The 284,575-nt window shown below is 41.4% G+C and overlaps 4 protein-coding genes across 5 annotated transcripts; 2 read left to right on the top strand and 2 right to left on the bottom strand.

Annotated features, from left to right (window-relative positions):
• Positions 1-17,287: 17,287 nt before the first annotated feature.
• mzt1 (mitotic spindle organizing protein 1) lies at positions 17,288-29,437 on the bottom strand. Its single transcript, XM_080198099.1, has 3 exons — positions 29,352-29,437; positions 22,205-22,350; positions 17,288-18,461 (listed from the first exon to the last, which is right to left on the bottom strand). Exons 1-3 carry the CDS (start codon positions 29,395-29,397, stop codon positions 18,438-18,440), a joined length of 216 nt encoding a protein of 71 aa, XP_080054225.1. The 5' UTR covers positions 29,398-29,437; the 3' UTR covers positions 17,288-18,437.
• A 402-nt stretch (positions 29,438-29,839) lies between these two features.
• On the top strand, positions 29,840-58,966 carry bora (bora aurora kinase A activator). Its single transcript, XM_080197840.1, has 13 exons — positions 29,840-29,880; positions 33,243-33,473; positions 34,322-34,428; positions 35,426-35,471; positions 36,897-36,978; positions 38,535-38,603; positions 39,310-39,366; positions 41,998-42,227; positions 42,604-42,757; positions 45,592-46,112; positions 46,686-46,832; positions 50,237-50,429; positions 58,115-58,966. The coding sequence occupies exons 2-13, from the start codon at positions 33,309-33,311 to the stop codon at positions 58,138-58,140; spliced, it is 1,797 nt and encodes a 598-aa protein (XP_080053966.1). The 5' UTR covers positions 29,840-29,880; positions 33,243-33,308; the 3' UTR covers positions 58,141-58,966.
• Positions 58,967-62,042: 3,076 nt separating this feature from the next.
• On the bottom strand, positions 62,043-95,545 carry dis3 (DIS3 exosome endoribonuclease and 3'-5' exoribonuclease). The gene is made up of 21 exons (XM_080198100.1): positions 95,272-95,545; positions 92,054-92,211; positions 90,335-90,531; positions 85,903-85,976; positions 83,918-84,085; positions 80,180-80,338; positions 79,573-79,686; positions 79,320-79,457; positions 77,688-77,834; positions 77,190-77,306; positions 75,006-75,107; positions 74,733-74,797; positions 74,344-74,428; positions 72,930-73,057; positions 72,203-72,289; positions 69,490-69,646; positions 68,605-68,819; positions 65,530-65,698; positions 64,866-65,024; positions 64,627-64,749; positions 62,043-62,304 (listed from the first exon to the last, which is right to left on the bottom strand). Exons 1-21 carry the CDS (start codon positions 95,539-95,541, stop codon positions 62,218-62,220), a joined length of 2,919 nt encoding a protein of 972 aa, XP_080054226.1. The 5' UTR covers positions 95,542-95,545; the 3' UTR covers positions 62,043-62,217.
• Positions 95,546-96,824: 1,279 nt separating this feature from the next.
• Positions 96,825-214,195, top strand: pibf1 (progesterone immunomodulatory binding factor 1). Of its 2 annotated transcripts, XM_080197841.1 has the most exons (18): positions 96,825-96,937; positions 99,561-99,860; positions 103,035-103,135; positions 103,674-103,872; positions 107,826-107,945; positions 112,280-112,413; positions 113,270-113,378; positions 121,225-121,406; positions 125,769-125,894; positions 135,607-135,705; positions 157,238-157,403; positions 162,594-162,744; positions 167,863-167,953; positions 179,676-179,778; positions 194,542-194,672; positions 204,256-204,340; positions 207,805-207,981; positions 213,644-214,195. In XM_080197841.1, exons 2-18 carry the CDS (start codon positions 99,609-99,611, stop codon positions 213,695-213,697), a joined length of 2,280 nt encoding a protein of 759 aa, XP_080053967.1. In that variant the 5' UTR covers positions 96,825-96,937; positions 99,561-99,608; the 3' UTR covers positions 213,698-214,195. The 2 variants fall into 2 exon arrangements, with proteins under 2 accessions (XP_080053967.1, XP_080053968.1); XM_080197842.1 differs by lacking the exons at positions 204,256-204,340; positions 213,644-214,195 and having other exon boundaries at positions 207,805-207,906.
• The last annotated feature ends 70,380 nt before the right edge of the window (positions 214,196-284,575 follow it).

The following is a 284,575-nucleotide window of genomic DNA, read 5'->3' on the forward strand; positions in this document are numbered from 1 at the left end:
TCCATCATGACCTCTCTGCTTTTGTAATCTATACCTCAATTGTCAAGTTACATATATTTGTGGAATAGTTCACTGGCTCCATTCCGGCATGTATTTTCCCACGCACCTTGGACCTAGTGGTAAGGAGTTACCCATCAAGATCTGCGTCAGTGAACTGCTTCATGATAATCCCAAATTTTGGTTTGGATTATGGGTAAAAAGGGAGAAGTACATCTAATCTACTCCATTGTCTTTTTAAATAAACTTCTTGTACTTGGGGTACTCCCAGTGTTCTTAGCTCAAATGGAGAACATTCAGTCCATCTTGCTGAGGTTGGCTTGTCAAAAGTGGTAGCCAATTAATCTCAGTCACTTCAGCCAAGATTCCAATCCTGAGTGGAAAGGACCTCTATCATAGAAGAATCATAGAATTCCAACAGTGTAGAAGGAGGCCATTTATCCCATCGAGTCTGCACCGACAACAATCCCATCTAGGCCCTATCCCTGTAACCCATATTTTCCCTGCTAATCCCCCTGACACTAGGGTCAGTTTAGCATGGCCAATCAACCTAACCCACACATCTTTGGAATGTGGGAGGAAACCGGAACACCTGGAGGAAACCCATGCAGACACGGGGAGAACATGCAGACTCCGCACAGACAGTCACCCAAGGCCAGAATTGAACCCAGGTCCCTGGTGCTGTGAGGCGGCAATGCTAACCACTGTGCCGCCCGTGCCACCCTCAGTTTGCATCGAGCAGATAAAATTGTCCCCTTAAAGCAAAAATGCCTTTGAGTTGCCCTGAGCTCACAGGCCTTCTACTCTCGAGCGTCTGACAGGGAGAGAAACACTTCTGCAGTGTACAAAAGTCACTCACTGGATATCAAGGGCAAATAGCGCATTTAGGCAGAAGTGGTATTGCCAAGAGCAAAATCACTGATAGGCCCACTACAACCTGCAAAGCCAAACGCTCTGGTTCTCGACATGAGTTACGTATCAGATGCTCCTGTAATAGGTTTCAGAATATGTGTTCAATTATGGGTAGCTCCAACATCCTATTGCTCGGGACCAATTAAAGCATACAGTGATTAGAATACTTTGTGGCTCAGAAAGGCACCGAGATAGCGGAAAGATTAGATGGATTAGAATGCTGTCTTCCACTTTCAGGGACCTTTGTAATTCGCTGTTTCTTTACATTCAAAATATTACCTGCAGAAGATGTTGATAGAAAGAATGATCCACAGCAAATACTTAACAAAGATCTCATGCTGTGAACAGCTGCTGGCTGTGTCTGAGCCATATGTGAAATATTAGGTCCCATTGTAAAATACAAACACTCAGTCAAACCTATATGCACACATTAATGTGTGACATAAGCATTTTTAATGAATTCGTAATCCGATTTTGGTTTAGGCGGCATTTGTATAAGCTGTTCCTGTTAAGTGTCTGATTATAAGCCACATTTTACTTCACCTTGACTGATTCCATGCAATAGGATTTCATTGTGTGCACATCTGTTAGGAATATATGAGGAGCTCGAACAGGTTCCCGCAAAAGCCAAGGCTGCCATCGTTGGACTGAATTGAGTAATTCTAATTCTCTCTTCGGTATGGTACGATGACAAATGAGTTCATGCGTGCTTCTGACAGACTCAGGAATATTCTGCAGCAGGTTAGCTAAAAGCAGAATCTGAACTCCTTCAGACTGATGCAGCTCTGACATAGTCTTCTCAAAGCAAAACGAGGTGATTGATGAGTGAGTGAGTAAAACAGTTTTAAAAGAGCAATGCTTGACATTTATGGGATTGTTAATAAAGTAGAATAGTGCCTACAATGTAATATACTTCCATAATATATAAAACATATAGAATTTCCGTGGAGCTCAATGAAAATATATTTGTCACTGTCTCCTCTTGTCACAATGCAGCTCTGAATATTGACATAACAAGTCTCTGACACAGTTTTTTGGGATTCAAGTGGACTTTCTTTACCTTTCCTTTGTAGTTTCATGACGTTGCTTAAACTGTGTCATTTTCAGCATTTCCAAGGTTTTAGGTTATATTTTTAAGTTTATTTATTAGTGTCACAGGTAGGCTTGCATTAACACTGCAATGAAGTTACTGTGAAAATCCCCTAGTTGCTACTGTCCACCGTCTGTTCAGGGACACTGAGGGAGAATTTAGCACGGCCAAAGCCCCTAACCAGCACTTCGTTTGGAGGAAACGGGAGGAAACCCACGCAGACATGGGGAGTATGTACAAACTCTACACATACAGTCACCCAAGCTGGGAATGGAACCCAAGTCCTTGGCATTGTGAGGCAGCAGCACTAACCACTGTGCCACCATGATGTGCAGGTTAGATGGATTGACCATGATAAATCGCCCCTGTGTCAGGGAGATTAGCAGGGTAAATGCATGTGGTTACGGGAATAGGGCCTGGGTAGAATTGCTGTTGGTGCAGGCTCGATGGGCTGAATAGCCTCCTTCTGCACTATAGGGGTTCTATGGCTTTACGTAAAGTTGCAATGTGGTTTGTGGGCTCTTTTCTGATAGGCCAGGGTCTCATAAAAAAAGTTATTCTCACCCAGGATTTCTTGATCGTACACAGGCTAATGCATTATTACCATACAGCTATTAAGACACAAAAAAAACCCCAAAATGTATCATACTGTCTGCTTATTTGGAATCCCTTTCCTGTAGTCTTTCCTGAAATCTTACTCATATGTTCAACATGTGTTTTGATATAAAAGGACAAGAAGAAACACTTATTTACATAGCACCTTATCACATTTTGCAAATGATTCCAATCATCTCCTGTACAATTAATTATATCAAAATATAATGACTGTTAATACAGCAACGACTTTACGCACAGCAAGATTTCACAGACAGCAGATGAGCTGAATTACAAAGTCCCAATTGCTTAGAGAAGATTACTGGTCAAAGCGATCATTCATAGAATCCCTACAGCGCAGAAGGAGGCCATTTAGCCCATTGAGTCTGCACTGACCACAATCCCACCCAGGTTCTATCCCTGTAACTCCACTCATTTACCCTGCTAGTCCCCCTGACAATAAGGGGCAATTTAAGCTGGCCAATGGACCTAACCCACGCATCTTTGGAATGTGGGAGGAAGCCGGGACATCCGAAGGAAACCCATGCCGACACAGGGAGAATGGCAAACTCCACACGGTCGCCCGAGGCTGGATTCGAACCCGGGGTCTCTGGTGCTGTGACGCAGCAGTACTAATCACTGTGTGACCATTCCATCCTTGTTCCTCTACAAGTGGCCTTTAAGCAGCATAAGTCCCATAGCGTGGAGAAAGTGAGGAGAAGAACTAAGAACAAATCCTTTATGCAGCTATCGAAGCATGAGATGCTTTGCCACAGGGAGTCATTGAGCCTGACACCACTGAGAATAATAGAGAAATGTGAATAATAATTTGAATCCAATGAAGATGAAGATTTATGGCAGGAAAGCAAAGCTCTACAATTAGTTCAGGATTGCTCTAGCAAAGAGCAGGCATGGACACGACTGAGAAAATTGTAGCTGAGAAAAGAAAAGGGCATGTTACAGTCTTAGGACGGAATCCTTTCACCATTCACGCTGGCGGGATTCTCCCATCCTGCTGCAGTGGACTGAGATTTGGCTGGCCACCAGATTCACCGACCTCACTGCAGTGGGAGCATGGCATGAATGGTAGGTATGATTGTGCCCTCGGGCTGGGATTTTGGACCTGCAGTGAAGATGGGTGCAAACTCATAGAATCCCTACTGTGCAGAAGGGGGCCATTTGGCCCATCGAGTCTGCACCGACCACAATCCCACCCAGGCCCTATCCCCACACCCCCATGTATTTAGCCTTCTAGTCCCCCTGACACTAAGGAGCAACTTAACATGGCCAATCAACCTAACCCACACATTTTTGGATTGTGGAAGGGAACCAGAGCACCCACAGGAAACCCATGCAGACACAGGGAGAACGCGCAGACTCCACACAGACAGTCATTCAAGGCTAGAATTGAACCTGCGTCCTTGGCTCCGTGAGGCCGCAAAGCTAACCACTGTGACACCATGCCACCCAAATCTGTGAGAGTCAGAAAATGTTGGTGGGATCTCAAGGTGCGATTGTCCCTGCTTTCTCCATTGATGTAACGAGATTGCTGGAACCTTATTTAAACAAATTATATCATTAAAGGGTAAGGGCGGGTCCCTTGGTGTTGGGAGCGTCTCCATTGGCATCGGGGAGTGGGGGGGACCTTCAAATTTTCTTTTAATTGGAGATTGGGAACAGCACCCATATTGCTGGAGGCCTGATGTTTCTAGCTGTTTCCGGCACTGTCCTGCTAGGGCCAGCGTAGGCCATACCTCCCAGGTCCTTTTCCTCCGAGTACTGCACAATATGGCAAGAGAAAGACCACTGTGCAGCCAGCCAGCCACACACCATTTTTCTCACCTGAGCCAACATTTGGATAAAAAGAAAGGAAAGTTCCGTCTATCGAGATCAGAATCTCAACCCAAAAACACTCCTTTCTAGCGTTAAGGCAGCAAAGCTGGTTGAGTGACCCACTCTTGCCGAGGTGGCAGGTTTATCACTTTAAATACCATAGTGAAGCTGCAAGAGACATAGTTATCCTGCTTCTCAAATTTAATCATCAATGGCTGGGTTTCCTGACCCCATGATGGCGTGGTGGCACAGTGGTTAGCGCTGCTGCCTCACAGCGCCAGGGACCCGGGTTCAATTCCCAGCTTGGGTCACTGTCTGTGTGGCGTTTGCACGTTCACCCTGTGTCTGCGCGGTTTTCTTCCGGATGCTCCACTTTCCTCCCACTGTCCAAAGATGTGTGGGTTAGGTTCATTGACCATGTTAAATTGCCCCTTGGTGTCAGGGGGACTAGCAGGGTAAATGGGGTGGCGGGATGGACCCTGAGTGGAACTGTGGTTGGTGCAGACTCATTGGGCCAAATGGCCTCCTTCTGCACTGTAGGGATTCTATGATTCAGGAAGCTCTGCAGCTAGATCCAGGCAGGAGCTGGGGGTGCGGGGTGCAGGATGTGAGTGCCTTTACACCCACCTGCTGGATCCAGCGTTCTTGCCTGGACAATGGTAGTACAGTGATTAGCACTGATGCCTTACAGGCTAGGGACCGGGGTCCGATTCCTGGCTTGGGTGACTGTCTATGCAAAGCCTGCAAGTTCTCCCCATGTCTGCATGGGTTCACTCCGGGTGCTCTGGTTTCCTCACACAGTTCAAAAGATGTGCTTGTTAGGTGCGGTGTTGTTAACCATTCAAAATATCAGGATATTTTAGATTATTGTCTCTTATGTACTGAGTCAGAAACTAAAGTACAATGTTATTCGATCTGACAACACGCAGTAAAATGCTTTTAAGTATTTGTTTTAAGACATCACACTCATCCTCACCTTAGCATTAATATTTTACATTGTATAGAGTAAACAATATGCTTACGTGATGCTTGCCCAACAACACAGATAACTTCACAATTCCATTGATTTTTATTGACCAGGAGGCTTTATTCCGACAACAAATACCAATCAGCTAGATGCCTTGATGTTTCTAAGAGGCTTTGTGCTGTTCAGAAAGACACACAATGAGGTTTCTATTTTGTCCTGATTTTTCCTACTCTGTAATGAGCTGCACATTGCGTGCACCTGGACACTTATTACAGCCGGTCATATTGAGTGCACCTGACAGGAAAGAGATTTAAAACATTTATTTGTGCGGGGGAGGGAGGAGGGGAAACGCATTGAAGACAAATTGCCGTATTTCCAAAAAAAAATTATCCTTCAAAATCATAACAAGTTAAAGCATCATCAGTGTAAAATTACACTTATTTGGAATCAATGCTATGGAATTGACTGATAAAAATTGTGGGACTTCTTAATTCCGACACATTTGAGTTTTTAAAAAGTGGCAATGTTTGATTTGATTTGATTTATTATTGTCACATGTATTAGTATGCAGTGAAAATATTGTTTCTTGCACGCTACACAGACAAAGCATACGGTACATAGGAAGGAAAGGGTGCAGAATGCAGTGTTACAGCCACAGCTAGGATGTTGAGAAAGATCGACTTAATGCAAGGTAGGTCAAGTCAAAAGTCTGAAGGCAGCAGGGAAAATGCTTTTCCAGAGTCTGCTGGTATGTGTCCTCAGACTTTTGTATCTTTCTCCCAATGGAAGAAATTGGAAGAAGAGGTATGCTGATTGTGCTGGCTGCTTTTCCGAGGCAGCTGGAAGTGTTGGCAGAGTCAATGGATGGGAGATTGGTTTGCGTGGTGGACTGGGCTTCGTACACAACTGTGAAAATATAGATGTGCCAGAGATCTTTTGTCAATAGGCAAAACTGAAACAGCAACTCCCATTGATAGAGTGCTTTTCGCATAGTGAAATGTCCTCAGTGTTTCACAGAATCATGATTTGACACCAAACCACAAGATATTAGGATATTAACCGAAGCTTAGTTAAAGAGCGAGGTTTTCAGGGGTGCTTTAAAAGAGTAGATCTAGGAAAAGAATTTCAATGCAAAAAAAAAGGCTCGTTTCATGAAAAATGCATGGAAAATGAAATCTGGCTATAGAACAGGTATCAGCAATTGTCCAGCCCAGGAAAACTCAAGCTGTTGACGAGCACTAGCCCAGATTGACAAACAATGGTTATTCTCTGCCATCTAGTGGTGACTTTACATCTAAGGAAAAGTTGTACCATAGCACAGTTCCAAATCCATTGACTAAGAGCGAGCTTGACCATACTGCATTCAGAGACACTTAGTGATTCCTAAATAAAGTCCACTCCAAAACTCAATACAATTCTGTCTGAACTACCAAATGCCACAACAAATTAATGCACTGTCCTGAAATAAAAATAGAAATACCGGTCCGGCAGCATCTGTAGAGAGATAAAGTTGTTTCAGGCCAATCATCTTTTTCATCTGATTTCCCACGCAATCAGTTATTTCAGATTTCAGCATCTGCTGTATTTTTCTCCTATAGTAATTTACTTTTTTAAACAATTATTTCATGAGATGTGGACATCACTGGCTAGGCCTGCATTTATTGCCCATCCCTTGTTGCTATTGGACATGAGCTGCCTTCTTGAACTGCTGCTGCAGTCTGTTTGGGTGTTGTCTGGTATCCTGTAACTGCAAGACATTTTGATTCAGATTTACAGAATCTGATTTGATTTATTATTATTGTCACGTGTACTGAGATACAATGAGAAGCGTTGTTTTGCATGCTATCCATACAAATCATTCCGTACAGAAGTACATCACGGTAACGGAGCAGGAGTGCAGGATATCGTGTTACAGCCGCAGAGAGGGTGCAGAGAAGATCAGTTCAGTATATGAGAGCTCCATTCAAAAGCCTGGTAACGGATGGTCTTGAATCTGTTGATATGTGCTGTCAAACATTTGTACCTGACGGAAGAGGGTATAACTAGGGTCGGAGGAGGGTCTTTGATTACGTTGGCTGCTTTCCTGAGGCAGCGGGAAATATCTGACCGTGAAAGATCCCATTTGGCTCATTGGTTCTGTGCTGATTCTTTGGTGTAGCTATCCAATTTGTTCCATTTACCTGCTCATTTCTTATAGCCCGGGAAGTTTCTCATTGTCAAGTACTTATCCAATTCCCTTCTGAAAGTTTTAAAGTTCTTGATGCCTCCCCTCCATCACCCCAGCATATCTTTTGCAAATTATTTTAAATGTGGCCTCTCATGCCACTGAAGTTTCCTGCTATTATATCAAAATCCCTCATAATTCCAAACACCTCAATTAATTTGCCCCCTTAATCTTCTCGGTTTCTCCACAACATTCTATTCCCCAGATGGAATGTTGACATTAATTTCAAAGGGAAAGGAATATAAAAAATAGAGAAGTTTGACTGTAGCTGTACAGGGCGCTGGTGGGAGCACATCTGGAATGCCATATACAGTTTTGGTCTCCTTACTTGAAAAAAATATATAATTGAGTTAGAAACAGTAGAGAAGGTTCACTCAATTCTTATCTTCACATAATCCCTACAGAAGGTGGTCATTCAGCCCATCAAGTGTGCACCGACTATCTTATCCAGGCCCTCTTCCCTGCGACCCCATACATTCATCATGGCTAATCCATCTAAACTACACATATTGGGAGACAAATTTAGCATGGCCAATCCACCTAACCTGTACATCCTTGGACTGTGGGAGGAAGCCAGAATACCCAAGGAAACTCACACAGACATGGGGAGAATGTGTAAATTCCACGCAGGCAGTCACCCGAGGCCGGATTTGAACCCAGGTCCCTGACGCTGTGAGACAGCATGGCTAACCACTCTGCCACTTACGAAGGAAGGCTGAACAGATTGGACCATTGGAACCCAGTGTTGCAAATGGAAGTTAGGAGAATGAGGGGTGATCTCATTGGAACAAAATGTCCTTTTGGAATTTGATAAGGGTAGTTACCAGGAGGACGTTTCCACTTGTGAGTGAAATTAGAACCAGGACACAGTTTTTACTAAGACGTCAAAACATATTTTTTTTCTCAAAGGGTTATTAGTATGCAGAATGCTTCCACAGGAAGTAGTGGAGGCTAGGTCACTAAATTTATTCAATGCTTAGTCAAATAGATTGATAGACGAGGGAGTCAAGGAAGGCATAGGGGTAGGGGGATGCAGGTAGGAGACCAAAGTGGAGTTGAGGCCACAACTAGATCAGCCACGAACTTGTAGAATGGCAAAGCAGATTCAAAGGGTTGAATGGCCTATTCCTACTCCATGGTCTTAGTATCATTCTGATAAATCTCCTCTGCGCCTCCTCCAGTCTTGATGCATTAAGGTAATGATAAACAAAATGTTATTATTGCATTGAGAATTGAGGTGTTTATCCACTTCATCAACTTCTGGAAATACTAAATAGTAAAATATTATTGTGAAGTTGCATATATAAGGTTGAAAATGTGGTGCTTGACAAATGTAAGTAGTGAAAAGAAATGCGGAAACAAAAAGAAATCATATAGTATTGTCTCTTTAAAAAGCAGGTGTCATTATGCGTGGATTTTAAAATTGCAGAGTGTGGGCTGCAGAAGCAGGTTTTTGCATCTTTTGTATCAAAGCCTAGTAGTCAATGTTCCAACCTAACAAAACAGGCTTTTGAATTGGACTAAAGCATGCAGAGTCAGAGAACCAATGGAATTTAAATGAGAGGGCTGTTGACAACCTCAAACCCTCAGATCGCAGGAATACTGTGAGGTAATTCCACGTATATAAACCCAGACGGGGGGGGCGTGTGGAGGTGGTGGTGTGGTAACTGGCAGAGTATGCTTGCCAATTGAAAGGAGGGAAGACAAGACTCTCATACAAATCCTGCAGTTTCATGTATGTCTTCATAAAAATCACCATCTAAATAGAGAGATACCAACTCAGAAAGTGTTCCAGGCGAGAGCATCACCGAAGAAAGCTCATACTTCCAAAAGATGCTTGTTTGTATATGAGTTGAGGGTGACTGAATTCTGTAGTGATTTATTTCATTATTCCTGAAGGAGTCTTGTAACATTTGAACAGCATTCTATTGGGATTTTATTCAGTTTGTTCATTGTTTTAATAAGGTTGTCACCAGTTTAAAAATAAAGACCCGTTAATTGTTCATGACAGAGAGTGCTTTAATTTACCAAAAACAGTAACTTCCTACTACCTCAAACACTCTCACACAAGATTACGAGGTGAGGTATTTCCCTTTGGGTGGTTCCAATGGAAAAGATCGCAGAAGCTGATTTTTTAATGTAACTGAACTGTCCCAGATTTAATGTGAACTTATACAAAAATAACAGGAGCAAAACATTTATGTTGGTACAAATGCAGAAGCCAATCTACCAGAGATAACAACAATATTCTGCTGCAGCCTTAGTTAATTTATACAAAAATGATAAATTTTACTTTGATTTTGAATGGGAAACAGGTGTGCTTTTAAAAAATTTATTCATCCTCTAATTAGCATTATGCCAACAGCTTTATTCAAGATATTTCCAATCTGTACTCGGTATTTGTATCAATGTCTGGGTTTCTGGCAGCGATCCCTGACTTTTTTTTGCAGTCATTTTTAATTGGAGAGCTTATGCTCCTTGGTGCCAGTGAATTTCAACTGTGTGCATGGCTACTTATCTTATAGAATCATACAGTGCAGGAAAGATCTGCACCAACACATGAGAAACACCTGAACTCCCACCTAATCCCTTTTACCAGCATTTGGCCCATTGTCTTGAATGTTATGATGTGCCAAGGACTCAACTGGGTACTTTTTAAAGGATGTGAAGCAACCTGCCTCTACCACCCTCCCAGCCAGCACATTCCAGGCTGTCACCAACCTCTGGGTAAAGAAGCTTCTCCTCACAACCCATCTGCCCCTCACCTCGAACCTATGCCCTTCTTTGAAATGTGTCCCTCATTCAAATGCATCAGATCTCATTCGCACATTTACTTTTCTTAGCTTGCCTTCCCCCAAGGTATTGTTATCAGACAGTCTTATAATAACTGACCGAGTTCCTTCTCACAATTCCTACAACCAATCACAACATTGGAAGTAGCAGCACAGGTAGTAGTGTCTGTATGCAGCATCACATTTCTCCTCTCCACAGTCCTGGGTTTTGTTGATGCTGAGAGCAGGGAGAAGTGGTGGAAACTAGATGGCTCTCTGATCATATTAAGTTCATATTTGGTCCATCCAATTTGCTCTGCCATTCGATCATGGCTGATGTGCTCCTCATCCCCATTTTCCTACCTTCTCCCCGTAACCCTTCAACCCGTTACCAAATAAAAATCTAACTCCTCCTTAAATGTACTCACTGTCCCGGCATTCACCACACTTTGGGTTAGCGAATTCCACAAATTCACAATCTTTTGGGAGAAGTAGTTTCTCTTCAATTCTGCTTTAAATTTGCTACTCCTTATCCTAAGACTATGACCTCTTGACCTAGAATGCCCCACAAGGGGAAGCATCTGCTCCACGTCTACTTTATCCACACCTTCAATCATCTCGAATACCTCAATTTGATCTCCCCTCCTTCTAAATTCCACAGGATTTAGGCTTAAACTGTTTATTCTATTTTCATACGACAAACCCCTCATCTCTGGAATCAATCTAGTGAATGTCCTCTGAACTGCCTCCAATGCCGCTATGTATCACTGTCTTCCTCTGCAGCAGATGTGGCAGTAATTGGCATGCCAGTGAGGGGTTTCTGACCACACCAGGCAATCCTGAACAGTTGACAATCAGGGCACAAATGATCAGTTTGAAATTCAAGGCTGCCATAAATGTGCAGGTTACGTGGATTATGCTAAATTGCCCGTTGATGTGTAGATTGGGTGGATTAGCCACGGTAAATGCATGGGATTAGGGGGATGGTGGGGGCGGGCTTGAGTGGAATGGTCTTTCAGAGAGTCAGTGCAGACTTGATGGGCTGAATGGCCTCCTTCTGCACTGTAACAATTCTACGATAAACTATCCACGGTGGTACAGTTTTTAGTACTGCTGCCTTACAGGGCCAGAGACCAGGTTCGATTCTCAGCTTGGGTCACTGTCTGTGTAGAGTCTGCACATTCCCCCCATGTCTGCGTGGGTTTCTTCTGGGTGCTCCGGTTTCCTCGCACAGTCTGAAAGATGTGCTGATTAAGTGCATTGGTCATGCTAAATTCCCCACTGTACCCAAACAGGTGTAGGAGTGTAGCAATTAGGGGATTTTCACAGTAACTTCATTGCAGTGTTAATGTAAGCCTACTTTTGACACTAAGAAATAAAGTTTAAACTTTATCCAAGCAGTTAAAATGCAAAACCAATAATTAATGTGGAAAACTGATACACCACTCGGATAACTTTGCATCTGGCCTTTAAGTGCTACATTAGCAGCTGAAGAGGATGATATCATGTTTACGCAAGTTAGAAAGAATAGTGATGCCAAGTGTATTCAGCTGCAAATTAAATTGCTGATTTTATATATATTAATTCATTACCAAGCACTTTGCGCCATCACTCATCAGTTTAAAATGCTGAGAATAATGAATCAATTAGAATAACTAGTATTGGACAGCAACACTACACTTAATGAAACCAACTGTTTTGCCGAAATACGATGGTGGCAGAAGACAAGCCACTTTTCATAGGCTTACATTAAGAAAATAAAGAATAAGATGATGAAAGAACAGGTCACTAGATCACTTCAGGAAGTGAGAAGTAGGCATATTTTGCAGGACTATTCAAATTTCTTTCCAAATTGAATTTTGAAGCAACGAACCATTTTTTGGTATCAGGGAAACAATCCACACACAGAAATAATAAACTAAGACATCTTATAAATTTATGTTGTAACCATTCAGCCCTTGCGTAGATTCCCTACAGTGCAGAACAAGGCCATTCAGCCCATCAAGATGGTCACATTATATATTAGAGATTTGGAAGAGGGAACTGAAAATTTGCCAAATTTGCAGATGATCCAAAGTTGGGTGGGAGGGTGAGTTGTGAAGAGAATGCAGAGATGCTTCAGCATGATTTGGACAGGCTGAGTTTGCAGTCATATGCATGGCAGATGCAGAATAATGTCAATCAATGTGAGGCTGTCCACTTTGGTAGCAATAATAGGAAGACAGATTATTACTTCAATGAGTGTAAATTGAGAGAGGTGGATACTTAGCGAAATTTTGTCCTTGTGCATCAGTCACAAAACACAAGTAGGTAGATACAGAAGGCAGATGGCAGATAGTATGTTGGCCTTCATAGCGAGTATAGGGGTAGGGATGTTTTGCTGCAAGTGTATAGAGCATTGGTGAGGCCACACCTGGAGTATTGTGTGCAGTTTTGGTGCCCTTAGCTGAGGAAGGATGTCCTTGCTATAGAGGGAGTTCAGCAAATGTTTACCAGGCTGATTCTTGGAATGGCAGGTCTGTAATATGAGGAGAGACTAAGTCAGTTTGGATTACCTTCACTGGAGTTTAGAAGAGGAGTGAAAGGATCTCATAGAAACTTATAAAATTCTAACAGGGTTAGACAGGGTAGATTCAAAAAGAATGTTCCCACTGGTGGGGGAATCCAGTACTAGGGGTCATAGTTTGAGGATTAGGGGTAAACCTTTTAGAACTGAGGTGAGGAGAAATTTCTTCACCTAGAGTGTGGTGAACGTGTGGAATTCACTACCACAGAAAGTAGTTGAAACCAGAATGTTGTCTGATTTCAGGAAGAAATTAGATACAGTTCTTGGGGCTAAAGGGATTAAGAGATTTGGGGAGGGGGGGGGTGCGAAAGGGGGAATCACAAATTTGAATTTGATAATCAGCCATGATCAAAATGAATCGCGGAGCAGGCTCGAAGGGCTGAATAGTCAAATCCTGCTTCTAGTTTCTATACAAAGCCTGAATTGATCCCATCCAGGCCCTATTCCTATAGCCCCTTGTATTTACCCTGCTAATCCCCCTGCCACTAAGAGGCAATTAAGCACATCATTGGACTGTGGGAGGAAACGGGAGCACATGGAAGAAACCCATGCAGACATAGGGAGAATGTACAAACTTCACACAGTCACTGAAGACCAGAATTGTCCTTGATGCCCCACTGTGCTGCCCCATATCATATATAAATCAGGCACCTAGCTACAACCGATGTTTGCTAAAATTGACAAACCTTTGAATCAGCAGAAACATCTTTTAATTGGATCAGTCTCTGCAGTATACTCAAGGCTGCTCCAACATTCTCATTAGACTGGCCATCAGAAAACTCCTACTGCTAACATCTCCTTAATGCAAGGAGATTGGCAAGCTGGTAGACTAATGCAGCTAGGAATATGATGAAAAATTGAAAAAAAAACAGCACCTTGCATTGATATAGCAGCATCAAAGAAAATCTCCCAGCTCTGCAGCTATATAATCAGAGAAAAAAAGCCTCACTTTAACAGCACAGTCACTCCAATTTCTCTGCTTAGTGACATCAGGATGGCAGGAGTTGCCTTGTTCTTTGATACATGTATCAAAAGAATTAGAGGGAAGAGAAATGCAGGGAACAGCACCAATTCTTGTACTCGGCCTCACAAAGGCCTTTAACACAGTCAATCATAAGGGATTATGGAGCGTCCTCCTGTTTCAGCTGCCCTCAAAGGATTGTCACCACACTCCCTCCTGCTCCACGATGACATGCAAGCTGTGACCCTGACTTGACTGCAGACCAAATACACGTTCAGACTTGATCGATCTTCCCTGCTGCAATGCTCAATCTCACCCTCAGCAAGCTTCCCGCTAGATTGGAGCTAAACTACAGGACAAACGGAAATCTCTTCAACCTCTTCCAGGCCAGAACCAAGGTCACCCCATTCTGTCATTGAAGTACAATATGCAGATGGTGCCTGTACCTGCACACACTCGGAGGCTGAGCCCCCAATCCATCTTGAAGATCTTCATCAAGACATACAAGAACATGGTCTACACTCAACATCTGTAAGACAGAGGTGTTCTAACAACCTGCCCCGCCACACAGCACTCCCTCCACCCTCCAGTTATCAAAATCCATAATGAGGCCTTGGATGACATGGACCACTTTCCTTACCAAGAGGCTGTCAACAAGGACAGATATCAAGATTCAACTTTGCCTTCAGTATGACAGCACAGCCTTTGGTTGCCCCAGGAAGAATCCAAATGTCAGGATCAGTGACTCAGCACCAAGCTCATGGTCTACAGAGCAGCGATACCCACTATCCTATATGGCTCAGATAGATGGACTATGTATAGCAGGCACCTCAAAACCCCAGAGAAGTACCAATATTACATCTGCAAGATCCTGCAAATCCATTGGCAGGGTAGACTCACCAACATCTGTGTTCTCACTCAGGTTACCATCCCAAACAAAGCACTGAGCATGTTCAATCAGCTCCTCTGGGTGGGCCACATCTTTCACACACATGACATGTGATTTCCAAAATAAGTGGTTGATTCAGAGCTTCGACACAGCAAGCGAGCCCTGTGAATGCAGGGAAAATAATTCAAGGACATCCACAAAGCCTCCTTGATAAAGTGCAAAATCTCCACCAGCACCTGGCAATTCTCAGCCCAAGGCTGCCCAAAGCTGAGAAAGAGCACTCAGGAAGGACTGAACGCCTTGAGTTGTGTCACCAAGAACAACCTGAGGCCAAGCATTGACAGCAAAAGGAGCACTTGGCAACCCAGACACGTCACCCACTTACTCCTCCAACCACCATCCACCCCACCTGTGACAGAGATTGTAGATTGCACATTGGTGACGGAGGAGTCCAGAGGACTCAATTTTAGTATGGAAACATGTAATCCTCAACCCCAAGGGACTGCCTAAGATGATGATAGGGAGGCAGTGGTATAGTGGTGTTGTCAGTGGGCTAGTACTCCAGAAATCTGGATTCTGAGGACCCAGGTTTCAATCCAATGACGGTAAATGCTGAAATTAAAATTTTAAAAACCTGGAATCGAAGTCCAATTAATGACCATGGAATTGTTGTCATCAGCTCTGACGAAGGGTCATTCAGACTTGTAACGATAACTCTGTTCTCACTCCACAGATGCTGTCGGATCTGCAGAGATTTTAGAGCACTTTCTGTTTTTACTGTGGATGAAATCATTATTGACAGTCTTAAAAACCCTTCTGCCTCACTAATGTCCTTTAGGGAAGGAAATCTGCCATCCTTACCTTGTCTGACCTATATGTGGCTCCAGATCCAGCAATGTGATTTACTCTAAGATGCAGTCTGAAATGGCTTCACATACCACTCAAGTTAAAGGACAAGAGATGGGCAATAAATGCTGGCCAGCCAGCAAGGCCCATATCCCATAAATGAAAAAGAATTATGACAAAGGAGCAAGATAGGGGAAGTTGGATGAAGGGATTTTGTATTCTTTAAACATTCACACTCAAGCAATTGCAAGAGTATTGTTTTTCAGGCTGCAGAGATAAGGCTTTGGGTTTTCTGCAATGACGCATGCTTATTGTAAGACTATATTTGATCTAAGATATCAGATGTTACCTAGATACACTGGGACAAATTTTACCATCTTGCCCACCACAGGAATTGGAGCGGGCGAGGTGGACCACGGAAAGGTCTGTTGACCTTGGCCTGAAACTGGAAAATCCAGTCTGAGCGAGGCCAGATAATCCTGCCCAATATATCTAGTAAAGCATATTCCCCTCTCTGCCATAAACTTTACTACTCGCTTAGCTCCAATACAATATGATGAGATGGAGTTCTAAGATAGCTATGGAGAATGATAGGTCTGGCCCAAAGTTAAAATTCTAAACTGGAGCAAGGCCAATTTTGATGGCATCAGACAAGAACGATCAAAAGTTGTTTGGGCGAATCTGTTGACAGGCAAAGAGACATCTGGTAAGTGGAAGGCTTTCAAAATTGTATTAACCAGGGTTCAGAATAAGCACATTCCTTTAAGAGTGAAGGGCAAAGCTGGCATTAGTAGGGAATCTTGGATGATTTAGGATATGGAGGCCTTGGTCAAAAAGAAGGCATAATATGACATGCATAGGTAGTTGGGATCAAATGGATCCCTTGTAGAGTATAGAGGGTGTAGGAATAGAGTTGAGAAAAAAATCAGGAGGGAAAAAAGGGGACACGAGATTGCCTTGGCAGATAAGGCTAAAGAGAATCCAAATAGTTTCTACAAATATATAAAAGGCAAAAAGAGTAACTAGGAAAAGAATATAACCTCTTAAGAATCAACAAGGTCATCTAAATGCAGATCTACAAGAGGTGGTGAGATCCTAAATGAATATTTCTTATCAGTACTTACTGTTGAAGAATCTTCCTGTTGAGGAAGGCATGGATATTAGGGAAATTGGGGAAATAAAATGGTATCCTGAGGAGCGCACATATTACAGAGAAGGTGGTGCTGGAAGTCTTAAAGTACATCAAGGGAGATAAATCCCCAGGACCTGATGAAGTGTACCCTAGGATGTTGCAGGAGACGAGGAAGGAAACTGTGGGTCCTCTAGCAGAGATAATTGAATCATCGAGATCCACAGGTGAATTGCCTGAAGATTGGAGGGTGGCAAATGTTGTGCCTTTGTTTAAGAAGGGCTGCAGGGAAATGCATTGTTGTGTTGAGGTGAAGCATAAATGGACTTTATATATTACTTTATATATTATTATATATTATATGTAAGGTGACAGCACAAAATTTACATTTAACAAATTTGAAAATGAAACCAGTTGAGATAATCTAAATATAAAAATGAATCAAATGCAGTTTTCATTTAGAATGCTAACGTTAATTTGTAAATGAATTGCAGATCATACTAGAATGTGAATCAAAAAATGTATTTATTGTATATCTTTGTACAAGAGTTGATGCAATTTTAACACTGATATAAAACCATATTAAGCTTGTACAGTAACTTTAAACAAATGTTAAAAATGGACACATTTGAAAACTAGAAGAATGGAGTGTATTTATACAGAAGTAGTACAAAAACTAGGCAATGCTCGCAAACCATAATCCTGGAGTGAATCGGTTGGTAGTTTCCTGCAGAAAAACCTCAGAATCTGCTAAACTTTCAGATCCAGGAAGATTCTACAATCTGAAATTGCCGACTTGATAAAATCATAACAGTAGTAAATAACAATATTAATTTACAATATTACAAATACAATTTACAATATTACGGGTTTCGACATCTTGTTTTTGATAAGCGAGGGGATTAAGGGTTATGGGGAGAGGGCGGGAATGTGGAACTGAGACACGACAGATCAGCCATGATCTTACTGAATGGCGGGGCAGGCTCGAAGGGCTGGATGGCCTACTCCTGCTCCTATTTCTTATGTTCTTAAATAACAAATTAAGATTTATTTTTCAAAACTAAATGGATTTCATTAAATATTGCTCATTTTCAACACTGTGATTAATTATATAGATGACATAACTTTAAAGGGAAATAGACAAAGTAACGTTCATATTACCTTGCTGATGCGTAGTACAATAAAAAACTATGGATCATTCTGAAACCGATCCTTTACTAGGAGGCATTGCACACTGAGGCGAAGTACATTTTGCTCTCAAAACAGAAAGGCCATATAATAAAAGCATAATTATAATTAGTACCAATATCAATCATAGTCAAACTTAAAATTGCCATTTCCAGCCACATAATCTAAATTAAATTATACTATGTAAGGTTTAGTAATTGGCCTCCTGCATGCAGTCAGTGCTTTTCATACATATCCTTTGACTCAATAACGCATATTTTAAATTCAGATTAGCAAATTCATTGTGGTTCTTTATAGCAAGCATAGGCATGTCAACACCAACAGACTACTCCACAATGTGGAAATTACTATTTTTTCATTCTATGGTACAAAAATGATTCTTCTGCCCGTTCTCTACATCTTTCATTTCAATAATTTTCAGTGCAACCTGATACAGGCATCAAGCTGGAAGCTCTGTTACAAAGCTGATGTCAACCAGTCATATTCTCAGCAGCCTAAGGAGAAGAAATAAATGTCCAAATTAAGTACAGAACAGGGTCTTCGATTCACTTTCTCAGCACAATAAATATGGAAACTAAAAGAGTATTTTTTAAGATCTCTTGGTTTATAATTATATGTATTAAGTGCTTATTTTACAAAAATACTAAAGACAGACGAGATTGGCTAGTGGTCACTGGGAAAAAAATGCTTTTATAGCACAGCCAGTACATTTTAAATAAGATTGAGTCATACATTCTTCTGGTTCCATGCCTTAAGAAGGCATCAGAAATCATGGGCTTCTGGGTCCATGGTTACACTTGGCAACATACTGCAATGGCCTGCCATTGACTCTTGCAGACACATGGCTGACCAGGAATCTCTCCCAATCTTAACATGGGACTTGAACTCTGGGTAGCCTGCCTCTGAGCCAGAAGCTCTCTGTGCCAAAAGACTGCACTGGTCATACAATACCAAACATGTAACCTCTGGGTAGATGTGTAGACTAGCTCTGGATACTCCTGATTTACCAGGTAATTTGTTTACATCAAAGTAAATGCAAAATGATTGTACAGTCTTTTGCTAAAAATTCCCCCTCCCCTTGTACCACATTTAATTTGTAAAAGACTGCTCCTTAATAGAAATAAAATGTGTGCTTAGTACTCTCCTTTTGCCCTTACTGCTATGGGCCAACACGAGACCTACCATGCATTCTTTCTATGGCCTACGTTGGCTACTCGTGCACCATATCTTTCAATTTGGGTTCAGTCCCATTGAAGACAAAGTTACAATCTGTACATTTTTAAAATAAAATTAATCTTTATGAAAGAATTCATTTTTGCGAGCAAAATGTGCCATATTGACCATAGCCAAAGAGGCCCCGCCCCTTGGTGCTGCCTGATCCTGGTGGGCAGTGTCAAGGTGCCCCCTGGGTAGTGCCAGGGGCAGAGATTGACACTGCTCGGGTGCCCACACCCAGGGGCACCCCCACTATCCGATCCCCTGGGAGCCCCCAATTGCCTCCCTTCTCCTGCGAGTTCCCCGAACATGGGGAGCTACTCTATACCCTGCCGGAATGAAGTACTTCTGGCGGGATGGGAGATTCAATTGGGACTGGCAAGTTCCCGATAATTAGATTTAAAGTACGTTTAAAACATATTAAAAAAAAGATTCAAATGACTTACCCATCTTCCCATTGGTTTCCAGCATGGTCTGGGCTGCCACTGTTGGACGCCAGTCCAACGCCGGCATACCCACATCATGACTGCCACTGTTCTCCAGCTCCGAGAGATGCGTATGCATTTCCAGTGCATGCGCAAATGCCGGAACAGGGGCAACGACACACATCTCCCAGCCCGACCCGGCAAAAAGATTGCGGGTCGGGATGAGTGAATCGCAGTCAATATTTCTAACTTTTAATTCTATTTTTCTAGAAATAAACTCCATTACTTTTTCTAAAAACAGCCTCGTTAACCCGCATTGCCACTAGCATACTGCCAGGCCTGCTGAGTCTTACCAGCATTTGCAGTAATTTGCTTTTATTTTAGATGTTACATTCAATGATTTGTGAACCTGTAGCCCTGGAGCTCATCTACTCCCTACACTCATTTTAAGACTCTAAATTCCCAAGAAACATACAACCTCATTTCTGCTATCAAAAATGTACCATCTCAAATGTATATTGAAATTTATTTTCAATTTATGCACTCCTATTACAAGAACATTAATATCTTGTATTCCACTGTATTTGCCCCCAGGCTGAACTACACCAACCCACAGATTTGGTGTTAAAAATTTCAAAACTGTACTTTTGATAGTCAAATCATTTAAATGGCTAACACTAATCCCAATAACAATCACTGTGGAACATCACTTCACATCTTCAGCCAGTCTGAGTAAATACTCTTACGTGGTTTTGCAAGTAGCTTATTTTCCATTCTGTTACTTGTTCTAACTTTACATTCTCTGACCTAAGTAGGCAGAATCTACTCTGTAGTAGTTTACATTCTGAGGTGCTCATTTAGTTATTTGTGCTTGTGTCGGCTCTCAGATCCAAGGATTAGAGTTGGCTCTTTTCAAATATGTTCTGAATTTTCTGTTGAAAGTTACTACTGAATCTGTTTCCACTACCCTACACTAAAGGGTGGCACGGTAGCACAGTGAGGACGGACGGTGGCACAGTGATTAGTACTGCTGTCTCACAACACCAGGGGCCCAGGTTCGATTCACAGCTTGGGTCACTGTCTGTGTGGAGTCTACACGTTTTACCCCGTGTCTGCATGGGTTTCCTCCAGGTGCTCCGGTTTCTCCCCACAATTCAAAGGATGTGCTAAATTCTCCCTCAATGTACCCGAACAGGCACCGAAAAACTAGGGGATTTACACAGCAACTTTATTGCAGTGTTAATGTAACCTACTTGTGATTATAACTAAACTTAAACTTTTCAGATACTATATCCAAATCATTACTTGCTGCATAAACTCTCATTACACTTCTTTCATCAATGATCTTTCAGACAAGCTGACCTTTATTCTGCCACTAACATATTCCCTGAACCTATGCTTGGTTTCTTTACCATTACTACTCCATCTGCCTTTTGTTCCATTTGGTATACAATCTCCATTAGCTCCTTGCCTCCTTTTTTACTTCTTTTCTACCTCCCCATAATTCCAAACAAAAATCATATTGGACTCGAAACGTTAACTTTTGTTTCTCTTTACCTCCACAAATGCTACCAACTGGCCGAATTTTTCCAGCGTCTTTTTATTTGGCTTCCAGTACGTGCAGTATTTTACATTTGTATTATTGACCTTAAATTTATGTCTTCTGCTGACAATGGAAATAATTTTCTTGTTGACTCCATCAAAACTGTTTACAATTTGAATAACCTCTTAAACACCTCTTCTCACTTTCTCTGTTCAAAAGCCTTTTGAAAAAGTACAAACCGTTATATTTACTGTATTACTTTTATCTAGTCAAAATAATTCATTAAATTTGTTCAAATATGACCTTTCCTTCTTAAATCCATGCTAACTACTCCTTATTTCCATTTTGGTTTTGAGATTTAAGTACCAGTCACTCCTGCTCACAGCACATTCCTGATGGAGTCAATTATTATTCGACCATGTGGATCTGTTAATCCTAAATTTGGTTACTATTCAATTCTTAGGAAATTACCAATTTACGGGCCTGCAGATTTCATCATGTATTGTTATATTTCAGTGCAAAGATACACCCTATTTGTACTTATAACCACAACACAGCCTTCCTTCTAACCACATATTCTATATCTGTATTTATTCTCTCAAAAGAAAACATCCACATAAATCAGTTTCTTGCTCAGAACTGCAAAACTGTAATTAAATGCTGATTAGTAACTCCTAGATATTGCAGCTCAAGAATATCCTGTTTGGAAGTAAAATGTGAAATTTAGGCTCATAAAACAAAGCCCTATCAATGCTTAACTAGCAAATTCACTCATCCATCAAATCATCTGCAAGATTTCTGCTGCTTCTCTAGTTAATCTTTTTCATACTACCTATCACAGGTTTTACATCAATTATCCACCACATAAATTCTGTTCTGGCAAAATGCAAGCTCTCCTGTGCAAACCACTTCGTCCTCCTGAAAGGATAAAACCAGTTCTAAAAGATGTCAGAAAGCAGACACTGGTATAAAGGACCAAAAGGATTTCTCTCTGAAACAATTCATGATTGTATGTGACATGCATCAGATTTTATTGCACATAAACCTTTCTTACTTTGAGCGAGTCAGTAGCCTTGCGCAGCTCTTTGATGACTGAAGCCAAGGCCTCAGGATTGATTCCTTGCTCACAAAGACGGACACAAATCGACAGAGACTCCATATCAAGACCAGTGTTCAGCAATCTCGAAATTTCAAGAAGAACTGGAAGAAATACAGTAAAAGTTACTTCTATTTACATAGCACTTCTCAGAACTTCAGTGTCCCAAAAATGCTACAAAGGCAATGAAATATTTTTGAAAGTTTTTGGAATTACCACGGTTGTTAAAGAAAGACAGGAATTGCTCATGGCAATTCACACAGCAAGATGCTACAGACCCCAACATAATGACTAGATAATATTTTAGGGATAAATATTAACTAGGAATAATGGGGAGAATACCTCAAACTTCTTCAAATTAGTATCATGGGATTGTTATAGCCACTAGACAAGACCTAAATTTAACATCTCACCTGAAAAACATGATGTTTAGATTCTATGCTCAAATCTCTGGAGCGGGACTCCAGATGTAAGAGTGTTCCAACACTGAGCCATGGCCGGCATCTATACATTACAACAACTTTGCTGTAGCACTGTGTGCCCAAACATTGTAGGTATTTGCAATTAAAGTCACACCAAAGGCTATACAGCACTTCAATTCAATAATTCACAGCATTAATTAAAAAACATCCCACAAACATAGATTAAAATGATCCAGCAAAGCTTTCCTTGAACCCAACTGGCAGAAAGGTCAAATTTGAACTTTCATGAGGAGAACAAAAATGGTGCATTCACAGTCGCCATTAGTACTGCAGTTACCCAGGAGTTAGACATGCTTTTAATTCTAACCATTCCTGGGTACTTATTCTCTATAATCTCTAAACTGTCTGTGCTTTATATGCTCTGTCTGAGGCCAGAACTCTCCATTCACCTGACGAAGAGGGTAACCCCTCGAAAGCTTGTGAGAATATTATCAAATAAATAGGTTGGACTAAAACCTGGTGTTGTCAGACTTTTTACTGTACTTATTCCTGTAACAGTGTTCAAGCATGCGATTCAAAAATTGGATGGTTCCCAGTGCAAGGTAATTGCCCAATCCAACCTGAACATCCTGGGCAACTGATGTGCAATCCTTATGTGAAGAGTTTTGGGATGAAGTGTGGAGAGGAGGTGGCATCCTGGGTACCTTTGGGGTATGATATCCTAGGGAATGGAAATTATGGCTCTTTTTCTACAAGTTACTTAAATGGGCAAATTGGATTACAGATCCAAATTGCTTACGCATGTGTGATTTGGGAAATTCCTTTTGGAAGTAATTTAAGTGAAAAATCAAATGTTTATAATTTTTAAATAGCAACAATCTCAGTGTTAGCCAAATAGCAGATACTTTTTTCCTCCATTAAAGCAAACAAAATTTCATTCCACCCCCTCCCCCAAACAACACTAGACTTTATACCTCAAAAAATTCATACAACATACGAGCCTCAAGACTTCTTTTCAAGAGCATTCCTTAACTCTCAATGATTCCACAAGTAGATCATTAATAAGTACATTAGTTTTTTTCTTCAGATCTATACAACACCAGAATTAAGAAATAATTAGTTCACATTACACCGCTCAGGAGTAGGAAGATGACATTCACTAGGCACCGTTTTAAACCTGCAATGAAATAACAGTCAGCAAGGATTGGAGTCAGTCAGAGTTTGAATTAGGTTATCAAATAAATGTAGAAACGTTCATTAGCCCACGCAATTCAAAGAAAATGAAGCGATAATGGAAGAACTTCTTGTAATATACATCCCAAGTACTTTCTTTCTATTAATAGTTACTATATTGAAAAGAAACAATACCGATTAAACGGGCGAGATGCTGGGCACACCAAGACTGAAGAAATGGGTTTTGGGGGCGGGGGCACAGAGCAATATGGCACAGAGAAGGCAAGACAATGAATCAGCCTTCTCATCTGAAGGTTGTTCAGACATATGGATGTGTTGTGTGGAGTAAGAGCAACATAACCTCAATGGCTCTGATTGGTTTCCTTATTTTCCTCAAAACTTGCATACCATACACTCTCACCCCACCCACCTGTGCGAAGTATTTGAAATATGCACTCCCTCCACACATAAGAGATTGAATATTCCTGCTCAAGCTATTGCACTTGGTTTCAAATCTCTTAATGGCTTTTATCCCATTTAACTTCACTAATCTCCTCTAGGTATTCAATCCCATATTGATCCACCATCAAGAGCATGCAACAGAGTATCATAATGCTAATTCAATCTTAGAGTACTCGATGCTCGGAAAAAATGACTATTCAGAAAAGCAGCAAATACAACTTCCACCACGATAGGTAGGCCTAGTGCAGTGAATTCACAGAGACGTTACACTACAGAAGACAGACATTCGGTCTATTGTGTCTACACCAAATTTCCAAATGGCAATTATGACTTAGTTCCATCTTCCGGCATTTTCCCTGTACCCTTGCACTTAAACATCATCATCCTCTTGAATGCCTCAATTGAGTCTGTGCCACTACATTTCCAGGCAGTGCATTCCAGACATGAACAATTCACCATGTGAAAAAAGTGTTTTCTCACATCTTGTTTGCTTCTTTTGCAAAAAGGAACCTTGTGCTATTAATCAGGACACAGGGCTACTCCAGCTGCTTGAACTCTAATAATAATAAAAAAGAAACACTAGTTTTTTTTTCAAATCACTGATTTACTGCAGTGATTAAAACCGAGACTACAGTTACTATTAGTAGATCCAGGAAATTTGGTTTCTTTTAGAATCAGTTCTGGAAAACAAGCTTTCAAAGTATATTCAGCTGCTGAACATGATTTCAGGACTTTCTCTCATTTCATTCCAAATCTCCACATTCTGTTTGGATTGAAGTAAGGAAAAGAGGCATTGCTGAGGGAAAACAGAGACCATCAGACATGCTGTGTCTTCTAGAATTGGGTGAGAATGATAGCGCCCTGCAGAACTTAAAAAAGCTTGATGAGGCAGGGAATTACATATGAAGAAATATGCAGAGTAGGTCAGCAGCATCTGCAAAGAATCAAGGCAACTGGCCTCTTTTAAGGTCAAACCAAATAAACAAACCAAGTTAAATCAGGACAAAGTAAAAGGGGCAGCTCTCCAAAAGGAGGGAGAATAGCCCGAACAAAATCAAAGTACAATGGAAACGTGAAAACATCACATGAAAATTTGATTATTAGGGTCACTAATGCATCCCAGCCCCTGTGAAGTGGAAGGTGTCAACTGTGCCCGTGGACACCACATGCTCCCTTTCCAGGGACACTTGGCCACGAACGCAGCCGTGGTATATGACTCTAGAAGTAAGCCAATTGCTGTTATATATCTCACCTCCCATTTCTTTGTTGACCAAATAGCAAGGGAGACAGGTGGCGCAGTGAGAGAATGGTTTACCTCAAGGCAATATTCTTGCAACCTTGCTGCTCATTACTTATATCAATGACTCTCCTATTTGGCCACATACCATAAGTGCCCTCGTCACTGAGGACTTGTGCTCAGGGCAATCCTTTAGTCCTGTGACCATGCACTAGCTGAGCCAACCAGTGACTCTGATTAATCATCTGCAGACCAAACCCAAAAAGACACATTAGTTCTTTTTATCTTAGGAACAGAGATGCAAAGGATGGAGTTAATTTATTTTGCTTTAGAAGAAAACTACTCCACAGTAAACTGGCTTAAAGCTGTGTGCCAGTGTTAGGTCATGTTTGAAACTCCAAGATCATGTCAAAATAAAGTCCAAGGTGGCTGTCAGGAACACGTTACAGAAGCTAGTGAATTGTAAATGGAAGAACTGATTAGCTGCATTTGTCCTGTGCTACTCAGTAACTGAATGCAGCTGCCTAGTTTGGGACTACGCTCCCCATACCACAAAATTGGATCTCATCCTCACTGCAGCTTACAGTGCTATTACTGGCTGCCTGAAACCTACAACGGTGGGCAATCTGTACCCATTTGTTGCTATTGCTCCACCCAGCATAAGGAGGCAAGTTACATCAAGAATAGAAAGCACATAGCAGATCAATGACCCTAATCAACCTCTCTTCCAGAAAGGGCCAGCAATGAGATTCAAGCAGGGAGCATTTTTTTTACATGCTGTCTAGCCCAGAGACAATTGGTCAATGCATCTACAAACAAAGGCACTATGTATACCTAATTATCCAAAGCAATCCCTCCCACCAGGAGTCAACAAGACATGGCCTATTTGGCTGTGTCAGCAGAGCTTGCATTGCCATGTGAAGTCCTTATGCATAAGTAATGACAGTCAGATAAATTCTGTTGACTGTGAAGAGGCACCTGAAAATGATTCGCAGTTCTGAAGGCCTTTGACTGTTGAGCCAGAGTCTACATGGAACAATGAGGGAGGGTGTAATGACACGAGGGGATAATGATCTCACACCTTTATCTGCAAAATACTGCCATTTCTCACACAAAGCATGGAACCTTCTTACAATGAATTCATATTTCAATCAATCTGATGAAATGCATTGCAACTAAATTAGAGCAATATTAGTGGAGTAATTACAAATGCTGACTTAGAAATCAAAAGCTCCAAAATAATTGAATGCTTCAGATATTTGAGGAACAACTAAAATTGCAATTAAGTTGACTGTTGCTGTTGTCTTGCTTAGTGATTAAAAATATATTGATTACCTCAGAAAATGTAAAGACAAAATACGTGCAACAAAGCAGAAAAAGTGTGTGTGTGTGTGCGCGCGCGCACGCACACACGCCTTCATCCCATTTTAACAAATGCATCAACTGGCTCATTTTAATATGCTCATTACTAACATCACTTGGCCCAAGCCTATTCAATAAAAGCGACCTAGGACTTGCACTCACTGCATCTGCAATACGTAACCCATGACGTCCTGCTATTATACTGATTGCTGGATTGCCCATTGCATTTGGGAAAAGAGGTAGAAATCAGTTAACAGTCAAGAAACTGCAAGTAAAGACAAATTAGCGATGATTCATTGAGAACACCATTTTCAACACGTAATATATTGTTGTACACAGGATTTAACCAGCAGGTTTGTCACACATGGTAGATAATTTTAGATTCATTAACCACTGCATGCATCTAATCCACACTGACACTTATAAAAATTGCTTACAGCAAATATGGGATTGTCAAGTCCTAATGACTTGCTGTAAGGCACATTACATGTATTAAAAAATTAAGTGTGGTGTGTGTAAATCAAATACCAGGAGCTAAGAACTAATGCAATTTGAAGTCTGTAGTGATTTCGACAGTGTTTTATAAAACTATCAGACATGCCATAATAGTGAGTCAGAAGATATGCTGTCTTTTAATGACAATCGTTATGCCAGATTTTATACAATAACCATTATAGAATTAAATAATTAGTACTGCTCCATGTTGAACACAACTTGGAAGCACCACCAGGGATGGCAAGGGCACAGAACTGTGGGCAGAGGACTTCAATGTCCATCACCATGAGTGATTCGGTAGCTGATCGAGCTCTAAAAGGACACAGCTACTAGATTGGGTCTAAGGCAGGAGATGAAGGATCTGATCAAGGAAAAACCAACTTGATCTGTCCCTCGCTAATCTACCTATCACAGAAAAATCTGTCTATGATAGTACCAGTTGCACTTTAGGATTGTCTTCATATTGAGAATACCTTTTATCAAGCTGTGTGGCATCACCACCATACCAAATGGGATCAATTTAGAACAAATACAGCAACTCAAAACTGGGTGCCCATGAGGCTCTATGGGTCAGGAGCTGAATTGTATTCAACTATAATCTGTAACATTATGATCTGGCTTTTCCCGTACTACTATCAGACCGAGCGATCAGCCCTGGCTCAATGAAAGGTCAAGGAGGGCGTGCTAGGATAGGAACAAGCATACCTATAAAATGAGAAGTTAACCAGGCGAAGCTACAGCACAGGATTACTTGCTGCTTCTGCTGTTGTGGCATGGACATGATATGATGTGGACATGCCGGCGTTGGACTGGGGTAAACACAGTAAAAAGTCTGACAACACCAGGTTTTAGTCCAACCGATTTATTTGATAGTAAACTCACGAGCTTTTGGGTTAGTCCCTTCATCAGGTGAATGGAGAGTTCTGGCCTCAGACAGAGCATATAAAGGACAGACAGTTTAGAGATTACTGATTAGAATGTGAATCTTTACACCTAACCTGCTGTTCAAGTCCTAAAGTGACCGACAATATGTGTGGAAGGAGCACTGATCACAGGTTAAAGAGATGTGTATTGTCTCCAGACAGTACAGTAAGTGAGGTAATCTCTTTTTCACCAAGAGGATGGTAGGAGTCTGGAACTTGCTGCCTAACAGGGTAGTGGAAGCAGAAACTCTCAATTCGTTTAAAAGCTGACTGGTTATGCACTAAACTATCCCCATATCCCTTGATCACCTTATTGGTTTGTCTAAACTTCAATGAGTACTGACCCTACCTCTCTCCATCAGGCAATCCTTCTATACTTGGGCTGGACATAGTGACTCTTCTCTGGACTGTGACCAATAATGTGGAGATGCCGGCATTAGACTGGGATAAACACAGTAAGAAGTCTCACAACATCGGGTTAAATTCCAACAGGTTTATTTGGTAGAAAATAAAGGCATCTCCACACCACTGAGTCACAGTCCAGAGAAGATTCACTATATCCATCCCAAGTATAGAAGATCACCCAATGAGGAGAGATAGGGTCAGTACTCATTGCAGTTTAGACAAATCAGTAAGGTGATCAAGGGGTGAAGTGGAATTACATTGAAAATAGGATCAAGAGTAGGCCATAAGATAGAGGGGCATAATTAGGCCATTGGGTTCATTGAATCTGCTCTGACATTCAATCATGCCTGCGTTTACTACCAAATAAACCTGTTGGTCTTTATCCCGGTGTTGTGAGACTTCTTACTGCGACCAATGCCAACCTGGCCTTTCCTGAGATAAGGGGTCCAAAACCGTTGACAGTATTCCTTCCCTGACAGCACAGTGAGTGCAACCACACCGCAGGCAGCGGTGCAGGAACGCTGCTCCTGCTCCTCCTCCTCTAGCAATGAGGGATGGGCAATAAATGCTGGCCTTTGTACCCACATCCAGGAAAAATGAATTATAAATAACCGAGAGAGACTCACCGTCCATCGTCTCCCTCACCGCGTTCAGATTGCCAGCATTCGCCATTCCTCCCGCTTCTGGACAGGATCACCCCGCCCACCCGGCCCGCTAAACAACCATTTTAAAGTATTTTTTAAATTCACCAGAACCTACGGTTCACCTGGCGGACATTATCCCTCGGCACGAAGTCCGCACAATTATAAAGCCCTCTCGCTATGACACCCCCCCGGCGGCTCTTTGTTCGCTGCCTGGAAGGGGGAATCGGTGTCAATAAAGTTTGTTGACACGGCGACCGTTAGCGTTTGAATCTGATTGGCTGCAGACGGGGAATATGCCGCCTGATTGGGCGCTGCCGGTCGCCGGTCCCGACCGCTGATTGGTGGGCGGCAAAGGACGCCATTGATTGGTCGCGGGATAGCCGGCGGTGATTGGCCACGGCAAAGTCTCAACATTGATTGGCTAGCGGCCGCCGACAGCCGAAGGCTCTGATTGGCTGCCGGCTGCAAGAGGGCTATTCAAGGCAACGAACTCAGAGAGAGGACGCGGAAGGTAAATTATCAATATAAACTAAAATATAATCCATATAATATAGAGACTAGGGTAAAATATATTCCATATCATATAAAATATAGAGAGACTGGGGTAAAATATAATCCATATAATATAAAATATAAAGAGACTGAGGTAAAATATAATCCATATAATATAGAGACTGGGGTAAAATATACTCCATATCATATAAAATATAGAGAGACTGGGGTAAAATATAATCCATATAATATAGAGACTGGGGTAAAATATATTCCGTATCATACAAAATATAGAGAGACTGAGGTAAAGTATACTCAATGTAATATATAGAGACAGGGGTAAAATATAATCCACATAATATAACATATAGAGACAGGGGTAAAATATAATCTATATACTACAGAATATAGAGAGACAGGGGTAAAATATAATCCATATAATATAAAATATAGAGAGATGGGGTAAAATACACTCAATATAATGTAAAATATAGAGAGACAGGGGTAAAATATAATCTATATACTATAGAATATAGAGAGACAGGGTAAAATATAATCCATATAATATAAAATATAGAGAGATGGGGTAAAATACACTCAATATAATGTAAAATATAGAGAGACGGGGTAAAATATAATCCATATAATATAAAATATATAGAGATGGGGTAAAATATAATCCACATAATATAGAATATAGAGAGACAGGGTAAAATATAATCCATATAAATATAGAGAAACGGGGTAAAATATATTCAATTTAATAAAATATATAGAGTGATTGGGGTAAAATATCCATATAATATATACCCAATATAATGTGAAATATATAGACAGACTGGAATAAAATATAATCAATATAGAGTAAAATATGTAGAGGCTGGGGTAAAATATATTCAATATAATATAAAATTTATAGAGAGACTGGGGTAAAATATAATCAATATAGAATAAACTGGGGTAAAATATCCATATAATATACAATATAGAGAGACTGAGGTAAAATTTAATATAGAGTAAAATGTATAGACAATGGGGTAAAATAAAATCAATACGCAATATATGAGACTGGGGTAACATCCATATACTATAAAATATAGAGAGACTGGAGTAAAATATAATCAATATACTATAATGTGGAGACTGGGGTAAAGTATAATCAATATAGTCATAGAGTCATAGACATTTATAGCATGGAAACAGGCCTTTTGCCCAACTTGTCCATGCTGTCAAGGTTTTAACCATTAAGCTAGTCCCAATTGCCTGTGTTTGGCCCATATCCCTCCATACCAATCTTATCCATGTAACTGTTTAAATGCTTTTTAAAAGATAAAATTATACCTGTCCCTGCTACAGCCTCTGGCATCCCATTCCAGACACTCATCACCCTCTGTGTGAAAAAATTGCCCCATATAATGTAAAAAGAGAGAGGCTGGGGTAAAATATAATCAGCATCAAATAAAATATAGAGACTAGGCTGAAGTATAATCAATGTGGAGTAATATATAGAGATGGGTAAAATATAATCAATTTCACTTTTTTCAAATTTTACAGTAACTAGTGATATTGCAGTTCCTGGGGCACTGCAATTTGCACAACTTGCTTGGCCTGAGTAGTATGTCAAGGATATCTAATTAACAGGATGTATAAAAAAGATTGTTTACATCAATAAGGATCAACCTAAACAATTGACCAATAAAGAGCTGAACCTCTATGTGAGGAAATCAGTTAAAGTACTTGTTTTGTTTATTTAACTGAAGTCTGTAAATATTTTATCCTTTATTTTTCCAAGCAAACATAAAATCTACAAGCTTGTTTCCAACCTCTCTGTTGGAGGATGTGCTCCACTTACACACTTCTAACTTTTTTTTAACGACACTCTTCAATTGAAATTTCCCTTTGTCTATGTTTACTGAAGAACTTTAATTCAAAAATAGTTAATGTATGAAGGATGTATGTATGAAGGAAATAAGAACATAAGAAATAGGAGCAGGAGTAGGCCATCTAGCCCTTCGAGCCTGCCCCGCCATTCAATAAGATCATGGCTGATCTGTTGTGGCTCAGTTCCACTTTCCCGCCCTCTCCCCATAACCCTTAATCCCCTCTCTTATCAAGAACCCACCAACCCGCTTCTTAAAAATATTTAGCGAGGCAGCCTCCACCACTTCAACGGGCAGAGAATTCCAGAGATTCACCACCCTTTGAGTGAAGAAGTTCCTCCTCAACTCCGTTCTAAACCGCCTCCCCTTTATCTTGAGGCTGTGCCCCCAAGTCCTACTGTCTTTTTTGAGCGGGAAGAGTCTCTCCACCTCTATCCTATCCATCCCATTCATCATCTTATACGTCTCAATGAGATCTCCCCTCATTCTTCTAAACTCTAACGAGTACAAGCCTAGTTTATTCAGCCTCTCCTCATAGCTCAACCCCCTCAACTCCGGTATCAGCCTAGTAAACCTCCTCTGCACTCCCTCCAAGGCCAAAATATCCTTGTGCAGGTGCGGCGCCCAAAACTGCACACAGTACTCCAGCTGCGGCCTCACCAATGCCCTATACAGCTGCAGCAAGACCTCCCTACTTTTATATTCAATCCCCCTCGCTATGAAGGCCAGCATCCCATTCGCCTTCCTGACCACCTGCTGCACCTGCAAGCTGGGTTTTTGCGACTCATGCACAAGGACCCCGAGGTCCCTCTGCACCGTCGCCTGCTGCAATTTTTCGCCACGTAAGTAATAGTCCTTCCTACCATTCTTCCTACCAAAGTGGACCACCTCACACTTGCCAACATTAAATTCCATTTGCCATTTCCTGGCCCATTCGCCCAGCCTATCTAGATCCTTCTGCAGACTCTCCACACCCTCCGCACAATTTGCCTTTCCCCCAATCTTGGTGTCATCAGCAAATTTCGACACCCTACACTCGGTTCCCTCCTCCAGATCATCTATATAAATGGTAAATAGCTGAAGCCCCAGCACCGACCCCTGGGGCACCCCACTAGTCACCAACCGCCAATCCGAATAGCACCCATTGACCCCCACTCTCTGCCTCCTATTTGACAACCAATCCTCTATCCACGCTAACACCCTACCCCCAACTCCATGTCCCCTGACCTTCTGCAATAACCTCTTGTGAGGTACCTTGTCAAACGCCTTCTGAAAATCCAGAAAGACCACATCCACCGGCTCTCCTCTATCCACTGCCCTAGACACATCCCTTTTTTTAAACTCTTATTACCTAATGTTAATGTAATACTCAATACAATATATTGAGTAATGGATTACTGGAGAAGAGGTGCTACAGTTTATATGTGCATTTAAGTCAAAAAATGTCCCAAAGTGCTTCATAGAAGCAAAGAAAACTCACTTAAGAATTTTTTTCCTATAGATTCTTGTTTCCCCAATGATAACCAACTGGACGTGGAAAGGTGTTGCATACTGTTAAGAAAGAGTAATGGGAGATCTGAAAAGTGAGACCAGATTACATGTAACACCAGACACACCTGGGCGGCCTCCTGTCTCAAACCCTTTTGAGAGCCCCAGTGATTATGCAAGTTTGCATGAGCCAATAGTTCCCAGTCCATCTGTCTTCAGATTGGTGAAAACACCTGACACACGGGTAAGTTTGACATTCTTCAAAGGGAGAGTTATTTTCTCTTATCTTGCGCACACAGTATTATAATTCAGTATTGCTGAAAAATAGACTTCTTTATTGAAGCTTTTCATCTTGCTCCCATCGGGAATACCAACATCAAGGGAAACAACAAGTTTAATCTGTGTTAGAAGAGTGCTTGTTGGTTGGCAAATAGATTCTGATTGATAGAAGCATTGTCATGGAGAATGCACAGCTGATGGTGGCTGGCAGTTAACTGCCAAGCATTGTTTGAAATTTAAACCAGGCAGCTTGACTCTGATTATTATATTCTGGGTTCTGCATATAACCCTAATTAGCAATGCTGTTGTTTTAGAAGAAAGAATATATACCATATAAAAGCTATTTTTGAAAGGGCTATCCCAGATTGGATTAGCCAGGAGCAAATAAAAGTTATTTATAAATAGATGGATAAGAGGGAGAAGAAATATTTGACAGCACACAAGGCACAGGCTATCATTTTCTCTTTAAATGTGCACTCGTTTGGGATAACTTAATATTTCATCAGTTTGAAAATCGCTGGCAGAAATGCATAGTCTTCAGATTAGTCCAGAATCTTCAGCATATAATCAAGGCTAGCAATGGCATGCAGCACTGAGGGAATGCTGTACAGTTGGAGATGTCATCTTTTGGTTTTTCTTTCATTGTCATTTTGGGACCGAGTGGTGACCAAATTGGTTGTTGTGTTTCTTACGTTTCAACAGTGACTACAATTCAAAAAGTTTTGAGATGCCCTCTTGAAAGTGATACATAAATGTAAATTATGTTTTTACATCTGGTAGATAGCTTAAAAATGTACTACATTCCTTACTTAGACACCTGGAACATTCAAGTGGTCCATTGAAGAGCTAGCAATCTTGCATCCAATTGAAATTGACCCAGAAGATGTTCACCAGCAATCTACATACATGAGCTGCACCAGGTTACCACTTTTATTCTACTATGTGTTCTGTACGACACAGTCATTAGATCAATGTGTGTGATGTTTGATGAAATTTCTCATCTATTTAAATTTTTTAAAAGTGGTAGAAATTTATTTGCATTTCAGAAGGGGGAGCTTATGGAGAATTCTCACTCCAGAGTTCTAGCTTAATTTCAATTCAGAATGATTTAATAATATTAGCATGGTTTCAATTAGTTTAGTAAGTCGCCCACCATATTTTCTCCATAACATTGTATTTTCTTGCATATATACAGGACTGTCACTACATTTAGGATTGTATAGTGGATGATACTTAATTTGACCTGTATTGACTGTAATTTTAATTGCGCATTGTAATACACCTTTGCCTTAAAAAGGACACATTGTCAAAGTTTTGTCAAAACAACTTGGTTCTTCCTTTTACACTTGGTACTCTTGTGAGTTCTCCTGATAAGTGCAAGACAAAAAGCTTCGACAACGTGGCTAGGATTTTACAGCCCCATCATTGTGGAACCTGCCACAGGAGACTTGGTGGCCCAGTCAAAAGTCCTCAGGATCCGTCAATCCCAGTGGTTGGCAGGTCTGGAAAACGCAAACCTATGTTTCTTTTTTCAGCAATACTCAAGTTCTGACTACCCATTGACTACCAGTGTATCATTGTTTCCAATATTTATTTTGCTATTGAGACAGATATTTAAAGTGTGGATCTTTCTAATTGTGGCTTGTGCAGATATAAATTGCAGTTCATTATTTGCATTAGTTGAAGGCTAAATCACAATATTGCCTGATTCTATTTTTAAGTTGTAAGCTACAACGAAGAGCAAAACAATGTCTCATAATTCAAAAATGTGGGTAAAAAAATTAAGAGTTAAAAACATGCATAGGTATTCTTGTTAAATTGCCAGTAGGGAAAGATTATTTTTCTTTGTACAGTGCTAGGGGTTAGTTTCAAAGTCAATAGACTTGTGACGGTGATTTTTTTTGTTTATGCTTTCAGATTAGACAATGATATTGAGGCAAGAAAACAAAAAGCTATTGAAGAAGTAAGTGCTTAGACCAAGGTGAAGAAAATGTTTTGATGTGACATTAATTTTGAGTGAAGTCTGGCCAGCAAATCTCATTGACAAATTGGTTAAAAAAAAACTTCTTCTCAAGTGACTGATTTCTACGCGGTTCTTAAAATACAATTCATTCATCGACATATAATTGATCTTAGATCTTTAGGTTTTAAGTTCACCAATGCATGCCAAATATAGTTATTGCGGAGAACATTAAAAGATGTAATTCATTTTTTCAGATTTAGATCACCGATGTACAGTGAATATTCAACCTTTTTTAATGATTTGATTTATTATTGTCACATGTATTGACATACAGTGAAAAATATTGTTTCTTGCATGCTACACAGTCAAAACATGCTGTTCATAGAGAAGGAAACGAGAGAGTGCAGAATGAGGTGTTACAGTCAAAGCTAGGGTGTAGAGAAAGACCAACTTATTGCAAGGTAGGTCTGTTCAAAAGTCTGACAGCAGCAGGGAAGAACATAAGAAGCTATTCTTGAGGCAGTTATTATGTGACCTCAGACTTTTGCATCTTTTTCTCGATGGAAGAAGGTGGAAGAGAGACTGTCTGGAGTGCGTGGGGTCCTTAATTATGTTGGCTGCTTTGCTGAGGCAGTGGAAAGTGTAGACAAAGTCAATGGATGGGAGGTTAGTTTGCATGATGGATTGGGCTACATTTTGTTGTTCCTTGCACTGATGGGCAGGGTAGGAGTCATACCAAGCTTTGATACAACCAGAAAAACTGTTTCCTATGGTGCATCTGTAAAAGTTGGTGAGAGTCGTAGTTGACATGGTGAATTTCCTTAGTCTTCTGAGAAAGTAGAGGCATTGGTCGGCTTTCTTAATTATAGTGTTGGCATGGAGGGAGCAGGACAGGTTGCTGGTGATCCGGGCACCTAAAAACTTGAAGCTCTCAACCATTTCTACTTTGTCCCCGTTGATGTAGACAGAGGCATGTTCTCCTTTTACGCTTCCTGAAGTCGATGACAATCTCCTCTGTTTTGTTGACATTGAGGGAGAGATTCCCCAAATATTCCACAATGGAGTGGTTTGCCATACAAACTTTCTACTACTGTTTCTTTTCTTAAATAAACGTTTTTTGATGTATTTTCCTAGGTCACATGATCCCTACACTTGTTTTCTACCTGATATCTGGTCATGATGATGAGATTTTTCCTTGACCCTGGATAATGCTACTGTGTCAAATATTGTGCGGATAATTTCATTTGCTCATAGGAGAGGTGTTTAGCACAGTTCATGAGAGGAATGTCCGGTGAAATCCTACAATTAGGATTCAAGCACAGATCCGATGCTATGTAAAATACTTGAATATTCACTTCGAGTTTAAGATTTAAACATGTAATGTACCCTAATATTCTGATTTATCTGACTTTTGTTTATTTGCAGTTTTTCTTGAATAGTGTCATTGTCCCTTCTCCTTGGACTCAAACTGAGGGGAAACCAATTGCACAGTCCCTTCGAGTCAAATGTGAGTTCTTGAAAATTCCTGGATTTTAGTGATTACTTGTTACTTTTATGTAAACAGCAAAATTCTCACAAACGGATTTCCTTCACAAAAGTAGACTTTGGGTCTCAGATGAGGGGGGTTTCTAAGGCTACAACTTATACCTCTCAATCAATTAATTTGCATGCTATTATCAATATATTAGATTCTGACAACAGCAACAATTATGTAATAAATTAAATATCTTCTTTGTAAGCCAGCTATCTAAAATGGGCTCACAAAGGTGAAGGATTTATTGTACTGGGTGAACAAGATTTACATGTTCAGTAAACTTAGAAAATAAATGATGCATAGTCCAGTTTAATTCAGCATAGCAAGTAAGAGCAAAATTTGCCTGAGTACAAGCATGTCCACTTTATTTATTTCATTGCAACAGCAGTTATTTATGTGATTTAAAGCTCAGAACTTTGTTTTTATAAAATCAATAAATTGAACTTCCACTTAGTTTCCCAACATTACACTTCTCTACAAAGTGGATCAAAGTTTGCTGAGTCATTGCCATTTTATCTAATAATTCTTAAGGAAGTGTCCTGATATCTGAGTGGATAAATACCATATAGACCAGAGTTGTCCCAAATTTGCTAAGCATCCAAAGAGTAGGAAACGGAGGCAAAAGTATCCACAGTTCCTATTGCTAATTACAATACAGTGACACCCTTAGTCAGGTTCACCTTTGCTTGTGTGCATACACAATCACATACTTTGCTGATGCTGTCTAGACTTATATATGCTATACTTTAGGATGGCTGGTGCTTTGGGACACTATCCCATTGTGAGCTTATAAGCAAAATACTGTGGATGCTGGGGATCTGAAATGAAAACAAAATGTGGTGGTAAAAACTCAACAGATCTGACCACATAAAAACCGTGGCTATGTTCGTGGCCGGGTGAGTTTGGAGAGAGAGCATGTGATGTCCAAAGGCAGTGATGAGGCCTTCTGTGCCTGCTGGGCACCACAGGGACTGGGGTACGTTATCGACCCCTTTAATCACATTTTAGTTTGATGTTTTAAGTTTCATTTCTACTTTCTTTTGTGCTTCCCTTTTTGGGATTGCCTCTTTTGATTTGTCCCTCTGTTAATTTAATTTGGTTTAATTGTTTTGCCAAAAAGATTAACAGAATGTTTATTTGTCCCTCACTTGATTTGATTAGTTTAATTGTTTTATCAGAAAGATTGGCAGCATCTGCAGAGCGAGAATCTCAGCACTTCTTTTTCTCACATTATGAGTTTGGCAGGTTCAAATGAAATTGGAGTAAGGGGTGGATGGGTGGAGAATTTTTATCCATCAAAATTAGGCCAGACTTCCCTTGTTTGTACTGAGTGCCCCCAGTGTGTGTGTCTTTTTGTTTTCCTATTGGTTACTACCTTTCCACCATTCCTGTTGTTATACTATTCTGATGCAGTCAACATCTTTAGGTGAGATTAACTGGTTTTAAAAAATGTGATTATGCCTAGAACCTTAATTGAAGATGTTGTGCATCTAAAGCAATTACACTTCTTTATTTGCTGGACTTTTCAGGTTCATCCTGGGATAGGGACTCTTCAGTTGTATCAAAAGAATCTGCTGTATTGCCTGGGATGCATAATGGTTAGTAGTTTCAAGTAATCACTACAAGGCTTTCTGCCATTTTATTTATTGTAATTTAGTGATTTATTTATCATACTTGAATCTGGAGCACGTGGCTACCTGAACTAAATTCATTTGTTCTGTGGATTTCATAATTTAACTCACGTAATAGATCATCTACTTTACAGAACAATTTAATCCATAGGATGCTGTGTTCCAAAAGTATAAATTGTACCCTGTATCACTTTAGTTTACTTTCTTACAAATGTTGATGTAATAACCAAATGAGTAGCTGCTTGATCTTGACGTACATTTTGCAAGTAAGGAGATCACGTGCGTGAGTGTCTTTACCAGATTAATGGAGCTTGCCATATTTTGCTTTGATGGGAAGTTTGTATAATATAATTCAGTGCTAACTACTACTTGTGCAGCGCATGACAACATGATTTTGTAACAAACCAAACTTGTCCTTTTTTTTGTTTTGGACCATGTAGCTTCGCTGACACTTCCCTAGGGAAAAAAGATGCCATTTAATAATATTACTGCATTCTCACACTCGATTTTGAAATAAGAATATTATTTGTTTGAAATTCTATCGGTCATAAATTGTCCTAGTAATAAATGTTGTACCCAAATATTGCTACTCCATGTACATATGAAATAGTAAGCACAATCTATATGGGTCTGAATTATCAAAAAATGTGTTTTAAATTCTTTTTCTGTGCAGCAGCTTGTCAGACTTTGTTGTCATTACCTGTGGACTTTGATCTGGAAAAAATAATAGGTAATGTAGAAAGCATTAATGTACTGTTTGAATGTAATAATTGAAACGGACAAAATAATGAGCTTGTGTCATATAATACACCACTTTTAGAAGTTGTCTATGCCACTTTTCTGTCCCTCACTAAACAACAAAATCACCAATGGGATATTTGTCACACTTTCATAGGATATTGTTTGTAACTTTGACAAGAGTTGTTTTTTGGTATTGTGACAGAAACAGAAAGCTGATTCGAGGGATTCAAACATGGAGTTCCAGGAAACTTGGGAATGGATCTGGGAGGTGACAGTGCATTGAGGATTTTGGAAAGGAATGGGAGCACTTTGCAAGAATGGAGGGGTCAAAGATTGTTTTATTGGGGAGTTTTACCACTTTAAGAATGTATATTCTTCTCTTTTGGTTCCTCATGAATGGATGAATCTTCCTTAAGAGTCGTTTTGACTTTTGGAATATTGTCAATCTATTTATTTTAAAAATAAATCACAATGCTTTTGACTCTCTAAGCAGAGCAACCAAAATTGCACACAATGTTTCCCAGTGTTTTATTGATTCAGTGTTATTTCCTTGTAATAATTGCCGGAAACCTTTGACCTTGTCCGTGGCTGGGATTCTCTCGTGGCACTGCAGTGAATGGAGTTTTGGCTGAGTATCAAATTCTTGCTGGCAGAGGGAAGGGAATGAACGAGATGGGAGAATCCCGCCCATTATCTTTTGTAGACCTACAACTGTCCTCTCTTGACAGGTTTGGTCACATCACATTGGGGAATTTAATGCATTATACACTGGTACACTCAAATCCTTCTGCACTGGACAAATTGAGAGAATCTCAGAAATATTTGCTGTTCACATTGATGGGCATTTCCTTGCCTTTTAATGAAAGGTACTTGCCATTCATCTATCATAATATCAACTATCTAATTCATGGAATGCACAACTTCTAAACCTTCTGTTTAACCAACAAACTTTAAGATATTTGAAGTTGAACCTCTCTTATTAAGTGGACAGAATTCACACAATTATTCTGTCAAATAGTATGAGAGATGGTATGATGATTAGTATTTTTTTTTATTCAGTACTAATTTTAAAAGGTTAGTCTAATAATGGAAAATTTCAACTATCCAAGACCAGTTTTTAAAATCCAAAGTCTGCAATGTGTTTGAGCTCAGATTACTTGTATTTAAAATTGATATAAATCCTGCAAGTTAGCATTCCAGGAGTGGGATCTCACTTGATGCTAGTTAACTGCAGATTAACCAACTAATTTGGATTTTGTTTGAAGTGTTTTTGGTGTCACTAGGCAATAACGTATCCATTCCAAAAAAAAAGAGCTGTCATCTGGGAAGCAAGGCAAGGGATGCATATTCCCAGTCTGTAATATTGCTTCCCAAGATTCAGCAGCTCTAGACAATTACCAGTCCAGTCAGAAATTGTAGCCCTGATTCTCCCATCGTGACCCGCAAATTTTCTGACGGGTCAAGGTGAGAGATGCATGTCGCTGGCCTTGAACCAGGATTTAAGCATGCGCTGGGAGCAAATGCGCATCTCCTAGAGCCAGCGAATAGTCGCCGGTCAGATTACACTGGAAACCGGCAGGAAGGCGGGTAAGTAATTTTAATCTTTTTTTAAAATTTATTTTAATATGTTTATTAGTTCATTATCAGGAACTCTCGGGTCCTGATTGAATCTTCATTCTGGCGGGGTTCAGACTAGCCCCTCACATTCGGGTAACTAGCGGAAGACTTTGCCGGAATGAAGGGGGCGGGCAATCAGGGGACCCCCCAGGTGATTGGGCGGCAGTGGAGTGGTGTCCCCTGGGCATGGGCACCCTGATGTGGAGATGCTGGTGCTGGACTAGGGTAAACACAGTAAGAAATCTCACAACATCAGGTTAAAGTCCAACAGCACCCTCGCAGTGCCAGCCTGTGGCCCATGGCAAGGCCTATTATGGGCGGGGCCTGGGGTGATTGGTGGGGGTGAGTGTTTCTGCTGGAGACAGGATTGGTCTAGGGTCGAGGGAGGGCAGCGAGTTGTGGGGGGCGGTTAGTCTGCCAGCATATGGGGGGTGGGCTGCCAGGAAATGGGGGGGATTACCACTACTGGGGCGGAGGGGGTTGGGCTCTCTGGGACGGGGGCCACAATTGGGCCGTGGAGAGGGCTGGAGGGGCAACACTGTGGGAGTCCCAGGCTGGCCAGCAAATGGGGAGACTGACAGATCGGGGCCATTGTACAGATGCAGAGTTCCAGAGGTGTCAGACTACAGTGCAAATGGACCCACCCCCCCCCCCCCAAGGTTTTTAATGATATTCATGACCGGTATCTCTGCATTGCAGAGTGCGGCGATTCAGGTGAGAAGCTGAATTGCCAGAAAGTTGGCATTTAGAACAGTTTTCCCGCTGATTCGGCACTTTTGGGAGAATCGCCCCCTATAGCTCTGGTATTTGCATTGGAGGAGCTGTGCAATGCACATGGACACTTGCTGTAAGTTATTGTCACTACACTGGCCAAGGAGAAAGGGAAAGCCTGTTTGATTTTCTCAATGTTGCTGCAAGGTATAATCTGTGCTACAAATATCATTTTTCTTAGCTGTGCTGCAAATTTTAATATTACACCAATGAAGTTTATTTCTGTGTTCAGGTGAACATTATAAATTGGAAGATCCTGTTGACCAGTCACATGAAAGTTTGAGTGCATCTTCACTTCGAAGGAAACTATTTATCGATGGTGAAAGAAGCTACTCTGATAGCTCCTCCCTTCCTTCTCCAGAGCAAAATCCATGTGCTGGCCCTGTTCAATCCCATGGAAATCTAAGCTCATTGGAGTCTCCTCCATTTCGCTGCAAGAGCCCCACCAAAACTCCGAGTTCTGTAAGTATATATACAAAATACTTTGAATATCATTTTTGGGTTATAAGGGTAAAGAGCTGGTAGAATGTGAAGTTCCAATGTGGACTTTTGTAGATTGGTGAGAAGTGGCTTTATGCCTCCAGTTCTCCACACAATGTTTCTGACTTCTGTTGATTTCTGGTAAAATAGTGAAGTGTTTGAATGCAAAATAAGAAAATAAGTAAACAGAAGAATGACTAGAATAAGAGACCCATCACGTGGTTCCATTCCTTTCACCACTCTAGTACAAGTACACTCTAGTACTCTAGTTTTTGGTTCAAAAACACATTGTACCAAAAATTTGTGGCAAGCCACACAGTAGAATGTGATAATGTAAATCTATCATTATAAATTTTAGGGGCAATTTTCATCGAGTCCCATTCAAGATGCTGGAAGAGCGTGCAGTTTAGGGAGCCTAACAAGCCCCATGTTTCCAGCAATGTCTCGTCCAAATTCTGCATCGCCACCTTTGTCTCCGATTGGACTTCAATTTGACAAAATACCAGTTTCAGGTTTGAACTTAAATCTTTTCTGGAACTTAAAAATTGTATTTTTTTCTGTTTTAAATGTTGACTTGTATTAAATTATTAGGTATCTAATAATTTAGAAAATTGGCTTCTTGACAGAAGCCAGAGAGTGGTTGTAGAGAGTTGTTTTTCAAACTGGAGGCCTGTGACCAGTGGTGTGCCTCAGGGATCAGTGCTGAGCCCACTGTTATTTGTCATTCATATTAATGATTTGGATGAGAATATAGGGGGCATGGTTAGTAAGTTTGCAGATGACACCAAGATTGGTGGCATGGTGGACAATGAAGAAGGTTTTCTTCTATTGGAATGGGATCTTGATCAATTGGGCCAGTGGGCTGACGAATGGCAAATAGAGTTTAATTTAGATAAATGTGAGGTAATGCATTTTGGTAGATTGAACCAGGGCAGGACTTAGTCAGTGAATGTTAGGGTGTTGGGGAGAGTTACAAAACAGAGATCTAGGGGTACATGTTCATAGCTCCTTGAAAGCAGAGTCACAGGTGGACAGAGTGGTGAAGAAGGCATTTGGCATGCTTTGTTTTATCGATCAGAACATTGAATACAGGAGTTGGGACGTCTTGTTGAAGTTGTACGAGACATTGGTAAGGCTACACTTGGAATACTGTGTGCAATTCTGGTCACCCTATTATAGAAAGGATATTATTAAACTAGAAAGAGTTCGGAAAAGATTTACTAGGATACTACCGGGACTTGATGGATTGAGTTATAAGGAGAGGCTGATTAGATTGGGATTTTTTTTCTCTGGAGCGTAGGAGGCTGAGGGTTGACCTTATAGACGTCTATAAAATAATGAGGGGCATAGACAAGGTAGATAGTCAATATCTTTTCCCAAAGGTAGGGGAGTCTAAAACTAGAGGGCATAGGTTTAAGATGAGAAGGGAGAGATACAAAAGTGTTCTGCGGGGCAATTTTTTCACACATAGGGTGGTGAGTGTCTGGAACAACTTGTCAGAGGCAGTAGTAGAGGCGGGTACAATTTTGTCTTTTAAAAAGCATTTAGATAGTTACATGGGTATGATGGGTATAGAGGGATATGGGCCAAATGCAGGCAATTGGGATTAGCTTAAGGATTTAAAAAAAATAAAAATAAGGGTGGCATGGACAAGTTGGGCCAAAGGGCCTGTTCCCATGCTGTCAACCTCTAAATGGAGAATTTGAGACTTGATATTTGCTTTGGATTACTTATTTCTCCTCTCCTCCCACATGTGGAATGCCATAAGCATAGACAAGGGTCATGGGTGGAGGGGGGACTCATAATGTTAAAATAGCGGTGCGGGCTCATTGGGCCGAAGGGCCTGTTTCCCGGGCTGTGTTGTTCTTTGTTCTTTGTTCTTTATAAGGTTAACCATATTAAATCTATCTTGTATGTGGGTATGACCATTCTCTAAAGACCTTGCAGCTTGGTGCTTATTTATAACACTACTTATAATGACAATTAATCTGACATGAAGCAAGCCAGATTGCTAAAACAGGCTGGTAAAAGCCTCAAAGATCTTTACGTTCATTATTAAGGCATTGGTCAAATCAATGCTATTGTTGTTATCGTTATTACAGCATTCAAATGGTTATTTTTATCTCCTTGCTTGCTTTTATGATCTTGGTTGAGGTCAGTCAAGTTTTTTTTTGGAAACGCACTCGAATATCCACAAAGAATGAAGCCATAAGGTTCACTGTTTCAAACAAAATAATTTTACTGTAAAAATCAAAGAACATTAATATAAATAGTTACACTCTTTCTTTAAATAATCAGTTACTTAAAAGATTTTAAGAAGTACAATGAACACCGGTCATGCTCCAAACTAAACTTCTTCACTTAAATTACCTTCTAAACCCGTCTGATTTACACCTTGAAAAATCTCAAACCAGATATTTATCATAAATTGGGAGATTAAGCACTTGGTCTGAATACTGCTTCAAAGATTTGTATAAAGGTTAGGATTTTTGGGCCTTGTGCTTGCTTTCAATAAGATTATCCATTCAAACTTCCTCCAACTGTCCCACATTTGTCGACTTTCGGTTCAATATGGTGTTTTAAGTTTAACCACCTCTGGTCAGAACTCCCAATCTTCCTTAACTTTGAAATCTTGTATCTAGGAGCTCTCTCTTTGTCTTTCTTCTCAGCTTAGCTATCCCAGAAGTCATGGTTAGTAGATGCCTTCAGTTATCAAAGAATTTAAACACTTTTAGCCAGCATGTAGAATTTCAACTGAATTTGGTGTGAAAGAGATGTTCCCTTCAGCCAGCTTGAATGGCTTGAAAATCAGACCCAAACTTGGGAATCTCTTCCATCACTAATCATCTTTTTGTTTACCCTCTTTTTCTCTATTCTTTATCTCCCAGCAACTTTGTCATATGAACAGTTATTGGAAGCAGGTTACCTTTTACAATAAATCATCTTCCAGAGAAACTTAGTTCTCAGTGGAACCCCATTCCAACACTAAATATAGGTTTTCTCTCAACTGCACGGACCAGCACAACGCGTATTAAAAGAAAAATTATGGGATAAACTTTCCTGAGTAATCCTAGCAAAAATACCACTTAATAACTGCATAACTTAGAGAATTTTGAGGTTTGGCTACAATATGAAATTTCAAATATATGGCTGACTGTCCATTCTTTGAACACTGACCACCTGTTTGAATTTGCCAGAACTCCATAATGCTCTATTATTTGAGAAATACCTTTCTTCCAATTAACGTCTCTGCATAGTAGTCTCGTACTTTGCTTCAATATTCTAATAACTTTATTTGGAAAAGTCTATTCTTTGCATAACCTCTCTTTTTGTTTTTTTTATACAGAAGAAAGGGACTTTACTTTCATGTCTCCTGTTGCTCCTTCTGCAGCAAGCTTAGATGGGAATTTTGACCACTATACGGAATCTCCTTTAATAGAAGGATGTTCGCCAATTAAAACATACCCTCCTATGAATCTCAGACTTTGTCACACTTCTCCGCAAAAGCATGAACACAAAATTGATGATAGACCCCATTCTCCATCTCAAGCTAATGTGTATCCTGAAATGGATGCAGAAGCGTTCTCTCTATACCTAGAAACAGAAAATGAAACAAATTGCATTCCGCGACATAAGCTCACAGAAGCCAATGAAAATATGCTTCAGGATGGAAATGAGCATCATACAGTTGATATGGCTGACTTAGGAACAATTGACGGGGATGAAAGCACTTGGGTGAAGGAAACGGAAACCAACATTAGTATTCCAATGAGTAGCTCAATAACTGGAAATATGGACAGCCCTCGTATGTATATGTCACCCCTTGCAGAGAGCAGCGCTATTCCTTCTGAGAGCATTAGTATGCAGGTAAGGATCATGTTTGAGCAATTATAATTAAACTGTCACTCCTTTTGATTCTGAAGAAATAAGTAAGTTTTGTTTTTTGTGATTTTTGACTGCATAAAATTACCACCAATTACACAGGGAAGATGATGGTCTAGTCATATTATCGCTAGACTGCTAATCCAGAAACTCAACTAATAGTCTGGGGACCCAGGTTCAAATCCCACTATAGCAGATGGTGGAATTTGAATTCAATAAAAAATATCTGGAATTAAGAATCAACTGATGACCATGAAACCATTGTCGATTATCAGGAAAGCCCATTTGGTTCACTAATATCCTTTAAGGAAGGAAATCTGCCATCCTTACCTGGTCTGGCCTACATGTGACTCCAGAACCATGTAATTGACTCAACTGTCCTCCAAGATGAACTAGGGATGGACAATAAATGCTGGCCAGCCAGTGGTGATCATATACCGTGAATGAATAAAGATGTATATAGAATATGGTTAGCTGCACATTATTATTTTTCAGTATGACTGTTAATGCATGTGTCATGCTTTTACCATTATTTGTATTGACTTTTTAAATTAATAGGCTGATAGTGGTTATAATACACAAACCACTTCTGCGAGTAGCTTAATGGATGCTATTGGAACAGATAGCCAGCTTGGCAAAGAGAATTTGGAACTGCGAACGCTAGCTGGAACTTTACCTCCAAATAAGCTTAATTTGAAATCTAAGGTAATGCCCTCGAGCCTAATCTAACAGTGAGTACGAATGTCTGATTTGATTGTGGTTTCAACTTCACTTTCTACCATCCCCTCCATAACTCTCAACTTGTTTGTATATTTACCTAATTCAGCCATGAATATATTCAATGACCCAACCATCACTGCTTTCTGGGGAAGAGAATTTCAAATACTAATGACATCCTGATAGAGAAAAATTCTCTTTCCCTTTTTTAAGGGAAACTTCATTTTAGAACTGTCCCTAGATCTAATCTCCCTCCCAAATAGAAACAACCTCCTCATATCTACCCTATCAAGTCCTCTCAGGTTCTTGTATGTTTCAACAAGACCACTTATTTTTCTAAATTCCAGTGCATATAGATAGGCCCAACTTGTTCAACATTTCTTCCTAACATAAGACCTTCATTCCAGGAATGATTCCACTGAACCTTCTCTGAACTGCTTCAAACACAATTATATATTTTTTCAAACAAAGAGATCAAAACTGTGCACTGTATTCCAGATGTGGTCTCATTGATGCCCTGTACAGCTGCAGTAAAATTTCCCTATTTTTATACTGCATCCCCCTTGTAATAAACACTACCATTTAATTTGTTTTCTTAATCATTTGCTGTATCTGTAAACTAATTTTTTTGTGATTCATGTTCCCAATCCCTCTGTATTCACTGAGTTTTTTCCATTTAAATAATGGACTGCTTTTCCATTCTAAAACTTCTGAATTCCGTTCTTGGATCTGTTTCCTCTACATCTACTTCTCTCCCATTTACTTTGATTTGTCATTATTTCTGGTAATCTAAGATGTGACATTGTTTGACGGGGTGGTTTGGAAGAGAGACAGTATTTACATCTGACAGTCAGTGTTGCAATGAATGAGGTTAACTACTTTAACTTGGTATTCTATCCCAGTGATTTGTTGGACTTGCTGGCCACCTCATCATCAACCAGGTTTAGAACGTTTAATTATTGACACCCACAGAAATCCAATATAGTACATTAACATATTTTCAATTCCCTAAAGAGTTTCTACCGTTCCCTGTAGTCAAAAGGCTCAGTGATAGGCCAGTGGCTTAACATAAAATGCTAAGTGAATAAAGGGCGCTTCCATTTCACTGTTTAGCCATCCAAAGGGCAAAGTGAAAATCATTTCAACCTCTTTACAGTTGCTTTTTGGAACATCTCTCTGAGTACAGATTGATAGCATTTTTCAGGACTAACATGGAGCAACTCACACACGTTTTCTAAACTGAAACCATCAGTCTGGTGACTGCACAGAATGTTTACCAGAGATAACTTGGCAGATGACAAGAATGTATTTTGGGAGTTCCCTTTCTAACTTGTGTCGCTTTAGCATGCTCTTACATATGTTGAGAATATGGAATGAGAAAAATATAGATTATCTTGCACATGTCCTCTGATGATAGCATTCTTTGATCACCATTATCATCACACACAGCCTTTCCCATAGGTCCTGCAGAACATCAAAGCATCTAAAATTTGAGGAATTTTATGTAGTTGGTTCCTGATGCTTGTGTCAAAATGTAGACATGACAAGCAAACTCAAACTTTAGTGGCTAAGCATTCATTCCTAAGGAATACACAAAAGGAATCCAAACTCTCATGTGTGATTTTGGTTGAAGAATTAAACCAAACCTACCAGGCTAGATCATTTAACATGATGCATCAGTAGCAGTCTATTAGTTCCAGGTATACCTTTGCATAAATGACTTCGACTCAAGAACTGGAAGTACAATTTAAAAATTAGTAGATGACACCTAATTGTGAGTGTAGTTAATAAAATGGAGGACTGCAAAAAATGCAGGAAGACAAATTAATAAACTTGCAGAATGTGCATATTTGGCCAATGAGTGTTTATATCAATGTGTTTTGGTTGGAAGAATGAGCGGGCTGCATATTTCTCGCAAGTGTCTAAATGAGACACAGATATGGGCCACTGATCATTAAAAATAGTGACTGGGCTTACTGCAGCCCTGAGAACAAAGAACACTACAGCACAGGAAACAGGGCCTTCAGCCGTCCAAGCCTGTGCCGCTCATTGGTCCAACTAGACCATTCGTTTGTATCCCTCCATTCCCAGTCTGCTCATGTGACTATCCAGGTAAGTCTTAAACAAACCCAGCATGTCCACCTCCACCACCCTACTTGGCAGCTCATTCCAGGCCCCCACCACCCTCTGTGTAAAAAAAAAGTCCCTCTGACATCTGAGTTAAACCTTGCCCCTCTCACCTTGAGCCCGTGACCCCTCATGATTGTCATCTCCGACCTGGGAAAAAGCTTCCCACTGTTCACCCTATCTATACCCTTCATAATTTTGTATACCTCTATTAGGTCTCCTCTCATTCTCCGTCTTTCCAGGGAGATCAAACCCAGTCTACCCAATCTCTCCTCATAGCTAAGACCCTCCATACCAGGCAACATCCTGGTAAACCTCTTCTGCACTCTCTCCAAAGCCTCCACGTCCTTCTGGTAGTGTGGTGACCAGAACTGGATGCAGTACTTCAAATGTGGCCTAACCAATGTTCTATACAGCTGCAACATCAGACTCCAGTTTTTATACTCTACACCCCATCCATAAAGGCAAGCCTTCTTCACCACCTTCTCCACCTGTGCTGCCACCTTCAAGGATTTGTGGACTTGCACACCTAGGTCCCTCTGTGTTTCTATACTCTTGTTGGTTCTAAAGCATTGATATCAAAAGCATTCTAAAGCATAAATAAAGCATTAGAGTTCATTTCTAGAAGAATAGAATTGAAAAGCAAATAAATTATTTTAAACCTTGTTCACACCATACTTGGGTTACTGCAAACCGTTCTGATCTCCATATTATAAATAGGATATATAGGCACTGGAGAAAGTGTGAAACCTGAACTGAGCGGTTAGCCGGAATTTTACCACCTCGCCCGCCCTAGAATCAGGTGGGTGAGGCTCACAGAATGGCATTCTCCGTTGGCCTGGGATGGGATCTTACGAGCCTCGGGTGGGTGAGGCGGTAAAATTCTGGCAGTTAAGTCTGTGTGAAACATTGAAGAGGCTGGGGCTCTATTCTCCAGAAATATGAGGTCTGAGAGGTAATCTGATAGTTATATTGATCAGGTTAATACGGAGGAAGTGTTTCAACTTGTAAGGGAGACACATTTAAGGGAAAGATGAATATGTACTTGAGAAAGGAATAGAAGGATGTGTAAATGGGGTTATCTTTGGAAGGGTGGGTTAATATGTAAATATGGACCTGTTGGGCCTGCTTCTGTTGTGTAATGTATGAAAGACAATGTATGGTCTGCAAATCAACTTATCCATTTTGTTATCAAAAGAACATTCATTCCTAATCAGAACTGGCTTTTTTGAGGGAAAAAATAACGTGCATTTCTTTACTTGCAGGATTTCCTTTGTTCGGAGTGTAAAGAGAACAAAGGAGCACTGGGAATGAACTCAGCTTCTTGTTTAAATAAGCGTTTTCACAACAGTAGGCCACGTTCAACGCACAACGTGGTGCTAAGCCAGAACATCTGCTACCTGAATGCTTGGAAGAATCCCTGTGAACAAACACTGAATAGAATGTTTACAAAGAATGGTATGGAATCCTAATAGCTGTAAACTGTAAAGAGAATATGTAATTGCGAAGTGCTAGGCTATAGCTAATCTATTAATCGAGGCTATTATTTAGAAAATAAGGAGATTGCACAAGTTCTGGAAAGTTCTACCTGTTGCCGTCACAAGCACTGATTAATATTGAATTGGAATTGGCTTCAAATGGCCTTGTCACTCCTACATGTGATGTAGCATGAAATATAAAACTTTGTTCTTTATCAGCTTTCTTCAATCATCCAGGCTGGTATTAGGATTCAGGAGAAAAATTGTCTTGCCTTTGTAAAACTCCATATGAGATTAGAATACCATAATACATTACCAGTCTAATCTGAGTCATGGTCATTTTAAGGTGGCTAGTTGGTCCATCATGCTTGTGTTGGTATTGCTCCTTGTCAATAATACCCAGTTTAATCTTATTTCTGTATTTTTTTTCAGACTTAATATTAGTCTTCATTTTTTTTTAATTCTCTCTTAAATACTGTGATTGACCTGACTTCAGTAGCCCCTTGTGGCAAAACATCTAACATTCTAATGCCCCTTTGCTTTTCTTCTGATACAAATAGTAAATTTATACCAATATTACTGGAGGAGAGAATGAAGTGAGTAATATCTGAGTATGCTGAGTTCATTCTCAGTGTGAGACATTGTCCTGTTTCCAATTTGTTCATTTGGATTCTTCTGTTAATTTGGCTTCAGATGCAGCAAAATAATTCAGTTATAGTCGTGCTAAAGATGTTTGTATCAAAGTTCATAAAAACAATAACAACAGGCAGTGGGATACTGGTTTATGGTTATGAATAGTTTGTCTTTTGGACTTAGATAAATACTGTGAGCACCATCAATCAGGTTGTATTGATTATCCACATGTTTGCAATTATGTTCCCTGTAGCATTAGCATTATGCAAAAGGCTATTTTCTTTAATCTAGCTTTACTTGTGATAAATTGAAGTATAAAAAATGCATTCAGTGGTGTAAATTGGACCAAAATTCCTTTATCTATGCATGGTGACTGATCAGCATGTGCTGAATAATCATGAGCAAATCCATTAGGATTTCTGTCCTTTTACGTTCTCAGCAAATAGTGGGTCAAACACATGTAACATTTGCCACTGTCAATGTTGCTTCATGCTGGATTGTAATAATACTAAATGTAATGAAAACAAATAATTTCATTGCTCTGACCATATATATCTTGCGGGCTAGTTTTTATTTAAAATCTAATATTTGTATTGTACTTTTGGCATTGGAAAATGTCCCTAGCATTAGAAAGTAGGAGAAGGACGTGAATGGTATTAGTGCAAAGGATGGGACTAACCAGAAGAGCTTTAGAATAATCAGATTAAAATATCAAAAGTTATAGATGAGTGCTTCAGTAGTAGATAAGTGAGGCAGGCAATGTTATAAAGATGAAAGTAGATGGAACTTTTGATGGAGAACACAGGGTTGGAAATGGAATCAGTTAGCTTAGTTATAAAGTTTGATATTGAAGTCACAGTCGATGGCTTCAATCCTTCTGATAGTTAACTGGAGGAAATTGCTGCCTACCCAGGACCTGATGTCAGACAAACAGTCTGACAACACAGGGGCAATCGAGGGGCTAGTGAGATATATAGGAATTCGTCCAGGACAAGTCCCTGGTGTCAGACGAGCAGTAGAGGGATTAGTGAGATATATGGAATGGGAATTCATCCAGGAGAAGTCCCTGGTGGACTCTAAAGGTAATGGTGCTGCAATGGAAAGAGGAGCTATTGATGGAGATGCTTTGGCTATGATTGGGCAGTGAGAGTGGAGCCAAGCACAGGTAAATCTGTTTGGACAATCAATGGAGAGGTTGGAGGAGGACGATGTTACCTCAGTTAAAAGGCTACGGCGAAGATGAGATGGGAGGAATAATGTACCACAACCACAGAGCACATAATTTGTGATTTAGGTTAAGGGCCATTTTGTTGTTGTGGCAGGGGAGAACGCTGATTAGAAACGTTCAAATGTGGAACCATGGAACAGATGGACAACACATTGAAGGAATTTGCAAATGAAAGGAACCTTAGAACTGGGACAATGGCTTGCAAATTGTTTTTTTTTTGTTCATTCATGGGGTGTGGATGTCACTGGCCAGTGACCAGCATTTATTGTCCATCACTAATTGTCCTGGAGATGGTGGTACTGTTGCTGCCTTCTTGAGCCAAAAAGATTGAAGAAACACTTACAATGCTGTGAGGGAATTCCAGGATTTTGATCTGGTAAAGGAAAAGCAATAAATTTCCAAGTGAGGATGGGAAGCAAGCTTAGAGGGGAACTTACAGGTTGCATTTGCTGTCCTTGTTTTTCTTAGTGCTAGACATCAAGGTGGTGTCGAAGGAGCCTTGCAAGTTTTTGCAGTGCATCTTGTCGGTGGTACACACTTCTGCTACTGTGCCTTAGGGTGGATGGGGTGCCAATCACCCACTTTGTTTGAATTACAAGACGAGTGATGTTACCACTATGCCACTGCCTCCTTAAATATAGATGCATTGAGGTTTCTTTTAAAGCAGAGATAATGAGGCAATGGCTATACATTTACAGTATCATCCTAGGACAAGTATTTGCTAGTGTGGTTAGGGTTGGTTTAAAATAGAATGGCAGAGGGATGGGAACCTAAGCTAGGTGAGTACTGTGTGCAGTTTTGGGCGCCGCACCTGCGCAAAGATATTTTGGCCTTGGAGGGAGTGCAGAGGAGGTTTACTAGGCTGATACCAGAGTTGAGGGGGTTGAACTGTGAGGAGAGGCTGAATAAACTAGGCTTGTACTCGTTGGAGTTTAGAAGAATGAGGGGAGATCTCATTGAGACGTATAAGATGATGAATGGGATGGATAGGATAGAGGTGGAGAGACTCTTCCCACTGAAAAAAGACAGTAGGACTAGGGGGCACAGCCTCAAGATAAAGGGGGGGCGTTTTAGAACGGAGTTGAGGAGGAACTTCTTCACTCAAAGGGTGGTGAATCTCTGGAATTCTCTACCCATTGAAGTGGTGGAGGCTGCCTCGCTAAATATTTTCAAGAAGCGGGTTGATGGGTTTTTGATGAGAGGGGATTAAGGGTTATGGGGAGAGGGCCGGAAAGTGGAACTGAGCCACGACAGATCAGCCATGATCTTATTGAATGGCGGGGCAGGCTCGAAGGGCCAGATGGCCTACTCCTGCTCCTATATCTTATGTTCTTATGACAAGGAAAGAGACAAGGACGGTTATAGACGAGAGAATATTAACATTTTAAAATGGTGGACAAGGTAATCAAGAGCAATTAGGGCCACAGTTCAAAGAAAAGTTGGGATGATTAAAACTAGCAAAAAGGCAAACTGAAAGGCTTTGTATCTGAATGCATGAAGTAATCAGAACAAGTTAGACAAATTGATGGCACAAATCAAGGTAAATGGATATGATCTCATGACATGGTTAAAAGGAGATCAAAACTGGGAACTTGATGTTCAGGGATAGATCAGTAAGACAGGAGGGAATGAAAAGGTGGTGGGTAGCAGCACTGTTAATACGAGATGAAATTAGGACTGTTATGAGTGACGATCTAGACTCGGATGATGCGTAGTCAGTTTGGGTGGAAGTGAAAAAACAGCAAGGGAAAGAAGGCATTGCGGGTAGTATCTAGACTCCCAATTTTCATTTTTGATTTCATTTTGATTTATTATTGTCACATGTATTAACATACAGTGGAAAGTATTGTTTCTTGTGCACTATACAGACAAAACATACCATTCATAGAGAAGGAAACGAGAGTGCAGAATGTAGTGTTACAGCCATAGCTAGGGTGTAGAGAAAGATCAACTTAGTGCAAGGTAAGTCCATTCAAAAGTCTGACAGCAGCAGGGAAGAAGCTGTTCTTGAGTTGGCTGGCACGTGACCTCAGACTTTTGTATCTTTTTCCTGAAGGAAGAAGGTGGAAGAGAGAATGTCCAGGGTGCGTGGGGCTCTTAATTATGCTGGCTGCTTTGTTGAGGCAACAGAAAGTGCAGACAGAGTCAATGGAAGGGAGGCTGGTTTGTGTGATGAATTGGGTTATGTTCACAATCTTTTGTAGTTCATTGCAGTCTTAGACAGAGCAGGAGTCATTCCAAGCTGTGATACAACCAGAAAGAATGCTTTCTATGTTGCAGTTGGTGAGTCGTAACTTACATGCCAAATTTTCTTAGTCTTCTGAGAAAGTAGAGGCGTTGGTGAGCTTTCTTAACTGTATTGTTGGCATGGGGGGGACAGGAGAGGTTGTTGGTGAGCTGGGCGCCTAAAAACTTGAAGTCTCAACCCTTTCTACATTGTCCCTAAAATCGATGACAATCTCCTTCATTTTGTTAACATTAAGGGAGAGATTATTGTTGCCGCACCAGTTCACCAGATACTTTATTTCATTCCTGCGCTCTGTCTCGTCATTGTTTGAGATCCGATCCACTACGGTGGTGTCGTCAACAACTTGAAAATCGAACTGGAGGGGAATTTGGCCGCAATCACAGGTGTATAAGGGGAATAGTAGGAGGCTGAGAATGTAGCCTTGTGGGGCACCGGTGTTGAGGATGATCGTGGAGGAGGTGTTGTTGCCTATTCTTAGTGATTGTGGTCTGAGAGTTAGGAAGTTCAGGATCCAGTCGCAGAGGGAGGTGTTGGGATCCAAGGCAAGGAGATGAGTTTCATGGGAATAATATTGTTGAGGGCTGGGCTGTAGTCAATAAATAGGAGTCTGACATCAATGCCCTTGTTATCTAGGTGTTCTAGGATTGAGTGAAGGGCCAGGGAAATGGTGTCTGCTAACGGACCTGTTGCGGCGATAGGCAAACTATAGTGGATCCAAGTAGTCCAAGAGGCTGGAATTGATTCGTGCCATGACTAACTTTTTGAAGCACTTCATAAGGAAAGTGTATAAATCAACAAATAATACAAGTATGTAAAAAGGAAAGAATAATAATGGGTAACTTTAATTTTCATATTGATAGGGTTAATCAAGTTGGAAAGGTTAGCTATCACATAATTCGTAAAGAGCATTAAGGATAGTTTCCTAAAGCAATGTGTCATGGAGCCAACAAGGGAACTGGCTACTTTAGATCTGGGAATAAATGATCTCACATTAAAAGATTCCTTAGGAAGTAGTGATCATTACATGATTGAATATTAAATTCTGTTAGAGAATGAGAAACTTGGGTCACAAACAACAGTGTTTAACTTAAAGGGAATTGTAATGAAATAAGGATAAAGCGGATAGGGTGGGTAGATTAGTAGGAAAGACAGTGAGCAAGAAGTGGCAGACATTCATGACTCAGCAAAAATATATCCCAATAAGGAGGAAATATTGAGAGGGATAAACAAACCATGGCTAACCAAGAAAGTTAAGGAGAGTATTAAATTGAAAGAAAAGGCTTGTAAGGAGGCAAAAATCACTGATAGCCCAAAAGGCTGGGATAAATTCAGAATCCAGCAAAGGAGGACAATAAAAATAGATAAAATTAACTGAGGGCAAATTAGACAGGAATGTAAAAACTGACAAGGGCCTCTTTAAATCTATAAAATGGAGGAAAGGCCAAATGAACTTCAGCCCCTTAGTAGTTACGGGAAACAAAGAAATGGCTGAGAAATTAAATAGATATTTTGCATCTTCATGGTGGAAGATACGTCAAACAAGGAAGTGATACTAAAGAGTACGGGGATGTAATTAATTACCATGATTGGGTAAGTAGTATTAAACAAACCAATGGGATAAAGGCAGATAGGTCACCCGGCCCTGCTTGCTTGCATCACAAATGTAGCTGACTCCCTATTCAAAAAGGGAGCGAGGCAAAAAAGTGAGTTTAACATCTATTGTTGGAAAAATATTAGAATCAATTATGAAGGAAGTAATAACATATTTGGAAAATCATAATCTAACCAAGCAGAGTTAACATTACTTCATGAAAGGGAAATCTTGTCTAATTTAGAGTTTTTTGAGGTAGTTTCGACCAGAATGGATAGAGGGGAACCAGTAAATGTATTATATTGGACTTCCAGAAGGTGCTTAACAAGATACTTCAGAAAAGGTAAAGTCATAAGAGCCCATGGTGTTGGAGGTATAAATCAGCATGGATAGATAATTGGCTACTGGGCAAGAAACAGCAAATGGAGATAAGGAGTTGTTTTTCAGTTTGGCGACCTGTGACCAGTGAGGTTCCACAGATCAGTGCTGGGACTGCAACTATAATGACTTAGAGGAAGGAAGCGAATGTACTTTAGTTAAATTCACAGACGTGACAAAAATAAATGGAAAGTTGCGAGACAGATATGAGCAGTTTACAAAGAAATATTGATAGGCTAATTAAGTGGGCAAAAAGTTGGCAAATTGAGGATAATGTGGAAAATGTGAAGTTCATTTTGGAAGAGAGAACAAAAGAGTAGAATTTAAATGCAGAAAAACTGCAAAAAGCTGTAACAAAGGGACTTGGTGGGATGGGGCAGTACTTGTGCATGAACACAAAGTTAGCACATAGGTAATCAGGAAGGTTAACAGAATGGTGGCCCTTATTTTGAAGGGTTGGAGTATAAGAATAGGGAAGTCTTGCTGCAACTGTACAAGGTACTTGAATACGAAGGGTAGTTTGCTACTATTACTTAAAGAAAGATATTGCATTGGAGGCAATTCAGAGAAGATTCACTAGGATGATCACTGGTATGGAGGGATTATCTTATGAGTAAAAGTTAAACAGGTTGGGACTCTACTCGTTGGAATTCAGAAGAATGAGTGGTGATCTTATTGAAGCATAAGATTCTTAAGGAGCCTGATAGGGGAAACATGCTCTCAGCATTTACCCTTATAGGCAAGTCTAAGAATAAAGGGATGCCAAATTTTAAGATTGAGATGAGGAGGAATTTCATCTGAGGGTTCAGAGTCTTTAGGAGTCCTTGCCACAGAGAGCTGTGGAGGCAGAGCCGTTGTGTTTATTTAAGGTTTAGATAGATTCTTGATCAGCAAGGGAATCAAGGGCATGAAGAATGTCAGATCAACATGCTTCTATTGAATGGTGGACCAGGCTTGAGGGGTCACGAGGGGTCAAACAGCCTGTTTCTGTACCTATTATTTCATGGTCTAGCACCAGGAACAAGGAGGAGAGTTTTGTTGTTAGTACTTGTCGGAATGGAGTGTGGGTGAGCAGGAAGTGGATCTCACTGAAAAAAGACAATTACAGAAGATGGGAGGGCAATTAGAGTTCATCAATTTGTGATTAGGATATAAAGAGAACCTGGGGTGGGTTAAGCCTGTTGGAAAAGGGGAAATTGGCAATTGAACAATGGTCTACACCTCAGAGATCTCCATTTGAACTATATTGAACAGTAAGATTTATTTTCAGGTTGTTAATATTAAAGGGTCTTAACTGGGATAGTTGTTAAGGGTGCTGGAGTTTGCAGTAGTGACCCTTGATTAAATATTGATTCCTGCTGAAAGTACACATGTGGATTGCAAATGAAGACCAAATCAGGTTTAGCTACAATGACTTGTTGAAGCTCACATCTGAATAACGCTCGCCTCTTGAGGTACTGGAGAGAGATAAGAAGCTAATGCTTAAGTGGGATGGGGTGGACATGTTTGCTTTAAAATTGAAATGTTAATGTGGATTTGGGACCATGCAAAACTATTATCCTCTAAATCTTTATTCTTTCCTTGCAGTAAAATATTCTCCACCTCGACTGTGATGAGAAGTCGCCTTGTTTTATGTAACAACCTCTTGAAATGACGGTGGAGGAACCAGAGCCCACTGGGGATAACCCTATGCCTTTCTTTTAACTGAGTTATGGCTGCACAATTCAGTCTTAAACGCTAGAACCATTGTTGACTGTGAATGGATTTAATATTCATGCCACAATTGGCACCTAGGATGAAAGTCAAACAAAAATCTCAATCAGCACTTAAAAATATTAATTGCATGCAGTTAAAGAGAAACTATTTATAAAGTATCTTAATTTACTGATCTGTTAGCCATAAAATCATGAATTTAAAGCAACAACTTGAGTCTATGCGTTGTTGTTTTTCATTCAAATTTATGCATAAGCAAATATCCCCATGAATCAGGCTTGATTGTCAATGTTTTTATGCCATGGCATGTATTGTCATTTGTTTTATTATGTAAGAAAATAGATGGAATTAATAACTTTTTAAAGAAAATTTAAAATCAATGGCAGTTTACCACCTTTTCAATGACTTGCCACTTGGCTGTTCATCTGGTAACATCTAAATCAGGATCCTGGATGCAGAATGGCTGGTACAATCAAGTTTAAATTTGAAATGAAAAATATACTCCTAAAATATTCCCCTTTTAAAAGATTTTGCTTTTGATTTTAGTTAAATATTTTAAATAGCAAAAAAAACTAATGTTTACAATTTAGACCTAAATGCTTAGTTACAATTGTCCAGTAGCAATATTTTTATATGTGCCTTTTTAAAATCAATATTTAATAAAAGTTTCCAAATCATGTTTCTTTGTCCTTGCACTAGAACATATAATTATTTCTTAACACTGCAACAAAGGTACATTCCAAAATTTTATATATTCCTCCACACTTCATTGCAGAAATTTAAATTGTTTACAGAAAGCAAATTTAATATTTGATTCCTGAACACTTTAGATTTTTTTATTTAGTCGCTTTTTGAATGAACAGCTCACCTGCGGTGGTGTTGACATGTGTTTTAGCCATTCTATGATTCAGTGCTGTTTAAGGGAAGGGGTGTAATTTGTTTAGTAGACGATTTTAAATGCTCAGTTAAAACCTTGTCCCTTTAAGACAAACACCAAATGAAGCTCAGTTTAGTTACTGTTTAGATTGTTGGTCCGAACTTGATTTTGTCATAAATGAGCTATAACACTCGGAAAATCAAAGTTATTTTCAACTTCCCACCACGAAAACGCCTGTTGCCTTTGTATCCTTCCTTGCCATTCCTTTAAGCTGAGCATTGTGGTGATGAACCTCAATAGTGTTTAACCCTGAGTTGAGCTATAAATCTCACATTCTATCCATTTATTTTCATCTCTATACCAGACTATTGGCAACACCACTGTTAGTCAATGAGATGGAGTTGAGTGCTACTTACAATATGAATTGCAGCAAAAAAAAATTATTTGAACTATGTAATACAGCTAACAGTTTACCTTGTCTGTTTATTTAGAAAGAGGCAATATGAATGTGGGGAACAGTGTTTGCAACTGCAAAAGCAGATTTCTTCAGCAAAATGCAGCGAGTGGAGGACATACAATTTGTAATTTGTGTAATGGTTCAAGACTTTACCTTATCACCTCCATTCTCCCTGCGAATAGTAGTATCATATATATAGCCTCACAACACTATCCACCTCTACAATCTTTGTTACTCTCCTGCTGAAATCATCATATTTGTCGTTTACAAACTTGATTATTCCAACCTTTGCAAGCCTTTGAAAAATTTCAACCTTCAAGCAGACGCTTGGGTCCCGTGTACAAGAATCTAACCCCGGATACAAAAGGATAAGACTTTTTTTTTAGTTGCAAACTCTTGAGCCTCATAATTTTTTTCCCCTGGTTTGTTCCACTCACCTGCATGTTATTCTGCAACCAATTCTGCACCCTCATGAGAAGGGAATTCTCTGAATTAGCTGGGGTTGGAAGCTGCTTCTATATTGCAAAATAACTGCTCTATTTTGGATGCAGAAGCAACAGTTGGTCAGGAAACAATGCTCCAATAGCAATTGTTGGAATCTATTGCTTTGGAAACTTTATTGAAAGTTAAACATTAGAAGTTTAATTCTCCCAACTGCAATACTTAAAAATAATGTTGAAGTGGATGCACTGGCAACGCCACATTTATCATCCATATGCATTTGCAATAAATGCAATGAGTAAAGTGTAGCTCAGGAGTCACACATAGGGAAGGATCATGGAGAAAACCATATTTTATGGCTGATAATACTCAGTTGTTTCATGTTAGTACTGGCTCTTAAATCACCAGCTTTAATAGATGCACTTTCCAAATTTTGTCAAGATGGTATCTGAACAGAACCTGGCTTGTAAGTTGGGTCCCTGACCTACTGGCTACCATACCCTGTCCATGATGATTGTTCTCACAGGAATGAAGGCACACACTTTGATATAATGTAACTGAAAACAATAACACGTTCACACAAACCACGCAGGCAAGAAAGGTAGCTAGGCATGGACTGGGGTATGGTATTCAGGAGTGGGTGGTTGACAGCCTTGCTGATAAAGTATGCAGATGCCAGGATTAGAAGAGATACAAAACATGCAAAGACACGAGGTGGATAAGATTCCAAATTTGGGAGGGCAAAAGCTGTGGATGTCTTGTGAAATCAGGATTTTGAATTCAACGCACTGACAAACAAGGAGCAATTGGTCATGGTAAAGGTACTGGCAGATATGGACAGGATATCAGTGATTGCCCCTTTTACTATGATTGTTTTGGAGTTTATAGTGAGGAGTGTTGGAAAAGTTCAAGCTGATGACAACAAAGTCAGTAAGAATGACAAGTGTCTTTGGCCCATATCCCTCTAAACCTGTCCTAATGTTTTTTTAAATGTGATTGACCTGCCTCTACCACCGCAGGCAGCTCGTTCCATATACACACCACCCTCGGTGTGAAGAAAATGCCCTTCAGGTTTCAGGTCCTTCTTAAATCTTTCCCCTTCAGTTTAGACCTATGCTGTCTAGTTTTGGACTCCCCTACCTTGGCTATTCATCTTATCTATGCCCCTCATGATTTTATAAATCTTTGTAAGGTCATCCCTCATCCTTCTACGTTCCAGGGACAAAAGTCCCAGCCTATCCAGTCTTTCATAATTTAAGCCTTCCAGTCCCAGTGACATCCTTGTAAAATCCAAAGATGTGTGAGTTTGGTTGATTGGCTTTGTCAAACTAACCCTAGGGGAATTAGCCAGGTAAATGAGTGGTTATGTGAACAGAGCCTAGTTGGAACTGCAGTCAATGCAGACTCGATGAGCTGAATGGCCTCTTTCTGCACTGTCAGGATTCTATGATTCTAAATCTTTTTTTTGCACCCTTTCCAGTTTAATAACATCCTTCCTATAGCAGGGTGACCTGAATTGTAAACAGTACTCCAAATGTGGCCTTAACAATGTTGAGTATAGTTGTAACATATCGCCCCAACTCCTATACTCAATACTCTGACCAATAAAAGTGCCAAACACTTTCTTTCACCACCCTGTCCACCTGTGATGTCACTTTGAAGGAACTATGTACCTGCACTTCTAGGTATGATAACAGTCAATGTACTGCTATCCTTGCTGCAGTATAAAGACCAATCTACAGACAGATAATCCAAGCCCCCATTCTATACAATCTTGGAAGATCAACTCTTCTGTTATTCTCCAGACTTTCACCTTATCACCGATCATTCTGTTGTCTCATCCACCCATTCCCATTGCTCAAAACCTATTTCTAATTATTCCCGTTCTGATGAAAGGTCACAGACCCAAAACGTTAACTCTTACTTCTCTCTGCAGATGCTGTCATAGTCTGATGAGTATTTCCAGTATTTTTGTTTTTTAGAATATACTCTTGAATTAGTTTTAAAAATACAAAGTGATGCATAAAAAAGTCAGCATTTTATTCAAAAAAGATGGCATTTCTCTTATAAAAATGTGTAAATCATACAAATGATTTTCCATATTATACACATATAATTATCTCTGCTTAAAACAGACATTTCACACTAAGTCAGTTAGAACAAGTACTAACCAAAGTAATAGTCAAACAGAGTGGGACTTTTCTAGCTTAGCTTAGTTTTTTTCATCTGAGGTTCTTCAATAATGGAATTTTTCAGTGATGAACTTCTTGGAACACTGACTCCAGAAATCTGTTGGAAGAAACAAACATATAGAACAAATTTACAAAACTTATATATTGAGACCTTTCAAAAGAAGGATGGGCAGAGAGGATAGAAGCTATAGGTGGAAACAAAGGAAAACCAAATTCCAATATCTGAGCGCGAAATGCATCGTTCACTTTGAAGCAAAATTTCTAATTGGTGAAAGACGAAGTTTTAAACATCTCTGAAAAGGCCATCTGTTGTAAGCAAATATATGGAAGTCATTTAGTGTTGAATGAGCAGGCAATAGTAAACTACCAATAAGCTGATAAACCTGAAGGCATAAACAACACAATGGTTTGGTTTATAGAGAATGTGATTTGTGTATTCTGACTAGCAAGCGTACTAAGTGGAACATAGTAAAATACAACATTCAATTTAATGCTTTTCAAATCTTCAAGAAAACTCAGTTCACCACCACAACACAACTTACTAATAAATCAAGCAAACAAAGGACCAGGGCTGTAAAAATTTCAGTTATAAAGCAAGGAAAGTTACTCTTTGGATCTCAATCTTTTAACAAGGTTTTGAAGTAAAGTTTTGACAAGTTTATTTACTAGTCACGATTAAGGTTAAGGTTTACATTAACATTGCAATGAAGTTACTGTGAAAATCCCCTAGTCAGCTGTTTGGCAACACTGAGGGAGAATTTAGCTTGGCCAATGCACCTAACCAGCACGTCTCTTGGACTGTTGGAGGAAACTCGAGCACCAAGAGGAAACCCACACAAGTCGGGAATCATAACCCAGGTCTCTGGCGCTGTGAGGCAGCAGCGCTAACTACTGTGCCACCATGCTGCCAATCAGGTAGAGAATCAACAGAAAGTGACCTAATTGTCCTCATGTTTTTATCCTCCAGGGATAGACCGTGATGAATGAGCATGGCTTCCTTCCACTTTACAGAAAATGAGGGAGGAATATAAAACCTAGGCCTGAATTTTCTGTCAGTCACATGCACTCATCAGGCCTCGATGTGGATGCAAAACATCTGAGGTTGGCCCCCCCACCATGTGTGATTTCACACTGGCTAGCCAGTTAATGGGGAGCCAACATGAAATGTGTGCTGGGAAAGGTACAGTGATGCCAGAAAAAGTGGACACTGAGAAAAACAAGGGTGCAGACTGGGTGTTTCTAACGTGCTACCTCAGGAGGATAGCCATTGTGGAGCTGCTGGAAAAGCAATGCAGGAAGTTTCTAGGCAGCACATTCAAACACAAAGCTCAGTCCCCAGTCACATTTTTAATTTTTTAACGTTTTAAAAGTTTATCAATTAGTGTCACAAGTAGGCTTACATTAACACTGCAATAAAGTTATTGTGAAAATCCCCTGGTTGCCACACTCCGGTGCCTGTTCGGGTTCACTGAGGGAGAACGTAGGATGGCCAATGCACCTAACCAGCATGTCTTTCGGACTGTGGGAGGAAACTATGCTGACACAGGGAGAATGTGCAGACTCCGCACAGACTGTGACCCAAGCTGGGAATCAAACTTGGGTCCCTGGGGCTGAGGCAGCAGTACTAACCACGGTGCCATCATGCCACCCACATTTATTTCAGCACAGACAGTTCATCCTGCCCTGGATTGAGGTTGAAATTGAAACGTAAAGGCTGCCTGGGTCATTGAACCACCCATAAAAGTAGGTGAGCTGCATAAAATTATGCGCATTTGGCCCCTTAATAGGCTAAGTTGTCTGTTTGATTGATGGCAGGCACACTTGCAACTCTTGAATATCTGCCAACAATATACCCTGTGCAAGCGCACAATGGCGTCAGAATACGTGCTCTATGTCTTTTCACATGCTTCCATGTTTGGTCCACTACAAATTAAAGATAGAATCCCTAAAGTGCAGAAGGAGGTCATTCGGCCCATCAAGTCTTTACTGACCACAATCTCACTCAGGCCCTATCCCCCTAACCCCATCTATTTACTCTGCTAGTCCCGATAACATTAAATGGCAACTTAGCATGGCAAATCAACCTACCCTGCACATCTCTGACATGTGGGAGGAAACAAGAGCACCCCCCACGCAGACATAGGGAAAGCGTGCAAACTCCACGCAGACAGTGACCTGAGACCAGAATTGAACCCGAGTCCCTGACGCTGTGAGGCAGCAGTGCTAACCACCGTGCCACAGAAAGATACAGCATTCCAGTCAGGGAGTGGTAGGAAAGCTAAATTGTTGATAATAGATATAGATATAAAAACGACGAACACTAATATAAACATTCAAAACAAACGTGTGTCTAATAGTTTACATATTAAACAACTAGACTCCAATGATGAAAGTTTAATAAATATAACTGAACTCTTACCACTGGCTCAACTAATGACATTCTAATCTTCTGGTGCTGGATATTTGATGCATCCAAAGTGATTGTCACAGTTACCTTGTCAAACATGTTGAAGATTGTGTTTTCTACAGTTAAAGATGGGATCTGAAAGAGTAATAAAGATATTGGCTGTATATTCTAAACCTATATGCACAATTCAACTTACTATTTGTAAGATGCCATGTATATCAGTTGTAAAAGAAACAAAGAAAGTTCTCTACCTCTTCACTGTAGTGCAATTTTGGAGGTTGTTTGCCTTTCTCTTCAAACAAGACAGTGCCCTCCAAACCAAACTTCGGAATAAGCACCACAATGGCATTCTTTTTCACAAATAAAATATAACCGACTTCATCAACAAATCCTCTGTTTTTAAAGAATAACTGCAAAGCATTGGATAGAAAGAATTTAGAATCGAATGACAAACACACAAAGGAAGTGTGAACAAACAAGCTGATTTGGTCTATTAACTGTACGTTCAATAAAAATCACTTGCACTCAAAATCAAATTGTCGCTTCAAAAGATTGAAGGGCTTTTTACTGCGGCTGTACAGCTGTAACATGCCAACATAAGCTCTTTGATGGACATGTTCCACATATCACTAATTTAGACTACAACAGCCAAAAGCTTCATTGTGTAGTTAAATTACAGTTTTTGTGATGATTTGGGATGGATTGGAAGGAGAGAAAACAAGAAGAAAAAAGTATAACACAAACTTTAGTTAACCTGGTTGCAAAATATCTTCCTTACTAATAATCAATCATCAGCAAACTTACAATCATTGGATTGAACATCTGAAGCTAAAAACAGCTATTTCTTTAAGTTAATACTCCATTCCTCATAAAAGTTTAACTGAAATATTCACAAATAAATATTTTGCTGTTTACCTGAGTATGGTATGCCACAGAAGCTCTCTGGGAATATTGTGCCATTTTGTGACGATAGTTGAGATTATTACATAGAGCCTGTTGTTTGTGCTTGTCCATGATATCTGGGTAGGTAGTGTCAGCATTGATCGCCACAGCCAACAAACGATGTACTATTACATCAGAATATCTACAAAAAGGCAAGACCCAGACATCACAAGTGAGTAAATGATCAAAGTAATATTTATTACTATATAGGTAAAAAACAAAATGATGAAGTCAACACAAATGCTCTGTCAAAATATACTGAATATTTGATCAGATCACGTAATAATATTGAAATTATTTTTGACCATAGTAGGAAATTAAATGCATCCAACTGTTAAGAACATAAGAAATAGGAGCAGGAGTAGGCTGTCTAGCCCCTCGAGCCTGTCCTGCCATTCAATAAGATAATGGCTGATCTGAAGTGGATCAGTTCCACTTACCCGCCTGCTCCCCATAACGCTTAATTCCCTTATTGATCAGAAATCTATCTACCCGTGACTTAAACATATTCAACGAGGCAACCTCCACCACTTCAACTGGCAGAGAATTCCAGAGATTCACTACCCTCTGAGAGAAGAAGTTCCTCCTCAACTCTGTTTTAAATTGACCCCCCCCCCCTTATTTTGAGGCTGTGTCCTCTAGTTCTGGTTTCCTTTCTAAGTGGAAAGAATCTCTCTACTTCTACCCTATTTAGTCCCTTCATTATCTTACATGTCTCTCAGATCATCCCTCAGCCTTCTCAACTCTAACAAGTACAGGCCCAATCTACTCAATTCTCCTCATAAGCCAACCCCTTCATCTCTGGTGTCAACCTGGTGAACCTTCTCTGTACTCCATCCTAGGCCAATATATCCTTTCGCAAATAAGGGGACCAAAATTGCACACAGGACTCTAGTTGTGGCCTCACCAGTGCCTTGTACAGTTGCAGCAAGACCTCCCTGCTTTTATATTCTATCCCCCTCGCGATAAAGGCCAACATTCCATTTGCTTTCTTGATTACCTGCTGCACCTGCAGACTGAGTTTTTATGATTCATGCACAAGGACCCCCAGATCCCTCTGCACAGTAGCATGTTGTAATTTTTCACCATTTAAATAATATTCCATTTTACTATTATTTCTTCCAAAGTGGATAACCTTACATTTGCCAACGTTATACTCCATCTGCCAGATCCTCGCCCACTCAGTTGGCCTATCCAAATCTCTCTGCAGACTTTCCGCGTCCTCCACACAATTCGCTTTTCCACTCATCTTCGAGTCATCAGCAAACTTTGTTACCCTAAACTCAGTCCCTTCCTCCAGATCATCCATGTATATGGTAAACAGTTGAGGCCCCAGCATCGATCCCTGCGGCATTCCACTAGTCACCAACTGCCAACCAGAAAAGTACCCATTTATTCCAACTCTCTGCTTCCTGTTAGATAGCCAATCCTCAAGCCATGCTAACACTTTACCCCCAACTCTGTGTACCCTAATCTTCTGCAGCAACCTTTTGTGAGGCACCTTATCGAACGTCTTCTGGAAATCTAAAAACACCACATCCACTGGTTCCCCTCTGTCAACTGCACTAGTCACATCTTCATAAAAATCCAATAAATTTGTCAAACACGACTTTCCCTTCATGAATCCATGCTGCGTCTGCTTGATAGAACCAGTCCTTTCCAGGTGTCCTGCTATTTCTTCTTTAATGATGGATTCCAGCATTTTCCCAAATACGGACGTTAAGCTAACCAGCCTGTAGTTACCCGCCTTTTGTCTACTTCCTTTTTTAAATAGCGGGATAACAGTAGCTGTTTTCCAATCAGCTGACACTTCCCCAGAGTCCAGCGAATTTTGATAAATAACTACTAACGCATCTGCTATTACTTCTGCCATTTCTTTCAGTACCCTGGGACGCATTCCATCCGGGCCTGGGGACTTGTCTACCTTCAGTCCCATTGGTCTACCAAGCACTACCTCTTTAGTAACAGTAATTGTATTAAGGACCTCACCTCCTACCAACCCTCAATCGTTAATATTCAGTAAGCTATATGTGGCCTTCACCGTGAAAACCAACATAAAAAACATATTGAAAGTCTCAGCCATTTCCTCGTTTCCCACTATTAAATCCCCCCACTTGTCCTCCAAGGGTCCAACATTCACTCTAGCCACTCTCTTCCTTAACTTTTACTATCATTTTTTATATTTTGAGCTAGTTTAGTTTCATAATCTATTTTTCCTTTCTTTATCACTTTCTTAGTCATTTTTTGTTGCTTTTTAAAACTTTCCCAATCTTCTAATTCCCCACTATTTTTGGCCACTCTGTACACATTGGTTTTTCATTTAATACTCTCCTTTATTTCCTTCATTATCCATGGCTGGTTATCCCTTTTCTTACAGTTATTCTGGCTGTGAAGATAGTTTAGACCGGAATTCACTGGCTGTTCACTCCAGCGGGACCTTCTGGTCCCACCAACAACTGCCAACAACACTCTTGCCATGGGTTTCCCGTGCCCTAGGGTAGAATCAATGGGAAATTTGACAGCAGGGGGACCAGCAGATCCTACCGCTGGCCAGCAGCACACTGCAGCCCATTGTGAGAAAAACACCGTGGGAAGGCCAGAAAATCCCACCTTTACTTTTTAAAATGTGAAACTTCCATGTGGTCAACATAATTAAATAGAACATAGAACATTACAGTGCAGTACAGGCCCTTCGGCCCTTGATGTTGCGTCGATAAATAATCAGTCAATTTGAGAGAAAAAAAAACTGGCTGGAATTTCCCAGTTCCACACCGCTGATGTGAATGATCGAAAATTTCAATGACATGCTGGCCCTCTGCAGGGGGACGGAAAAATTCCAGCCAGCGTCTCTATCAGAGACTTGTGTATGGAACTCCTTTTCAAGACCACATGAGAATTTGTCACACAGCAAATGGTTAATTAATTGAGGTTACATTAAACACCCAAGCATCAGCGATGAGACGACCCTTCATCCAGGTGGGATGCCAAGTGGACATTCATTTTACTCATGTGCTAAAGACTTAAAAACACTTAACAGAAGATTCCCACCTTCTGATTGGTGATGTGAAATGAGTATAGATAGGTGAAGCCAGACCAAAGTGATAAAAATCAGTGTCCATTCCTGAGCAAAAGTAGACAGCCTGCATCATACAACGTGTTGTCAGGATTCGCAACAGCGTATTCAAATATGGGGAGCCAGGAACTTCAGCTTTGTCCAGAGACTCTGCCAAGGCTTTGGCTGAATCAGTTCGGATCTCTAAATTCTGAGGAACAGAAAACAAATCAAGCACCCTTGGTATTTTGTTGAACTTCAGTTTAGCTTTGAAAAAAATCTTATACCCTGAGACATGTTAATTCTGTGTCCATTTGACATTTTGGTCCTAGCTGTATCTTCTGTTGGATTTCACTAAGCAGACTTTGTTCGAACTATCGCGTGAAAAAATGTGTTACAGGTTTTGATAGCTGGGACTCATGGTTGAGTCATCTGCTCAGTTTGATCAACAGATTTGTGAACTATTTTATAAGAAACTGCAAAAATTACAACAATTCATTTTTAAAATAATCTCTAAATATTTAAATTTTGTTTTATGCTACTTCTCTACTAAAAACAATAGAATCCATAAAATGAACACACTTTAAAGTTCCCCGCCCCATCTCTTCACAACACTTACTAAAGGCTAACCACACTCAAAACAATGTCAATAACGATCTGAGATTTATTCAGTAATCATATGGGATTTCTTTACAGGTTAAATTATGTTCTATTTCATTAAAAATGCAGACTTTGTACAACTGAAGTAACTTTTTTTAAACATTATTTACTTAGATTAACTTCAATAAATCAACATCCCACAGCACCACGTTATTTGACTCATACAATTAAGAGAACATTGCAATCAGCACACTGCCGTAAAGTGTGGCTTATTTATTCACCTGGGATTTTGCTGCTTTGACAAGGATGTCATAGTTTGACGGTGGAGGTGCTGGGTGCTTTCTGAGTAATGCACACTCGGAAAACTCCTCATAAATTTTCTGAGCAACCGAGATATTAGCCAGCAACATGAATTCTTCTACCATAGAATTTGTTTCTCTGTAAATGATGACAGAGAAATGTTACAAATGCTTTAACAAGGATTAAATGTCAGCTGTAGAACCTTTCATACTGGGTAGTTAGCTAGTAAGCAATACAAATTAGATGACTGCAGCTCCAACAACACACAAGCTCGGCACCATCCAGGACAAAGCAGCCCATTTGATTGACACTCCCTCCACCACCAACTCACCATGGGTGCATTGTGTACCAGTTATAAGGTACACTGCAGCAATTTACCAAGGTTCTTTGGCAGCACCTTCCAAACCCACACCCTCTTTTGCTTAGAGAAGGACAAGGGAACACAACCAGAGCAAGATCCCCTCAAACACCATCCTAACTTCAAACTATAACCCATTCCTCCTTCGCTGCAGAATCAAAATCCCAGAACTCCCTGCTTAACATTACAGGGACAGCAGGGGTTTAAGGCGAGCTCACCATCAACTTCTCAAGGGTAATTAAGGATTGGCAGTAAATTCTAGCCTTGTTCGTGATGGCCAAATCCCACGAGCAAAGAAAAGACTTCTCCTCAAAACAGGTGTCACATTCTGAACTTCAATGTTTTGGTTAAAGGGTTTGGCTCTCCTCTCATTTTCTCACAACACAAAGAGTTTTGCAATCAAATGATGGAAACGTGCATAAACTTGCAAGAGAGCTTTCAGAAGAAAATTAAAAGAGATGTTCCAAACATCTTAACTAGAAACAGTGGGCAGGATTGTCCCCACAACTGTTTCACAGTGGTGGAGGTGGCCTACCATTGGCCAGCGGCAGGCTTTTCAGGTCCCACAGCTATCAACAGGGTTTCCCGTTTAAAGCACCACTTGCTGCCATGAAACTTGTGGCAATGGGTGCGCCATTGGCAGGACTGGAAGATCACACCACTGTGAACAGCTGGAAAATTCCAGCCAATGGATGGGATATTGTTCAGACAGACTACTATAGGTTATCCCATGGGAAGACTGGAAGATAAAACAGGGAGATATTAATCGTTATTTAAATCCAGTTACTGCCAGCAAGTGAATACAATCCCACGACTTTTAAAAAGATACAAGGAAAATTTCCAAATATAAAATCCACTATAAGCCTTTATAATTTCAGACTAAAGACTCAATACCTGTGAATAATTGAACGACTAGTCTTCAAAGATCCAAGGTTCGTGCTCTAGTCTGAATGCTAAGATAGCCTAATCTAACCCAGAATAGCTGCAGAATTGTTCCAAGTAACTTTAGCATTTCAGGTTAGGAAGGGAATAAAAAGCAACATTCTCAATAAAATTATCTTTTTTCATATTTCTAAGTTGATAGTGGTGTTCAAACCGTGAATGACAGAACACTGCATTGTATAAAATAGTGTATTCAACCAGTTTACAGTGGAACATCTGCAAACACAAATGACATCATTAGTAAGCAATAGGAAACACTGGGAATATGGTAAACTCCAGAGCCATGACTGGTACAGCTATTTCAAATGCTTCAGATTTTGCACCCTCACTAACTATTGGCCATTAGTTGCCACATGGAAACAAAGAAATAACTAGCAATAAAGGAGGGAACCAAAGAATTGATGTATAACCAACAGGTCTGTATTAAGATATCACTGATATACAAAAGACTTGCACTGCAGTATTCTGTATTATACCAAAATGATAGTGGTACAAGCTCTGAAGAATTAACGAGACTACGTTTTTTAAAACAAATTAAATCATTCAACTAACAGTGGCTCAAAGCTGCAAAAAACTCATTTTAAAATAATTTGCAATTATATAACACCTTTGGTGGCTTCAAAATATCACAAAGCATTTTACAGCGAATGAAGTAGTTGCTGTTATAATGCAAGAAACATTTCGACCAATTTGCATGCAGAAAGCTTTCACAAACAGTAAGGTGATAAAGGCCAGATGTTGAATAGGACGTTGATTGATGGATAAATATTGGCTGGGATACTCCAGGTAATTTTTCTGATAGCCTTCAAAATAATGTCATGGATTCTTTCTCGTCCACCTGACATCGATGATGGGCCTCAGTTTAATGTTTTCTTTGAAAGGCAGCATCTCCGACAATGCAGCAAATCTAATGCACTGTGCGGGGACTGTCAGCCTAGATTTTTGAGCTCAAGTCCTGAAGGGATACTTCAACCTAAAACACATTCTCATTCAAATAATAAATGAAATATTAAGAATAAACATGTTGTGATGGAGGAAACAGTTTAAGTCTTGAATGCTCTTTTCATTTTATATCAGAAAAACATTAGATATAATTAATGTTTTAGTGTCTGTCATACAGAAGTACAAGGACAAAAACAAATTCTGTTCACATTATGTTTGAAAATCAATTTTAGCACATCTTTAAAAATCATGTACTGTAATCATGGAATAAATTGCTCTAAATGCACCATATCTCAAAATTAACTAGCTAAAAATAAATAAAATCTAAAACAGAATTCTATTTTTATCTGTATCTTTAGAGTTTGATTAGGTTTAACCCATTACCATAAAGAAGTAAAATAATTTTACAAAATGTTCAAAGCTATCTAATATTCAAATTCTGCAGCACTTACTTTAATTCTTTGGTTTGCAGGTCGATAGGATCATGGGTTTCGCTGTCTATGTGGAACCGCACTTCAGGAGAAGACAGCGTGAGAGCACTGAAAACAAGAACAGCTTTCAGCTCAACAACATTCAGATTCTCAGAGCAAATCAAGGCTCAAGGTTCAAGAGAGAACATAGTATCCAGCACTGAGTAAATTATCTAGCTAGCCTCCTTAATGCTCAATATCCTTTCTCAAATGGCCCAATAATTTTCTGTGCTATAGGCAAACTAGCTTTCTACCCATAGAGAGGCCTGGCCTCAATACACTGGGCCTCTCACCTGGATTATAAAACAAACTGCCGCATGTGCTGCTACCTCCACTTGCAAGGGAAATCTATACCAATATGTCTGAATTTTGAACACAAATTTAGATTTCAAGTGTACTCTAGTGAAAGACCAAGCTTGAATTTAAATACCTTTTGCTTAACATGACTAGAAAATTATGTACATGTTTCTAAAAAAAAGCTGATCGTCTGTTTCTAACTAATTTTAGTTGATTAGTTTGATTCAGTTTTATGCCTAACATAATGTACTGAACTGGAGTAACATTTTTATTTCGTTCTCAATCCTGGAGTGGGAATTGAACCTATGACTCAGAAGTGAAAGTCCATAATAGAAACAATCCTGGGTCATAGATTCCATTTTAGGAAAAAAAATGTTTGTTTACATTTGAAAAAAAAGCTTCAAAATCTCACCCATTGTCAATCCTTTTCTTTTTCAGAATCTTTGCCAGCTTATTTAGTCGGCGAAGTCCTAATGTAACATCATCATTCATGCTTTCATCATCGATTCTCATCTGTGCTTCAGCATATGTAAGTGATGCCTATTACACAAATGTGCAAGCCCAGAAGAAACAGATAGAAATATAACTGTCAAATTTGTACATAATTACTTCCTGTAACCTGTTGAATATGTCCTTAGGATTCAGAATGATATTGTAATGTTATAACTAGCTAACTTAACAGTCAATTAACTACTCGCAATGAAAAACAATTATTTCTTAACTTAGTCTGCTTGGACAAACTATACTTTGCCTTAATATGTAGGGGCTGAGATAATCAGATGTTAAATTTCAAATCACATTAGGGCTGTGTTGATAGTTTTGTTACTTTTTTTTAATCAAATAGGTTGATGTTTCAAAAATATTAGACTCTGCCATGATAACATTTGTATTCAAAAACACACATGACAGCATTCCTTTACCACGCTCAATGTTCACAACCTGTTTTCTAGCTAACACACACAGCAAATAAATAACAGGCTATTGTGTCTAAATACATAAAACAACAAAGCACAGACGTGTCATAGAACAATACAATGGAATACTGTACATATTGAGCACAACAATATATACCAAGGTATGGTTAAAAGGCTGCAATCTAAGCTTTCAGCTTTTATTAGCAGTTCTACACTACAAAATTAAGTTCGTACATTTTAAAATACACATTATAGAAAACATACGGTTATTTAGTTTACTTCTGGTTGGGAAGGGGCTTTTCTCTGAATCTGATGATTGCCAGAACAATTATGTCAATATTAAATAAGCAACACACAGAATGAAGGATATACCTTGGTTGTGATATTACAGTTGCAAAATTATCCAGCAATAACTGCCAATTGATTACCTGACATTTTTGAATTGTATATATTACATGGTGTCTCATAAATCAAGATATTCAGCTAAGGTACTGGCAAGAAGTATAAAAGATTTTAATAAAAAACAATGAATGATGTGTGCAGTAGTATTAGACATATATCTAAGCTGATGTGTCATACGAAGTTTGTAATGATCAAATTTATATAACGGATTTTTTTTTCACATGTTAAAAAAAGGAACACAAAGGTTAAAATAGGTCAGGTTCAAAATTATTTGTGTTCATACAAATTTATTCCAAAGGAAATGGAATATGAGCTATTGGACAAATGGAATTGTTTGTTATATTATATTGTAACTAAAGCTTTGCAGTTAGCCCTCAACATTCTCTTCATGTGCCCTGTTTTCTGTTTCCAGTTTCCAGATATTCAATCAAAATATTAAGCAGCTACATCAAGGAATGTGGTGTGAATGAACAAAATTCCCGGGTTCAAGGCATAAAAATATTACTTTACCTTAGAATTGATAATACTTTTTGTAAACATGGTATGCAGGATTTCAGCATTGCGTGTCATTTCCCAAATGCAAGAAAATGCAAACCTATAAAATAATTGAACATGAGTTAAGTGACTGTCAAAATCTTCCAAGTTAAAAAATGGAACTGACTTATCAAATTACTGTAAATTGAATGTGTTGGTATCTTTAGTTTTAGGTTTGAAGGAGGTGACAACGTCTTCCTACTTTGTAGTACATGTTTAATATTATCTATTTTACTTACTATGAGCAGAGGGGTGGGATGAAAGGAGGAAGAAAGGACAATGTAGTTGCCATTCAATCAGTACCTTTACTATAGTAACTATTACTATAGTTAAGGTTAAGAAATGTCCACAGAAAATTAAGTTACCTCTCCACATTGGATCGTAAGGAGCAAAGGTTAGAGCTGAGTAGTTCTGGAACCATGTCAATTCTCTATTAAAAATCAAAAATACCAGTATTATTGCTCTTATGACATTGTCTTTTACTGTGCAAGTACCGAAATTAAACAATACATTCCCCAGAGCTACTAGTTTCTTGGCCAAAATATATGCCTGCATTGTCATATTTAGCATGTATGGTTATGGACCAAACAAGTCCAATTAAACATTATAAAATTATTTTATTAAAATTAGAATTGTACCTTGTCACAAAGATATACTGTGGTTCCTCGATTTGCTGACTCCTCATCCAGAGCATTACCAGGTCGGATAAAATGGCTTACATCAGCTATATGTACTCCAACCTGTTTGGAGCATTCAAATAATATTATTCCTAAAGTGCACAGACAACAAGCAAAATTTCATTCAAATTAAGGAGTTCAACAAAATTATCATTTGTAATCACACATTGGACTGCAGAGCTAGAAACATTCAAACTCTGAACATTACGAGAATTAGAACATGTTATGCTTTAGTTTACCATACAAACACATCATAAACATGGGCCAGAATTTTACATACAAGGTTTCGGCATGTGCCTGACCCAGAAATTCCTAAAACCATGCGTGTTGGGGACACTTCCCAACTACATCATGCACTCGCACAGTGTTTCAGTCAGCGGGCAGGCACGAGTGTTGGAAGCGTGCCAGTCAACAATTAAGAATCCAATTTAAATTAATTAAAAATAACTAACCAGATTTTTACGTTGCTGGTCTGCCTTTACAATTAATGAGCAAACTGATTGGCATGACAGTCTATATATTTAAGCTGCAACCTCAATCCAGGGTGGGATGGACCGTCAGGGCACAAATAAAATGAACAAGTGTGTCGGGGACTAAGGTCTATGAATGATTGTGCCATCTAGTCATTTGGGGCATAGATTTTCTATCAATATTTATTTTTCACAGGTCAGATGCTCCTTGAGACAGCTCACCATAGCTCTGAGCTCGCCCTGAGGGAGCACACTGTCCGTACCCTCTCTTTTCCCGCTGTCTGACCTCTTTCCACTCTCCCCAGCAATGCTCAGCCTTTCACAGCACACATTCCATGCTAGCTGTCTGTTAATTGGTCAGCCAATGTCAAATCGCGCTCCGGGGCCAACCGCCCATGGAAACTTGTTTTGCACTTGCTTCTGGACATGCTTTGCACATGCGAAAAATTCAGGCTATGGAATAATATTAACTAGCAGTGGAAGAGTACAAAATTATTTGGAGCATTAAGAAACCTATTAATTCTCAGAAGTCCAGCTGTCTTCCCAACATTTCTCAGTAAATTATTTTGCCACATCTTACGATTTTAACGTTGTTCTGTTATCAGAAGTAGAAACAAATTAAATCACGTCCTAATCTGTTGACTGTTTAAGCTTCCTAATTTAATAAATGGTTCCAATTTAACATTGGCAATTCAAGAATAAGCTACTTCATTTGCCAGTTCTGACAAAGATAGGGGCATGCAGGTCACGTTGGGCCATCTACCCCCTGTAAAATGCATTTCACTGCTCAACAACAAATGTTTGATGATGCACATGTTTCAGAAAAACCAATGCATTTTGATTAAATATTTTTATTACTTGGCAACCATGGTATTTTTAAATTGTTTTGCAGGGATTGAATTTCACAAAACCGTCCACTTTCTTCCTCCTGTATAAATATTTAGGCCTCATTGCAGACCCTTCTTGCTCTTTGATCCTAATTTTCGGCAACATTAAACTGACAAGCTGTAATGGAGGAATTGTTCGATGCCCAAAATTTGTCTGAACCTCATAAAAAAGCTCAGACCTTCCAAATGTCACGTTGGCAGATGCCTCATCAGTATTGTACCAATTCTGGGCCTAATTTGAACATATACTTAAGGTACTTGAATGCAGGAACATTATGAAGTATAGCAGGGTTTCAGTGGTGCTTTTCATTGAGAGCGATGGCACTGGCTTGGGCTTTGGGTAGAGGTGTTGTGGGATATCTAACTCTTTTTTAGGCATCGTATTACATTAAGAACTTCATTCTGAGTCCTTACTTAGGGAAATAAAATGGTTGACAATTGTTTTCAATAAAAGTTTTTAATAGTTTGTTTGGCTTATTTTCAACTTGATAAGAAAATTGCACATTACTAAATTTAAACTTTTGTATCAGCCAATCAACTGCAAGAAATGTGAATGTTATTAACTTTTGCCAAGTCTGATGCTCACAGGGCGAGAACTGTCCAAAGAGGTATCATTTTGAATAAGAAGTGGGTAGACACTAAGCAAACCTGCTGGCAAGTTTGTGGCATAAAACTTCAGCAAAACTAAATATAACTTAAAAAAACTGTTACTACAATCTCTTTCTCAGATGCAACCTAAATTTCTGTTTGTATCCAGATCCAAATGTATACTTTATATCAGACCTTACCTCCAGATTTCCATTTTCTAACTCTCGACAATGCAGAGCATCATCAATATCTGTACATCCAGGAGGGTCCACACTGCAGATAGAGAGGTGTCTTAGGTCCATCCTCTTTTTCAAGTCCTGCAATAAAATGGAACAGTTATTTTATTAATTGATCATGTGAGTTATGCCTGCTCAGAAAAAAACATCCATTTTAAATCTTGCTATTTGTCAATGATTCTTTTTAAATTGGCAAACACAAAATGCAAAGTTCACCGTTAAATTTCAACAAATTCATGAGACTTTATCTATAACATCAATTCTGAAAAGTCATTAGACTTCAGAGGTTCTGCCAAAGATGCTATTACTTCTTTATCTGAAATTTTACCTAGTGGGGTTAATGTCTGATTTTCTGCTTTTAAGTTTTCCAAGAAGTAGAAAAGTGCAGTAATATGAAAGCTGTGGTACCCTGTACCTCAATATTCACTGGAAACTGATTGAATAATTTGATATTTACTATACCTCTTTTGTGATTACCCATGGCATCTTAGGTAGAAAACTAAGAACAGCCTGCGAGAAAGGCTGGTGAGGGACGTCGTGCTCCAGCAGGAGAACTTCAGTTTCCGTTTCTTTATCCCCAACATTTCCAAGGCTTCTGACAAAGTGACCCTGAAAAATTCAAATGTAATACATCCAATTTGTGCTTATTTTGTTGCCTATTTTCCCCTTTCTTTCCACAAGCTAGTTTTTACTTTCATATATAGCTCCTGCCATTCTACATTTTCAAACTGGAAATACCAAAATGGTTTTGGAGCAAAGAAAAGGCAATCTTGAAATAGTTGCCAATGCTAAAATAAGATGAGTCATCCAAAGTGAAGACAATTACTTAAATGTACTTTAAAATCACAAAAAGGCCAATTAGCTTCCTTTTTGTCTTCACTTGTCTTGCAAGTGAATTTTCAATTTGCATTGAGAATAAAGATGAGGCTAATAGAGTGCATCGTTATTACAGAGTAAGTTAGGCAGTGCCGTTCAAAGTACACACCTGTACAATTAAATGCAGGAATCTCAAAACTGCTGTCCACGTTACCCTGCTCTTCCACAGACTGCATTATAACAGTATCTCCCCCATCGGTTCAATATTAAAATCCATACAAGGTTGTGAAATGAGGATGCTTTCCAATAAGCACCCACAAAAATATTACGGCTGGTATACTCAGGAGTATATAAATTTTTCTCAGTCTGTCAAAATTACTGTCATATGATCTACCTAGCACAAAATATGATTTTACCAATGTGGAGTCCCATTGCTTCAGAATTTAATTAGTGTTGGGGATTTTTTTTTCGTGTTTTTGCTTTGTATCTCTTATCCTATCTTTTTCCCTGTCTTTATTTCACTTTAAGATGACTTAAATCAAATTCCTAAATTAAACTGTCTTAGTGAGGATTCTTCAATCTGATTGGCTCAAGACATCACAGACTCCCTGTAGAGGACGTAACACTGGATCTGATATCCAATGACAGTGAACCTCCATCCAAAGGTATGTGAACAACTTTGTGAGGTAGCTGAATGCATAGCAACAGCACTTGCCATTTACTTCGTCACTGACTACATAAACCGGTCCATAGGATTTCTCTCCTAAACCAACTGAAACTATCTACACATTGCTTTTTTAAACCTAGTTGCATATTCATATTTTTTCCACTGCTTTACCCAAATCAACTCAAATTAAATTGCTTTTTGAGAATGAATTACAAAACAGCATTCTCCAGGCTATCTATCTACAATTAAACAGCTTTTCCAAGGTTTGGGGGCAAAAGTTAATTAATTATGTATATTTAGAAATTGTTCTAATAAACTTGCACTGATTACAATGTAGCTGTTGATTCTTTGCTGAGGAAGCCGTCAGGTACCAATAACTGTTAGTTGTCTTTAATAGCTTTTGTGAGCAAGAAATAAAAAACTGAAAATAAACACCAGTATATACTTTACTTAAAATGACAGATACCCTTGAGTAATTTATTTTAATCTTCAAACTCAGATATTGTTACAAACTATTCGAGCTTCTTTTTCAAGTGTTATGTTGTTTCAATACTGTTGCTCATGATCTTTCCCAGGCAAATTTAACAAGCAAGTTTAATTGATATACTTACATTGGGATAGCGAGAATTTCTGGGCCAACCATCGATTACAACAATTATTCTTTGGTTCTCAAGTGCAGAGGACTGCCGTGTTTGTATTCGAATCCTAGGAATCCTGCGGTCTGCTGGTGTGAACAAGTGTCTCGTTGACTTGAAATGCAGATAAAAACACAAATACCAGTAGTATAAATAAAAATCTTCATTTAAGAATCACTTACTACATTATTTAAAGGAAAGCAATATCTCTTTCCTGTTATATGCTCACCTCTTTGATTTGTGACTTTGAAATCATGCCACAGTATGGTCTCCAGTTTCTTTTGATTATCCCAACTACTTTTCCAGTTGGCTTTGAAAACTTTTTGGCTGTAACGTTCTTCAGCTTAGAGAAAATTTTAAAAAGCACGTCATCAACTTTTATAAGTGCATTCTTGATCTGAACAACTTGATAAAAGTTCAATCAAATTTCTCAATTATAATGTTTTTCGCATAACCATTGTTAATGCAGATGAACTTATCCTTAATTTTAAGTATACAAAACATGTCACTTGCTATCTATGTAGTGCTCTTGATAAAATAACATGCAGAAGTTATGTAGCAAGAAGTGGGTTATGAATCGTTAAATCTGATCTGGCTGAATAGAAATCAGATGCCAATTGGTTTGTAGGTAACAGTAAGTACAATCAAAACAGACTCTGCAGTCACATGCTTCCACACTTTTTATCCTTTTAATCATTGTTACAGTAATCTATTATTTTTAACTTTCAAATACTGGAATGGAGAGTTTAGTGAAAATAATTTATTTTCATTATTGCATGGTTTTATTAATGAGTATTTATGAAAACATTGTGCATGCACAGTATTAGATCTCTTACAACGTCTTCTTTTTCATCCTCTTCATCGGCCTCAACCTGTCCTTCATCCTGAAGTACAACAGCTGACGGTGCCATCCACTTCGCTTTGGGGAGCAATTCTACTGCCACTATATCTTCATGTACAGCACGGTTGAGATTCTTCAGCCCTTGTACAAGGACCTGTCAAATCACAAAAATAAATTCAAACTTCATTTGTATTACCAAGATTCCGAAAACCACATTTTGTGATTCCCAATTAATTTATACAGGACAAAAATTCTGCATAATTTAGAAAGGAAACATAGATTATTGATACCCTGTGACCTCTCTAGTACAGAATGTTTGCGATCAAGATCTTTCTGGATTTTGGAATTTGCTGGATTACAGAATGACATTAGAATACCTAACGAAAAGTATGTGAATTGGAAAACATTGTGGGTATGAACATTTACCTAAAATATAAAATGGGATAAAACATCATAAAGCAGTTATGAAAGTTGTTTTACTTATCCTAATACAACATCATTTATGTTTCTGCTTCTACAATATTTTACTAAAATACAAGTTTGAGTTCTTTGTGCCGGTTCAAAATATTTCCAGACAACCAGGGAGGAATTTTTCTGTTCCGCCTGCCACAGGAATCGTAGCGGGCAAAGGGCTGACCATGGAAAGTTCTGTTGACCTGGGATGAAATTTTCCAGTCTTGAGGCAAGGGCAGTCAGAAAAATCCTGCTGTTGGTGTTTCCAAACAACCGTTTCCAGATTGGAAAGGTTACAGCGCATTAACAAGTTACTTTCTTCATTGAAGCAGTGGAAAGCTTAGAGGGCATACCAATAGTATTAGGAGAATCTTCAAATATTATTTGCGGCTGAAAAAAAGAGACATGCTCTAGAAGAAATAGCAAGGCACCTTGAGAAGAATTGTTTGATAGAGCAGACGCAGCATGCATTCATTAAGGGGAAGTCCTGTTTGACAAATTTATTGGAATTCTATGAGGACGTGACCAGTGCGGTAGACAGAGGGGAACCGGTGGATGTGGTGTTTCTCGATTTTCAAAAGGCATTTGATAAGGTGTCGCACAAAAGGTTGCTTCAGAAGGTTAGGGGGCATGGAGTTGGGGGTAAGGTGTTAGTGTGGATAGAGGATTGGTTGTCTAATAGGAGGCAGAGAGTTGGTATCAATGGGTGCTATTCTGATTGGCGGTTGGTGACTAGTGGAGTGCCCCAGGGATCGGTGCTGGGGCCTCAGCTATTTACCGTTTATATAGATGATCTGGAGGAGGGGGCTGAGTGTAGGGTGTCGAAATTTGCTGATGACACGAAGATAAGTGGAAAAGCAAATTGTGCGGAGGGTGTAGAAAGTCTGCAGAGGGATCTAGATAGGCTGAGCGAGTGGGCGAGGACCTGGCAGATGGAGTACAATGTTAACAAGTGTGAGGTTATCCACTTTGGCAGGAATAATAGTAGGAGGGATTACTATTTAAAGGGCGAAAAGCTGCAGCATGCTACGATGCAGAGGGACCTGGGGGTCCTTGTGCATGAGTCGCAAAAACCCAGTCTGCAGGTGATCAAAAAGGCGAATGGGATGCTGGCCTTTATAGCGAGGGGGATAGAATATAAAAGCAGGGAGGTCTTGCTGCAACTATACAAGACACTGGTGAGGCCGCAGCTGGAGTACTGTGTGCAGTTTTGGTCACCGCACTTGCGCAAGGATATTTTGGCCTTGGAGGGAGTGCAGAGGAGGTTCACTAGGCTGATACCAGAGATGAGGGGGTTGGACTATGAAGAGAGGCTGAATAGACTAGGTCTGTACTCGTTGGAGTTTAGAAGGATGAGGGGGGATCTTATAGAGACGTATAAGATAATGAAGGCGATGGATAGGGTAGAGGTAGAGAGATTCTTCCCGCTCAGAAAGGACAGCAGGACTAGAGGGCACAGCCTCAAGATATATTTAAGACACGGGTAGATAGGTTTTTGGTAGGCAAGGGAATTAAGGGTTATGAGGAGAAAGTGGGAAAGTGGAACTGAGCCACTTCAGATCAGCCATGATCTTATTGAATGGCGGGGCAGGCTCGAAGGGCTGGATGGCCTACTCCTGCTCCTATTTCTTAGAACCTTTTTGTCTTGCCCTCAACAGGATAGATGCAAGAATGTCAAATTTAAAAAGGGAGCAGCCACTTATGTTGCTTGAAAAAAGGCGTTGATTTATTGGTAAGTCAAGTCTGATTGGTCAAGGCATTGTCATGGAGAATACATCATGGAAACTATTGCTCCCAACGCTTCTGTTGAATTTTAAAAAGCCATCAAACCAAAAAGACATTCTGCCTGAGTAACGTGGCATATGAATTCAGTGCCAGTGTGTAGCCAGGTACATAGACCATGCTTTCCAAAAACTGACAGTTTAACAACAGACATATCACTGACCATAATCAACCAGTTAATGGTTGCTAACTCAGAACATAATGTCTGACATTAAGTATGACTTCTTGTTTGGACAGCACTTGCTGACAATGTTGGCTGTGTTAAGAATCATACAAAAACCAATTTATTATCAATCAAACTTGCAATGTGGCTCACTGACACTTGCTAGAAGCTACATACATTACTGCATAGGGATCTGACCTCTGCCCTCAAGGAAACATTGTCCAGCCATTGCACCTTTTTTGAAGTAAAACAAAACACATGGGGAACAATAGTTTTCAATGCAACACCCCGGCCAATCAATATCAACTTGTCAACCAATCAGCACCCTTTTCTTAGGTATAAATTGTTGTGCCCTTTGAATTTTGACATTCTTTTCTCTGACCTGATAAGTTAAAAGCTTCCTTTCAGAAATACCTCGAGTTCCATATAACTAAGTAACTTTATCTAATTATAAAACCGGTGGAGATGTCTATAGCGAGGTCTAACGAATTGAGCATTTCGTAACATTGACTCACTAAGACCGGCTATCAATATCTCTCCCACTTTTAATAGAGTTCAAATGCTCCTCTCCACAACAAAACCGATGAAAGTCCACAAGTTCAAATCAAAAATGTACTCCAATTACATTCAAGGCATATGTGGAGATTATGTAGCAATAAGAGAATAAGCTAAGGGATGGAATTCCTGTACTACAAAATAATCCTATATTTAAGAAATTGGCAGGCTTGAAATGACTGCCAACTATGAGGAGTGACTCTGAGATAGACGGAGTTCTACCGCCCCGCAGAAGAATCCAAGCGAACGAGGGGCAGACAACAAGAAGTTCTGTTGACCTCAGGCTGGATTGTTCGGTCTCGAGTCGAGCTAGGCCGTAAAATCCCGTCCACTATGTGGAACGTACAACTGCTGTCTAGCCTATTTTTTTAAAAAATAAGTTCAATAAGATACTATATATGACAAATTCACAAAACAGACAGAATTCAGAGTCAAATTCTTTGCAACTCCTAATACAAAAGGCTTTGTCTTTTTCCACTTGAGTCATTTATCTCCACAGTGCATCTGTATTGCCCTGATTTGAACCTCACTTGTCTTGAAATCAAGGCAGATACCATTGGTAATAAAATGTATTAACATTATGCAAACTCATTTGATGCAAGACCCTTACCGCCAGAGGCAATAGATTTCCGGTGCTTAGTTTGAACTTGATTCCAAGTTTGAAACCTGGAAATCACCAAATAATTCCAAACACCTGCTTTTCCCAATAGCCAGATTTCGACTCCATTTTTTTTAAAAAGCATGGCAATACCATGTAGGGAATCAAAGAAACAGAATTACCTCTTTGTTTTCTCCTTCTTCTCCATGGATCCAGACTGTAGCTTCCAGATAGTTGTCCCTGTTGGATCGGAAGGTCCCTTGGAAGTAATGATTAGATTTTATGCCTTGGTGTATTCTGGACAAAGGTAGATGTTCTGTGAAGATTAGTCTACCACACTCTATTTCATTCTACGGTGGAACAAAATTTTATTTTTGGTTACATTATGCATACTCAGTTAATCATATTTCAGCAAAACAACTTAAGATTCATATAGCTGAATACAGTATTGCATGTTAGATGATATTTCTATTAATTTTCTATTGCAATTGAAGAAAATCTGAGTTCACATTCTTTATTATGGTGCAACACAATGCACCTGGAATCATAGAATTGTACAATGCAGAAAGAGGCCATTCAGCCCATCGGGTTTGCACTGACCACAATCTTACCTATGAAAAACTGTTATGATAACTTCACATATAGTAACTTCTTCTAACAGCATCGTTGATTAACATCCCTCAGACATAGATCTTCACTAGGACAATTTCTTGAAATGTTCTACTGCAACATCACTGTGAGAGCATAATAACGAAAAAGACTGCAGTAGGTCAAGGAAAAGACCCAACAACAGCTTCTCAGGGTATTGCTACAAAGCTGGGTACAGTAATTGTAGATCGGTGTTTGTAAAATGCTAGGAGAAAGCATTGCATGGTCTCTTTAAAAGATGCTGCTTTCTTGTGCTTAGAGCGTTAAAACAAAATGCAAGTACATAAGGAGCTCCAAACTGAAACATCAGTATTGAAAGGCCAAGCAGCAATTTTTAAACAAGACAACAGGCTTTTCAATTTAGCCAATCAATTTGAATTAGGTACTTAGATACCAAGAACCTATTAAATTTAAATATGATGGTCTTGACAATCTAGGTCTAATCCTATTGTGGGAAATACTGAAAAGTCATCACAGGTATAAAACGAGAGAGCAGTGAGACAAAAAAGAAGAGAGAAACTGCCAGCTGCCACAGCTCTCAGCTGAAAGCACCTTCTAGATAGCAATGATAACGAAGAAGAAAGAAGTTCCAGAGAGAAGAATCAACAAAGATGACCCAGAATATTCCAGAAAACACAAAACCTGGTTGTAATTTAGGGAGTGACTAAGTTCATTTTTTTGTAAGATTGGGAATTGTATTTATTTGAACAGCACACTATTAGAATCTTGTGTTATTTGGGAATAGTTAATAGTTAGAAGGGACTTATTTGGTTAGTTAATAGTTCAGTAAATTTGTTCACTGTTAGCTAGATAAATAAATTGTTACGTGTTGATTTTGGAATGAGTGACAAGGATTTATTTTGTATTTAACTACTAGGAGTTGCTAAACAGCAGGTCACACCATTTCACATACTTTTTAAACAGATTATGAGGCAAGGTACTCCTCTTTGGTTGTTAGTTTGCGATGGGGGCGGGGGGTGGAATTCAATCTCTGCTTTATAACATGTAGCTGGGCAAATGTTTTGTCAGCCTACCATGCCCAAGGACGTTTTCTAAAAATACAAAAAAATTGATATTAGGCCAATTGAATATGATAAAATTCCTACTTTATTAGCAAGAGCAATTTGCATTCTTCTGTGAAGGTTCCAAACCAAAATCTCAAATCACTGACTTGTCGATCTTTGTGTTTTTTTTTTAAATATTGTTTTCTATATTATTAGGATTATATACACAAGATAACAGCTACTGTGCCAATTAATTGTAGATTTATCTTTACATTTCAATCAGCCAATGGTGCATCAATTCAAAATAAAGGGTATATTATGGTCATGCACTCAGACTGCATATCAACTAAGATTTGTGCGTGAGATCTTGACAAATACAGAAAATTACTCAATCCAAAAACTGACACCATCACTACAATTTTCCTTGTAAAATAACACAAGACAAAATGAAACATAAAAACCTCTCAGTTTCTCCACATCTTGACCCATACAGCAATCTCGAGAAGGGTACTTACAGATGCGTCTGAATTACAAGCTAGCCGATCAACAAGTTCAGGATTTGCAACCAGACTCTTGATATATTCATCACCTAAAAGCAAGGGGTGGAGGGATGAAATAGTCACCATTGAACAGTACAAAATCTGAATCATTCCATTGGAAGAATAGTACAATTAATATTACATGAATGAAAAGAGCTAAACAAGTCAGCCAATGATTGTGTAGTAAAAGCGTGACCTAATGAAATATTCACATTTCAATCATATCTGCTTTATACTGGCATCCATTCTAGTAATTCACAAGAACGACTGTTAATCCATCATTAACTTTCATATTTTTAATACGTAACTGAAATCTTGCAATTTATTTATTATTGGCTGCAGGATGCTCTGAAATTGTTTCTGAACTAGTCAGTTTTGCTCAAAACCGAACGCTCAAAGATTATGAGTTATTGAAAGCTTGTACATTTACCCTTGCTAGTTCAATTTCAGCTTGTTCAATTATTCTTAGACTTCAAATCTTATCATGTTAAAATTGACTGTGTTGTGTGGTTTCTTTTTTTTAAGCCACACTAAATTTTGAATTTGTAATAACTTTGGAAAATTTATTTTCAGAATGAAAATTGCACCAAAGATACCAGCAGATGTCCTATTGCATTGCTAATGGAAAGTCGAAGGATGAGCAGGCTCCACCTTTTGGTGCTGACAAGACCTGGTTTATATTTATTAACAATTCATTGAAGTCATAGGATCACCACAGTGCACAAAGAGGCCATTTGGCCTATCTAGTCTGCACCGACCCTCTGAAGCACATCCACCATAGCTAATCCACCTAATCCACACACTAGGGGCAATTTACCATGGCCAATTCACAGTGCAGAAAGAAGTTATTTAGCCCATTGAGTCTGCACTGACTACAATCCCACCTAGGCCCTATCCCCACGTCTCAATGCACCCTAGCTAGTCCCCCGACACTCATGGGCAACTTAGCATGGCCAATCGACCTAACCCGCATATCTTTGGACTGTGGGAGGAAATCAGGGCACCCGGAGTAAACACATGTAGACATGGGGAGAATGTGCAAACTCCACACATACCCAAGCGGGGAATCGAACCCAGGTCTCTGGCACTGTGAGACAGCAGTGCTAACCATTGTGCCACCGTGCCGCCCAACTGTATCAAAGGGCAGAATTCTCCCATATTGAATGAGTGCTGTGACAGGGAGGGAATGTTGATTGTTTCCTGCTGCAGAGGCCAGTGGAAAAACATGCCATGTTTCTGGACCCAACCTCAATAATTTCCAAGGCGGGGCAAGCCTGCCGGTGCCTAACATTGTTGACAACTTGATCTTCAGGAACAGTGAGGCTGGATGATGGACCTTCTCAATTACACTGAATCTGGAAGATCCACCTATAGATGCTTCCCCAACCCACTGCTGTAGTGTCCTGGGCTCCATGGTTGCTGGCAGCCTCCATTCTAAACTCTGGAAGCAGCCCCAAGCATTGTTTAGATGAGTCCCGACATCTGTAGGCCACATTGCTCCAAGCGTGCTTTGGAGCAGCATGTTTTATTGCCGGCATCGCAAAGAATCAGGAGTGGGTGGAAGATTCCAACTGGGCCTTCATCTACATCCCATTAGCAGGATGCAAATTAGTTTGATGGTGTTTTTTGACACCAGCGGAAGATCCAGCAGGGAATTTACATTGGCATGAAATTGATTTCTGAACTTCTCGCCATATTGTCTCCCCGAAAACCATCATCAAATCCACCAAAGTCTTCTTTCTTCTTAACCATTCCTTCTGGATTGAGGATGACTTATTTTCACTCCAGTTCAAATGGTTCCATTTAATGCATGATTTGAAGACTGCCATGTGTGTCGCAGATGGTACTTAGAGCACTGGGGTGTTTATGTGCTCTCTCCGACTCTTCAACTTCTTCTTTACCCGCTCCCAACTAACTCTCTTGATATGTTCAGTGCCTTCCCAAATGACGCTTCTTCATTTTGGTCAGTCACAAGCCAGGAACTCCCATGATTCACAGAGAATGTTTGACCTGTTCAGGGATGCTTTGAAGACATTCCTAAATTTCCTTTGCCCTCCTGGGAGTCTCCTTTCTCAATTAAGTTCAAAGCAGAGATGTTGTTTTGGGATCTGGCATCAAGTATATGAATGACATGAGCTACCCAGCAGTCATTGGCGCCTCGATACCAGGCATGTTGATTTGAGAGGATTCTGCTGTTGGAGCCTCTTTCTTGCCACCAGATTTGCAGGATCTTGCGAAGGTACCATTGGTGCTACTTCTCCAGTACTTTGATGTGTCTGCTATAGATTGATATCATCATCTCAAAATGCCATCTAGGGACATGACTGAATTGGACAGAGTGGGCATTTTTGCCATTTTTAATGGAGTACGCATTCCACACAAACATTTTTATACAAATTTTGCTACACATTCTTTAAACCTGCTTAAACTAAATATAACTGGTGACAAACCTGTTTACTTCGTAAATTACTCCAGACACTTAGCAACAACAAAAAACAAATTTTCACATGCATCAATATTGCTCACTACAAGAGACTAATTATTAACTCCAATCCTTTGTGTCCTATTGGTAATGGTTTGTGCTGGGTTAGAATTCCATGAACATCAAGAGCCCTATGGATCATTTTTCACGCAAGGGACTCTATCCAGCAATGTTAACACATTATTTGATCATGAGAGTCAATGTCACTAATAAAATAAGTGACTGAACGCCATGGGATCCAGTACCACACCCAACATCCTAACTGTTCCAGGATAGCTAAAACACAGGCATCTAAGCAGCAATGTAGAAAATGGCACATTACATCCTGTTCGCAAAAAGAATAAATCCAACCCAACTAATTATACCCATCGCCATTATTCTGCTCCCGATCAAAGTAATGGAAGATGTCATTTAATCAACAGTAACCTGCTCAATGACACTCTGTTTCTGTTCCACCAGGACCATTCAGTTCCTGACCTAATTTATAGCCTTATTTCAAAAGAGCTGGACTCAGGCGGGGGTGTAAGTGTGATTATCCTTCACTTCAGGACAGCATCTGACCAAGTGTAGTGTCAAGGAACAGTAGCAAAATGGAAGTCAATAGAGACCTGGGGTGAACTCTCCACTGGTTGGAGTCATAATTAATGCAAAGGAAGATAGCTGTGATTATTGCAGGTCAATCATCTCAGCACCAGGTCATCACTGCAGGAATTGCATGGATAGTGTCCTAGGCCCAATCACCTTCAGCTGCTTCATCAATAACTCTCCCTCCACCATCAGGTCAGAAATTCGGATGTTTGCAAATTATTGCACAATGTCCAGCACCATGTATGATCCTCATATGCTTAAAAACAGTCCAAATCCACATGCAGCAAGACCAAGACAATTTTCAGGTTTGAGCTAATAAGTGGTACATTTGCACATCACAGAAGTACCAGGCAATAACCATCCTAACAGTGAGGATCCTTCCATCTCCTCTTGATATTCAATGGCATTACATTGCTGAATCCCTGACCATAAACATCTTGGGGATTTACGATTGATCAGAAACTGAACTGGACCAACTACTTAAACACTGTGACAACAAGAGCAGGTCAGAGACTGGAAATTATATGGTAGGAAACTCACCTCCTGACTCCCAAAAGCACAAATCAGAATTATGATGGAATACTTTCCACTTGCCTGGATGATTGCAGCTCCAATAGCACTCAAGAAACTCAAAACCACCCAGAACAAAGCAGTCTACGTGATTAGCATCACTCCCTCTATCACCAATGCTCCATGGCAGCAATGTGTACAAGGTATACAGTTGCAACTCACCAAGGCTCCATCATACAGCACTTTCCAAATCCATAACCTCTACCACCTAGGAAGACAGTAGATGCATGCAAACATCACCACCTACAATTTCCCCTCGTTTCGATACACTATTTTGGGTTGGAACTAAATTGGTGTTCCTTCACAGTTGCTGGGTCAAATTCCTGGAGCTCCCTTCCTAATGTACAGTGGGTGTACTACAGTACATGGTCTGCAGCAGTTCAAGGCGGCAACTGACCATCACTTTTTCAAGGGTCATGAGCGATGGACAATAATTTCTGGCTTAGCCAGTGATGCCTGCATCCCATGAAATATGAATATTTTTACTTAACCATTACAAGAACCTCAGGAGGATGTAACTGGTATGAGGACCATGTTAATTTCATCATTTGCTTGTCAATATCTGGGGTATATCTAGATGTTTATTGCATTTTATATAATCAGAAAATCACCCACTTCTATTGTTGCCTTTTCCAGAGAATAAATCACACTTTTCCAGCAGTATATTATGCAGCATTTTACTAATACCTCAGAAGGACATGCAAACAAATTTTCCACAGATAAAGAAATACATCTTGAATTCTACAACCCCAACCCCCCAATACTTACATGTAAATGCCACCAGGCCATCTTCCACAGCACGCTCTTTGTTTTTTCTGTCATTTGTTATTAAGATAACCTGAGGTTGAACAGTGTTGTTTTGTGATTTTTTAAGATGTTCGTTGTACCATTTTACCGCTATCCGTATTGCTCGGTCGTTTCTGTCATTTGCACTTTCACCTTGTTCTTGTTCTATATAGGTGTCTCTGAGGAGGCAGCACATGTCACAAGTTACAAACTTCTTTTAAAGTGAATTCACCTTGCTCTCTCATTTACTGATAGATAAATCTACAAGGAGGTTACAATCTGTTCTAGGCTACACAGTGGCTTTTTGAGAAACTGAGCACAGACCTTTTCACTGAACATATTACAAAGAGAATACCATAATTTGTAGCTATGAGGTGGATCATCAATAAGTTCAGATACTGTCAAACAGTTTATAAAATGTCACTTCAACTATGGGATGAGTCAATAGTTTCAACACTCAGGTATCTTTTTTATACTTTAAATCATGACTCAAGAATTTGCAGATTGTTGGGATTGTTTTATTGTTTGTTAACAGTGGGCATCACTGTATGAATAATCTTGATGTAGAGATGCCAGCGTTGGACTGGGGTAAACACAGTGGAACCTTCCACACACATGATGAAGGAACACTGTTTCCTAAAGCTTGTGGGATCACTATCAAATAAACTGGTTGGACTTTAACCAGTCCAACCAGACTTCTTTCTGAATAATCTTGGTCAGAGCACTGAATCCTGTTGATGCATAATGGTATCAACACTAAAGAAATATGACTGTAATATGTTGCACAGATCTGTTAATATGAACTACTTATTTAAAGAACAATTGTTATTACATAATATTCATTTAATGATGGCTTATATTGATGTAGCACTTTTAATGCAATAAAATGTTCCAAGGCATTTGTAGGAGAGTTAAAGTCTGGTCTGCTCAAAAGGCCAAGAGTTAGAGAAGTGCAGATACTTCAGGCAGTTTCAACAAAGGACTTCAGCAGTCCAATTTTATTTGAAAAACTTCTCTTGGAAACATGTTTAGGTCACGACAGCTGTGAAACTCTACAATTATAAACACTTTTCCCAAAAATATCGCTGACATTCCTAGATATAAAAACAGATGGAGGGGAAGGTAAGGATGACAGGGGACAAGTTGGGAAAGTCAGGATCGGAAATTGTGGTGGTCTTGCATTTCTTTATCACCACATGCCACCCATTCATTGGTTTCAACAAAAGGAAACGCACAAAAGTTTTCATTCTTCCAAGGGCATTTGTAACAATTAGGCTGTTGCCCCTAGTGAGATTGGCTAAATCAGGATCAAAAGGGATCAACCTCAGTTTTTTTTCTGCTTAGAAAGGATAGGACTGCAATTCAACACTTACTATAATTACCAATAAAGAGTATTTTATCTAATTTTATTCAGCAAAGACAAAAAAAAGGACAGCAACTTACCATTCCTTCATGTCTAAATCAGAAAAATATTTGTAATTCCCACCAAGGAACAAAATTTAGATTTCAAATAGCATCAGATGGTTAACTCAATATAATAATGCCTTCATCCAGAACAGTGCTTCACTCTTTCACATTACAGGGGAAACCACCACATATATACAGTGAGGCAAGAAGTTGGAAGAAACATCAATATGCTTTCTGAGCAAGATTGAATGCTAAACACTAAATCCTAAATGTTTATATTTTATCTTCTCTTACTTGTGATGTTCGTTGGTGAAAGTGTAAAAATGTTTTTCAGCGTTGTTAATCACGTCCTTAATTCTTTTGTATATAGGAGCACTTCTATGCCTGACTTCTTGCAGTACTGTCTGTAGGATCACCACATTCTGGATCACAGGATCCTCAAGGATATCAATCTATTTTTTTAAAAAAATAACATCCAAAAGAATTACAATAATCACAAAACCATATCAAATATATGTTTGCTATCAATCAGAATCATTGTTTCTTTAAATATTTGCAGGAATCTCATGCACTCATATAATTAATTACAATTTAAAACAGGCAGCGAGAAAGTCACAGCAGCTCAATGAGTGATGTTCCACCTCCTGCTGATGCTGGAGATGTAATAAAAGATGTTATGGGTTCAAGTTCTACTCCAGACACTGGATCTCACAAATCTGGGACACTCCAGTGCAGTAGGAGAACTGGTGAGCATTAAAATTAGAATGCTGCGAAAAACTCAGCAGGTCTAACAGTATCTACGGAGAGAGAAACAGATAATATTTCAAATGCAATATTCAACAAAACAATTCCAAAATCTTATTGGACTCAAAACATTAACTACATTTCTCGCTGCTAGTCCTGCTCAGTTTTTTCCAACATTTTCTGATTTTATTACATCTCCAGCATCAGCAGCAGTTTGTTTTCATTTAAGGTTCCTCTTTTTGGGAACCAGGTGTCATAATAGATGATTGTGAACTCCAATATTAGAAACTGTATGTAATACACCGTGCTACACATGGGGTCAGCAGATCTGGCAGTTGAAGGTCAGATAGCATATGTTAGAAACGCATTGTAGATGTACATTTATGTGTTATCAATAAAGTTAGTTCAATGGTAATGATGTTGGTCAGCATGCTTTATAAAAAAACACCAGGCATACAAAAACAAAACTGCCTATCTGGCTGTAAAAGGTGGTGATAGGTGATAATATAAATGCAAATCTTTACAAATTGTTGGGTGTGTGAATGGACATCCTTGTCAACACACACGGCTTCAAAAGGTGGCCTGAGGCGATACATAACTGAAATTATTTTCAAGATTGTTCGTATGGGAGGGGTGGATGGATAAATAAATATTCTTGCTTCCAATCTGTACCTCATTTGTTTTTAAAGGGACCAGAATGAAAAAACAGAAAATGTTTGTTTCGCTTTAAAGAGGCAACACAAATGCAAATTCTGCCTCTCCCCCCACCCAACTGAAAGAGGTGAATGAATATCATTGTCACTCCCTGATGTTTTTTGGAAACAAGCTTAAAAAATAGAAAAGGCTCGTTTGTCAATAAAGGGTGGCAAAAGGCAATATATACATATCATAGAATCCCTACAGTGCAGAAAGTGGCCATTCGACCCATTGACCCTGCACTGCCAACAATCCCACCCAGGTCCTATCCCCGTAACTCCATGATTTATTCTGCTAGTCCCCTTGACATTAAGGGGCAACTTAGCATGACCAATCAACCTAACCCTCACATCTTTGGATTGTGGCAGGAAACCAGAGCACCCGGAGAAAACCAACACAAGGATTGAGAGAACGTGCAAATTCTAAATAGACAGTCATCCATGCCAGGAACTAAACCCAGGCTTCACAAAACAAAATAGAAAATGCTTCTTTGACAGTAAAATGCGATATATAAATGCAAACCTTTCTTACTTTTCGTGGAGGGGAGGGGTGAAATGTTCTTGTTCCCTGAGTTTGTTTTTTAAGCAACCAGGTTTCGCAGAAAAACAAAACAGGAAATACTTGTTTGACAGTAAAAGGTGAAAGGCGATATATAAATGTAGACCTTTTCCAAAGGAAGCAGGGTGATATACAAATGCATTTATATATCGCCTAACACCGCCTTTGAGAAGGGTCTGCATTTACATATCACCTTCTGCCTCCTTCAGAAAAGGTCTGCATTTATATAATCGCCTTTCGCCTCCTTTAGGAAAGGTCTGCTGAAGGGAACAAAAGACAACATATAAGTGCAGACCTTCCCTAATGGAGGCTAAGTATAAATGCAGACCTTTCCCAAAGGCCATAAGACATGGGGGCAGAATTAGGCCACTCGGCCCATCAAGTATGCTCTGCCATGAAATCATGGCTGATAGTTTTCTCATCCCCAATCGCCTGCCTGTTCCCTATAACTCCTGATCCTCTTATTAATCAAGAGCCTATCTATCTCTACCTTAACGACATTCAATGACCTGGCCTCCTCAATCTTCTGCGGCAAAGAGTTCCACAGATTCACTACTCTCTGGCTGAAGAAATTCCTTACCTCAAAGGCGACAGTATATAAACGCCGACCTTCCCCAAAGGAGGCAGAAGGTGATATATTTGGGGATTGAATTTAGGAGCCGCAGCGTCATGTTGCAACTGTACAAAACTCTGGTGCGGCCGCACTTGGAGTATTGTGTGCAGTTCTGGTCCCCACATTATAGGAAGAATGTGGAGGCTTTGGAGAGGGTGCAGAGGAGGTTTACCAGGATGTTGCCTGGTATGGAGGGGAGGTCCTATGAGGAGAGACTCAGGGATTTGAGGTTGTTTTCGTTAGAAAGAAGGCGGCTACGAGGGGACCTTATTGAAACATATAAGATGATTAGAGGTTTAGATAGGGTGGACAGTGATAGCCTTTTTCCTCGGATGGAGAAAGCTGGCACGAGGGGGCATAGCTTTAAATTAAGGGGTGGTAGTTATAGGACGGATGTCAGGGGTAGGTTCTTTACCCAGAGGGTGGTGAGGGATTGGAATGCCCTGCCTGCTGCAGTTGTAAATGCGCCTAGTTTGAGGGCGTTTAAGAGATCCGTGGATAGGTTTATGGATGGAAAGGGATTGGTTTAGGTTAGAGGGTCATTGCTTTTTAACTGGTTGGCACAACATCATGGGCCGAAGGGCCTGTTCTGCGCTGTAATGTTCTATGTTCTATATAAACGCCGACCTTCCCCAAAGGAGGCGGAAGGCGATATATAAACGCCGACCTTCCCCAAAGGAGGCAGAAGGCGATATATAAACGCAAACTTTTCCCAAAGGAGGCAAAAGGCGATTATATAAGTGCAGACCTTTCCCAGAGGAGGCAAAAGGCGATATATGAGTGCAGACTTTCCCAAAGAAGGCGGAGGGCGATATCTAAATGCAGACTTTCCCGAAGGAGGAGAAAGGCGATATATAAGCACAGCACATGGTTTCCTCCTTCCCACCCCCCCGTCCTTTACCTGGTGAAGCACCACGTTGGTGTCCGGCAGCATATAGTGAGGCTCCGGGCACAGCTGGCTGGAGGTGTGGGGCTCGTCAGTGAGGCGGCCGCAGCCGGGCCTGGGGCTGTTCTCCGATCCGGCCGCTGCCCCGGCCGCCGAAGCCCGGCCCCTGCACTCCTCGCACGGATCCCAGCCGCACAAGATGTCGTCCCGCAGGTAGTGCTCCCTCACCACCTTCAGCACGCCGCCCGAGCGCGTCTTCTTGATGAAACTCTTGGATTTTAACATCCCTCCCCGTTCCCCCCCCCAACCGAAACAAAATTCAAAATTTTAAAATCCAACCGCACCGGCCCCGGGAGAGGAAAGACTGTCAACCCGGGTGGCCGACTGAAAGTTCACCCCCACCTCCCTTACTGTCAAACAACAGTCAGCTCAGGACTAAGTAAATCCCCTTTCTCCCCCCTCACCGACTAAAATACATTTCAAAAATGTGGAAGAAACCAGTTCAAGTTGGTCAAAAGCCCTAGTTTTTTTTTCTTAAATCACTAAGACTGGTGTCCCATTTGGTGGACATGTGCAATCACGATGGACCAAACGGCCTCCTGAGCTGTCACATTTCTCTGAGGAAATCACATTTGAAAGGAGTTCTCCCGCCAAATCCCCTTCCTTTCATCTATGTTTTGCTCCATTTATTTCTCTCCCCCGGTTCACTCTGTTGTTAGGTTTTTATTTTTTATGAGCTGAAATCCTCTGGTTTTGGGAAGAGGATTTTCACAGTAACTACATTGCAGTGTTAACGTAAGCCGACTTGTGATACTAATAGGTAAACTTTAAATTGGTTTGGGGTGTAAATCAATGTTATATTATAGTGTTTATCTAAAATATAATGATATAAATGGTCGATGCCATTTTTCTGGTCGGCCAACTTCAGACGCTGGGTGATGATTATAACGCACGCGGTCCTCCAGAGCAGGGAGCACTGCGCGACTGGTCCTCCAGAACACGGTGGAGCAGCAGGACGTGATCCTCCAGAGCAGGGGGCGCTGCAGAAAGCGATCATCCAGAGTCGGGGGCGCTGCGGGAGACGGGTCCTCCGGAGCAGGGGGCGCTGCAGAACGCGATCCTCCAGAGCACGGGTCTCTGTGGGACGTGGTCCTCCAGAGTAGGGCGCTGCAGGACGCGACCCTCCCGAGCAGGGGCGCTGCAGGATCTGGTCCTCCAGGGCTGGGGGCGTTGCCGGACTCGATCTTCCAGTGCACAGTGGAGCTGCAGGACGCGGTCCACCAGAGCAGGGGACGCTGCGGGACCTGGTCCTCCAGAGCGGGGAGGCGGCTGCGGGGCGAGATCCTCCAGGGCACGGTGGAGCTGCGGAACGCGGTCCTCCAGAGCAGGGGGCGCTGCAGGACGCGGTCATCCAGAACGGGGGGGGGGGGGCTGCAGGACGCGGTCCTCCAGAACAGGAGGCGCTGCGGGACCTGGTCCTCCAGAGCGGAGAGGAGGCTGCAGGACGCCGTCCTCCAGAGCAGGGGACGCTGCGGGACGTGGTCCTCCAGGGCAGGGGGCGCTGCTGGTGCGTATTTCCCTGGCCTTGTTCGGGGTGCTGGTGGGTTAGTGGCTGGGGGTCCAAGGCGGCATTTTCAAGTTGCAGCAGAGTGTGTTTGATTTCTAGCGGTGACTGAGCCGGGTAAGTCGGTGCTGGTGTGACTGAGAGCGGGACAGGGCACGGTTTGGGGTTGGGGAGCTCACTGTGCGAGGGTCATGGTTACCATGGGCCTTTGGTACAATCATAACGACGACTAACTCTGCTTTTGTTTAAAACGGTTGATGATTCCCTTTCTCTTTGGTCAACAGTTGGAGAGAAAAAAACTGCTTCAAATCACACCCCCCCCACCCCACCAAAGCAGATGCTGTGTTTAAATGTAACTAAAATTGATTGCAATGCAATGCCAAATGCTGGAAATCACACACAGCTTAGAAATTTAACCCTCAGGGAGGGGAAGGACTGGCTCAAACTTGTTTTTGGGAGGTGGTGGGGGGGGGGGTGGTGTTGATCCAAATTCTTCAAACGCACAAAGCAAGCTGCTGCAGATACTGGAAGGTTCGTTCCTGCTGTTGGGGGGAAGAAAAAAGACAGGAGAAAGAGCAAGATTGGTGGCGCAGTGGTTAGCACGGCTGCCTCACAGCGCCAGGGACCTGGGTTTGATTCCCAGCTTGAGTCACTGTCTCCGTGGAGTCTGCACGTTCCCCCTGTGTCTGCATGGGTTCCCTCCAGGTGCTTCAGTTTCCTCCCGCAGTCCAAAGATGCTCTGGTTGGGTGCACTGGCCACGCTAAATTCTCCCGCTGGAATTCTCTGCCCGTTGAAGTGGTGGAGGTTGCCTCGCTAAATATTTTTAGGAAGCGGGTTGATGGGTTTTTGATAAGCGAGGGGATTAAGGGTTATGGGGAGCAGGCGGGAATGTGGAACTGAGCCACGACAGATCAGCCATGATCTTATTGAATGGTGGGGCAGACTCGAAGGGCTAGATGGCCTACTCCTGCACCTATTTCTTATGTACCCAAAACAGGCGCTGGAGTGTGGCGACTAGGGGATTTTCATGGTAGCTTCATTGCAGTGTTAATGTAAGACTACTTGTGATAAATAAATAAACTTTAAACGAAGCAGAAAATTGTCAGCTGACACAAAAGTGAGGTACTGCAAAAGAAAGAACTTCCCAAGTGCATCAGGGAACCCCAAGCATTATGTTGATGCCCGACAGCATTGAGAGAGAGGATAGAGCCAACATTTTGAATCTGATGAAGGATCATCCAGACTAGAAACATTGGCTCTATTCACTCCATCGTCAGACCCGGTGAGATTTTCCAGCATTTTCTGTTTTTCTTTCAGATTCCAGCATCCGCGGTATTTTGCCTTTATCTTAATGTCAATGCTCTTTTCTTTTGCCATAAAGTAAGTGCAAAAACAGAAATCAAATGTGAACAAGTCTTTTCTAGAAATAGAGGCGCATAGTCACAAATAAATCTGTCAGCTACATTGCCTTCTCACATTGGACAAGCAGCTCTGCAGCATTGGACAAATATGCCTGTCTTGCCACAGACCCCCTGGACCCCAGTTTAGAATTCCTGCTTTAGCTGCAAGTAAGGATTTGCCTCTTGACATTTCAGAGCCTTTTCGTTATTGATAAAGCCTTAGGTCAGGAGCATGGTGGATAATTTCCATTTGCTTGGATGAATGCAGTGCTGTCAGCTTTCGGGAAGCTCAACACCACTGCAGGACAAAAGAGTTTTGTTTATCGATACCCTATCACTCCCTCTCCCAAAGCTCCACCTGCCAAGTATACTGACTTCTGATACCCCACCTCTCCTCTCTCTCTTACACCCCCTCCCCCCACCCTGTGATTTGTGTCATCCAGAAGGCCACGGGCAATAGATGCATCAGAATATCATCATTTCCCTCCCAAGTCACACAGCCATCCTGACTTATGAATATATTTAGGATTATATCACTGCCCTTTCACTGTCACTGGATCAAAATCTGGAACTTCCTACCTAACAGCGCTGTGGGTGTACATGAACTTTACGAACCGCAAGAGCAAAATTGTGCAGGTGCTGGAAATCTGAAATAAAAAGTAAAATATGCAGGAAATACTCAACAGATCTGGCTGCATCTATGGAGATAAGAACAGTGTTAACGTTCAGATCTGTGACAAGCCTGCATATGTTGGCCGAAATTCTCCAGCCGTTCACGCCGGTGGGATTTTCTGGTCCCGCTGGCAGCACACACCCCCACCCGCAGGTTTCCCGCCAGTGTGGGGTGATGTCAGTAGAAATTCCCATTGACAGCTGCAGAACAAGAGAATCCTGCCACTAGCAAACAAAGTGCCACCTCCCGCCGGTGGGAAACACGCGGCTGGGAGGCTGGAAAATTTTGTCTGGTCTTTATCTCCACAGATGCTGTCTGATGTGCTGAGTATTTCAGTACAAACTGCAGTTTTTCAAGAAGGTGGCTTAGCCACCTTGAACAATTTGGGATGGACAATAAGTCTTGCCAGTGGTGCCAACGTTGTGTGAATGAGTACAAAGAAAACAGGTACTTCCCTAACTTGAACACAACTTTCAACAACAAATGATTCTTTTTTGGTTTTAACCCTTTTTTCTACTTATTTTCCTTTTAAAATATTGATTTATTTTTACCCCAATTTATTATGTTGTTTGTAACCCATTTTTGTGGGTCATTAGGAGGAGGCGATCAGCCCATTCTCACCTTTTGAGGAAGAGAGTGTTAAAAGCTCTTTGTTTCATGTTTAAGATCTAGTGTCTTCATCCCGTGTCGCAGTAAATCTTCCAGAAGAAAGCCATGTCCCGGAAGAAATGTAAAGATGACAACAAAGCCCACGTTTCCAGCTCGTTTGAGTCCGAGGACATCAGTTTAGAAACAACTGTGCCAACGGATGACATTTCGTCATCAGAAGAGAGAGAAGCCACCACCAAAGTCACCAAACAGCTCATTGAGAGGAAGGAGCTTCTTCACAACCTCCAACTCCTGAAAATTGAACTATCACAGAAAAACCTGATCATTGACAATCTGAAGGTGGAATACCTCACGAAAGTAAGCTCTTTAAATTAGTCTGAACAGGGCACATTAATGTTTTAAATTGTTGAACAAGCAGTTAGGATGTCTTAATTGCCACCACAGTGGTTAGTACTGCTGCCTCACAGCCCCAGGGACCTGAGTTTGATTCCCGCCTCGGGTCACTGTCTGTGTGGCGTTTGCACATTCTCCCTACATCTGCGTGGGTTTCCACTGTGCTGGTTGGGTGCATTGGCAATGCTAATTTCTCCTGTGTGTCCCGGATTACTTGTTTGGTGGGATTACGGGGTAAATATGCAGGGTCACGGGCCTGGGCACCAGAGTGTGGTGACTAGGGAATTTTCATAGTAACTTCATTGCAGTATTAATGTAAGCTTACTTGTGACACTAATAAATAAATGAACTTAACATGTAGTTCAGACTACAGCATAGATGCTTCTAAGGGGAAGCCATATATGTGCATGAGAGAGAAAGAAGTAGAAGGATATGCTGACACAGTTAGATGATGTGAGGTGAAAGGCAGCTGATGTGAAGCATAAACATCATCACAAACCAGTTGGGCCAAGTTACCTGTTTTCTGGGCTTCAGGTGATTGAGCCAACATAGAAAGATAGCACTAACTGTTGTCATAATACTGACCTGCTTTAAGTAATCCTTCTACTCTCAGTGAATGCTATTTCTTCTTTGAATGGAGAACAAAAAGTTTAACAGTGCCAATACTTTCTAACAACATTTAGTGTACAACAGATTCTTGGAAAATATTTCTTGGGACAATGCTGCATTTTTTAACACCTGATTGCGCAGAGATGAAGAGTTCCTCTTTATTACTGAATGCATGCTTTGTACAATGTGTAATATCATTTTCTCCTCTCGTGATATTGCAGAACAAATTCTCCTTTCCCTTGATGGTGAGGATCCAGTGGGACATTGCAACCTTTGCTGGTTTACCCATTTTACAAGTGCGAAATTAACTGGGTTATTCATGAATTTACAGGGTAGCTTACTGAAGGAATTAGTTTAGTCCTTTATATATGCAGCTATTTTATAATTAGATGGATACATTATTAAATGTGGAACACTGGATCGTGGCTAATTTTCAGTCATTGGCCAAAATCCTACCACTGGAATCTAGGCAGGCGACGTTCCCAGACCGGAAATCTCCATTGGCCTTGGGCCAAATTTATAAGTTCACCTTAGTGAGGCCGTAATATCCTGCTGATAAACTTTTACAACACAAAAAGAGGCCATTCGGCCCATCTTGCCTATGTCGGCCTCAAAGCAACTATCTGTTTATTCCAATTCTATTTTCCAGCACTTGGCTCTGTAGTCTCATATGCTGTGGTGTCTCAAGTGCTCATCTAAATACTACTTAAATGCTGTGAGGGTTCCCACTTTTACCATCCTTTCAGGCAGTGAGTTCCAGATTCCCATCGCCGTCTGGGTGAAAAGGTTTTTTCCTCAAATCCCCTCTAAGTCTCCTGTCCCTTACCTTAAATCTGTGTCTCCTGGCGGAACTGTTCCTTCCTATCTATGATATTTGTCTGTCATAATTTTGTACACCTCGATCAGGTCCCTCCCCCCCACTCAGCCTCCTCTGCTCTAAGGAAAATAACCTCTGCCTAACCAGCCTCTCTTCAGAGCTGAAACACTCCAGGCCAGGCAACATCCTGGTGAATCTCCTCTGCACCTTCTCTCGTGCAATCACTGAGACATCTACTGACTATCCTTTAAGCCATGGTCAGAATGATTTTTTACAATGGTATCTTCTATGGAAAAAAAAACTGCCTCCCGCACGCAAACACACACACACATAATGTGAGGAAGAAGAGATTATAGGGACTTTATGATATGTATGTGTTTGTATGCAGAGTTTTCTTTCATTATCGTCAGGAAAGCACTGATCTGTAAATATGTTTGATCAAAGATGTCTGTTTGCTATCAGGACAATAATTTTGTTTTATTTTGAAGAGGATATATCGAAAATATGTTGAAAAGTAGGTGGAGCAACCCCGAGAGCACAGGTTTGGCTAAAATAATCAGGTTAAAATGTCCAAAATCCTATTTCCAGATCAGTGCTTTTCTGGCAATTCTGGAAAGTGAGAGAGAAAATTCCGTACACAAACACATACATATTTAACATTGCAAAAAATGTGCTCTCTCTCTCCACGTATATTGTCACTGAGGGGAGGCAGTGCTTTGATGGACATTTAATGTTAATTTCATTTTCTGTAACCTACAAACCAGAGAGAGAGAGAAAGAGCTATCAGCAGCTGACAGTGAGATGAAAATAACACCAGCAATCGCAAACAGCCCTGACTGGGGGAGGGACGGAGGAGGGCAGTGCATAAAGCTGGGGAAGCAGCCCCACACTACAGTTGCCTGCTTGCCAGATGGCAAGAGATCCTGGACACATTGGATTTGATTTAAAAAGACCTGGGACAGCAACTTTGAAAGTTTGAACTCACCTTCCTGGCATTGATCCAGTGGTTTCAAGACTGTTGTGGCATCGCAAGTGGCAAGTATGGTAACTGCAGGACCAGCTGAAAAAATATACCGGACAAGTGTTTTTTTTCCCGGGTTTTGGACCAGATGTTACAATATATCAATAGGGATGATTTTTTTCCAAATATTTTATATTTTTCCATAGAATCCCTACAGTGCAGGAGGAGGCCATTCAGCCCATTGAGTCTGCACCGACCGCAGTCCCACCCAGTCCCTATCCCCGTAACCCCACACATTTACCCCTTTAAACGCTCTAACTTACGCATCCTGTGACACTGAGCCAATTTAGCATGGTCAATCAACCTAACCCGCAAATCTTTGGACCGTGGGAAGAAACTGGAGCACCCAGAGGAAACCCATGCCAACATGGGGAGAATGTGCAAACTCCACACAGACAGTGACCCAAGCCCGGAATTGAACCCAGGTGCCTGGAGCTGTGAGGCAGCAGTGATAACCAGCCTTCCTCCTGCTCATCGTTGATTATTTTGTGGGCCATTTGTGAGGTACCTTGAGTAAGTTTGAACCCTACTGTCAGATACCATTTTTCAGTGCAAGTAGGAAACATTTCACAGAAGCAAGCAATATTTCTGGATCCGCAGTAATGCTTTGTTTTAAACCACTTGAGTTCAACCACTGTGCTCCCTGTCCCTGCCCAGATCCCAGTTCTTACGCTGTTTCTCTGCGGCACAGATAGAAGACTTGGAGGAAAGGCTGAATGACTCTCTTCACCAGAAGCAGTTGCTGCAGGTCCGTTTGGAGAACCAACTGAAAGTTCAGCAGGATGATGCCAGGTAAGTCTGCAGCACAAGGATGGTATGTTACTTGAAATCTGCTGTCCTTGTATTCAGTTTTACAAACTTTAGAGCTGCAGCCCCTCTGATAGATTCCCTGAGGGGCAAAAACAAATGTTTCCAATGTAGAATAAATTCTGATTTATTTTTTGGTAAGTGATTGAATGGGCAGCACCGTGGTTAGCACTGCTGCTTCACAGCACCAGGGACCCAGGTTCAATTCCATCCTTGGATGACTGCCTCTGTGGGGTTTGGGCCAAATGGCATCATTTTGCACTGTCGGCATTTTATGAACGTTTAGCGTAAGTGCCAAAAACATCCGAACCTACCGCTGTATCTGGAGATAAATTGGAGGACAAAAGTCAGAATGGCTGGTATATACAAGGTGCAATTTTGTGTCAAAAAATCCAATAATTTGTGTTTTTTGTTTCTTTGCTCCCAATGCTATCAGAATCCAGTTCTGATATATCACAGGGAAAAAAATATATATATTCTAAAAATGACTGCAGCTAACAAATGATTTTATTCTATGGCACAGGAGACGCCAAGATCTACGAAAGCAAGAAATGGAAACCATTTTAGAGAGACAGAAACAACTTGAAGAGACGAATCAGCAGCTGCAGGAACGAGCAGGTGACATCCGCCGCAGTTTGCGCGATCTGGAATTGACTGAAGATCAGTATGCAGAGTTGAAAACCAGATCTGAAGACCAGCTGTCCATCCCTGAATATGTATCTGTAAGTAAAATCCTGAACCGTGAGATTTTCCTGCAATCAAATCCTTTAACTGCACAGTACTGTTGAGGAAAATATTTAATTGCCATAAACAGCGGTTCTGTACAATTCCCATTAATGGAACTGTGGGGATGGATTTAAACTAGCACGGTGGGGAGCATTTAAAGATTGGGAAACAAATGAAGTATGATCCTGTGAGGAATGTGGAATTGGTTGAGAATGAGAGTAGGCAGGCAGCTTAGTGGCACAGTGGTTAGCACTGCGTCCTCACAGCTTCAGGGACTCAGGTTTGATTCCCGGCTGGGGTCACTGTCTGTGTGGAGTTTGCGCATTCTCCCCGTGTCTGCATGGCTTTTCTCCTGGTGCCCCAGTTTCCTCCCACAGTCCAAAGATGTGCGGGTTAGGTTGACTGGCCACACTGATTTGACCCTAGTGCCAAGAGGATTAGCAGGACAAATATGTGAGGTTATGCGTATGTTAGAGCCTGGGTGGTATTGTGGTCGGTGCAGACTTGATGGGCCGAATGGCCTCTTTCTGCACTGTAGAGATTATATAATAAAGAAATATCAAGGTGAATGGGTGCATCGGGGAGAACCGCATGAAGGAGGAGAGTTAAGTGACTTAAAATGCAAAATATAAAAGAATATTATTCAGGTGCAGAGAAGCAGCAATCAGAGGGACTAACTAAGCAGTTTCTCTCAAAGAGCTGGAAAGCAGGGTATTGGCTAAATAGTTATTCCTGTGCTGTTATGTAATTCTACAAAGTTATGGATTTTTATTTAGGGCTTTTATTCTTTGAAAATACAGTATGAGGAAGTGAAAGTACGATAAGCCTGCCAGCAGCAGTTAATTTTCAACGTATCCTGGATTATGTCCAATTAAGTGTAAACTTGATATTCAGTTGTTCACTTAAAAATCACTGCTGCGTATTTTCCTCCACGTGCTACTGGATCTGCAGTGATCAGTTTTTGCTCACTAGATGGTGCCATCGTATCATACTTGAAAACCATTGGCTGGAATTTTCCCATCTGGAAACTAATTCCTGTGGAAGGACTGAGTGAGAGTCCAACAGAGACATAACAGAAAGAAACATGACCTGAACAATACCCTCATCATGAATTCTATCCCATTCTTCTGCCATTATCTTATATTGAACCAGGCTGTTGGCAATCTCTATTTCCTCTTGCCCTCACATTGAACTTCTGACTCCACATTTCACAAAAAAACATGCCTACTCTCATCTCCCAAACTTTACTCATTTCTGCTGCTATTTCTGCCCAGCTGCTGTAGAAACCCTATTCCTCGCCTCTATCAAGTCCAGACTCTGTACTTACTCGCAAGGCTGTCGCCCTCGAGCATGCCATAAACTTCAGCTTATCCAAAACGCTGCAGCCCCAATTCAATCCCGCAACCATCTCTGTTCATTCAGCATCCCGCGTACACCATCCATTAATGCCTTCTGTTCAACATTCTTGTCCTTCTATTTAAATGTCCTTTGGCCCCACAGCTTCCTATTTCTGTAGCCTTCTCCACTCCTTCACAACTCTGTTCCTCCAACCCTGGCTCCTTCTGCATCTCCCAGTCGTTTCAATGTAATAATGGCAACCATGCTTCCATCTACCTTAAAAGTCTGGATTTTCTTTCCTACACTGCTCTGCCTCTTCACTGCCCTCTCCCTGTTTAAGATCCACCTTAATTCCCACCTCCATCTCTAAGCTTATAGTTGACTCTCCAAATTGTTTTACAACCTGGTGCCCCTGAGAATGTTTTTCTCCTGAAAGGAGTTATATAAATGTTAAGTTGTTAACAGAAGTCATTGTTAAATATTTCTTGTACTGACTTTAGGGCCACTGCCATAAGCAAGTGAAATGGTTAGTTATGCATTCAACAAAAATTTAACAGAAGATGTATCTAAGGAAAGCCACGAGCAAGAACAGAAATTGGTAAACGCTGAACCAAACTGCAGTAATGGGAATTCACATATAAACAGAACATAAGAAAAAGGAGCAGGAGTAGGCCATCTAGCTCTTCGAGCCTGCTCCGCCATTCAACAAGATCATGGCTGATCTGAAGTGGATCAGTTCCACTTTCCCGCTTTCTCCCCATAACCCTTAATTCCCCTGTCTATCAGAAATCTATCTACCCGTGACTTAAATATATTCAGTGAGGTAGCCTTCACCACTTCAATGGGCAGAGAATTCCAGAGACTCACCACCCTTTGAGTGAAGAAGTTCCTCCTCAACTCTGATCTATACTGCCCCCCCTTATTTAGTTATTTTCTTAAAGTTCTACTATCATGAAGAAGTAAAAATCAAACTTTATTAATAATTAAATATTTGATTTGATTTATTGTTGTCACATGTATTAGCATACAGTGAAAAGTATTGTTTCTTGTGTGACCTCCAGGCAGAGCATACTGTTCATAAAGAACGAAACGAGAGAGTGCAGAATGTAGTGTTACAGTCATAGCTAGGGGCTAGAAAAAGATCAACTTAATGCAAGGTAAGTCCATTCAAAAGTCTGATAGCAGCAGGGAAGAATCTACTCTTGAGTCGATTGGTATGTGACTTCAGACTTCTGTATCTTTTTCCTGATGGAAGAAGGTGGAAGAGAGTATTGTCGGGGTGGTGGGATCCTTAATTATGCTGGCTACTTTGCCGAGGCAGTGGGAAGTGTATACGGAGTCAGTGGGTGGGAGGCTGGTTTGCGTGATGGATTGGGCTACATTCACGACCTTTTGTAGTTTCTTGTGGTCTTGGGCAGAGCAGGAGCCATACCAAGCTGTGAAACAACCAGAAAGAATGCTTTCTATGGTGCATCTGTAAACGTTGGCCAAATTTCGTTAGTCTTCTAAGAAAGTAGAGGCGTTGGTGGGCTTTCTTAACTGTAGTATCAGCATGGGGGGACCAGGAAGGTTGTCGGTGATCTGGACACGTAAAAACTTGAAGCTTTCAATCATTTCCACTTCGTCCCCGTTGATGTACACAGGGGCATGTTCTCCACGACGCTTCCTGAAGTCGATGACAATCTCCTTCGTTTTGTTGACATTGAGGGAGAGATTACTGTTGCCTCACCAGTTCACCAAATTCTCTATCTCATTCCTGTACTCTGTCTCATCATTGTTTGAGATCTAACCCACTACGGTGTTGTCACCAGCAAACTTGAAAATCTATCAGACTGAGAGGAAATGGAATTTCTATTTTCGCAATGCAACACAGTGCTACCGTTCAAGGAATCCCATCAGTCTTGTGTCTGAATGAATTTATACTGTCTTCCATTTGTCTTCTCAAATTATATTTATTTCCATCAATCAAGTATAATGTTAGAGAAGGCTTAAATTCAAGGTTAAAATTCAAAACCTGCAACTTCCAGGTAAGAGTTTATGCAGCAATGGTCCAGAAGTGCCAACTTCCCCTGGACAATTGGACTGTGCTGGTAACCATTCAACAAAGCGATTTAAATCACTAACCTCAGATGGTTTTTGCCTGTGTTATATTCGTAGTTACTATGCAAGAGTTAGGAGAAATAAAAACACTTCTAACTTCAGCATAACTATTTCAAACACCACACACACTATCCATCACCTAAACATGCACTGTCTCCCTGGCCTGTCAGTTGCACTGGACCCGATAAACCTACTTGCAGGCTGACGGCCAGTGCAATATGAGTGGGGATGTGGCCGTCCTGAACCTGTTGGTGTTGCCCTGTGCTGTGGCCTTCCGGGATACTTGTGCTGCAGGTTCCAAGCAGCTCCAGCCAGTGGAGGTTTAAACAGTGTCTTCCAGAGCGGGTCAATGCACTTTAAAGTCATGTAATTCCAGCAGTTTGCACTGCTGATTGGAGGTTATGGCCCTATGTTCTTGAAGCATCACTGGGAGGAAAAGACATGGTTTTGTAGCTCTTATTTAGTAAATCAGTGTTGTAATCTTATATCATATCTTCATTCTTATTGATAGGTACGATTTTATGAAGTTGTGCGACCTTTGAGAGAAGAGATTGAAGAGATTCGACAAAAGAGAACCAGTCTTTGGGAAGAAAGCAACAGCCAGAAAAATCAATTGAACAACATGATTGAGGTTAGTAACATCTGATATGTTTTTTAATTAAAATGGATATATTATTTTTGGACGGATTGATTAACTTGATGTCCTCATGTTTGTAACTATTTACTTGCAATACAGTCACTCTTGTGTGAATTTATTTAAAAGAAGAATTTGCACAATTTTTTGACAATAATTTGCACCATTTACCTCACTTTTTCAAAAGAAAATTCTAAATTCTGACCCTGTACATTCAAGCAACCTTTGGATGGACCACATTTTTAAACTTGTAGGGCGTTGCACCATTTGTCTCACAACTTTGGGGTAAATTTTCTGATCTTGCCTGCAACGGGAATTGTTGCGGGCGAGACAGTTTTTATAATGGACTGTTAAAAGGTTCGTTGACATCGGATGGGAATTTCCAATTTGAGAGGATGAGGAAAAGCAAAAAAATCCCCCCCTCTTACCTTTTCGAAGAGTTTTTTTTCCCCAGTGTGTTTTCCCCGCTGCAACTTCACTTGCAGTTTAGTTTATGCTCCTATTTCCAATCCACATTTCTTGCTCATGTTTAAATGTCATTCCTGCAGTCAAATTTCCTTCCTGTTAACTCGATCTGAATAAGGGAGCTGGTGGGTATGGATGGATTAAAATGCAGTGATCGTCCTAACGAATGACTGGACTGCAGTGATAGTTTATGTTTGCGTATTAGCTTCATACAGAATAACTTCGGTCTTCATCGGGGGTGGCACGGTGACACAGTCATTAACATTGAGGCTCATAGTGCCAGCGACTCGGCTTCAATTCCAGACTTGGGTGAGCTGTCTGTGTGGAGTTTGCAAGCTCTCCCTGTGTCTGCGTGAGTTTCCTCCCGAGGTTCAAAGATGTGTGGCAATGTTAAATTGACCATTATTGTCAGGAGGGTTAACAGGCTAAATACGTGGGATAGGATCCAGATGGAATGGTTGTTGGTGCAAGCTCGATGGACCAAATGGCCGCCTCCTGCACTGCAAGGATTATATTCATTGTTAATACAAAGTTATTTTCCGATTAAAAAGGATTACACTGCAATGATAAAATACCTGTCTCAATTGCTGTAAATAGAAATCTCACTTTTTTTTTTAAAAGTCTCTGTTTTAGTTTCCATCTTGAAGTTATGTTTTCTGCTTCAGTTGATAGTGCCAAACAGTTTTGACAGCCCTTTAACTTATATCTGTCAGGGTATTCACAGTCAACAAGGTGAAGTTGAAAGCCCTTAGCACTGAGGCAGAATTGGCAGATCAGATTGTGCACGACAACCTGAACTCACAGAAGCAAAGCAGGCTGAAACTTCCATTTTGTTTAGGGCCCAATCTGACATTAGATTCAGGCTGAATTTCCATCCCTCCTTACCATGGCCGCAGTTATAGTGTGAATGCATTCCCTGATTCTCTGATCAGGCAAAAGGAAGCCATCTTTCCACTGGAAAGACCACTTGCAATGTTCCAATCTGTGCACTTCTTCATCTTGTCCTGCCAGGCAAGGCTTTGTGGCAATGGGAGCTTAGTAGTAATGTTACTGTAATTGTGGGATCTGGATTAATGCCCTGGAAACCTGAGTATAAATCCCACCAAGGCAGCTGGAAGAATTTAATAGCCATCAAAGCTACTAGATTTTGAGAATGACATATAAGCCTGACCAGGTAAGAGTGGCAGACTTTCTTCCCTTTAAGGCATTACAGATGGATTTTTACAACAATCAATATGTTATCACCATCACAGAGACTAGCTTTATATCCTAGACTTTATTAATTGCAAACAAGTTCCACCAACTGCTGTAATGGGATTCAGTTCCCCAGAGCATTAGCCTAGATCTCATGATTATTAGTCCAGTGACATTACCAGTTTGCTACCATCTCATCTTTGCAAGGGAGGAAGTTGAATACAGTCATCCATAATAATGGATTATGTAACATCTCAAGAAAACATTTAAATTTCTGTACAATGTCATAGAAATGAGTTTTCTCCTGTTCTCCAACTCTAAAATGGGACAGATAGTTTTACTAGGAGCTTTCTGTTTTCAAGCATTGAGGAAAGTTGCACTTATAAAGTTTCTACCATTGTGACTTAATCTGTCAATCCTTTATGTTGGTTTATTTACAAAATGAAGACTGAACAGTTGTTTATTCTTCTCTGAAGCTTTGTCCATCTTTTTCCAGTTACGTTATACAAAAATGTACTGATAAATATTTTAACCTAAATTTAACAGTGACCTGTTAAACAACACGGTGGCACAATGTTTAGTACTGCTGCCTCACAGCACCAGGGACCTGGGTTCAATTCCCAGCTTGGGTCACTGTCTGAGGGGAGTTTGCATGTTCTCCCCGTGTCTGCGTGGGTTTCCTCCAGGTGCTCTGGTTTCCTCCAGGTGCTCTAGTTTCCTCCTACAATCCATAATAAGTGCTGATTGGGTGTATTGGCCATGCTAAATTCTCCCTACAAAAATGAATATGAAGAAAAGCTTCGTCATGAGCTGGAGCAGATCAGCATGAAAACAGACCTGGAAATTGAATATCTTCAATGTGGCTCCAAAGAAATGTGTGAGGGAGAAAACAGGTAAAGCAATATCCACAGTTGCTGAAAGAGCGATTGAGTTCCTGTTCCTTAGCTGCAAATAAACAGAAAGGGAGATAAAGCAAAACAGCAACCCAAAGACATCTGAGAAAGCTGAGAGGTCAGCCATGTCCTCCGACATACCATAAACAGTGCAATGGGAGACTGCCCTTTAACGCACTTGTAAGGCATTATTGTTCATAACAGTTCTTGGAATTACACCTATCAAAGTATTAGTGTCAGAAACTATTCATGTGATACTTGAGTCATATTTTAGATGACAGCTCCTAAAGCTTGTGGGCGAGTAAAAGGGTGGGTGTGGAAAGAAGATGGTTAGAAATATATTAGCCAACCTACCAAATTGTTCAGCAAGCTTATCCAATGAAGAGTTGATGAGGCAGACCAGGGATCTCCTTGTCTTGATTGATTTCAACTGCAACAATAATAGAGATGTAACATTTGCTCAGTAAATTCAGATAGGCTTCCCATTTTGATTGTTGTTCAGCAACTCCTTCTAGAAGGCTATATACCCGAAAAGGCACCGGAGTGTAGTGACTAGGGGATTTTCACAGTAACTTCATTGCAATGTTGATGTAAGCCAACTTGCGACACTAATAAATGAATTTTATAATCTTTTAAAACTTTAAATTTTAGCACGTGTCTGAGTGCAGACTCAGTTTTTTTTTGTGCTTTGAGAAGCAGTGTAACATCACAACTGCAATTTGTAAAGAAAAGTGATTTGGATCTGTAGATATTCTCCTGATATAATGGTGTTCATCACTCCGGTAGGCAGTCTGATTAACTGCTAGTTAAAGGTGTAACTGTACTACCCAATGTCTAACTACATAATGCAGAGGGGTGGAAAGTAGAAAAACAGCTTGTTAGGTGGGGCCAGTTATGAATTGTTTCACCGCTTCCTTTCACAGCATGGGAAAGTGTACAGTTATAGTTAGGATTATCATGATTTGCATGCTTCATAATGCAAATTATCTTCATGCGATTATGCAAACTACATGCTATGCTTCCCCATCAGTCAGTCATTTCTGTTTACGTAAAGAGAAATACCTCCTGCATGCCTTAGGTCACCTACGCTGCACCCACGAGAATAGGTGAGATCATAAATGAATATTTCTCATCAGTATTCACCGTTGAGAAAAGCATGGATGTTAGGAACTTGGGGGAATAAATAGTGATGTCTTGAGGAGTGTACGTATAACAGAGAGAGAGGTGCTGGAAGTTTTAAAGCGCATCAAGATAAATCCCCGAGACCTGATGAAGTGTATCCCAAGAAACTGTGGGAGGCAATTGTGGGTCCACTAGCAGAGATATTTGTATCATCGATAGTCAGGCTCCACCATGCCGTTTAACAGGCCACTGTTAAGTTCTGGCTAAAATATTTATTAATACATTTTTGTATAATGTAGCTAGAAAAAGATGGACAAAGTTTCAGAGAAGGATAAACAACTGTCCAGTCTCCATGGTACTTTGTGTATAAACCAAGATAGAGGATTGACAAATTAAGTCACAATGATAGAAAATTAATAATTGCAACTTATTAAGAAGCCAGGTGGCTATTAGACATTTATCAATCACTGGGACAAGATGGGAAATAATTTGTGTTTAACAAGATTTTTGAGAGAGTTTGTATTTCTCCACCTTGGTCCTTTGTTAAAGTTAGATCCTTTTCTGTGGAAAGATGGTCAATTTAGAGCCATGGCACCATGCTGAATGTTTCAGGCACATTTATTTAATGCTTAATCTGTGCCACACTTAAAATTTTAGAGCTATGAATCTGAAAGAAGAACCCGCTCTGATCTTGAAGTCCGCTGTCAGCGTCTTACATTGGAGCTAGCAGACACCAAACAACTTATTCAGCAAGCAGACTATAAGAGAGAGAATTACGACCGAGTAAAGCAGTAAGTACACTCGTTCTTTTTAAGTTTACGAAATTATAAGAGGCATGGATAGATAGAGTAATTTTCCCAGGGTAGAAATGTCAATTACTAGAGGACATAGGTTTAAGGTAAAAGGGGGAAATGTTTAAAGAAGATGTGAAAGGCAGGTCTTTTAAAAAGAGGGTGGTAGGTGCCTGGAATACACTGCCAGAGGAGGGGTTGAAGCAGATACAAATGCAACACTTAAGCAGCATCTTGACAGATACATGAATAGGCAGGGAATAGAGTGATACGGACCGCGTGGAGACAAAAAGGCTTTAGAAGGGCATTTGTGCAGGCTTGGTGGACCAAAGAACCAGTTCCTGTACCATACGGTTCTTTTGTTATTCTTTTTGGTAGTTAATTTCTATAACTGATATTCATTTTGTATGCAACTTCAAGTATAGACCAAAACCTGATGAGGGATAAAAGTAATGCCTGTTTTGCAGCTGTCAAAATCCTGCTTTTTACTTAATGGGGAGTCTCATCACTGGGAATTCCTATGGACAACGGTGGAACCAGATAATCCACCACTAGCAAACAATGCACCATCTCCTGCCAGTGGGAAACACTCAGCTGGGAGGCTAGGGAATCTCGCCCATAGATATAAAAACAAGACCCAACACTTGGCAGAAGTAGTAAAGTTAATGGGGTTGGGTGATTGCAGCTATTTGCAAGAACTGTAACGTACTACACATGTGATCACCTACAGAATGATTGTTTAGCAATGCTGAGATTTCCGTTGAGATTTAAGAGTGAAAAATGTATATGAGTTGTTTTGAACTCTGCACATTATACTTATTGTATGTCTGGTCACATTCCATGTGATTTGTTTCAGTGAGAGAGATGCACTAGATCGGGAAGCTTCCGACCTCAGGAAAAAGCTAGAGTTACTGGAAGTCACACATAAAACACAAACTAAAGAGAGAAATGACTTAACCAAAGAGGTATGGCCATCAATCAGTCCTTATTAATCTCAGATTTAATACAACTTCGAACTCTGACTGGGTGTTTATTCATCATTTTCTTTTCAGTTTTTATGATCCTGGACCAAACCCTCAAGGTCACTGTACGATCCAGTAACTTTTTATTTAAAACAGACAAAGTTGAGATTCAAGACACTTGCTGTGAGGATAAAATCACAAGGTTTCACAGGTTTTGAACAAACAAAGATTTTTTAAAATTACAATATTTACCTTGGCACAGTAAGCAGTCTCACAACACCAGGTTGAAGCCCAACAGGTTTATTTAGAATCAGGAGCTTTCAGAGCATCGCTCACGGTGAAGCCTTCCATTGTTTGCTGGAGCAGACGAATGAAGGAGCAGAGAGACAGATAAGAAATTACCTGTTAAAAACCTGTTTAAATAAGTTTAAAGCACTTTCGTAGTAAGAACTTACCTTGTAGAACTGTTTAAATCATTTAAAAGCATTTTTGCGGGCTTTTTGTATCTACTGCTTTAAGAATTCTAAGGGAGTGGATAGCAGGGAGTTGTGGGGGAGCAGGCTTTAAAACAGCGCCAGGTTTAAAAGGAGGCCTGGTGTAGACAGTGGGCAGCGTCGGAGCAGGCAGTGGAGTGAGAGGGAAGCAGAGTGAGCTACTAGGGCTTAGGAGCAAAAGGGCTTGGGAGAAAAAGGGCCAGGTAAGTTCGTGTTGAAATTTTCAATATTACTACAGTGAATAATGGAGGGGCATGTGATGTGTTGTTTCTGTATGATGTGGGAGCTGGTGGACCCCAGGGTCCTTCCCAGTGACCATGTCTGCAGTAAGTGCAGGTTGCTGGAGGAGCTCCTGCTCAAGGTAGATGAGCTGACCTCTGAGCTACAGACACTGAGGCTCATCAGGGGGAGAGAGGGTTCCATTGTCAATGGGGTGCAAGTGACATCCACCCCCCCTAGACTGGCTAACTCTAAGGGTCAGGAACAAGAGGAGGGTGGGGAGCGGAGGAAGGAGGGTGGGGAGCGGATGCCTCAGCCTCTCAATCTGCAATAACAGGTTTGAGGTTCTTGCTTCCCGTCTGGACGAGAACGAGGGAGGTGAGGTTGGTGAGAAAACTGCACACAGTACAGTGATGCAGACGCAGGACATAGGCAAAGAGAAGGTGAAAAGGAATGTAGTAGTAATTGGGGATAGTGGGGTTAAGGGTATTGACACTGTCCTTTGTCACAATGACAAAGTGCACAGAAGGGCGTGTTGTCTGCCTGGTGCTCGGGTACGGGATGTCGCATCTGGGCTGCAGAGGATCCTGGAGTGGGAGGGTGAGAATCCAGTCGTTGTAGTACATGTGGGTGCCAACAACGTAGGCAAAATGCGAACTGAGGACCTGGGGAGGGAGTATGAAAAGCTGGGAATGGAATTAAAAAGTAGAACCGACAAGGTGGTTATCTCTGGGCTACTGCCTGAACCGAGTGCAGACAGGCGTAAGTTTGATAAGATTAAGGAAGTGAATGGGTGGCTCAGGGATTGGTATGGGAGGAATGGGTTTGAATTTATGGGGCATTGGCATCAGTATTGGGGTAGGTGGGACCTGTTCAGGTGGGATGGGGTTGGTCTGAACCGTGCTGGGACCAGAGTCCTGGCGAATCGTGTAAATAGGACTGTAGACAGGGCTTTAAACTAATTTGTGGGGGGGGAGGGTGCGAGGGTAGGTGACATTACAGGGTCTAAAGTTAAGGAGAGGGTACAGGTAAGGGAAGAGGCCGAGGATGTCCCAATAATAAAAGGAGTAGGGGGCGTGAGTATGGTTGGTGGCGTTCTGGCAAATAGGGTCCAGGTGAAGGCTGGGATGAAGGCACTTTATCTGAATGCACGAAGCATTCGGAATAAAGTGGATGAGCTGGTGGCGCAGATCAGCACAAATGGATATGATCTGGTGGCCATTACAGAGACGTGGCTGCAAGGTGACAGGGACTGGGAGCTGAATGTCCAGGGGTATCAAGTGTTTAGGAAGGATAGGCGGGAGGAAAAAGGGAGGGGGGTGTAGTTCTGCTGATTAAGGATAGCACCAGGGTAGTAGCAAGGGATGATATAGGAACCAAAGAGCAGAAAGTGGAATTGTTGTGGGTGGAGATTAGGAACAGCAAAGGGAGGAAGACGCTGGTGGGTGTTGTCTATAGGCCCCTGAATAATGATCTGGAGGTGGGGCGGGCTGTTAACGCGCAAATAAGTGCGGCGTGCAGGAATGGAACGGTGATAATTATGGGGGATTTCAATCTACATATTGATTGGTCGACCCATGTTGGACGCGGTGGGCTCAAGGAGGAGTTCTTGGAATGCTGCCGGGATAGTTTCCTTGAACAGTGCGTGTTAGAGCCAACGAAGGAGCGAGCTATCTTGGATCTGGTGTTATGTAATGAGGCGGGTAGAATTAGGGACCTTGTGGTGAAGGATCCTCTTGGGGAGCGTGATCATTGTATGGTGGAGTTTCTGGTGCAGATGGAGGAGGAGAAAGTGGGTTCCCGGACACGCGTCCTTTGTTTGAACAGAGGGGAGTACGGTAGGATGAGAGAAGAATTGGCGAATGTTGACTGGGGGAGCGCGTTGGAAGGTAGGTCTGCTGAGGAGCAGTGGAGGATCTTTAAGGAGATCTTTCTTGGTGCTCAGCAGAAATTTATTCCGATGGTTAAAAAGGACCGTAGGAGGAGAGGTAATAAGCCGTGGATAACAAAGGAGGTGAAGGAAAGTGTTAAATTAAAAGCAGAGGCGTTTAGAGTAGCTAAGAGTAGTGGGCGAGAAGAGGATTGGGAGAGGTTTAAATGTCAACAAAGATTGATAAAGAAGGGTAGGAGAAACTATGAAGCTGGGCTAGCGCTTAATATAAAAAAGGACAGCAAGAGTTTTTATAAGTATATAAAAAGGAAGAGGCTGGCTAGGGTGAACGTTGGACCCTTAGAGGATGAGAGGGGGGACTTAGTGGTAGGGGATGGGGAAATGGCTGAGGTCTTGAATAACTTTTTTGTTTCAGTCTTCACGGAGGAGGACGTGAATAATTTTCCGGGTGTTAGCGATGGAAAGGTGGTAGGACTGGAGGGTCTCAATGACATTATTATTACTAGAGAGGCAGTGCTTGACGGACTGGAGGGACTGATTGTGGACAAGTCCCCAGGACCGGATGGAATGCATCCGAGGGTTCTGAAAGAAATGGCAGAGGTGATAGTGGATGCCTTGGTGGTTATTTTCCAAACGTCGCTGGATTCCGGGGAAGTGCCGGAAGATTGGAAAACGGCTAATGTTACGCTGTTGTTTAAGAAGGGTGGCAGGCAAAAGGCAGGGAATTATAGGCCAGTTAGTTTAACGTCTGTTGTAGGTAAAATGTCAGAATCCGTCATCAAGGAGGAAATAGCGAGGCATCTTGAGGGGAATTGCTTGATAGAGCAGATGCAGCACGGTTTCGCTAAGGGGAAGTCGTGTCTGACAAATTTATTGGAGTTTTATGAGGATGTGTCTAGGGCGGTGGATAGAGGAGAGCCGGTGGATGTGGTCTTTCTTGATTTTCAGAAGGCGTTTGACAAGGTACCTCACGAGGTTATTGCAGAAGGTTAGGGGGCATGGAGTTGGGGGTAGGGTGTTAGCGTGGATAGAGGATTGGTTGTCAAATAGGAGGCAGAGAGTGGGGGTTAATGGGTGCTATTCGGATTGGCGGTTGGTGACTAGTGGAGTGCCCCAGGGGTCGGTGCTGGGGCCTCAGCTATTTACCATTTATATAGATGATCTGGAGGAGGAAACCGAGTGTATGGTGTCGAAATTTGCTGATGACACCAAGATTGGTGGAACGGCAAATTGTGCGGAGGGTGTGGAGAGTCTGCAGAAGGATCTAGATAGGCTGGGCGAATGGGCCAGGAACTGGCAAATGGAATTTAATGTTGGCAAGTGCGAGGTGGTCCACTTTGGTAGGAATAATGGTAGGAAGGACTATTACTTACGTGGCGAAAAACTGCAGCAGGCGATGGTGCAGAGGGACCTCGGGGTCCTTGTGCATGAGCCGCAAAAACCCAGCCTGCAGGTGCAGCAGGTGGTCAGGAAGGCTAATGGGATGCTGGCCTTCATAGCGAGGGGGATTGAATATAAAAGTAGGGAGGTCTTGCTGCAGCTGTATAGGGCATTGGTGAGGCCGCAGCTGGAGTACTGTGTGCAGTTTTGGTCACCGCACTTACGCAAGGATATTTTGGCCTTGGAGAGAGTGCCGAGGAGGTTTACTAGGCTGATGCCGGAGTTGAGGGGGTTGGGCTATGAGGAGAGGCTGGATAAACTAGGCTTGTACTCGTTAGAGTTTAGAAGAATGAGGGGAGATCTCATTGAGACGTATAAGATGATGAATGGGCTGGATAAGATAGAGATGGAGAGACTCTTCCCGCTCAGAAAGGATAATAGGACTAGGGGGCACAGCCTCAAGATAAAGGGGGGGCGGTTTAGAACGGAGTTGAGGAGGAACTTCTTCACTCAAAGGGTGGTGAATCTCTGGAATTCTCTGCCCGTTGAAGTGGTGGAGGCTGCCTCGCTAAATATTTTTAAGACGCGGGTTGATGGGTTTTTGATAAGCGAGGGGATTAAGGGTTATGGGGAGAGGGCGGGAATGTGGAACTGAGCCACGACAGATCAGCCATGATCTTATTGAATGGCAGGGCAGGCTCGAGGGGCTAGATGGCCTACTCCTGCTCCTATTTCTTATGTTCTTATGCTTCCTCATTAGGTGAGTGATGAAGTAACAGCGCTCCGAAAGCTCATGATTCCAAATAAATCTGTTGGGTTTTAACCTGGTGTGAGACTGCTTACTGTGCCCACCCCAGTCCAACTCTCACCTTTCCACAATATTTATCTGGTAATCTAACATTCAGGGCTACCAGAGGATACTTGCGAAATAAAAGACAAATGATGATCAGACACAGCACACTGCACAAGAACTGGCAGGTGCAAACAAGGCAGATTGCATGGATTTCTCAACTCACCCAGACATCAGTAAACACAGTGAACCGGTCTCGTTACTACTGTCTCTCTGCCACAAGGGATTCCAGTTTACAGCTTTGAAGAAATCTCCTCAATGATGGCTCAACTCACAGGATTTCAATCTCATCTCCCAAGACCCCATTCTCTTGGGTTCAGGGTCTGCACTTCAGCACCAACTCACAAGCGGAACTTCAGCTCGTTGGCCCTGCCAAGCAGATTATTGCCTCAATGTCCTGCAACATGGGGCTCACCAGTTTCCTTCTTGGGTCTTTAGGGCTTCTCCCAGGCCCCTTGGGGGTGCTTGTGCTTCTCCTGAGCCTTCTGTACTTAAGGTCTAACAACTGCAGCCCTTTATCTCTTTGAAGCTTCTTTTTCTGCTATTTCTTTTTAACTGGGGCCTCCTTTCTCTGAATATGGTGCTCCACTTCCAGACACGTGGCCTGACTTTTTCTATCTTTCTATTATCTTTTTCATGTCAACACCATAACAACTTCAAGTGCCGTACTGAGCATGCACAACCTGCTCTTAGCCCCCACAGGTACGGAAACTTACAAGTGCTGTCTGGAATTCAAGTTTCCAGTCAGCAACCTCTCTCATCCCATGCACCACCAAAGTCTTGTGTTCAAGCCAGTTCCAGAGACTTGAGCACACAAGTTAGGTTGCCATTTTGATGCAGTACTGAGGGAATGCTGCTGTCTCTGTTTTGCCACCTTTTGGATGAAGCATTAAACTGAGGCTCCATCTCTTCTATCAGCGGGATGTTAAAGGTTGCACAGAATTGTTCAAACAAGAGCATGGGTTTATTCCTCAAACAACATGTCCAGAACATTCTATTTGCTCAGTTATCTTATTAGAGTTTTTCTATTAGTGATCAAACATCCAATTGACTCAATGCAAATATACTAAGAATCACAGAAAATAACCATGATGAATCAATAATCACTTGGACACCAAATAGGTAAAGGTCTTTTTTTTAAACTGGTGTGTTTAAACCACCAAAAATCATCCAGAATTGTAGTTTTCACCCTGCTTTCAAATCATTCAGGTATTTCCATGACCATGTTTTCAATCAACATTTCCACCAGGCTGTGCATTGAGCTAAAAAAAACACAATTCAGAAAATATCAATGTACTTTTTAAGTAGAGAATTAACTGTTTAGAATTATGCCCGCAATACGTTTCTCCCCCGTTGGCCTTCCCTTCTGTCTTTTTAAAGCCTGATTCGAGTTGGAAAATTCAGTTGGACCTTGGGAGTTGACAGTTGTGGACAAATTTTGTACATGTGACAGATGTAGCGTGGACGTTGCAGTTTTCATCCTACAACTGTGGGGCTACAGTGCTTTAAGTGATTCACAATGACAAAGATAAAGAATAGGAGTTACAGCACACAATTGAATTATCTGCAAATTTTCATTGTTGCTTTAAGAGTGAAACATGAGGAAAATTGGATAGAAAATCCTCGATTAACGATCATTTGCAAGTAGCAGATAAAAAAAAATTGGTTTGGTTTTTTATTTATATTCTAACATTGAATTGATTTTATTCCACTATTGATGAAGAAGATTTGAATCTGTGCCAGTTTTAAAGGGAAATGCTCATGAAAGATGTTGATTTGCAACATTGTGACTGGGTCCAGGTTATGGCAAGTGACCATCTGGTTATTGGCCACCACACTTGATGGTGGGAAAATCTCCCTTGCTATGATGCACCAAACATAGCCTCATTAAAAGCTACAAATACATCAGTGGAGATAGAGAGAGGAACACCTTAGAGAGGGTGAAGGGAAGAATAAATCACAAGTCCTTGCGTCTTAATTAAATTTATTGTTGGATGCTGAGCAAACAAAAAGTGAATACGTACCTGGGATTGAGAGCTTTCAGAGTGGGAAGCACAACTGAAGTTCCTAGCTCGTTAAACAAGCTTATCAAAATAATCCATTTCATGTATACTACATCCAAAGTAAATGTCAGCATTTCTGGAATTTGATATCTATGTGGTCACAATGCCAGTGGAGCTGTAACCAGATTATTTATGATCTGGACAAAAGCATTGGAGATAATTCGGAAGTTCAATTCATGTTTTATTTGTACTATAAACTAAAATGGTTATGTGGAAATAGAAAATAGAAAAAAAACTAGTTTGTATAATCATATCAAACCAAAAACAAATCATACATGTCCAACACCACTTTTCATAAAAGCTTAGTACAAGTTTTACTCTCGATTGTGAGTCTTATTTTCTACGCCAACCTGAAATGCTTTGACTATTTTTAAATAGTCACTGTTCATAATTATTTATGTGATTAAGAAATGTGGTAACTTTTGTGCAGATTTTATTAAGTTAACGTAGCTAAGTATTTGACATTTTAGGGGTGGCACAGTGACAGAATGGTGAGCACTGTTGCCTCACAGTGCCAGGGGCCCAGGTTCGATTATTGGCTTGGGTCACTGTCTGTGTGGAGTTTCCACGTTCTTGCCATGTCTGCATAGGTGTCCTCCAGCAGCCCAAAGATATGTGGGTTAGGTGGATTGGTCGTGCTTAATTGTCCCTTAATCTCAAGGGGACTAGCTAGGGTAAATGTGTGGGGTTATGGGGATAGACCCTGGGTGGGATTGTGGTCGGTGCAGGCTTGATGGACAAAATGGCCGCCTGCACTGCAGGGATTCTATGTAGAATTTATAGCATTTTTGAAAGTCACAATTTGTGAATGATTTCCTTGACTGAAGCCTGGTTAATAACAACCTTCTTTGGAAATATAACAACATCTTAAAATTTGTTCGTCCACTGCTAATTGTTCAAATCATTAAATAATGCAGTTAAATTTTAATGATCTTCAATCAAAAATGCACAGGTGGCAGCATTGCAACAGTCTGTTAGCTTGCTGCAAAAGGATAAAGAGTATTTGAATCGCCAGAATATGGAGCTGAATGTCCGCTGTGCCCATGAAGAAGACCGTATAGAGCGCCTTCAAACTCACCTTGAGGAAGCAAAGCGAGCTAGGGAGGAAATGTATGAAAAATATGTGATTTCAAGGTATGTCAATTTGTCTAAGTCTTAAATTTTCATACTAAAATAAGGATTTTTTTCTCAGTTCATTGACCTACACAATGTAAATTCCATGGTTCAAAATGACTCTCACCGCCTTAGGACAGGTAGCACCAGAGACACAGCGTCCCCTTCTCTTGTCTAGTATAACTCCACACTGTGATCTTCTGAAGAAACACAAATAAGATTGGTGTGAATTTGCTGTCATTTGTCTCAAAGGTCAAATACAGACTCAATAGAAGTTTTACACCTTCATCACTGACCAAATTATTTGTTGTGAATATTTTGTTTTTGAATATAATTTTTAGTTTTAGGAAGTAAAGTTTAACTGTAGAAAATCGGATAAACACAATTAAAACAAGCTTGGAATCTATTACACTCCATATTGCTTTGCGGGATTAATAACTGGAAAGGTACAGTATAGTAATTAAAATGCTGGACTTTGGAGATTGCCAGAAAACCTCAAGATACCAGTTCAAAAGCTGACTCACATTTGTTTAATTAATCAGAAGAAAGAGAGAACTACAAAACAGCAGGTGGGCTTACTAAGCAAAAGATCTGGAGATGTGATGCGTACAAATCTTGGCAAAGTTGTTGTCCAGAGGAATGTTTTATTTTGGGAAGTGGACCTAATTAGTTTAAAGGTGTTGCATTAACGCTGAAAGGTGATTAAAAACTCAGATACGCAATCAAAAATAAATTGTAAATGAGGGGTGATGAACTTAACGGTTAATTTGAGGACAGCTCAAAGCAGGCTTCATTATCATGGAGTTGGGTGGAACTTAGGAAGATTCTCTCTCTTCAATTCATCTGGGTATATGATGAGAGACTGTTTAGTTGCAACTTGGACCTCATGCAGTTTGCAACTCTCTGAGAAGTCAGCCAGAATAAATGAAAGTTAAACAGGCATACCTGCATTGTAAGCATAATAAAACAATAATTCCATCATTGACCACGCGGGAAGCTGATGAGACTTGGAGTGGGATTTTCCAGCTGCGCTCACCCCAAAATCGGAGATCGTCGGGCCTTTCCATGGTCCGCCACTCGCCCACACCGATCCCTTTGCGAACGGAGTGGGAAAATTCGCCCCTTAACCTCACTTTGAGTAATTTGAGGGAACAGAAGCTGGAAAATTGCCTCATGGGAGGATCTGCTGTTAGCCTCAGTGTCTTGTGGCAAAAGAGAGTAATCAGTTGAATTAGCTTGGGAGTGTTAAAAAGTAACTAGAACAAGGGACTGGGGCATCTACAGTCAAGAGATAGTGAGTAAAGGTTTAACTCTGAAAATAGCTGGAGCTGGGGTGAATTGAAGGTCATTTCCAGGGGACTGTGGCATACTTACGGATGGTCTCTAGAGAAGTAAATAGCTTAAGATTGACATTTCTTGTAAGAGAATTCTTCGGAGAAGTAAGAAGTAAACGTATATGTGCATAACATACATATTTATAAACCAAACTGATAAATTAATAGTGATTGTCTTTGTTTATTTGTTTCATAAACAATAAACTTTGTGTTTTTTTAATGCAATCTTGTGATGTAGTTCTGTTGGTCAAAACTAGGCATGTAGGTTTCTTTTTAAATGTTAAAGGTCCCTAACCAGTTTGTGACCGTATGTTCCACTTCAATTTTCATCATTATGGGAATAATTCTGTTTAACCTCTGAGAGACACAGGCCAGAATTTTACCAGCACGCCTGGCATTCTCCATTGGCCTCAGGCGGGATCGTACAAACCTCAGGCAGGTGTGCTGGTAAAATTCTGTCCACAGTGAGGATGTTTATTTTTCTTTAATGAATATTAAACAAACAATTGTGTGCGAGAGTGCAGTAAATTTATTTAACATTTCTGCAGGTAACTAGCAGCAGAAATGCAAAATGCTGCAGTAAAATCCTGAATTTATGTAGTACCATTTTACCAGAAATGCTGGTTTTACAGAATGAAAGTGATTGAGTTGTAAACTGATGGTTACGCGTGCTGTGGCGCTCGCTGCTTCCCTCAACACTTAAACACATTTTTCGTTATATTGCTGTGTTCTGATTTTCCCGCCTGCCACAATAAAGTATATAATCTATTATTGTGATTACGCAATCGTATAAAGTAAGCTACGTATTTAGAATGAAGGGAAAACACAATCCTACATGTTTACTTCCCAGTGTTATTAATATCTTTGTGTATTTCACTGTAATTTTAGGGGTGAACTAACAATATCTCTTTTAAGGAGAATCTTCTTTTGGAATGAACTCAGCCCCTCCCCATTTCATGAAAATGAGTTTTGTATTTGAGCATGTCAGATCACAGGTCTCAATATAGCTTGTGTTGCATTCTTTTGAATTACAAGAATATGCAAGCTCCATATGTTAAAACTTTTGAAAAATCAGTGCTGTTCAACTTAGAAAGGCTGCCACACCATGGTCAAGAATGATGGTAGATAGAGAATACCCAATTGCCTTCACTATGCATAAGCTTTCAGCTCAAAACCAAGATGAATAAATAATGTTTACACAAATGCAGGACTTCAGAATCCTGTCTGCTATTTAATTACTTTTGAAGTTGCCTTGATATCATTTCCATTTTGTCAAATACCCTGAACTGGTGGGCATTTTTATAATTGTTAGGTGTTAACTTCTAAACAATTTAAAGTACAGAAATACTAATAATGTTACAGCAGTTCTTTACATAACGGTGGGTTGGCTTTTGAGCTCCATATATGCCTCCAGTAATCCACACATGAATTTTATCATTCCTTTCGCATGATGTTGTTTAGTGTCAACTTCTCATCACCTCTCCCAACTCTTGCACTACTTGGTATTTCCATCAGTTGATTGTCAAGAAGCCAAGTGCTTGATTATATTAATTGTAAAATTATCTTAAAAGTGTTCAAATCTATTCATAATCTCACCCTCCCTGTTTGCTTTTGCCCAATTCCTCACTGTCTGAGAACTATGTACTCCCCTGCACCTAGTCTCTTGTGTGTCCCCCAGTTCCTTTGCCTCAAAGATGAATGCACAGCTGCCAACCAACATAGGCCCTGAGACCTGTGATGCTCTGTGTAAACTCCTCCCTTTTTACCAGTCTCCTATAAGTTGCTACTTAAAACCTACCCCATTAACCAATCTTTGTGTCACCTGTGCTACGTCTCTTTCTTTGATTTGGGATCAGTTTTTGTCTGATTATGTTTCTGTAGAGTGCGTTAGGGCATTCAAAAGTGTTATACAAATACACATTGTTTTAATATCAATTAATATTTTATTTACTGTGCAAAATATAAATGCATATGGATTCTAAATTGACAGTCGCTTGATAGTACAGACCTTTTGTATTGCTGAAAAAGAAACATGCTGTCAAAGCTTTTCATCTTGCACTTATCAGGGCAAACATGCGAATACCACATTTCAGAAGGAGAAACAAACTATACTGCATGAGAAGAGGATGCTGATCAGTTGGAAATTTGATTGATTGAGGTGTTGCCACGGCAAATGCACCGGGATACTGTTGTCCCCCAGCCTTTCATAGAATCATATGTTCATGCAGAAGAGGCCCTTTGGTCCATTTGAGTCAGGTGGGAGTTCTACCTGAACTCCCACCTAATCCCATCTACCAGCATTTGGCCCATAACCTTGAATGCTATGCCGTGCCAAGTGCTCATCCAGGTCTTTTTAAAGGATGTGAAGCAACCTGCTTCTACCACTCTCCCTAATAGTGCATTTCAGACCATCACCATCCTCTAGGTAAAAAGGTTTTTCCTTACATCCTCCCCCAAACCTCCTGTCCCTCACCTTGAACCAATGTCCCCTTGTGACTGATCATTTGTTTAATTCAACAAAGGCAAAATGCTTGGATATATTCCTTTTGCTTGCAGAGGACATATAAGCTTAAGCCTTTCTGATTATAGGATGAGAACTTTGATTATTAGTTTTATTTGATCACAGTAGTTTTTGTGCCACATTTAATTTAACATTTAATTCAGTTAAAAACTAAAGTGAAAGTAATTTTGATTGTTTATTAAAGCTCATATTCTGTACAGCTGCAAATATTCATTAGGAAGCACCAGATTGGAAATTGTTATTGATGATTGCAAGTGCTCCATTTAAAATGTGTGCAAGAGTCCATATTAATAGAAGAATGAAAATGATGGCAGAGTATGCACAAACTTTGTTATAACGAACAAACTTTAAAACAGATATCAAACAGTAAAATACTTATGTCTAATTTACTGAATTTACATTGCTACTGTTCTTTAGCCTGATTTATTGCAGTGAATATTTTGATTCGTTGTATCATAGAATTCAGCATACATCTTTTTTGATGTTGAAAATTAATCTTAAAGCATATTGAATTTTTTTCTTTGGAAGGGACCACTACAAAAATGAATATGAAGACAAGCTTCGTCATGAACTGGAGCAGATCAGAGTGAAAACAGACCTGGAAATTGAACATCTTCGATGTGGCTCCAAAGAAATGTATGAGAGGGAAAACAGGTAAAGCAATATTCACAGTCGCTGAAAGAAGTGATTGAGTTCCTGCTCCTTAGCTGCAAATAAACAGAAAGGGAGACAAAGCAAAGCAGCAACCCAAAGGGATCTGAGAAGGCTGAGAGGTCAGCCATGTCCTCCAGTGTACCATAAACAATGCAGTGGGAGACTGCCCTTTAAAACACTTGTAAGGCATTATTGTCCACAACAGTTCTAGGAATTATACCTATCAGAGTATTAATGTCAAAAATTATTCATGCGATACTTGAGTCATACTTTAGATGACAGCTCCTAAAGTTTGTGGGCGATTAAAAGGATGGGTGTGGAAAGAAGACGGTTAGAAATATATCATGATGTGGAGATGCTGGCGTTGAACTGGGGTAAACACATTAAGAAATCTCACAACACCAGGTTAAAGTCCAACAGGTTTATTTGGTAGCAAAAGCCACTAGTTTTCGGAGGACTGCTCCTTCGTCCGGTAAGTGGGAGTTCTGTTCACAAACAGGGCATATAAAGACACAAACTCAATTTATAAAACAACGGTTGGAATGTGAAATCACATCTACTTCGGAAACCCTCATCTATCATCCGTACCTTTGTTCTCTCTACATTGGAATATTCTGACTCGTACCTGGCCAGTTTTCCATCTTCCACCCACCATGAACTTAAGCTCATCCAAAATTCTGTTACAAATATCCTAACTCATACCAGGTCCTGTTCATCCATTATGCCTGTGCTTGCTGATTTACCAACTCAGTTGAGCAATGCCCTCACTTGAAAATTTTCGTCTTTATTTCAAATCAGTCCATGGTCTGGCTCCTCCTCATCTCTAACCTCCTCCAGCTTTACAACCCTCGGATATCTGAGCTCCTCTAAATCCAGCCCTGAAAATATTCTATAAAACTGGCATTGTTAACCCAGCTTTTGGCCATCTACTCTAATATCAATGTCATATTTTGTTTTATTAAGTCTCTGAAGTGCTTTGGGATGTTTTATTCTTGAAGGTGCTTAATAAATTCAAACAGTTATATTCTGCCCTAAAGGATAGGTCTAAGTTTTTATATTCTGACATTACATGATAACACTATTCTTTTAAGCTCAATATTTAAGAATCATGATCAGAAGGGCATGCATGTCAAAGAAAGCATTCTAAGTACTCAGGAAACAAAAAGAAATAAAAGTAAAATACTGCAGATGCTGGAATCTGAAACAAAAACAGAAAAGCTGGAAAATCTCAGCAGGAAATCTTTGCCAGTGCCTGAGGGTTATACTGACTCAAATGTTCGCTCTGTTCTCCATCCATAGTAGCTGTCAGGCTTGCTGAGACAAAAAGAAATGTTAATTTCTCTGATGCAAAGATAAACTCTTTATGTATCTCACTGAAGAAGAATGCTCAGATATTGAAATGTACTTTATAGGCCAACTTACAAGTTATATGCAGTACCAACAATTTCCAAATAAACCTGTTGGACTTTAACCTGGAGTTCTGAGAATCCACTGCATTACTCCCTGTCTTTAGCTTTGCAAAAGAGTTTCAAATTCAGATCATTAACTTTATTTCTCTCCCCACAGATATTGGGTTTTTCCTGTTTTTATTTCAGAATTCCAGCATCCACATATTTTGCTTATAATTGCATGCATGCAATATTCCACTTTCAGCTGCACTGGAAACTGAGACTGTAGGCAATTGCATAAAATAGTGTTTGTCTCATATGCATGCATATGTCTTGAAGCAATTTCTGTTGCTTTTCCAATTTATACAATCAAGTTCAATCTTGTACTATATGTGGCAGGCAATTATGTAATTCATCATTTTAAGATTCAAGTAATGTTAAAGTGAATCAACCAATGTAGTCATAATAGGCTAAATATGTTTGTTGTTTCATAATTTAGTTTAATTGTTTAATTTGATCTTGTGCATAGGTTTATGAAGGATCCTGTTCTATGTGTTTTAAGATGTTCCTATTAGTGATGATTTATGATGCTTAACAAAAAAAGGAGAAAGCTGAGAAGTATGTTTAAATGCTGGTCTTGAGAAGCAATTTTTATTCGTGGTGATGTGGACACCTTGCATTCACAGTGTAACATTATATTGAAGTGGCACATTTTTATAAATCGATAAAGTGCCATCTAAATAGGCGAAAAATACACAGCAGCTCAGACTGCAGCTGTGAAGAGGGAAGTAAGAGTTCGATGTTTCACGTTGATGATCTTTTAAAGTGTAGTTAACTACTGAGCCTTTGTATGGAACCTCAATGCTTTAGCGCCACATTTTCAAATAATCACAATGTCAAAATCAGCCACAGGAGCATAAGAACTCTGCACAGGAGTAGGCAATTTAACTCCCCGAGCCTGCTCCACCTTCCAGTACAATCATGGCTGATCTTGCCTTGGCCTCGCTTTCTTGACAGTTCTCCGTAACTCTTCAACCCATTACTTATCAAAAAATGTCTTATCTCCTTCTTAAGTTTACTCAATGCCTCTGGTGGAGTGAATTCCAGAGATTCATGATCCTTTGAGAGAAGTAATTGCTCCTCATCTCTGCTTTAAATCTGTATCCCTTATTCTAAAACTATGACCTCTTGTTCTAGAATGCCCCACAAGATGAAACACTTTTTCTACCTCTACCCTGTCAATCCACTTTAATATCTCATACACCTCAATTAGACTACCAGAGCTAATACACCTAAATTGCTCAACTTCTCTTCATAAGAGTCATCTATGGAATCAATCTAGTGAACTTCATAATGTGGACATTGCCTTAATCATAATCCTGCAACCTGCACCAACATAACTGCTGCTGAAACGCTTGGTTACCTTCAGACTGGACTATTCCAATAATTGCCAGGTTGGCATTCCATCTTCCACTCACTGTAAATTTTATCTGATCTAAATTTTGTTGCCAATATCCTAACCCAGAATTGCTCCTATGTAGGGGATAAATGCAAGTCTTTGTTTCTCGTCTGTTACCCAATCCTTGCTACCACGCATTGACTCCTGCCTTGTCAGTGCTTCCAATTTAAGATTCTCAAGTGCCTGTTTAAATCTTAACTTTTTTTCTTCATAACCATTTCCAGCCCATCACTTTATCAATCCTGAAGTGTACGTTGATATTCCTTTAATCTTTTGTGCATTTTCTTCTTTGTCCCTTTATCCTACCATTGGCTCCCATATTCCTGCTATCTCTTTCAAACGTTTTGGAAGTCCTTCCCTAGGTCCTTCCACAATTTCATCTTCCCCTCCTCCTTGAAGAGGCTCCTTAAAATCATTTCTGATGACCTTTCAGTCATGTTCGCCATCTCTGCTTTTCCTAGATGACCATGCTTATCTGATTATGCCTGTGTAAAGGCGTTGATTTTTTTTTTCAAGTTTAAAGATAGAATATAAAAACAGTTGTTTATCATCAAGGAGCTCCCCACCCCTTCTTTGAATATTGCCATTTAAAATGTTCACATCCACTGAATAGGCAGACATTGCCTTAGCTTAACATCTCACCTACAAACGAGCAACCTTCACAATGTAGCACTCCCTCAGTACTTCACCAATCTGTCAGCCTAGATTATGTGGTCAAGTGTCTGGTGTCAAGCTTGAGGTTAGGTCCTTCTCACTCAAGCAGAGTTGTCAGCAACAATGGCAAGCTAACAATTTTAATATTCTTCAACCTCATGTCCATTTTAGTTTAGATCTTGTAAAATTCTTGATCTTAGGCTGATTAAGTAATTTTGAGTTGAAGAGGTGGATCAGCAATCCTTGACTTTTGGTCAGCTGCTGAACTGGATAACAGCATAAGAATAAATTGATGAACTAAGACTATTGAGCAGATTAATTTGTTCTGTCTTGCTGCTTCTCTTTCAGGCCCTTTCTTTAACCTTATTCAATTTCAAACTAGAAGCAACTATCTTTTTTTTGAATCAGTAATTAATTGGTCTGAACTTTGAGGTAGAAATGACAACAAGGCTAATGGAACTTACCTCTGATGGAATAAATAACAACTCCCAGCTTCTATACATGCATAGCTAAACACTGAAATCAGAAAATTGTTGTCCAATTTTCCCCCTCCTCCCTAAGTTGTGTTGTATTGATTTCTTCCCAAGAGAATGAGCATTCAAACACAAGGTGGGCATGAAATTGCAATACCTAATCACTAGAGACACATAAGAACATAAGAACATAAGAAATAGGAGCAGGAGTAGGCCATCTGGCCCTTCGAGCCTGCCCCGCCATTCAATAAGATCATGGCTGATCTGTCGTGGCTCAGTTCCACTTTCCCGCCCTCTCCCCATAACCCTTAATCCCCTCTCTTATCAAAAACCCATCAACCCGCTTCTTAAAAATATTTAGCGAGGCAGCCTCCACCACTTCAACGGGCAGAGAATTCCAGAGATTCACCACCCTTTGAGTGAAGAAGTTCCTCCTCAACTCCGTTCTGAACCGCCCCCCCTTTATCTTGAGGCTGTGCCCCCTAGTCCTACTGTCTTTTTTGAGCGGGAAGAGTCTTTCCACCTCTATCCTATCCATCCCATTCATCATCTTATACGTCTCAATGAGATCTCCCCTCATTCTTCTAAACTCTAACGAGTACAAGCCTAGTTTATTCAGCCTCTCCTCATAGCTCAACCCCCTCAACTCCGGTATCAGCCTAGTAAACCTCCTCTGCACTCCCTCCAAGGCCAAAATATCCTTGCGCAGGTGCGGCGCCCAAAACTGCACACAGTACTCCAGCTGCGGCCTCACCAATGCCCTATACAGCTGCAGCAAGACCTCCCTACTTTTATATTCAATCCCCCTCGCTATGAAGGCCAGCATCCCATTCGCCTTCCTGACCACCTGCTGCACCTGCAGGCTGGGTTTTTGCGACTCATGCACAAGGACCCCGAGGTCCCTCTGCACCGTCGCCTGCTGCAGTTTTTCGCCACGTAAGTAATAGTCCTTCCTACCATTCTTCCTACCAAAGTGGACCACCTCACACTTGCCAACATTAAATTCCATTTGCCATTTCCTGGCCCATTCGCCCAGCCTATCTAGATCCTTCTGCAGACTCTCCACACCCTCCACACAATTTGCCTTTCCCCCAATCTTGGTGTCATCAGCAAATTTCGACACCCTACACTCGGTTCCCTCCTCCAGATCATCTATATAAATGGTAAATAGCTGAGGCCCCAGCACCGACCCCTGGGGCACCCCACTAGTCACCAACCGCCAATCCGAATAGCACCCATTGACCCCCACTCTCTGCCTCCTATTTGACAACCAATCCTCTATCCACGCTAACACCCTACCCCCAACTCCATGTCCTCTGACCTTCTGCAGTAACCTCTTGTGAGGTACCTTATCAAACGCCTTCTGAAAATCCAGAAAGACCACATCCACCGGCTCTCCTTAAAGTTAAAAGTTAGGGTTGGCCATTCAAGTATAAGTGAAGTTTTAATAGTCTAATGCTTTAATTACTGCCAACAGCCCCTCTCGCATTGAAAATCTATTTTGCAAGTGTGGAGTCTGATTCTTTCAGATTTTAATTTTTGCATATTTTATAACATGTTAAAATATTTTCTTTGTCTCTTTTATTTCTCTCACTCTCATCTCTTCCTGTCCATCTCAATTTTTCTGCTCATAATTTTATGTTTAACTAAATATTTGAGTTTACACCTCTTGTTTCATATTCTGCGTGTCTCAGTAACTATTTTTCTGCTTGATTATTGAAGAGGCATCCTGTTGTTTGACCTGCTCATGCACAATACAAATCCCCTCTAAAAACTGAGTGTTGTGTCAGACTACCTGATTACCATAATTTGCAGCTCAACATCCTACCAATAGATTGTAAGCATAATGTACATTGAGTGCTGTTTGTTTGCCACTGACTGAAAAATTCAGGCCATAGTATTTCCTCTTTGAATGCTTCATATTAAGTCCTTACTTTTTGCACTAGGTGGCAGTCCTATCTGTAAGTTGAATGATTCATTCCTTTGCTCACAGTTTGCATAGTTTAAAGTCGAGCTCTTCTGCCCTGATTTTATCCATCTTAATTACTTCCCATTTTTAAAAAAAGCTAGAATCGTTCTTTTACAAAAACAAGTGATTCATTTTCCTTAACTTCGCTGCACTCAAGTTCATAAAACAATTCTTTATTTGGATCTTTTTATCTGCCTCCACATCTTATACATGGTGACCACACCGGAATGAAATACTGGCCTTTGTTCCCTCTCTAATGTTTTATAGAGTATCAATAGCACTCCTTGGATTTATATTCAACAAATCTGTTTACATACCACCACAATTTATTTGACTTTACAACTGCCATCATACACTTTTGTTTGGTCAGTGTTTGCATCTGGATCCTTTCTCTCAGAGGTACAAGGTGCTGATGTATCTTTTAACATTGCAATTTTAAAATTAAGTAATTTTAATGGCAATATATTACCTTGGATTTGAATACAACTTAGAATCCACTGAAGCCAATTGTTGAGCCTCAACTTGCTCTAATTCTCTTGATTCTCATGAAAGTGGCAGTGGCTTCCTGTTCGTGATGATAACTTAATCTTTTTACAAGCCCAGTTTTCATGGGTGTTTATTTACATGTACTGTTGTGCTTGCAATTAAATACAAGGTTAATAACAGTGATATTCCTTTCTTTAAAAAGTTTGTTTTTCCACTTACTTCACACAGAATAGGTTGTGGGCTCACTCTTTCCAGTCCTCTGCTGCTTGCACTATTTCTAGGAGTTGCATCAAAGTGCTGCTGAAGGATTGTTCCTGTGACATATTTTCTTCAACAATAGCAGTGAAATGCCTAACATTTACTCAGTGCCAACCCAGCTTAGATCGAACATTTGCCATGAGTGGTTATAGCTGCAAGCCCACACCCTACAGATTTATGGTGCAACATGTTACTACGCTGATGCCACTCCACCACATTACTCATTTTAATGACTTTTCTAAATATTACATGGAGATTAGCCTCTGATGAACTGTTAGTCAAACAGGATTCTCTTTCAACCTATGTTTGTTCCTAACCTCCCAGGTATGCACCTCGAGCTTCAAAAAAAGTTAGTGTTTTATAATTATGTCCTAGAGGAAGAATTTTCAATGATTCATGGAATTCAATCACCATAAAACTTAACAGCATACTTTGTAAAGGTTAGGAAAAGCTACAATGACCTGATTTTTGCATTGAAAATAATGCTGAGGGTAACAACATTCAGCATTGTTATGGTGTAAATTGAACAGCAAATTCAAGTACATGCAGTTAAATGTGAAAATCTGTAAGTTGCCATCTGAATTGCTCAAAGCCAGGCTATTTTGTAACACACTGATAGATTTAACATTGACATCAACGTCAGAGCACTTGGCTGCAGTATTTCACTGTAACTTCATTGCAATTTGAATGTAAGCCTACTTGTGGCTAATAAATAAACTTTACTTTTTTACTTTATTTGCCCACTAGTTACATGCTAGACACATCAGGAGAAGTTAAAATTCATAAGTAAGCACATTTTTAGCAACATGATTAATCATAATTACTGGGGGAAATAAATTTCAACAGCTTTTTCCAGTGTGACTAAAACTTCCCTATGTCTTTTCTTAGTGCTTTAATATAGGTTTGGTGTTCCTAGATTTTTCTTTTGCTGAAGAACTGGTTGAAACTGTTCTAGTTTATCTGCTAATTTGCCCTACAATGTCCATCAAACCAAACTTTATATTTGTAAGGCCTCAAACTTGCTCACTCATGTTATGAATAAAAGGGATGCACAGTGGCACAGTGGTTAGCATGGCTGCCCCACAGGTCCAGGGACATGGGTTCAGTTCCGGCCTCTGGTGACTGTGTGTACTTTGCACATTGTCCCCATATCTGCGTGTGTTTCCTCTTGGTGCTCCGATTTCCTCCCACAGTCCAAAGATGTGTGGGTTAGGTTGATTATGCTAAATTGCCTCATAGTGTCAGGGGATGAGCAGAGTAAATATGTGGGAATATGGCCTGGGTGGGATTGTGGTCATTGCAGACTCGATGGGCCAAATGGCTTCCTTCTCTACTGTAGGGAGTCTATGAACATAAGAACTAGGAGCAGGAGTAGGCCATCTGGCCCCTCAAGCCTGCTCCGCCATTCAATAAGATCATGGCTGATCTTTTTGTGGGCTCAGCACCACTTACCCGCCTGCTCACCATAACCCTTAATTCCTTTACTGTTCAAAAATGTATCTATCCTTGCCTTAAAAACATTCAGTGAGGTTGCCTCAGTGGAATTCTGGGCAGGGAATTATTTTGAGGCTATGCCCCCTAGTTCTAGTTTCACCCACCAGTGGAAACAACTTCCCTGCTTCTAACCTATCTAATCCCTCCATAATCTTATATGTTTCTATAAGATTTCGGCTCATTCTTCTGAATTCCAATGAGTGTAACCCCAGTCTACTCAGTCTCTCCTCATAAGCCAATCCTCTCAACTCCGGAATCAACCTAGCGAGTCTCCTCTGCAGCCTGTCCAGTGCCAGTATATCCTTTCTCAAGTAAGGAGACCAAAACTGTACACAGTATTCCAGGTGTGACCTCACCAGCACCTTATACAGCTGCAACATAATCTCGCTGTTTTTAAACTCCATCTCTCTTGCAATGAAGGACGAGATTCCATTTGCCCTCTTACTTATCTGCTGCACCTGCAAACCAACTTCTTGAGATTCTTGCATAAGGACACCCAGGTCCCTCTGCACAGCAGCATGCAGCAATTTTTTACTATTTAAATAACAGTCCATTTTGCTGTTATTCCTACCAAAATGGATGACCTCACATTTACCAACAGTGTACTCCATCTGCCAGACCCTTGCCCACTCACTTAGATTATTTATATCCCTTTGCAGACTTTCAGCGTCCTCTGCACACTTTGCTCTTCCATCCATCTTAGCGCCCAACTTGGTCCCCAACTCCAAATCATCTATGTAAATCGTAAACAATTGTGGTCCCAACACTGATCCCTGAGGCACACTACTAGTCACTGATTGCCAATTAGTAAAACACCCATTTACCCCCACTCTTTGCTTTCTATTAGTTAACCAATCCTCTATCCATGCTAATACATTACCCGTAACATTGTGCATCTTTAACTTGTCTATCAGTCTTCTTGTTTTTTTTTCCAATTCAATCAAATCAATTCAGAGTCTCAACAAATTGAGACATTCCCGACCCAAGCTGACAAGACAGGGCCCTCACCGCCTATCTTGGGCTTGATCCACGCTGATTGGATTAGGTATAGCTCCTCCTCCGAGGCTTGATCTCATTTGCATCTTAGCCAAAAGGCTGAGATGCTGCTTTTAAAAATTGCTTCAAATGAAGCTAAAATATAACTTATTGACTTCAACCAAGCACAGCATAACGATACTACACTTGATCTTAGCCTAAGGCACCTTATCAAATGCCTTCTGGAAATCCAGATACAGCACATCAGCAGGTTCCTCATTACCCACTGCACACGTTATATGAAAAGGGAAAAGGAGTACTTTGAATAATATTGGTAGTTTTTTGTCAGTAACTCTAAATGTTATGTTATAATTTACTATGACAGTTATCTTCACGCTAAGTTTGTATAAACAAAGATTGAGAATCTTTGAATTTCTTACAGGAAAGTAGTGCCTTCTACTAGTTATTGAAAGAAAATAAATTTGGGCACAGGGTGCATTTCCACATTTTACTTTGTATTCACTGAAAATTATTTTTCAAATCTATTCCAATTCAGAAATTTAAGGGAAGCACGAGAAAATGCAGTTGCAGAAAAGGAGCGAGCAGTTGAAGCAGAAAAAGATGCACTCGCAAAATGTGACCAACTTCTGGAACAGTAAGTTTGTGATAAATTAATCCTGTCCTCTGTAGGTTGAATGCACAGAAAATTCATCATTCTTCTATGTCCATCTTAGAACCGGATAAGCGTTTTGTTTCCAGTGATTGCATTTCATATTTTCTACTACCATAGTAATTTATACGCAAGTCATTTTAGAAATTTTATCTATATGCTACAGATCCAGGTTTTCTGCACGATGTGAGTACTGGGCAGCTAACTTTAGTGATTCAAGGCATGTAACACAGTAGCCTGAGCCATTGTTGAGGCATGAGGTCTTTGGTCTGAACCGGAATGTGATTGAATTTCACTTTTGTCATCTTTTGTTAAAGGCTGTGATATTCTAGCTAGGGAATAAAGCATTGTTTTTAAAGACATCAAAAGAACTTCTTCCTCACGATTCCTGCATCACACCAGAATACAAATAGCAGGTAAATTGGAAAGACCGTATACGTACTTCAAATTATATAGTGATTAAGTGAATGGATTCATAATATTATAATGAAGTACAGAGATCAGGGGAACCAGAAGCTTTGTTGCTAAACCATGCTCACTTACTTAATGTCAATTAACACATGGGGTTGTTGGAAATGTATTGCTGGAGTAGGAAAAGTAAAAGTCACTTAACTTTCCCAAATCTTATTGATCTTTAATGAGCTTTGATGGGAAGTGCACCAATCTGGACAACATGTGACATAAGAATCAAACTTGACTGAAATACTTTCCCCTGTAAGTAGGATGCTGATTTTCATTGTAAAGGTTCTCACATTGAATATAGCTCCTGCCATAGAACTGTATCCTGGCATTTGGAAAAGTAGTAAAGGGGAGGGAGGGGGAAAAAATGCCAATCCTGATTCTCAATTTTAATTTTTCTTGACTTGGTAAGTATCTGGATTGTGGTAGCTGATCAAATTTGGTCTGTACCAGTGTGTAAAAGTGGAACTATAGCTACCTGAATGAACACTGCCAGTGTAATAAACAGTAATGTTTAACATTTTAATGACAATTTGCCATTGTTCAACTTTCTTCCTTAAGAGGCCATCAGTTCCTGCATTTGTTGCTGAGACAGCCACCTGTGGTGAAACACATTCTTTGGTATAGCTTGGTACTGTGAATTGGTTTTGCTTCAAACTCATGGGGTTTCATATTGCTGTTATGCTACGTGTCAGTTGATATTGATATGTGGTGTAAGGATGTTATAATGACATCATTGCTTAGTCTGGCATTGAATAAGAAGTTGCACAATATAGGTAGTTTCACACAATTAACATTGCAACATGAGTTTTTAAAATTGAATGTTCAGTAAAAAAAAGAAGCGTCCTAATATTCTGTTAAGTTTCATCTTATCATTAGAAATCTTGTGATTACTTGGCAAAGCACACAGTGTACATGCTTCAAATATATGTGCCAGCCTTCCTTCAGTTCCACTGAGCAGCAGTTATCAGGCCCAATCATTGGTGTGGCAATTTGCTGGAGTATTGCTGAGGAATTATGTACCTCAATCTTCTTGGGAACTGGACCTTAGTTTTGGGAGTTTATCGTCTTTCTTTTACCTTAGTTTTAAACACAGAAATGCCTAGCAAATTGAGAGAAAACAATGTATTCCCCTGGGTATTCCTCAGGTAAAGCATTTGGTATTCTCATCTGGCTATCATTATTATTTTGAATAAGAACCATACTTGTCAGAGAAGATGTTTAAATTGAGAGATGTGGCCTGAATGTAAGTTCATTTTATGTTACAGGGAAAAGGTTTCAATTTGAAGTGATACATAAAGGTGTATTAATGCATGACTTCGCCCACGTGTTTCTCCCCCATCCAAGAATCTTGTTTCCTTTTGTCCACATTGCAAAGGACAACATGAAAAGCTTTTTGACACATATTATGAGTGTGACTACAGACTTGCTAAACTGCAACTTCATATCAAATAAAAACAGAATGTTGGAAATGATCATTAGATCAGGCCACATTTGTAAAGAGAGAAACCACATTAAAGTTTTAGATCAATTACTTTTTATTAGAACTGCAAAACTACAAGGTTTAAGCAAGAACCAGAGCAGGGTAGTGGGGGTAAGGAGAAGGATGAAATGGAAGGTTCCTACTGAATATAAGGATGGAAGGCAGGAGAGATTCCAGGCAGATGGAATTTCATATGGGAATATGTCAGGATGTGCGCAGAAATTAATTACAAAGCATAATGGAATTTTGGGAGATTTTTATTCTTGCAATGTCAACTTCCCAATTTTCCTTAAACTGAGAGGAATGCTAGGCAATTTCAGAGGGCAGTTAAGAGTCAACCAAATTGCTATGGGGCTGGAGTCACATGTAGGCCAGAGAGTAGATGTCCTTCCCTAAGGGCCATCAGTGAACAAGATGGGTTTTTACAGCAATCAATGATAGTCGCCATGATCAACTGATCTACTGAGACTAACTTTATATTTGAGATTTATTATTGAATTCAATTTCTACCAGCTGCAATGATGAGATTTGAACCCATACCTCCAGAGTTTTAGCCTGGGCCTCTGGCTTAACAACATCACTTCAGAGCTGGAAGAGAAGGGCGGGAGTTATGTACAAGAGCTCTGGTCAGACTTCTGCTGGGATCCTACTTTTACTTTTGGAGACCAAACCTTAGGAAGGATATTTTAGTCGTACCTACCCAATCTAATCCTTTATCAATTAAATACCTTAACTAGATCGCACTTCAACCTTCTAAATGTAACAAAACCACAAATCAAATTTTTGCAACCTGCTAAGTGAGTGTTGTCACACCTGACATCAATATTTGTTTTAGTCTGACATCCACTTAAGTTTAGCTGTCAGGGGTCACTTGTTTTTGTTTTGTTTTATCGGCTGACAGCTGTTTTTTTGATGTGGTTCTTTGAAAAGATGTTTTGGCACTCCCAGTGTAAAGAAACATGATGTTCTGCCAGACAAAAGCAGGAAAGAAATGATAATCAGACTACCATTAATTACAAGGCTGCTTGAAACTTGGTTGAACATGTTGAGGCAAACTGGGTTGGTTTGGCACAAGAATATCACATTAGATTAATACTTAGTTTGGAAAATATCCATTTACACAAAGTGATGGACTGGAAGAAAACTTGACAATCATGCATTGATTTATCATGTTAGTAATATTTTGAGTAAATGTTGTACACAGGAATCATTTTGTAGTTTATGGTGCAGCCAATGTTCATAATTACAGCCTTTGTACTCAGACCTGGTGTCAAAACTGTACGAAGAGACCTAGAGGGTGGGATTTTCTGGCTGCACTCGCCCCAAAACTGGAAAATCCCACGTGAGGTCAACGGACCTTTCCCTGGTCGGCTCCTTGTCCGCTTCGATTCCCATGATGGGCGGAACAGGAAAATTTGCCTCAAGAATTTTGATTTGATTTATTATTGTCACATGTATTAACATACAGCGAAAAGTATTGTTTCTTGCGCACTGCACAGACAAAGCATACCGTTCCTAGAGAAGGGAAGGAGAGAGTGCAAAATGTAGTGTTACATTCATAGCCAGGGTGTAGAAAAAGATCAACTTAATGCAAGATAAGTCCATTCAAAAGTTTGACAGCAGCAGGAAGGAAGCTGCTGTTGAATCGGTTGGTACGTGACCTCAGACTTTTGTTTCTTTTTTGCCCAAGGAAGAAGGTGGAAGAGAGAATGTCTGCAGTGTATGGGATCCTTAATTATGCTGGCTGCTTTGCTGAGGGAGTGGGAGGTGTAGACAGAGTCAATGGATGGGAGGCTGGTTTTCATGATGGATTGGGCTACATTCACGACCTTTTGTAATTTCTTGCAGTCTTGGGCAGAGCAGGAGCGATACCAAACTGTTATTCAACCAGAAAGAATTCTTTCTATGGTACATCTGTAAAGATTGATAAGAGTCATAGCTGACATGCCAAATTTCCTTAGTCTTCTGAGAAAGTAGAGGCACTGGTGGGCTTTCTTAATTATAGTGTCAGCAAGGGGGGACCAGGACATGGGTTATTGGTGATCTGGACACCTAAAAGCTTGAAGCTTCCAACCATTTCTACTTCGCTACACTGTTCTTCACTACATTTCCTGAAGTCCATGATAGTCTCCTTCATTTTGTTGACATTGAGGGAGAAATTATTGTCATTGCACTAGTTCACCAGATTCTCTATCTCATTCCTATACTCTGTGTCAGTGGGCACAAGCAGGAATCTCAATCTTACAGAAATAATAAATGTTTGTACTCTTAAAGAAGGGAAATTTGGATTGTTGTCAAGGATTGACAGAGAAGTCATCTGAAGAATGATAAAAGCAAGTGGTATTCCTTTAAATGGAGTCGGGGGGTACTTAGAAAGTGAATCTCCACTCTGGCTTGTAGACAATAGAAACACAAAGGCAACTTTAGATAAAGTGAGAAATGTTTTTCATTTAGCCCCTTCAAGAAATATGAATTAGCAATAACTGAAAGCTGTCAGGAGGTAATGATGAAGTTGTACAAACTTTGATAAACCCTCTGATATAAGTATTGTCTGCAATTTTGGGCTGCAATACTGGAAAGAGGTTTTTGGAAGGTTGCAGCATTGATTCACTAGGCTAATCTCTGGTGTGAGAAAATAAAAGTAAAAATACGAAACAGGGTTTGATACATGAGGTCTTTCTTTCAATAGAAAAATACAAATTACAGGACAACGTGTTAAAAATGAGGGAAAATGTGAAAGGATGGAATAAGTAGAAGACAACTGATTTTCAGTAGTTAAGGGGCAGAGTACAAGAATTAAGAAATTACAAAACAAAGTAAGATTGAATATGAAGGATTTAGGACAGAAGCCTGGATAAACCTCGTTACATGAACTTGTGAGGGTGTTGGGATTCATTAACAGTTTAGGTAAAGAAATGTAAGGATCCAAGAGTAAAATGATTAGGTAAATGAAGGGTAAAGGCTTGAAGGTATTTGGGAACACAATGACTAAATGTGTTTGGAACTATTTGCTTGTGAGAGGATAAATCTTGACCCAATGTTTGGAGTGATTGACCTGTTTCCATTTGTAACTTCTGCATGCTGCTTGGATATTTAGATGAAAGTATTTGCTTTGAGGATACTAACTTCCTCAGGAGAGAGATAAATCTTGCGAAAACTGACTTGTTGAGCAGTATGTAAGATAGCATTAGGTTTTGGACAGGACATTTTCAGTGACTGGTAGCTAACACCCTTATAAGAAGCAATTTTATGATTTCAAAAGTGAGTCATTCCGTGGTAACATCTGTAAAGACCTGTTTCAGAAACTCAAAGTAATTGTAAATGGGCCTCCAGGGTAACTATGTTGATTTAGAAGTGCTTTTGATGTGTTTATACTTATTTATGAATTCACTGCTCTTGTAGTTTTGCCAAGTGTCATTACTCTTGCCAGTTGTTTCTAAAAATGATTATAATTGTTCGTAGAAATTTAGGGACTTGAGTATTCCGCTCAATCCCTGCAGCCAATTCAGCCATTTAGTTATGGCGTGGCTGATTTGTACCTCTTCTTCACATGACCTGCTTTTGATCATATCCGTTGATATCCTTGCATGAGGAAAAACCTATTGATTTTGGATTGGGAAATGTTGATCGAGCCTGTATCCGCAGCCCTTTGGGGCAAAAAGAACTAAAGAGTTTTACCTCTCTCCATATGCAAAAGTGCTTCCTTGTTTCACCCTTGAATGCCCTGGCTCTCTTTGTAAGCTTAGGTTAAACTAATGTGAAGTATTAGTTCAATCCTGACTAGAGTAATGTTTCCAAATCTTGGCACCATACTTCAGGAACAACCTGAAGGCTTAGAGGAAGTACAGAAGAGATTGCTAGAATGCTTTCCAGGATGAGGGATTACAGTTATGTGAACAGACTGGAGTTGGGTTAATGGGTTGTTCTCATTAAAATAGAGAAAGTAAAGACAAAATTGATAAGGCTGTTTAAAATCATTAAGGTATAGATAGAGAAACTGTTTCCAGTGGCTGAATGGTCAATGACCAGAAGGTACAGATCTAAGGTATTTGGCAATAGAATCAGAGGCGACATGAAAAAAAACATTTTATTCTGATTAGAATTTGGAATGCACTGCATGACATGGTGGTGAAAACAGATTTGATAGTATTCTTCAAACAGTAATTGACTTAAACACTTGAAGGACAAAACATTGCAAGGATATGGGAATGAGTTGGGGGAATGGGACTAACAGGATTGCTTTTTGGAAGAGCTGTCAGAAACTTGATAGGCTGAATGACTACCTTCTGTGCTTATGCACAATTCAAGGACACCCAGAGTTGGGGTCTGACAAAGGCCGTATGAACAACTACAGCCCCCTTGAGATAAAGGCCAGCATTCGAGTCTTTGTAATTATTTTTTGTACTCATGTTCACAGATACCAAAATTCCATAGGTGGGATAAGTGTGTTGCCCGGGATCTGTACTACGAGCTCAGCTTTTGACCATATGTTACAGTGGCCTAGAAGGAGACATAGAGGCAGGGATTTCTGCTGCAGTTGGGCATGGTCAGCTTTGGGAGATGCACATGCGTTTCCTGTGCATGCGCAAATCCCGGAACAAGGCCGGCAATGCTGATCTCCCACCCCTACCCGCCAGAAAAGTTGTAGGTCGGGATGGGAGAAGCGAGGCCATTGTGTCAATGACAACAGCAAGCTACGAAGGGACATACATAAATTTATGGTAGATTGTCCATCCATCATTTATAGTCCGTTGAACATGAAGAAAATATTCTAATCAGCTTTTCATTGACTTAAAGTGAATGCCCATACACTTCCCCAGATTGAATTCCATCGACCAAAAATTTGCCTGCCAACTTAACCTGTATATGTCCCTTTGAAATCGTTTGTTCCCATTGATACAGTTTATTGTGTTCATAACTTCAGATTTCACCACATGATCTAGACTGAAGTCCTTTTCAAGTTCCTTTCTCTGAATCCTGTGCACAAAGCTGATTATAATTTTAGTTCCAGAAGATTCCCAAATGTGGAAACTTGGAAGAGCTTGCTCTCTGACTGATATTCTCTGACCAATAAGGGAGCAGCCATTTTGAACCAATCAGCCTATATAGTCCTCCTTGTTCAGGAGTGTGACAGAACTGAAGCACTCGGGTTTTGGAATAGATGAGAATGGGCAGAGGAAGAGAGCGAATTTGAATTTTACATTTTTAGGGATCTACTGTTTTCAGCAGCACGCCATGTTTTGTGTTGTATAGTGCATGAGTCGCAAAAACCCAGCTTGCAGGTGCAGCAGGTGGTCAGGAAGGCGAATGGGATGCTGGCCTTCATAGCGAGGGGGACTGAATATAAAAGTAGGGACGTCTTGCTGCAGCTGTATAGGGCATTGGTGAGGCCGCAGCTGGAGTACTGTGTGCAGTTTTGGGCGCCGCACCTGCGCAAAGATATTTTGGCCTTGGAGGGAGTGCAGAGGAGGTTTACTAGGCTGATGCCAGAGTTGAGGGGGTTGAGCTATGAGGAGAGGCTGAATAAACTAGGCTTGTACTCGTTAGAGTTTAGAAGAATGAGGGGAGATCTCATTGAGACGTATAAGATGATGAATGGGATGGATAGGATAGAGGTGGAGAGACTCTTCCCGCTCAAAAAAGACAGTAGGACTAGACAGCCTCAAGATAAAGGGGAGGCGGTTTAGAACGGAGTTGAGGAGGAACTTCTTCACTCAAAGGGTGGTGAATCTCTGGAATTCTCTGCCCATTGAAGTGGTGGAGGCTGCCTCGCTAAATATTTTTAAGACGTGGGTTGATGGGTTTTTGATAAGAGAGGGGATTAAGGGTTATGGGGAGAGGGCGGGAAAGTGGAACTGAGTCACGACAGATCAGCCATGATCTTATTGAATGGCGGGGCAGGCTCGAAGGGCTAGATGGCCTACTCCTGCTCCTATTTCGTATGTTCTTATGTTCTAAGGATCGTATTTCAATGTGTAGCCTACTCATTAATTTTGATACAAGTTTATCTTTGATATTTATCTATTTCATCCTTGCAAATTTTACCAAAACATAACCAGAGATGATGATGTATCATCGTGTAATACTAGTTTCAAGAATGTTCCAGAGTGATGCACTGCGAAGCTTGCTGCTTAAATATAGTTATAAGAGGCCATCCTTGAGCAACGTATTATTTAAACATTCATAAACATTCAATAATTCCAATTTAAAATCAGTTGTCTCACAGTATACATTTGGGGCAACGTGAGAAGCATATTGCTTGCGTGGACGTGAGATTGCAAAGGAATAATTTTGTTTTACATTTGGTGTATTCCACAATCCCATCAAAATCACCATGTATATTTTTTATAACCTTGAACAGTAGATGATCTGTGATGTTTTACACAGGGATCCTTCAAATCCCTTTGTAGCCTTGCATGGTTTCCTCACTCTCTTTGGACTGCTGATTTCAGCCTCTTGTGCACGCCTCCCAGTCTTCTCCTCTCCCTTTACACCCCTGCCCCCGCCCGCCCCCCCCCCCCACCCCACACACACACACACACACACACACACACACACACACACACCCCCCTTCAGTTGCTTTGACTTTGATCTTTGAAATCACCTCCGTAAAAACTGCTTCTGAATCTTAAAAAATTTTCTGAGGCTGTGTTTTTAGTCACCTCCTCACATTTGTCTCCCATTAGTTGGCATCTTCACTTTTTGCTACTCTGTAAACTGCCTATGGACATGCTATATGTTAAAGGTGGATAATAGGAGTTGTTAGAATGATTGATTGCTGAGTGTTCTCCCTCTGAACCTTAATGTTTTTCGGATGGATTTGAAAACATAACTTTCATGTTTATTTTGGTTCCCATTTAAAAGACATGGAAGAGACTTTTCTCCACATAGTTAAATTGAATTTTATATATACATTGAAACTCTGCATGCATGTTAATGGTATGCTGGTATCAGAGGATGAAGGCGGTGCTAACTAGTGTGTTCTGGATCCCAAATCACTGATCCCTCTATTAAAACTATTCTATGACATATCCAGGCATCCATGCCCATCAACAACAGATGCGATAAGAGTATTTTCAATCTGGTATTTGGAAGACGTCCAAGCTGGTATTTCCTTAACCTCTACTGTAGATAAATTTGTACTGCAAGGCAATACAAGAATTTTTAAGAATGTGTGGTGAAATATTTATCATTATAGGTAATCCAAGACTGAAATGTATATCGACTATTCTGCTGCCGTCAGTCAACTTGGCCATCTCAGATATAAAAAAGAAACTTGTCTATTTCAGCTTTGCAAATTTTACCAAAACATCACCGGAGACTATGTTGTCTCATCCATAATACTCTGAGCTTCAAGAATGCTCCAGAATGATGCACTGTGAAGCCTGCTGCTTAAGTACAGTTACAAGGGACAATCCTTGAGTAACTTCTAAGCACAAAGTATTATTCAAACATTCATAAACAAATTCTCCACAAAGTGATTGAGCACTGTCAAAAGTGCTGCGGCCCTTGACGTAAAAAGGAAAACTGCTGAGGTCTGCTTTTGTAGATAGGTCTGTTCTCAGGTACTTATGTGAGACCAAATGGTGATTCTCCCTCTAATTTTCCCTTCCTTAGTGGAGACTTTCTTGATTTCTAACCAGCATTATGAATTGTTTACAACTAGGGTTGTATTTGCAGTTTGTGTTCCCATGGCAATACTCACTGTTGGTTCAACATGTTTTGCCACTCTATTTTCGTCACTTGCAGTATGGGTTGTATAAAATAAAATTCACTGGCTGGTTGACTGTTCAACTGTAATTTGGCATGAAGCCTGCACCATTGGTGATATACTGCTTTGTGTGATATAAAAAATATTAGCAGTGAGTATATTTTTGTAGAAAAGGTCCAATGAAACTTAAGAATAGTTTTCCAAGTTTAAAAAGCGCCACTGAGGGACTTCCTAAAGTAGTCACAAAAAGCTCCAGTACTAATGATAGGCATAAGATTGCAAAGTCAAGATTAAAGCAGGACATACAGAGTTATGTAAATTTAATCTTTATTTGCACATTCAATTCTCAGTAATCAAAAAATATGTTACAATTATCTGGGTGATTTTTAGTAAACCTGTGGCACAGTGGTATTGCCACTGGAATAGTAACCTAGAGACCCAGCGTAACATTCTGGGGACCTGGGTACAAACCCCACCACGGCAGGTGATATTTTAATTCAATAAAAAGGGACCAGTGATTGTCATAAAAACCCACTTGGTCCACTGTTGTCATTTGGGGAAAGAAATCTGCCATCTTTATCCAGTTTGGCCTAATTGTGACTCCATAATCACAGCAATGTAATTGACTCTTAAATGTCCTCTGCATTCGAGGCAATTAGGGATGTGTAATAAATGCTAGCCCAGCCAGCGATTCTCACGTCCCACCAATAAATAAACTGAAATCAACCCATTTTTACATTTGCAACACCCAGGAAAATTTGATGATACTTTTTTCTGAAGGATAATTACTTTGAAATAAACTGTAAAGGTCATTTTGAATGCTTTCCAAATAGGATGTGGATATTTTAGAGTCATAGACTCAAGAATATATATTACAGCACAACGTAGTGATAATCTAAATAAGGTATTGTTGATTTGATGCAGGCAACAAAATATATGAGAATTGAATACTTAGCATTAAATAAAGAGAAACCCACATGTGCAATTTAAGGTATTGCAACAATGCAAGTTCTCTATTCTAGAAATTAATTCCACAATTTCGATTATAACTGAAGTGTATTATGCTGATCTTGAAATCCTTCAAAGTTTACAAGTATAAGTAAGTCAATCAAAGAAAAGATAATGTTTGACAGCATCTGTGGAGAGAGAATAGAGCCAACATTTCAAGTCAAGATGACCCTTTGTCAAGCTGACTCAAAACGTTGGCTCTATTCCCTCTCCAAGATGCTGGCAGACCTGCTGAGATTTTCAGCATTTTCTGTTTTTGTTTCAGATAGCAGCATCCGCAGTATTCTGCCTTTAGCAAGATAATATTTGCAAGCCTGTATAAAGTATTAAATGTTTCTGCTTGAAAACTGATCAAGAAGTCATTGCTGGACTTCAGAAGTTGATGGTTTGGTTTATCACTGTTGGAACTGAAGTAAACATTTAAGAATAGTGAACTTTTGCAGCATGATGTTATATTTAATGCATTACAAGATAATAAAAGGGGACTCATTAACATTCAGTAGTTCTAAATGCATTTTGCTTGTCGATTTCTGAGAGAATATTGGCTTTCCTTATTGGTCAGTTCATTTATATTCACCTGCAACTTACTTACATCTGCAAACAAAAATACATTCAGAAAGGTTAATCCAAGATTGCGAAACCACATTCACTAGTCAATATTTAGCATGGAACAATAATTTTTCTTTGGTAATTAATAATTATGTGAAGGGGTCCTTTTTTTTCATTCTCTCCTTCTATTTGTCCATTGCCGTTGCTAAAATCAATCTCCAACTTAGTGCCACACAACTAACTTGGTTCATTTGCTTCTGAAATTATGGCTGGGTTCCCACACCCTCACCCGCTATGATTCCTGTGACGGGGAGTATGGGAAAATTCCCTCACTTGGGCAGGAAAGTTTGTTACCCTTGGATTAAAAAGGGATGTGCAATAACAACATATCCTTGCTAATTCTCCGGCATCATTCTTTCATGAACCACAATGGCGTTATTGCCAGCAAACTAGAAATTTGCCAGTTGGGGAGGTGGCAGCAGAGGCGGGGTCACAGCACCATGACGATTACCATTTTTGTTTTTGGAAGAAATGGTGAAACACCATAAATGTTACATAAAGGAACTGGAGCTTAAAACCCTGAGATACCTTTAATTACAATGATTACAAACTTAATAATTGTTTGCAGAGAATGATTACAATCCCAGTCCCATAACAGTTTGGATTGTTAGGAATCCAGCATTGTTACTTCCATTGCTATAAAAAGGGCAGTTGCATTGTAAATATATGAAAATATATTGATAAACTTTAAATATTGTTGTTCATCTTCATCCACATCAATATTGTTTTTTATATTGCCCAGAGTGACTTTGAAATATTGGATTGATGTAATTGAATGAAATAAGGAAAATAAATTCTGTTTTGATAACCTCTCCATCTAATAACACTAGCATTGCTTATGTACTTAATTTACATGGCACAGTATAAGTGTGACTGAAACTACTATTGCTGTCAGTCCACAGTATTGAGGCAATTTATAGCAATAATATCATATGCACAGAACAAAGACTGTAATAGTATTGTCTCTTTTACTTTGTCATTCACCTTCATAGTAACCAGCTTTTGAGATAGAAATTAGTGCATCGAAATGAATGCCGTATGTAATTCATGTGTCCGAAGGTGAAATAGAATGTAGCCTCTCCAGTCCAGAATGCTCGGGACCAAGCCATTTCTTAATCTCAGAATTTTCTGGAAAATGGAAGACATTAGCGTGCCTGACTGCAAGAGTGAACCAGAAAGCACAAAAGCATATTTACCTGAAACAAAGTGTTAAAGCATCATAAAACAGTAGTAAATGTTGTTTTATTTATCCAAAAATGGTGCTTTCCATGTTTCTGTTCCCAAAATACTTTACTAAAATGATACCAATGATGTCAAAGGTCTGCTCAAATAAATTTGGAATTACTGATGTTTCCGACCAATAAATTTCTGTACTAAAGAAGTTACAGGTGCTAGTAATAATTTCCTATAGAGCTAAATATCATTTAAATTTCAATAGAATTGTTTCCATATGTATTGCATAAATAAACCATTGAATATCTGTTGAGTATCTTTGGGGCCATAGTCATTCGTGACTTTAGAGTTCCCTTGCTAACTACTATCCTATATACATTATGCATTAATACAGCTCTGCATTATCTTCTCGCTAAAGCACATGTTGATATGCCATGGATATACATCCTCATTAATAAAACTGATCATCCCTCTAATATCCCACAATGTTGTGATTTTTGTGTGACTTTTCATAATTTGATTTTAATTTATTATTGTCACAAGTATTAGCATACAGTGAAAAGAATTGTTTCTTGCAAGCTGTACGGACAAAGCATACTGTACATCAAGAAGGAATGGAGAGAGTGCAGAATGTAGTGTTACAGTCAAAGCTAAGGTGTAGAGAAAGATCAACTTGGTGTAAGGTAGGTCCATTCAAAAGTCTGATGGCAGCAGGGAAGAAGCTGTTCCTGAGTTGGTTGGTACGTGACCTCAGACTTTTGTATCTTTTCCCGTTGAAAGAAGGTGGAAGAGAGTACGTTCAGGGTGCGTGTGGTCCTTAGTTATGCTGGCAGCTTTACAGAGGCAATGGAAAGTGTAGATAGAGACAGGATGGGAGGACATGTGGATCTCAATCTATCATCATCCTTGATTTCAAAAAAAGGTTTTCTTGTTTCCTGGGGGAAAATGAACTTTACAGGTTGCAACTTGAATAATATAATGCTTATAATATGGTTCTCCTGTGAATACGGAAACATAGCAAGCAGTATTGTTTAATAAATCCTGTAATATGCCCTTTCAGCATTTTTAGTATCAAAGGATGCCTGAACATTGCAGATTTGAGCCACAAGTAGCTTCATTTTTCATTGTGTATGTGTCATGTATATTTCCTGCTTCTTATCCAATGACAGTTTTTTTTTAATCTGCATTTTGTGAACTGAGTGACCTGCACAGGCTGGGCAATTTCTTATCAGATTATCCTTTGTTTGCAGAAGTTCCATTGTAATTTGTTGCAAAGTAATTCTTGGTTGTGGCTACCTTTAATAAACATTGTCTCCCCCTCTCTGTTCAAAAATAATTTATAGTGGGTAAAAAAAATAAAATTCAGCACATCTTACCTGTACTTTGCAGCTTGAGTGATTGAACTGCTTAGATTGGTCTAACTTTGGTCTGCGTTGATTTATTAAGTAAAATTGTTTAACAGGCTCTGAATTTAGTACTTCATTTTTCTTCAAGTTAAGCAAACTGAAATAGGGATTCGTTGCATCTAGGGAACATCAACATCAATTTATTTATCATAATGTGGAATACTAAAGTGTTTTAATTTTTTTTAAAGCTAAATATAACATAACTTAAACTGAATCACTTCTACACATATAATTAAATAAACCCACCATGAAGACGCTATTGCATATGAACAGGAAAAAGCTACAAAAGTCTGAGATCACGTAACAACCTACTCAAGAACAGCTTCTCCCTGCTGCCATCGGACTTTTGAATGAATCTACCTTGTATTAAGTTGATCTTTCTCTGCAACCTTGCTGTTACAGTAACACTATATTCTGCACCCTCTCCTTTCTTTCTCTCCTGTGTATTCTGTGGACTATATGCTTTTGTCTGAATCTCAATACAAGTGACAATAATAAATCAAATGAAAAACTAAAGAGATGAATGTAACTGAGTGAGAAGAATGGCTGATAGGCATTTGTTCTTAAGTGCTAGGCCACTGATGTGGCTTAGAAATTTGGAGAGGAACAGTCACTGGGCATATATTTAATACTCCCTCTTAATATCTTGCAAGCAGAAGTGTGGGAGCAGATTGCTTTTTCAAGTTTGATGCAAGAGCAAAAGTTACAAAAACAAAATGGAAAATTGCATTGTATCTCCAGTGTCCTGGACAACATTCATTTTTCAACCAGCGTCACCGAAAATGGAATTGGGATGATTAACCTGTTAGTGGAATCGTGCTTTGTGTAATGTGGCTGCCTACATCAAAATAGTGATTGCACTTCAGAGCAATCTGTTGTATGTGAAACGCTTTGAGACATTTTTAAGATCTTATTAGAGTTACGTAATGCAAACTTGCATTGAACATATTAGTTGTTCAGTGGCAACATGGTTGAGCTATTGACACATACAAACTGAGCAATGGTTGCGCCATTTGAGGTAATTCATGTTTGTGTAGCAAAGCTACATTTTTAAGCAAGTACTGGGTCAGGAAAGATTGTTTTCTGATAACAAACTGATGATCTAATTAAATATTTCTTTCTTCAGACCCAAAATATAATGGAATGCTTTTACTCTGCAAAAATTGTTTTGACTCACAGAGAACAAATGAACTCGGCAAGAGCCCCTGGTTATAACTGTTCCCGTTCTTGTTTTGGTACTTGTCGACGCTAACATTGTGGCTTGGAGATTTATCTATTGTAAGTTCCATTTTAAGAGGACAGTTTGAAGTGTCAGACTACCTTGGCTCTTTCCACAATTATGAAAGACAAACATATTTTGAGACAAACACTTTAACCTCTTGTACTATAAATCTTTTAAGCTTTCAAATAGACAGGTGGACTTACTACTGTGCACTCACAGTAAATTGGAGGATTATGCTTAAGAAGGCACAAGGCTATATGGCCGTGAAGTCTGCTTCGCCATTCCGCGTTATCGTGGCTAGCTTTGGGCTTCAACCTCATTTTCCTGCCTGTATTCCATATCCCTTGATTCTTTGAGAGACCAAAATCTGCAACCATAAATGTATTCAATAATGTAGCATCCACGACCGTAAGTAGAAAATTCGAAAGATTCACATCTCTTTGAGTGAAGACATTTTTCTTCATGTTGGTCCTAAATGTTTGACCCTCCCCCTCCCCCCCAACCCACCCCCCCCGCCCCATCCTAAGTCTGTGTCCCGTGTTTTGGATTCCCCAATCAGCAGAAAAAAATCTCTCAGCAACCTATCATACTCTATAGGATCTTGTCTGTCTCAATGAAATCGCCCCTCAATCTTCTAAATAAAAGCCAAAAGAGAAAATGCTGGAAAATCTCAGTAGGTCTGGCAGTATCTGTACGGAGAGGAAAGAGCTGATGTTTCGACTCCAGATGACCCTTTGTCAAAGCTCGAAAGTGAGAGGAGTTAAAGGAGAAGTTGTTGAGAGTTAAAACGAGTTCAAGCAAGCCGGAGGAGAGTGGTGAAGGATGGGAATTGTTCAGGCCTCTTTTCAAGAAAGAAGCAAAGTCCTCTCAGGCCATCAAGATGTGGGATGGAGGTGTAGAGAGATTGCACATCTGTGGTGCATAGGAGGCAGTTAGGGCCTGCGAACTGGAAGCTGTCAGTGTGATAGAAAAAATGCCTCTTCTAAATAAAAGTCTGGTTTATTCAACCTCTCGTCATGGGACAACCCCCTCATCTTCAGGACCAGTTTAGTGAATCTTCACTGAACCACCACTAATGCAAGTATTATGCTTTGTTTAATACAGAGCCCAAAATTAGACGCAGTGGTCAGAATCTTGTTGAGGCTGGAAAGCTGGCAACAGGCTCAAATCCACCTCCTCCCCCCACCCCCCAATCTTTTTGGGAAAGTTGCCAAGCCACGCATCAATCATACAGAGGCCTTTCCCCTGGAATCAAGACCCCCCAGGACAAGATGTTTGCTGACTGAGAGTCATCAGCATTTTACTCAGCAGTGCCACTTGAGAGAACGGCACAAGAGGCCCATAAACTCAGGGAGACCAAGGCCCCAATTATGCAGTTTTGGGAGGGAGGGGTGAGGGTGGTCATGGGGAAAGGGATCAGCAGCAAGTGTATGAGGGTTGACCCTCAATGCACTCCCCTGACCTTCAGTTCCTCAATCAGGTGTTTGAGTACCTTTGATCGAGGGAAATTAATTGGCCATTTAAGGACCTTAATTGGCAGTGGGGTGAGAAGGCAGACCATGTGCCTTCCCACGCAGAACTTGATTCTAATGGAGGCAGGGTTCCAGTATGTCATCCAGTCTAAGAAAATGCTCTTCCCGTCTCCAGGACTCCATATGGTGGCACAGTGGTTAGCACTGCTGCCTCACAGGTTCAATTCCGGCCTTGGGTCATTGTCTGTGTTGAGTTTGCACATTCTCCTCGTGTCTGTGTGGGTTTCCTTTGGGTGCTCCGGTTTCCTCCCACAGTCCAAAGATGTGCAAGTTAGTTTGACTGGCCGTGCTAAATTGACCCTTGTGTCGGGGGATTAGCAGGGTAAATGTGTGGAGTTACGGGAATAGGGCCTCTGTGGGATTGTGGTCAGTACAGACTCAATGGGCCAAATGGCCTCCTTCTGCACTGCAGGGATTATATGACCTCCACCAACGAGAGCAGAAGATTCTGCAAGTAATCCAGATGTGGTCTCACCAGGAGCTCTGTATAATTGTAGCAAGACTTTATTTCTGTACTCCTATTTCCCAGCAGTAAAGGTCAACATACCATTTGCCTTCCAGTTGCTAGCTGTATCAGCATGCTACCTTTCTGTGTTTCTTGTATGGGCACACCCAAAAATCTCTTTGAACATCAACATTTATAAGTTTCACACCATTTTAAAAAAAAATGCTGCATTTTTATTATTGCGACCAAAGTAAATTAATTCACACTTCCTGCATTATACTTCATCTGCCATCATATTGCCCACTCGTTTACCCTCTGTCTTCCCCAGTATGCAAAATATGCACTTCTATAAGAACAAGTATGTCGTACTGAGTAGCAAGCAATCTGTTATCTGGGTAGTAAGATTAAGCTATATTTGACATGGTCTATCTCTTCAAGAATATCCAAAAATAGGTTACGTCTTTGTGTAGTGTGAGATTAGTAGTTTTTATTTCAAGTATTTTGCTTGTGATTTGGGTGAATTAAATCTTAAATTCCCTCCTTGAAACACAAAACATCAACCTATCATTTTCAAAAAGTTGTGTTGCCCTTAAATGTCTTGTGGCCAGTGGGAGGAATTGCTAAAATAATCTGGTTTTATAGCTACTGCATTAGATCATTATTTTAAAATATTTGACCGAACTGCTTGCTGCAGAATAGCTTTAATGAAAGAAGCTGGCGTATGTTAGCAATTCTAATGATGAGAATAATTTACCACAACATATTTGGGCACAGACTTCGGTTTGTATATTCAACAGTGTAACGAAGATACAATATAATTGTGTCACATTTATTATATGCTCTTTTACAATTTTTCACACCGACATACATTTTTTAATATCTCTTTGAAGTTTTCTATTTTTCATGATCGTTAAATATTACAGTTCTTACCCTACTTGCTCCTGGTATTAGAGATGTGCTGCAGCGCAGTAAATACATGCTTCGAATGCCTGTAAATCCTTGGTACAGTTGTTGAGCATACCCAGAGTTTCTAAGCAAGCAAAAAAAAGATTGCTCACATTCATACAATCCAAAGTTTCTGAGCCAACAATGACAGATGCCGTGATACAGCTGAGATGTAAAATGGTTTAGGAAATTACTCAAACTGCATTTTCTTCAGGTCAAGACGGAAAAAGGAGCAGCGTTTTTGAGATTCCTGTACTATGTCCAGAGATGAGGACTCAGCAATAACTCGACGTTGGTACTTGCTGCCATGAAATCCTTTCATTACGGATCCATAAGACATGGCTTCAGCATTTCATTAAGCTTGGCCCATCATGTGTTGCGTTAGGAATGCAGGAGGAATGGTATTGTTGCAAAATAGCAAGGATTATTTTTGTAACCAACCTTAATACTGTGTGTAAAATAAAAGATAACCCATCAAGTAGTACAGCTCCTGTGGTATAAAAGTCAAGTTAAAAGTCACATTGCTAGTATATGTAAAGTAAAATAAATTTGTTGTTTTGTAAATGTTCTAATTATTGAGTTGGCAGATATTATTTTATATTATGCGAGGTGGTGCATTTTGGTAGATTGAACCAGAGCAGGACTTACTCAGCTAATGGTAGGGCATTAGGGAGATATAGAGAACAGAGATCTAGGGGTACATGTTTGTAGCTCCTTGAAAGTGAAGTCATAGGTGGGCAGAATGGTGAAGAAGGCATTTGGCATGCTTGGTTTCATTGGTCAGAACATTGAATACATAAGAACATAAGAAATAGGAGCAGGAGTAGGCCATCTAGCCCTTCGAGCCTGCCCCGCCATTCAATAAGATCATGGCTGATCTGTCGTGGCTCAGTTCCACTTTCCCGCCCTCTCCCCATAACCCTTAATCCCCTCTCTTATCAAGAACCCATCAACCCGCTTCTTAAAAATATTTAGCGAGGCAGCCTCCACCACTTCAACGGGCAGAGAATTCCAGAGATTCACCACCCTTTGAGTGAAGAAGTTCCTCCTCAACTCCGTTCTAAACCGCCTCCCCTTTATCTTGAGGCTGTGCCCCCTAGTCCTACTGTCTTTTTTGAGCGGGAAGAGTCTCTCCACCTCTATCCTATCCATCCCATTCATCATCTTATACGTCTCAATGAGATCTCCCCTCATTCTTCTAAACTCTAACGAGTACAAGCCTAGTTTATTCAGCCTCTCCTCATAGCTCAATCCCCTCAACTCCGGTATCAGCCTAGTAAACCTCCTCTGCACTCCCTCCAGGGCCAAAATATCCTTGCGCAGGTGCGGCGCCCAAAACTGCACACAGTACTCCAGCTGCGGCCTCACCAATGCCCTATACAGCTGCAGCAAGACCTCCCTACTTTTATATTCAATCCCCCTCGCTATGAAGGCCAGCATCCCATTCGCCTTCCTGACCACCTGCTGCACCTGCAAGCTGGGTTTTTGCGACTCATGCGCAAGGACCCCGAGGTCCCTCTGCACCGTCGCCTGCTGCAGTTTTTCGCCACGTAAGTAATACAGGAGTCGGAACGTCTTATTGAAGTTGTACAAGACGTTGGGAAGGCCACATTTGGAATACTGTGTGCAATTCTAGTCACCCTATTATAGAAAGGGTATTATTAAACTAGAAAGAGTGCAGAAAAGATTTACTAGGATGCTACTGAGACTTGATGGATTGAGTTATAAGGAGAGGCTGGATAGACCGGGACTTTTTCCTTTAGAGCATAGGAGGCTGAGGGGTGATCTTATAGAGGTCTACAAAATAATAAGCGGCACAGATCAGCTCGATAGTCAATATCTTTTCCCAAAGGTAAGGGAGTGTAAAACTAGAGGGCATAGGTTTAAGGTGAGAGGGGAGAGATACAAAAGTGTCCAACGGGGCAGTTTTTTCACACAAAGGGTAGTGAGTGTCTGGAACAAAGTGCCAGAGGTAATAGTAGAAGCAGGTACAATTTTGTCTTTTAAAAAGCATTTAGATAGTTACATGGATACAATGGGTATAGAGAGATATGGACCAAATGCGGGCAATTGCGATTAGCTTTGGGGTTTTACAAAAGAAAGGGCGGCATGGACAAGTTAGATCGAAGAGCCTGTTTCCATGCTGTAAATCTCTATGATTCTATAATATGATGTATAACATTTTTGTTTAATTTGTGAAGTATTATTGGATTGTTCGTTACATCTTTAGGAGGAAATTGTAAATAATTGATCTGTTTTTGTATATGTTGTACATAAATACTCTTAACCTTTTCAAAACGCAGGATAAATATAGTAGAGGGAAAGGTTCTGTAACTCCATCATTGGATGCATGGAGCAGAAGTCATTAGTCTTACTAAAATGATCATTTATTGGGTCTTGACCAAGATCCAATGCCTGCAATTGATAAAATCTCACTTCCTATTATATTTGGTTTTTTAATAGTTATTTCGCAGTGAAGTTTCATGTAATTTAGAGAGAGAGTGCTGAAAAATCTCAGCAGGTTTGGCAGCATCTGTAAGGAGAGAAAAGAGATGATGTTTCAAATTCAGGTGACCCTTTGTCAAAGCTCCAAAGCTGACTGAGATTTTCTCTTTTGGTTTCAGATTCCAGCATCCATAATAATTTGCTTTTATTTCATGTAATTTTCTTTGCTGTGAATTGCTTAATAAGATTTATTAGCTTTTTCATTTCATTGGAGGTAATATTTTGCACTTCTCCTCTGCACCAACAGACCCTCGTGGCAGATAGTTGCTCTGAAGGCTGTAGCACTCCAATACCTCACCCAAACATTTAACCTTTATGTATAGATATGAACAGTGATTAGTCAGCATCCACCTTGTTAAGATTTCAGCCTGACCTGGTGCTGTCCAAGTCCAACATTTAGGCCAGATTTTTTTTTGGCTAATTTGAAATTGGGGGTAAAAGTCCTCACAGGATTTTTTTTTTGCCCTCCTATATAATATTACAAGACGCATTCACCACTGTCAAATCTAAGACAACCTCATTTGGAGGGAAAAAAACCTAAATTGATCTAGGCTACTCTTGGTATGCGCATCCTACTTATTAGCATTTTGATAAAGTTTATTAGTCACAAGTAAGGCCTACGTTAACACTACAATGAAGTTATTGTGAAATTCCCCTAGTCGCCACACTCTGATGCCTGTTCGGATAAATGCACCTAACCAGCATGTCTTTCAGACTGTGGGAGGAAACTAGAGCACCCGGAAGAAACCCATGCAGACACAGGGAGAGCATACAAACTCCACTCAGACAGTGACCCAAGCAGGGAATCGAACCTGGGTCCTTTGCACTGTGATGCAGCAGTGCTAACCACGGTGCCACCGTGCCACCCCTACTTGGACGACAACTTGCCCTACTTGGGGAAGCCAACTTGAATTCTATTCATTAGAAACCTTTATGGAGATGCGATATTATTATAATTTAATGTAAGTTGACTAAAGCAGACATTACATATATTTTTCTACCTCTGTCTTGCTTTCCAGGTTTAGACAGATGCAGGTCAGCACAGACAGCCGCATATCTGAACTCATGAATCAGACAAAGCTAAAAACGTTTGAGGCAGAGCGAGCTCAGTTGGTGCAAGAGGAAACGGCCAAGAATCTCAAGCAGTGCCAGGTGGAATGTGATAAATACCAAAAGAAACTCGAGGTAGAATATTTGGTGTTGTTTTCATTTTACAGCCACCAGATAATATACATAAAAGACACAATGAAAAAATCAAGTCCACATCATTACACATAACGCTACTTTGCATTATCCATTTTGCTGTTCAACTCCACTGCCATACACAATGGCCTTGAACTGACACCTTAGATGGTGAACAAGCATGCTAGCCAGGCAGTATTGGGGGGGGCCTGAATTTGTGAAAGGACACACCTCTGCTTCTCCATTATTTTCATCCCAAAATTATGGAGGAGGGGGGAATGGCTTGCACCCATCCCTCACCTTATCTAAAGCCATTGTAATTGACGGAGCTACCTTCCCCTGCCAGTTTCACTGTTAATATGGTCAAATCTGAATGAAGCAACCATTTTGATGAAACCATCATGGCACTGGTGGGGGCATAATGCTCCTTTCCCAAAGGCAATATTGCTGTGTGGAGAAGCAGCTGAGGAACTTCTAACTGTAACTTTTTTTGAAAAATGTAACTCCCTACCGAAAACAGACAGGCTCTCCTCTCCACAATAAAACAGCTGAGCACTAATTCATCTTCCCTGTCCTTTTACAGGACAAGGCCCCAAGGCAGGTGTTAAATGTATAAGAAGAGCCATCGCCTTTATGTAATTGACTCCAAACCATGGATTTGCATCCAGGACAATGCCCAGCCAGGGTGGCAATCAGAAGTCCCCACTATAGTGTATTCTGACGGCGGAACAAGGGTTTGAGTGATTTAGTATGAACAATGTCACTGTAGATCATAGAATTCCTACATTATTAGAGGAGGCCATTCGGCCCATCAAGTCTACACCAACCACAATCCCACCCCGGCCCTATTTCTGTAACCCCATATTTTTACCCTGCTTGTCCCCCTGACATTATGTTCGATTTAGCATGACCAATCAACCTAATCTGCACATTTTTGGATTGTGGGGGGAAACCAAAGCACCTGGAGGAAACCCACACAGAAATGGAGAGAATGTGCAAACTCCACATAGATGGTGACCCAACACCAGAATTGAACCCGGGTCCCTGGCGCTGTGAGGCAGCATGGCTATCCATTGTGCCACCCTTATCTGCTAGTCTTTGTAGAATTTTACTATTTATTTTGTATTCAAATTCTATGCATACCTAACAGTATTTACTTCATGTTGTGAAATTCTATCCACAATCAGTGAAGCCAAATTCCATGGAACCAAAAGTAAATTTAGAATATAGCAAGGGACAGTACATGGTAAGCTGCATCAAAGGACACAATGCATGTTGTTTCACTGATTTAACACAAAAGCCCAATATGAATTGATGCTTTCAAGGTCAGGGGGATAAAGGGGGAAAGTCTGAAGAAGTAACAGCTGATTTTTTTGAGCCCTGTTGTAAAATATGTCCTGAAACATTTCTGAGTTTGTACTGGGAACCAGCTGTCCCGTTTTGAAAAGTATATTTTCTAATTCTTTTAAAGTTTATTCATCAGTGTCACAAGAAGGCGTACGTTAACACTACAATGAAGTTACTGTGAAAATCCCCTAGTCACCACATTCTGGCACCTGTAAGGGATACACTGAGGGAGAATTTAGCATGGCAATGCACGTAACCAGCACATCTTTCAGACTTGTGGGAGGAAACCATTGCGCCAGGAGGAAACCGACGCAGACATGGGGACAGTATACAGACTCCGCACTGACAGTGATCTAAGATGAGAATCAAACCCAGGTCCCTGGCGCTGTGAGGCAGCAGTGCTAACCACTGTGCCACCATGCCGCCCACATTCCTGATAAAGTCACTGTTAGAGTCGAGACTGGAGGGGACAAATGTTTAAGAAGATAGTTCGTGTTGGGGTACCAGAGCAGAAACCCCAAAGTATATTATGGAATATGACTAGACCCCAACAGTTTTTTTTTGTTTTGGCATTCATGTAAGGTTACGATGTGACTCTGTTGACCTGTTCAGAAACTTTTATCAAAACAAACTTTATTTACAATGCAATTTAACTATAACAAATGAATTAGCTTAACTTTTACCAATTGAATTACTTGAACATAAACTACTAACCTATTTTGTTAATTCCAATATAAGTAATATTCCTCTTATAGACTAAAAATGCCTCTTCAGAATCAGTTAACCAAGCCCAGGCTTACATGCTTGTACTTTTTAACAGCCCAAGACCCTTCTGAACACCCCTGAAGAGAGAGACAGAAAAACATTGGTCTTCTGACAGCCCCAAACAGCGGCCTCCAAAGAGAGACAGACAGACAAAGCGTTTCTTGCTTCTCTCAGAACCAAGCAGAAACTGTTCTTGATTTTAAAAGCAATGTCTATCTGGCAAACTTAGCGCCACCCATAAACCCATGACTGTCTATGTCAATCAGCCTTATCAAAACCCTACTCTGATACCTCAGGGGAAAAACCAAATTTTAAAAAAATGCATTAACTCAGATTAAAACAAATACATCCTTGCTAAAATAAGTCATTAGCCTGAATTTTTAGCATGTGAGCTGCCTGTTGCAGACAAATCAGCATTCTGTAAAATGGAACTGAATTTTAAATATACCCTTTACAAGCAGTATGATAAAAATGTACTTTGTAAAGGCACAGTCTCATCACATTAATCATGCGGAAAAGAAGCTAGACAAAATTTTTCATCCCCAGAATGGTCCATGGGATATTGGGCAATTTCAGTTGAAGAAATTGTGGTCTGATAGCCGTGTCTGATGATGGGCGATTAAACCAGATACGCTCAAATCTGTGCCCAATTGACTTTAGGGAGGAAAGCTGTGAGGATCATAATGGGAGAATGAAGCTGAGATGAGAGCAAAGATTTCACTGTGGACAAGGACAACAAAAGTGGGGATGAGGATCTGCTTGACCAGATCATAAACTTTTAAGTGCCACGGCAAATCAAAGGTTAAGAGGTTGAGAGTTTGAAATTACAATTAAAAGTGACCTGGGGAGCATTCTCTTTCAGAGAGAATGCAAGATTAATTTATGTTCATGGAAAAAATAACACTCAGCACCAGCCATCAAAAAATGGTGCACTTGAATATTTATAAAGCACCACAATCAGATTGAACAGGTCTGAGAGTTCTTAAAAGAAAAATTGTTTCAGCTCATTAGGTAAAACCATGGCACCAGAAGTCTGGGAAGTAACAAATGTTATTCCAATCTTTGAAAAGATCAGAAGCATGATCCTGGGAATTACAGACTGTTACCTTGACTACTACAATGAAAACGATATATTAGAATATCAATGAAACTTTTGAGGTGCATCTAATGAGTACAACCAGTGCTTTCCAGAAATAATTAAAATGTCTACCCCTCAAAATTGTCCATGTGCTCTGAAATTGCTGCTTCTAAATTTAACAAGTAAAATCTCTTTTTTAAAAAATTGAACTATTTCTGTGGCACCTATAATAGTTCTTCAGAAGTATTGGGTGTGCAGGTTTGGAATCCATTAGGAATAGATGTTAATATTGCAAATATTGGATGCCAATACATTTTGTTTTTAAGCATTTGCTAAAGTATCCCACATTTTTTATTTCCATCATTAAGTTTAATCAATGCACATGGTTTAAGATAGATTAATCATTAAAAGTGATTCACAGTTCTACATAACAACAGTGACCAGATTTCAAAAAGTACTTACTTTGTCTAACACAGATATCTGGCAGTTATGAAAAGCTTAAATAAATGCAAGTTAGTTCTACTTAAACTCATTTGAAAGCCTTGCAAGATCGGTATCTTTCCTGAACATAGATCCCAATGGAATATTTCCATTTAATCACCTCGCCCAACTTTTCTCACCTATACCAAAGCAGCTTATGTTCCTTACTTGGTACAAGATGGACCAAGTTAGTGGAATGAAAATACTTTTGATTAATTCCGTCTCCATAAGTTGAGGAGTTAGTATTTCAATGGGAGATTACTGCTGGATTGTCTACTTTTAAGATCATCTTGTACCTCCTTGTCCATAATTATCTTAATACTTTTAAGGCTGTATTCTAAGTCACGTCATTTTCATATTAGCATGAGTCATGATTCATACATTCATGCAGAAAAAATACCAATCCATTCAAGCAGCATATTTTAAGTGCTTTGTGTAGTTCTGGTAGTTTAGTACTGAAGTTTGTAACTGAGTTGTTTGGAAGAAGGGAATATTCACTGATGTGGGGACACAATCACGAGGTGGCTTACATGAGGGAGAACAAAGTGCTGGCGTGGACTTGATGAACAAAAAGGCCTCTCTGTTCTGTGACATTGCAGAAAGCTTTTAATCGCTTGGTGGAATTTAAATATTCAGGCATTTTTTAATAACTTGAGCTAGTAACTATTTTTAAACAAGCTAATGAATGGCTGGTGTCTTGTCTTTCACCTGATAATTTAAGGTACGTTATACAGTACCTTGTACAGTATAGTTTTCAGTGCTAATGCAACTGAAGTGCATTGCAGTTTTCATTCACTCCTATTTATGAACCAGCCAAAGAATTATAAATTCACTCTGAAGACTGGAGGTGGGATTTTCTGACCCCATCCCCCTCCACGCTCCCACCCCTAACTTTGCTCCCCTGGTCTTCCACTGTCCACACCCTCTTCTCTCCACTCTTCTCCTTTGTACCCTTTCTCTCATTCTACAGTATTTTGTCATCATCCTCCTCCTCTTCCCCTTCCTCTCCCCGTCTTCTTCCTTTCTTTCACCCAACACTTCTCCTCACTTGCCCCCTTCCTGTAGCTGCTGTTTCTGACCTATACCATCCATCCTCTTTCCTCCTTTTATCTCACACTCCTCTTTTCTTGACTTCCACGACTCCATGTTTCTCTTCATTCCGTTCTGCATCTCACCCTTCCATGTTTCTCCTCACCCCTTTTTCTTACCACTTCTCCTGCCTAGATCCAATTATTCCCTGCTGCCTTCATCTGACTATAAAATGGTTCTTCACTTCTCATTGATAAAGGCACTGGAGCTTCACTAGTTAATGTAAAATTCCTTAGTGTGTTAATTCAACAGCATAATTAGCCTTTTAAGTAAATCAGTTAAAGCCTGTGTTGAATGGCACACAGAGGAATTTTATGTAAGCATGCTAACTAGTAAATTGATAGTTAAATTTTCCATGTAATTTGCATTTACGAGTTAGAATGTAAAAACAAGTTTACAGTAAATTGTGAGTTCTTGCATTATCCTCTCAACAGGTTTTAACAAAAGAATTTTACAGACTGCAGTCATCAGCAGATAAGCATACCACTGAACTTCAGGCACAAAACTCTGAGCTTCAAGCACGATTGGTGACCTATGAGAAGCTAGAAGAGGAACTGGATGGTGTTATAATGCAATCGGCTGAAAGTAGGTCAACGTGCAGAGTTGGAATTAGAACATAAGAACATAAGAAATAGGAGCAGGAGTAGGCCATCTAGCCCTTCGAGCCTGCCCCGCCATTCAATAAGATCATGGCTGATCTGTCGTGGCTCAATTCCACTTTCCCGCCCTCTCCCCATAACCCTTAATCCCCTCTCTTATCAAAAACCCATCAACCCGCGTCTTAAAAATATTTAGCAAGGCAGCCTCCACCACTTCAACGGGCAGAGAATTCCAGAGATTCACCACCCTTTGAGTGAAGAAGTTCCTCCTCAACTCTGTTCTAAACCGTCCCCCCTTTATCTTGAGGCTGTGCCCCCTAGTCCTACTGTCTTTTTTGAGCGGGAAGAGTCTCTCCACCTCTATCCTATCCATCCCATTCATCATCTTATACGTCTCAATGAGATCTCCCCTCATTCTTCTAAACTCTAACGAGTACAAGCCTAGTTTATTCAGCCTCTCCTCATAGCTCAACCCCCTCAACTCCGGCATCAGCCTAGTAAACCTCCTCTGCACTCCCTCCAAGGCCAAAATATCTTTGCGCAGGTGCGGCGCCCAAAACTGCACACAGTACTCCAGCTGCGGCCTCACCAATGCCCTATGCAGCTGCAGCAAGACCTCCCTACTTTTATATTCAATCCCCCTCGCTATGAAGGCCAGCATCCCATTCGCCTTCCTGACCACCTGCTGCACCTGCAAGCTGGGTTTTTGCGACTCGTGCGCAAGGACCCCGAGGTCCCTCTGCACCGTCGCCTGCTGCAGTTTTTCGCCACGTAAGTAATAGTCCTTCCTACCATTATTCCTACCAAAGTGAACCACCTCACACTTGCCAACATTAAATTCCATTTGCCATTTCCTGGCCCATTCGCCCAGCCTATCTAGATCCTTCTGCAGACTCTCCACACCCTCCACACAATTTGCCGTTCCCCCAATCTTGGTGTCATCAGCAAATTTCGACACCCTACACTCGGTTCCCTCCTCCAGATCATCTATATAAATGGTAAAAAGCTGAGGCCCCAGCACCGACCCCTGGGGCACTCCACTAGTCACCATCCGCCAATCCGAATAGCACCCGTTGACCCCCACTCTCTGCCTCCTATTTGACAACCAATCCTCTATCCACGCTAACACCCTACCCCCAACTCCATGTCCCTCGACCTTCTGCAATAACCTCTTGTGAGGTACTTCGTCAAACGCCTTCTGAAAATCCAGAAAGACCACATCCACCGGCTCTCCTCTATCCACTGCCCTAGACACATCCTCATAGAACTCCAGTAAATTTGTCAGACACGACTTCCCTTTAATGAAACCGTGCTGCGTCTGCTCTATCAAGCAATTGCTTTCAAGATGCCTCGCAATTTCCTCCTTAATGACGGATTCTAACATTTTACCTACCACAGACGTTAAACTAACCGGCCTATAGTTCCCCGCCTTTTGCCTGGCACCCTTCTTAAACAACGGCGTAACATTAGCCGTTTTCCAATCTTCCGGCACTTCCCCGGAATCCAGCGACATCTGGAAAATAACCACCAAGGCATCCACTATCACCTCCGCCATTTCTTTCAGAACCCTCGGATGCATTCCATCCAGTCCTGTGGACTTGTCCACAATCAGCCCCTCCATTCTGTCGAGCACCGCCTCTCTAGTAACAGTAATGTCATTAAGACCCTCCAGTCCTACCACATTTCCATCGCTAACACCCGGCAAATTATTCACGTCCTCCTCCGTGAAGACAGAAACAAAAAAGTTATTCAATACCTTAGCCATATCCCCATCCCCTACCACTAGGTCCCCTTTCTCATCCTCTAAAGGACCAACGTTCACCCTAGCCAGCATCTTCCTTTTTATATATTTATAAAAACTCTTGCTATCCTTTTTTATATTAAGCGCTAGCCCAGCTTCATAGTTTCTCCTACCCTTCTTTATCAACTTCTTTGTCAATCTTTGTTGACATTTAAACCTCTCCCAATCCTCTTCTCGCCCACTACTCTTAGCTACTCTAAATTCCTCCGCTTTTAATTTAACACTTTCCTTCACCTCCTTCGTTATCCACGGCTTATTACCTCTCCTCCTACGGTCCTTTTTGACCATCGGAATAAATTTCCGCTGAGCACCAAGAAAGATCTCCTTAAAGATCCTCCACTGCTCCTCAGCAGACCCTCCCTCCAACGCGCTCCCCCAGTCAACATTCGCCAATTCTTCTCTCATCCTACCGTACTCCCCTCTATTCAAACAAAGTACGCTTGTCTAGGAACCCACTTTCTCCTCCTCCATCTGCACCAGAAACTCCACCATACAATGATCACTCTCCCCAAGAGGATCCTTCACCGCAAGGTCCCTAATTCTACCCGCCTCATTACATAGCACCAGATCCAAGATAGCTCGCTCCCTCGTTGGCTCCAACACACACTGTTCCAGGAAACTATCCCGGCAGCATTCCAAGAACTCCTCCTCGAGCCCACCGCGTCCAACATGGGTCGACCAATCAATATGCAGATTGAAATCCCCCATAACTACGGCCGTCCCATTCCTGCATGCCGCACTTATTTGTGCGTTAACAGCCCGCCCCACCTCCAGATCATTATTCGGGGGCCTATAGACGACACCCACCAGCGTCTTCCTCCCTTTGCTGTTCCTAATCTCCACCCACAACAATTCCACGTTCTGCTCCTTGGCTCCAATATCATCCCTTGCTACCACCTTGATGCTATCCTTAATCAGCAGAGCTACGCACCCCTCCTTTTCCCTCCTGCCTATCCTTCCTAAACACTTGATAGCCCTGTACATTCAGCTCCCAGTCCCTGTCACCTTGCAGCCACGTCTCTGTAATGGCCACCAGATCGTATCCATTTGTGTCGATCTGCGCCACCAGCTCATCCACTTTATTCCGAATGCTTCGTGCATTCAGATAAAGCGCTTTCATCCCAGCCTTCACCTGGACCCTATTTGCCGTAACGCCACCAACCATACTCACGCCCCCTACTCCCTCTATTATTGGGACATCCTCGGCCTTTTCCCTTACCTGTACCCTATCCAAATGGCAAATGTGTTAATAAAGAACATCCTGACAATTTTGTTACAGCATGTGCATAGAGGACATTTTCCCCATATCAGATTTATCATGATATTTTAAGATACACGATACACCTACCAATGTCAAAGAATAGTACAACACAGGAACAGGCCTCTCAGCCAACCAAGCATCTATGTGGTCCGTATCCCTCTATTCCTTGACTATTCATTTATTTGGTAAGAAGTCTCACAACACCAGGTTAGAGTCCAACCAGTTTATTCAATAGTAATCTCACAAGCTTTCGGAAATGTGTTTCTTCGTCAGGTGTGTGGAAGGTTCTGATCAGAAAAGGGCATATAAAGTCACACACAGTTTACAGAATACTGATTAGAATGCAAGTCTTTCCAACTAACCTACTATTCAAGTCTTAAAGCTGCAGACAATGTGAGTGGAGATAGCATTAGCCTGAGTTAAAGAGATGTGTATTGTTTCCAGATAGGACAGTAAGTGACAAAGGTAGTGCGGTGACCAGAACTGTACACAATATTCTAAATGTGGCCTAGCTAAAGTTCTATACAGCTGCAACATGACTTGCCAATTTTTATACTCTATGCCCCAACCAATGAAGGCAAGCATGCCGTATGCCTTCTTGACCATCTTAGCCACTTGTGTTGCCACTTTCAAGAAACCATGGACCTGTGTGCCTAAATCCTTCTATATAATGTTTCTAAGGGTTCTGCTATTTTTATATACTCATTTCCTGTATTAGACTTTCCAAAATGCATCAGCTAACATATGTTCATCTGCCATTTCTCCACTCAAGTCTCCAGCCTGTCTGTATCCTGCTGTATCTTCCTGCAGTCCTCCTTGCTATCTGCAGCTCTCCCAATCTTTGTGTAATCTCCAAAATAATCAGACCACCTACATTCTCCTCCAACACCAGGGGTCCTAGCACTGATTCCTGTGGAACACCACTATGTGGGTATGCCGGCGTTGGACTGGCGTAAACACAGCAAAAAGTCTGACAACACCAGGCTTTAGTCCAACCGATTTATTTGATAATACTCACAAGCTTTCGAGGTTTCCCTCTTCTAGGGAACCTGGTGTTGTCAGACTTTTTACTGTGAACACCACTATCACAGATCTCCAGTCAGAAAAATACCCTTCCACCACCTCACTCTGTCTTTGACCAAATCAATTCTGTATCTATCTTACCAGCCCATCATGGATTCTGTATTAGCCTACCACGAGGGACCTTGTCAAAGGTCTTGCAAAGTCCTCGTCCTTAGCAATCATCTATGTCACTTCCTCAAAAAACTCAAATCAAGTTTGTGGGACATGACATTCCCCGCAAAAAGCCATGCTGCCTTTCGCTAATAAGTCCATATTTTCCTAAATGTGAATAAATCCTGTCCCTAAGGATCTTCTCCAATAATTTCCCTACCACTGACATAAGACTCGCCCGCCTGTAATTTCTCAGATTCCCCCTGTTGCCCTTCTTAAACAGAGGAACCACATTGGCTATTGTCCAATCCTCTGGACTTCTACTGTGACTCAAGAGGATATGAAGATTTTGTACACGGCCCCAGCATTTGTCTCCCTCAGTATTTTGGGATAGATCCCATCAGGTCCTGGGAATTTGTTTACCTTATCAAAACACTTGTGGAAGGAAGGTCATTAATGAAGCAGTTGAAGGTAGTTGAACCTCAGATGCTACCCTGAAGAAATTGGGTGGACCTAGATCACTAAAATGAGAATGTCTACAACAATAGACAATCAATGTGGCCAGCTGACTCCGTACATAGTTTCTGGTGTATGTGGATCAGTTGCACACAACATTGTGTATTTTGACTGCAAGCCATTTAACAGCCTTGATTTGCAATTTTATATGAAATACTGGGCCCGCTGAGCCCAGTATTTCATATAAAAAGAAGGTATCATAAGATAGTTCCAAAATCCAAAGATAAATAAATGCCTACCAGTAATGAATAGTACTGTACAGTTTTCCACATAATAATTCAAAACTAGAATGTATTTTGACCTTTCGATGTCTATTGATATATATTTCAATTAGTTTTGTTGCTTTTCCACAGTGGAAAATGAGGATGATGCAGAACGTGTTCTTTTCTCTTATGGCTATGGTGCTAATGTTCCTACAACTGCAAAACGACGCCTTAAGCAGAGGTAAGAAATTGACACTTCTTTATGCTATTTCCAGCTACAGAGTATGTGACCATGTGTAAAGTAAAATAAAGTTTAGTCACAAGTAAGGCTGCAACGAAGTTACTGTGAAATTCCCTTAGTTGCCACAGTCTGGCACCTGTTCGAGTCACTGCACCTAACAAGCCCGTCTTTCAGAATGTGGGATGAAACCGGAGCACCTGGGGGAAACCCACGCAGATGGGGGAGAACATGCAAACTCCACACAGACAGTAACCCAAGTTGGGAATCAAACTCCATGGCACTGTGAAGTAGCAGTGCTAACCACTATGCTACCATGCCATGTACAGTGTAACGAGAAACATTTTTGTATTCTGCAAAGACTGTTAAAGCAAATATTGCAGTATTTTGTCATGAATGCCAAACTTTACACGACAGTTGAGTTTTAAGGTGTACGTTCAGAGTAAAAACAGAAAGTTGTGAAAAGAGAGATGGTGAAGACCTCAGTTCGGAGAAATGCCCAAGTGTTCTCAGATTATCATGGGGAGAGAAACTCAGATAGGACCTTATTGGAATGTCAGGTGGCAGTTTTAGAATCTTTTACCATAGCAAACCGAACATATAACAGCTGTTGCTGAGGCACAGACAGGAAAGAATTGGAATTCTTCCAAAGACAGGACATCGCTGTTCTGTAGGAAACGATGGGCAGGAAGTAAAACTTTCCATGGCGAAAATGCATTTACAGTACGAAGTCTGACAACACCAGGTTTAAGTCCAACTGATTTATTTGATAGTAAACTTGCAAGCTTTCGGGGCAAACTATCAAATAAGTCGGTTGGACTTAAACCTGGTGTTGTCAGACTTCTTACTGTGTTTACCCCAGTCCAACGCCGGCATCTCCACATCATGAAAACGCATTTAGCAGAGACGACTAAATCTTTTAAAGGGGGCAGGTGCTGGAATTCTGGACCATTAGGACTGAAGTAATCTGAGACAGAGGAGAATGTGTCGAGATATTCCTTGCTTAAACTCAGGTGGAGTGGAATGATTGGCAGAGGATATGCAAGGTCCTAACCTGGCCTGACAGAGCTGAACCTCTGCTGGGAGTGATTTTGAGTAATCTTAATGTCTTGTGGACTGTTTCTTTATGCTGCCTATCTGCCAGAAGTATGGCATAGAGTAAAAGTATTGCATTAGTTGACGTGAAACATATGTATTCCTTTAGTTAAATATACTAGTTGCCTGTTAATTACTGTTTGATCTGGGGTGATTTTAGTTGGTCTGTTACAGTAAAAGTCGTAAGAAGTGAAATTTGCCCATCTGTTTATTTCCGTTGGCGTTATGGGGATTCCTTTTTAAAAATTATCATTCTCTGAGGATCATAACTATATTCTTTCCTGAATTAAGTAGCTGTTCCCAGACAGCTGGTTTCTGCTTTCCTTTATTTGACCTCAAAGAACCTCAAAATGCAAGTATGAAATGTGTCCTTATCAAACCTTGAATTTGTTGCTTTGTGTTGGAGCATTTATTGATTGTGTTTCAAATATTGTCCTTACTTTACAAGATTGTGCTGTCACTGCTATTTATGTATATTATCTCAGTTATCCTATTGATCATGAATTCATCTTCTGTGGAAACTGTGTATATTTGCAGAAGAGCACAGAATAGCAGTGTTATTACTGTTTTTACTTATCAAACTAAAAATCAAAGTATCCAGGAAAAGAAATTGAAACTAACCACCAAACTCAAATGTCTGGTTCTTGCTACCCACTTCGAAGTCAGAATAATGCTGACGCAGATTTCAGCATTCATTGACTCTCCTTGAGAAAAGTTACGGTTCAGAATCATAGGATCACTGCAATGCAGAAGGAGGCCATTCAGCCCATCAAGTCTGTACTGACCACAATCCCAACCAGGCCCTATTCCCACAACCCCACACATTTTCCCTGCTAATCCCCCTGACATCAGGGTCAATTTAGCATGGCCAACCCACACATATTTGGACTGTGGGAGGAAAATGCAGCACCTGGAGGAAACCCACGCAGACACAGGGAGAATGTACAAACTCCACACAGACAGCAACCCTACGCCAGATTTGAACCTGGATCCCTGGCGCTGTGAAGCAGCAATGTTAACCACTGTGCCACCCGGTGATGCTGATGAACAATGGTTTTCTGGCGTTCTGCGCTGCTGTTTGACGTAGAATCAAATTTAAGGCATGTTTTAAGTTTGCAGATTCTAATTGTAAAATCGTCGAGGCCAGTTTATGTCTTTCATTTCCATCACTAAAGGAAAAAGTGCTGTATGTAGGTTAGCTGCTGGATTTCCCACATTGGACTCTCCGGTTGGCAGTGTTTCCCTCTCTACCATCCAAAGCATCAGCAGTGAATCCAATGCCGCTGTTACTGCCTTCGCACCCCAGCAAGTGTTAAGTGACTGCAAATGGCCCCTCACCAAGTGCCCAACAACTCTCTGTTCTCAGCAGTGCCAGAAAGTGCTAGGGATGTGACTGGAATTACGAGAAGTCCCCAAAACCTTAATCCTGGGAATCCAGGGCTGGGTAAGTGTGGGGGTCAAGAGGAGAGAGGAGGTGGGCAAAAGGCAGTTGGGGTTGTTGGTGAGGTCAGTGGGGGAGGGTGCACCCGCAGGGGCCACACTTTTGGTGGGGGTATGAGATGTTGAAAGGAAGCTGTTGATTGAGGGAGTGGGATAGCTTAATCTTGGGTTTGGACATAGCTCAGCACAACATTGAGGGCCAAAGGGCCTGTACTGTGCTGTACTGTTCTATGTTCTATATGTTCTCCTCATCTGACCCCAGTTTCCCACCTGAGGCGTGAGCAGGATAATTTTTCCAGCACGTCCCCCTGTGCCTGCACAACTCTTGCCATCCTGATAATTGAGGCTGGACAGAAAACATCCCTGAAGTGGTCATCAATTGGCTGCTTGAGTGATTCAAATGAGAAAGGGTGGTTGGGCCAGCCCCACTGTATAATTGCAGAGAGGTCAGGGGCGAAGAGAGCCCAGTGGGAAGGCCATCAGAGGAATATTAGGGCCCCCTCTCCCCCTCTTGTCTTTCTTTCAAACTTCAAGTAATGAACAATCTAGACCCCATAGGAAAATCACAAGGACCAATCTGTAAAGATCACGGCTTAGCAAATATCAATATAGGAAAGGTCAACTATGCGGCCGTCAAAAGATAAAATGCCAATCCAGAGGAAGTAAATGGCAGGAAATTAAATTTGAAAAATCAAGCCCTTACACGAACAACTGAGTGACGAGAATCTTATTGAATCACAAACAGTGGTCAAAGCAGTCTCACTTTCCCTTTTTCAGTTGATGTTAATCAAAAGTTCTATTAAAAATGCAAAAATAAAGTTGTATCATAGGGAATGTACTCCCGACAGACAGTGAAACAAAATAAGTTCAAAGCTTGTTCCCACCAATAACAGTCGTGTGCATAACAAATGCATTCATTCACGTTCCTCACGTCTCGCGTTACATTCTTGCACAATATGTCCATCATAATTCGGGCAGTCGCAAAAATAAATTGTGAACCTATTCCCTCTTTTCCTTGTTCCGCTCAGGCTTCTGACCAGAGCTGAGAGATCTTTATGCTGCTAATCCGGTTCTCAATAAAAAAAGACACCTGCATTTTTAAAGACCCCAAAACACTCAGCTACAGTGTGGCACTGCTAGTGGTATCCATGCTGCTAATATAAGCTTTAAAATCATTCTTTAAGGCCCTTCCCTGCACTATCCGTAGCACACTGGGTGACAATGGACAAATGATCATCCCTCGTCCGTTATTATGATGAGAAATACATTGGATTGAATTTCATCATTGAAACTAATTAAACCATGCGCACCCACACGTAGCTGGACGTACAATATGTCATCAGTCACTTCCGGTAGTGAATTTAAGGGATGTTAAAATGTGTGGGGATGCAGAGCACCATGTTCTTGTCCCTACCTGCCCTAATTCTGTCAGAATGCTGGCTGCTTTCCCTGTTCCATAAATCCTTTCTGTCTTTGACTGTTCAAAAATGAATGGTTTAATAGACTATATGCTTGATTCAAAAACATTTGGCCACAAACGTGTTCATGAGAAACCTGTTTTAGTCAATAATTATCAGCCATTCAAACTTGATTAGCATGTCCGATACTGGTGAAGCTATCTATCGGTCTTGGGTTTCAGACCCTGTTTTTGCAATCTTTTTCCACATTTTATACTGCAGTCAGCTGCGTTCAACAAGGTTGTTTAACATTTCAATGGGCAGACATGCGAGATGTTTAAACAGTCTTCATTTTCTAATTAGCCCTTCTCCAACATTTCTGAGATTCCGTTCTTATCCTTCTGTTCTGCTCTAGGGCATAAGTTTAATTAAGAAGAAACCTTTGAGAAATGCAAACAATAAAAACACTAGATGTCTTCAGTCAAAGTAAAGCCAAAAAACGCAAGCAGTTGAAATGAATCTGGACTTTAATTTTTACTAGATTTGATTACTTCTGCACTAACATGATAATCTTGTGTTTAATTTTTATCATTAGTTCGTTGCGGTAGATTATGAACTTCTTGAGAATAAATGCACAGTAGAGTTTATTAGTCACAAGTAGGCTTACATTAACAATGCAATGAAGTTACTTTGTAAATCCCCTGATAGCCTTACTCCAGATCAGTAAGGGAGAATTTAGCGTGGCCAATGCACCTGACCAGTATGCCTTTCGGATTGCGGGAGGAAACAGGAGCACCTGGAGGAAACCCACACAGTAAGAAGTCTCACAACACCAGGTTAAAGTCCAATAGGTTTATTTGGTATAAAAGCCACTAGCTTTCAGAGCGCTGCTCCTTCATCAGGTAAGCAGGGAGTTCCGAAAGCTGGTGGCGTTTACTACCAAATAAACCTGTTGGACTTTAACCTAGTGTTGTGAGACTTCTTACTGTGTTTACCCTAGTCCAACGCCGCCATCTCCACACCATGGAAACCCACACAGACATGGGGAGAATGTGCAAACTCCACACATACAGTGAACCAAGCTTGAAATTGAACCCAGGCCCCTGGTGCTGTGAGGAAGCAGTGCCCGCAACTGTGCCAAGGATGTTGTTGAATGCTTTTGTAAAGCCTGGTAACTTCAAGATTTATTGCACATTAGTGATGTAAATCAACTTTTATAAGGAAAAATCGTTTGAGTTAATAAATATCTATAATTTAGTTAAAAATATAGGCAATAAGTACTGGACTTACTGGTCTTACAAAATATGAAAGGTGAATCTAAATTCACTAATATGTAAACACAAACATAACATTGAAATTTGGTTGCTTTACTAACATTTAATTTAGTAAATCTGATCTTTATTTTAAAGGCTAGATTCCTTATTGACAAATAGGAACTAGCAAACTGAGAAAGATTTGGGTAAAACTATTTTTATTACTCTTGGCATGCAATTGGAAATCACTCAGGTTTAACAAGAGCATATCCAGGCCTCAACAGAACCTAAGATGGCAGGTATGATAAAACACCAGTATGATTAAACAACAGTTGCAGTCTTAGAAAATTGATTATGTAGGAGGAGCTGTGATAAGGAGAAAATAATTTCAACTTGTTTATGCGGAACTGTTGGCTTATTGAGTATTGCCATCAGCAATCAACAGTCATCATCTTTAAATTTTCCTTGCTCTTGAGTTGCTGATTCCCTTTTGTAACATTATGGTTGACGTCTTAATCCTGTTGCTGAAAGATGCCAGAGAATTTTCCATTTTTTTTTCAAACATGAATATATGCTCCAACCAACAGGACGACATAGGCTGTCAGGTATCTTTCTATATGTAATAGGTTCCCTACAGTGGAAGTCAGAGAATATGATCACTCTTTATATTTTTTATTCAGTCATGGGACATAGATATTGTTGGCTGGCCAGCATTTATTGCCCTTCCCTAGTTGCCCTTGAGAAGACGATGGTGAGTTGCATTCTTGAAATGCTGCAGTCCACATGTTATGGGTTGACCCACAATGCTATAAGAGAGGGAACTCCAGAAGTTTGACCCAATGACTGTAAAGGAATGACAATATATTTCCAAGTCACGGTGGTGAGTGGCTTAGAGAGAAACTTCCAGATTGTGGTGTTCCCATTGTATCTGTTGCCCTTGTCCTTCCGAATGGAAGTAGTTGTGGGTTTGGAAGGTGCTGTCTAAGAATCTTTGATCTGCAGTGAATCTTGTGGATAGTACATATTGCTGTGACTGAGTGTCGGTGGTGAAGGGAGTGGATGTTTGTGGATGTAATGCCAATCAAACAGGCTTGCTTCTAATATCTTTGTGTTGCTATTTCTATGTTTCGTATCCTTCTGCCTCTGTTTTTTGGCTTTCCTGCTTATTTCCCCTTAACCTATTCACTCTGTTTCGTTTTTTCTTTCCTTTCTGGGGAAGGTGCGGCTATGAAATAAACCAGCAGGAGTTACAAGGGTTCACCATCTGCACCACTTAATCTACCCCTAATGTCTAGCTGTTATTGAGTTTAGTAGCCCTTCACTTTCTACACACCTGAAACTCTGCATTTCCCCCCCGCCCCCTTGCCTCAAAGTCAACTTGGCAATGTTCAGGCTAGGTTACAGAAACTAAAAACAATCAAAAATTTCTGGCATTGATTACCTAGCTATCTTTTATAATTCCAAGCGCCGTTATCAGAGTTAATAGTGATTTATCACATTCACCCCTATTGACACAGTGGCACAGTGGTTAGCACTGCTGCTTCACAGCACCAAGGACCCAGGTTCGATTCCTGGCTTGGGTCACTGTCTGTGTGAAGTTTGCACATTCTCCCTGTGTCTGCATGGATTTCTTCTGGGTGCTCTGGTTTCCAACCACAGTCCAAAGATATGCAGGTTAGGTTGATTGGCCATGCTAAATTGACCCCAAGTGTCCTGGGGATTAGCTAGAGTAAATGCATGTGGTTATGAGGACAGGGCCTGGGTGGGACTGTGGTCGGTGCAGACTCAATGGGCCAAATGGCCTCCTTCTGCACTGTAGGATTCTATGAAACAGATTCCCCTTCTGAAAAGGTCTTTCAATTTGAGGGATTTGAATAAAATAAAAAGTACTGGCACTGCACAGATGTTATGTATTTCCACTATTTGAATTTGCTATTTCCATTATTTCCTTAGAACTGGAAACAGCCTATTCCATCAAAGGCGATGGCACAGACCCAAGAATTCATGCTGCAACCTCGGAAAATAAATGCAAATATTATCAGCAATAGGAAATAGTCTCTGTAACTTTAGAAAATAGGAATTAATTCAATTCAATCCAACCTTAGTGTGAGAATAGGTTGCCCTGTCCTCTTCCCAGAATTAGGATTACTGTAACTATAACAGATGTTGTCAGGCCTGCTGAGTTTTTGCAACATTTTCTGTTTTTATTTTGGCCTCCTGACTGAATTGAGTGGCATTCTGCATACGTGTTACCTCGCCTAACTTGAGAGAAATGTTACCTTGTGATCTCTGTGGGGCTTATCAGGTTTATGATTCTCCCACAGTCCTATGTGGAATCCACAGACAGCAAGCTGCAGTAAGCACACAGATGAAATTGTTGAAGACGCCTGGTTATCTCAGAGTACTCTTAAGGATAGATTTTGGGGAGTTTTTGGTTGTGTTTATTTCCTCCGCTGTTTGAACTTCAGATGTTTATCTTTGTTCTGAGATTTTATTGTAGAGTATTCGTATTGACATTGCTTGGCTGAGTTGCAAACATTTTTAAATAATACTTAATATTAGGGTTCTTTTTTCCCAGCGTGTCGAATTTAGTTCGAAAACAATAACTATGGCACAGTGGTTAGCACTGCCGCCCCACAGCGCCAGGGGCTCGGGTTCAATTCCGACCTCAGGTGACTGTCTTTATGGAGTCTGCACATTCTCTTCTTGTCTGTGTGGGTTTCCTCCGGACGCTCCGGTTTCCTTTCACATCCCAAAGATGTGCAGGTTAGGTTGATTTGCCTTCTTGAATTGCCCCTTAATGTTACAGGAATTAGCAGGGTAAATGCAGTAGGGACACGGGTGAGATTGCTAAAGATGTGTGATTTTCACAGAGTACCCTGAAGATAGATTTCGGGGAATTCTTGATTTTGTTTATTTCCTCTGCTGGTTGAACTTCAGATATCTATCCTTGTTCTGGGATTTGATTGGAGAGTATTTGTATTGACATCGCTTGTCCAAGTTACAAAAATTTTTAAATAGTACTTAATATTAGGGGAGTTAAATACAGGGCAGTTACAGGGGCAGGACCTGGATGGGATTGTTGTCAGTGCAGGCTTGATGGTGCAGTCCTTCTGCACTGTAAGGATTCTATTTCATAATTTTAACTAATGTGTTATCTAAAACGGTGACTTGTATTAAAAGAGTACCGTCAACAAAAACCCATCATTATATTGTTGAATTTACAGACATGTTGTAATGGCACAAAATCATCATCACAATACAATTCTGAATCATGAAGATGACGGTAAATGGTCCATTACCCTTCCTCCAAAAGAAGATTTGCTAAGTTTATTTTGTGAAGGTAGCATCTCCTGTGTTCAGAATAATAAATGTTGGATGCTGAGTAACAATCTTAGAGGAGGAAAAGACATCTGAGACAATTGTCTCCCTTACTCTTCTCTTGACATGAGCACTTTTTATGGAAAATAAGTTGTTTCAGAGAATATCTAAAGATCAATAATCCAGTTTGTGCTAGAAGGAATAGGTAATATATCTAAAATATGTATTTTCTGAATTAATTCATAGAACTCTAAAATTTCCAAGTGCCAGAGAGGCCATTTGGCCCAGTGAGTCTGCACTGACTCTATAACAGAGAATCTTACCCAGACCCTCTCCTGCCCTGCCCCGCCCCCCCCACAACCCCCCCCCCCCCCCCCCCCCCCCCCCGCCCCCACTTTAATGTACACATTTCCTATGGCTAATCTATCTAACCTACACACCTTGGAACACCTAACCTGCCTTTCTTTGGACTATGGAAGAAAACTGGAGCACCCAGAAGAGACCCACAGAGGTACAAGGAGAACATGCAAACTCCACACAGACATTATGTATACATAAAGTTGAAAGTATATTTTGAAAGTTGTCCATGCATGCTAGAAATTGTTTTCAGATTATTTCTGCAATCAATACTCATTTCTGTAGTCACGGAAATAAAAAAGTGTGATGATAATGTGGAGAACTTCTATAACCTTAAAAAACTAGTACTTCACTATTTTGCAGGTCCTTTCCTGCCTTTTAAACGTCAAGTGAAATGGTAAACTAAACATGATCTCAGTTATATCAATAGCATGTCATTCACATTGTTGCCCTGACATGCTGTATTCTGTGGCAGATTTCCCAGTGTAACCACATGATTTATTTCATTTTGGTTTGATTTTCTATAAGAAGATTAATACGGCTGAATTGGGTATGGGATTTGATTCCCAATCTCACAGAATGGCTATTTTTAATCTTTGGAAATGCATTTTTATTTAGGAAGGCATGTTTCTTTACATTGCACTCATACAAAGTCTGTCATTCAGCAGGTGAAGTATTTACAAAATCATCTGCGTGGTTCAACATCATTCACTGAGTTGAGATTTCATCACTGTGTGTATTTACTTGACATTCAGCAGAATTCTTTTAATGTAACACTGTAACTTAACATTGTAGTTAAGAAAGCCCACCAATACCTCTACTTTCTCAGAAGACTAAAGAAATTTGGCATGTCTGCCACGACACTTACCAGCTTTACCGGTGCACAATACAAAGCATTCTTTCTGGTTGTATTGCAGCTTGGTATGGCTCCTGGTCTGCCCAGGACCACAAGAAACTACAAAAGGTTGTGAATGTAGCCCAATCCATCACACAAACCAACCTCCCATCCATTGACTCTGTCTACACTTCTCGCTACCTTGGCAAAGCAGCCAACATAATCAAGGACCCCACGCCACTCAGACATTCTCTCTTCCATCTTCTTTCAACATGAAAAAGATACAGAAGTCTGAATCACATACCAACCGACGCAAGAACAGCTTCTTCTCTGCTGCCATCAGACTTTTGAAAGGACTTACCTTGCATTAAGTTGATCTTTCTCTACACTCTAGCTGTAACTGTAACATTCTGCACTCTCTCGTTTCCTTCTCTATGAATGATAAGAACATAAGAAATAGGAGCAGGAGTAGGCCATCCAGCCCTTCGAGCCTGCCCCGCCATTCAATAAGATCATGGTTGATCTGTCGCTGCTCAGTTCCACTTTCCCGCTTTCTCCCCATAACCCTTAATCCCCTCTCTTATCAAAAACCCATCAACCCGCGTCTTAAAAATATTTAGCAAGGCAGCCTCCACCACTTCAACGGGCAGAGAATTCCAGAGATTCACCACCCTTTGAGTGAAGAAGTTCCTCCTCAACTCCGTTCTAAACCGCCCCCCTTTTATCTTGAGGCTGTGCCCCCTAGTCCTACTGTCTTTTTTTGAGCGGGAAGAGTCTCTCCACCTCTATCCTATCCATCCCATTCATCATCTTATACGTCTCAATGAGATCTCCCCTCATTCTTCTAAACTCTAACGAGTACAAGCCCAGTTTATTCAGCCTCTCCTCATAGCTCAACCCCCTCAACTCCGGTATCAGCCTAGTAAACTTCCTCTGCACTCCCTCCAAGGCCAAAATATCTTTGCGCAGGTGTGGCGCCCAAAACTGCACACAGTACTCCAGCTGCGGCCTCACCAATGCCCTATACAGCTGCAGCAAGACCTCCCTACTTTTATATTCAATCCCCCTTGCTATGAAGGCCAGCATCCCATTCGCCTTCCTGACCACCTGCTGCACCTGCAAGCTGGGTTTTTGCGACTCATGCACAAGGACCCCGAGGTCCCTCTGCACCGTCGCCTGCTGCAGTTTTTCGCCCCGTAAGTAATAGTCCTTCCTACCATTCTTCCTACCAAAGTGGACCACCTCACACTTGCCAACATTAAATTCCATTTGCCATTCCCTGGCCCATTCGGTTTGTCTGTATAATGTGCAGGAAACAATACTTTTCACTATACAGTAATACATGTGACAATAAATCAAATCAAGGTAGACAAATCAATTTCTCCTGTAAAAAGAAAAGAGATTAACGTTCCAGTTGTGGATGTTTTGTGAAAATCGAAGAAAGCGTACGGATGAGAGGGCTGCAAATAAATTGTCAGAATGCTCTTAAAAGTTGTTTTGAACCTGGTTAAAACAGCATTGGAAGCCAAGTTTGGCAAATGCAGAGGAGTTGAAACAGAGGCGTTGAATAAAGTAGATTCTCCAAGGCTTGATAGATTTCATTGTGCTGCTTTGATTCGTCATAAACTGAATGTACCGTGCAGCAGTTATGATTAGATTCACTTACTTCGAAGCTAACTTTGCGTAATGATGAAAATGAGGAACAACCAACACGTCCCACATCACTTTGTAGGATCAAGTGATGGATATTCTGTTCAGTCTGATTAATGTGTTTCATTCCGGCAAACGCAAGCTTTTTATAGCACTGAAGCTGACGCTGGCAAAAAATGTAGTTTCTCCTCAGTATTTGATCTTATAATACTAATCTTATTTTTCTTCATTCTTTTCTTATTGTTAGGTTATAAAAGGTAAGCTTCTTTAGCACCCAGTTGTATTAAGAAATCATGGAAGCCTTATGGAATACTGTAACTCTAAATGAACAAATGTGTTTCAGTCTATTAATTGCAAACTCCTTTCTTCTCTCTCAGTGTTCATCTTGCAAGAAGGCTGTTGCAATTGGAAAAACAAAATTCATTGCTTCGAAGAGACTTAGATTGTCAGAAGATCCACGCTAATGAATTAAGTCAAAAGGTAAATTGTATGATAAGTGAAGCGCGTTTGTCTATAATGGATTATTTATTACTGGCCACAATAGATATTGAATGAAGGTCAATTATTGCTTGCTGTTTCTATAATTTGTAGGCCGATTACATTCCAACCTGTAATAGTCATATACCTAGTCAGGGCTGAAACGTGCGTAGTTCACAAAACATAGTTCTATCATTGTCTTTGTACCTAGATAATTAAAAGTTTTAAAGTTTATTTATTAGTGTCACAAGTAGTCTTATATTAACATTGCAACGAAGTTACTGCGAAAATCCCCCAGTCACAACACTCCGGCGCGGCGCCTGTTCGGGTACACTGAGGGAGAATTTAACATGGCCAACGCATCTAACCAGACATCTTTTGGACTGTGGAAGGAGCACCCGGAGGAAACCCAAGCAGACACAGGGAGAACGTGCAAATTCCACACAGACAGTGACCCAAGCTGGGAATTGAACCTGGGTCCCTGGCACTGTGCCACCGTGCTACCCATTAACAGGTTATTCAAAGTATTTGACACTAAGTTATTCCTGTCAGTTGTACACATTCTATATGATTGGTATTCTGGATGATTCATTGAATAGGGTCAGTAGATTGGATTGAATAAGTGGCTTCATGGTGGTGTTTCAACACTGGAGAAGTGAGTGTCAGTGTTCCAAGAACCTGTTTTATATTGAGAGATGGCACAGGAGGAGTATCTGGTGTTTCGACAATAAAGGAAGAACAGGGAGGTTTTCGGTTATTTTACATATACTTTTCATATAGTGTCCATTTACTCACTAAATGTTAAGGAAAACCCCAGTCTGATAAAATAGATGTCCATCCATAAACAAAGAGGCGACCACGTGATAGTGGCTGATCTTTTCCAGTTAACCAGAATTGGTGATTGGAGTTATCTGTTCGATCCCTAGGTTTCACTATTAGGCAGGTAACCTCGGTTTATAGGGAACATGAGGTCTACTTACCAAAGTGATGCTGCCTCAAAAAGAAGATACTGTGTAAGAGTTCAAAAATATAGGATTTTTGGCTCCTATCTTTTCATTGCTGCAGCCCAGAAGCCTTATTAGGAAGCATGGGAAAACTGATGCTGTTGCATCTTGATAGATCCACAGTAGGTGTATATGCGTAAAATTGATTAGTTTTCATTCCCTCTGGAACATTCTACTACTGTCATAAGCTCCATCTTCCCAAAAGGATGAACATGGTAAAGAATACTGATGGATAACCAGGTCAGTTAACTTGAATATAATGTGCAGCAATTTTAATAAAAATCATTCATGGGAAGTGAACATTATCAATAAAACCAGAGTTTGTTGCACATCAGGCTGCTGGCTGCTTTGAATTGGTTCAGTCTTCATGATGGAAGTGCACACACACAGGTAGAGGGAGTACCAAGACTTTGACGCAGAGACGATGAAGAAATGGTGACATACTTCAAGTTTACTGTTCTGATAACATGGTCAGTTTTCTCAAATAAACCAAATTTTACAGTTGCCTATTTATTGGCATCTTGGTTGTGCTATCATATATATGTAAGATTTACAAGGAACGTATTATGCTTTTTTTATTCAAGTAAAACTTTTGAGCTCCATGCATTTAGTCTCTTTTTCAGAATGCAAACACATACAACTTCCTGGAAACCATATTTAGGGATATAAGGGATAATTCCCCCAACAGGAGCGGCAACAGCCAAAAAAACTGCAAAACAGCCCACAGATTGTCCGAACCATTTGCAAGCACCTGGTTGGGGAATAATTCTTATAATTTGCTCCTCACAAGCAATATTCAGCTTGCTGCAAACTACTAGTCTTATGGGAGGCACGGTGACAAAGCTCAGTGGTTAGCACTTCTGCCTCACAGCGTTAGGGACCTGGGTTCAGTTCCGGCCTCCAGTCACTGCGGAGTCTGCACATTCTCCCTGTGTCTGCGTAGATTTCCTCCGGGTGCTCTGGTTTCCTTCCGTGGTCTGAAAACCATGCTGTTTAGGTTCATTGGCTATGTTAAGTTCTCTCTCATGTACTCAAACAGATGCTGGACTGTGGCAACGAGGGGATTTTCACAATAACTTCATCGCAGTGTAATGTAAACCTACTTGTGACAGTAATAAGTAAACTTTATAAACTTTCCTTTGTTTTGCATGTAGGAACATATTAACCATAGGATTTCCTAGACTGTGCTATGAAGCATGGGAGTACCTATTTCTTGATTTAAATGGCCATCATGCATAGGATGAAAATTAAAAGAATTTGGGTTTAGTCATAAACATTTATTAAATGTCTCTAGTTAGCATGAAGTTTTTGCCAACAATCTAACCACGCACTGTGATGACCAGAGGTGTGTTGATTAGATTAATTGGCCATGTTAAATTGACCCTAATGTCAGGGGGACTAGCAGGATAAATATATGGGGTTATGGGAATAGGACCTGGATGAATTGTGGTCAGTGCAGATTTGGTGGGCCAAATGGCCTCTTTCTGTTGTAGTGACTCTATGATGACATTCCATTGAACATTTGAGCGTGCAAGTGTAATTCAAGATAAAATTGTTGAAAGTAATTTTTAAAGAATGTGCAATTTTTTTCACTTGGTAAAGAATACTGACCGATAATCAGGTCAGTTAACTCAAATGTAAGGTGCAGCAAATTTAATAAAAAAATCATTCACGGGAAGTGAGTATTACTGATAAAACTAGAGTTTGTTGCATACCAGGCTGCTGGCTGCCTTGAATTGTTTCAGTCTTACTGGTGGAGGTGCACCCACAGTTAGGTAGAGGGAATACCAAGATCTTGACTCAGAGACAATGAAGAAGTGGTGACATACTTCACAGTCAGGGTGGTATATGATTTGGAGGAGAACTTGCAGGTATAGATAAAAGCAAATTACTGTGGATGCTGGAATCTGAAACCAAAAGAGAAAATGCTGGAAAATCTCAGCAGGTCTGACAGCATCCTTAAGGAGAGAAAAGAGCTGACATTGAGTCCAGATGACCCTTTGTCAAAGCACTACCTACCTTTGCAGATATAGATATTCCTTGTGCCTGATGTCCTTATTCTTCTCAAGGTTGTAGGTTTGGAAGGTGTTGCCAAAGAAGCTTTGATGAATTGCTGCAATCATCTAATAGATGGTACACATGGCAGACATGGTGTGCCACAGATGGAGGCAATGAATATTTAACATGGTGGATGTTTAACATGGAGTGTCAATCAAGTGGGCTGCTTTGTCCTAGAGGGTGTCAAGTTTCTTGTGTTGTTGGGACTGCATTCATATGGCAAGTGGAGAATATTCCATTACAAGCATGAATTGTCCTTGTAGGTGATGAAAAGGCTCTGTGGTATTGGATTCCCAACCTTTGACCTGCTTTTGTAGCCACAGCGTTTATGTGGCTCCTCCAGTAGGGAACACAAATGCAAGATTGACAAAATTTGGCCCATTTCCTAAAAACCGATAGCAAGATTGTAATGATAATCATGTGATTAAAAGGGAGAGTAATTTGAGGGTTTTGTATAGATATCTGTATTCCACGCAGTACTAAGGAAGTTTAAACTCTTTCACTCGGGCAGCTTATCTACAGTTATCTATTCTGCTACCTGATATAGATTGATTGAGTTGATGGAAGACCATGACAGCGCATGTTGCAGTGCACAGGCTGTCCAAAGAAGGGAGCTAAGAAGACTTCCATCATTCTATTCCTTTGATGTTTTCATTGCCAAGTAACTGATCAGCAATTAAAGATATTACAATGGAAGTGGTGAAAGTAGATTAATATTGTGTATGAATACAATATTTAGCAGAGTCTAGAATTAGAACATCCTAATAATTTTAAATAGACTACCAATATTTTGACAAAGATAGTTAAATGCTCATAATTATGTTATTTAGCGAAAGAACTAGAGAGGGAGTTGCGTATTTTTGCACAAGTTGTGATGATCTGAAATGTACTGCCTGAAAGTGTGGTGGAGGCAGATGTAATCGTGATTTTCAAAGTGGAATTGAATATATAATTGTAAAGGAAGAAATCTAAGGGCAAAGGGCAAGGCAGTGAGGCTAACTGAATAGCTCTTTCAAAGAGTTAACACAGATACTAAGGCATCATCCATGGTGAAAGATTTTATACTGTATACACTTGTGCAAAAAGCGAGTTTCTAAGGCAAAATTTTTAGCACAGAGTAGGGAGTCAACCTTTCAATGAGCAATAGTTTCAATGGGTTGAAATCCACCCCCTCCCATCGTCTCACTATTGCAGATTTGGTCAGCAAGGTCAGCGATTGTTCCTGCCAACTCCATCCCAAAACTAGCACAGAAGGAGCCAAAGCTGTGCAAAGAGCTTCCTTCTGTCTCTTAACGTCCTTCTCCAATATCTTGATTTCTCTGCTCTGCATTCCCAACAATTTTAAGTTTGAACCGGGCTGTGTATCTACTGCTCCTTGATATCATGTTGCCATATTAGAGGGCGGGTTTGGTAGGAACAGCAAGGTGATCGGTTGCCTTGACATCACATGTTGACAAGTACAGTCACAAGGAGCTGAACGGCCACCTTCAGTAGTGTGTGATTCAATGATTCTATTAATGGGTAGGTTGGCACCAGGACAGGTTTGACTTCAGCAGTGAACGGGCGATAAGTACAAAGAGTTTGGCTTTTTTGGCTAAAAAATTTGAGGTTAAATTGTTCATGAGGTTGACCGTTACTAGCAACCTTTTATATATATATTTGCCTATGGCAACCTTTCATCTTAGAAGCTGACATGGCTGCTTTCACAAGTTTTGAGACAGTTGTTAGTTCCTGCTCTCAGTCTAAATTTTAAAATATTCTTGTTTGCAATATGAATGGAGCCAATGTTTCTTTTTAATAGGCACCTGGAATGGTGCAGTGTGCTGTGAACCCTATAACAATTGGAATAATTATAGTGTATAGTGATCTGGAGAAGTAAATTTGTTTTAAGATAATTATTCTGGATGTACTATGCCTCTCTTTTTGAAATGGTGCTAATGGTGCTTGACTTCTTTTTAAATGAAGCTGACAGCTCACTAAAGGTTCCAAGGAAACATAAGTTTCAAGGAATGTAAAGTATCCTAGTTCTTAGTAAATTACTATAACAAGAAGTATGGAAACAAATGCAGTATTATAATGCACCAGCTGCAATGTAATACAAACTAAACAATGCTTTCTTCCTCAGATAACAATGCATAGATATTTGTAGCAGGTCCAATACAATGTAGAAAGATAGGCCTATCATAGAATCCTACAGTACAGGAGGTCGTCATTTGGCCCATCAAGTCTGCACCGACCACAATCTCACCCAAGCCCTATCCCCATAACCCCACATATTTACCCTACTAATTCCCCTGACACTAAGGTCAATTTAGCATTGCCAATCCACCTAACCCGCACATCTTTGGACTGTGGGAGGAAACCCACACAGACACAGGGTGAATGTGCAAACTCCACACAGACAGTGACCCAAGCCAGGAATTGAACCGGGTACCTGGCACTGTGAGGCACAGTAAGAAGTCTCACAACACCAGGTTAAAGTCCAACAGGTTTATTTAGTAGCACGAGCTTTTGGAGTTTTGCTCCTTCTGCTAATCACTGTGCCACCATTTCCTGCTTCAGCTTTTATTGTTTTGCCTACTGATAATGTTGTTCTAGCAGAATCATGCTTTTGATTATTCTAACGAGCTATTTTCCCTGATGTATTCATGTTGACAGTAGATACCATTTTTTTCTCTTGTGAATACATTCTAGGTATTTGAAAAACCAAACTCTGGAAAATTTGTCAACTGAATAATGTCTTGTCACCCATGTAACTGGTTCTGTTAGCTTCATGTCATTGAAACGTCAGCTAGCACACCACAAGAACATTATATATAAAATGCCTTTTGTAAACAAGTTTGGAAAGTTCTCAAAAGCTAATTTTCCTCTTTTGTATTTGGAGGCTTTTTTTAAAAAAAGTTACTACCAGTGAAAGCTGTATGGGAGATTGCATTTTCAAAAATGTATAGAGGAAAGTAGAGAATTGGGAAAAAATGGGGCCAGAGAAAAACGTGGTGCTGTCAGCATTCAAACCATCATTACTCCATTCAAACTGTCCGTGACTTGGGGGAAGAGGGGGTGTCTACAGTGTGCAGAATCACCTGAAAATCCAGATATTGGCATCAGCGATACAACAATACTACAGTCCTAAACTCCTCCAGAGGATACACTGCTGAGGTCTCTGGGAGAGTAATCAGTGAATTCATGCAAGTTTTACCTTAACTCTGTCAGTCTAGTTGTTGAAACCCTTGAAAATTTTACACTTGTTGAATGAGGTGTAACTGGATTTTTAACAATGTACTAACTCTATAATAATTGCCAAACACCCTCACTGGCACTGAAATGCATGTTTTTTTATTTGTGGAGCATCTTTGTTATGATAAGATTCCACTTTTTTCTTTATTGTGTTCATATATTGCTATTTTAGCTTCCGAGTCCAACCATCCTTCATATTTCTATGTGAAAATTTAAGTCAATAGGGAAGGATAATGTGCTTTTAATTTGCTGTCTGTGAGAAAACTACTGTGTGATTGCCTGCTTATCCTGCTTGCTGGCGCCACTACTGTTGCACAATAGAGGTCCTATGACTTGACACGTAATTTAAATTGCTGCTGAGCAAGGGAAGCCATGACGTGGAGATGCCAGCGTTGGACTGGGGTAAGCACAGCAAGAAGTCTCTCAACACCAGGTTAAAGTCCAATAGGTTTATTTGGTAGCACAAGCCACAAGCTTTCAGAGCACTGATCCTTCATCAGATGAGTGGAATTCTGTTCACAAACAGGGCACGTAAAGACACAAACTCAATTTACAAGTTATTTTGTAAATAGCAAGTGAGCTATTATCCTGAGTCAGCAGGAAGCCCCCCAGATTTCAGTGAGATCCAGGCCATGACAGCAAAGTCCACAGCTCAGTCAGAAATAATAGCTAGCTGCAGTTGAGCATTTGTTAGTCTCAATGCGGTACACAATGGTTAAATGTGGGGAAGACTGAAACTATCATCTTTGACTTCAGCCACAAATCTTTATCACCAAATCCATTATGCATTCCGTAAGAAATACTAGCAAAAAAACATTTGATCAGATTTGTTTCCTTCACCACGAACTGTGTTTCTTTACAAATAGGTAATGTAAAATCTGTGCTCTTGTGGAAAAACCTAGTCGTATCTTCAAAGTTTCTGACAGGGTGGGGCAGTCCTTCCTAACCCTGATAGGAAGGGACAGCACGATGGCACAGTGGTTAGCACTGCTGCCGCACAGCACCAGGGACCCAAGTTCAATTCCAACTAGGGTCACTGTTTGTGTGGAGTTTGCACATTCTCCCCATGTTTGCATGGATTTCCTCTAGGTACTCCTCCCACAGTCCACCAAAGATCTGTGGATTAGGTCGATAGGCCATGCTAAATTGACCTCAGTGTCAGGGGATTAGCAGGGTAAATATGTGGGGTTACGGGAATCAGGTCTGGGTAGGATTGTGATCAGTGTAGATTGGATGGGCCAAATGACCTCCTCCTGCACTATAGGGATTCTATGATCATCTATGATCTGATGCTTCAGGTCCTTTCCATATTAAATCTGTAACAGGAAAGTACATTTACTACATTAATGAATACTCAATAGCCAGGAGGTAAATCCAAAGACTACATCATGGTGTACACAAGGGAGAATTGGAAGCAGGGAAACATCCAAAAATACCTGAAAGGAAAACCAAAAAGTATCGCAAAATGTTATTTTGTTGTGTTTGGGATTGGACTGCAATCTGGTGAATTAAGCCCAGTATTTCTACTGGGCGCAATTAAAGTGGAAGGAGAGAATCAGCTTTTCTATCCTGCCTCTGCCTATCAGCAAAGAAAATTGAATTCCCCTTCCCAGTGATGACAAGTCTTACGTAGAAAGGGACAAACTCATTGAACCGCCTGCATTCAAAATACTTGCAGTTTAATTTGTCACTGTCACAATTGCTTGGGCATATAGTCACACGGATGCTGCCATTAATTATTAGGATGCTACTTCATATCATTGACTTCCTACACTATCGACCCAAACTGCATCCGTACTTGAGTAGCTATTTATCTTTTTATATCTGTGCTGTTTTATTGTAAATACCTTTTAAAATTTTCACTATCTCTTCTCCCAATGTTTGTTTTAAAATAAATTTTCGTGAGCATGCTAACATCGTCATTTTGACATTTTATTCTGATAGTCCAGCATTTAAACTTAATTTAAAGAATTGCTTAGCTTTCGGCATTTACTGCAATTTCCATCCTTTCCTGATGGTATGTGTCTCATACTGGAACATAGTTCCAAAAAACCACATGTGGCCATTTGTCATGTACAGTTTAGAAAATGGATGTCATCAGAGCCAGGGCATAGTTTATAATTTATGTATTTGTGTCACAAGTAGGCTTACATATTCACAGTAATTTCATTGCAGTGTTAATCCCCCAGTCACCACACTCCAGTGCCTGTTTGAGTCAATGCATCTAACCAGTACGTCTTTCAGAATGTGGGAGGAAACCCACACAGACATGGAGAGAATGTGCAAACTCCACACAGACAGTGACCCAAGCCAGGAATTGACCCTGGGTCCCTGGCACGGTGAGGCAGCAGTGCTAACCACTGTGCTGCTGTGCCACTATGTCCTTGCTCATCTACATGCTCTGTATAAAAGTGGTGCAGTTGCTCACTCAGCTATTATGGGAACACAAAATAGGCTTTATAACGAAGCAAGAACTCTCAAATGTTTATACAGTTAACGTGTAGCTGATAATGTTGCCTACCTCTAAGCTGTGTAAACCAAGACTTCATTGAGATAATTCCTGTGATTTTACAAAAAAATCAATTTTAACTATCTTATTCAGCTAAATGTTTGTTGGCATTCCAGCCTGTTGCACGTCACCTCACAAAGTGAAGTTGCCTCCATTGTTAGACTGGTCTGCATTGCTGCAGAAAGCAGTTTCATCCTCTTCAGTTCTGAAGATGAACAAAATCAACATAGAATCAGTGTTTTCCTTTGAGATCTACATTATGACTTCTCCAGCCAGGAGCAAACCAACCTAAATTGTCCCTAAGTGCCCCGTAATGCATAGGTTAGAGGGATTAGCAGTGTAAAGATGTGGGGTTACAGGGATAAGGCCTGGGTGGGATTGTGGTTGGTGCAGACTTGATGGGCCAAATGGTCTCCTTTTGCACTGTAGAGTTTCTATGATTCTATCCTCTGGAGTCATCCATGCTTATTGTCAATGTTGAGAATGTGAATCTGTTCTGTCTTCAGAAGCTGATTCCCAGAACTCACCAATATTAAGTACTTCTCTATTCTGCAATGCTTTTTCTTGTTTTCTATCTAAAGATGTATAACGAACAGTTCAAGTCGGAGGAAATTGAGACCAAAATTTATAATCGGAGAATCCCCACAATACAGAAGGAGGCCATTCGGTCCATCAAATCTGCACTGACAACAATCCCACCCAAGCCTATCCCTGTAACCTCATGTATTTGCTCTACTAATCCCCCTGACACTAAGGCACAATTTACCATGACCAGTCCACCTAACCTGCACCGCTTTGGACTAATTTGCTAATATTTAAGTTCAAAAGCAAGACCTTAAATATTTTAGATATTGGCCAGCTTGTGCATTTTCTCTTTTATTATCTTAAAAGGGAGGGTTAAGATGTTAGTGCCTTTGATCAATTGCTTCCTTTGAGATGATATATATTGTTTTCTAACTAGCTGAATTAGCCATGAGCTCAATTTCTGCGATGGTGGAAAGCCAACAGACTTAAATGAAATAAATGGCATTTATTTATGGTGCGATCACTGTTTCCAAGTTCAAATTATAGTTATGCTGAGTAAAGGTTTTATAATGTTTAAAAACTAAATACATGTGCATGTTGATACTAAAACTGATGATCTTAAATAACAACATCCCTAGCTTGATTTAGTCTTTCAAAATGGTTGCTGATTTTAGATAGCTTTGACATGAAATGACCTTTTTTATACATGGATACATTCCCCACTGCACACATTTCCATGAACACTGAAGAAAAGGAGCAAAATAACTGACTTTAATGAGAGAACATAAGTTTTCAATAAAATCCTTTCTTTTGGAGTGATGTTTGTAAAGTTGTATGCTGAGAGGTTCTCTTCAGAACAATTACTGAAGGAACTGGTTGGTTTTGATTTGGTTTCCCCATGTTTTTCTAATATGTAGCTTGTTTTTCATATCCAACAAAATATTATTTTTTTTTCTCCCCTTCTTTACTGCCTTTGAAGTCCTTACTGTTTACCTGTTGACATTCCAGTTGAAGTAACTAGTCATGGGAAATTCTCCCCCTTTCTTACATTGTACCCATTCTCTTGACACACTTGTGTTTTCTACACATGGCTAGATGTCACAAATCCCTACCTGAGGATAACTTACATCCCACAAAAACACCGTTCCCAAATATGTAATGTACTGAGGGCAAACAAACAGAACTGCTATGATTTCCACGGGTAAAATTATTGACTTGATAGTTGCACAATAAATTTACTGGGTGGGGGGCGGGGGGGGTGTAGGTAGGGTTGTCTTGTTTCAAGTTCTGCTTAATTATTTAAGCCTTTGTGTATTGTTGGGTGTTTTTATGTTTAAACAAATTGAGGAAAATCATCAATGTTACAGAATTCTAATATGCATGTTTTTAAAAACAACTTTTGAAGTATTTATTTTATTTTACATAGGGAACTCATGCAAAGATACTGATCCAAAATGCGTCATACTACTTTAAGCTGATCATAAGTAAAACATGTTATACTTTTAAACCAAAGCCAACAGTTTTAAACTTGCCTGCTCCTTTTATGCGATCTCAATCATTCAGCCCCAGCTAAAGCATGCTGAACTAATAGAGAAAGAATAACAAAAGTCCCATTTGATCATAATCCAAGATGATTTAGATGGAATATATATATCCCAGAAAGCATGCAGAAAAATAGTAGGCATCAGCAAGTAGCAGCAGAGGGAGTGGGACTATCTGCAGTAAAACTAAACCACTGAAGCTTGCTTTTATCAGTGGTTTTTTGTTCAGAAACAAATGTGCATCTCAAATTAATAATAACTCTGCCACTAACTGAATAATGAAATATCAAAAAACAGAATTCTGGAATTTTTTATTTAACATAATCATTTACCTCACAATCACAAGTGTCATTCTCTAAATGGAGCCAAGCGCTTACAACTTGAATACAAATAGTATTTTAAAATTCTCTGGAGATTTACCATAAATAAACATTTTTAAGATTTAGTGGAAATAACTGTTTATTTTAACAACATTACCTTGTTGCAAAATGACAACTTCAAAGCAAACTTGTAAAATGTACGAAAATCAATTTTTTTAATCTTTCCGTCGTAAACAAGAGACGAAGTGATCACAGTCACATTAGGTTGTTTTCGGTAATCGACTGGATTTGTATGTAAACTAAGATCAGCAGAAGCATCTTTAATAAATTAACTTAATATTTGGGCGACAGAATGTTTTCAGAATTTGTTATGGATAATTGGTTACTTGGATATCTTAATAAAAAAGAAATATCCCTTGCATTCCCTGGCAGTTTTGCTTTAAATGTTAAGTATTATCGGGCGGTGTAGTGGCTAGCATTGCTGCCTCTCAGCACCAGGGACCCCGGTTCAGTTCGCAGCTTGGGTCACTATCTGATGGAGTCTGCACGTTCCCCCCCCCACCCCAGTGTCTGCATGGTTTCCTCCCACAATCTGAAAGACTTGCTGGTTAGATGCATTAGCCATGCTAAATTCTCCCTCAGTGTACCCGAACAGGTGTCAGAGTGTGGCAACTAGGAGATTTTCATAGTAACTTTGCTGGAATGTTAATGTAAGTCTACTTGTGACATTAGTAAATAAACTTTAAACTTTAAGCCACTTTCTAATACACTTTCCAATCTTGTTAATTCAATTATTGGTGTTCAAAAAGAAACAGTAATTCAAATTAAGCAATTTTAAGCTAACTTTTAAAGGGCCCATTTTAGTGTAATTGATTATAAAGCCATCAAAATTAAAGACCAAAAAATGTTTCTGGCCATTTTCAACTTGATACTATTTGCAATGTTGTACTATGGCAGTAATTTTCATCCCCATAAGTACTCACGCTGGAATGGCTAGGCAGAATGTCCAGTTGGGTGGCAAGGTGGCACAGCAGTTAGCACTGCTGCCTCACAGTGCCAGGGACCCGGGTTCAATCCTGGCCTTGGGTCACTGTGTGAAGTTTGCATTTTCTCCCCGTGTCTGCATGGGTTTCCTCTGGGTGCTCTGATTTTCTTCCACAGTCCAAAGATCTGTGGGTTAGATTGATTGGCCATGCTAAACTTCACCTTAGTGTCGGGGGGTGGGATTAACAGGGTAAATACATGGAGTTATGGGGCTAGGGCCTGAATGGGATTGTTATCGGTGCAGGCTCGATGGGCTGAATGGCCTCCTCCTGCACTGTAGGGATTCGGTGATTTAATGACTGTATCTTGGTTTTGTCCATTGTTTCTATGTGTTGCTCAATGTTTTTTTATTATAGATTGGCAATTTAGCAATAAATGGCCTCTGGGCAAGCGTAGCAAGAGGTCCTAGCATTCAGTGTAGAGTTTATTTGCTGGTGGGGGGATTGAAGGCTGCTCTTTGGAGTTGATTAGGTTTAACGAGCCCCTTATTGTCTTTTTTCAAGTGTCTCTTGGATTTAATGTTTGAAAGGGAGGTGAACTGTTCACCAATCATTGAAAGCAGGTAATGAAGATGAGTCAGCTTCTGATCATTTTAACCTGGTTCAGTCTGATTGAAAACAATGAGACATAATTTGCCATTGGACTGAAGACCTGCTATTTGTCAGATTTATCTTCTTAAAACTTTGGGGGACAAGTTGCTGAAAGTGAAACAAGAAGAAACCAGATATTGGATTGAAAGGCTGTAAAATTAGCAGCAAAAGAACTTAGAGCAGGTGAACTGAGCGTCAAATTCAGTAAGAAAGAGAAATGAAGATGAAAATAAAGATTATCTTGAGTAAGGGAAAAAATGAAGGAAAAGGTTTTAAAATTTACAAATTTTACATCTTTCATTCTTTTAAAATCTCCAACAATTAAAATCAGAAGGAATGGGAATCCACACTTTTAGGTTCAGTATCAGAGATTGCCTGAGTAATTAACAGTTATCATGTGATTTAAAAGCATGCTTAGACTTAACTTTCTGTGGAGAGTTTAGATTGTATCCAGCGTGCAAGTATTGCAATTCTTCATCATTTAATGCTTTTCAGTTGTGAGGTAAACAATGAGGTGCAATATTTGCAAAGCTAGCTGTGTGCACTGCGCAGAGCATCTAACAAAGCAAACTTTAGATTTCAGAATCTGGAACCAAAAGAGAAAACGCTGGAAAATCTCAGCCGCTCTGGCAGCATTTGTAAGGAGAGAAAAGAGCTGACGTTTCAAGTCCAGATGACCCTTTGTCAAAGTCACACGCTGGAGTTGGTGAAACTTTTGATTTCTGCACTTAATTGCATATCTTCCCTTGCCTAAAGTTGCAGTTGCATTTGCGCATAAGTGCTATTAGCCTCACCGTTGTTTTGACAGCAAAATGTGGGCAGTTTTTAGTCTGAACTATCATCTAAAGCACTTTGACCAGTTGTAACTGGGCAGGGAGGAATGCATCTCAATCCATTTAAATGGAACAGTCACAGAGCCATAGAAAGCCCTCAAATGTCCCTGTGCCAGAGTAAAATGGGATTGAAGATCTTCTGGAAGGAATGAAGGTCAACTGAGGACTCTAACATAGCTTTCCTTTATCTCTGGGAGTGTTATAATTTTTGACACATTCAGAAAATGTATGGAACTGGGCTGTCCTCCAGCATTTGTCTAGAGTTCCAGGATTCCAGTCGTGCAGATGGTAAAGGCAGGATAATATGTTGCTCTGTTTGTTATAGGTAGACATTGTATGCAACTGGATTCCTATTCATTTACACTTTGTTTCTTCAGAATTTCTTTGCTGCATTACTTTGGTAATATTTAAGTTTTTTGGACAAATATGGAAAAGTTTGGCTTAATGTTTACATATAAAGCTGGTTTTGTCATGCCTTTTTTGAGACAAAGATGATAAGTTTGTAGTGGTGCGGATGTGTGAACAATTCTGTACAGCTTAGAATGATTTGATAGGAAATGTCTTCTAACTGTTGCAAAACTGCTGGCAAAGTGTGTGACTTACATCCTCAAAATGGAGTACTTGCCACTTTGAAAGGTTAGTTAAAAAGAATATTTTGTCAAACCACAGATCCACAGCACGTGTTGATTCTTAAATGCCCCCAGAGGTGGGGCAACAAACGCTGGCCTGGCCAGCGATGCCCACATCTCAGGATTGAATAAAAAAATTAATTTGTCATTGTTTCAAGTTGATTCAGACTTGATAAACTTATGATAATTGATAAAAGCAAAGTACTGCAGATGCTGGAGTCTGAAACCAAAAGAGAAAATGCTGGAAAATCTCAGCAGGTCTGGCAGCATCCGTGAGGAGAGAAAAGAGCTGACGTTTTGAGTCCTGATGAAGCTTCAGGCATCCTTACAGATGCTGCCAGACCTGCTGAGATTTTCTAGCATTTTCTCTTTTGGTTACGATGATTGATTCTGTGAATGTTTTAATAATATTATGTAATTGAATTGTTAGTAAGACTAATTATCAACAAAATATTTCTCTTATTTTCTTTCTCCAGCTTGAAAATGCCAATGTGTTGCTTAATCATACACAACAGCCTTACAGCTATCTTATTGAAACAGTGCGCCAGAGAGATGCTCAGATTCAGACATATAAAGAACAACTTTCACAACTGGAGAATGAAGTCTGGTAAATGTCAAGAATTATTAGCTTAACCAGAACTGAGGTTATACTTATCAGGAGAGGTTAAACATGCTCTTTCTTTTTCTCCAGAAAGTCGGAGACAAATGGGTGACGCAATCAAGGTCTTTAGGTCTATGAAAGGGCAGCATTATGGCACAGTGGTTAGCACTGCTGTCTCAGCGCCTAGGACCCGGGCTCGATTCCTGGCTTGGGTCACTGTGTGGAGTCTACATATTCTCCCCTCCGTGGATTTCCTCCGTGTGCTCCAGTTTCCTCCCACAGTCCAAAGATGTGTGGGTTAGGTGGATTGGCCATGCTAGATTACCCCATAGTGTCAGGGGCAAGCTAGGGTAAATGCATGGGATTATGGGGATGGGGTGGGATTGTGGTCGGTGCAGACTTGGTGGGCCGAATGGCCTTCTGCACTGTGGGATTCTATGAAAGGGTTTTATTGGATAAGTATGGACAAGATGTTCCCACTTGTGGGTGGGACTGGAACTAGGGGCCAAACATAGAAGATGATCACTAATAAATCCAACAGGGAATTCAGGAGAAACTTTATTCCAGGGAGTAACCAGAATGTGGATCTCACTGCCAGATAGTTGAAATAAATACCAAAGATGAATTTAAGGTGAAGCTGTGGACAAGCGCGAGAGGAAAAAAGAAATGAACAATATGTCGAAGGAACTAGATGAAGCAAGGTATGAGGAGACTTGGCTGGAGCCAGAACACTTGCATGGGCCTCTTGAGTTAGATGGCCATTTTATGTGTTACGAATACATTGTAATGCTTGGCATAATTTAAAATAATTCCAGTATTTTAAAAAAATACTATGTTGTGATCCAGCGCCCCTCTTAGATGTGGGCGCAAATTTCATTACACAAATCTCATGACTTAGCGATGACACAGAGGTTAGCACTGCTGCCTCACAGTGCCAGGGACCCAGGTTCGATTCACAGCTTGGGTTACTGTCAAACGTGTGGCATTTGCAAGTTCTCCCCGTGCCTTAGTGGGTTTCCTCCAGGTGCTCTGGTTTCAGTCCAAAGATGTGCGGGTTAGGCTGATTGGCCAAAGTAATCCCTTAGTGTCAGGAAGACTGGCTAGTGTAAATAGGTAGAGTTATGGGATAGGACTTAGGTGGAATATTGGTCAGTGCAGACTCAATGGACTGAATGGCCTCCTTCTGCACTGTAGAGATTCTGTTCTATTCTGAGTGGCCAGAAATGAGATTTGCACCAGTAAGATCTCTGTTTGAACAAGGGTGTGATCCTGTATCCATGGATTTAGATACTCTTTAATATAATTAATGATCTTGAAGCTGTGACCTCAAGCCACAATGTGTTTCCTTCTCCCAATCCCTTGGCTTGACACCACGCTGGCGTGAATCACTGATGGTTTTCAAAAGCAAAAACCAGTTGTGCTGACCACATCGGGGGCACGGAGGTGCCTTTAGGGACCGGAGGTTAAGGGTCACTGCTCCCTAATACTGCAAAGGACAGTGCCAACTGTGTACATGAAGGAGTCAGTGTCATTGGGGGCTCTGACTAGGGGTGGCAAGGGTAATTCACCACCATTTGAGGGGGAGACGGAAGATCCCTGCAAGTGAAGAGAAGAGGTGAGATTCCCAATGCTGGGGTTTGTAGGAGGGGTTGCTCCAATGCTTGTGTGAGGGTCATGATCTCTGTTGGGGGGAGGATGCCCCACTGTTGGCATTGTGGAGAGGATGCCCCAGTGCATGGGATGGGCAGTGGGAGAGTGGGGAGGAAGGGCCCAATTTCTGTCGGATTGGGGGGGGGGGGGGGGGGGGGGCGGTGGGGAGACGCGGCCTTAAATGTAGCTTTGAGATTGGGACATACAAATCTCAGAATCCCAACATTGCTGCCATGTTTAGGCCCTTCCTCCCTGGTTGTGTGATCCTTGCCAGCACTTTAAAATTAAATCTGGTGAGAACAAGCATCTGCGAAGCTGGCGGGTTTCACACAGCTTTCCTCCCTTGATCCAATGCTGAAGTTTTGGGAAGATTGCACCCAATGTGTTGGATTTCGCTCTGATTTACGACCTGATCTCCAGCGAGCTGGTTGTACAAAGCTGAATTAAATGTGCAGATAATGGCTACTGCCTAAATAACATTGGTGAAATGCCCAAGGATTCTCTCTAAAAGGAGCATCGTTCCCCTTTAATGATTGCCACTTCTACTCCATTTCACTTATCTCCACCCACACTAGAACTTCCTGAGGTAGATACCACATTGCGAAAGCCATCTTGTTATTGGGGCTATTTATTTGTTCTTTGGCTGAATATTAGTTTTAATATAAAATACAAGCAAACTACTGCTGGAATCTGAAACGAAAACATAAAAATGCTGAAAAATCTCAGCAAGTCTGCTAGCATCTGTGGAGAGAAAACAGAGTCTGGATGACTCTGTCAGAATTTTAAACATTTGGTTCTCTGAGGGACTGTCAAACCTTTTATTGCCCTTTTTACATCGTCCTTCAGAGTTTAAAGTTTATTCATTAGTGTCACAACTAGGTTTACATTAACACTGCAATGAAGTTACTGTGAAAATCCCCTAGTCACCACATTCCAGCACCTGTTTGGGTACACTGAGGGGGAATTTAGCATGGCCAGTGCACCTATTGTAAACTTTGCAATTAGAATCCTTCTATTACTCTTTTTCTGAGGAGATGTAGGCAAATTACAGAGATTCTAGAGGGAGGCATCTCAAAACACATATGTTTCCTAAATGATACACCAGAATTTACAGCTGAACATGGTCTTGGTTAGATGTTTTCTGCATGTCACTTGCCTCAGCAAGCTACGTTTCTTGCCCAGAGTTAACTGGAGTGATATATCACTAGCCGACGGAAGACCTGCAACCTACTTCAGTCCAACAGGCAATCTTCCTCCACTACTCGAGCCTACCTCTGCCATGAATTTCTCTAAATTCTTCCAGCAGTTGGTGATAATTGCCACCTCACCATTTCACAAAGTTCTGCTCTGTTCAGGCAGACCCCTACTTGGATGTACATCCCAATGAAAGAGAGACATTACTACAAACAGGTGGGGTTCCCACTGAACATTAACCAACTGACAGAACGCGTTGTGACACTCGTTGTGGTGACCATCTCAATTTGAGAAACGTGAAAAGCTTTAAATTGATCAATATGCAACTACCTTGCTTTCTTGGTTATCTTACCCATCAGGTGAATGAAATACTATAGAACAGGCTGCAGGCATTCTGAAGTCTATTTTAGGTGCCTGGATAACCCACGCAATACAGCCCAGTAAGAGGATACAGAAGGATTGCAACTGCTTCCTTCATAGCATTGTGACAAATAAAGGCTTGCTGTTTCTGAAAACATGATGCTGTGGAGATCTATTACAAGCCCATTGACTCCCACAACTAGCTTGACTACAGCTCTTCACACCCCGCACCTTTAAGGACTCCATCCCATTCTTTCAGTTCCTTTGCCTCCATCACATCTGTCTTGATGATGCCACTTTCCAAAATAGTGCTACCAAAGTGTCTTCCTTCTTCCTCAATTGTGTTTTTCCACCGATTGTGATCGACAGAGCTCAACCGCAACCCCCAACCCCCACTATTTCTTCCAACTCCAGTGTGCTGAGTAGTGCATCATATCTTCCTCTCACCACCTCCCACCTGCCGTGTCAGCATTCCACAGGCACCATTCTTTCTGGGATGCCCTGGTCCACTCCTCCATCATACCAACACTTCACCCTATGCCTATGGTACTTTCCTATGCAATCGTAGAAAGTGCAACACCTGCCCTTTTATCTCTTCTTGTCTCATCAGCCCAGGTCCTAAACATCTCTTTTAGGTGAAGCATTGCTTCACATGCACCTCCTTCAGTCTGGTCCATTGCATTCACATGACATGGAAACATAAAGTCTTATCACTGGGTAGGATGTGGGATCTGCAACTCAACTCCAGGTGGAGTAGGACACCAGTATGATTCAGCCAAAGGAAAGTATGACAAAACAGTGTCCTAGGTCAGCCCCAGGTTCAGTTACAAGGAATGTTGCCTCATCTATTAATAGCAGACAGTCTGCAGGACTGAAGGAAGGTGGCGGAGACTGAGTCATCACCATACTCTCCAATGCTTATCCTATGGTTTTTAGGTGACCTTTTCAAATCCGCACTAAGGGTCAGAATTGAACCAGTGATAGATTTTTAAGGCAAGAATAGATAAATTTTTGATTCTAAGGCAAGGATAAATAAATTTTTGAATAGTAAAGGAATTAAGGGTTATGGTGAGCGGACGGGTAAGTGGAGCCGAGGCCACAAAAAGATCAGCCACGATCTTATTGAATGGCAGCGCAGGCTCGAGTGGCCAGATGGCCTACTCCTGCTCCTAGTTCTTATGTTTATCCGTGAGGGACTCCAACAAGGCAGGAAGAGAAGCTATCGCTCAAACTATACAGGCATTGTTAGGACAGGCAGGAGTGCAATCATGCAAGCATAGCCCCACATAGCTGCACAACAGAGAAAATTAATGAAAACTTTTTTTAAAAAGTGTAGTTTAAGAATGTGTTCCAAGCCATGCTAAATGCAACAACTTGGAAGTTAAATACATCCATAATTTTATATGAATTGAAAGCTCAGTCCTGGCCTGAATCCATATTCCTCTCCAATCTGTATACAGTTGTGGCTAAATTTGAAGGTTAGATTATAGTGAGTGTTCAACTACCCACAATTAGTGGTGCCAAAAATTGCAAGGTAATTTTAAGGATTTTCTTGTACTCCAGGCATTTCTTTTCCTATATATAATATTTGTAAAGTAGTTTAACAGGTCCATGATCATCAATTTATAGTCTAGATTTTAGTCAAACTTATAAGTAGAAAAAACACGTGGTATTGCACCTTCTCTTTGAGTACATCATGTTTAGAGCTGCTACTACTGGGAAATTGAATATTTTCTCCTTTTTGGCATTCAGTGTCAGAATTGACCTCCTCGGATCAGGTTCCATCAGTGTGAAGTTCCGAATATTTTGTCACCAAAGTATTTTAGCAGTCACCACTCACCATTGTGGAGTTTATGCTGCCCTCACCAGCCGTCCTTGTGGCCATGCTTGAGTATTAATGTTCAGTTATGCCATGGTTAGTACATTTGATCACACTCAGTAGTGACCGGGTTGAGATTGCCCAATCTCAGGCCAGCAAAGAAGAAGGGAATTTTCAGCCCATGTGGGCTGGATTTGGATCCTGATCCCAGAGAGAAAAGATAATCTGCTACCCTCTTTGCCACCCAGTTGCTGCTAAAGCAGATTGATATGGATACCAATATATTTGAAGAGCCTCTACAGTTTTTTTTAAACCCATGTGATGAAGAAAGGGCTTTCAGATAGATTTCTTACTGATGTTATTTAGGAGGGCATTAGCTTATTTAAAGTGAATGGATTGATGCTGCTATTCATTTAGAGAGTCTAGGCTTTTATAGTTACTGCATTGCTCAATAGGACCAGACTACATTCCATCAATTCCAGTACTACACTACAGCACATGCATCTAAAAGAAAGTTCATTGTGGTGTCAGTGCCACATTTCTTTCAGACAGCCTGTCCTAGAACTAACTTCTACTTGTATATGAAGGAGGTTTCCATTTAAATAAAGCATAATGGCTGGTCAGAAAAGTAACCAGTGGTATAAACACTCAAGTTGCTTATTAAGTTGACATTTTTTTCAACTCATTCTGTGTGACCACATCTCTGAAGCAAATTAAATTTTTATACCAATGCGTCAATTGGATTTCATCCCATAAAATTTGAGTTGATCAAAATCTTCATCTTTCTGCAATAGTTTTGTTATTACCTAATAGATCAAACTGGATTCTCTTTACCTTCTCTATCCTAGGGGTCATTGCCATAGCTATACCATTTTAGGTTGGGAAACTAGATTTCAAATTTGGGTCCTTGTGTATGCCTGCCTGTGTGTGTGCATGTGGGTGTGTACACACACGTGCACATGTGCGCATGCACATATACCAAGGATTTTACCATTTCCATTCTAAGTGCCGATTCTGGGTGTAGTACAGATCCGACTTAGAAATCCGCTTTCAGGCGCCCCCATACACTCTCAGCCATCTCCAGTCCCGTTCGCACTGTGGGCAGGGCTTAGTGCTGCTGGAACGATCGGAGCTCTGGACTGCACATGAGCAATTAGGAAAAAAATTGGAAAAAGTGTGCCTGTGTCAGATCGCTCCCGAGCTGCAGAAAGTGGAGAAAGCGGGCCCGGGAGCAAAAAGCTGGGGGGTGGGGGGGGTGGCCTGGAGAAGGGAGGCAACTGGATCTTGGGGGTCCACTGCCACTCTGCGAGCAATCAGTGGAGGAAGGGGAGCAGGGGTGGTGATCGGTCTGGGTAGTGGGGGGTTGGATAAGGGGGGGGGGGGGAGGGACACACATCACTGCCACCACCCCCCCCAAAGATCCATTTGACCTCACTCCCCTTCTTCCCCCCTCCAACCAGAGAATGATCTGACCCGCCTCCACCCCCATCTCCACCACTGATCTGAGCCAGTGAACAGTTGCAAACACTGAACGCGCTCTTCGGAGGCTGGAGCCCCCGACTCAGACTTTTATTCAGCAACTCCCTAAAAGCGCAGTTCCGGCTTGGTGAACACGGTGGTGAAGGGGGAAGTGCTGGTAGAGTTGGGTGGGCAGTTCATTAATTCAATTTAAATGCATTTAAATCGTCGTTGCGCCCAATTTGGGCACAGAACGGATCCCCGCTATTTGCGGGTCTCAGTAAAGTGGAAATCAGATTGCAGATCGGGTGCAGATTGCAATAAAGGCCTCGCACCTTACTTTACCACGATTTCGCGCCTGAAAACGGGCGCAAATTATAGGTAAAATCGGGCCCCAAGTGTCAGCATTTCACCTTGGCTGTCAATGTTATAAGGGCCTAGTTAGTGTGCGATTTTATTCACTGGCAAAAAATTGGTGTGGTCTGGGTCTGTGCCCTTTCGGATCTGCTCTGACTCAAGTGCTGTTCCTAGTTTGACCAAGCCAGTCACCTCTAGTGTTGATGGAAAGAGCCGCTGTTAGCGCATAACGTACCACAACTTGCGTTTAATGTCAGTGATTATTCCTTTTTTAAAAAAAACTAACATTTATAGCGTATGCAACATTAGCTGTTATTCCTATCTTTCAAGCCTATCGGAAACTTTTGTCTGCTTTGAAGCTGTTTTGCAAAGACTGAACTTCAGCTGAACTTGAATTCAAACTGGAATTTGTTTGCCAGGATTGTCAGAAGCCCAGTCAGGGAACCCACAAATCATCAATAACAGCATTAAGTTTATTTCATGTATTTTGTATATAATGTAATATGAAAACAGATAATGATCTGGAGCTAGAACTTGAGGTGGTGAATAAATTGTGGACCCAGCTTGAAATAAATTGGAAGATGGGAAGAACATTTTGAGTGACAACAAGTATGGTTTTTTTTACTGTTTTTGGACTGAAATCGTTGTTTCCAAATAACAAAACATTCCTGAATTTGCATCACACAAACTTTCATAGCCTTCAGGGTATTTTGTCCCCTGCTGCTGATTAGGTCACTGACAGTCCTGACATATTAGATACCTATGAATCATTCTCGAAGGGCCAGATGATAAACAAGGGGGTAACCATCCATGGCAACAATTTATTTTGGCAGGACCAAGGTAAATCTTGTGACAGTGTTATTCCCTGTTCTGGCATCAGTTGTCAACCTTGCACAGGCAAGATATGGAATCAAATGTAGTTGAAATCCTCTTGACTGTAAGAGTCCCCAGAGAAGATGGTTTTGGCAGAGGTTCATCAGGCAGCTCTTGTTGACGTTTCTGTTTCTATCTGCTTCTTGCCACCAGTAGATTTTTATCTGGTCCCAAGTGCTCTATTTTCTTGATCAGCAGCTTGTACTGTTAACCATGAAAATTGGCAAGGAAACAAAAGCTTCTCTTGGCTTTGCTGCATCTTCACATTTTCTTCTGTCTTTCCTCAAATAAATGGCCAGCAGGAATTAACATTATGTGGCTTGTTAAAACTTGACTATTACCTTGTCTGCAACTAAGGAGCCTTTGGAAATTAGTGACAGTTTGCAAGGCTTTCCTAATGGCAAATTGAACAGGAAAAATTGGTACCTTGAACTAGCAGTAGCATCGAGATTTGTCACTTTCCTTGTTCAGCCAACAATTGGTTCCCAATACTGCTAAATGTAAATAATCCAACCAGCAGGAACACTGAGCGCTTAGTAGATCTTCTGACCTGTTAACTACACTGAGCCAATTCTCAATACAGTGCAGTGTAGAAATGCAAGTGCATTATGCACATCATCAGTTTGAGTGAATGCAAGACCCACTTTGCCATGATGTTTCCAGGTCCACTAATGCTCTGAAACAATCAATGTTCCTTTTAAAGCCACAGCAATATGTTATGGTACAGAGGCTGCTTTACATACCCAGAACATCTGGAGGAAGCATGAAGCACTTGTACCTTGTACAGTTGCAAAGATGATAATGTTGGCAGAGGCAGGATAGAAGGATCCCACTTCCTGCCCCTTTCTCCTGGCCTTTGCTTGACAGGAGCCATGGCTGATGGTGGACTTTATTTCCCATTTCCGACCTTAGTTCCTGATCCCAGCCCTGCTCAGATCTGAGTAGCGTGCACATTTTTGTGGCTATCCAGGTTAGCCTCGAGTGTGAAGATGGAAACCTACTGGCTTCTGTTTTTGGGACAACAGCCAGAAAACTCTGAAACCAGTCAATATTACTGCTGCCGCAGACATCTCCATCCTGCCAGAGAATTAAGCTTTCCTCTTGCAGGCGAGAGTTTGAGCTATCACTAAGCAAGGAACAGGTGCCAAGACATGCTGCCAAATGACGTGTGACAAATAGTGAGCAGCACAGTTCACCAATAAAATACGTGGCTATGTTTCCGCCACCATTCTGACTGCAATATGGGCACAAGCCATAACCCATTAAATGATGTTTCCGGCATCTAGCTATGCTGAACTTGAACAGCAGCTACTCATCCCTGGCCTGTGTAACTTAGTTATATTTGACACCAAACTCAGCTTCTATCAGTGTCCATGCTCAAGACCAACCTCCAAACAGGCAGCCATGGTGTGTCATTTTTAAATTATTAAGCTATCATTTTTCAAACACTTTTCTCTCATAAAGATGAGCTTTGTGGATACATTCTTTTAAGCCATTAATCGTGTATTAATCTTTAAAATTGGGGTATTTTTGATTTGATTTATTATTGTCAGATGTGTTAGTATACAGTGAAAAATATTGTAGAGACAAAGCATACCGTACACAGAAAACGGACAGAGTGCAGAATGTAGTGCTACATGCATTGCTAGAGTGTAGAGAAAGATCAACTTAGTGCGAGGTAGGACCATTAAAGTCTGATGGCAGCAGGGAAGAAGCTGTTCTTGAGTCGAATGATACGTGACCCCAGACTTTTTGATTGCCACATGAAATTCCTATTCATTTAATCTAGTAAGTTAAGTATACAACTGGGGGAAAGCTTTTGTTCAGTAAGAAATATGCTATCATTTCTATAAACAAATGTATCTGCTTTTCCTTCAGTCAATTAAAAAAAGAAAAAGCGGCTTTACTTCGCATGAAAAATCAAATGGCAGCAGATTTAGAGAGACTCTTGAGCCAACGGGAGGTAATTCTTTTCAAATTATCTTGTAATTGGCAGAACATAAGTACATGAGAATTAGGAGCAGGAAAGGGGTTATTATGTTGATCAACTCATTTTTCCTTTTAATAAAAGAAGCTCCAGCATTTCTAAGTTGGGATGGAATGGAAGACTGAAAGGAACAATTACAGCTCGGTCAAATGGTCCACGAGGTACAATGGTTTTAGAACAAAGAACAGTACTGCACAGGGCCCTCCAAGCCTGTACTGATCACATTGTCCTATCTAGACCAACCACCTGTATACCTATTCCCCGTCTGTCCATGTGTCTATTCAGATAAATCTTAAATGTGGCTAACGTATCTGCCTCAATCACCTCACTTGGCAGTGCATTCCAGGCCTCCCAACACCCTCTGTACAAAAAAAGCTTCCCCCACACATCTCCACTGAACCTTCCCCCCGCTTACCTTGAACTTGTACCCTCTTGTAATTGTTATTTCTGCCCTGGGGAAAAGCTTCCAACTGTTCATTTTATTTATACCCCTATAATTTTATAAACTTCTATCTGGTTGCCCCTCAGCCTTTGTCTTTCCAGGGACAACAATCCCAGTTTATTCAATCTCTCCTTATTGTTAATGCTCTCCATACCAGACAACATCCTGGTAAACCTTTTCTGTATTCTTTCCAAAGCCTCCATGTCCTTCTGGTAGTATGGTGACCAGAATTGGACACAGTATTCCAAATGTGGTTTAACCAACGTTTTATATAACTGTAACATAATTTGCCAACTTTTATACTAGATGCCCCATCCAATGAAGGTAAGCATGCCATAAGCTTTCTTTACCACCTTTTCCACCTGTGCTGCCACTTCTAAGGATCTGTGGATTGTGGACTAGTTACAGACCTCATTCAGGAAAACACCTTCCATTGCTACCCTCTACCTTCAATAGCCAAGCCAGTTCTGAATCCATCTACCATTTCACTCCGATCCTGTGAGATTCAATATTTTGCACCAGCCTGCCATGACCTTGTCAAATGCTTTACTAAAGTCCATGTAGACAACATCCACAGCCCTTCCCTCGTCAATCATTTTTGTCACCTCGTCAAAAAAACTCAAATTAGTGAGACATGACCTCCCTCGTACAAAACCATGCTGTCGCTAACAAGACCATTCAGTTCCAAATGTGTGTAGATCTTATCTCTAAGAATCTTCTCCAACAATTTCACAATTTCTGTGGGACCACAGAAGTATCATCCCATGAAAAGCAAAAGAACTTAGCAAGACTGTATTGTGAACTTGTTCAGTCATTCTATGTATAATTATAATTAATTGAACAAGGAAGTGGAATAAAAATGAGAAGTTATCTTGATCAAGGATTTGCTATGCTTTTTAAAGTACAGTCGACAGTAACAGGGTTAAAAATGTATCTGCAAGGAAGATTAGTGAGTGTTACTATCTTAACATATTGCTGGCACAACTTTAAAAAAAATTACTAATGTCATTCCTATTAAAATATTTTATATATTTGGAAAATGCAGTGTCTTCATTTAACATGTAATATATATAGCTCTAAATCTACGCCTTGCAAAAACATTCAGTTAAATGCTAAAATTAGCTAAATATATTTACTTCCAACAGTTTGACAGGCTCAAAATGGTTCTATTGTGACATACGTTTGAAAATTAACATGTAATCTTCATTGAAAGTATTAATTTTATGGAGATACTCAAATGTCAGAGTACTTAGTCCATCTCTGAAAAATTATATCAACGTGTGGACATCTAGTTTCCAAAACTGGACGTCTTTCACTTACCCTTCAGTGTAATAATGTGAGAGCCATCCTTTTGTATGCTAGAATCCTTAAATCATTATAGCAGGCATTCCTGTCAGAATAAAATTCAACCAAAGTTCAGGGTGATACTACTTGTACTGTAAGGGTCAGGCTTATCTTTAGAGTTGAGGGGAGTAGAGGGTGCATTAACCATACTTGATGTAACAGTAAATACGTCTATATCCTTGTCCCTTTTCAAAAAGAATCTCACTTTATAGTTGAATACACTAGTGAAATCCATGGGAGAAAATTGGAGGAGACAACCTGCTTGTGTCATTTAAAGATGTTTGTAGAAATGTTGGCCCAGTGTATCTCCAGATGTCTAGTTAATGAGGTTCAGCTGGCATGAATATTGGCAAAGCGCCCACACGGCATAACAGGAATGTTTGGCAACAAGATCTTTCTTGCTATTTTTACCTTACAATCCACCAAATCTTAAAATTGTGGGATTCATTTGAAGGCTTTCCCAATGCTTGGAGCATAAATCTTAGGTTCTGTGCTAGAATCAGATTAAATTGTGTTACTTTGATTATTCAGTGTGAGCATGTTGGTTTACATCACATTTTATCCACCTTCATACTGCAAACTGCTCCTGTGAATCCACTTGGAGTCATTTTGCATGCTGTGCTGACCTCATCTTCATCAACAAGTTGACATTAAGTGTGCTGCCCTCCAGGACAGCTGCACGATACTGACAGCTTTTTCATATGCAAATCACAAATTGCCTGGTCACTTGTATTAAGTGATCAAGACACTGTACGCCAGTTTCTACTTTAGTATATTTAAGCTTATTACATTCCCCCACATGAGGATGAAAACATCTATTGAATAAGCTTAAGCCATGAGCTTTAATTTTAAATATGGGTTTTCATGTTGAAATTTCAACTTGATCAAAATTTTATGAATAAATCATGGTGTTGATTATTAGATGAAAACATTTAATATCCCTGCAGTAATCTGAGATAGCTAATATTTCCCAAAAATCCAAACTAAATGGTTTTACATACCTTAGATGTGATGGAGAGCTATCTGTTAAACGTGTGTAAAATAAAAAGCTTCGCCATTTTTTGCTCTTTAAAGCATTGATTTTTTTTTAAAAAATAGACATCTAACCTGCAGTTTCCTCTTCACATCGCCTATTTATTAGATGGGAAATGGGGAAGTGGTCCCGTGTATGGAGCTGTGTTACCACTTTCCATTTTGCTGATGTACCTAATTTTCCACTATTACTCTGACAGATCTAGAACCAAAAATCGGCAATTATTTTTAAATGAATGGCTGATGTTATAATGAACATTATACATTATATTTCCAGGTATTGCTGCATCTGTAACACTGTGTAAATTACACAAAATGGACACGCACCAATATTAGATGAAAGTGCATGTAAGGTATCCAGTTGTCATAAAATAATTCATAGAAAGCTTGTTTCTCAGTTAACTTTGAAAATTGAAGTCACATGCTTGCAGTCATGTGAATTTTTGAATGTTAGATCAGTTATTAAGGTGCATCTTTCAATTTGTTTCATTGTTAAGTAAACACAGGAATAGGTTACTTGCAATTAACAATGAAATCGGACAGACAGCAAACGCATTTAAGAGTATGTTACCTGTCTGTGCTGAGGATTTGTTTTAATGTCAATTATGTTTATATCTTGCAGGAACTGGCAGTAATGAAGCAAGTTCTGATAAATTTGCATAACAGGCAGTATGCTGGAGGCTTGCCAGGTTCTGGAGATGAAGTCAAAAGCAATCCCATGGCACAAGCAACAAGATTGTCTCTGAGTATTCCCCCACATGAAGACGAAAACATCTACAAACCAAAGCCAACACTTTTTGTAAGTTTTTTTTAGTCTGAAGTGAAGAAGACATTAGTTTTTCACCAGCCCAAATATTTAGGCTTCTTCCAGTCATAAATACAGGAACCAGGAATAAGCAATCCCTTGTGTTGGTTCAACCGTTCAGTTTTGGCTGATGTACAACTCTCAGCTGCACTCCATTTACCCACCTTTGATGTATATTCCTTGATCAGTGACACCACCAAAAAGCATCTATTGCCGTCAGTCTTAAAAAATTTCAATTAACTTTGTCATCCACAACCATTGTAGGTTCCAGATTTCCAACAGTGATCGATTTCGAATCATATTCCAAAATGTTTCCCACCTTTTCTACTTTTTTGAACAGATTGCATGATTCTCAATTTAAAAAATATTTTCAAAGATCTGTTTCATATTAAGGTTTTCAATGCTATTATGTCCCACTCCTGACATTGATAGCGGGCAGCCCAATGGTTAGCACTACTGCCTCACAGCGCCAGGAACGTGTGTTTGATTCTCAGCTTGAGTCACTGTCTGTGTGGAGTTTGCATGTTCTCCCCATATCTGCGTGGGTTTACCCCTGGTGCTCCAGTTTCCTCCAAAGAAGTGTGGGTTTGTTGGATTGGCAATGCTAAATTGCCCTTTGGTGTCAGGGAGACTGGCTAGGGTAAATGCCTAGGGCTATGGGAATAAGGCCTGGGTGGGATTGTGGTCGGTGCAGACTCGATGAGCCGAAGGGCCTCCTTCTGCCCTGTAGTATTCTGTAATTTTACATACATTTCACAAATGATATGGCAGACACGCATGGAATAATAGGAACAAATTTTAGTGGTACAATGGGTTTTTTGAAACCTCCTAAAAGTTCCCTAATTCCTTGACCAAGGAATTGTTCATTCCTGTGAGAAGCTATTATTGCTGGATGTCATCATTAACATATCAACTTCCATCTTCTCCAAGCACTTCTATTACAAGTGATATAATTTAGACACCATCTCTGTTAGGAATAGTTCTACTGTTCCAGACATTACACAGTCACTCAAAAAGGCTAATGGGATGGCAGAGGACCCACAATTAGAGCGCATGAAATGGATCATTCGCCAGAAGGTTTTAGTTTGATGTAATTAATGCAATTTCGTGCTGCGATAAATGAACAGCTAAAGTGTGGTATAATTTTACATAATTGAACTTTTTTTCCAACAAACTTGCAATGAAAACTGAAACATATGAACACAATCTTAGTGTCAATCTAATATATATATGTCAATTTGCAATTTTCTGCTTCTCACTTTAAGACTCTCAACCTTACGCATTCAGTTTCACAAAGACCATTGATTATGGTGGTGCAGTGGTTAGCACTGCTGCCTCACAGCGTCAAGGACTTGGGTTCAATTCTGGCCTTGGGTTACTGTGTGTAGAATTTGCACATTCTCTCTGTGTCTGCGTGGGTTCCCCCGGGTGCTCCGGTTTCCTCCCACAGTCCAAATATGTGTGGGTTAGATTGATTAAGAACATAAGAAATAGGAGCAGGAGTAGGCCATCCAGCCCTTCGAGCCTGCCCCGCCATTCAATAAGATCATGGCTGATCTGTTGCTGCTCAGTTCCACTTTCCCGCCCTCTCCCCATAACTCTTAATCCCCTCTCCTATCAAAAACCCATCAACCCGCGTCTTAAAAATATTTAGCGAGGCAGCCTCCACCACTTCAACGGGCAGAGAATTCCAGAGATTCACCACCCTTTGAGTGAAGAAGTTCCTCCTCAACTCCGTTCTAAACCGCCTCCCCTTTATCTTGAGGCTGTGCCCCCTAGTCCTATTGTCTTTTTTGAGCGGGAAGAGTCTTTCCACCTCTATCCTATCCATCCCATTCATCATCTTATACGTCTCAATGAGATCTCCCCTCATTCTTCTAAACTCTAACGAGTACAAGCCCAGTTTATTCAGCCTCTCCTCATAGCTCAACCCCCTCAACTCCGGTATCAGCCTAGTAAACCTCCTCTGCACTCCCTCCAAGGCCAAAATATCTTTGCGCAGGTGCGGCGCCCAAAAATGCACACAGTACTCCAGTTGCGGCCTCACCAATGCCCTATACAGCTGCAGCAAGACCTCCCTACTTTTATATTCAATCCCCCTCGCTATGAAGGCCAGCATCCCATTCGCCTTCCTGACTACATGCTGCACCTGCAAGCTGGGTTTTTGCGACTCATGCACAAGGACCCCGAGGCCCCTCTGCACCGTCACCTGCTGCAGTTTTTCGCCTCGTAAGTAATAGTCCTTCCTACCAAAGTGGACCACCTCACACTTGCCAACATTAAATTCCATTTGCCATTTCCTGGCCCATTCGCCCAGCCTATCTAGATCCTTCTAGATCCTTGATTGGCCAAGCTAAGTTGTCGCTTGTGTCAGGGGGATTTACAGGGTAAATATGTGGGGTTACAGGAATAGAACTCGGGTGGGATTGTTGTTGGTGCAGATTCAATGGGCCGAATGGCCATCTCCTGCACTACAGGGATTCTACGCTTCTTTATACCATAGGAAAGGGTAGAGTGTACACAGATTTACACAATTAAAAAAAACATTGTGCTAAAGAAACCTGACAGGTGAACATGTTCTCGACATCACATCAACAGAATATTTTTCAGCATGATAATTGTACATGCTGTTTTCGAGATATTACATCCATATGCTCCATTTAATAACATAAAGTTCAATAGTTTCAAGTGAAAGAGAAAATCTGGATAGAAAACAGGATTGTGCAGTGGCTCCTAGAATAGCAGTACCCAACACATAGATAACAGAACTATCTAGTCAGGTTTATTCAACATATCAACCTCAGTGTTTACTAATGCTGACCTTCAACCTTTTGAGATAATAATGGAGACATGAGAAAAGACCTCCCTTCAGGCAGAATTCCTTCTTTCGGATGGTTGTTTGTGTCTGTAATTCTGTTTCCCAGAGCATTGGGTCACTGAATATATTCAAGGCTGAGTTAGACAGATTTGATTTTCAAGGGAACCAAGCTGTCAGAAAAATGAGGAATTATAATATTTTTCTTGCAACAACAGTCATATTTCTCATATACAGGTAAACAGACTGGTGGGGTGTGATGGCAATAATTGGATTAAGAGAACGCAAGGGTCTAAATATCAGTAATAAGTAGGTTTGATGTGTTAATAATCAGACAGCCATGAGAAACTTGAATAAGAATTTATATAAAGCAATAAAAGAAGTCATTTTGAACTAGTTGTTTTAGTTCAATGGGGAACATATGCAATAAAATTGTGAGTAAGTGAGGCAAAAATAGGTTAAGTTTTTACTTCTTAAAATGTACGAGCGGTGAAGGAGTTTGATCAGTTCTTGGGAAAGGAAACTTTTATGAAACAGTTGGAGGTGGAGAAAGACCAAAGGGAAGGAACATATATGAGGGGGTAACTGCCTCGATCTCCCAGAAGACCATGTGTAGCTGATCAGCTCTCCCGAAAGACAGCGTGGAAGCTGGTAATTTGTCAGAGCAGATAATGTGGTAGCTGGTCATAGCTAAAAGGAAACACAATGTGGGCAAGGCCAGACCTGGAGAACCAGTTTGTTGTCACCGCAAGAGCAACTGGGCATTTTGGGGTAAAGTGACTGAAATTCTATATATTTAAAAATCTATAAGGACTGTTGCCATCAGAAAAGGGAAAGTTAGCTCTAAGTGTAAAATTGAGCTTAGATCTTTGTAGAAATGTTTTAAAGTATTCTTGTGTTTAAGTATACTTTTTTATTTTCTTTCTTTTAATAAACTTTTACTTCAACATAAAATCATCATAATTGGTCAGAGAAGCCATTTCCTGATTTCAAAAACCTTCCTCATAATCACAAATTCAAACATCATTTTGGCAGCTGTTTGGAATTTGGCAGCTTATATTTACAGTCAGATGGGCCTTAACAAAGTATCACTTGGGGGGAAGACAGGAAAGTGGGGTTACAGCCGCAATATGATCAGTGTGATAGTTTTGAATTGTGGAATGGGCTGGAAGGGCTGAATAGCCTATCCTTCCTCCTATTTCTTATGTTTTTATGTTCACCACATTGAGATCTATTGATTCCCTCCAAAGCCTTTTCCACCTGTTTAAGCCCTCATATCTCATGCTCTTTCTCTCTACCCAGATGTTGCCAAACTTAATCATAGAATCATTCAGCACGAAAGAGGTCCTCCGGCCCATCGATTCTGCATTGACACATTAAGAACACCTGAACTCCCACCTAATCCCATCTGCCAGCAACTGGCCCATAGCACTGAATGTTATCATGTACCAAGTGCTCATCCAGATATTTTTAAGTGCTGAGTGCTTCTGGAATTTTCTGTTATATTTCAGCTTTCCATCTTCTGCACTATTTTAAGAACAAGTAGTAGGAGCAGGAGTAGGCCATCTAGCCCTTCGTGCCTGCCCCACCATTCAATAAGATCATGGCTGATCTGAAGTGGCTCAGTTCCACTTTCCCGCTTTCTCCCCATAACCCTTAATTCCCTTGCCTACCAAAAACCTATCTACCCGTGACTTAAATATATTTAGCGAGGTAGCCTCCACCACTTCAACTGGCAGAGAATTCCAGAGATTCACCACCCTTTGAGTGAAGAGGTTCCTCCTCAACTCCGTTCTAAATGCACCCCCCCCCCATCTTGAGGCTGTGCCCTCTAGTCCTGCTGTCCTTTCTGAGCGGGAAGAATCTCTCTACGTCTACCCTATCCATCCCCTTCCTTATCTTATATGTCTCTATAAGATCCCCCCTCATCCTTCTAAACTCCGAGTACAGACCCAGTCTATTTAGTCTCTCTTCATAGTCCAACCCCCTCATCTCCGGTATCAGCCTAGTGAACCTCCTCTGCATTCCCTCCAAGGCCAAAATATCCTTGCGCAAGTGCAGCGACCAAAACTTCTCACAGTACTCCAGCTGCAGCCTCACCAGTGCCTTGTACAGTTGCAACAAGACCTCCCTGCTTTTATATTCTATCCCCCTCGCTATAAAGGCCAGCATCCCATTCGCCTTGATCACCTGCTGCACCTGCAGACTGGGTTTTTGCGACTCATGCACAAGGACCCCCGGGTCCCTCTGCACCGTAGCATGCAGCAGCTTTTCGCCCTTTAAATAGTAAATAGTATTTTGTTTCGCTTTTGTTTTTGTTGCCTCGTTATTGGATAAATTCTCAATCCGAACAAACGTTCTTGGTATCAGCACCTTGAGATATGTACAAATTCATGACAGTGTGTGAATAAATAAGTTGCATTAGTACATGCTGGGCTGTCCATGAACTTGGACTCCCCTGCTGGATGTAATAATCGAGTGACTAGTTTTTGTACCCAAAGAAGATTTGCAAGGTACCTCCTACTACCCCATCTTCCTTAAATCGCGCAGTGGACCAGTCTTTAATGATTCTTTTATCGCTGTTGTTGCTGACTTCCTTGTTATTCAAGCATGCCTGAGTATGTGGGTGACTTTGTTGTGTTCTGTGAATCCTGTCAAGACCAAAGAGTCCAAGATGAGATTGACATGGGTGTCCATGGGAATGGCAGTTCATGATGTCTTTATTGGTACTTGGTAGGGAGGAGGGGGAAGAATCTTCATTTACCCCTATGGAATTCCTTAACAGAAAATCCATCCCAGGTTCGGCGTGTTTCTTAATTTGAATTCTTTTCTTTCTTGCAGACAAACAGAGAATGTCCTGTCTGGTACAAAAAGTTGAAGCAGAAGACTACTTGACATTTTTGATGTATGTTTAAGGAACCTTCAGAGATTCTTTCTTCCTTCCTCTTACTAATTTTCAGTAACATGATCACAACTGAAGTTGCAGGTTTTCCAATTTGAGTGCTGTGATTCCAATTAAATGTTGGTTTGTTTGTGAACCATTTGGGGCGCATTTACATTACTACTGTTGGTGTGAGGCTTAATGCTGCAGCTATAATGTTAATCTAATCTGAATCTGCAGTCAAGGCTTCACCCAAAAGAGTCAAATAAAATGAACCTCCTGGAGTAATGACTCTCACTCCACTTTGTTTCATTAATAACAATTGTTAGTACAAACCTTAAAACCCAATTTGCACTGCATAAGATTAGCATTTGTGTAATGTGCTGATACTAAATTTATCGTGTAAATACACCGTTATCTGCAAACCTAAAAAGGTACAAATGTGTTATTGATGTACAATAGTTTTTTATTACCAAATTACTTTGCACTGTACATGTTTAAAAAAAGTTAATAAAGGCTTTATTTTCATTTGCATCTGTTTACCAATTTGTGGTGGTGTTACAGATCACTCGGAGTCTGAGTTGTTATGGCAACATACAATCTCACATGCATGTTGCAGTCTAGAGCAATGGATAGTGATATAAGGGTGCTTTAACTTTCTTTCCATGACTTGGTTGGCCAATAATAAAATTAGCACCTGCCATTGACACGTATTGGAAGGTATTGCAGGTAGATAATCAAATTGGTTGGCTGTTTTTGAACAATCAAATCCTGGAGTGGGACTTGAACGTGTGGCTCGGAGGCAGGGACGCTACCCACTGTGTTATAAAACCTCTATTTACTATTTCACATGAATTAATGTTTAAATAGCGTGTTTACCAATATAACATTGCTTTCAAATGGTTAGTTTGTTTTGATTTATTATTGTTTCATGTATTAGTATATAGTGAAAAGTATTGTTTCTTGCATGCTATACAAGCAAAGCATACCGTTCATAGAGAAAGAAAGGAGAGAGTGCAGAATGTGGTGTTACCGTCATAGCTAGGGCGCAGAGAAAGACCAACTTAGTGTGAGGTAGGTCTATTCAAAAGTCTGATGGCAACAGAGAAGAAGCAGTTTTTGAGTGGGTTAGTACGTGTCCTCAGATTTTTTAATCTTTTTCCTGATGGAAGAAGGTGGAAGAGAGTACCTCCAGGGTGTGTGGTGCTTAATTATGCTGGCTGCTTTTCTGAGGCAGCAGGAAATGTAGACAGAGTCAACGGATGGAAGGCTGGTTTTTTTTGAGTTGGTATTCTGCTAATGCTTTGTTGTTCTTTCTTGTTTAGAACCATAGAATGTTACAGCACAGAAACAGGCCTTTTGGCCCTTTTTGGCCGTGCTAAACCACTTGTCTGCCTAATCCCACTGACCTGCACCTGGACCTGGACCATATCCCTCCACACCCCTCTCATCTACGTAGCTGTCCAAGTTTTTCTTAAAACTTGTAAGACATATCCTAATTGTTGTGTATATTATACAAATAATAGTTTCTCTATTGAAAGCTAATTTTGTCCTTCTTCACTGGTAGTTTTCCTGATTTCTTCCATGTTCCCTTGTTTTGCACCATCTACAACCTGGAACATAGGCTGCAAGTTCTTCCCAGGTTACCACTAATCTTCCCCTGAGGAAGCCACAGCAAATGTGTAACCTGGAGGCATTACTCTTTCTCTTCCAAACCCATTAGTACATCAGGGATCAGTGCTGGGACCTTTGCTGTTTGTAATATTTATAAGGAGCTTAAAAGGGAAATTAGGAGAGCCAGAAGGGGTCATGAGAAGACCTTGGTGGGTAAGATTAAGGAGAATCCCAAGGCCTTCTATAAATATGTGAAAAGTAAAAGGATGAGAAGAGAAGGGATAGGACCTATAAGAGGTGAAGGGGGAAAGGTCTGTGTGGAACCAGAAGAAATGGCAGAAGTGCTTAATGAGTACTTTGCCTCAGTATTCACAGTGGAAACTGATCTGGGAGATTTTGGTACAGATTTGCAGCAGTTGGAAAAGATTGAGTATGTGGATATTAAGGAGAAGGATGTGTTAGAACTTTTGAATTCTATCAAGATAAATAAGTCGCCGGGACCAGATGGGATGTACCCCAGGATACTGTGGGAGGCGAGGGAAGTGATTGCAGAGCCCCTGGCGATGATCTTTGCGTCGTCAATGGAGACGGGAGAGGTTCCGGAAGATTGGAGGATTGCGGATGTAGTTCCTATTTTCAAGAAAGGGAACAGAGATAGCCCAGGAAATTACCGACTGGTGAGTCTGACCTCAGTGGTTGGTAAGCTGATGGAGAGGCTTCTGAGGCACAAGATTTACGAGCATTTGGAGAGGTTTGACATGATCAGAAATAGCATGGTTTTGTCAAGGGCAGGTCATGCCTTACAAGCCTAGTTGAGTTCTTCGAAAATGTGACTGAACACATTGACGAAGGAAGTGCAGTGGACGTGGTGTACATGGACTTCAGCAAGGCGTTTGATAAGGTCCCCCATGCAAGACTTCTTGAGAAGGTGAGAGGGCATGGGATCCAAGGGCCTTTGGCCTTGTGGATCCAGAACTGGCTTGCCTGCAGAAGGCAGAGAGTGGTTGTGGATGGGTCTTTATCGGCATGGAGGTCAGTCACCAGTGGAGTGCCCCAGGGATCTGTTCTAGGACCCTTGCTGTTTGTCATTTTCATAAATGACCTAGATGAGGAAGTGGAGGGATGGGTAAGTAAGTTCGCTGATGACACGAAAGTTGGTGGTGTTGTGGATGGTCTGGAAGGATGTCAAAAGTTGCAGCAGGACATAAATAGGATGCAGGACTGGGCGGAGAAGAGGCAGATGGACTTCAACGCGGATAAATGTGTAGTCGTCCATTCTGGCAGAACCAATGGGATGAACGAGTACACTATTAAGGGCAGGAGTCTTAGAAGTGTTGAAGAGCAGAAGGATCTTGGGGTCCAGGTCCACAGGACTCTTAAATCAGCCTCGCAGGTGGAGGATGTGGTCAAGAAGGTGTATGGTGTACTGGCCTTCATTAATCGAGAGATTGAGTTTAGGAATCGGGAGGTAATGCTGCAACTTTATAAGACCCTTGTCAGGCCTCATTTGGAGTACTGTGCGCAGTTCTCGTCGCCTCACTATAGGAAGGACGTAGAAGCTATTGAAAGGGTACAGAGGAGATTTACAAGGATGTTGCCTGGACTGGGAGGCATGCCTTATGAAGTTAGGTTGAGGGAGCTGGGACTCTTTTCCCTGGAGAGACGAAGGTTGAGAGGCGACCTGATAGAAGTTTATAAAACGTTGAGAGGAATAGATAGGGTGGATTCTCAGAGGCTATTTCCCCGGGTTGAAATGGTCGCTACGAGAGGACACAGATCGAAGGTACGGGGCGGCAAGTACAGCAGTGATGTTAGGGGTAAGTTTTTTCACTCAGAGGGTGGTGAGTGAATGGAATCGGCTGCCGTCAGTGGTGGTGGAGGCAAACTCGCTGGGGTCTTTTAAAAGACTTCTGGATGAGTATATGGGATTTAGTGGGATTGGGGGTTATAGATAGGTCTATAGATTGGTAGGTGTTGATGTAATCGGCGCAACTCGTGGGCCAAAGGTCCTGTTTGTGCTCTAGTGTTCTATGTTCTAAACGAGTTGGAGGAAAATGTAACTGGATTGATTAGTAAGTTTGCGGATGACACAAAGATTGGTGAATTTGCGGATAGCGATGAAGACAATCAGAGGATACAGCAGGATATAGATCGGCTGGAGTCTTGGGTGCAGAGATGGCAGATGGAGTTTAATCCTGACAAATGTGAGGTAATGCATTTTGGAAGTTCTAAGACAGATAGGGAATGTACAGTAAACGGCAGAACCCTTAAGAGTATTGATAGACAAAGGGATACAGGTCACTGAAAGTGGCAATGCAGGTGGAGAAGGTAGTCAAGAAGGCATGCGACAGTGGTCCGTTCCATCCCCTGCCCACTACCAATTCCTGTGGCTGGTGGAAATGGAAAAATTCCCCCTTAGCATTTACTTAGCTTTTATATCCCATTCACCTAAGCATCTTTATGATTGGTTCTGGAAATAAACAAGGTGCAACATTCGCATGATAAATGCAACTGACCTTTCATGTTTGACAAGGTAACCATAACATAATGCCACTCTGCAGCCACGGAGTTGTTGCTCATCTTGCGTATTAGGGATAAGTATCTACATAGCATTCACAGATGGCCATAATTTCATTCATAAAGCGAGTACATTCTAAGATTTAGTGCCAAGAGCTTCTAAACTTCCAAGTCTGGTGTAATTCAACCTATCTGCATTTCAAAGTTGACCTTTACAAAGGGAATATTCTGTAACATCAAACCAATTTATCACTTACGTTATAGGCATAGACCAACAACACAAAGAATATGAGGTATGTTTGCTTCAATTAGAGCTGGAGGTTCTTATTTGGGTTCTACAATCGTGCCACTCACGTTGCCTTCTGCTTGTTTAATTCACAGCTGCAACTTTACATGGACAGGAGCCAACTTGCATTGAGCCCTATCTGGTGTAGTACAAACTTCATTAATTGCTTTATAGTGACATGGATAGTCCCAACAGGTGAAATGCAATTTCAACCAGGCTCTTAAGGTTCATGATAAATTGCTTCCCTTCTCCTTCAATTATCTCTGCGTTTCAACAACAGCTTGCATTTATGTATCGTCTTAAACGTAAGATGTCCCAGGGCACTTTGCAGGAGTCATTATCAACTAAAATTAGGCACCAAAACACAGGAAAGATATTAAGGGACGCAATCAAAAGCTTGAACAGAAACAGCAGGATAATAGGAAGGGACTTCAAAGCCTAGACATTTGAAGAAATATCCATCAGTCATGAAGTGAAGAAAATCTTGAATACAGAGAAAAAATTTGATGGAGCGTAATGTTCTGGGGGTAGGGGGAAGCGGGTGTGGTGATTTGTAGGGATGGAGGAGGTTACAGAGATAGGAAGTAGAGTGGCTGAGTGTTGGGAGTTGACTTTAAACCCCACCCTGGGCCAGTAAAGGCACTGAGACTTGTTTGGGTTTTGGTTCTATAGGTCACCCCTTCAGTACTTCAGCCCCAGCAGACATTTTTCACAAACGAGGCCAGAGGATCAATTGGGCAGTCAACCACTTGTACTCCATGCATGATCCTCACCCACCTCACACATCCAATAGTGTTCAAGGGAGCACTTCCTTTCCATTGAAAAAGTTTATTTATTAGTCACTAGTGGGCTTACATTAACACCGCAATGAAGTTACTGTGAAAATCCCTTGGTTGTCACACTCTGGCACCTGTTCGGGTACACTAAGGAAGAATTTAGCACAGCCAATGCACCTAACCGGGACAAGTTTGGACTGTGGGAGGAAGTCAGAGCACCTGGAGGAAACCCACATAGACCAAATGTGCAAACTCCACACAGACAATGACCCAACTGGGAATCAAACCCACGTGTCTGGTGCTGTGAGGCAGCAGTGCTAACCACGCCGCCCTTCACAGAGATGTTGAAGCCACTTGTAACAGTCTCACTCCCAATGATTTCCCATTGCCAACGATCAGAGCAGGTAAAGGTGCTCAACACACACCAGAGATTTGGATCTGAGATTTCCGAATCTGCACAACACAATTCGGCTGCAAGCTCTGTTCTTTGAACTCTAACCTAGAGGGAAGTTTATGATTAAATATATTTTTGGGCTTATTTTCATGTTATGAATGAATTTGGTATTATGTTTTACAATGCATTGAATATAAATTTAGCTGCATGCTTTTCATTTACTAAGAATTCTGACACATGCTGCAAATTATTAATAATTTTGTAAATATCTTGTCTGAGCTGTAAAATTGATTGCTCTATGTTGTACCATTCATGATAAAATTCAATAGTTTATTTGCATTGTAACAAGGTTATACTCGTTTATTTTTAAAATACGATTTCTCAACTTTCAACTGACTGGAAATTTTGGAGACTGAGCAACCTACTTAAAAATGCAAGGCCACATTCCAAGGTGAAGATGCAAAGTAAACAAATAACCCAACAGGGGAGTGTGAAGAGAAAGTCATTTCCTAGACACCCATTGAAACTCGTAACTAAGATAGACATTTAAAATGAAAAATACTGGACATTGAAACAATGATTGTTGTAGGTACACCCACCCAAAAACTCTTGGAAATACACAATGGGTGAAGTATTTTGAGGCAAGGCTGCCAGCCATTAGAGAGAAATTGCAAGGGGGCACGGGCAATATCGAGAAAGCCTCAGCCTCTCTTTTAGAATAATTGTGTCGCCAGTTTGAGAAGCCAACTCTGGGAGAAACCTACTAATGAACTGCTGTCTTGGGACAATTGCAACATCATCTATACCTACACGAACACCGAATGCTTAGCGTTTTCATTATTTTTCTTAGGGCTTAACAGTTAATAAATCAGCTCTTACTTTGAACCAAGAAAACCTTTTTTTGATTGGGTCCATTTTGCTCACAGCTTAAATAGTTACATGCATACCAAATTGAAAAAGGTATATCTTTGTATTAAAGAAATTTAACCCTTTTAAAGAAACTGGGACTGTTTTCCCTTGAGAAGCAATGATTAAGAGAAGATTTGAGGGCTTATGGGAATAGGGCCTAGGGATTGTGGTCGGTGTAGACTTGATGGGCCAAATGGCCTCCTTCTGCACTATAGGGAGTCTATGATTTGATTGAATTGATTTATTATTGTCACATATATTGGGATATAATGAAAAGTATTGCTTCTTGCGCACTATACAGACAAAGAATACTATTTATAGAATACACAGGAAAGAAGAAAAAGATAGATTGCAGAATATAGTGTTACGGTTACTGATAGGGTAAAAAGAAAGATCAGCTTAATGTTTTTAAAGTTTACATATTTACAAGTGTCACAAGTAGGTCTACATTAATACTGCAATGAAGTTGCTGTGCAAATCCTCTAGTTGCCACACACTGATGCCTGTTCGGGTACACTGAGAGAACCATTCAAAAGTCTGATGGCAGCAGGGGAGAAATAGTTCTTGAGTTGGATGGTACATGTATTCCGACTTGTAGCTAGATTGTTAATACATGAGCAGCAAAGGAAGCAGTGTCTGTGTACTATTGTGAACAATTGGTATATTTAACTGCCATCATCATGACTTCCAAATAATACTGAGCTGTTGTCACATTGGGTTTTCCACTGTCCACACAAAGGTGCTGCAAGCCAAATTTTCTAACCACGTTTTAATGGAAATTACCCAATTAAATGAAGGAAAAGGAACTTTCATCAATTTTATGCAACTGACAATGTTAGAGTTAATAGTAACTAATAATGGGAAAGACAGCTCTTAATTAGGTCATTTTATTTTTCCAAGCCGCCATTCAACAAGTACTCACAAGCCGATTAGGCACAGAAAACTTGGTAAAATTGGGTACAAGGCGAATAGCGTGACCTGTGCCCACCTCCGCGCCAGTTCCCCCTTTACCAAGGCCTGAAAATGGCCATGATCGGGACCACGTCCGAAACATTTGCACGTGTTTAAACTGACGTAATGGGCTGCACACCCAACCTTACCGGCACTTCCCCCTTTAGCACTGCGTTTGAGTCCAATTCAGGCGTTCCAGTTACTGAGAAGGTAAATGCTGAGAATCCGATGGCGCTCTGCTTGAGATGGGGTGGGGGGAGGGTAAGGTGGATCCACTGCCACTCTGCTTGTGATCAGTGAGGGGGGAAATGGGGTCTGCTGCCACTCTGCCTGAAATCAGTGGGGGGGGGGGGGGGGGGGGGGGTCCACCGCCACTCTGCCTGTGATCAGTGGCGAAGGGGGGGGGGGGGGGGGGTTCCGCTGCCGCTCTGCCTGAGATCAGTGAGGGAGTCTGCTGCCACTCTACTTGAGATCGGTTGGGGGGGGTGGGGGAGCGGTGGTTGGGGGGGGCTGCGGGGAGGTGGGGAAAGGGGGGAGGGGCCCCACAATCAGTCTGGGTGGCAGAGGTGTTGGGGGGATAAGGCAGTCAGTAATGTTGGGGGGGTGGGGGGAGGGGGTTAGGGCAACGTCTGTGGGGGCCAGGGGGAGGCTTTAGCCGGCCCGCGAGGGATGTGGCAGGGGAGCAGCATTCTATCAATTCTTTTCTGCACATGTGCAGTTGGAGGCACCAGTCAGAGCTGCAGGGTTTCGGGCACATTATGCCCCACCCAGAGGCGGGGCACGATTCGGAATCACGAATATTTTTGCAGACAGAGTGCGTATGGGGCGCCAGAGAACAGGTCTAAAAGTCAGATCTGAAACACTCCCAGTTTCAAGTCTGCCCAGCACTTAGAATCAAAATGGTAAAATAGGGCCCAGTGGGTTTCCTCCCACCCTCCAAAGATGTGTGGGCTAGTTTGATTGGCTATGCTAAATTGCCCCTTTTGGCTAGGGGAAGACACAGGGTAATTTTATGTGGGGTTAGGCCCTGGTGGGAGTGTTGTCGGTGCAGATGATGGGCCGAATGCCTGCAAGATCTTTCCTCAGATAGACCTATCTTTTTGTCTGGAACTTAAGTTGCGACTTTGGTCTGAGGGTTTGTGCTGGACACTCAGATGGGATTGACAAATCAGCATTTGCAAGAGAGAGAGCTTGACAGCACTACACAAATTCGAACTACGTAGATAATTGCAAATGCACATAATATTTAAGACTGATATCAATCTGGATTTGGCAAAAATTATGATTGTGAAACTAACAGTGCATGCCATCAATATAACTGACAGCAACCTCTGACCTCTGGAAGCGGGCAGTTAAACATAGACATCCAGAAGTTGTTGTCATTGCTTCCTATTCTGTCGGTGTATTATTGAAGTTCCACCGATGGAAATCTTCTGCATCAACTGAGTTAGAAACATAGAAAATTGGAGCAAAAATAGGCCATTTAACCCTTCAACCCTGCTCCGCCATTCAACATGATCATGGCTGATCTTCTATCTCAGCACCATACTGCTGATTCCTGGGATGGCAGGATTGACTGGACCTGTATTCACTGGGATTTAGAATGAAAGACGATCTAATTTGGGCAGCATAGTGGTTAGTATTGCTGCCTCACAGCTCCAGGAATCTGGGTGTGATTCCTGGCTTGGATCACTGTCTGCGTGGGTTTCCTCTGGGTGCTCTGGTTTCCTCCCAAGATCCAAAGGTGTGCGAGTTAGGTGCATTGGCCATGCTAAATTGCCCCTTAGTGTCCCAGGATGTGTAGGTTAGAGGGATTGGTGGGGTAAATATATGGGGTTACCGGGATAAGGTTTTGGTGGGGTTGTTGGTCACCATCTGTGCGACGTCAACACCTTCTCCCCATGTCTGTGTGGGTTTCCTCCAGGTGCTCCGCTTTTCTCTCACAGTCCAAAGACGTGCAGATTAGGTGAATTGGACATTCTAAAATTCTCCCTCAGTGCACCTGAACAGGCACCAGAGTGTGGCGACTAGGGGATTTTTACAGTAACTTCATTGCAGTGTGATTTTGCCTACTTGTGATTAATAAACAAACATTACGGTTAGCACCGAAATCAAGTTAGCGCTGGGAAATTTGAAATCAATTCCACAAAATTACTAGATCTTCATGGGCATCTTTCTCCAAGGTCAGTGACAATTGCATTACTTCACCACTAACCACAAAATCCAGGTCAATGATTAACTTCTGCATGTGACAGGACAGACCATAAATTGGACTTATTTATTGTGATAGAATTTTAAAATGCATGGAAGAAATATAGGTTGGTTTGGTTGCCTAAGTGTGTCTATTGTAAACAGAAGCTATATTTAGACCTGTATGGAATGTAGTTCTAGTAACAGTATGCAGGAAAAAGCCTTGTTATACAGGGTAACAGGCTCTTCCACAGCTTCTGTGGAGACAGACTGATTTTCTTTGTCCTGAAATTAGTCAACTGAATATATTTGAGTCCAGCATCTATTATTAGGCTGTCAGGCTAAATCCCAGCCTATTGCCATTGTGCTTTCTCTTGATAAAAGCTTGTGAAACTTAGGACTCAAGCATTATTCAGACCTGACAAGTGGAGGACCCACGGAGTGTCTCTGAGGCTAGGGGCGGATTGACAACAATCAGGAAAATGGAGTTGGCTGTTTTCCAGTAGTTTATACTGGGACCATTGGGATCAAGATGAAGTCTGGTGATTAAATGAAACCTCACATAATGATAGGTACTAGTGCCAGGAAAGCAGTGTTGGAATAGTTAGTAAATTGTCAAACTTTTTTTTTGTGTATCCGTTGAAATGCAAGTTAAAAACACGCCCATCATGAAATTGTATTTGCTGTATTGATTTTTGGTTGCAGTCTAATTGTTATTTTAGATTAATTTGTACAGCAGTTTCTAACCTAAACCAAATAGTCTAACAAAGTTTAATTTTCTGTTACATTGAGGAAGATTAAATGGCTCATACCAATTCCAGGAAGTTATTATTGTTCTGAAGGGTTTCTGTACAATTCCCTGTCAATGCTACTTTGCCAGATATTATGCACGAAGTTATGGCTTCAGGGTTTAAGAAATCGTGGCTTTCTCATGAGTGATTTTTTTCATTCTGAGCTCAAAGAGTATCTACAGACTAAACTAAACTTTTAATTGATCCGCATGTTTGAAGAGTTCTTCGTGGAAATCAGCAATGGACAAAGTAACTTTCTGTAACTTTCATTTTCCCAGAGGTCGCTTAAGGTGCCATTTCCAAAGGAACAAAGCAAGTAGAATGATCATTCTTGGGTGATGACAGTCTGTATCTGGCCTTGAAAGGACACATGGATAGACAAGACCCACTGGAGAAGAATAAATTCTCAATTTTTGATCCAAGTGACCATGCATCAAACAAAAATAAAATACTGCAGATTCTGGAAATCGGAAATAAATACAGAGAGAGTACTGGGAAGGCTCAGCAGGATTTGTGACGAGAGATACAAAGTTCACATTTCAGGGCAAGTTGCTTCTCACTTCAATCATGCAATGTCTTTAAGGAACCTCCACAATCTTACTGTCTTTAAAGATGTGTCGTAGCAAACAGAAAAATAGCTGAGGAAAAGGGAAAGAATTAAAAAAAAACCAGTATAAAGGATGAATATATATGGAGCAAAATGTAGTCAAGGCTACATGTAAAGACAGGCAAATAAGATTACCACTTCCCTTGTTCAGTGTTTTAACTGCTTTAGGCAAGGCTTATGCTGTGGACAGATCTGTTGCAAACTTAAGATTGTTGACCAAACTTTAATATTGACTTTAATATTTACAGTTCCTCTAGACTCAACTTTGGTTTCTCTGGCCATGTTAAATTGTGGGGATTAGCAAGATAAATACATGGGGTTACAGGGATGGGGCCTCAGTAGGATCTTTGTCAGTGTAGGCTCAATGGGCCAAATGGCCTCTTTCTCTACTGTAGGGATTCTACAATTCATTTCTTCCTCTGCTTCTTTAATGTAAACAGCCATGAGACAGTTTTGATGTTAATGGGAATAAATTAATTCATTCTATCATGAACACAGTAGTGCAAGAGTTCCTTTCTTTGCTACTTGCAAAGATTCTTCATTAAGTGAGCTTGGGGAATCACCAACCCGATGCCTAAGGCCTATACACTCCTTGGCTTCCATGCAAATTAGCTGTTGTACTCAGGCAATAAGGTTGCTGATTTAGCAAATAGAACAAGAAATACTGGTGCATTGGGAATGTTCTTCCATGCTTGGAATTAAAAGACATTGTTGGAGAAAAGTAGAGGGGAGCTTTACCCAGCACTTAGCTGCTCATACCTGCCTTGGGAGAACTTGATGTTAATACTAGTCATCAAAGGTGGAAAGTTTTAAGTGGTATTAAAAGCAAACTCTGCTGGTTAAGTGCTGAGGTCATTGGGATGAAGAAAATAGGGGAGGGGAATTTGTGCTGCTGATGTCAAGGCAGGGCAGACTCATTACAACCTCAATTTTGTCCTTTCAAAGGCATGGGATAAATTTTCCCATTCCACCCACCGTGGGAATCGTAGTGAACGAGGGGCGGACCATGAAAAGGTCCATTGACCTTGGGCAGGAATTTCTGGTTTCGGGGCCAACGTGGCCGGAGAATCCCACCCTCTATTGTGTAGGAACATATATTCTCGAGGTTACAGAGAAACATATATTCTCGAGGTTACAGAGAAACATATATTCTCGAGGTTACAGAGAAACATATATTCTCGAGGTTACAGAGAAACATATATTCTCGAGGTTACAGAGAAACATATATTCTCGAGGTTACAGAGAAACATATATTCTCGAGGTTACAGAGAAACATATATTCTCGAGGTTACAGAGAAACATATATTCTCGAGGTTACAGAGAAACATATATTCTCGAGGTTACAGAGAAACATATATTCTCGAGGTTACAGAGGAACATATATTCGAGGTTACAGAGGAACATATATTCTCGAGGTTACAGAGAAACATATATTCTCGAGGTTACAGAGAAACATATATTCTCGAGGTTACAGAGAAACATATATTCTCGAGGTTACAGAGAAACATATATTCTCGAGGTTACAGGGAAACATATATTCTCGAGGTTACAGAGGAACATATATTCTCGAGGTTACAGAGGAACATATATTCTCGAGGTTACAGAGGAACATATATTCTCGAGGTTACAGAGGAACATATATTCTCGAGGTTACAGAGGAACATATATTCGAGGTTACAGAGAAACATATATTCTCGAGGTTACAGAGAAACATATATTCTATATATAAACATATATAGAAGTATATATTGTCTACGTTAGAGTAGTATGAAATTTCATCAGAAATGTAGTTTTTTTTTCCTAATTTAGGGGAGGCGATCTCAATCTCTCTTTGACATGTCAAAATTGCAGTTCAATTTATGTGCGATACACAATATGTGTATAATTTTTAAACACAGCGCGGGCGATTCTCTCAACCCACTCCGCTGCTTTAGCGGTTGGATGGATGGAAATTGGAACTGCCGGGGGAAGGGGAAGGGGAAAGGAGGAGTTCAAGGTGGGCCAGGATGGGGGTGGGGGGTGGTCGAGGCTAGCCTGGACATGTGCCAGTGATCAGGACCATGGGGAGGTCATGGAGCTGGCCATCAATCAGGAGGCCAGCAGCGTCTTGGCACTGACAGGTCGGCGCATGTGCAGTGGCCTGCTCAGCGCTATGCTGCCCAGTATCTCCAGTGGGAATAAACTCCTGATTTTTGGACCGATTCACACTAATCTAATGCATTCTGCAACACAGAGTGTGGGAGAATCATTTCAAAACTCCCGCTGAATAAAGCAGTGGGATTAACTCCAGTTTTTACACAAATCTGACAGAATTTTTTGGGGAGAATCGCCACCAGTAACTTTGAAGGATATTATTATGGGAGTTTTATGTTTTAAATGCCGTTGCAACCAAGTTTAGCTTGTAGGATATGTCTCTCTAAATTACACAATCATTAAATAATGCCCCTTTTTGAGTCTGAGAATCGGACAACTGGGTTTGTGAAAGTTGTTGCATGCAGATCTGACAATTCAACTTAGCTTCAGTCTTAAATTTCCGCTTTACGTTTTACTTACATTTCTTAAACTACTACGGAAATTGAGGCAGAGAGTAGGGGTCAACGGGTGCTATTCGGATTGGCGGATGGTGACTAGTGGAGTGCCCCAGGGGTCGGTGCTGGGGCCTCAGCTTTTTACCATTTATATAGATGATCTGGAGGAGGGAACCAAGTGTAGGGTGTCGAAATTTGCTGATGACACCAAGATTGGGGGAACGGCAAATTGTGCGGAGGGTGTGGAGAGTCTGCAGAAGGATCTAGATAGGCTGGGCGAATGGGCCAGGAAATGGCAAATGGAATTTAATGTTGGCAAGTGCGAGGTGGTCCACTTTGGTAGGAATAATGGTAGGAAGGACTATTACTTACGGGGCGAAAAACTGCAGCAGGCGACGGTGCAGAGGGACCTCGGGGTCCTTGTGCATGAGTCGCAAAAACCCAGCTTGCAGGTGCAGCAGGTGGTCAGGAAGGCGAATGGGATGCTGGCCTTCATAGCGAGGGGGATTGAATATAAAAGTAGGGAGGTCTTGCTGCAGCTGTATAGGGCATTGGTGAGGCCGCAGCTGGAGTACTGTGTGCAGTTTTGGGCGCCGAACCTGCGCAAAGATATTTTGGCCTTGGAGGGAGTGCAGAGGAGGTTTACTAGGCTGATACCGGAGTTGAGGGGGTTGAGCTATGAGGAGAGGCTGAATAAACTGGGCTTGTACTCGTTAGAGTTTAGAAGAATGAGGGGAGATCTCATTGAGACATATAAGATGATGAATGGGATGGATAGGATAGAGGTGGAGAGACTCTTCCCGCTCAAAAAAGACAATAGGACTAGGGGGCACAGCCTCAAGATAAAAGGGGGGCGGTTTAGAACGGAGTTGAGGAGGAACTTCTTCACTCAAAGGGTGGTGAATCTCTGGAATTCTCTGCCCGTTGAAGTGGTGGAGGCTACCTCGCTAAATATTTTTAAGACGCGGGTTGATGGGTTTTTGATAAGAGAGGGGATTAAGGGTTATGGGGAGAGGGCGGGAAAGTGGAACTGAGCAGCGACAGATCAGCCATGATCTTATTGAATGGCGGGGCAGGCTCGAAGGGCTAGATGGCCTACTCCTGCTCCTATTTCTTATGTTCTTATGTTCTTGTTCTAAATCAAAATTCAGTGACAGAATTACCAGTATTGGATTGCACAATCGTTGTACAAAATAATCCCTATGATGGTTGGTACGGTGGCACAGTGGTTAGCACAGTCGCCTCACAGCACCAGGGACCCGAGTTCAATTCCGGCCTCGGGTGACAGTCTGTGTGGTGTTTGCATATTCTCCCCGTGTCTGCGTGGGTTTCCTCCGGGTGTTCCGGTTTCCTCCCACACTAATAAGATGTGCAGGTTAGGTGGATTTGTAATGCTAAATTGTCCCTTAATGTCAGGGGGCCTAGCAGGGTAAATATATGGAGTTACGGGGATAGGGCCTGGCTGGGAGTGTCGTCAGTCCAGTCTCGATGGGTCGAATGGCGTACTTCTGTACTAAAACCTGGTGTTGTCAGACTTTTTACCGTACTTCTGTATTGCAGAGATTCTATGAGTCTCAACTAGTTAAAATAAGAAACTGCGCTGCTTATAAATGCAAATATGTAACAAACATGCCAGCCATCATATTTTTAAGCTGACAGTTAACTTTTGTGAACCATGTATGAACTTGTTAATGTTTTTGCAAGAAAAAACACTGGGTTTTTTTACCACGGGAATTGAAACTCTATTATCAATAAATCAGGTTGGCTGGGTGCTGGGACTGAAGGCTGTTAAAAGCCATCAATCTGACTCCACATTCTTCCCCATTTGAGCAGATTTGAACCAGAAATATTTTCATAAGGACTGATGTTTGCTGAGTTTTGTAATTACAAGTGTCACGGATGCTTTGAAAGGATCATTCCCAAAGTCACCTGTGAACAATTATATTTGTGGGTGCATGCGTGTGTATTTTCTTACCCATGGAGCGAGAACATCAATTTAAAATAACCCAGCAGCAAAACCTCCTCACTTAAAAAGAACAAGTTAGTATATTTCGCTATATTGCTCTGGAAGTTACTTCAGAAACAATGAAGCTGCAAACACAGACACGTACAAAGTTTAGCCACAATTGAAGATAAAATTACACTTATAAAAATTGGATGAGCTCAATCTGTCTATTGTTCGGTATGGGCCTGAAATGTGTGAGGTAGCTTGTTGCATTGTCAGGACTAAAGGTTTTGAAGTCATAAAGTCATAGAGGTTGACAGCATGGAAACAGGCCCTTCGGCCCAACTTGTCCATGCCTCCCATTTTTTTTTAAACCACTAAGCTATTCCCAATTGCCTGCGTTTGGCCCCTATCCCTCGATACCCATCTTACTCATATAACTGTCTAAATGCTTCTTAAAAGACAAAATCGTACCTGCCTCCACTACTAGCAGCTCGTTCCAGGCATTCACCACTTTGTGTGTGAAAGAATTGCCCTCTGGACCCTTTTTGTACCTCTCCCCTCTCACCTTAAATCTGTGCAGCTTTGACTGGTTCCCCACTCTGCACTAGTCTCCCACTAATCCAAACCAGGTAACGCCTAAAGCATATATGCCATCTTCTCTAACAAGTTCTTAATGAATGTTGAGTGCTTTAATTAACCTCATTGGGGGAGGGGGGGTGGGTTGGCTCCCTCCTCCTAGCCTGCTGAACATTGTTTGTGCCAGCAACTGTATAGAGTCATAGAATCCCTACAATACAGAAGACGGCCATTGATCCTGTACTGACAACAATTCCACTCAGACCCAATCCCCGTAACCCTATGTATTTACGCCACTAATCCACCTAACCTGCACATCTTGGGACACTAAAGGGCAATTTATCATGCCTAATCCACCTAATCTGCACATCTTTTAGTGTGGGAGGAAACTGGAGGACCAGAGGAAGCCCATTCAGACATGGGGAGAATATGCAACTCCGCACAGACAGTTGTATCTTGAAGCTTATACTCCAGCAAGCATCTGAACCGTCAGGCTCCCCTCACCTTCATAGAATCACAGAATCTCTACAATACAGAAGGAGGCCATTTGGCCCTTCGGGTCTCTACTAGTTATATCCCACCCAGGCTCGATTCCCATAACCCCACATATTTACTCTGCTAATGCTCCAGACTGTAGAGTCAATTTAGCATGGCTAACCAACCTAACCTGCACATTTTGAACTGTGGGAGGAAACCAGAGCACCCGGAGGAAACCCACGCAGACATGGGAAGAACGTGCAAACTCCACACAGACAGTGACCGAGGCCAGAATTGAACCGAGGTCCCTGGCGCTGTGAGGCAGCAGTGCCAATCACTGTCACCGTGCCACCTTCAACCCAGACTTAAGGGAAGAGTTGGGAGTGGGCTGAAAATTGAGTCCGTAGTGTCCAAGTATGCTTTTGGAAAGTCAATTTTCAATTTGCTTCCATTCTCATGCTGGAGATACCTTTGTCTTATACTGAGCAGGAGCGCTGACTCTGCCTACAATAGAACAGTGACCAACCACAAGGAAATGTGACCACTGGTAATAAATTAGATTGCAATTAAGATAATGCCTCTCACAACTCTGGCATGTCTCAATGAAATAGCGTTGAATGTGTAAATTGTTGCTGTCATGTAGTAAAGATGGAAGCCAATTTCTACATAACCATGTCCCACAAACAGTTCAATGATAATGACTGGATCTTTTTTTTATGAGTTCGTTGACGAATGAGTATTGGTCATGGGATAATTCCCCTTCTCTTAGAAATAATACCATGGAATTTCTAGCACATACCTGAGGGCAACATGGTGGCACAGTGGTGCCTCACAGCACCAGGGACCCAGGTTCGATTCTCAGCTTAGGTCATTGTTTGTGTGGAATTTGCACGTTCTCCCAGTGTCTGCATGGGTTTCCTCTGGGTGCTCCAGTTTCCTCCCACAGTCTGAAAGACAAAGAACAAATAACATTACAGCACAGGAACCGAACCTTCGGCCCTCCAAACCTGCCCGACCGAATTAAAACCCCCTACCCTTCTGGAGATCATATCCCTCTATTCCCATCCTATTTAAGTATTTGTCAAGATGCCTCTTAAAAGTTATCACCGTATCTGCTTCCACTACCTCTCCCAGCAATGAGTTCCAGGCATCTACTGCCTTCTGTGTAAATAATTTGCCTCGTACATCTTTTTTAAACTTTGCACCTTAAACCCTAGTAATTGACTCTTTCATCCTGGGGAAAAAGCTTCTGACTATCCACTCTGTCCATGCCTCTCAATCTTGTAGACTTCTAGGTCACCCCTCAACCTCCATCATGCCACTGAGAACAAACTAAATTTCTCCAACCTCTCCTCATTGCTGATGTCCTCCATACCAGGCAACATCCTGGTAAATCTTTTCTGTACCCTCTCCAAAGCTTCCAAATTCTTTTGGTAGTGTGCGGCCAGAATTGAACACTATATTCCAAGTGCAGCCTAACTAAGGTTCCATAAAGCTGCAACATGATTTGTCAATTTTTAAACTCAATGCCTCGGCCGATGAAGGCAAGCATGCCATATGCCTTCTTGACTCCCTTTTCCACCTGCATTGCCACTTTCAGTGATCTGTGTACTTGTACACCCAGATCTCTTTGCCTATTAATACTCTTAAGAGTTCTGTCATTTACTGTAGATTTCCTATTTGTTTTAGACCTTCCAAAATGCATTACTTCACATTTGTCTAGATTAAACTCCATCTGCCACCTCTCGTCCAATTGTTCAACCAATCTATATCCTGCTGCACCTTCTGAAGGTCCTCATCGCTATCTGTTATTCACCTCTGATCCCATGCAACTTCACGTTCTGCCATGAGGGACCTTGTCTTACTGAAGTCCATGTGGACAATATTCACTGTTCTACCCTCAATCATCTTTGTCACTTCCTCGAAAAACTTGATCAAGTTAGTGAGATATGACCTCCCCTTCACGAAACCATGTTGCCTCTCACTGTTTCCAAATGGGAATAAATCCCGTCTCGAAGAATCCTCTCTAATAATTTCTCTACCACTCACCAGCCTGTAATTACCTGGCTTATTCTTGCTACCCTTCTTAAACAAAGGAAAAACACTGGCTATTCTCCAATCCTCTGGGACACCTCTGTAGCAAGTGAGGATAGAAAGATTTCTCTCAAGGCCCCAGCAATTTCCTCCCTTGCCTCTCTCAGTATTCCAGGGTACATCCCATCGTGTCCTGGGGACTTGTCTACCTTAATGTTTCTCAAGAACCCTCCTTTTTGATCTCAACATGATTCAAACTGTCTACACACCCTTTCCCTGACTCATCGTCCACCAAATCCTTCTCTTTGGTGAATACTGACGCAAAGTAGTCATTTAATACCTCACCCATTTCCTCTGGTTCCATGCATAGACTCCCTCCCTTGTCCTTGAGTGGGCCAACCCTTTCCCTGGCTACTCTATTGCTCTGTGTATGTATAAAAAGCCTTGGGATTTCCTTTAATCCTGTTGGCTAATGCTTTTTCGTGATCCATTATAGCCTTCCTCACTTCTTGCTTAAGTTTCTTTCTACTTTCCTTGTATTCCACACTTGCTTTGTGTATTCCCAGCTTCCTAGCTTTAATGAATGCTTCCTTTTTCTCTTTGACTAGGCTCACAATATCTCACATTGTCCAAGGTTCCCAAAACTTGCCATACTTATCCTTCATCCTTACAGGAATGTGCCGGTCCTGAATCCCTACCAACTTGCACTTGAAAGCCTCCCACGTGCCAGACGTGGTTAGTTGTTGGTCAGGTGCATTGGCTATGCTAAATTCTCCATCAGTGTACCCAAACAGGTGCCAGAGTGTGGTAACTAGGAGATTTTCACAGTAATTTCGTTGCAGTGTTAATGTGAGCCTACTTGTGGCACTAATAAATAAACTTAAACTTAACTTTTACAATGAAGTGGGGTAATTATAATAGTTTGCTATTAAGATGAGCATTTAAGAGGTTTTAAAGTCGACAAGAATACTTTTCTGGCATGATGGGAAATTTAGCATACTATAGGCATGATGGGATATTTGGTCTAAGAATGTTTCAGAAGCAGCTAGCCCAGTAGTTATACCAATGTCAGTTTTTACAGGCATACATTTCTGAACAGCATAAGAAGGGGAAGAGGTGGGACTGAAGCCCATATACAAGGTTGAGGGATGAGACAATGGGAACATCCGCAGATGTAACAGTATGGTCAGTAAAGAAATAAATGCAAAACATCATAATGAAAAGAAGGAAGATCAGAAATGTAAATATGGGCTACAAAGGGCAGCACGATAGCACAGTGGTTAACACTGCTGCCTCACAGCTCCAAGGACCCAGGTTCAATTCCAGCCTCAGGAGACTGCCTGTGCAGAGCCTGCACATTCTCCCCATGTCTGCTTGGGTTTCCTCCAAGTGCTCCGGTTTCCTCCTACACTCTAAAGATGTGCGGGTTAGGTTGATCGTCAATGTTAAATGTCAGAGGGCTGAGCAGGGTAAAGATGTGGCGTTACAAGGATAGGGCCTGAGTGGGATTGTTGTTAGTGCAGGTTCATTGGCCTTCTTCTGCACTTGATAGATTCTATGAAATCCTGTATCTTAGAAAGAAGCGAGGTTCTCTCTCTCCAGCATATGTTTGATTAAAGACTTTGCTTGCTGGAACTCACAAAGAGTGGTTTCAACTTTTACCTCACCAATATCCCTCAGTGCTACACTTGAAAATCAGGCTCGATTTTTCACAAAAATTCTGATGTGGGACAAGAACCACTGACCTTTGTATACAGAGTTCAGCCATCTGTCAACAATCAATAAGATTGTGATTGATTGCAAACACCAGATTGGAGGTGGCCAGTCAGACATCTTCAACCTCTCTGCAACAATCTGGGGTCCCTATCTGTTTCAAGAAGACAACTAACATCCCAGTACCTAAGAAAAACCAAGCAATGTGCGCTAATGACTATCGGCCGGTGGCTCTGATACCCATCATTATGAAGTGCTTCGAAAGGTTAGCCATGACATGAATTAAATCCAGCCTAGCTGTAGTGGATCCTACCTGGATCCACCATTTCCCTGGCCCTGCACTCAACCCTGGAGCACCTAAATAACAAGGACACCTATGTCAAACTTCTATTTATTGACTACAGTTCAGTCTTCAACGCCATTATTCCCACGAAACTCATCTCCAAACTCTGTGGCCTGGGCCTCTCTCTGCGACTGTGCTTTAGTCTGCTACTTCGATGGAGGCTTTAATTAACACATTTATCTTAAATATATTGCCCCTTCTGTTAAATAACAGGCAGAAGAATGTCATACTAATGCCTGAAGCAATCACCCAACCCGCAGTAACTTCTATCCTCACATAAAAAGATTGACAGATTGACTAACGCCTAAAATCTGAGAAGCTAGGTTAAAGGTCAAAGAGAAGTTACTTCTGGGCTTTTTTCAATCAATGACGTTAACTCACTTGCAATGCTCCTGCAGTTACTCAACTATAAAAGTTATTTTTTAAAAAGAATAGTCGAATCAGTTCGTTCTGCCTTTCTTGAATTGCAACTTTGACCGTACTTTAAAAGTACTTAATGGTTGCAACCAAAAGAGAAAATGCTGTAAGACCTCAAGCAGGTCTGACAGCATCTGTAAGGAGAGAAAAGAGCTGATGTTACGAGTATAGATGACCCTTTGTCAAAGCTAAAGGCATAGGAACAAGTCTCACAACACCAGGTTAAAGTCTAACAGGTTTATTTGGTAGCATGAGCTTTCGGAGTGCTGCTCCTTCATCATTCACTCACCTGGTGAAGGAGCAGTGCTCCAAAGACACGTGCTACCAAATAATCCTGTTAGACTTTAACCTGGTGTTGAGAGACTTCTTACTGTGCCCGCCCCAGTCCAACGTTGGCATCTCCACCTCATGCTTAAAGGCATAGAAAATGGGAGATATTTATAGTGTAGGGAAAGGGAATGAAAGACAAGTCATCACCACAAAAACAAGGGGAAAGGCTGCTAATGGCAGCCTATAGAGAGAATAGAATGGCCAAATGGCAGAGAAGCTGAAATCAGAGGGTAAACTGTGACAGATAAAGATGTGTTGGGAGGGGGTAGATGGGTGGGAGAAAGGTAAAATTGAGAGAAAGGGGGAAAGGGGGAAAGGGGAAGCAAATGGGGAGAAAATATAAGAAAAGAGGGGGACAACATTGGGGGGAAAGAGTGGGGAGAGAGATAGAAAACTAACGACAATAAAGAAATAAAAAGGTAGTAATTGGTGCAAATTGCTTTGGTCTAACCCGGGGCTGTGAAATATGCTGTTTACTTCCCCGTCATTCTTTGTTATATCTTAATGCAGCAGCGATGGATTCAGGTGCGGCAGGAAAGTCAGCTTGTCCTGTGCCTGTGGAATGAAATGTTCCTCAGAGGCCACACAATGAGCTACAATCGAGATGTACTGAGCCGCACCGTCGAGAATCAAAACACTGCATTAAATCAGTAAATATTCAAAGCCCTTCAACAAGTTGATCATTGAAAGGTACAAAGGAATAGGCGCTGCAAGATAAATCAAAATCTCTGGCACAACTGCTTGTTGCTCCTTCCACTAGGTAGTAAAAGTACAGAAATCTGGACCTCGGCCCCAAACCACAGTCTCCAGTTCAACCTGGGTGCCTGTGTGTGTCGTCCCACGGGCACCTCTGGGTTCCAACAAACAACTCCTCTGTCCTTTCACATTATAACAGAGTGGCCCTCTCCATCACTGACTATCTCCCTCTCCCATTATAACAGGGTGGTCCTCTCCATCACTGACTATCTCCCTCTCACATTATAACAGGGTGGTCCTCTCCATCACTGACTATCTTCCTCTCACATTATAACAGGGTGGTCCTCTCCATCACTGACTATCTTCCTCTCACATTATAACAGGGTGGTCCTCTCCATCACTGACTATCTCCCTTTCACATTATAACAGGGTGGCCCTCTCCATCACTGACTGACTATCTTTCTCTTGCCTTCAGTCCTCCCTTGCAGATTTTCCTTCGTGTTCTGATGCAAAAGGAAACCGTGGAGTGGTGGCTTCAATACGCAGCCCGTAAAAGAGAGGCACAATCAATTTACAAAATCAATTTGCTTGGTCATTTCCTATGGTGACCTGGCGGCACAGTGGTTAACACAGCTGCCTCACAATGCCAGGGACCCAGGTTCGATTCCTGTGCTTGGGTCACTGTCTGTGCAGAGTCTGCACATTCTCCCCGTGTCTGCGTGGGTTTCCTTCCATGGTCCAAAAGATGTGCTGGTTAGGTTCATTGACCATGCTAAAATTCCCCTCGGTGTACCCGAACAAGAGCCGGTGTGTGGCATCTAGGGGATTTTCACAGTAACTTCATTGCAGTATTAATGTAAGACTACTTGTGACAATAATAAATGAACTTTAAACTTTAAAGCTTGGACCACAATGAATCCTGAAATAAGATGCCAACTAATGGTTGTACTTCATATGCAGACTGTGCTGGCATTGTCACCCATGTAATCAGTGTTCCTTAGTACTGCCAACATCACAACAACCATTGCTAGTTACATTTTTGTGGAAGTGCTTGAACCTTAACAGCTGGAGTGAGCATCAATTTGGTGCGAACAATGGCTGAAATGTACCGCCTCAAATTCCATTTGTGTTGGTAATTTGTTTTCAGTGATCCCAATTACACTCTCACAGACAATAGCGCGACGTGTTGGGGTGATTTGCAACCCCTCCCCAGAAAAGTGTTGGCTTCTACCCCATCATTTAAAGAGCTGTCTGATCCCCTCGGAAGATAAGCTCAGATGTCAGAATTGAAATGCTTGTCGTTATCTACCGCATTGCCTCTGTTGGAATTATGGTGCGTGTTTAACTCAGTGGATCTGGCAGTAAGTCACCAAGTACTTACTGCATAAATGTCAACAACATTATCGCCACCTCAAATTTATGGGGATACTGGAACTGGGGCATGGGCAATTTACAAGTATATAATGCAAAAAAAAAGGGTGTTTTTCTGGTTGGCGATCAGTGACTAGTTCAGACTTTTTGGACATTTATTTTTCTATCCAAACATTTTGTATTTGGAAATGACCACCTACTCTCTGGAACTCCTAAACTAAGCCATGCCTCATCACTTCTTAAAAACTCCATAGAATTCTTCAAACAAGAATTCTTCCCTCCTTTTTTTTCTACACCCAGTTATGAAGCTTGGATATTTCATTGCTTCAAGTCTTATTGTTTGATTTGACTTCTTATTGTCACATGTGTTAAGATATGGTGAAAAGTATTGCTTCTTGCGCACTATATAGACAAACATAGGATTCATAGAGTACATAGGGGAGAAGGAAAGGAGAAGGTGCAAAATGTGGTGTTGCAGTTACACCCAGAGTGTAGAGAAAGATCAGCTTAATATATGGTAGGTCCATTCAAAAGTCTGGTGGCAGCAGGGAAAAAGTTGTTCTCGAGTCGGTTGAAATATGTTCCCTTCTGCGTCTTTTTCCCGACAGGAGAAGGTGGAAGAGAACATGTCCAAGGTTCATTGGGTCCTTGATTAAGCTGGCTGCTTTTCCAATGCAGTGAGAAGCTTAAACGGAATCAATGGATGGGAGGCTGCCTTGTGTGATGGACTGGGATGCATTTACAACCCTTTGTAGTTTTTTTGTGGTCTTGGGCAGAGCAGGAGCTGTACCAAAGTGTGATACATTCAGAAAGGATGCTTATTTTAACATATCATGTCAGTGACTTACATAATATCATCTGATTCTTTAACTCCTTTGACAAGTAATTGTTCTGTACTTTTAAAAGCTTGCTTATAGAAATAGAAATGACCTTTAGAAGTTATTTGCCTAGGAAGAGCTTTATTTTAATCATATTGTAATGACTTTAATGAGGCCCAGGATGTGGACCTTAGAATCCTAGCTTCCTGATTAAAGCAGTAATGGTTTCCAACCATTTTTATTTCCTCAAAACCTTTTGTTGGTGTTTAGTTTGCACTTCAGTCCCACACTCCTGATCTACAGGCACCCGGTGCGGAAGGGGGCAGGGAAAGAGGAGGGCCCAAAGCTTGCCATAAACAGGTCCAGACAGCAGGCGACCAAAGGAGTCATCCGACCCAACTGTCTGCCTCTCTACCGCGGCTATATTCGCAGTTGGGTGTCCATGGAAAAGGAGCATGCTGTGTTCAAGGGTATCGTTAACGCCTTCCATGCTCGCTGGGCACCGCAGGGACTGCAGTGCTTTACTGACCCTTTTAATCACATTTTGATTTGATGCTTTAAGTTTCCTTTCTACTTTGACCTTTGTTTTGGCCGGTTCCCCTCCTTTTGGAAGCTGCCCATTTTTACTTTGTCCTTTCGTTAATTTGATTTAATTTATTTGGTTGACCTGAAAGAGCAGCAGTAATGGCTTCTCTAATCAGGGAGCCCTGTATAAGTATGAGAGCACTCCCAAAGACAAATGGGCAGTTAATGAATAGCAGGAGCAGCAGTGGTTCTACACTTAAGTTATCACGAGGTGACTACACCAACTACACCATATAATGTGGAGTGTCAGGGTTATTGGCACTGTGGGTTTACACTCTGTACAAGGAAGTACCTCTCTGAGTGTTGGTTACTGTGTAAATAAATCTAAATTTGGTGAAGGGACAGTGACCTTGGAGGAGTTATTTCATTTATCTGTGATACTCTAGGAGATAATAAGATGTTGTAAATTGTATTCTCAAATACGATATGGAAGTTCCTTCAAACAAGTCATCAATTATTGTTTTATTTTAAATGTATCTCTATTTCTGTGCATCGTAGCTTGTTGAAACAGTTAGCAAATCATCCCTTAAGACTTTAACTTGTTTGTGAACAGCCACTAGGATGTGCCCTAGAGTACTCTGGTTTTCTTATTTCTTGTGGTCTATTCTTCTCATGAAGAAACATGTTGTTTGATAATGTCTGACAGGCCTTGGAGGCAGGACAAGGAGGCCACATGAAATTGGTGTAGTCACTTCAATGATAACTTAAGTGTAGAACCAGTGCTGCCCGTGCTATTCATTGACTGCCTATTTGTTTTTGGAGGTGTCTCTGATGCCTACTTAAAGGTGGTCATGATGTGGAGATGCCCGCGTTGGACTGGGGTAAACACAGCATCCCTTCGAGGAGAGGTACATTCCGGCTGCATAGAGCAGGAACCACTTGTAAAGAGGAAGTGGCTTCAAGATCTGAAGATTGGGCCCTCAGATTCTTTAACGCTACTTCGGAGGCTTTGGTCCAAGTGATGAGGAGGGAGATCCTTTTCCCCTCTGCAAAAGGGAAGAATGTTCTCCAGGCAACATCCCCATTGCCGGTGGGAAGAGGTTGCCAGGAAGGTCAATGCTAGGAGATTCACTCCTAGGAGGTGGCTGAAATGCCACAGAACCTTCAATTAATTTCATCAAAGTTGTCAAGAGAAGAATCCCTACTCTCTGCTCACACCTCCCATCGTCTGTAACCCCACTATCGCTCTCCTCGCTTTCCTTCACTCTCCCACAATCATTGTACGACAATTCCCTGCACCGCCTTTTCCTTGTATTCACCATTGTTGCAACCCTCTTGACTCCACATCTGGCGCACTGATGCCAGCTGTTCTACCATGGCACACAGATTCTCTTAAGCGCCTCACAAAGATGTCGTGAACACACTCCTTTTTCCCTTACAGAAAGGCTGTGTAAAACTAACCCAAGATAATGGGCTGCCACTGGAGAGGCAGTGCCCACTGTGCACACACTCTCCTGTGGGTGCAATCCTGCTGTCCACACTGGTGGTTGGGGGGAGGGGGGGGGTGGTTTGGTGCGGGGGCGGGGGTGGGGGTTACTCATGGTCACTGAGGGCAATACTGGCTGTAACATCACACAGGGTTTTGTCATTCCTTATCTTCTATTTGCCTTCATATTTCTATCTCACATCCTATCCACCCAGCAATGCAACTGTAGCTTCTCTCAGCAGCTACTTCTCTTTGTACTCACTCCACACTTTAAAAACCAACCCTTTTCTCTTTTCTTCATTCCAAATGTGGATGTAGCTCTGTAATCTCAGAGAGGAGGTTACGCTTCCTGAAGCCCAGTCAGTGTCTGGCACCATATAGAGGACAGAAGATAGAAGGGGGGGGTGGGGTCTACGTTTGGTAAATCACCAGGAACACAGTGAAGGAACCAAGGCAGAATGAAATGGTGCCCTATCGCCCCTATGTTAGCCCCCAGTCAAGTAACACCTCCATTTAAAAATTCTCGTTCCTCCATGGCTTCACCCACCATATGTTAAAGTTAATTTATTAGTCACAAGTAAGGTTTACACTGCAATGAAGTTACTGTGAAGTTTCTCTAGTCAACACAGTCCGGCACTCGTTCGGGCCAATGCACCTAACCAAGCACATCTTTCAGACTATGGGTGGAAACTGCAGCACACGGAAGAAACCCACGCAGATACGGGGAGAACATACAAACTCCACACAGACCCAAGCTGGGAATCAAAGCCAGGTCCCTAGCGCTGTGAGGCAGCAGTGATAACCACTGTGCCATTGCACCACCCCATATGACTAATCTTCTCACAACCCTCCCAAGATAACTGCGCTTCTGGCTTCTTTAGAATCATTGCTTTCAATCACTCCACCACTAACGGCTATGCCTTCAGTTGCCTGGACTCTAAGCACTGGAGTTCCCTCCCTACACTTCTCCCCCTCTCTACTTCCTTTTCTTCCTTCAAAACGCTCCTTAAAACCTACCTCTTCTCCCAAGCTTTATCGCCCCAAACGTTATCGAATGCTGCTCAGTTTCTATTTTTTTTTCCTCACCTTGAGACATTTTGTTATGTTAACGGTGCAATGTAAATATACACTGTTGTGCCAACTCACTGCAGGGTGAGATCATACTGAATCAGTCACAGCTGAAATTGAGGATCCAGGCTCCTAACGGAAGTTAAGAGGCGCGGTGACACAGTGATTAGCACTGCTGTCTCACACCTCCAGGGACCTGGATTCGATTCCCAACTTGAACTCCTGTCTGTGCAGACTCTGCGTGTTTTCCCCGTGTCTGCACAGGTTTCCTTTGGTGCTGGTTAGATACATTGGCCATACTACATTCTCCTTCAGTGTACCTGAACTGGTGCCGGAGCGTGGTGACTCGGGGATTTTCACAGTAACTTCATTGCAGTGTTAGTGTAAGCCTACTTGTGACACTAATAAATAAACTTTAGCATCCACTCTGATGGAGCTGCTAACCATGGTGGCTCAGGTGACCACCAACTTGGCCTGGTGGGAGGGGGGACATTGCTCAGTGTTAACAGGGCCTTAGAGAGTCACACCACTCCTGCACTCAGTCTTCATGCGTACAAGTGCTGAGGTACAGTCGCAGAAGAGTAATTTTGACTCTCTGGAGAAGGATTTGATTTTGATTTATTATTGTCACATGTATTGGGATACAGTATTGTTTCTCACATGTATTTGACACTGAACATTTCCAATAGCTATCTTCAGTGGGTGGGGGAGGGACGGTGAGGGGGGTTGCTGTTCCTTCCCACAATGTTTTTGCGGACTTGTTCTCCAGTCTGATCCTACTCCTGTGGGTGATCACTCATTTCCTACCCTCTACCTCATTATTCCTCTCCATATAGTCACCACTCACCGGTAGGTATTGTCCAGGGTATGACTCTTCCTTGTATATTTGTACAGTGTAGAATGAGCTGATTCTCAAGTTTAGCATTCTCTTGTACAACCAGGATTATCCTATGGAATTTCAATACTGTGTACTTCTCCTGGAAGGTTTTACACAGTCACAATGTCCCACATCACTACCCCACCTTAATTCTCAAGGGCAATTAGGGATGGGCAAGAAATGCTGGATAGGCTCACAACCTCCACATCCCTTTCATAGAATTGCCACAGGGCAGAAAGAGGTAATTTGGCCCATTGAGTCTGCACTGGCTCTCTGACAGAGCATCCCACCCAGCTCCCATAACCCCAACTATTTACCCTGCTATAATCCCTAACATACACATCTTGGGACACAAAGGAGCAATTTAGCATGGCCAATCCACCTAACCTGCACACCTTTGGACTGTGGGAGAAAACTGGAGAATCTGGAGGAAACCCATGCAGACACGAGGAGAATGTGCAAACCCCACACAGTCCCCGAGGCTGTGAGCAAATAACTTAAAAAAAAAAGTCTTGCCCTCGAACCTGCCATTGTGTGTTCCCAGTTGCACATAATTTCTCAAGGTTTTTTTTGTACCTGCTCTGATATTGCAGATATGGAACTAATCCCTCTTAGCACTAGGGTCCCTTCCTTACTCTGTCTTAACTCACACTGCAATGACGTGCTTTCATTCAGCTAGCCATGCAGATGTTGTACACTCATGTGCACATAAACATGTGAACACAACAACAGGAGTAAGCATTCAGCTCATAGGATCCGCTCTGCCATTGATATTTCACAACTCCAGCCTTCCAGCTCAGTTCAATCCTCCATACCCTTGCCTCCATTTTGAAAGCTTCAACTGACCACTTACGCAACAGTTTTGAGGGAAAAAGTTTCAGATTTCCAGTACCCATTGGGTGGAGTCGTAGCAGACAGACACAAACCGTGCAAATGTCCATGGAGAATCATAGAATCCCTACAGTACGGGAGGTGGTCATTTGGCCCATCAAGTCTGCACCGTCCACAATCCCAGCCAGGCCCTATCCCCAGGCATTTACCCTGCTTGTCCCCCTGACACTAAGGGGTAATTTAGCATGGCCAATCCACCTAACCCGCACATCTTTGGACTGTGGGAGGAAACCTATGCAGACATGGGAAGAACGTACAAACTCAACACGGACAGTGGCCCGAGACCGGAATCAAACCTGGGCTCCTGGCGCCGTGAGGCAGCAGTGTGCCACCATGATCTCTGGCAGGTCATGGTGGCACACCTTCAGGTCAAACACAGCTGGAAAACACCACTCTTTGTTTGGAATTGTTTCCTCTCACCCACCCCAAGGCACCTTGTTTCCAATTTCCCTCTGGAGGAAATAGGGTCCATGACCTAACCTATCAAATACTTTAATCAATTAAAATATTTCAATTCAATTAGCCTCTGCATTACAAGCTTGTCTTCATAATTTAACCCCATTAGCCCCAGTTTCATTCTGGTGAATCTGCAGTACACCTACAGTGCAGTGCCCAGAACTGAACACCATATTCCAAATTGGGTCTCACTGAACTATGTCACTGAATTATTGTATATCCTTCCTCCACAGTTACAGACCATCTAGCAACTCACACTCATTGCTTTAGCTGTACTTTAATATAACACTTTTATCTTGTTGCACTTGTATTTAAGTGGCTGCTCAAAATAGATGTTGCAGCTATTTAATGGAAGAATGAATTTTCTTCTTTTATTTAGCCATTGTAAATTCTCAGTGGCCAGGCCTGTTGCACCAATGTTTCATTCCAGCATTGAGTTATGGAATGTAATGATGTTGTATTTTCTTGCTAAATTTATGTTCTTATAAATCACTTGTACAAAAAGAATTTGCATCCCTGCTTTTCTGTTCATCCTTGACCTTATGATACAGTTGCAGTTAAGATCTGATAAATAGTGAAATCTCTTTGACTGAGGGGATTAATTCAATGAATAAATGGGGCCATATCTGAAAAATTAGCATGTTGAATACAAGTGTCTTTGAATTAGAATGTCATGAGTTCAAATTCCATTGCAGGGTTTAGAGACAGAAGCTAGACTCACCCCAACACTAAGAGTGTTACATTATCCCAGATACCATCCTCAGATGAAGCATTAAAACCAAGGTCTCATCTGTTACTTTCATTAACAGCTCAACAGCATAACTTGAAAAAGGGGCAAAAGTTTTCCCCGTACCTTGGCCAATATTCCTCCTTCACCAGCATCACTGTCATAAGCCTGCAGAGGCAGAAGTCCATGCTCCAAAATCCCTTCATTTACAAAAATCTGACAGGAATGCTAGTAATCTACCTCTAAGGCTGCCAAGGGCACTAACATTCCCAGTTAAGTACAAGGCAAAGCCTCCCTGATTGGCCCATCAGTTGGATCCTTAACCAGGGAGTTCATACTCCAATAGGCCAATCTCAATAAGCTGATTGAAGTTGTTCTTTTGGGTGGGCCGAACCAAGCAAACAAACTCAAATTACACTGGGACAAAGAAAAAGGGGGCAGCCCCCCAAAAGGAGGAGGAACGGCCCGAACAGAAACAAAAAGTACAAAGGAAACTTAAGACACGTCAAATCAAAATGTGATTGTCGGGGTCTATAACGCACCTCAGCCCCTGCGGTGCCCAATGGGCACGGAAGGAAGCTGATTGAAGTCATTACAGCCACCAGGGTCAGGTTAACTGGTCACTCATTGTGGGATCTTGCTGAACCTATGTTAAAATAAAAGTAATGCACAATGTTGAGGATCAATGTTCTCTCTGAGCTGTGCAATCCTAGAAAGCTCCCATGTAGACTAAGACTAAGTTGGCCACTTGGAGTTTTTCTTTATTCTTTCAGGGCATGTGGGTGTTGCTGGCTAGGGCAGCATTTATTGCCCATCCCTCATTGACCTTGAAACGGTGTCAATGAGCAGCCACCTTGAACTGCTGCAGTCCCTGTGGCGCAGGTACACCCACAGTGCTGTTAGGGAGGGAGTTCCAGAATTTTGATCCAGTGACATGAAGGGATGGCGATATAATTCTTAGACAAAATGATGTGTGACTTGGAGGGGAACTTCATGATGGTGGTGTTCCCATGTATCTGCTGTCTTTGTCCATCTTAGTGGTAGAGGTTGCGGGTTTGGAAGGTGCTGTCGAAGGAGTCTTGATGAGTTGTAAATGATTTGATTTGATTTATTATTGTCTCATTTATTAGCACACAGTAAAAAGTAATGTTTTTTATATGCTATGCAGATGAAGCATGCCGTTCATAGAGAAGGAGAGGAGAGAATGCAGAATGTAGTGTTATAGTCATAGCTGGGGCATAGAGAAAGATCAACTTAGTGCAAGGTAGATCCATTCTAAAGTCTGATGGCAGCAGGGAAGATGCTGTACTTGAGTTGGTTGGTACCTGGCCTCAGACTTTTGTATCTTTTTCCTGACAGAAGAGGGTGGAAGAGAGTATCTCCAGGGTGCATGGGATCCTTGATGATGCTGGCTGCTTTTCTGAGGCAGCAGGAAGTGTAGTCAGAGTCAATGGATGGGACACTGGTTTGCGTGATGGACTGGGCTACATTCACGACACTTTGTAGTTTCTTATGGTCTGAGCAAGAGCACACCAAGCTGTGATACAACCAGAAAGAATGCTTTCTATGGTGCATCTGTAAAAGTTGGTGAGAGTCGTAGCTGACATGCTGAATTTCCTTAGTGTTCTGAGAAAGTAGAGACATTGATGGGCTTTCTTAATGATAGTGCCAGCATCGGGGGACCAGGGCAGGTTGTTGATGATCTGAACACCTAAAAACTTAAAGATGGTACACATTACTGCCACCGTTCATTGGTGGTAGATAGAGTGAATGTTTAAGGTGGTGGACGGGGTGCCAAACACGCAGGCTGCTTTGCCCTGGATAGTGTTGTCCTTCTTGAGTGCTTTTACAGTTGCACTCATGACGGCAGGTGGTGAGTGTTGCATCACACTCCTGACTTGTGCCTTGCAGATGATGGACAGGCTTTGTGAAGTTAGGAGGAGAGTTATTTCCTGCAGAATTCCCAACCTCGGACTGGCTCTTGTAGCCTCAGTATTTATATGGCCGGTCCAGTTCTGTTTCTGGTCAATGGTAACCCGAAGGATGTTGATAGTGGGGAATTCAGTGAAGGTAACGCGCTGGAATTAATGTGACATGCCTAACAGTCCTGTGCACTTAAATAACAAAAAGGATAGAGGGGCATTGGTGAGGAACTTGTAATTCATTTTCCAGCAAAATTCTACCTAATTCACCATTAGCTTCTGTTGATAATCTGTTGTATCTGTGCCTACCAAAGAGTGCTAAATTGAATAGATCTGGGTTTTGTTGACAAGTTCCTTTCCTGATGAGAATGAAAAGAGATAACTTCCACTTCTGCCATTCCACCCACACTAACACACTTATCTTATCGCTACGGCTCATTCTAATCAATCCTCAAAATAGCTTTAAAAAATGGATACTTTCAAATCAAGATGGTCACCAGATTGTCTACAGCTACGAATGCCGGGTTCAAAGCTGCTGCTTTAGTCAGGAATGCTGTTATTTGAATCAGGAATGTGAAAAATTTCAAGCGTTCCCCACTGTATTCATAATATTTTTAGCATTGAAGGTCAGGTTAATTATAATGTTAATTGGATGATACAGCGGCTTAATAGTTAAACAAATGATCTTACCAGCCTATTTGCAGAGTTGTTGCAGTTTTACATGTTCACAGGCAGTTGTATTGTTCATCGTATTCATTTTGGGATTTTTTTTAATGAAAAGTAAATGGTAAAAGTTTACCAATGGCTTAGTTGATGTGAGAGAGTGAGTTCCTGAGCAGTATAAACCAGAAGGATGCAAATTCAACTCACAGTTGACTGAGTTAGCCTCTGCTGTGGAATAGTAGCAGGGGCAATAGCGCCAAATGTTAATCATGGTTCCCATGTTGTCCAGTAATCTCTGTTGACAAGTGGATTGGATTAGCTGAGCAGTGATCGCCTACCTTCCAACAAGCCTGTAATGCTCACTGTCCAAACTCAACATATAAGAGGCTAACTAATACCTGTTGAACCATTTCCGACACTAGGCTTTGCCTTCAAAACTTTGTGGAGTCAGCTTTGAGATCTTGAAGGTAACGGGCACATACATTAAAAGTAGTATGGAGGATCTTACATGAATAATAATTCTGTAACTGGTTAAGAGGCAGAACATAAGAAATAGGAATAGGATTAGACCATTTGGTCCCTCCAGCTTGCTCTGCCATTCAGTATGATCACAGTTGATTTTCTCCCTCAACTCTAATTTCCTGCCCTACATCTGCTTCCCCCACATCCATTCATTCCCTGAAAAATCTCTCTCCCTCAGCTTTGACTACACTCAACAATGGAGTGTCCACAGCCTCTGGGGGAGACAATTCTAAAGATTCCCACAACCCATTGATTGAAGAAATTTCTCCTCACCTCAGTCCTAATTGACTGGCCCTTAACTTGAGGCTATGTCCCCATGTTCTAGATTCCCCAGAAAGGAAAACAATCTCTCAGTGCCTATCTGATCAAGCCCCTTCTTAAGAATTGGCAACAAAATAAAAACTAGCACTCTTCAGACTTCAGCATGTGCCAAGGAGCTTCACAGTCAATGAAGAACAAAGAACAAACAAAGAACAAAGAAAATTACAGCACAGGAACAGGCCCATCAGTCCTCTGAGCCTGCACCGACCACGCTGCCTGACTGAACTAAAACCCCCAACCCTTCCAGGTGCCATATCCCTCTATTCCCATCTTATTCATGTATTTGTCAAGATGCCCCTTAAAAGTCACTACTATATTTGCCTCCACTACCTCCCCCGGCAGCAAGTTCCAGGCACTCACCACTCTCTGTACCAAAAACTTGCCTCGTACATCTCCCTACATCTCACTACAGTAGCTGACTTTATTAGTAAGTGTGTAGAAGACTGTGTGCCAAAGAAGCAAATCTGTGTATTCCCCAACCGGAAACCATGGATGATCAGGGATATCCACTGCTTGCTGAAGACCAGGTCTGAGGCGTTCAAGTCAGGCGACCCTGACCTGCACAAGAAAGCCAGATATGATCTAAGGAGATCCATCAAAGATGCCACAGTACCAGACCAAGCTAAAGTCCCAGACTAGCCACATCGACCCCACCGACTATGATAAGGTTTGCAAGACGTAACAGGCTACAAGATGAAGGCATGTAAAGTTGTCAGCTCCAATGCACCCCTCCCTGATGAGCTCAATGCATTCTATGCCTGTTTTGAGCAACAGGTCAGCGAGAGCATGCCATCCACTGTGGGATCCTTGGATGAACCTGTATCTGGGGTCACAATTGCAGATGTCAGAGCAGCTTTCTCAAAGGTCAACCCATGGAAAGCCCAGATGGGGTACCTGAATGAGCACTTTTGAAGCACATCAAAGTAGATAAATACCCAGGACCTGATGAAGTGTATCCCAGGACGTTGTGGGAGGCTAGGGAAGAAATTACGGATCCTTGAGCAGAGATATTTGAATCATCGATAGTCATGGGTGAGGTGCCTGAAGATTGGAGGGTGGCAAATGTTGTGCCTTTTTTTAAAAAGGCTACAAGGAAAAGCCTGGGAACTACAGGCCAGTGAGCCTCACATTTGTAGTGGGTAAGCTGTTGGAAGGTATTTTGAGAGACAGGATCTACAGGCAATTAAAGATACAAGGACTGATTAGGGACAGTCAGCATGGCTTTGTGAGTGGAAAATCATGTCTCACAAATTTGATTGAGTTTTTTGAAGGGATAACCAAAAAGGTAGATGAGGGCAGCGCAGTTGATGTTGTCTACATGGACGAGGCCTTTGACAAGATACCACATGGTAGGTTGTTGCATAAGGTTAAATCTCATGGGGTCTAGGGTGAGGTAACTAAATGGATACAAAATTGGGCAGATGTAGAAGGTTGTTTTTTAAACTGGAGGCCTGTGACCAGCAGTGTGCCTCAGGGATGAGTGCTGGGTCCACTATTATTTGTCATTTATATTAATGATTTGAATGAGAATATCGGAGTCATGGTTAGTAAATTTGCAGATGACACCAAGATTGGTGGCATAGTGGACAGTAAAGAAGGTTATCTTGGATTGCAATGGGATTTTGATCAATTGAGCCAGTGGGCTGACGAATGGCAGATGGAGTTTAATTTAGATAAATGCAAGATGATGCATTTTGGTAGATTGAACCAGTGCAGGACTTACTCAGTTAATGGTACGGTATTGGGGAGAGTTACAGAACAAAGAGATCTAGGGGTACAGGGTCCTTGAAAATGGAGTAACAGGTGGACAGAGTGATGAAGAAGGCATTCAGCATGCTTGGTTTCATTGGTCAGAACATTGAATATATGAGTTGGGAATGTCCTGTTGAAGTTGTACAAGTCATTGGTAAGGCCGTGCTTGAAATACTGTGTACAGTTCTGGCCACCCTATTATAGAAAGGATATTATTAAACTAAAAAGAGTGCAGAAAAGATTTACTAGGGTGCTACCGGGACTTGACGGTCTGATTTATAAGGAGATGCTGGATAGAGTGGGACTTTTTTCTCTGGAGCGTAGAATGTTGAGGGGTGATCTTATAGAGGTCTATAAAATAACGAGGGGCACAGATCAGCTAGATAGTCAATATATTTTCCCAAAGGTAGGGGAGTCTAAAACAAGAGAGCATGGGTTTAAGGTGAGAGGGGAGAGGTACAAAAGGGTCTAGAGGGGCAATTTTTTCACACAGAGGGTGGAGAGTGTCTGGAACAAGCTGCCAGAGTTATTTTGGAGGCAGGTACAATTTTATCTTTTAAAAAGCATTTAGACAGCTACATGGGTAAGATGGGTATAGAGGGATATGGGCTGAATGCAGGAAATTGGGATTACCTTAGGGGTTTAAAAAAGAGGGTAGCATAGACATGTTAGGCCAAGTGGCCTGTTTCCATGTTGTAAACCTCTATTACTCTATAACTCAATGACACTCAGATCCTATGTGGATCAGTTGGTGGGATAGTCGCAGACATCTTCAGCCTCTCTTTATAACAATCTGAGGCCCCTATCTGTTTCAAGAAGACGACCATCATCCAGGTGCCTAAGAAAAACCAAGCAGCATGCCTTAATAACTATCAGCTGGTGGCTCTGACATCTATCATTATGAAGTGCTAAGAAAGGTTAGTCATGGCATGAATCAATTCCAGCCTCCCGGACTATCTGGATCCATTACAGTTTACCTATTGCTGCAACAAGTCCACAGCAGATGCCATATCCCTGGCCCTGCACTCAACCCTGGAACACCTAGACAACAAGGACACCTATGTCACATTCCTACTTATTGACTGCAGCTCAGCCTTCACCACCATCATTCCCATGAAACTCATCTCCAAACTCCGTGGCCTGGACCTCGGCACCTCCCTCTGTGACTGGATCCTGAACTTCCTAACTCACAGACCACAATCAGTTAGGATAGGTAACAACACCTCCTCCACGATCATTCTCAACACCGGTGCCCCACAAGGCTTTATTCTCTCACACCAATGACTGTGTGGCCTTGTTCCCCTCCAGTTCGATTTTCAAGTTTGCTGATGACACCACCATAGTGGTTCAGATCTCAAACAATGATGAGACAGAGTACAGGAATGAGAAAGAGAATCTCGTGAACTGGTGCGGCAACAATAATCTCTTCCTCAATATTAACAAAATGAAGGAGAATGTCTTCAACTTCAGGAAGTGTAAAGGAGAACATGCCTCTATCTACATCAATGGGGACGAAGCAGAAAGGGTCGAGAGCTTCAAGTTTTTAGGTGTCCAGATCACCAGCAATGTATCCTGGTCCCCCCATGTCGACACTATAGTTAAGAAAGTCCACTAACACCTCTACTTTCTCAGAAGACTAAGGGAATTTGGCATGTCAACTATGACTCTCAACAACTTTTACAGTTGCACCATAGAACATAAGAACATAAGAAATAGGAGCAGGAGTAGGCCATCTAGCCCTTCGAGCCTGCCCCACCATTCAATAAGATCATGGCTGATCTGTCGTGGCTCAGTTCCACTTTCCCACCCTCTCCCCATAACCCTTCATCCTCTCGCTTATCAAAAACCCATCAACCCGCGTCTTAAAAATATTTAGCGAGGCAGCCTCCACCACTTCAACGGGCAGAGAATTCCAGAGATTCACCACCCTTTGAGTGAAGAAGTTCCTCCTCAAGTCCGTTCTAAACCGCCCCCCCTTTATCTTGAGGCTGTGCCCCCTGGTCCTACTGTCCTTTCTGAGCGGGAAGAGTCTCTCCACCTCTATCCTATCCATCCCATTCATCATCTTATACGTCTCAATGAGATCTCCCCTCATTCTTCTAAACTCTAACGAGTACAAGCCTAGTTTATAGAAAGCATTCTTTCTGGTTGTATCACAGCTTGGTATGGCTCCTGCTCTGCCCAAGACTGCAAGGAACTACAAAAGGTCGTGAATGGAGCCCAATCCATCATGCAAACCAGCCTCCCATCCATTGACTCTGTCTAAATTTCCAGCTGCCTCAGCAAAGCAGCCAGCATAATTAAGGACCCCATGAATCCCAGACACTCTCTCTTCAAGTCTTCTTCTGCCAGGAAAAAGATACAAAAGTCTGAGGTCACATACTAACCGAGTCAAGAACATCTTCTTCCCTGCTGCTGTCGGACTTTTGAATGGATTTACTTTGCATTAAGTTGATCTTTCTCTGTACCCTAGCCATGACTATAACCCTACATTCTGCACTCTCTCTTTTTCTTCTCAATGAACGTTCTGCTTTTGTCTGTATAGTGCGTAAGAAACAATATTTTTCACTGTATGTTAATACATGTGACAATAATAAATCAAATCAAATCAAATTCTTTAGACCTTTCCCGTCACATATTAAACCTATGCCCCCTAGAAAAAGACCTTTCTGAAGTGAGGCACTGTTGAAGTGTCGGAAAAACAGCAGCCAATTCATACATAGCAAGCTCCCACAAATCATTACCATATCATCTGTTTAAGTGATTGGCAGATAAATATTGACCAGCCCACCAGGGACAACTCCCTTGCTCTGCTATGAAATAGTGCTATGGGATCTTCTACGTACATTGTTGGAAGCAGATAAATATTGACCAGCCCACGGGGACAACTCCCTTGCTCTACTATGAAATAGTGCTATGTTGAAAGCAGACAGCAGATATTGTTAAATATCTCATCTGAAAGACTGCGTCTCTATCAGTGAAGCCCTGGTGTGTCAGCCTCAACATTAGCATTCATATTTCTGGAGTAGCGTTTGAGGTTTGAGTCCACATCTGCTAATTCAGAGGCTAGGGGGTTACCAACTGAGTGGGCCTCATGAGTGACACAGAAAGAGCATCATTCGTAATGTAGGCTAAGCCCATGCCAATAAAATGTATGGGGTTACACCCAGGGATAGGGTGGGAGAGAGTGCCTGGGTAAGGTACTCTGTCAGAGAGTTGGTGCAGATGCAATGGGCTGAATGGTCCCTTCCATACTATCCGGATTCTTGATTCTATGAAGATGAAAGACCTTGCAATGTCTCCAATTTAGTTGGTTAAACAATGGATTGGTGTTAGTTTTTGCTCAAAACAGAAACAACTCTTAAAAAAATGGGGAGGTGGAATTTGTTGGATATGCCATGAAGTTTCTGTTGTAATACCAGAACAGAGAGGATTACCTGTTGGGGAATAGATTGAAATTGACTTGAGTTGAATGCAGTTGACAAATAATTTACAAGTTATTTATTGTAACTCATTTTCCTGTTTTGAAATTAGATGCATTCTTTTCTTCCCTAATAGATGATTCATATTGAGTGATAAAGGTGACCCATCCCTCTTGGTAATACTGGAGGAACACTCGGAATGCAGCTAAGATGCCAGAAACATTCTGTCACCTGTAGTGTTCTATTGTGTTTTTCCATGACATTTAAAAGATGTTTCCTTTTCACTCCAAGATATATTTTTTTAAATTCATTTGTGGGACATGGGCATTGCTGGCTGGCCCACATTTTATTGTCCAACGCTATTTGCTCTTGTACTGAGTGGCTTGCTAGGCCATTTCAGGGGTTTGATTTGATCTGATTTATTATTGTCATATGTATTAGCATAAAGTGAAAAATATTGTTTCTTGAGCGCTTTACAGGCAAAGCATACTGTACACTGAGAAGGAAAGGAGAGGAGGCTGAATGTAGTGTTACAGTTGTTGTAGGGCAATATTGGGGATTGTGTCTTTTATATTTTAATTTATATGTCCGTTCATATTTTATTATACAATAGGGGAGGCGATGGCCTAGTGGTATTTTCGCTAGACTATTAATCCAGAAACTTGGCTAATGTCCTGGGACACACTGCCAGAGAAGGTGGTGGAAGCAAGTACATTAGCAACATTTAAGAGGCATCTGGATGGGTACATGAATAGGGAGGGAATAGAGGGATATGGACCGAGTAAGGACAGAAGGTTTTTTTTTCATTTAGTTAGGACATCATCATCAGCACGGGCTTGGAGGGCTGAAGAGCCTGTTCCTGTGCTGTACTTTTTTGTCCTTCATTTTTTATCTCCTCTTCCATGTCTGTATGCTCAAAGGAAATCCAGTGTTTGTGTATAAACACAACTCTCAGACCAGTAATGGTTTCTGAGTGGGAGAAGCCAAGAGAAATTCCACTCCAAAAAAATCAGAAAAATAATATTATATGTTGGTCCTACATATATTCTCTTTCTCTCAACTTTTAGACTTCTATTAATACTATGGTGGCTCCTAATGGTGTCGAAATTTGCTGATGACACCAAGATTGGTGGAACGGCAAATTGTGCGGAGGGTGTGGAGAGTCTGCAGAAGGATCTAGATAGGCTGGGTGAATGGGCCAGGAACTGGCAAATGGAATTTATTGTTGGAAAATGTGAGGTTGTCCACTTTGGTAGGAATAATGGTAGGAAGGATTATTACTTACGTGGCGAAAAACTGCAGCATGCAACGGTGCAGAGGGACCTCGGGGTCCTTGTGCATGAGTCGCAAAAACCCAGGCTGCAGGTGCAGCATGTGGTCAGGAAGGCAAATGGGATGCTGGCCTTCATAGTGAGGGGGATTGAATATAAAAGTAGGGAGGTCTTGCTGCAGCTGTACAGGGCACTGGTGAGGCCGCAGCTGGAGTACTGTGTGCAGTTTTGGTCGCTGCACTTACGCAAGGATATTTTGGCCTTGGAGGGAGTGCAGAGGAGGTTTACTAGACTGATACCGGAGTTGAGGGGGTTGAACTATGAGGAGAGGCTGAATAAGCTAGGCTTGTACTCGTTAGAGTTTAGAAGAATGAGGGGAGATCTCATTGAGACGTATAAGATGTTGAATGGGATGGATAGGATAGAGGTGGAGAGGCTCTTCCCACTCAGAAAGGACAGTAGGACTAGAGGGCACAGCCTCAGGATAAAGGGGGGGTGGTTTAGAACGGAGTTGAGGAGGAACTTCTTCACTCAAAGGGTGGTGAATCTCTGGAATTCTCTGCCCGTTGAAGTGGTGGAGGCTGCCTCGCTCAATATTTTTAAGACGCGGGTTGATAGGTTTTTGATAGGCAAGGGGATTAAGAGTTATGGGGAGAGGGTGGGAAAGTGGAACTGAGCCACGACAGATCAGCCATGATCTTATTGAATGGCGGGGCAGGCTCGAGGGGCTAGTTGGCCTACTCCTGCTCCTATTTCTTATGTTCTTATGTTCTAATGACAAAATAGAAGTTTTAGGGTATCAGTACTATAATTTGATTCACATTATAACATGAGGTACAATACTACACGATGCTCATAGTTCTTTTTTATTCATTTGTGGAACATGGGCATTACTGGCTGGCCAGAATTTATTTATTTACTAGCATCTCCCACGATGACGGCATTGCTGCAACTGCCTCAGTACTCAACGCTGACAACTGCCAATCTCCACCTGCTTCATCTTGGACCACAATGTCTTCACCTTCAACAACCAGTTCTTCATCCAGACATACAGAACAGCCACGGGGACCAAATTTGAACCTCAATTTGCCAATATCCTCATGCACAGGTTCGAACAAGACTTCTTCACCGCACAGGACCTTCTATTGACGCTATACACGCGATGCATTGATGGCATCTTCTTTCTTTTGGACTCACAGCAAACAATCACTGAAATAACTATATGGTGACACCAACAAGTTCCATCCCACCATCATACTCATAATGGACTACTCTCCAGAATTGGTTGCATTCTTGGACACACGCATCTTCATCAAAGACAGTCACCTCAGCACTTCACTGTACTGCAAGCCCATGGATAACCTCACGATGCTCCACTTCTCCAGCCTCCACCCTAAACACGTTAAAGAAGCCATCCCCTATGGACAAGCCCTCCATATACACAGGATCTGCTCAGATGAACAGGGTCACAATAGACACCTACAGATGCTGAAAGGCATCCACATAAGAACAGGATATGGCGTTCGACTCATCGATCGACAGTTCCGACGTGCCACAGCAAAAAATCGTACCGATCTCCTCAGAAGACAAACATGGGACACGGTGGACAGAGTGCATTTTGTCATTCAGTACTTCCCAGAGCAGTGAAAATACGACATCTTCTCCGGAGCCTTCAATATGTCATCGATGAAGACGACCATTTCGCCAAGGCCATCCTCATACCCCCACTACTTGTCTTCAAACAACTGCGCAATCTCAAACAAACCAATGTATGCAGCAAACCAGCCAGCCTTCAGAAGAACAGTGACCACAACAGCACACAACCCTGCTTTGGTTTCCCCCTGCAGTCCAAAGATGTGCGGGTTAGTTTGATTGGCCATGTTAAATTGACCCTAGTGTCAGGGGATAAGCAGGGTAAATATGTGGGAATAGGGCCTGGGCGGGGTCGTGGTCGGTGCAGATTTGATGGGCTGAATGGCTTCCTTCTGCACTGTAGGACCACCCGGAGGAAACCCACACAGACACGGGGAGAATGTACAAACTCCACACAGACAGTGACTTGAAGCTGGAATTGAACCTGGGTCCCTGATGCTGTGAGACAGCAGTGCTAACCATTGTTCCACCGTGCTGCCCTAATGTGTGGATAAGATGCATTAGTCATACTAAATTGCTCTTAAGTGTTAGGGCAACTAGCTAGAGTAAATGCATAGGGTAGGGGGCTAGGGCCTGGTTGGGATAGTGCTCAGTGCAGACTCGATGGACCAAATGGCCTCCTTCTGTACTGTAGGGTTCTATGATTCTATGATAAGGAGGCACAGAAGTGTAGCTTTGGCATCATGGATTAATGATATATTCACTCCTAAGAGGATGTGCCGTCAGGTGTAATAGAGTGGAATATTGGGGTGAAGACAAGATGAGCATTAGGATATGGCTGGGCTGAGCAGAGAACTTCAATGTCAGGATGGCGATGATAGCATGGAGCTGTAGAAAGGAGTGAAATAAAAGAACAGAGAGAATTTATACAAAGTAAGTATGGGTCCCAAGCTAAGTACTCAGTCAATGTTACATTTGCTGATTTTAATGAAGATGGCAGTCATAGCTTTCTAGTTGCACTCAGGATCGCAATGGTGGTGAGAGAATGTTTTGAAAAAAACAAGAGATTTCTATCTAGGGCCCTCTGCTGGAAAGGCTTATATGTGAACAAGATTACGATGTATTTGCTGATCCCCAGGATTAATTCGCCTACTGCTGTTCAGACTTGTTTGCATCAGAATCGACCATGACACTGTCTCCCATAAGGTTTTATTTTTGGTCAGCGTGGCATTAGATTTCTATGTGTACCAATGTACCTTGAGCCCAAGGCAATCCACTGAGAGACCTGGAACTGAGTAATTTCTGCTTTGGAATGGACGTTTTCTCCCTCCCCTACCCATGTCTCCTTACTTCGGTTCAGAGCACAGAAGAACTAGATGGAAGTCCATTTATGTGCTCCAAATACACGGGGCATAATTAGAATCATAGAATCTCTTACAGTGCAGAAGGGGGCCATTCAGCCCATCAAGTCTCCATTGACTCTCCAAAAGAGCATCTTGCCCAGGCTCAAAGAACATAGAACATTACAGCACCGTACAGGCCCTTTGGCCCTAAATGTTGTGCCGACCTGTGAAACGAATCTAATGACCCTAAACTATTCCAGTGTTATCCATATCCCTATCCAATGACCATTTGAATGCCCTTAAAGTTGGCGAGTCCACAACTGCTGCAGGCAGGGCATTCCACGCCCTTACTATCCTCTGAGTAAAGAACCTACCTCTGACATCCGTCCTATTATTATCATCCCTCAATTTAAAGCGATGTCCCCTCGTGTTAGCCATCACCATCCGAGGAAAAAGGCTCTCACTGTCCGCCCTATCTAATCCTCTGATCATCTTGTATGCCTCAATTAGGTCACCTCTTAACCTTCTTCTCAGCCCCCACCCCATTCCTGTTACCCCACTAATCCTCCTAACCCACAGATCTTTGGACTCTAAGATGTGCAGGTTAGATAGATTGGCCATGCTAAATTCTCCCTTAGTGTCCCAATGTGTGTGGGTTAGGGCGATTAGGGGGGTAAATACATGGGGTTATGCAGTTAGGGCCCGGGGGGTCATTGTTCTCAGCGCATGCTCGATGGGCCGAATGGCCTCCTTCTGCACTGTAGGGATTCTATGTTTCTATGAAACTTGTAAGGAGGATCAAATGAGTCTTGATTTGCAGCTGTATTATAAGGAGAATATGAAACAATGGAGAAAGTGCAGTATAGATTCATTAGCATGTAACGAGGGAAGACAAGTTAAAATTTAAAGGTACAAGACCTTTTTTTAAACCTTAATTTGAAAAGATGATGGAGCGACCTGACCAAGGTTTTTAACATTATGAAGGTTCTAATGAAATAGAGTTTTTTTTCATTGGCTGGCAATATTTTAACAAGATGGCATAAATGCGGGGTTTAAGGAGAACTACATAGTGAGAAAAAAATCTTTACACCAAGCGTACCTATTGTATATTTTTCTATTGTTGGAGCACAGACCATAAATCATTCTAAAAGCAAATTAGAAATAACTATTAAAAAGTGAATGCATATTGAATTGAAATTTAATTTATAAATAAACCTGGAATTGAAAGCTAGAGAATCTGCCATCCTTACCTGGTCAGGTCCAGATGTGACTCCAGATCCACAGCAATATAGCTGTCTCTTAAATACCCTCTAAAATGGTCCAGTAAGCCACTCAGTGGCACCAAACAGCTACAGAGGAGTCAAGAAAGAATGAAACTGAACAGGCCACCTGGCACTGATGGAGGTCTTCCCTATTGTTGGATTGAAATCTAGGAACACCCTTCCTAACAGCACTGTGGGTTCACCTACACCCCATGGACTGCAGCAGTTTGAGACAGGACTCTGTACCACTTTCTCGAGGGTGATTAGTGATGGGCAATAATATTGGCCTAGCTAGTGACACCCACATCCCATGAGAGAATAAGCTTAAAAAGAACACTCAGGATACTGCAAGGATTTGACTAGGTGGCTCCAGTGTACAATAGGATCAAATGGCTTGCTGTTATGACGGAATGTTCCAATTTGATGGATTTTGTTGATATGTCAACGGACACAAATTCTTACTCATCATTTTCCACTTGCTAATTTTTATCCATCTTAGTCAACGTGTTGGGGTTAGGAACGGTATACGGAGAAATGTCAAGTGAGGATGTGGGGATTGGCCAGAGATGAGAATGGTTGGAGCCCAATCCTGGTGTATCTTTTTTGCAATGTTAGGGACTGAAATTGTGCCATCATCAGTAATCATAGAACGGTACAACACAGAGGAGGCCATTCAGTCCATTATGATTGCACCAACTCTTTGAAAGAGTCATCCAGTTAGTCCCACTACACTATTCTTTTCCCTACGCATTACAATTCTTAAACAACTTTATCCAGTTACTACTGAATCTGCTTCTGCCATACTTTTCGGGTCATGCGTTGCAGATCCTAACAACTCATTGCATTAAAAACGTCTATATCTGGATAGAAATAAGAAATAGCAAGGAAGGAAGTTCCTGATGGGAGTAATATATAGCTCCCCAAACAGTATTTCCACAGTGGGGCACAGTATGAATGAGGAAATATTGGGGGCTTATAGGAGAGATAGTGGATTCATTGGTTATAATATTCCAAAATTCCCTGAATGTGGGAAATGTTCCAGTAGATTGGAAAAATATAACACCTTACTGAAAAAGAGAGGGAAGCATAAAGTAGGAAAATGTAGACCAGTTAGTTTAACATCTGTTGTTGGGAAATTGTTAGAATCCATTATTAAGGAAGTAACAACAGGACATTTGGAAAGTTAAAATGCAAACCATCAGAGTCAGCGTGGTTTTGTGGAGGGTAAATCATCTTTGACTAATTTGTTGGAATTCTTCAATGATTTAACAAGCAAAGTAGATAATGGGGGGTCTTTTGGGTCAAACCAAGTAGACAAACTCAAATTACATTAGGACAAAATAAAAGGGTGGCTCCCCAGATAATGGGGATTATGTAGATTAGAGTTTCTAGGCTTCTAGAAGGCAATTGATAAGGTTCCACGCCAAAGGTAAGATCACATGGGGTTAGGACAATTTATTAGGTTGGATGGAGGACTGGCTGACCAACAGAAAGCAGAGAGTCAGAATAAATGGGTCTTTTTCTGGTTGGCAAGACGTAACTAGTGGAGTGCCACAGGGTTCGGTCCTTCAGATCCAACTATTTACTATCTATATTAGTGACTTGAACACAGGGATAATATACCCAAATGTTCAGACGGCACTAAAATAGGTGGGATAGTAAGCAGTGATAAAGAAATAAACAATTTACAAATTAATACAGATGGGTTAGGTGAGTGGGCCAAAATTTGGCAGATGGAGGTTATCCATTTTGGTCAGAAAAATAAAAATGTAACTTATTATCTGAATGGAAAGAAACTTCAGAGCGCTTCAGTATAGAGGGATCTGGGTGTCCTCGTGCATGAATTGCACAAAACTAGAGTGCAGGTACAGCAGGTAATAAGGAAGGCAAATGCAATTTTGGCATTTATTGCTAAAGGAATAGAGTATAAAAATAGGGAAGTGATGCTGCAACTGTACAAGGTACCAGTGAGACCCGTACCTAGAGCATTGTACATGGTTTGGCCCTTTATTTGAGGAAGGATGTAATTGTATTTGGAGGCAGTTCAGAGAGAGTTCACTAGATTGATTCCAAAGGTGAAGGTAGATTAAGCAATTTCGGCCTATACTCTAGAGTTTAGAAGAACGAGGGGAGATCTAATTGAGGTGTAGAAGATGCTAAAGGGGATTGAATCCGAGGGTGCTGAAAGAAATGGCGGAGGTGATAGTGGATGCCTTGGTGGTTATTTTCCAGACGTCGCTGGATTCCGGGGAAGTGCCGGAGGATTGGAAAACGGCTAATGTTACGCCGTTGTTTAAGAAGGGTGCCAGGCAAAAGGCGGGGAATTATAGGCCGGTTAGTTTAACGTCTGTGGTAGGTAAAATGTTAGAATCCGTCATTAAGGAGGAAATTGCGAGGCATCTTGAAGGGAATTGCTTGATAGAGCAGACGCAGCACAGTTTCATTAAAGGGAAGTCGTGTCTGACAAATTTACTGGAGTTCTATGAGGATGTGTCTAGGGCGGTGGATAGAGGAGAGCCGGTGGATGTGGTCTTTCTGGATTTTCAGAAGGCGTTTGACAAAGTACCTCACAAGAGGTTATTGCAGAAGGTCGAGGCACATGGAGTTGGGGGTAGGGTGTTAGCGTGGATAGAGGATTGGTTGTCAAATGGGAGGCAGAGAGTGGGGGTCAACGGGTGCTATTCGGATTGGCGGATGGTGACTAGTGGAGTGCCCCAGGGGTCGGTGCTGGGGCCTCAGCTTTTTACCATTTATATAGATGATCTGGAGGAGGGAACCGAGTGTAGGGTGTCGAAATTTGCTGATGACACCAAGATTGGGGGAACAGCAAATTGTGCGGAGGGTGTGGAGAGTCTGCAGAAGGATCTAGATAGGCTGGGCGAATGGGCCAGGAAATGGCAAATGGAATTTAATGTTGCCAAGTGTGAGGTGGTCCACTTTGGTAGGAATAATGGTAGGAAGGACTTACTTACGGGGCGAAAAACTGCAGCAGGCGACGGTGCAGGGGGACCTCGGGGTCCTTGTGCATGAGTCGCAAAAACCCAGCTTGCAGGTGCAGCATGTGGTCAGGAAGGCGAATGGGATGCTGGCCTTCATAGCGAGGGGGATTGAATATAAAAGTAGGGAGGTCTTGCTGCAGCTGTATAGGGCATTGGTGAGGCCACAGCTGGAGTACTGTGTGCAGTTTTGGGCGCCGCACCTGCGCAAAGATATTTTGGCCTTGGAGGGAGTGCAGAGGAGGTTTACTAGGCTGATACTGGAGTTGAGGGGGTTGAGCTATGAGGAGAGGCTGAATAAACTGGGCTTGTACTCGTTAGAGTTTAGAAGAATGAGGGGAGATCTCATTGAGACGTATAAGATGATGAATGGGATGGATAGGATAGAGGTGGAGAGACTCTTCCCGCTCAAAAAAGACAGTAGGACTAGGGGGCACAGCCTCAAGATAAAGGGGGGGCGGTTTAGAACGGAGTTGAGGAGGAACTTCTTCACTCAAAGGGTGGTGAATCTCTGGAATTCTCTGCCCGTTGAAGTGGTGGAGGCTGCCTCGCTAAATATTTTTAAGACGCGGGTTGATGGGTTTTTGATAAGAGAGGGGATTAAGGGTTATGGGGAGAGGGCGGGAAAGTGGAACTGAGCCACGACAGGTCAGCCATGATCTTATTGAATAGCAGGGCAGGCTCGAAGGGCTGGATGGCCTACTCCTGCTCCTATTTCTTATCTTCTTATGTTCTTATGAAGTGTAGAGCTGGAGAAGATGTTTCCCCTTGTGGGGCAATCTAGAATGAGTGGTCATAGTTTTAGGATAAGGGGTAGCAGATTTAAAACGTAACTGAGGAGAGATTACTCATTTCAAAGTGAATTCCACAGATTCACTACCCCAGAGTGCAGTGAATGCCAGAACATTGAGTGACAGGTTTTTAATTAGTAATGAGTTAAAGGATTATGGAGAATGGGCAGGGGAGCGGTATTGAGGTTGAGATGAGATCAGCCATGATTACATTGAATGGCAGAACAAGCTTGAGGGGTTGAATTGCCTGCCCCTGCTCTTAGTTCTTATGTTCTCATCTCTGGTTAGTTTATTTGTCAATATAAATCTGTGTCCTCAGTTTACCAAAATTCCTGTGAGCACTGATATTATTTAACCTATTTAAACTCCTTGTTTACTTTAAATTGTTCATGATTTTGAACACCTCTATCAAATCTCTTTGTAACTTCATTGCTTCTTGCTCTTCTAGCTTCACATTACAAATCCCTCATCCCTGGTACAACTTTTATAAATCTCTTCTGCACCCCCTCCAAGGCCCTGATATCCATCTTAAACCGTGATTCCCAGAACTGAATATCGACACTGCAGCGGAGGGCACACTTGTGTCGAACAAATATTTAGTATACAGCTCTGTCAAAGGGTCATCTAGACTCAAAACATTTGCTCTATCCTCTCCACATGGATGCTGTCAGACCTGCTAAGATTTAGCACAAATCCCTTGCATTTGTACATCATCGGCAAGATTCTCCGATCTCTCCATGGCTGCCCTGCTGCCAGCGAGAATGGAGAATTTAGTGCTCAGCCAAGTTCTCTTTTCAATTCTGACCTCGGGTCACTGCCTGTGAGGAGTTTGCAAAATTCTCCCCATGTCTGTGTGGATTTCCTCCGGGTGCTCCGGCTTCCTCCCACAGTAAAAAGTCTGACAACACCAGGTTTAAGTCCAACCGATTTATGTGATAGTAAACTCACTAGCTCACTAGCTCAAATAAATCGGTTGGACTTAAACCTGGTGTTGTCAGACTTTTTACTGTGTTTACCCCAGTCCAACGCCGGCATATCCACACCATTCCTCCCACAGTCCACTCACTGCAGTTGCACCGGAGAATCTCAGCCACGGATGAGTTTGGAGGTTTTCAGGGCATTTCTCTTTCACGAGAATCTCAGATGAAAATTTTTTAATAACCTCCTCAAATCTTCTGCCATTTTTTCACACCAAAAATGCACAAGTTCACACTTTTCTTGATTTAGAATACAGGAATGAGATAGAGAATCTGGTGAACTGGTGCAACAACAATAATCTCTCCGTCAATGTCAACAAAACAAAGGAGATTGGCATTGACTTCAGGAAGCGTAAAGGAGAACATGCCCCTGTCTACATCAATGGGGATGAAATAGAAAGGGTCGCGAGCTTCAAGTTTTTAGGTGTCCAGATTACCAACAACCTATCCTGATGCCCCCTTGCCAGTTAAAAAAGCCCACCAATGCCTCTACTTTCTCAGAAGGCTAAGGAAATTTGGCATGTCAGCTACAACTCTCACCATCTTTTACAGATGCACCAAAGAAAGCATTCTTTCTGGTTGCATCACAGCTTGCTATGGCTCCTGTTCCGCCCAAGACCACAAGGAACTACAAAAGGCCATGAATGTAGCCCAATGCATCACGCAAACCAACCTCCCATCCATTGACTCTGTCTATACATGCCACTGCCTCAGCAAAGCAGCCAGCATAATTAAGGACCCCAAGCCACCCGGACATTCTCTCTTCCATCTTCTTCCATCAGGAAAAAGATACAAAAGTCTGAGGTTACGTGTGAATTGACTCAAGTACAGCTTCTTCCCCGCTGCTGTCAGACTTCTGAAAGGACTTACCTTGCATTAAGTTAATCTTTCTTTACACCCTAGCTATGACTGTAACACTACATTCTGCACTTTCTCGTTTCCTTCTCTATGAACAGTATGCTTTGTCTGCGTAGCGCGCAAGAAACAATTCTTTTCATTGTATGCTAATACATGTGACAATAATAAGTCAAATCAAATCAAATCAAATTTAATTTCGAATACCAAATATTTTTCCTTAAAAGTTATGTATCTGAATGACAGAATATGACAAGCAGCATTCCCCAGAGATCGATATGGGACTATTGCTTTCCCCCATGTTCATCAATGGCTTGGGCAAAAAAGAGTTGCAAATGCAAAGCTGTAGATGAGACCAGTAGGTACACACAGTGCACATGAGAGCAGGATGTTATGAAAGAACACAGACATATTGAGTGAGTGGTCAAAAGTGACAAATCCAAACCAGGGGAAATATCTTGGGCGGCACGCTGGACAGTGGTTAGCATTGCTGCCTCACAGTGCCCGGGACCCGGTTTCAATTCTGACCTCGGGTGACTGTGTGGAGTTGCATATTCTCACCGTGTCTGCCTGGGTTTCCTGCAAAGATGCATAGGTTAGGTTGATTAGCCATGCTAAATTGCCTCTAAGTGTCAGGGCGATGAGCAGGGTAAACACTTGGGGTTGAGCGGTGGGGCGGGGGGGTAAGGTCTGAGTGGAATTGTTGTCAGTGCAGGCTCTATGGACTGACTGCCTTCTTTCTGCACTGTAGGGATTCTATGATTCTATAGTATATGATGCAGACATTGTAAACCGTGTTCTGTATTTGTGTTTAGGTTAGTTATTATGTGTTGATTTCCTTGGTTTCTTGCAGCTCCTATCTTTCCCACTCACTCACTATCATTTTTCTTGGAATTCTAACTTGAATTTTATTTCATTGTTTGGGCCTGGTGTTCCTTGAAGGTGGATCTTTTCTCCTTCTGTACCATCTCATTATGGCACCCAAGAGATAGACATTATGTAAAGCTGTATTTCCATTCTTGACATATAGTTTCCAATGTGCAACGCATGAGATATATTATTGCATTGGTTTCCTGAACTGATTGAAATATATTCAGAGCTGAGAAGGTTTGGCGTGGAGCTGTCAGTTATTTAAAGTGAAGTGAGAACTTAATAATCTTATTACCCTCAGGATAAGCTGCAGTTAGATTTAAATGTACTTGGGAATTGGGTAGACAGCTACCATATGAAATTCAATCTTGGGAAATGTGAAGTATTTCACATGGGGGCTAAAATTCCAAGTTAGAACGATGACTTGAATAGAAAATGAAAGGGATCTGGGGACCCTGATTGACAATAAATTGAAATTACTGCACAATGCTTGCCTGCAGCAAGTAAACCAAGTCAGATGTCAGGATTATTAAAAGGTCAATATTGAGCTGAAATAGTGAGGTAATCTCGCCACTTATAAATCATTTGTGTGATCACATCTCGGGGCGGCACAGTGGTTAGCAGTGCTGCCTCACAGCTCCAGGGACCTGGGTTCAATTTCCGGCTTGGGTCACTGTCTGTGTGGAGTTTGCGCATTCTCCTCGTGTCTGCGTGGGTTCCCTCTGGGTGCTCTGCTTTCCTCCAACAGTCCAAAGATGTGCGGGTTAGGTTGATTGACCATGTTAAATTGCACCTTACTGTCCCAGCACGTGTAGGTTAGCAGGGTAGATGTGTGGGCTGGTGAGTATAGGATCTGGGGTGGGATTGTTGTCAGTGCAGACTTGATGGGCCGAATGGCCTTCTTCTGCACTGGAGGGATTCTGTGAATGTTCCTTCTATGATTGCTGTGTACAATTCAGTGTGCCACACTTCAAGAAAAAGTCCATCTTCCGATGGCACAGTGGTTAGCGCTGTACCAACAACATCTGTAACCCCACATATTTCCCCACTGATACTCAGGGGCAATTTAGCATGGCCAATGCACCCAACCTGCACATCTTTGGATTGTGGGAGGAAACCCACTCAGAGACAGGGAGAAAGTGCAAACCCCACACAGACAGTGACCCAAGGCCAGCGTCCCTGGTGCTAAGGCAGCAGTGTTATCCACTGAGCCACCGTGCTGCCCATAAACAAAACAAATTTCATTATTTACATTATAATTTTACAAAACAGAATTTGCAACAGAACAGCCTAAAGTAACTTGTATTCATTTTGATTTTGATGTGCTATTTAGTACAAAGTGTTCCTTCTTCGTCATGTTGTAGTGAATCCACAGTTTTTTCTGCAGAGTTTATACAGACGGAAATTTGGAGTGTAAAACAACATCACTTGGGTTTAATAGCATTAGATATAGACTCAAGAGAAGAAATTAATTCAGTGGTCTGTTAATCAGTAAAGTATATTTTAATGAATAAAAACAAACATTTGATTTATGGATTTAATCTTTAACATTGATAGGGTTACAAAGTTCCAGGAGCTTTTCAGTGGAAGAAGTTGTGCAGTAAACTAAGGAAATGTACTGGAAAGGTTGAAGTATATTTAATTCTACGTCTAATGTGACAGTACCTTGCCAAACTAGCACCGCACTAGCTTACATCATCCGCATTTCAAGAACGGAACCACATGATCCTATATCTATCCTTGCACATGTTCCACTGATGAGATTGTAACATAAACAGGGCCTAGCTTTAAGGCTGATAAAATTGGACATCCTAAATTAGAGAATTGGGCATATTAAAAATCAAACACCGTCAAACCTCAGGCAGGCTAACTGTACAATACACAAACCTGTCTGAGCCTGATTCATCAATCTCCCATCAGAGATCATTGCACCCTATTGAAATGCACCAGCCTATTGTTAGAAGCCCAGAAGGGGCCAGACTTTCTGTCACCACAAGTTCCTGCAGTTGGCTTAATCTGATAACAGGTTACATGTAAGCAACAGCATGGAGATGGACACCTGAGGGTGGACCCTGGTGTCCTGTCAGGCAGACATCAAGAAACCCACTGGGTATTGGAACCCCCTCCTGGGACCTCATTGGCCGGAAGCCAGAGAAGTTTCTGGAAAGGCTAGCAGGCAGGGGATAAAGGAACACATTTTCAGACACCAGGAGCGAAGACTCAATGAAGGAGGCGACCCTTGACCATGCGGAAGGCTGACCAGAGAAGGAAGGAAGGAAGAAGCTGCCATCGAGACTCCCTTCATGACAACAGACCAGAGGGATTCAGAGACTCGAGCCTGAAGATTTAACCAAACCATCTTTGCGGTAGTATATTTGAATCTGGGGTATCCTCTTGTTTTATGTGGGTAATTTAAGGGTTAGTAGTGTTATTGTTAATAAACTTGTTGAACCTTTACTTGTGTTTGTCCTTTGACCATCTTGCAAATAAGGGCACCGGGGTAAAACATTGGAGTAAGCAAACTGGTCAAAAGTATCTGAGATTTTAAAATCGCAACAATATTTATTCCTTCATGGGGTGTGGATGTTGCTGGCTGGGCCAGCATTTATTGCCTATCCCTGAGGGCCTTTAAAAGTCAACCACATTGCTGTGGGTCTGGAGTCATATGTAGGCCAGACCAAGTAAGGACAGCAGATTTCCTTCTCTAAAGGACATTAGTGAACCAGATGGGTCTTTACGACAATTGAATATGGTTTCAAGGTCATCATTAGACTTCTAATTCCAGATTTTTATTGAATTTCAATTTTCACCATCTGCCATGATGGGATATGAACCTAGCCCACCAGAGCATTACCCTGGGTGTTTGGATTACTAGCCCGGTGTCAATTTCACTAAGCTAATCATCATTTTATTGGGAAATGCAGAATTACAGAAAAAACTCTTTGAGCAGGATTTACTGGTCTCGTCTGCCCTGAGACTGCGAATTCCCGCCTAAGGTCAACAGACCTTTAAATGGTCTGCCAGATTTTTCATCCCACACACAGTGATTCCCATGACAGACAATACTGGAAAATATACTCCAAATATATTCCAAATTTCCGTCTGTATAAACTCTACACAAAAAGTTGTGAGCTCACTACAACATGAAGAAGAAGGAACACTTTGTACTAAATAGCATATCAAAACCAAAATGATTATGTTTCTTTCCGAAAATATACCAAGGAGATGGAAAGACTGAGGAAGACTTATCAAGTTGGTAACTGTGAGTTCTGAGATGCAAGTTATAACATGAACAGCCTCAAAAGCAGCGACAAGAATGCCATCCTTAACTACGTAAGTGGCCGGGACTGACTTTTGGTTTCTTCAGAGAGCGAGAACTCTGGTCATACCTCAAAAGATCCATGCTAGGCTTAGTTTGAAGTATTTTAAAGTGTTTGACATTGGGGTCATTTTATTTCAGATTTGGGAGACCAATGACAATCTGGCCTCTGTTTGCCTGTCTGCCTGTGTTCCACCTGCAAAATCTGGGTTCCATTGCCTCAGCAGAAAAAAAGTAGATTCAATTTTACATGAATCTGCTATCGGGAGAGAGAAAGGAGCATTTGGGCACTGTCTCCAGACGCCCAAGCTGAAAAAGTATTTCATTAATGCACCTATTAGAAAGAGCACACCTTCTCTTAATGAGTAGTTACAATCCAAAATGAAAGAAGTGCCTGGGCACTGTTGGCTTGGCAACAACTACTGAGGTTTCTCAGTGCTGCACAGTCAAAGGTGCTGAGCAAGACATTTACTCATCCAATATCCATTAACCCACACAGGATTAAAATAAGGAGGAGGAGGCCACTCGAACCTTCAAGAGCTTCCTCTAATTCAGAATGAAGATTATCTCTTTTAATGTTGAAAGTCATAGAATCATAGAAGTTTACAGCATGGACAAAGGCCCTTCGACCCAACTTATCCATGCTGCCCATTTTTTTAACCATTAAGCTATTCCCAATTGCCCATATCCCTCTATCCCCATGTAACTGTCTAAATGCTTTTTAAAAGACAAAATTGTACTTGTCTCTATTACTACCTCTGACAGCTCATTCCAGACACTCACCACGCTCTGTGATAAAATTGTCCCTCTGGACCCTTTTGTATCTCTCCCCTCTCATCTTAAATCTATACCCTCGAGCTTTGGGCTCCCCTACCTTTGGGAAAAGCTGTTGACTATCTAGCTGATGTATGGCCCTTATTATTTTAATAGAGCTCCTAAGTGTTAAAGTGTTACCATTTTTACTATGTAGTTTCATGTACATTTACTGGAGTTGGAGGTCCACTCCCAGTTGAGAAAGAAAAATCAGTGGAAAGCGTACCACAGTCCATTCAAAAAACACATTTGTTCATTCTAAAGTGTACGTCACTTTTACTAAATTGCACCATGGTGTACCATGTTAAAATACTTACCACTTTCCCCTTAATCACTGCCATCTTCTTGCAATCTCAATAACCACAAATATGGATGTTGGTCATAATGTAATCTTCTAGTTGATTTTGAGACATTGCAATAGCTTCACAGTTTTGAACAACATGTTAATAGTCCTAATAGCCTGAGGAAACAACATGGATTCATTTGTTACTTTTTGTCCATGTCCAAATCTTACACTCTTTCAATAAACAGATTAAATTAGGACTGAATGTAAAACATCAGGAAAATCATTTGTTCCCCCCCACCCCGTCCACCCCTCTAAGATTTAACTTCCTCGTGAAGATGATGGGTGAGATTTTCCAGCCTCCCAGCCACGTGTTTCCCGGTGGTGGAAGGCTGTTCACCTGCGGTGGGGTTCTCTGGCCCCGCTGCAGTCAGTGGGATTTCCCATTGGTTTCCTCCCCCCAGCGCCCCCCGGTGAAACCCACAGGTGAGAATGTGCTGCTGCTGAGATCGGAGAATCGTGAATGATCGGAGAATTCCGGCCAATGACTCTCACAGAGACGTAACAGTGGTCCAGCTAACCACCTCCCATAATCCTGTCTTAGGGCAGGATGTTATAGTTCCATCAGCAAGTAGGTAAATTTCCTTTGGCAGCCATCCTGTCTGCAAATTTACACGGGATTGGGGAGGACAAGGCAGCCTAACTATCTTTACCTCAATTGACGCTCTTTAAGTGGCCATTTATTGGCCGATTAACAATGTCTTGCTGCCTGGTTTTCAATTTTTTGGGTTGCAGGCGGAGTTCCTAGAAGGGGATGGCTGAGGGAAGCTCAGCAGATCACCTTGCTCAGGTGGGAAAGTCAGGGATGCCTCCACCACTGCCTCCTCCCCCTTTCCAGATCAGGACATGCTCACCCACTTCCCAACAAGGTTTCCTGCCAGATACTTCCCCTTTGCACCCCGGCAGCTCCGTGAAGACCACCACTCCCTGGCCTCCTCTCCTCTTCTGCAAGGCGGCCTTCACGACACACGACAGCGCAGAGTCGCTGAACAGAGACTGATAGCCAAGTTCCGCACACATGAGGACGGTCTCAACAGGGATCTTGGGTTCATGTCGCACTATCTGTAACCCCCGTGACTTGCCTGGGTTTGCAAAACCTCACTTACTGTACTGTCTGGAGACAATACACATCTCTTTAAACTGTGATCAGTGCTCCTTCCACTCACATTATCAGCCACTTCAGGTCTTGAACAGCAGGTTAGGTGTAAGGATTCGCATTCTAATCAGTAATCTCTAAACTGTCTGTGCTTTATATGCTCTGTCTGAGGCCAGAACTCTCCATTCACCTGACGAAGGGGCTAACCCCGAAAGCTTGTGAGTATATTATCAAATAAATAGGTTGGACTAAAACCTGGTGTTGTCAGACTTTTTACTGTGTTTACGCCAGTCCAACGCTGGCATACCCACATCATGACTCCTCTCCTGTCCAATGGGCTTGGTCTGCAGATCTCCGAGGCTTGACTTTCTCAGAAGTGAGGGGACAGGTTGAGCATAAATGGCTGTGGGGGCATCTGGCATTGGCATAGTGCATTCCCCGCCAACTTTTCAGGTAGCAGAGCAAGAAACCCTTACGCCAATAGGGTAGAGAAAGATTGTTCATAGAGTGAAAATAGGAAGTCTTCTTTTTGAGTTTATTCTTGAAAGGCATGAGTTAGAATCATAGAATCCCTGCAATACACAAGAGGCCATTTGGTCCACCAAGTGTACACCGACTCCCTGATAGAGTAACTTGCCCAGGTCCTTTCCCCTCTGCCCTGCCTTCGTAACCACACACATTTCCAATGGTTAATCCATCTAACCTACACATCCTAGTACACTAAGGGGCAATATAGCATGGTCTATCCACCTAACCTGCACATCTGTGGAGTGCCTGAGGAAACTGGAGCATCTGGAGGAAACTCACGCAGACACGGGGAGAACATGCAAACTCCACGCAGTGACCCTAGGCTGGAATTGAACCCGGATATCTGGAGCTGTGAGACAGCAGTGCTAACCACTGTGCCACCATGCTGCCTGCTGCAAGGAATATTTTGAAAAAATACTAAGTACAGAAATCCACATGAAATGTACGAGACCAAGAGGAAAGAAAAAATAAATTTTAATTAAAGTTTCGGGATTTTGTTTTAAAAGAATAAAAAAAGTTGTTGTATCTTAATTTTTCACTGTCTGTGTGGAGTTTGCATGAATGGACCTATCTTGCATTAAGCTGATCTTTCTCTATACCCTAGCTATGACTATAACACTACATTCTGCACTCTCTCTATCCTTCTTTATGAATGGTATGCTTTGTTTGTATAGCACACGAGAAACAATATTTTTAACTGTATACTAATACATGTGACAGTAATAAATCAAATCAAATCAAATCTTTCTCCCTGCGGGTTTCCTCTGGGTGCTCCAGTTTCTTCCCACATTTCAAAGATGCATGGATTAGGTGGATTGGCCATGCTAAAAAATTGTCCCTTAGTGTCTGGGGGATTAACAAGCGTAAATGCATGGGGTTATGGGGGTAAAGCCTAGGTGGGATTGTGGTTGGTGTAGTCTCGATGGGCCAAATGGCTTCCTTCTGCAATGTAGGGATTCTATGATTCTAACTTGTGATGTATCATTCCAATCTAATCCCCATGTTCAAATAAACGGGTCAATAAAGGGACGCACAACACAAAATGAATTCAATAACAATTTGCTTTCCAAGAGATTGAATGGACCCGGAGGACACGAGGAAGACATTCTTTATCTTGCTGTGGTTTTCCCAAACCACAATCATGCACTTTCTAAACCAGCTCCAACCTCTGTGTTCACTTAACTGCAGCAATGTACTTCCCTGAATTGTTCATCTTCCCTCAATTAATTCACTCATAATTTGGAATTGAGTAGAAAATTTGCACTGAATAGAAAATATTGATTGTCATCATGTTGTTTTATCATTGCATATACGTATTTCCAAGCTTGAATGCTTACAAAGCATACAATGGAAGGATCCCCAAATGTGTGAGAGTTATTTTCTAAGTTGATCTTCATTGCTTGGGATTTGATATTATGTCATCACCCGTCCCCAAGGATTTTCATTTATGATTGAAGAACACAAACATGTTAAAGTGGAGTCTGCTCTGACAGATTTATTACATTGGATGTCGTTAGAACTTGAGGTCTTTGCAACGCCTTGTCCCATCTGGAAATTATTTTTCCCTTTTCAAAGACTACTGTTAACTGTCACTGGAATTTAGTTTGGGTACTTCAGAGGGAGAGGAAAAAAATAACTGTAATTACCATTGAAGTCAACACACAATGATGTCTGTTTAAGAGAAAATGGGAGAGGGAAAGATAGGAAAATGCTTCTTACCACTGGCATCCTATTCCCCATTCATATCACCATCTTCTCTGGATACTAGAGCAAACAATGTGACACCATTCTGTCGCCTATTATTCACACGTACTATGATCCTACTCGGATGTGCTCCATCTCTGCTTTCTCTCAGCAATAATGCAATAATTCGGGATGCAATTTTCCATCCTGGAAATTAAGTCCAGTTGGCGGGAACGTAGTTTGAAGGGTGAGATTAATTCCGACGCGCTGGCATTTTAATTTTAAAGTTTAAGGTTTATTTATTAGTTACAATTAGGCTTAGATTAACACTGCAATGAAGTTTGTGTGAAAATCCCCGAGTTGCCACACTCTAGCGCCTGTTCGGGTCAATGCAGCTAACCATCACATCTTTCAGACTGTGAGAGGAAGCCGGAGCACCAGGAGAAAACCCATGCAGATTCAGGGAGGACTTGCAGATATAGCACAGACAGTGACCCAAGCTGGGAATCGAACCCAGGTCCCTGAGATGTTAATGTATTCTAATGGGGCTCCTGACATTACCTGTCAGGAAGCTCAACCCACTTTTAACCCACCTTGAAAGTCTTAAGAATAAATTCCAAGGATTTCTAACGCCACTTGGAAATTAGCTTTTTTCCTTCCAAGAAAATAAATGCCTCTCCTGCCATTGGTGAAAGTGGAAAATTCCACTCAATATTTTTAAAACTGATAGTTTCTTAATTTTCTTTCTTAAAAATTTCCCTCTTCTTTCTCAAATTAAGACCAATAAATATGCTTTCAATGTGAAAGTCGCCATAGTCCCAGGTGACCATAGGCAGCTCTTGCCTTTTGAGAGAGACAGCTGACTGCTGGTGACTTAAGAACAACGAACAAAGAAAATTACAGCACAAGAACAGGGCCTTCAGCCCTCCACACCTGCACCGACCAGGCTGCCTGACCTAACTAAAACCCATGACCCTTCCAGCGACTGTATCCCTCAATTCCCATCCTATTCATGTACTTGTCAAGTCACCCCTTAAAAGTTATTACCGTATCTGCTTCCACTATCTCCCCCGGCAAAGAGTTGCAGGCACCCAGTACTCTGTGTGTAAAAAATCTGCCTTGTACATCTCCTTTAAACTTTGCCCCTTGCACTTTAAACCTATGCCCCCTAGAATTGACTCTTCCCACGCTAGGAAAAAGCTTCTGACGATCCACTCTGTCCATGCCTCTCATAATCTTGTAGATTTCTATCAGGTCTCCCCTCACCCTCTGTCGCTCCAGTAAAAACAAATTGAAGTTGAGGATCACCACACCTCAGGTGAGGGTTGAGGTTGAGAAGGCGGAGCCTTTATGAATAACCTCAGCCAGTGCAGGAATTGAACCCATGCCGTGGCATCCTGAACCAGCTGTCCAGCCATCTGAGCTCACTTTAATTGTTGTGGGATGTGGTGGAGGTATTGCCAATGGAATTCATCTAGCACTCTCATGTTTCACTGATACACAACCAGATCTCACTGCAGTACAGGAGAATGGTGCCAACAACTGCTCTGCATACTAGGGCTTTTGTGTTGATGACTTGTACAAGCTACACAATAGGATTGAGTGGAAGCAAGCAGAGAATACTGTATCTGTTTTAACACTTATTTCAGCAAAGAATCTGAAGGACACCAACTCCATAGAAGAAACATTTCTGCTGGACCGGTCTAGTCCTTGGTTTGTCTGGTGTTTTCATTACGCTGAGGTTTAGGGATGACAAGATGTTAAAATAAAACTGCCACTCTTTGATGGATCAATCATTGTACATGTCCTGGAAATTGCAAAATGAAATTTTACGTTAGGGCTCTCAGCAAAGAAACAGATACAAAAAAAACGTGCATTGAAAGGTCACCTTTCAGTATATAAATACTTCTGTACCTGATGCCCATTCATCCAGAACTGGAATAACTAGTTAGCCCATAAATAAAATTAGATTGTGTTTTATCATTTCAAAATCTAAAACTAAACTGATTCCTTTTAGCGATCAAATTGGGGTCACAGATTGAAATCTTGCTAATTTAGGATTTCATCTTTCTCGCTTTTCTCTGTCAACAGAGGCAAAGTAATACTAGCCAAAGAGGCATGACGGTCTGCAAATACTGTTTACATATTCACTTCTTTAATTTCATTTTAGTCTTTTATTTTAACAACAGGAAGGAAACAAGACGCTGGGTGTGGAATTCTCCCAATTTGAGACTAAGTTGCATGAGTGTTTCCCACTACACAGGCTGGCAAAAAAAAAAGCCAAATCTTGCAGCCCCGATCTTATTAATTATTGGACATTTTACGCCATATTCAGTAGTGAGGCAGTCCTGGATGGCACATAGCCAACTGTTGTGTCATAGAATCACAGAATCCCTACAGTGCAGAAGGACTGCAATTTAGCATAGCCAATTAACCTAACCAGCACATCTTTGGAGTGTGAGACGAAACCGAAGCACCCAGAGGAAACCCATGCAGACACGGGGAGAATGTGCAAACTTCACACAGACAGTGACCCAAATCAGGAATCGAATCCAGGTCCCTGTGGCTATGAGGCACCAGTGCCAACCACTGTGCCACTGTGTCACTCTGATGCCATATTGAAAAGGCGTCCAATATCACTGACCAACTATTCGAGAAAGAAGGTGGACTCGAAGACCTTTTTTTGCTACCTCGCTCTCACCTAAATCACCTGTGAGTAATGCAGTTACTCAGTTACTGCCATAATATATTATCTTTTACCTTCACGTGGTGTGTTTTTTTAAGGACAGAATCTACTGCTTTGAAATGACAGAGGGGGATCCAAAGTGGGTGGAAAAGCTAAGGGAATGCAAGTTGGTCATGATAGATTAGAAAATAGTTAGTGCCCTTTTAAGGTGATTCATTTCTGGTATGAACCTTCTTTTACGTGCATTTCCCTATAATTGTGGCACAGTGGTTGGCATTGCTGCCTCACAACACCAGGGACCCAGGTTCAGTTCCAGCCTTGGGTGTCTGCTTGGAGTTTGCATGTTTCCCCCTAGCTGCTCCAGTTTCCTCACGCAGATTGCAGGTTAGGTGGCTTGGCCATGCTAAATTGCCCCTTTGTGTCTGAAAATGTGTAGGGTTAGGGGGATTAGCAGGATAAATGCGTGGGGTGGGCGTGGGTAAGATGCTCTGTTGCAGAGTCAGTGCAGGGTCGATGGACTGAATGACCTCCTACTGCACTGTGGGGACTCTATGAATCGTATTCTATTTTATCGCTGCTAATCTTTTGCTTCTTTCACCAGGCTTTGCATGGCAAGAAATTACATCCGTCCTAGTCAATGTTTTTGCAGTTCTAATTGCAATCTTATATCACAATGGTCCCTGATTTGGTCTGTTGAAAATCTGTTTTCAAGTGCATCTGAGGAGAAAAGCTACAGGCGTAAGCCATTTAAAGCTCAGGTATGCTCTGCCATTCATGTGAAACATGGCTGATCTATACATCAACACCATTTACCTGCCTTTTTTTGTACCACTTGCAATGTGAACAAAAATATCTGTAGATCGCTATCTTGAAAATTGCAACTGACACAGTATTCACCGCCTTTTAGAAGCAGGTTCCAGATTTACACTCCACTTAGTGTGAAAAGTGCTTCATGATTGGATTCCTGTTCGGCCTACTTTTACTTTAATATTATTTCCTCTGAGACCTGGATTCCCACTCTAGGCTATGTAGTTTTTCTCTCTCGCTACTTTATTGGCATAATGACTTCAATCAGAGGTTGGCCTATTGGAATACGAACTCCCTGATTAAGGAGTCAACTGACTGGCCAATCAAGGAGTCTTTTCCTTGTGTGTGACAGGGAGTGTCAGTTCCTCTGGCACACCCGAAGGTAGACTGCTGACTGATAGCACTCCGCGCACTGCTGTTGGAATTGTAAATAAAGGGATTTTGGTGAAGGGACTTCTGCTTCGGAAAACTTATTAAAATTGGATCTCTATAATTTTGTGGAATTTTCCCATCCCGCCCTGCCCACGGGAAGTGTAGTGAGTGGGACAGGACCATGTAAAAGTCTGTTGACCTCGGGTGGAATTTTTCCAGTCTCTGGGTGAGGACGGCTGGAAAATCTCCCCCTATGTTTAGAGAGTTTCAGGGACATACATCAGGTTTATGTAACCTGGTTTCTTAATTTAATTCTTTAACCTCCAATATAATTTCACCAAGACTGCACTGTTCCATTTCCAACATCAATATATTTTTCCTAAGATCTAGTGCTCAAAAGTAAATGTAATATTGCAGATGGGACCTGACCAAAACTCTGTGCAGGTATGACTTACTCATTTTAGAATTCTAAGCCCCTTGAAATAAAGACAAATATTGCCTTGGGTTATTTTTTATACCTGTCCACTAGCTTTTTGGGATGTGTGTACATGAATAGCCATTTCTCTCTCTACAGCTCTGAGTCTTTCACCATTAAGAAAATATTCTGATTTGTCTCTCTCTGGTCTAAAGTCGATAGCTTCAATCTCCCCCCATATTGAACACTATCCATCTTAGTTTCACCCACTCGTTTAGTTTGGCTATGTTCCTTTCTAACTTCCAACTCTCACCCAAACATGCAGCATCTTTTTGCTATAGGGCAAGGCAGCAGAATGGGTAGCACTGCTGCTCACAGCACCATGGACCCGGGTTTAATTCCGCCCCAGGTCACTGTCTTTGTGGAGTTTGCACATTCTCCTTGTGTCTGCATGGGTTTCTTTTGGATACTCTGGTTTCCTCTCGCAGTCCAAAGATGCGTTGATAAGATGGATTGGCCATGCTAAATTGCCTCAAGATATGTAAGTTGGCGGGGGAAATATGAGGTTACAGAGATAGGGCCTTGGTAAGATGCTCTTTCAGAGAGTGGAAACTTGATGGCTAAATGGCCTCCTTCTGCACTGGAGGGATTCTGTGCAACTTTATAGAAGAGAATAGAATAGACTCCCTACAGTGCAGACAGAGGCCTTTCAGCCCATCGAGCCTGCACCGATAACAATCCCGCCTAGGTCCTATCCCACGTGTTTACCCTGCAAATCTCCCTGACACTAAAGGGTAATTTAGCACAACCAGTCAATCTAACCTGCACATCTTTGGACTGTGGGAGGAAACCGGAGCACCCAGAGGAACCTCACGCAGACACGGAGAGAATGTGCACACAGACAGTGACCCGAGGCCGGAATCAAACCCGGGTCCCTGTGGGACAGCAGTGATAACCTCAGCGCCGCTGTGCTGCCCTTATGGTTTCGTCCACTGCATAAATTCACCTGGTGAAAAGCTGAGCCCTTAATATACATCCCTGGAGTGCACCACGACCTCTTCTTACCAATCTGAGAATGAATGCTTTCACCCTCTCCTCAGTCTCTCTCTTCTCAAACAATTAGCCATTCGAGAAGGCCAAACATCTCAATCATGATATGCAGATTGTCCTCCCCTCAGAATATAATGATGCTCTGTCTGACTGTGTTTGACAATGAGGACACCCAAACATGTACCAGTTAAACAAGGTTGTTTGGATGACAATGTATATTAGTTCACTCAGGAGGGGTGCTTTGTTTAATTAAAAAGAACCGCTGGGTAGGATAAACATCCCACTGTGCCCAGGGATTGCAAATTCTCATCCTAATGATTGTCCTAATTTGTTTCTGTTTGATGTTAGAGTACCTGATAACAATTAAAATTCTAATGTGAAAAGTGGATAGGTGATCAAAACATGTTTTCCTTGGAGGAAGATTGAACCCAGGATATAGCTCGTGGCAGTCTAAAGTTTGTACATGTCTCTATTGATTATTGTCTCTTTTCCCCAAGCCCCACTGACCTTGTGGTTCTGCGAGTGAAACGTCCACCAGTGATGTAGATATTTCAGGCTGCTTTCCATCCTTGGAATACCCCTCCAATATTGAAATAAATGCCTCTGCAATGTTGTATAGCTTCTCATGTCCCTGGCTGCCTGAAATACAAGATATCTGTCGATAAGAAGACATCTTTCCCATATTAGTTCACACATGGGGTTAAACCCTGAAGATTTTTTTTAAGACTTACCTACACATTCCTTAAATTGACTTCAGTGTTTGTTAAGATCACTTTTCAGACTCCTTTCATACTTGAGTGGTCCACATTGTTGCAGTCTTTTCTCCTTCACACAGAAGTCTCAGGATTAGTCTTTTGCTCTCAGGATTTATGGAAAGATACTGTATTAGAGAGTTATGTCTAAATAATTCAGGAGCCCTCAGCGGATGGTTAGGCTCCTGTTGATGGATAAGTCTTGGCCAAACACTGATGAGGGAAGAGCTCATTCCTTCATTGTATACAGCTGCACACATTGCACTGAAAGCCTGATGAGGCATTTGGTGAGTTGCCTCGGCATCCCAGATGCTTGGCAACTAAATTTCGCTGGCTCCAATTTACACAAACTGACCTGGTAGACATGATGCCAAAGTGATCTGTCAGTGGTTATGCCTTCCCAGGTATTGGCTCAAAGATGGAAATAGTAAAATGAATTAAACATGTGCAATGCAAACATTGCCTTTTTTTTGTGGATATGAGGATATTATCAACATTGTTCTCGCTAATTTTTATAGAGACATTTGACCCAACATGACCTATTTCATTTCCTTAGTGATTCACTGCCTCCAGCTTTCAATTCCTCTCTTTGGTTGTTATTATTAGAGTTTAACGTTGTCCATTAGAAATGTTCTAAACCTCATGAATATTTGATAGTTGAATCACAGGCTAGTACAGAAGGAAGCCATTCGACCCATCATGTCTGTACTGGTTCTCTCAAAGGGCAATCCCATTACTCGTCCACTCCTTCACAGTGGCCCCAAAAATTTTCTTTCCAATTTTCTTTTGTTGGCTATTATTGAATTTGATTCCCCCATTTGTTCAAATCTTAACCAATCGTTGCATGAGGAAGTTTTTCCTCTTGTCATCTCTGGTTCTTTTCTCGATCATCCTAAACCCGAGTCCTTCTGGGTTAACCAACCCTCCAAACACTAGAAAGAGCTTCTCTTTATTATTTACTCCCTATAAACCCTTCACAATTTTAAACATTTCGATCTCATCTCCTCCTAGCCTTCTCAGGTCCAAGGAGAACAACCTGAGGTTCGCCAGTCTCTCTGTATAACTGTTCAGTTCCTTGCCTCATGACTGGCTCAGGACTTCAATTCCTCAGGGTGCCAGCAAACTGAATGGTGTTTCAATGCCCATAGAATCATAGAATCCTTACATAGCAGAAGCAATGTACCTACATGGCACATTGAGTCTGCACCGAATCACTGGCAGAGATCTTACCCAGGCCCACCTCCTGTCCTATCACCGTAACTCCACACAGTTACTTCTCTAATCTCCCTAACCTATACATCTTGAGATACTAAGGGGCAACTTAGCACGGCTAATGCACCTAACCTGCACTTCAATTGTGGTCTTCGGTGACAGTTTGTGTGGAGGTTGCCTGTCCTCCCTGCATCTGCATTGGTTTCCTCCCACAGTCCAAAGACGCGCAGATTAGGTGGATTGGCCATGTTAAATTGTCCATTAATGTTAGGGGGGTTAGCAGGGTAAATATGTAGCGTTATGGGGATAGGACCTGGGTGGGAGTGATGCCAGTGCAATGGGCCGAATGGCCTCCTTCTGCACTGTAGGGATTCTATGATTCTATCTTCCTGCTCCATCCTAAAACCCTGCAACTCCAGTGTTTTTGGGTTTGGTGTGAGAAAATAACTTTCCTGCTCCCTCTCACATTCCGGCTGTCACCCCGGTCCTCAGCTTTCCCAGTCTGTGATCCTTCCAAGTTCCCAGTTTCCACTCCAATTGTGGTTCATCCATATCTGAACTTGCGCTTTTGCGAACAAGGCCCTAATACACGCATTTCGAGAGTCAAACACATTACAACTGCTTAATCAGTTTCTAGTTGGCAGAGTTTATCAGCCAATCAAGCAACCATTCACAGCACATTGCCTGTTAACGATTGCTGACACTTCTTTAACATTACAAGACCAAGTTAAGTTATAATCCGATGATTACATTCCTAACGCCTATCAGTGAATTCTTACTATCACCACAAACTCTCTGAAGCGAGACTGGAGGCCACAGCCTTCTGACTCAAAGGGAAGAGTGCTAATTACTGAGCTACTGCTGTCCATATCTGTAAAATTCCTGAGTGAATCATAAGCAATAAGCGCTTAGAATCACACAATCCCTACAGTGCAGAAGCAGGCCATTCAGCCCATCGAGCCTGCACCGACAACAATCCCATCCAGACCCTGTTCCTGTCAACCCAGATATTTACCCTGCTAATCCCCTGACACTGGGGTTAATTTACCATGGCCAATCAACCTAACCCGCACATCTTTGGACTGTGGGAGGAAACTGGAGCACCCGGGGAAACATGGGGAGAAAGTGTAAATACACAGACTGTGACCCAAGGCCAGAACTGAACCCTTTCCACTTGCAACAATCATATGAATTGCGATCATTGATAATGCCAATATCTGGTTCCTTCTGGTTAATGTTTCATGCTACTTAAGAATGGAATTTGACGTCACACTGCAGCTCACAGTTAAAATATTTAACCTTATATTTTAAGGGTGCCATTTTGTTTAATTTTGGATTGAACATTTGCCTTTTATCTTTTTCTGTGAGGTAGGTGCAATGATTGATTTTTATGTAAATATCAGAATGCTGATGGTGTTAAATCAGAACTATAACCATGAGCTCATTCACTGATCAAGTTTACACTTGGCGAAAGAATGGAAGCACTATTAATCATTCTTCATTTGATCTGGCCTCCCTGTGAATCAGATGTGTGCATTTAATATTTTCTCTTCTTTCCTATTTAATATTTCGTTATTCTGTGCATGCTTTCTTCAAAGGCCAAGCAGCCCGTTCTAGACTATGTCTGAGAAATTAAGCTAAGGCTGACCCTGGGATAGGTAGGCAAGGTGGAGAGATTTACTAGCTTGGCGAACCTGACCTTTAAAAGAGTTTGTCAGATTTTCGGTCAGTGGGGTGCATTGATAGGAATCAAGGTAGGCATTGAGTGAAGAGGCTGCCGGGAGGGGTAGGGGAGAAGCTAGGCTGGGTGGAAGGCCCACCTCTCTACTCCAGCCCTGTGTTGAGATAAGATTGGAACAAAGAGACCAAACAGCTCTCCACCTCTCATCCCCCCCACGCAAGCCCTATTACCTAACCATGGCAATCTATGTCATAAGAACATAAGAACATAAGAAATAGGAGCAGGAGTAGGCCATCTGGCCCTTCGAGCCTGCCCCGCCATTCAATAAGATCATGGCTGATCTGTCGTGGCTCAGTTCCACTTTCCCGCCCTCTCCCCATAACCCTTAATCCCCTCTCTTATCAAAAACCCATCAACCCGCTTCTTAAAAATATTTAGCGAGGCAGCCTCCACCACTTCAACGGGCAGAGAATTCCAGAGATTCACCACCCTTTGAGTGAAGAAGTTCCTCCTCAACTCCGTTCTGAACTGCCCCCCCTTTATCTTGAGGCTGTGCCCCCTAGTCCTACTGTCTTTTTTGAGCGGGAAGAGTCTTTCCACCTCTATCCTATCCATCCCATTCATCATCTTATACGTCTCAATGAGATCTCCCCTCATTCTTCTAAACTCTAACGAGTACAAGCCTAGTTTATTCAGCCTCTCCTCATAGCTCAACCCCCTCAACTCCGGTATCAGCCTAGTAAACCTCCTCTGCACTCCCTCCAAGGCCAAAATATCCTTGCGCAGGTGCGGCGCCCAAAACTGCACACAGTACTCCAGCTGCGGCCTCACCAATGCCCTATACAGCTGCAGCAAGACCTCCCTACTTTTATATTCAATCCCCCTCGCTATGAAGGCCAGCATCCCATTCGCCTTCCTGACCACCTGCTGCACCTGCAGGCTGGGTTTTTGCGACTCATGCACAAGGACCCCGAGGTCCCTCTGCACCGTCGCCTGCTGCAGTTTTTCGCCACGTAAGTAATAGTCCTTCCTACCATTCTTCCTACCAAAGTGGACCACCTCACACTTGCCAACATTAAATTCCATTTGCCATTTCCTGGCCCATTCACCCAGCCTATCTAGATCCTTCTGCAGACTCTCCACACCCTCCGCACAATTTGCCTTTCCCCCAATCTTGGTGTCATCAGCAAATTTCGACACCCTACACTCGGTTCCCTCCTCCAGATCATCTATATAAATGGTAAATAGCTGAGGCCCCAGCACCGACCCCTGGGGCACCCCACTAGTCACCAACCGCCAATCCGAATAGCACCCATTGACCCCCACTCTCTGCCTCCTATTTGACAACCAATCCTCTATCCACGCTAACACCCTACCCCCAACTCCATGTCCTCTGACCTTCTGCAGTAACCTCTTGTGAGGTACCTTATCAAACGCCTTCTGAAAATCCAGAAAGACCACATCCACCGGCTCTCCTCTATCCACCGCCCTAGACACATCCTCATAGAACTCCAGTAAATTTGTCAGACACGACTTCCCTTTAATGAAACCGTGTTGCGTCTGCCCTATCAAGCAATTCCCTTCAAGATGCCTCGCAATTTCCTCCTTAATGACGGATTCTAACATTTTACCTACCACAGACGTTAAACTAACCGGCCTGTAATTCCCCGCCTTTTGCCTGGCACCCTTCTTAAACAACGGCGTAACATTAGCCATTTTCCAATCCTCCGGCACTTCCCCGGAATCCAGCGACGTCTGGAAAATAACCACCAAGGCATCCACTATCACCTCCGCCATTTCTTTCAGAACCCTCGGATGCATTCCATCCGGTCCTGGGGACTTGTCCACAATCAGCCCCTCCAGTCTGTCGCGCACCACCTCTCTAGTAACAGTAATGTCATTAAGACCCTCCAGTCCTACCACCTTTCCATCGCTAACACCCGGCAAATTATTCACGTCCTCCTCCGTGAAGACAGAAACAAAAAAGTTATTCAAGACCTTAGCCATATCCCCATCCCCTACCACTAGGTCCCCTTTCTCATCCGCTAAGGGACCAACGTTCACCCTAGCCAGCCTCTTCCTTTTTATATATTTATAAAAACTCTTGCTATCCTTTTTTATATTAAGTGCTAGCCCAGCTTCATAGCTTCTTCTACCCTCCTTTATCAACTTTTTTGTCAATCTTTGTTGACATTTAAACCTTTCCCAATCCTCTTCTCGCCCACTGCTCTTAGCTACTCTAAATTCCTCCGCTTTTAATTTAACACTTTCCTTCACCTCCTTCGTTATCCACGGCTTATTACCTCTCTTCCTACTGTCCTTTTTAACCATCGGAATAAATTTCTGCTGAGCACCAAGAAAGATCTCCTTAAAGATCCTCCACTGCTCCTCAGCAGACCTACCTTCCAACGCGCTCCCCCAGTCCACATTCGCCAATTCTTCTCTCATCCTACCATACTCCCCTCTATTCAAACAAAGGACACGTGTCCGGGAACCCACTTTCTCCTCCTCCATCTGCAACAGAAACTCCACCATACAATGATCACTCTCTCCAAGAGGATCCTTCACCTCAAGGTCCCTAATTCTACCCGCCTCATTACATAGCACCAGATCCAAGATAGCTCGCTCCCTCGTCGGCTCCAACACACACTGTTCCAGGAAACTATCCCGGCAGCATTCCAAGAACTCCTCCTCGAGCCCACCTCGTCCAACATGGGTCGACCAATCAATATGCAGATTGAAATCCCCCATAACTACTGCCGTCCCATTCCTGCACGCCGCACTTATTTGCGCGTTAACAGCCCGCCCCACCTCCAGATCATTATTCGGGGGCCTATAGACGACACCCACCAGCGTCTTCCTCCCTTTGCTGTTCCTAATCTCCACCCACAACGATTCCACTTTCTGCTCTTTGGCTCCGATATCATCCCTTGCTACCACCTTGATGCTGTCCTTAATCAGCAGAGCTACGCCACCCCCTCTTTCCTCCTGCCTATCCTTCCTAAACACTTGATAGCCCTGTACATTCATCTCCCAGTCCCTGTCACCTTGCAGCCACGTCTCTGTAATGGCCACCAGATCGTATCCATTTGTGTCGATCTGCGCCACCAGCTCATCCACTTTATTCCGAATGCTTCGTGCATTCAGATAAAGCGCTTTCATCCCAGCCTTCTTCTGGACCCTATTTGCCGTAACGCCACCACTTGGGACATCCTCAGCCTCTTCCCTTACCTGTACCCTATCCTTAACTGTAGACCTC

Source organism: Carcharhinus amblyrhynchos, chromosome 10, assembly GCF_965287045.1.
Source record: "Carcharhinus amblyrhynchos chromosome 10, sCarAmb.v2.hapA, whole genome shotgun sequence".
Taxonomy (NCBI): domain Eukaryota; kingdom Metazoa; phylum Chordata; class Chondrichthyes; order Carcharhiniformes; family Carcharhinidae; genus Carcharhinus; species Carcharhinus amblyrhynchos.

Bases quoted from the DNA above. Each gene is read 5' to 3' on its own strand.
- mzt1 (XM_080198099.1), bottom strand. From the start codon at position 29,397: ATGGCGAATGCTGGCAATCTGAACGCGGTGAGGGAGACGATGGACG. The intron at 22,351-29,351 runs GTGAGTCTCTCT...TATTTCTTCCAG, and splicing joins GGTGAGGGAGACGATGGACG to TTCTTCTTGAAATTTCGAGA. The intron at 18,462-22,204 runs GTAAGAAAGGTT...TCTTCTCCTTAG, and splicing joins AGGCTACTGACTCGCTCAAA to GCTGCTGAGAATATGACTGG.
- bora (XM_080197840.1), top strand. From the start codon at position 33,309: ATGGGAGATCTGAAAAGTGAGACCAGATTACATGTAACACCAGACACA. The intron at 39,367-41,997 runs GTAATGTAGAAA...TTCTGTGTTCAG, and splicing joins TGATCTGGAAAAAATAATAG to GTGAACATTATAAATTGGAA. The intron at 46,833-50,236 runs GTAATGCCCTCG...CTTTACTTGCAG, and splicing joins AGCTTAATTTGAAATCTAAG to GATTTCCTTTGTTCGGAGTG.
- dis3 (XM_080198100.1), bottom strand. From the start codon at position 95,541: ATGTTAAAATCCAAGAGTTTCATCAAGAAGACGCGCTCGGGCGGCGTG. The intron at 92,212-95,271 runs GTAAAGGACGGG...TTAAAAAAATAG, and splicing joins CCAACGTGGTGCTTCACCAG to ATTGATATCCTTGAGGATCC. The intron at 77,835-79,319 runs GTAAGTATATCA...TGAATTTTTCAG, and splicing joins GAAATTCTCGCTATCCCAAT to GGTCACTTTGTCAGAAGCCT.
- pibf1 (XM_080197841.1), top strand. From the start codon at position 99,609: ATGTCCCGGAAGAAATGTAAAGATGACAACAAAGCCCACGTTTCCAGC. The intron at 103,873-107,825 runs GTAAGTAAAATC...TCTTATTGATAG, and splicing joins CCATCCCTGAATATGTATCT to GTACGATTTTATGAAGTTGT. The intron at 167,954-179,675 runs GTAAGAAATTGA...CTTCTCTCTCAG, and splicing joins AAACGACGCCTTAAGCAGAG to TGTTCATCTTGCAAGAAGGC.